This window comes from Lutjanus erythropterus, chromosome 18 (genome assembly GCF_056507025.1).
Source record: "Lutjanus erythropterus isolate fLutEry1 chromosome 18, fLutEry1.hap2, whole genome shotgun sequence".
Lineage (NCBI taxonomy): Eukaryota > Metazoa > Chordata > Actinopteri > Lutjaniformes > Lutjanidae > Lutjanus > Lutjanus erythropterus.
In genome coordinates this window covers 17620590-17874583 of record NC_139334.1, presented here as the reverse complement: position 1 = coordinate 17874583, position 253994 = coordinate 17620590, and the positions used below count along the sequence as shown (strand labels likewise).

Here is a 253994-nt window from a genome sequence, read left to right as displayed (position 1 = left end):
ACTATGAAGACAGATTGGGCACATGCTATAATTATTTATTTATTTATTGTTAAATTTAAATGAGATGTATGTGTGACAGAGACCATTTCACATGTAATATTGCTTGAAACACTTAACATGTCACATATTTGCACAAATTTTTGTGCTTTATTTATGTTTTTGCTTCTCCTTATTGCTCCTGAAACCTTTTTTAATATATTCCATGCATTTTTATTTTCTTCAGTTTTTATACACGTGTTTCATTGTTTAACAGCATTCAGAGTGGAGGGCTAAGGCTCATTAAGGGCTCATTGTACAGGGAAACATGCATATGAACACTGACTTTGACTTCACTGACTGTGACTGATTTTTTTTTTTTTTTTTTTTTTTTTTAAGTTACATATGGTTTTTAGACATTTCATTGCTGAAATGTCATATTTTACATGTGAAAACATGAATTTGAGCTCTCATAAACTTCAGAAGAGTCACCAAGTATGCACACATGCAGGCAAAAATCTTCAGGTGCAACACAAAAAATATAACTGCAGGGTACAAAGGAGAAAAGAACTATTTGGAGCCTAAAATGACTCAGACTTTTCTCCTTTGTACCCTCTGGTTGTCATAAACTTACCATATTTAAAGCAAACTTTAAACTGCCATTTTGAGTATACTGGTGGTTCACACTGCACTATAACATAATCAAAGTGGATATGCACTGTAACTCTAACACCGACACTGACACACATCCTTTACCTCTTGTGTCTCAAGAGACGACCAAAAGTCCATGCACTGGTATTCACACACAGTTTGCACTTTTCCTCTGAGGGAGCCCTATTTTGCTCAGAGGAAAGCCTTTGATGCTCTTTTTGCTCTCTGTTGTTGTGCCAGAGCAGAATAATTGCACTGCTTTTGTGCGCTTCCCTCACCTTCTACCCCTAAGCAGGCTAAAGGCAACTGATTTTGTTTGAGTGTACAAAATTGAGAGAGACGTCTCTTCATCCCATCGCTTTTAACTAGATTCCCTTTTTTGTTTTTGTTTGTTTTTTGTTTTATTCATCCTGAATATATGGCAAAATCTACAACCTGCAGATGAGCACCATTTGCGTTGTGGTAAACAGGCAGAACAGGCTGAGAACGGGGATCACTTCTCTAATGGATGAATATGCTCCTGATTTACTTCAAATTTGTGGTTTTATCTGATATTTTTTTATTCTTAAGTTTTACAAATAGGTAAGTTAATAATAAGGTAATGTTTTTAATTTATTATATTTTTCTTAATTCCTTGATCCTGTTTGATTGTCTTTCTTCATTTACAGTATTTATTTATTTTAGCTTATCTGCCATGCACGGGATAATGTACAGTGAGCAGGTCATTATTATGAAATAAATCCCGACAGGATGGGATTAATAATATTAATAATTTTTGAAAAAATATAATATTAATGACTGCATACTTCCTCCAGGTCTGATGTATTTTACTACAATACAGCCTAAAATTGCTGCACTGACACCAAACAAAAAACAAGAATGAACATAGGGCTGCAACTAAGAATTACTTTCTTTGTCAACTAATCCTGTCAATTACTTTCTCAATCAAGCTATCAGTCAAATGCTGAAAAATGTCTCTCAGTGCCTCATCTTCAAATGTCCTGCCCTGTTCACAACCCAAAGCCACTGACACAAAGGACCAAAGAAACAAGGAAACACTCACATTCAGAGAACCTTTACTAAAATAAATAAATAAATAAAATGAAAAATTAACTCAAACCAATCAGAACAGCTGTGATCAGTAGTTGACAACCAATCAATTAATCACTGGAGCTCTAGAAAAAAGAGAAGAAAAGAAAAACACAAAAAAACTCAGAACAAGGTTGATCCTTTTATTTTAACAAACGATAATCTATATAGAAAATGGAGTACATTAATTGTTAATAGATGCAAAATGTAACAAGTACAATAAGTATTATAATAAGTACTTAGAAGACAGATAAATGTTATAAAATACAGAGGCTGCACTGTCAACAGAAACTGGTCATTCACTTGATCATATATTAAATCTAAATTCAATTAACATAGTTAAAAAAAGAGCCTATATTCTCCAATATGTGCTGTTTAGTCTTTAATATGTATGTTATCCTTTCTAGTGGAAGGCTTGATAGCATCTGTCTTTTCACAAATAAATTTCTCAAATGAATATTTCACAAAGTGTTGGAGATTTCATTTGACAAGATGAGTGATACAGTTTTCAAAATGTGTCTTTGACATGTTGGTGTGAAAAATGGCCGTGTCTTGGAGAGAGCAGGACACATCCCCCTGGGTCAGCTTGTCCTTCAGTTTTGTAAACTCATTAATATATCACCTATGTTTTCCAATTTTGCGGGTAATACTTTATAATACAGCTTCACTGCCTCTGGTAATTTCCATTAAAGCACAGGCCCATAGGATGTGACCAATGCAAATTGTGTCACTTATCAGTTTTAATTTATGTAGTTTATTACCCAGACAAATAAAGAGGTGTGTTGTTCCCGTTTATTTGTGGCAGCATTTTGCTGACGTAAAAGAGCGTTTTATGTCCGTATTGTTGGTGCGATGGGGATAAAAAGTGTTGATGGATAGCCCAACGGAGACACAGCCAATGGACGTGAATATGAGACGCATAAATATGAAAGCAAGGCAGCAGGAATCAAATGACACCCTTGGCCTTTTCTTAAAGGAGCATGTGCATATGACAGGTGATTTACACAGACACACAAACTAATTTTTGTCGCACAAGGACACAAAAACTTTGGGTGTAATGAGAAACTAAGGCCTCAAATCACACGACGATAAATTGAGTGTCAGAACAGGCCAGCCAAGGTTGCACGCTGAGTGGCCAGAATACAAACACACATACACACTCCTCATCCCTTCAACAACATGACAGAGCAAGTACATATGCAGCACAGTAACACAGTGCATCATCTAGACTTTTTTTTGTGAATGGGAGTAGTGGATTGTGGGTATTTGCAAAACATTTGTGTTACATTAAACATACAACACTAAGTAGGCACAATTAAAATAAAACTTGTTTCAGAATGTACTAAAATGTTTGAGTGCGTACTGGTGGGTGATAAAAAATCTTGCAGATAAATGTTAAACTTAATGACATCAATAGGACTTTTGGCAACAAAACGGTACAAGGTTGTACTGTTTAATAGGGTTTATCACTGTACCTTTTTTGTTGCACAAGTATCATAATTGTGTATGTGTTAGTATTACTTATCAATACTATGTAGCCCTCTACTGTAATGCTTTTAATGGCCTTTTGACAAGATTTATATCTTATTCATGTCAAGAATGAACTTTACTGAAATTAAGACAAACAACCATAGAATATAATAGTTCTCTGACAACTCTAATAATACCAGATTTGATGTAAAATTAACATATAATGCAGTTTACAATTACTGCATGTACTTTCATGTGAAAATGATCTAGTATCTAAGTATCTAAGCGTCTAAGTATCTACAAATCAGATCCACTGTAGTGTGTACAGATTCCACAGTTTAACCATATTCTTACATTATATCTCCAAAACAAAAATCAACAGTTTCCTTTTTTTTCCAACCAGATTTTAAAGATCCAGTGCGTAAGATTTACAGAGGTTTAGTGGAAAAAATCAGCTCCTTAATCAAAGGGGAGGTGGTGGCAGACTTTAGACAGTTTATAAAACTTAGTTTAGCTAAAAATAAAAGAGAAAAGATGAAAAGTACAGAATGAGACTGTGGAAATATATTCATAATTGATTATTATGAATTAATCTGATGCTTTGTAGGGACAAATATTGCATTACCAATGAATATTAGGTTAGAAAATAAAACATTTTCCCAATTTAATATGACTTTCAGTATAAACCACGCCAGCTTCAGGTCTTCTGTCTGAATACAGAAACAGATAATTATATTGGTTGAACACATAAAGATACAAATACAAATAATGACATCTCTGTGTACCTCTTAGTTTCAACAGTAGCAGAGAATAGACAAACCAAATACTGGCTCTGGAAGGGACCATTTGAGTTTTTCACAAGTTTTGCAGTCGCTGTAGGTTCTCCTACATAACTGGAAGGGGAGGGTGAGATGAAGCGTTTGCAATCTGCAAACTCATCACGAGATGCCACATAGCCCTACACACTGGTCCTTTAAATTGTCCAACCTTTAAATTGTAACTTATGTTAGACACTCAAGAACTTATTCAAACTACAGCAATCCTGTATGAATATACTTTTCTTTATATACTTTTTGAAACATGTTCTACTGAACATCAAACAGGTGGGAAAATTATAAGATTTGATTCTGTGAGACCTTTTTGTCTCTTATATAAAGGAATGTGAGCAATTTCCTCTCATTTAAGTGGACATCAGTAACTGATGTCAAGCAGAACTTTCTGCTAAAACTCAAACCAATGAACAATTCTTATTCTGACTTTATGCAGAACACAAATTGGATTTGAATTTTACTGTAATTTAGATTTAAATGTCAACAAAGCCACAAACATGAAGCAGAGGATTCAGAGGATGTGGTGCCAAATTAAGCCGTTTGCCTGGAACAGCTGGCAGTCCAGTTCTTTTTTCCTGGACCTTAGACTGTAAATCAACGTCTACCTAAATGTCAGAGATTTATCTGAAAAATGTTCACTTCCTTCACTATTGTGTAGTGGGCAGAACAGAGAACTCATGCTAATTATAGATGAAGTTCAATGAGGGCTGATGACAGCCAAATGTTATCTTAGAATAGTGATAAATTTGCACTCAAGTGAGCGACGGTTGAAAGCAGTCCTGTGTATTCTTAACTCTACTCCACTCTGGTGTTGCCTCCATCAGGGGCTCATTTTCCAAAGAACTATCAACATAATGATACCTCTTTAGGGCCTAACCACATCCAAATCAGTTAGTAAACAACCCAAACGGGGATCTGTACACATTTTTACAGACAATTAACTGTTATCACGAGGGGCCCAAATGGATTAGTAGGCTCATTAATGTCTGAGGCTAATCGGTCCTTGATTGGAAATGTGAGAGAATGTGAAATAAAGTCGTGGTTTGATCCAAATTGTGTTTGATCATGGCACCGTCTTTAACAACAGCCCCAGTCTGCAAACAGTAATTGAGGCTTTTCCCCCCCCAAATCCCCCAGTGAAAATCTGGCTTTTACCCTCATTCCATTTGGCTTCTAAACTATATAAAAGCATTAAAATGGATGAAAAATGTTTTGCCTCATGAGCTGCTGCTCTTTTGTGAAAGCCCTGAGATCATTTTGCTGATAACTATTATTTGGTCTTCAAAATAATAAATATCTTTGGTTGGAAAAGTGCCTTTCATAGCTGTGTCAGAGTGGTGCTGATTCAGTGCTGTTTGTATTTATATCTCATATTTTGATCCAACCTGAATTGATTTGGCAGCCATTTAATTAAGGGTTTCACAATATTTCACATCTCTAATATGATGATGGTGGAAAATAGATTGAAATGAAAAAAGGATCATACTGTAAAATCTACTACATCAAACAATCAATTATGCCTCTGAAGGGTCTGCATTGTTTTGGTTGAGAATAATATAACAGTAACTTGGAAAAAGTCCAGCCAAGTTCAGAAATTCGATCTTAATATGTGAACATTTTGTGTTATCAAAACGCTCAGAGTCTACAGTGGCTTTATGAGGCTGCACCTGGGGCAAAACAGTGCTTTGAGCTAAATGCTAATAGTAGCCTACTAACACGCTCACAATGACAATGCTAACATGCTGATGTTTAGCAGGTAAAATATTTGCCATGTGCACCATCTTCCATCCATCCATCGTTCTTCCTAACAGAAAGAAAGTAGCAAAACTAGCAACCAACACTGAAACTTTCTGGATGATAATAGCACTACAGATAAGAGGAAAAATACAGATTTTTGATTTTTGGATGAACTGCCCCTTTGAACCACATTCGCTGTTACCAAAGTAATCAGAATTCATCATGAGAGAGACATAAATGTGACTTAAGACATTTTAACACCATCCATCAATTTGTGAGAGCATTTCAATATAAAAACAGAATTAAAGAATTCAAAACCAACCTGCTGGCACTGGAGGAGAAGTCAAGGGATCGTTCATCCTCTGGGAGCCATGAATGTCTTTACAAAGTTTCAAGGCAATACATCCAATATCTGTAAGATATTTCCTGTTGGACCAAAATCGTGGACTGACTAACCTACCATCAGACACACCAGCAAGCCCCCATTGCCATCCACAGAGCCATCCTGCCAGCATAACTAAAAAGTAAGTGTATGGATTCTGTGTTTCAGTATTATGTATCATACTACACCGTCAGCTGACTGTAATTTTCAACCTCTATATTTAATAATTTCTAATCAGAAGATACACATACTGTATATACAGCATAAGTGAGAGGCTCAAAGAGGATTTTAGCATGAATCAGTATTTTCAAAATAAATAAAAGAAAATCACTCTCTGACCTATCCAACACTGCAGGAAGAGGAACTTTCCAACATTCAAACCAGCCAACCATCCTTAAGTACAAATGTAATTTCCTGAATATTTCTCCTTGATTTGAAATTGTCTTGCCCTGCTTCTAGCGTCCTAGAGAATCAAATTATGGTTTCGGTGGTTGCGCCCTGTGAAGCTCCGGCCAAAAGGATGTGGTCCATTAAAATACGCCACCATTCCACTAATTATGAAGCAGCCAAAGCAAACTGCACGCACTGCTATCACCTGGTCCTGCTGCCAAATACTGCTCTGCATACAGGACAGGATATTTAGTCTAATGGTTTACAGAGACACTCTTCTCTCAGTAATCCAAACCACTGGACATTTAGCCCAGTTGCTATGCAATCTAAACCCTATAATAAAAACTATGTACTTAAATGAAAACCTCATATATACCTGTCTCTTTGGTCAAACCATCATTACAAGGTCTACGTAAATACTTCACTTAAATAAAATCTTCAGAATAACATGTGTATTTACATGTTTGTATGGTAAAATAATTATATAGAGATGACGATTATTTTTCTTTCTGTACGTCTTCACTCATCAAAAAGGATCAATTCTGGCTTTGGTTTAGTAAATAAATATTGTAACGGAGCTGACTAAGTATCACAATGGCCAGCGTTGGTGAAAATACTTTTTAATCTGTAAATTGTCTGATGGGATGTTATAATTAGCTCGTCTGCTCTCTGATATACAATCCTCGGACAGTTTCCCTCTCAGCCGACAAACACAATCCTAATCCAGGAAATAGCCTGCAATCAGAATATTGGAGTTGACATCAGAGGTAGCCACAGAGGCGATTCCCACACACCCCTCCCATAGCTTCAAAGGTCTTCCTGGGCCTGTTATGGGTTTCCCTCGTGATGAAGTGTGACACTCCACAAACACAAAAGCCCCAGCCCTCTCGTGGGTCCGCTTTGCTTTTCTTGGATCACTCCAGTCTGACCAATGCCAAGTCAACTTGGCGGTTGTCAAAACGGGCCCCATATCTCTGAAGAGTGTGTGTGCGGTGTCTGTGTGCATGTGTGTGGTAATGTGTTGAGCGTGTGTAGATAGCTTGTCACAGTCACAGGGCTCTGTCTGCGTGTGAGTGCTGCTGTCTGTGTGTGGGTATGTGTGTTTGTTTCCACCTTGAAATGATGTAATGTGCACCCATAATCAAAGCCACCACCTGGTTGTCTGTGGGAGTCGCTGGTTTGCCAAATCCCTCCACATATATAGTCTCTGGAGACAAATGATTTAGTAATGTTAGTTTTTTTTCCCTCCATTTGCAGATCAGACATCGTCCTCACCGCAACGTTTGTGCCACAGACAAAGTATTAATTCTGTATATTTAACTTTTTTTTTTCAGTTATTACTTACAGCCATCCAAAAACATTCTGTGCCCAGTTGCACTGAACCATAAGGATTTCTTTAGGAGGTTGTCACAGAAAACCTTTGATCTCTGACACTGTTGTGCCAAAGGATCGATTTAATCTAAAATTAGTTCTAATCAACATTTAGCAAAACTAGGTTTAAACCAAGTCAATTCAGATTAAGTATTATTTTTTTTGGAACACAGGTGAGAGAGTATGGATTTGACATTAGCACTAGTTTCTCTGTACCTTGCTGGCCAAATATTAACATAACTCTGTCTTATTTTTACATTTGCTATATTGTTTTATTGAAACTCAGCAATTTTTGTAATTGATATTTGGCTTTTTCCCCTCTTCCTTGCTGTAACAATAATAACTGTATATCCCCTCATTACTTCATCTACAGTTTGTTTCACAGAAAGACTTCTTGCATGGATTTTGTCAGTTACTTCTTGTCAGATCTTGTGCGTATTTGTTATGGTTGTGTAAAATTCACTTTGGATTATGTGTTTGCGCTTTCTTCAGGGAGAACAAGATCCTCGTTTTCTGTCCAGTTTGGCTTTTTCTATTTGTTTTCTCTTTATGGTTCATGTTGGAGAGGCTAGCTAACACAGGATAACAAACGACTGACAAGCTAACAACTGACTTATCCATGGTAACTGAAGTGCATGTGTGCTGTATTATGGCAGTACAGTTGTCATGACAGCTACACTTAGACAAGGAGATAACTTAATGCAGTGCTCCTAAATGAACCCCTCAACTTAGGGACAGATTTTGCTTAAGGAACAAAAGTTTGAAACTTATGGTGACTTATGCAACCAGAACCTGGTTTCAATTTTTCCTTTATTTTTAGCATAAATCACGTGTCTTTTCTTTTCTTTTCATTTTCTATGTATCTTGCCCTCTTTTTTTACTCTACCCCCACACTTTCTTTCATCTATCCTCCTACCCTCCTTAGCGGTCAGTTTTTTCTCTCGCAGTAAGACGTCACCTGTGCTGAATAGCTGGCCGCAGCTAAGCCAGACCAGCAAACTGCCTGCCAGAACACAGCGAGCCCGGGTCTGCCATTTGTCTTGTGGTTTTTGAGTTGGGGATATTTGTCTAACGTGCTGTCCAATGTCAACACTGGCTCTAAATACCCCCGCTGCTGCACGAAGTGGGCTTCCTCAGGGAGGATAAGGATTAATGCTGGGTTGGAGATGAAATAGAGGGAGAGGAGGAGGAGGAGGAGGACAGAGGAGGGATGAGCACTGAGAAAAGGGATTGATCAAGGCAGGTACTGTGTATGTTGATGACAAGCAGAGGAGGACAAGAATGAGAAGAAAGAAGCATTCAGCACTGGATTTGTAGAGTTATGTTATTCAATAAGAGAACAATGTGTATATGAAAATGTACAAAAATATTTCTATGTGTAAAAGTTTCTTAAAGGAGCAGTATGTATCCATTGCACATGCAAAAATGAGTGCAGCAGCACAAATAGCAAGTTGGAGCCACAGACAGTATATTAAATAGGTTGTAATCCTGTTTAATATACAATCTATGGTTGAAGCCATTTGTTTCCTCCCACCCCCTTTATTCTCAGACATGGCAGAGACAGGCAGGCTGCAGGAGCTCCGAAAGAGCACAGCATCGTAAATTGACAATAACAAGGGATGATGAGTTGATCAGCTGTTTGTAACTGTCAATTGCCTGTCGATATAAAGTTAAGCCTGTTATCTTGAAGCTTGCTGCTCTGAAATAACACAATCTGGACGTTCAGTCAAGTGGCTGTCTGTCTTACTGCCTGCCAAACTCCATAAACATTTTTCTCAATTTAATTGTTATAAACATCTATGCCTTTGACAAGATTGTTAAGGATTTCTTATAACTCATAAACAGACACTCACTCATTCGGCTATTTCTGCATAAATTTGAACTCTGGTTAATGAGTCATCAGAGCTGGAGGACTGTGACAGGATGGTCATTTTTTTTCTGTGTTGAGTTGTTGGAACTGAAGTGAGTTGAAGGGAACTGCTGACTGATTTGGGAAGATCACAGAGGCTGGAGGTACGCTGGTAACTGACTGTTGAGAGGAGGGAGGGTGTGGCCGTTCATGTGTCAGTTTGTGGGACTTATGTAGTGTTGGGGGACCGTGGCTCCGGCACGTTACTGAGCCATGTTTCAGGTCTGCCCAAAAAATCCTGAATACAGACATTGTGAACGACAGTTTCATGGTCTAAGTCTTAATGTGTTTAGAAGAAAAAACCCTTTATCCACACAGACTTTAACATGTTTGCTTGATCTCTGATGACATATTGTGGTCATTTTATTATTTATTACAGTAAATATATCATAGACTTCTCCTTTAAAACAAACCTCTCCATGTTACCAGCTTATATTTCTACACTTTTCTAGCCACAGTGCGCACACAGGGGGTTAACCATTTTAGAGCTGTGACAGGCCCCGTGTGAAAGATAGCCTCCGATCATTCAGAACCATTTCTAAACCTGTGACTAACCATAAATAACAAACAAAATCCAAGGCCTCCCACCAGCATTAACGCCAGCATCGCCAGATGAGAAACTGTCTCCTAGATGGGAGATGACCTCAAGTTTACGGCCTAAAACCTGTTGATCCTGAGCAATTGATTGTCACCCGTAAGAGAGTGCCCCCGGCTCCATCAATCCCCCCCTCCACTACCGTCTCAGCAGGAACGAGATGAATTCTAGCAGCGATTCTGCCATGAGAAGCACATCAGTGGCCTCTGCCTTTTCTTTTATGAGGCGAATTCCATACACTGGGCCCAATATTCCTGGTTACTGGAGTCTGGTGATTAAAGTGTATAAAAAAGGGGGCAGCACCACTAAAAGGCAGTGATTTAGTGAGCTGTCACCCCAGTTCAGGCGGGGCAACAAGTTCAAGTCCCTGCAGGAGGGTTGTAATGAAAATGAAACAAGGAACGAGACGGTGTTGGGGAGGAGAGGTTGGAGGGCTGAGGGGTCGAAGGGTTGTGAAGGGGTAAGAAGTGTGAGTGAGGTGGGGTCATCTGGAGGGTGGTGATTCAGATTTTCAGCTGAGTGAGTGTGCATGTTTGTGGGTGTATGTAAACATCTTTAAGTCCATTATGTACGAATGATGTAGAGATTACTCAAGTTATCCAAAGTGTACCCAAACTCTAAAAATTGATTTCCTACCTTGTGGTGAGCTATTGAGATCCATTCATTTCACTGTGGTACAAAAACCAACAATCTCAGTGAACATGTTGTCATAATATGACATTGCCTTTGTGGTGAAGACTTTCCCAGATGGTGTAATGTTCAACATTGGCTGCCAAACAGCAATGCTTTTAGTAAAAAAATGACCAAAATTGCATGTTTCTTTTCAAAACATCCATGTTTGCTCATTGTTTGTCTTCTGGGTTTGATTTTCTGGCAACACGGTGCATGAATCTAGTAAATATTTGGTAACAGACTGTCATACATGAAATGAATCAAAGAGGCTTTTCAAAATGGTCCCTTAACACTGTTAAATTGTAACACTGGCAGAAAGTGAAGATGACAAAACTTTCACTTTGACAGATTAAAATCTAAGGAATTTCTCAAGTAAGTTTCTGCTAGAAATAAATAGATGTTGTGTTTTCGAGTATAGGCTCCAATTAAAGTAAACAATGTGAGATTTGTAGTTATATCTCGTTTTTTTTATATGAACAAAAAACATGGAAAGACAACAATTCCTTGTTCTGCAGTGGCCGTTATGTGCCAGACTATTTCTTGGCCGGGATCAGCAACTTCCTGGAGTCTTTGCAAGGTTGCCTGGCAACTCTTCTTAGCCAAACATCATCCAGCACACATATCCAGAAACTGTGAATTGTCATTTTTACACTTTACACCACTGGCTCCAGCTGGCTTCAGCAACAAATTTATTGTACAAGTGTGAGAATGGTATTAAGATTTCATCTAATTCTTGGCAAGAAAAGAAATATGGTAATTTCCCAGAATGTTGAACTTTTGTTTTAAGTCATCTAGGCCTTAACACATAAAGGACAACTCCATCTGTGTTCTTTTCAAATGGAAACTCCCTCAGCTATTAGCAAAAAGCAGTGACGTGAGTCATAGTGCTGATGTACTCCCCTCCCCTCACTCCCCGCCTATGGGATTTATATGTGGCATCGTCATCATACAGAAACTTCCGTCAGGTCACATGGGAAAATATTTCTAGAGGGGCTTGGGAAAATATCATTTTGACTCTAAGACATATGTACTATGGCCAAAATTTGACTTGAATACATAAGGAACACCGCTGGGAGCTGCAGAATGACAAAAAACTGGAACAACTACTGTGTGAGGGTACTGGTGTGAAGGAGTTAACAGACATACAATGTCCTAGACTGTGAAGGAAGGATTACTGAGTCCCTGACCCTCCACTAACCTCGTCCTGACCTTGTAAAAACCCTGACCCCATCATTTCCACCCTTACAGGATTCATCTGCTGGCTGGACTGCCTGCCTCTCATCTGTGGGAGTGGGGTTTGATGCCTTCAAGTACCAGCCAGCTATAAAAGACACATCCTGATGGGCCTTCCTCTGTTGTGTTTAATAGCTGTCTCTCCCCCACTCTGTCTCCCCCCATCCTGACCTCCGCCACCACACCCACCCTCAGCCTCTGCGCTGGCCCTTGGCTAACCCCTCGTATTCAGGGTTCAGGGTCAGGGCAGCAGACTCCCAGCCAGTTGGGCGGTTGCCCAGAGGAGCTGATGCAGGAGAGACGTAAGAGACCCAGGGACCCCTCTGATGTTCCCGAGAGTTTCCAAAGAGGGAGAGGCTGCGGTGTGTTTACAACATCTTTAATTTAGGGAGGGAAGGAGCGACACACAGGCTTACACAGAGCATGACGAAAGAGCCGTACAGTGTATAAATAAGTGTCACGTAAAAAGAGGAATGTGATTCTTTCATTGCAGTCAAACAGCTGAATGAAGACAGATAAAAGACTGACATGCACATTAATGCCTCTTTGATGTAGGCCAGAGACTCACACCACAACATTTTTTTTGAAGTGTGCACATACTGTCTTTCATTTCAATGTCATGTTCCTTCTTAAATTTACCTGAAGATGAACACACAATGAAAGATACAGAGGTGACTTCTCTTTAAGATTCCTGGTCAGCTGGGGAGAAAAATATCAAAATAGAAAAATAATGACAAAAAAATTAAGATGAGAGAAAAAAAGAGATGCATTTGTTACACATTATAATGACTATGATTAATAAATGGTTCATACGCAATTAATTAGACTTTAACAAACACACAATAATGTATTAATATATGCTTTATAAACATTTGTTAAAAGTTGGAAAGAAATATCAGTAGCAACTTTATAAATGGCTATCAAAATATAATATCTACAGGTGCACTACACTGTGTTTATTAACAGTCTATAAGCTATTATAGATTTCACTTGCATGTAGATAATGTTTATAGACAACACATTTGCACTCTCAACTCATTAAATATGGCAGCGTGGTCAGTGGCCCCATGTTTCAAACTGTGATGCTGTAGATACCCCAACACCAGTTTTGCACATGCAGGCCTCCGTGGTCAAGTTAGCAATATTAAATATGCAACGCCTGGGGAGACTTTCAAAACACAGGCACTAAAACTACTTGGGTAGAGTTCGGAAATAAAACTACTTGGATTAGGCTTTGGTCTACGCGGATAAGGGATAATGTACAGTGAGCAGGTCAATATAGAGCTCAAAAGTGATGTTATGGAAGTAAAAATCCCATTCATTCTCTGAATGTTAGTCACGATGTCATAACCATCCAAGGTAGACTTACCACGAGCTGTGAGATCGTGAAATCATGGTGTATGCTGCTGAAGAAGCCTAAAGTGTGACAGCAATGTCTCTGATTGGTGGACTTCCCTGTTACCACAAGCAGACTGGCTAGTTTAGTAGCTAACATGAGTCGTACTAATAATGCTGTTATGCCACAGAGAATATAATTTCTAAACACACACAACGCAAACTACAACATATTACAACACTGTTATTAACAGTATAAACACTATAATAATGACAAAAGTTAAATTTTAAGAGGAAGCGGTATCATTCACACTGGTTTATGGAATGAAATAACTCAGTTTATTATGTACACAGTCTTGTACTTTTGCCTTTTTCACTGTTTTCCAATGATTTGTTTGCTCTGAATCAAATCTTTTATGGCCACGATTCATCTCACAGCCGGCTGGTTTGGTTCCAGGTTTAAAACAATTTACATGAGGGTTTTTTGAAATGTCAGTGGAGTGAATGCACGTGAAATTCACTTCCAAAACCAGAGCTGTTGAAAAAGTGGGTAGTCACTGTTGAGCTCCAGAAGGTATTATAGTCATCAGTTGCAACTTTATAATAACCACCCACATAACATTTTCAGATGGTTTATAAACTAATTATTAGCCTTTAACAAACTGTAGCAAATATCTGTTAAAAAAATAAATGTCCATCTCTTTCATGTAATGATTTTGTAAAGGTTTATAAATCGTTTGGTAATTATTAACAAATACTTCATATGCTTGTGAACAGTGAAATAACTATTGACTAAATTTTAATGAATTATGAATTTATTAATGATGGTTATTATGAAGTGTCTAAGGTGGAGTACATGTGTATGTTAAGCTGATTCCATGGAGGACTGTGACTGCTCCACTGTGGCTCATTTCTACTTAAGGAAGTCTCTTCCGGCCTTGAGAGCGCTGATTCAAGAGCCTGGTATCTGCTGCTTCCTGCTGCAGGACAAACCTCCAGCATTTTTAGATGACTTGCGTGTGAATCTTTGACATTATCAATTTATGTCTGTGCTTTTGCTTCCTGCGGATATGAAATACCATTCAGCTGTAGTTCCTTCTTTTAGCAGGCTTATTTCCGAAGCAACCAGCGTGGACCGACAACATTGGACGTAACTCTGTTAAGGGATGTATTTCACAGTAAAGACAACGGTGATACAAACAATACACGTATCACCCGCAAAGCCTACTTCCTGAAATGGATTCTTTGGAATAACAAATGTCGGCTGCTTATGGCTCTCTGATGGCTTCATTTTTCACTCAGTATAACTTGCTAATTTTTACTGCTCAATGTCCTCCACTCAGCCCGTGTCACTAAGTCATAAGCATGCTGCTCCCGGCTGATATATGGGTCTGCACGATGATGTCAGCGAAAAACACTTTCAATAATTGCTATGATTAATATTCTCAACCTTCCAACACCTTCCCTTCTCCATTCAGCCACATATCTCCGGCGAGGTTCATCTATCAGTCTGCTCTCAAACTGTTTAAGTCCTCCGAGTGATGCATGGCACACTGCCAACCCTGTGTTCCAATGCAAACTATTTACATCCATTCAAATCATGAGTCGATGAGCCTCTGGTGCATAAAATTACCATGAGTTAAAGAGGTAGAGGAGCAGGGTATTTACTATTTAATTGTTTCACCTTCATTGTGCAACAAAGGGGAATTTTCCCTGTGTGAATGATGACGTCAAAACTTGTGTTTGTCTTCTTTTCCAAACAGTCCTCACTATTAATAATTAAAAGAATAAATGTGAATATAAAGTGTTTATCCACATTTATGTTTTCATTATTATACATGTCAGTGATGTCCTCCAGCTGGCCACATTGTCTGGAATGTGTGTCGAGCTCTCACAGGACGGGTTTCCTTTCGGCCTGCACTCTAATTGTTTGGGAGGAAAAAGGTGAAACAGATATGTATAAACAGCGGAGGTCTTCCAGAGAGTCTGGAGAGGCGTAGAGGGCCTGGGACAGTAGCTGACCTGTCATATTCACCGTTCACACTGAGGACTCAGGCCTGCCACATTCTGTCTAGTGGCGTCAGAGAAAATAAACTCTCACTTCCTCAATGTTGACGGACAAATTCATATTCCAGTGGGAAACACTTAACATACACGCTGGCTTTGTACAAGTTGGACTGGCCGGAGTATAGGTACAGTAGTAGAACAGATAATACAGGAGAGCGTGCAGTACATTATTGTGAGTTGTGTTTCTCTATATGAACTGTTGCCAATCCAAATTAGTGCATCATGTGATAAAACCTTTTGTATTCTCTGGGTCCAAACAACAGTTATAGGATTAGGCGGGAGACAGATATTGGTACTTGCCAATGTCTTTGCAGCCCTAAATAAAAAATTGTGTGTTTTGTCTCATTTGATTACAGACAGTTATCTACTAATTTCCTATATTATTATATCTATATTCTACACTTTGTGTATGCAGGTTTTGGGAAAGATGCTACAGTATTTGACTACATAGTCTGAGGTATGAAACTACAGTGATTATTATATATTATGCAACAGTTAGGTCTGACCAACTAATTTGATTGGACAAGAGCAAGTCCATCCATTCTAACGAACGTTACATTAATGTTACAATCACTAACAGACAGGATAAAAAAAGAGGAATTGTTTACAGTAATGATTCAGGGCTTAATACTTTTTAACCCGACAGTAAACACAGAAGTATACAGGAAATGCAGTTTGAACAGCTTTTGCACTGATGTGCTTACATGTTATGGTTGTCTTCAACACTTGATCTATAGCCTCACGGCTACAAGTGGATCACAGCCGTGCTAATATTTAGTATAACAACACTTCCCCTCATGTGATATTACTTTGTATGAGAGTGGCTGGGTCATGTAAGACTATTAATTATACACTTCTTTGCACTGTACAAAAATGAAACCAAAACATCTGGGATATGAGCGCTACCATCTTGCACGAATTACATTATTTGGTGTCCACGCAGAAGTGTCCGGGAAATTGAGGTCCCACCCATGCAGCCGCCTGACTCAATCAAGAAATAGCTAAAATGTGACAAACCATCTTTGTGAAAAAATTTTGTTGATGTGTTTCTAGGTCCATGTCCCATCTGCTAACATGCAGGGAGCAGGATTGTGATTGTGATTGTGGCTTCATTTTCGGGAAACCGTCATATTGTGCATCTTTTTTACAGTCAATGTAAAAACATTAACATTAACATTTGAGTGACTGTACACTTCACAGCAAAGAACCACTATTTGTGTACATGTAAACTACGCAGATAATTTTGCATGTGTATGTTTTTTTCTTTGCAACTTCATCTGTCTTGTCTTCTTCTATCTTTCATGTCTGTCTGTCTGTCTTGCCCTGTACTGGTTCATGCAGCACTTCATTGTCTTTGTGTATCCCAAAAGTGCCGGTCATAAAAAAGAAATATGGTCATTGCTGGGAATTCGCCTGCTCCGTGTATGAATGCGAGCTTTAGACAGTGATGTTCAGTGTAACAAATTGATAGGAGTCAATTAAGCATCTATTATTAACCTCCTATGGTTCACTGTCAATTATCTGTCCCATTAACTCTGTAATACTGTACGCAGTATGTGTTTAACAGTGAGGAGATCCGGCGTGGCTCATATCTAATCTGCACTTATGAAAAAAAGAGCAGAAATGATGACTTTTAATGTCAATTCAATTTAATTAGATTTAATGAAATGGTTAAGGTCATTTATACCTCTGTTCCTCAGCTCTGAGATGATTTATAGTAATAATAAGGTACGCTTATATAGATTAGTCATAAATTCCCCACACTTGTTCTACGTTCTTAAAGTCAAGGCACAAAGATGGTTTTTCTGCAATGATTACCATATTAAAGATAATATTACTGTCCACTTCAGACATGGTGGGGAATTACTTATATCTATTTAAAGGCATGGGAAAATTTGGAGAATTTTTCCTCTTCTGAAAATGACACATGCTGAAATGCACCACAGAACAGATAATCACCGCCACATGGAAATAATGCATATTTCTCACATGTGGCGCGTGCAAAAATGCCCAGCCATTCCTCCCATGTTGCTTCCATGTCTGTGCTATGTGATGCCAATATTCCTGCTGTGTCCCTCTTGATGTTCATCAGCAAACCACTGCGCTTGTAACAGGAAATCATTCAGCTGCTGCACTGACTGGCTCCTATTTACACAAACTCCCCCAAAACACTTAAGACAGGATATTTGATTGTGAGAAGTCTTTTCCATGTTGTTTTCCCAGAGCTGGCCGTCACCCTGGGTTAAGCCATAAACACATGAAACACACAACCCACTGCACTGGTTACATTGTAAAAACAAAATATATTAAAGACCTGCTAGTCATTAGAGACTTGGGTTGATTTGGTCAGATGTTGTTTGATGCCATTGTTTTTGTCTACAATGTACTGAGTCAGTCATGTGTTCTGCCTACTGTGTCGAGACTCACTGCATCAAGCAAATGAGCTCAGGAAACAGATCACATTGTAAACTATTTGCAGCAGTTAGAACACAGCACCAAACACAATGACATTCATGGAGCATATTATGCGAAAATTCAATTCTTCTGAGAGTTGGGAAGGAAACCATTCCAACCACAGAAATCCCAAATACCAGCTGGCTGGCTGCTGACATGAGAAGCGGAGCTGCCAAGCCAGACATGCTGTCATCTGACCCTGCTGAATGGACGGCTGCAACTGCATACACTGGGTCTGAGTCTGGACATCCTCTCAGCGTGAATAGACCGGCAACGTCCCTGTGGCAGAGTCCCTACACTCTGAGGAGTAAAGGTCCTAACTAGAATCATAAATAGTTCTTTGGCTTGTCCGCGTAGAAGAACCATTCTTGATTGCGGTTAGAACATTTGACAAAAATACCACTCTGAACCCTTTCAGAGAATTCGACCCAGAGCTCAACATAAAAGGTTATACCTAGTTCCACCCAGAACCCTCCCTGGAGGTTCTACCCCAAACCTTTCCACCTTCTAAGAGTGCCAGCAAGAACCTACCCAGGGTTTTTATATTCCAAGGGTTTTATCTAGAACACAATCACAGTGTTAAACCAAGAAACTTTTTATTTTCCAATGGTTTTATCTAGAACATGCTCAGGGGGTTTTTATTCCAAGGGTTTCATCGAGAACACATTCAGAGGGCCCTGAGGTGAGCCCTTTTATATTCTATGGGTTTTATCAAGAATCTACACCGGGGGTTCAACTGAGAACTCTTCTTTTATTCCATGGGTTTTATCAAGAACACACCCAGGGGGTCCTACCGTGAGCCTTTTTATATTATGGTACAAAGAACCCTTGATGAAAGATTAAAGATGAAAGAGTTCTTTAAGTATTTCAATAATCCTTGAGGAACCCTTTCTTCTTTCTAAAAATGGTTTTGGATGAAAAGAGTTCTTAATGGAACCCTTAGTCTTACAAAGAACCGTTGACAAGCCCTTTCTCCAGAAAACGGTTCGTCCAATGTAAATGGTTGTGGTTAGATCCTCAGCCCTTCAGGCAGAACCCTTTTTTCTAATAGTCCAGCAGCCATTTTTGCTAATGGCTCTTCCCTGAGAGATTTATGATGCAGAGACACAGGACAATTAGAGAAAGGGAAACACAAAAGCCCGGAGCCCACCAGAAGAAGATTTACGGTTTACAGAGGTGCTATTTTTGAAATTGAAAGTCTGATTAGAAAGTGCTGATGGTCTGATCCAGTAGAGGACTCTGTCACATGTACAATGTCAGGTTCATTCAGGTGTCACTTAACTGGTGGCCTCATTACATCCTCACAGTGTTCACAGTCCTATGCAGTGACTGACGTGTCCTCTTGGTTTGTTCACTGCTGTGTTTCTGACATTAACATAAGCAGATGTAATAAATGAGTCACAGTGAAATATATGGCATGATGGCAGAGTTTGCTCAGTACAGTGTGTGTTAGGTTACTGCCCCCATCACCACCACCAACACAACCACCTCTCCGCTCAGGAAGTGGAACAGGAAACACTTCCAATGTTCCAAGACTCCAGGAACCTGCAGAGTCCTGTGACACACAGAAAGGATAAGACTGTAATGATATGAATAGAGAGGTACTGGGGTGAAGGCAAAACTGAAAGGACACATTTATTTAATTATTATACATGTTAAAGCTGGGATAGGCAGTTTATTTTTGGTGTTATTCGAGAAAGGTTCCATAAAAACTTTTAAACATAATGTAACTAGAAAACTAGTGCTTCCTTTTGGCTCTGTTACTCCATAGCTGTATCCTGTTCTCCCTTACACATCCATGCCCAGAACAAATTCGTTCTTGACTCAGGGAAAATCATCATTTTTATCTTGGTAACAGTAACGTAATATCTATACATATATATATACATATATATATATATGTATATATATATATATATATATATATATATATATATATATATATATATATATATATATATATATATATATATATACATATATATGCTTAAAAAATGTTGCTCAGCTCTGCAATGTTCAACATAGAGAAGGGCCACATGATGTTATTTATGTCAACCTGCAACATACAAATCATTATTTTATTGAAACACCACTAACTTTTAGGGCCTTTAATCCTCAGTTAAGTCTGAGGTAAAGATTTTACTGCCAAACCCACAACACTTGAGTCTGATTCACTGCATGGGGAGTTGAGAAGATCAGGTTCACTGTCATCCTTTAAAGGACCAGTGTGAGGGATTTAGTGATTTATCTAATGGTGAGCTTGCAGACTGCAAACAGTTTGCCTCGCCCTCCCCTTCCAAGCGTGTAGAAGGAACTATGGTGATTGCAAAACTTGTAGAACCTCTGGCTCCCTCTAAGGTAAGGAAAACACAACAATTCTTGTTATCAGGTGATGATACTCTGACAAAAACATAGTTATAAATATTATATTCCATTTCTCCCATATTGTGCTAATAAATCCCTGTAAATCTTACACACTAGACCTCTAAAATCCTGTCTTAAAATGTATTTATATAAATAAGCTTTAAACTGCGTGTGTTGGATCTTATATATGCCATCAGACACAATCATACAGATTCCTGTAATGACCCTAAATCTACAGTAAGACTGTATATTTTCCACTGTCTTCCTCTCTGTGCACAACATATTGCTCAGTGATTGTGTTCTCTGATTGTCCGTGTTTAATGGCAGCCTCCATCTGCCAGCCCTGTGTGTCTGCAGGCTAGCGGCCCGCGGCGCCCCACATTAGGGCCTATTGGCGCGGGCCCCAGGCGCATTCCGCTTCTGGAAGTGTGATTATTGAGGCCTGATTACAATGTCTGCGACCACGATAACAAACCAACCCTCACTGAGTGCTTGGCAATCTCATTGCAAAACAAAACGGCTGGAGAATTAATGACGCTTCAAACTCGGACAGGTTTTTTAGTGCTGATAATCTGGATCCAGGGTAATTTGCAGCAATTGGTGGCATATGGTTTGGTTTTACACTCGATGTCCAGCAACAGATATGAAATCTGTTGGACTGGGAGTGATATGGCACCACATAAACAGATCCATTAACGTTAATTTAGAGTGGAAAGAGAAAAATGAAAGGACAATAAAAAAAAGTGATTTGAAAAAGAAAAGACATAAAATGAGAAAAGAGAAATTAAAGGAGCAATGTGTAACAATTGGATGACCAAAAATGAGTAGAGCAGTCCAAACAGCAAGCTGAAGCCATGGACAATATACTAAATGAGTTAAAGTCTTACTCACTATACTGTCTTTGGTTGAAGTGAGTTATTTTTGTCTTTGTCCTCCCCAGACTTGAGGAAGTTCAGGCAAGCTGTGGGGAGACTACAGGAGCGCAAGATGAGTGCAACATTTGTAACTTCCCAACCTTCACATTCCCATTCTCACATTTTTCATTTCATTTCTGACAAATTTTCCAACTTTTCCTTGTCGTTATCACAACCTGCTTCTGACATTACACAACATGTGTAAACCCTCTATGACTCTAAAAGTATAATGTTTCTACCCAAACAACAATATAGCTACACCAAGACATACTTCCTAAGATGAATCCCTGTTTCTTAAGGAAAGTTTTAATGGAAAGGGTCATGTATTTTTAAAAAAAAAATCTGCCATGTTATTAGTTTATGCCAGAGATTTTTACAAATTCATCCTAGAGGGACCAATTATTCTGCATTATTTCCTGAGAATTAAAAGTCTCATTAAAATATTCATCATAAAAATGCTGTTGCATTGTACTATTTTGTTATTTTCATACTTTAAAAGTCACCAGAATGCAGGAAACAGTCTCTGAGACTCTGATTTTTTGGTATTGAAATTCTCAAACAGCCTCAGTCTCCCTATTTGTCCCTAGTATTTTATCTTCAGTATCAAGGTCGGCAAGTATGACGACAAGTCCTACATTGTAAGTTGATCGGCTGTTTAATTTGATTAATTTTTAATTGTTAACAGTCTATCAATGTAAAGCTGTCTGTCAATGTAAAGCTAAGTCCATTATCCTGAAAACAAAGAGTTAAGTGACTGCCTGCCAGATTCCATTTACAAATTGCTCATTTTAACCGTTATAAATATCTACTCCTTCTAAAAGATTATTAATGATTAGATTCTTAAACAGACACTTACTCATTCTGTGAGCAATGGGCATCAATTTTAAATCTCATTAATGAGAAATGGGCAAACATGTTGCAAGCTGAAACAGAAATTTCAAACCAGGACACCACTGCTGTAGCGTTGTTGTCAGGGAGGCAAGTATTTCAACCTGTTTCCTTCATCTCTGATTATGTATGATGGTCGATTTATGATTTATTATAGTAAATATATTGCAGATTGCTCCTTTAAAAGTCAAGGAAAAACAAAAATAAATAGGAAAAAAAAGAAAGCGAAGAGCTTACAAAATCAAACAGTCGTCAAAACAGCAGTTCAGCTGTCTGGTTTGAGTTTTCCGCAGGATGTCCATGGGGTGGCTAAAGCATGTCGCGGTGGAGACGGAACCAGAGAACAGAGAGCATGCTGCTTAGTGTTTGACACACACCTGAAAGCCCCCATGTTCTCTTTCTGTAGAAGTGCCTGTGGTGGTCTCCAACTGCCAGCTTGTTTTTGAGGGGTACTCATTGCCTCATCCCTGCCTCGAGGCAAAACTCCATCCCTATCCCTACCTCCTCTCTTTTCCTCTTTTTCTATCCTCCTCCTCCCCTCGCTCATCAGCTCCCTCTTTTGCTCAAACTACTCTCTTCTTCTCTGTGTTTCTCCAGCTCTCCGTCCCCTCAGGGCAGCAGGTTCTGGTAGAAGTCTATTGCGGCGATCAGAGCTGATAACCTGTATTCTGGACAGGCGTGCCACATGGGGCCACACCTTGCCCGAGGATAGGTCCATCCATGCTGGGGGCAACAGAGGCACAGGGGCCAGGGGGCTAAGGCCGGGGGCTAGGTCTAGAGTCGGGGCTCGGAGCTTGAACTGAGGCAGGAGCAGGAGGGATAACGGGGATGGATGCTGGGACAGCAGCTGCATGAGCCTGAAGGCCAGGGCAGGCGGAAAGAGGGCAGGAAGAGAGGGAAGGGTCAGGGTTAGTGACAGGGGTCTGCATGGTCCAGCTGAGGCTCTACTGATCCATGCTCGAGTGGAGCTGACAGGTGAGAGAACTGCACCACCCCTAATGATGGCAGCCAAGGTAGGGGTTGGGGGAGATGTTGGTGCAGGTTGGCGTGCGCACTTGCACTGTTTGATGGGGTGGTGGAGGGGTGAGAAGAGAGGAAGGGGAGAAGCAAGAGGTGGACACGGAGCTGTGGAGAGTGATGGAATCAACAGTTAGAGCCTGCTGCGTGTGAGGCTTTTGTTTATACTGATGTTTCAAATCAAAGATCAATCGGAGGCCTCAGCCTTGCTGTGTCTGCTGTCTCAGTGATGGCTATTGTGCTGTTGTGAAAAACAACATATAATTATCCATCTCACATTCAAGTTCACAAAAGTACATCTGAGAGGCTAAATTTGTGTTTGTATTGTGGATTTTGGAAATCAAGTAGTTCATATTTTTCCACTTTTCGCCATTTACACAGTAATTATCAGTGGTAAAGGTACTATTCAGATCCTTCAGTAAGGTAAAAGTTATGAAAATACTGCATACTAAATACCTGCATTCAAAGATTTAATATGTAAGAATTATCAGCAAAATGCACATAAAGCTTCAGAGTGTAATATGGGAAACACCATGTTTCTACAGTAGCCCAGAACGGACAAATCAAACACTGGTTCTACATGTGGCTTTTTGTGTTTTTTGCAAGTTTTGCAGGCATTGTAGATTCTTTTGTGCTTGGAAAGGGTGAGACAAGATGTTTGCAATCTGACAGCTCATCGCTAGATGCCACGAAATCCTACACACTGGTCTCTTAAAGTATCAAAAGTGAAAGTACTCAATGTGCGGTTAAAGGGTCTTTCCAGTGTTTTACCAGTATGTGCTTAATTTGAATGAATATTACTGCTGCATTAATGTCTCAGCTGCATTTTACAGCTGTAGATATTTAACGTTGAGCTCATTTTGACTGCTTTATATGCTGTTGGGTAAATTAATCTACAGCAGTGTATCTTATTCTATAATATCATCACATGTTTGTGGTGTTGCTGTTCTGTGAGAACTACATATCCCTAAAAAGTCAGAAAAACATTCCCGTTTTCAGCTTTGTGTCAATGCATTTTCAAGCTTATCCAGGAGGGTTTTTAAATAGTTTAAATAGCTTTAAGCTGTCAGACAAATGTAATGGAGTAGAAAGTACAAGTACTTGAATACTTGAGTACGGTTCTTGGTTAAATGTACATTCCACCATTGGTAATAATTCTGTTTTTATTCACCTGGCTGACACCGCAGTGTGTGACAACAGGCCATGTGTTCTGCCTCCACTACTGACTTGAACTTTCTGTCACTTTACCAAGAGACCACAAGCTGGAGTAGTTGGTCAGAGGAACTACGGCGAGGTACTGTGTGTAATCATATTTGTGCATCTGTGCATGTATTTCTGTGTGTATGCAGTATGTGTGTGTCTGTTAGATATATATGTTTGTTGGAGAGGCAGGATTGCGTGGCAATGCTCCATCTGACTGCCTGCTTGGACTGGCCTGTCCATGTCGCCCTGATTCCATCACCTTCCCTGAGTTTTGGGGGGTGGCTGGAGTGGGGGTCGACTGGGGGAAGAAATGGTGGCGGTGGTGGTGGGGAGTATACACAAAAAGTCACCCTGAATCTGCCAGCTGATTAATCAAGGGTGATTCGGCGGCAAGCACACCCTACCCGCTCCTTCCTGGCTAGTCCGTGTGTATTTATTTAGAGTAACCCATGGCCAGTCACGCCTGACCTCAAACCATCAGGAGCAGCCACAGTTGCGCCCAAGCATAAACAAAAAATGCGTAATGAAGGTAAGAGGACAGAGGACGGGGTGGTGTGGAGCGGGGCGGGGAAGGAGGAGAGGGGAGGGGGGAAGAACGGGGCAAGGAGAGTGGGGGGGGCGGTGCTCTTTCTTCTCTCAGAGATAGGGATCTTGAGCTTCACAGCAGAACTCGTGGGTCCAGACACTGAGCTGAAATAGCTGCCTGTGTCCTGGTGTTTACTTCTCAGCTGACATGGGAAGGGAAATCATTGACCTCTGTCGGAGCAGCCAGGGTCCATCTATCTTGCAGGCTGAAGGTATTTTTTGTTGGGTATCAAATAGCTGCTGGTGATGAGGAGGAAACCCTCTTACTTGCATAAAAAGTTGATTGGAACCCCAGGCGACACAATTGAAGAAAATGTTCCGGAATTTATGAGAGGAAAGTTTGCAGTTTGGTTGTAGTTTGTTGAGACAAAAACACATGAAGCACAGTTAGCAACCAAGTTAAAGAAATAGTTTGAATTATTTGAAATGGGGCTGGATGACGCCCTTATCCATAGTCAATCAACACGCCCTCAGTTTGGAGAAACAGAGAGGAGACCCAGCGTGGAAACTGAGGAATATACTGCTGTGGGCAGGGTCAGCAGCAAAACCAATTATAGGCAATGAAAGAAAGGTCCAACTAAAAAGATCAATATCATTTTAAGTGTACGCTAAATTCAGGATATTTTCACCACTTTATTTTGCCATCAGACACCTCCAGGCAACAATTGATTAGCAACTCACATGTTCTGCAAGGTAAAATTACTAATTTTGCCAACTGAGTCTGGATGGTTTTAGAGAAAGTTTTTTTTAAGTGAGCCTTTTTCAGGTGGCTAAAATGTGCTAAAGTATGTTTTGCTGTTGACCCAGTCCACATTAGTGCATTGCTTAGCTTCCTACATCATGACTCCTGCTGCTTCTCCAATTGGACCATCTACTGCAGGTGATACCTCACACAATCCCACTTCAAATAATCCAAACTATCCCTTTAAGATTCTGTTTATTCCATTTTTTTCCCCACATGTTCCAAATCAACACTCTCTTCGAGTCCCTTTTCTAAAACGCTCCGGTTCATATTGGGGTTAAAAGCATCATGCTTGATCAATTTCATCAGCTCAGCTGTGATGTAAGTACCACGGCGTGCAGGAGAACAGAAAACAAACAAACTCCAAAGATGGAGCCTCTATAGAGAGTTATTGATCGAACATGAAGGTTAGCCAGAAGTCTGAGAAGGTTGGCTCTCAGCGGTCCCACGTGGCGCCGAGAGGCCCAACTCTCTCTGTCTTTAAGAGCATAAAACACAGGAAAGAACAAACACAGCGGATGGGAGAGAGGAAGGGAAGAACAAGTATAACACACTCTCAGTAAAGCTGAGGATGTGTGTTTTGATAAATCACGTGCTCAAGAGTCATTGTTATAAAAGCAACTCAATAAAGTAAAACGTTTCACTAAAATTATAACATTATAAAATGAATTAAAACAACACAAAAATTTCACAATATTCTACGAATCAAAGGAAGTTCATATGGTCTATCAACAGGTAGAACATGTTTGTGTCAATAGTAGCCACTTATAATTGACTTTCTGTACCTTTCTTCATCGCCTCCACGTTCAAAGTAATTTCTGCATCATTGCTATTAACATAACCTTACACCATGCATCAACTAAAGTTCATATGGCTGTTTCACATTTTCGAAGTAATTTTTTTACATACTAAGCTATTATTTTGCAATGCTAAGTCATTATTGTGTGATACTAAATCATTATTTTGCAATACTAAGTCAATGTTTTGGGATACTAAGTAATTTCTTGAGATACCGAGTCAGTATTTTGAGATACTGAGTCATTATTAAGCAATACCGAGTCATTATTTTGAGAGAGTAAATCATTATGTGGGGATACTCCTTTACTTAAACTGCCATTTATGAGTGAGAAAATGGCTTCAACTATCCGTACAGGCCGTTACAGTCTGCCGTCTGTGACTGTTGTTAGTCTAAATAATTTATTTTCCTCTCCCCATGCAGAAACACATTTGCCAGTGCATCTAAGTGCATATCACTCCAGTGATAAAATGTTTCTGACATGGATTAATTTCAAGTTTACAAATCAAAGGTAGTTCATATGGGTTATGTACGCAGTATGTATTTGCATTTGAAGTCCTCAAAGTTATTTTAAAGGCACAGAGGAAGCAGGAGTCACCTGTGACATGAGTGGGTGGCACTTAAGACGGCTGTTTACCAACCTCCATGTCCTACACACGTCTGCCTCTCTGCCTCGTGTTGTTGGTAAGTATTCTGCATGACACGTGGTGATTGTCCAGGAGAGGCAGAGTGGTACTGCAGGTGAGCAGGTGGAGGCAGGCAACACACCACCTGGTGCTGGGAGAAAAAGGAGCACAGCCTCCCAGCACAGCTTGTTGGGTTCTGACCCACCACAGCCCTCAATCTCTACAAACCTCCACACGCCCTCCTTTTCCCTCTGCCATGCCGTCACATTCAGATCAGCCACACAGCGCCTGTTTGACTGAAGCAGGAAGGGGCCCGTCTCCCGTAGAGGCAAACAGAGGATGGGAGGATGAAGGGAGGGCGGGAGAGAAGGAACATAGCGGTAAACAACAGCACCTTTTGTCCTGCATCTGTCTGAGTCTGGCATCCTACGGCGAGTGACAGTCAGGGATGCATGTGGTACGCTCAGCATTCCCCATCATGGATGTTGAGTCATCCCAGATGGCCGTCACTTTTTCTTTCCCTCTCCTGGTCTCTGTTTCTCTTTCACTCACCCTCTCTCTCTCTGTCTCTCCATTGCTTTCGCCACCTCCCATTGAAGGACAGACACTCTGGTGTGACTTTGAGGAATGGGAACAAACAATTGAGTTAAATACACAGTCACCAGCATACAAATACACCCACCTTATTAGATGCTTTACCTCTTAATATGAACTGAATCAGTGTAAAGATAATGATGAGCACAGCAGTGTAATGATGGTTTCATGGAAGCACATGAAAAAATCCTGATAATGAGAAACTTTCTTGAAAGAAAGTCAATAATATCTTATATTTTGAGAAAGCTTCTCATTATTCTTAGAGGCTAAATATTTAATTGGCAATAATAAGTCATTATTTTGAGATATTAAGTTATTTCTGAGATACTGATTCATTATTTTGAGATACTAGTTGTGGTTGTTTTTTGCTATATAAGCCATTGTTCTGAGATCCTATGTCATTATTTTGAGATTCATCATTTTGCAATACTAAAGTATTCTCTTGAGCTACTAAGTCATTATTTTTGAAACACTAAGTCATTGTTTTGAAACAGTAAGTTATTGTTTTTGCAATATTAAATCATTATTTTATTTTGAGAAAGTGTCTCATTATTATGACTGACATCTTTATTTCGCATCAAATCGGTGGAAATTGGCTTCCATATGATGCTCTAGGTAATTAAGAGTTCAGATTAAAATGAAAAACAGTTTAAGCACATTGATATACTGTATACAAGAGCTGGAGAGCATAATAAGAATAAAAACAGCATTGAAACATGATGAAGCTGGGTTTACAAAATGCCTAATGAAGAATTTAGTATATACTCTGAGAGAGATTATTTTTTGAGGAATTCAACTTTTATTTTATTTTTCTTTGTCCTTTCTGTTACTCACACAGTCATGTACAGATACATGAATTTGTGGTATTGCAGAACTGTGTGTGAATTGCTATATTGCGTCTTATCAGACTGAGAGAAATGATATTTAACAACCTGCACATTCCACATCAGAGGGGACAAAGAATGATGATTAACCTTCTCTAATAAAACTTCTAACATAATTATGCAGATGCCAACTGCAAAGAAGCACTCCCTGTCAACGTTAATACCCCTGACAGCTTCTCACTTCTCGTAGACAAAACAGAAAAAAAGAGATACATAACCCTTTGACTTTCGACAGTTTGGATGTAGAAGCCGACTTGACAGATGCTACGCTGTTCCCCACATCTCGAGATGGGGAAAAAATATGAAAATGCATTATTAATTTCACAATGTGGATAGCCAATATTCATAGAGTGCAAAGGAAGAACAGGCAGGCAGGGAGGCAGGCAGGCTGGCGGATGTGCCAGCCGACGAGCAACTCTAACCTTGAGCTTTCACCATCGCTGGTTGACATCTCTGAAAACATGTTCTTTTTTTTCCAAGTGTGGGTTGTCAGCGGTACTGTCACTGGCAGGGAGAGGCGACGCTAAGTAAAGAAGGACACATGTGGCTCCGTGAGGAGGGGGGGTCTCTGTAAAGTCACTCACAGAGTTCCTGTCACGGTTAAGTAGACAGGTGCTTACTGTTAACACCCCACTAATATCTTTATGCATATTTATGAATCCCCCTCCCTTATAATACGTTGCTCGTTAATGTCACAGCTGCCAAATATTGACTATGACTTTCTTTTAAAAAGTGCATAAATAAAACAGCTTTTAAAGATTCTGACCTGCTTAAATACATCGCTTTTCCTGTCCCTTTGATCAGAAAGCTTTTCATTATTCAAGCCTCCACGCTTCTTTATATTCTGCCACCTCATCCACTGCAAATATGCAATATATCTTTATTTAGAGTAGCTACCTATCCCTTCATCTGCCGTACCGTACCTACAGTTAATCCTCCCTCTTTTTCTTATGTCTAAGTGTGGTCAGAGACATCTAAGTGCTCTCATTATGGGAAAAGTTTGCGAGCGGGGCAAAACTTGCTGCTGGGTCTCATCAGTGAGAAAGAGGGAAATGGCTTTATAGTCTCGGAGGATTTGTATGCTGATTGCTCCCTAATTCTGACTCCCGCTCTGTAACTGCGCCTTTCTTTTCCCATGAAAACTTGGCCAAGAACTGCAGAGTGCTGCACATGAGAGGAAGAGTTTTGAAGAGACGTGTATGGAAGTGGACAAGTTCCTACTCTGCTGTAAAATCTCAGTTCTGGTTTCGGCAAATAGCCCCATCAGACAGATTAGCTTTAAGTCCAGCCTCTATACAGTATCTGAGCAGGTCAAACACAGGACTAGATGAGACAATCAATGGAGCACAAGCAAAATTTAAGACTTAATTTAGTAGCTTTGATTGGATATACTGTAGTTAAGACACTCAAAAGAAAACCCTCTTTAAATGAACTTTAAACGATGGAAAGTATTTCCACGTGATTAAATCGTTTTCTTTCAGTGTTAAGTGATTCTGTTGTTCCAGCTTAATTTATTAGTTAATTCATCTTATTAATTTGGCTGGGTATGATTTTCTAATTCAATAAGGTTGGACCAACTAGTTTTAGTGAAGAACAATTAAGTCAGTAATTGAAGCTGATCCAACCCAAGTAAATTAAGTTGGTCCAACAAAACTGCTAAATGCTGAGAGAAAACCATTTAATCACATGGGAATATTTTACATGATTTAATTTAGGTCCCTCAAAGAATAACTTTTGAGTGTAACTGAGTCCTACATAAAACATACACACACATACTAAAATAAACAGTTTTAACTTTAAAAAGTTGCTGTCAGGGCCACTTAAACTTTTAAGTTGACTGAATTTGAAAAGGCAAGTTGAGGTAAATTGATTGAAATGATTCAAAACAATCAGAGTTTTCTGGTCAATTAAACTTGACAAGCATTACAAAGAAATTTGCTTTCCTATTACATTCCACTCATCATTTCAAAATATTTCCAGTTGAAAAAACTCATATTTGTAAATTTGAAGTCTTCTGAAAAGAAATACAAGAAATTTTAAGTTTAATTAACCCTAAATTATTATTTATATTAAGTGAATGATAAAAAAAAATGATTCCACTAAATTCTTGTATTTTTTTTTTTTTTTTTTTTTACAGTGAACTATTCACACTGTTGGACGGTTTGTATTTATGTTATTGACAGTGCTGATGCAGCCGTCTGCAAACAGGAGAAAAGGTCATAGGTAGTCAGGATAGAGAAGGAATATTTCACATAAAGACTGACAACTCTGACTTTAAAATTTTACAACGGTAAATGGCTATGACATTATGAAATGCATGGCAAATATTTTCTACCAACAGAAAGTTAACAGGCTTTTCAGTGTTCATAATTTTGATTCACCATCATTGATAATAATGTATTGAGTTTATGGCTTCATGCTGCAAAGGAAACCTCAAAGATCTGATGTAAAACAAGCAAGTACTTAAACTGTGGTTTGGTCTAAATAAATCTTGCCCAGGTTTGTAAACACATATGAACCAAACCTGATCATGACATTTTTACTCTGTAACTAAAGACCAAAAATCCCAGTAAATAACACCAAAAAAAGTCTGTATATATTTGTAGGAACAGGCAAGGAAATGAGAGCGACGATCAGACATACAGCACATACAGCATATTAACATATACGGAATATCCATATTAAATATCTAGGGTTTTGCATTCTGTTGGGATTTTGGTCTGTCCCTTCCTGTCTCTGAAAATAAACAAATTAGCTCCATGGAGCCACGGGTGGGGTCAGAGGTCAAGTCTGACACAGGAAGGCATGGTGTGACAGGCTTAGGCCACTTGGACTTCTCGCCCAAGGAACAGATGTTAGCGGCGGCAGTGTGATTATCGCCACGGCGACCGAGGAACAGGAGCAACGGCCCTTGGATGGATGCTGGTAATTACCCAGGCTCCCCTGGGAAGCAGATGACACGTGCCCGCCACTCTTGGAGATCACAGGGGCGTAATTAAAGCTGCAGTAACAGTTGTTAATAGGGCAGCAAATAAAGGTAGCAGGGGATGGAGGGAAAGAGAAAGCAAGGGAGGGAGGAAAGGAAGTGAGGGGGGCATAATGGAGGATTGTCTCTCCTTTGTCCTCTCTCTTGTTTGTTTTGCACACTGTGACCTTCCTGTAAGGCAACGGATGTAAATGAAGGGCAGTTCATTTGAGCCAGAAGAAAGTGAACTTCACTAAAAAATTGATATTGTGCCAAAGGAAAACAGTGTAGCTTATTTTTCAGTCAAAAGAAACTATTTGCAGCATTTGGTTTTTCTGTTGACTAATCAGTATAGAAACTAGAGGAGCAATGATGTGAAGTGGAAAAATATGAGAAATAGCAACACATTCTGTCTTCAACATATATGGCAGCTTAGTCAGTGGCCGTGCACTTCACTTGATTCGAGGTCAGGTTAGTGATAATAAATATAGAACATTGAAAATAAAGGCTCAAAAAGTGCTTGGCTAGGTTTAGGAAAAGACCATGGTTTTAATAAAATAACTACATTACTTACATAAGTTAAAGTACATACCGTAACAGTGTAACATAAAGTAATGTAATGGAACAGAACAGAACGGAAAGGAACGTATTTTATTATTGTTATTTTAATCCTAAACATGCGTGTGCTTTTATAGGGTGACGAGACATGTTTTGTGACCTGTCCTCAACTGGAGCTGAACTCAGAAATGTCCCAGGTTTTGTCTTCTTTTTCAAACTGACTTAAAAACAGACAACAAACTGAAATGATATTTTATGTGACAGAAATCTGTGAATTTTGATGACCTGCTTAACAAAGTTTATTAATTGGCCTGAATGATAGTTTTATTGCAATAAAACACTTACTTTGATCACAATGTATGAAACTAGAATTACGGGCACTGACAAAGCTGCTGTGTTTTACGCGTTGGGATGTGAAAACAGGCTAGAATTTTTAATTACATTTTACAAATCCAAAGTTTTATTCAGATTTCTCAATCCCAAGACAACTCCAACTCAGCAAACCCACTCTTTCTTTCAGAGGAACTATTAAAACAAACTTCTCAGAGAGAACTATGGCTTCAATGTCCTGCAGCAAAAAGAAAAAGCTTTACTGTACAACAGAAATGTCACAAAGTCACCTCAAGACCTCTGCTGGCATGAAATCAGCTAGGAATCTCTTTAAGTGCAGCCGTAGTGTTGTGTAGTGACAGGTATGTTTTTGTCTCGCTCGGCAGTGTGTGATGCAGAGAGTGCCCACGCAGAGCTCTTAAAAGCACCATACAAGACCCCGAGTGTCAGAGCACATCACCACAGCCTTTTAGAGCCACAAAACCCTCTGACAGCACCAAAATGGCTTCTCTTGCTGTTTTTTGTGCTCCAGTCGGCTTCTTATAAATGACCACATTCAACCCCTGTATGGCACTTGACAGGCCTATGAATTCTTCTTCCTGAAAGGCCTGATGCGAAAAAATACACATTGCGTCGGGGTGCAGTTGGAGGGCATTCTGTAAGTGCGTTTGGACTTTGTATGAACAACTTAAATGGTTTTCGGCTTGATGGTAAGATCTCTTTTGGATGTCAAAGAGAGTTGGAAAAAGGTTAAATTGGAACTGGTGGTGGGCAAGTGAGAAGTTGCCAAAACATTATGGCATACTGTATGATTAATCCAACTGATGAAGACGGGAGCGTTCCCAGTGCTGATACCATATAAAGGTCCATGAAGATCAAATGTCTGGCCAAAGGCAACAATAAGGTTTGCGTAATGGTTTCCCTAATTACATTAAAGCTATATTTGTAGTCCTGCAACACATGGAGTCTTCATTGTCATTTATGGCTAACCCGCTGTTTTTTGGCACTCTGGATCTCTGGAGATCTCTCCAGTAGAAGAATGAGGGGAGTAGAAGTGGAGAGGCGGATCAGATGACTGTGGCGATAATGTGTGAGTTTGCCAGTCAGGTCTGTCTTCCATAGCAGAGGGGAGTCCCACAGAGAATTAGCCATGCTGAGCTTGACACAGAATACCCACCCAGATAAATGGCAAGGTTCTGGCAGGACATATTTTTGGGATTAACTCGCTGACCCAAAAAAGTGATGTCCGCAAAATGAGACCACCGGGGACAAGCGGAAGAGAAGCAGCCATTTCTTTAGCAGTTAGAGCCAATGTAAGCCGGTGAACCTCGATCTTTCAATTACTGTCGTTTAACTCTCAAAGAGAAAAGGTCCACTAGGGATTATTTGTCCAATGTGGAGCTGCCAATTCATACATGAGGCTGGCCAAAGCAAAGGTATGGATAAACCATTTCTATTCTAGTAAAACTAGCTATTCCATTAGCATACAGTGCTCCTGAACCACTTTAAAGGAACAAAGTGGGGTCTATGCACTGTCAGTGATCCTAAATGGTATGGCCACATCTTCCTAAATACGTTTTTCATTTTGAAACAGCACCACTGATGTTAGCGTGCAGTGCCTCTCTCTTATTCATTGTGTCTCACTCTGCCTTGCAGGTCAGCCTGTTCTCATGCTCCCAAGTCCTCAGAACCTTTGTGTCGCACCCCTCTGCAACTCATATAGATACACAACGTACCCTTTAGCGGCTGTATACGATGTAGTGGGTTATCAAGTTACTTCAGTGGGAAAGTCAGCACATGCAGGAGGTGGGGTGGATGGATGGGTCAAACAAATGCAGGCGTCTGACCCAGGAGACGTTGGTTCATGTCCCATGTGAGACGTCATTAAAAACTGCAATGAATATAACCTGCGTCACGTGACTTACATCATTACTTTTGTTTTGCAATTTGTTTTACTTACATAATGCAACACAATGCAATGCAACATAGTGTAGCAGCTATAAGGTACTTTGGACCAGTATGAGACCCTGAGGGACATGACAAAACAGTGTCATATTCGACAAGCAGGGATGAGAACGCATTGTCAATTACTGCTGTTTAGTTCTCATAGAGAAAAAGTCTATCCAATGTCAGTGATCCTCAAAGCCCAAACTGGATTCGCCACATCTTCTGATGTCCCAGCGCCTTGCAGAGTCCAAATAAGTATAGTCTAAAATAGGATTTTCCCCACTTTGGTATTACAGAAACAAATCAGAACTAACATTATGAATCCTATCTTATCTTACTTCATCCTATATCAGGTAATCTCAGGAAAGAAAATCTGAAATACCCAATCTGACTACACTTATCATCTTTTATCAATGTCACCTAGAGACCAGCAGTATTTTTCTCATCTCGCCAAGCCAAACAACTTAGTAACCGTTGGTTTTTAAACTTTGGTTTTATACTGAAATACTCACTGAAAAAAATGAAGCAAAAATACCAGTGGGCACTTAATTTCAAGATGGAGGTTAGAGATTTTGTAAGAGAAATCCAAAGATGTTCCTTGGGAAATTTACCAAAATGGTAACTTGGAAGATAAAAGAAAAACAGTGTACTAAGATAGAAGACAGTCTCTGCTGTATCTTTAATCCATTTTGTAAAAGCATTAAAAGAGCAGTCATACAGAGCTGACACTACCATTTGCTTCTGTTAGGAAGCACTACCGTTAGCTACTATTAGATAGCAATACCATTAGCTACTGTTGACGAACACTGTTAACTACTGTCATTGAACACAATCGTTTGCCACCATCAGATAATTAGCAAGTTAGCCACCACTACAGGTAGAAAAGTGAAAATAGGAACAGCTTACCAGTTATGATATATAGTCAGTTTATTGAAGATTTTGGGAAAATATGATACTTGAGTAATTCACATGTCCTATCTTCAGTTGGGATAAGAGCATTGACTTAGGGACTGCTCATCTGTAATGGTGCTTTTTTTTATAAAGCAGGCCCTAACCCTAATTACCATGGTTACCAAACAGTTATGGTAGGATTTGCAAGTTATGAAGTTTCTGCAATACAGCGCCCCCGTTTCCTAAATATGTTTTTTCATTTAAAAGGACCACCAGTGATGTTAGCATGCAATGCCTCTCTCTTATTCATTGTATCTCTCTCCGTTGCACTCTCACTCTCTGTGGTAACATTCACACATCACACATTGCAAATGTCCGCATGCTCTCTGTTTCTTTGAGTGTTGTGTTGTCAGTGTTTCATGACTTATTCACTCATTTTAGCCCACTAAGGACATCAATATTTAATAAGTGTGGAAGCATGTTTTCCCATGGCTTTATAAAGGATATGGTGTGCATGCACAAAACACATACACACACAGAGTGTGTGTGAATGCATATGTGAGTGTGTTGTCTGCAGCTGTACAACAGCTTGTATTCTCTGCCATTTCGCCCTGTAGTGAAGAACAGTCTTTAGAGTTGAAGCTGGACAAGGCAACAACACAGGCAACATTTACAGTAACCAGTGCAAATAAATGAGTCATTTTTTAATTGCTATTACAGGGATAGTTCTCATTATTTAATGTGGGTTTGAATGAGGTACTTATCTAGGGTCTGTGTATTACCTTTGGAGATGCAGCATGGAAGCTAAGCAATGTACTGCTGTGGACAGGGTCAGCAACAAAACAAATTTTAGCCACTTAAAAGAGGTCTACCTAAAAACCTTGATATCAGTTTAGGTGTACACTGTATTTAGAACATTTTCATCTCTTTATCTTGCTGTCAGACAGCCTTTTCTGACAGGAAACCACTGCCTTTATGTGATTGTGTGACTTTGATGCTTTAAAAGAATAGTTCAAATCCACCGAAGTCACAAAATAACACAAACTAACAAATCAAGGCAGCTGTAGTCTACAAAGAGAGTGATATTTGGACGCAACGCATTGCTTATCTTCCATATTGGTATTTGTGTCTGCTTTTCCAAAGAGGGGACATGTCGACTGGCATCCACTGTAGGTAATACACTGACTATCGACTATTATACCTCATATAACCCCACATTAAGTAATCTCTACTATCCCTTTAATGTAATTTTTTATACATTATCAAGTAGAAATTGTGAACCGTCAACGCTAAGATTAGTGGACGACTGGAACCAGCTACAGCTGCTCAAACTCTATCACTGTGATTATGTTTTTGAAACAGATAAAGATCAGACTCACTTCATTGGCCAAGTATGTGAACACATACTTAAAAAAAATAAAGAGTAGACAGAACTGGTATGTACACAAGAATGTGAAAAAAAAAAAAATAATAATTCACTGCTCTGGTGACCGCTTTTTTCACCATCATCAAAAACCAGCTATAACTTATCAATGACCCTATCTGCGTTTGATCTAACGCTGGGTTTACAGGTAAATCGATTGGTTTAACCTTATGCATTTAAAGGGCAAGCATGACTGCATTAACATACCGTGTTACTTGATTAGCTACCGATCGGTACAGTCCTACAGCTATATCAATTCCACAGTTAACACTCATCAAATCTAATCCCGGCTGGAAATCCCTATGCAGTTTGCTGTCATATCCCGTTGGCAGGTTGCATCTAAACTGATTTGGCAACCTTTTGTCTTCTCTAATCTGGTCAAATCAATAGAAATATTCGCCCTTGATCCGGCATGGGGGCCGCGGATCAATATGAATATTGATCAATAAGTGGTATTGGATGCGTTGGGAGGTCAGCCAGTCCTAGTAGGGTCGAGGCTAATCAGTTTAAGCTGCCCGCAGGCAGTAAAATGGGGGCTAAGCGAAGTTTAAGAAGTGACCTGGCCTGCAGAGAGAGTCCTTGGCTCCTACTGTGTCATGAAGACTCCCACAGAGAAAGAGGGAGGAATGAAAAAAATAAACTTTATTTAATATGTCAGATGGTGTAATGGTTTTATGCAACAGTCACCAGGACTAGCACACTGCAGTTAAACATTTCAGTCTCATCTGAACTAAAATAGACTGTTGCAACATCAACTTTTTTGTGAGATATAAGATAAACAATTTTGGGATTTTTTTTTTTGAGCTTTTATGTAATGCATTTTTCAGGTAATTCAATCGACACTTAAATTATTTATTGAGTTTAAGGTGAAGGATTTTTTTCTCAAACCATTAAACACTAAATAAATATAAATCACCAAACCTGGGGATAAATAATTTACAGGACAGTGACAGTATGAACTTTTTATATAGATTAGAAAAATACACCTTACATACACATAACACACATTTAGCCAAAATGACTTTATGAGCAACATATAGAAGTGTTTTCTGCACACAAATGTTTCAGTCGTGGCACAGACTGAGGCTGTCTTAGGGGCTGGAGCTAAAAAAAAAAGTCAAAAGAGGACCAGCTGTGAGAGTTCAGGCCATACTTGTTAACTTGGGGAATCAGAGTTCTCCTACAGAGTCAGTTCATAGACTTTGTCTCCAGCATTCTGCTGACCTCTAACGAATGAAAATAACAAAATAAAAAAGTACACTTTCTTTTGGCAAACAGATGCTTGCAGATGTCTTATAACTTCCAGCACTCACAGTATTAGCTTGAATTTAAATTTGACCACAATACCATAGAAAATGAGTACAAATGTTTATTGATGGGTATTAGTTAGACTGCTTCTTTCTTTTAAAACCTTGTCCACTGTAAGGGCATCACAGAGGGCACCTTGTCATATTTTGTCAACTGCAAATAAATAGGACTTGATCACGTTGTCTTATACAATGTGTTACCTTAGATGGCATTTTATCATGTTTATCTACTATAGGGGCCTTAAAATTACAAAATGTTTGTTTATGACAATGCTTTGAAAGGTTCAGTTTTGGTTAAGTTTAGGCACAAAAACAACTTTGTTTTTGAAAGATCATGGCAAGATTATTGAAGAATTGTAGTTTGGATTTTAACTGGTTTGAAAAATAGTCTGAACGCCTGTTAATGATTCTCTTTGAAATCAGATGAAACAATGTGCAAGAGCTTGTGTTTACATTTTCACAGACAAAGTTACATTGAGCAGTACCTTAAGATAAAACAGGAGAAGATTTTTCTTCAGAAAATTTTATCTTTGGTGTTATTTTTTTGTGGTTATGAGAGTGGAAATACTACCACACACAGGGGCCTCCAAAATCAACACATTATGAAAGTACCTTGGCGCTGCTTTAAGGTTAGGAGATCTTTGTTGCCATGGTTACAATAATAAACACGTGGTTAAGGTTAGGAAACAACTGTAATCATCGTGAGAGACTGGTGTTGACTCACAGTCGGAAACAGGACACAAACACTACTCTCGAATGTTTGAGTCTGATGTTTTGTTGACCCATCCATCTATCCTCCCTGACCCCGTCCATACGCAGGCTTTGCTGCTCTGTAACCGTCCCATCACTTCCTCCTTTGCTCCCCTGCTTCTGTCAGGATGGCTTTGTCACTTAGAACATAATGAAAGAATAAAATGTTGAAACAAATAACACTTTCGTATATGCAGAAATTTTAAGTCTTAGCTGGGTAGAAGAGAACAGCGTGGCTACTGTTAAACCTTGACAGATTACACGTGGCACTGACGAATGAGACATGGCCATGGTGTCGACACACACAGAGACACACACACACACAAGCCTTTGGGGGGTAATTAACACAAGGCCAGTGTATCTAACCCCAAAACCTGTTCCTCCTCCTCCACCGTGTTTTAGCAAATTTGCTGAGTTTATTCAATACTTTTTCCATTGAACTTTTTCTTTTACATACTGAACCTCTTTCTGCCTTTATCTGTCTGCTTTAGTCTCGCACCACGATGTATGTGCTGACACCCGAACAAGGTCAAGGATACACAGGATCATTAGAGGAGAGGATGTGCAAGAGAAGGATGAAGGAGTCCCCCAAGGGTCACATGACATGAATGATAACATACCATATTCTATACATTTAAAACACAAATACCTATAAAATAAGAAGAAAGACAAAAAAGAGGTAGATACTCAAGACAGACGTGGGAGGGGAGACGTGGGAGAGGAGGAAAACAAGAACACGGTGAGTCGTGGTGGAGTCGGGGCAATAGATGACCTTTTCAGAGAAAGCCCCTTACGCAGTCTTGGGCCAAGGTACACTTTTATTTATAGAAGGTATTTATAGAAGCGATTTTCCCGAGGTTATCCTGAGCAAAATGCCAGTTCTCATTACCAGCCGGGTCCTGCCTGTGCCTCATTTTACGGCTGGATGAGCCCAGGCAGCGGGGGACCCAGCATGCAGCCCAGGGTCACCTATTAAATCCTCATGTCCAAGAGAGCACCGTCATGCACTTCTTGTTCTACACTGGGTGGGGCTGTGGAGCAGCGAGAATAGAGTGGGTAAAGGGGTGGCCAGGTGTGTCTACACACATGTGTGTTTGTGATATATTAAGGGAGTATGCTGTTAGTACTAGAGTTTGCCTCCTGTTGTTTCAGGTTGTGATGGTTATATTTTAAAATCAAAGTCTCTCTCCATTTGTTTAAAAAAAAACTACCTCTGGGTTGCACCAGCAAGGATTCATTTTTAAAGCTTATGTTGCACCAAACTTTTATACAAGCACAAAGTAATTTCTTTTGCACCAAAAGTTTAAACACACTCTTGAGTAGATTCAGCTTTTAAAAGGGCTGCATTTCTGACACAGACTCAGCAAAATAATCAATTTCCTAAAAGGAAGTTAAGCAACAGATGTGTCTTTTGGGATGTGTCTCTTTCTTTAACTCCAGGTGGTCATTTAAACCAGCCTGCCAGTTACTGTCGCTTTTTCTTACTGAAGTATTTTCTGTCTTAGAACCTTTGATTATTTGTCCATATTGCTTCATTACCACCACCGGCTTTTCTCAAAGGAAGAGAAATGAGAGCTTCTCTGCCAAACCACCGTGAGTCGGCTAACTAGGTAACCTAACTTTTTATCTAGCTAGCAAACATAGCCACTGCATTTTGTTATATTTTTTTAGATAGCTTTCAAAAATGTAATGTTTTATTAATTTTTAGCTAGCTAACAAAAATATGATATTTTGTGAACTATTTAGCTTGTAAGCAAGCAATCTAACGTTTTATTACATTTTTAGGTAGCTAGCAAATACTGTAACATTTTGTTAACTTATAGCTATCTAGCAAACAATGTAACTTTTTTATAAGGAAAAAAGAGCAGCCAAAAGTTTTACCTTTTATTTATTTATTTATTCTAATTTGAGTAAGCAAGCATCTCCATATTTCTTCTCTATTTAATTTTTGTTTACATAAATAAACTTGGATTTACTACACAGGAATTAATTTTGGATTGTGCAACAGAGCTCTGCTTAATTTTAAACATGGATTTACTCATTTTAAACCTAATTTTTACTTAACTCTGATCAGACTTTATGTTATATTAAAATCATCTTTGTTGGTGTAACCCAGTCTTACTGTTACAATGTCATTAATGGTACAGAATAAAAAATAATTTTAGCTTTTCTGTACATGGTTGACAACATGCATCCAGCATCCAAAAAAAACAAAAACAAAAAAACACATGTATGCTTGTGTCTGCATACATGAGTCTGACACTCTTGTATGAATTAGTGTTTCTGTGTGTCTGCATGAGGGTGTCTGTGTGTATGAATGTGTGTCTCATCAGAGAGGCTATAAGTCACCCTGGTGAAGCACCTCAGGCCCTTCTGGCGGGGCCCTGGAGCCCCAGCATGGGGTCATCACAGCCCAGGGACATACAGACAGCGTGGAATGTCAACTCAAAGACATAACCAGACATGTACAGGCTCCAGGAAAAGAAAAAAACAGGAAAAAAACCCCTCTGTCCTCCACTAATGATGGCAAAGAAGGAAGACTAAATTAGATAGAAATCTGCTGCTAACACACACAGGACATTGTTAAAAAATAAAAAGATGTTGTGTAATAAGTATGACTACATTGATTATCATTATGGATAGTTCTGCCAACAAAACAAATTTCACTTTCTCTGAAACTAGAAAAATGGATGATGAGGCAAAAAAATCCAACACACCTGCACATTCTTCTCCTCATCTGTCTCTGAACAGTAGCAGGTACAGACCGGACAGATACAGTATGGTACAGGGACAATGGAAACCCCAGGGAATTGCACCCTGTTCACACAGCGCAGCAATATTCCTATTTGTCCCTCATCAAAAGAATCTTCTGCTCCTACTTTTTAGTCTTGAGGGAGTCTGAGAGCCATATACAGTGCAGAGCTGGACGAATAAAGCAAATTGCTCCAAAATTCAGACAGCAAAATGACCTGCTTACTATAATGGTTATTCCTTAAGACACACTTTCTGCATATGCACTGCATAACACGACAATCGCACTGGCCTACAAGCTACTGAAGACATTTCTCTCTTTAAGTAGCCTCTCGACAATGAATTTGAAACTTTGTCACCTCATTGAAAAAACAGAATGGGTTTTTCTATTGATTCTTTTTTCCTCTAGTTTCTTATTTTTCAACAAGGGATCCTGGCATTCTTCCCATCTCTCCCCCCTCCTCCGCCTCCTGTTCCTACAGTGTGCTGCTTGTTTGGTGCAAGGTTGTGAGGCTGTCAGGTGAGACACCATTAGACTGGGTCCTGACAGGCTGCAGTAATGACGGCCAATGTAGAGGAGAGAGCGAACACACACACACATGCACACACACTTGAGCTGCTGCTACAGATACTTGCTGGACAAGAGTCCGGTTAGTTTCTGGGCTCTCGCTTTCTGCAGCTATGCTAACTCTTGTGGTCATTTTATTGTGCATGTATGTGTGTATGTGTGGTTGCGATTGGATGACAGAGAGAGAAAGAAAGAAAAAAAAAAAAGGCCTGCAACCGACATATATTTCAAAGCTTTACACAGATTACAGAAGAAGATGTCTAATCTGTCGGTTGCCATTTCCTCCCACTGAGGAAGAAATTTGCCCGGATCAAATCTTTTTTGTGGGGGGAGATCCTACCACAGGTTTGACATAATCTTTATCTTACTTCTTGGCCTCATCATCTCACCAGCAGGACTAGATTGGTGCTTGTCAGAGCTTGGCTGTTTCCCCGTACCCCTGTAACAACCCCCCAATGTCTGATTGGCTTATGGGCTCTGCTATAGGGCCGTAATTCTTTCCATCCCACAAGGCTCTGAAACACTTAGCATGAGCGGAGCGATTCCAGAGGAAAGATAGTTGATGTGAACTTGGCATTGCTGAGTTTTGTTCCTCACAGGCAAATTTAGCAATCCAACATTTATATGAACATAAAAGGGAGCAAGGGCAAAGTTGAAGAAACTAGAAAGACTTATCCAACAGAACTGTACTTTGACCAGCTCTAGTTGCACCAGCTCTTTTTTTTAAAGCTATAATATATAACTTCTGCATTAATATATCTAAAAACGTTGGACAGATGTTATATATTTTGTTGAGCTATGTATGTACCCCAAATGTTTCTAACAATGGTCAAACCCGGAAAAATTCAGAATGTGTTCATGATAACAGTGCAGTAATAACAGGTGCTAGTTGCTACAACTTCCCGGAAAAACTTTAACATTTTAATACTTTAATAGCTTGTCTGCAAACATAATTTCTTCCTGAGTCATATTAGATAGGTCATGCAAAAAAATGGTTGTTAAAAATTAACAAAACACCCTACAAAATATGCTATAGGTCCTTTCTACTGCCAGTGTCTGGTTTGTCTGTTGTGGGCCACTGTAGAAACATGCATGGTGATGCAACAAGCTGGCCTCCATGAAAGAGGACTCTCGCCCTCTCTAGACATAAACAGCTCAAACACAAGACTTCTTACTTTTAAGTGATTATACAGTAATGGAAGTTTGTGATCTTAACGACTTTCTGATAATTGCTTTTGATTGGACGATGCTGCAACCAATTTCCACATTACTTCAGTCTTTACAAATATGTTTCATGAGATTTATTGGTGTAAATCCAATTTCGTAAATCACTAATGTGAGCTCACAGTTAGATGTTACTGCAAACATATGAAGGACTTAACACACAAACAGCAACCAAATCCTGAATTATTGACCATGTCTGTACAAAGACAGAAATAGACAGACAGAGATAGTATTTATTAAACCAGAATTTCTGCACACATGCCATTCATTACTAACTTTAACTATCCAGTTAATCTATCCATCACAAATGCCAATGGATGGAGCTTATTTTCCATTCTTTCCTGGAGTGGTAAAAAAGGACAAGGGGGAAAATAGCTGTATGGTGCAAATTTAATCACAGACACATGGTCTGAGAGTCTGGCTGCCATTCTCCCACAATGCAGTGCATTGGCAAAGCATGACATCTTCATTCCAGTGATCCTCCCCTGTGAGTCTCCCTAAATTAGCTAAAATCTCATCAGCCATCAACATCACACAGAGTTCTGACCATTGGGCTCAGACCCTAAAGGTGAGACACCCCGCCTTCCCCGTCTGTGCGCCCAGCTACCTTTCCAAAGCCACATAATTCCCGGCGTTCCGGTGTTTGGAAGTGAGGGAGCAAGGTCTGTCCCCCAGGGCTGTTTGCCTGCCTGTCTGACATCATAGACTGCGGCATCTTCTGATCCGCCGGCACAGAGAGACGATCTGACAGGCTTAATTTACAATGTCAGGCCTTTCAAAACCATTTCCCCCTCATGCTGACAGCAATCCTGCATTTATAAATTAGCAGAAACATTAACCTTTAGACTGATTATAACGTGTTCTGAGGGAGGCAAATTAACTTCCATTTGTTAATGTCAGATTTTGGGTTCAAATGGTACCAAAGAAAATGAAGTGAGGAGATTGAGAGGATAATGTGATGTATCGGGTGTCCTAAAATGAAGTGTTTTGTCAGGTTTTGATGATGAATATGATATTGTTTTTGAGGTAATGTGAGGCGCGTTGCACAGCAGGTGAAGCTCTGTAATTGCAGTCGTGCACTCATCACATGCAGCACAAAGGTCCTATTGTCTTTAGAAAACATGATAATTCGCACTGTCTTTTTCCATTCCGCAAGACGTGACCTTATAAAGCTGCATGCTGGAAATACGGAAAATTAGAAATACACAGATACTGTTTACAAAATGCAATTAAAAGAAATATTGCAGATGTGATTTATTACATGGGAACAATGCCAAATGAGATAAATATGAGGTCTCTTCACTGTTATTAAAATGCAGAATTGCTGTTCAGTTACATCAGTGCAATTGCTAACTTGTGCCTATCAAACCCAGAAAAGTCTTCACACATTGGCATGTAACAGCTTGTCATGAGGAACTGTTGCAGTAATATTTGTGGCTATTACCCTAATTAGAGGAAAGCACACAGATGGTGTTGTTTCACAAACTCACAGGCTGAGAATCAAAATGTCATCACTGCCAAAATTAGTGATGGTCTGAGAAAATAACCTAAAAAAACACGGCATCACCCTTTCTCACAGCCTAGTTTTCATTCTCAGAACTTCTTTCTTCTCCTCCAAGTGAAGCTGACATTAAATAGCCTTTCTTCCTTGATGAAAAAACAGGGTCTTTAGTGGTGAAACAATGGTACTTGGGTACCATATGCTGCATTAAAACGCTGTAAGACAGCTGTGAAGCCTGAGTGTTCCTGGATGTGGGCCAGCTCCCAGAAGAAGCCTTCCACTGGTTGGAAAATGTTTCCAGCGAGAGCAGGAAGAAGCCACTTTTCATGGAGCAACTTCCAGATGCAGGACACAGAGGATGAGATGAGTGCATCTGTGTGTCTGAGTGTGTATTTTTCCACATGTGTGTCATTACCGCACCACGTTTGTACTGTAGTCAAGCACAATCTATGTTGATATCTCTAATGAAGGAAGTAAAGAAGTGAGGTTTTCTGCAGGTGAACATTATGGTTAGTATATTCTGAAAATTTGCATGAAGTCAAAATTGATGTTTAATTGTTTTTATTAGATCGGTATTGATCTATATAGCACCTATACACTCATATCTGGCTCAGCATTGAGAAATAAAAATCTTTTGCAGATATGCTTTGGTTCTTTTAATGGTGTTTCACAGTTTGTGTTTTTCCTGAAAATGGTTGGAAACGGTTGATGACACATCTTGCACCGAGCTAACAGCAGCTAGCAGTTAGATAACTTACTTTAGCTCGGTTAGCCCCTGGGTGCTGGGATCCAAGCCCAGGAAGAACATCACCTCGTTACTGTAGCCTATTACCTGTCGTCAGACCGTCCTCTGTTGGTTTCTAAGGCTGTGTTTGGTCCCGGTCCTGCCGTGTTCACTGGAAGCTCTCAGTCTGGCAAGAGTCAGCTAATAGGACCGTTTTCCTTCCTGGCGTTACATGGAACACTTTAGCTGCAGGGTGTTAGCTATTTCATAGGAACTTTTGGCCTTTGCACACCAATTTTTTTTTTTTCGTGTGTGATTAATTAGCACCTTTACATTATTTTTTCACATCAGCAACAGAATTTTGCTTTGCTATATTGTGGCTTTTATTATTTTATTATTATTATTATTATTATTTTTTACCACAATTTTTCTGAAGTTTCGCTTCCAACTTGTACATTTTTACCACATTACATCCATGCTTTTTATTAAGGCTGCTAAAAGTAAATTTCATATTTTGCTGATTTTAGAGGCCCCCATGGATGAAAGCGGTAGCATTTCCACATAAATGACCACAAAATATAATGTCAAAAATAAGAGGGCATCAGTATTAAACTGAGACTGTTTCATGAACAGTTACAAACTCCCTCTAGTAGCTATTCATAAAGGATTCACAATTTCATGCCATGTATTTTCACTGGTATATGTATGCAAAGGTCTTTACTTGTTCTCTACCTTGATGATTTTAAATTCTTTTAGCTTCAAAAATCAAATTTGAAAAAAAGTTTATATTTTATTGTTGCTCTACTTTGCTTGTGCTCATTACCTATTTTTTAAACGTTTTTTTTTTTTTTTTTATCAAAAAAGGTGCATTTTTACCTTAGAAGCCAAACTGAAAAAGAATATCTTGTATTTTTGTTCAGCCACGCAGCAGGTGAAAGGTGGATATGCAGCTGCACTGTTTCTGACTCTGACTTTATTACTTACCCCCATAGAAACTGTCTGTCAATCAAATCATGCTCCTTCACAGACTAGCCCAAGGGTAGAGTGCTAGTGCAGCTCCTCAACAATGTTACATTGTTCACTACATATAGCATGTCTACCACAGAGAGGCAGAGGATTCAATAAGGAGACCATAAGGTAAGACGATCCCCTTTGTTGAAAAGAATGCCGAGGATTTTATATTGCTGAGGTGAGCTTTTATGTGATGCTCGAACGTGGTTATGACGAGGTGAGAAGTTTCCAATAACTGTATTTTGCCTTCAGCGGGGATTAAACTGAATCTATGCCCAACGCTGGAATCTCGGATTACAAATCTGGATCCTGCCAAAGGGGGGTTTAACTCATCTTTGTCATTCCAGAGTAATCTCCTCACATAATACCTGTTTTGCAGTGATTTTGTGTCTTAAACATAAATATGAGATTTTTTAGCAAACACACTGCAGAGACTTGCTCGATGTTTTGGGGTTTTGAGAGCTCAGTTTGGGCGAGATCCTACCCAGTGCCGATAATTCCCCTTATCCTGTTTGGAAGGGATTTGTTTACGTTTGTTAGACAATAAAAGTGAGGGATGAGGCACGGCTACCACCTATGAACACGAGGCCTAAGGTCTGATAGCTGCGGCAGGTAGACAGAGAATGAGAGGGAGACAGAAAGAGAATGAGATATTTTCAAGGGGAAGCAGGTTGGCATCAGATTCACTCCTCGGAGCTTTAATAAAACGTGCTCAGTTAGCCCCTACTCATTACTATACTATGAGTATTGACTTTGGCCTAGAGTCATGACCAGATAAAATGGTGTAAGGGCTTGTCCTAAGTGATTACTCCGAATTACAAATCTGTCTGCATGTAACCCAATACAGCCTGTCTGCTGAGCACTTCCACACACACATAAACACTCACAATCAGGGGTGTTTCTGGAAGGTGGGGGGGCCTGGGGGGCACTGGCCACCCCTTAAATCTGATTGGTCACGCTAAATGCAACCCTATTATCCTCAAATATGATTGGCTCTCTGTCCAGTGAGCAGCCAGACCTTAGTTTGAATCAATTGTTTGACAAGTGTTTTTAAATGCACATTGTTTCTTTTGTAGGCAGCCTGCTTATAAATTTTTACCAGTTAAGTGTAATTGTGTATATCTATAAACTTTTATGATTGAAATATCATCTATAGGCATAGTGGAGGAAATTCAACTTATTTGCTAAGAGTTACATGTTGGGCATAATAAGCATCAGGTAAAATAAGGAAGAAAATCAAAAACCAGCAGTTTGTTAGCTAAAAAGTAAAAAAAAAGAAGCAATTTTGTTTTCTAGCTAGCTAAAAAAAGAATAGAATAGAATTAACCTTATATTTTATGTCAGCTATCTAAACAGATGGTTAGCCTACTCATGATAGGTTAGCAGAGAATTATTTAAGTTTAAAGTTAATACTGGATCACATAAGAATCCCTGTATGTCAAGAAAAGGTTATATCATTTTAAAATTGTAACAGTAAATAGTGTAATCAGGTAATCCTTCACAATCTCTAATTGCAAAATCTAATTCCACATTTTTCAAATGTCATCTGGGCTGATTACTGATCCTGATTACATGTAATCTGTTACCTGCTACCCAAACTTGCTTCTAGTTCCAGTCACAAAAACCACATGCAAAAATCTATACAGCCTGCAGGAAATAAATAAATACATAATAGTTTACAAAAATATAACGGCACTGTACATTCTAACAAGTTCAGTTTAGTTTTTTAAAAAAAATGGCTAATGGCTAATGGCAATTGACAATGTTTGCATTTACAGTTTCATGGAGGACTTTAGGGGTCTTACAGCCTGAGGATGGAGGTTTCTTTTTGAGGACTTCAGAAATAACATATGGAAGCTTTGTGTTATTTTTATATGGGGCCACTCTGCTGTGCAATTATTTAAAGGACTATTTATCTTTTACATTAAAAAAAATTAAATACAGTAATGTAAGAGAATGTAAGACACTGTAATGTTAGTAACTAAAGTAGACATGAGAAATGGAGCCTTAATGCTTTTCTGACTTGTACTTCATGCCACCCCTGCATAAGTCAGAGCCCCCCTTTGGCCACCCTGGTCATTAAAAAGTCAAGATACGTCCCTGCTCACAATTTGAACACACTAACCACATGTTTTTATTTCATTTTAAAGCATGCACGGGCATGAGTGCCTCACGAACACCTTATGACACTGGAATGAATACATAGTGTACACAAACAAGGAGGCCAAAGAGAGAGGGGGTCTATTCATCAACTAATGATTGCAAGAACACCCCTAACACACACACACACACACACACACACACACACACACACACACACACACACACACACACACACACACACACACTCCCTCTCTGCTATCTCACAGTCACACTCAGTCACCCAGTGTTGGTATAGTGTCTGGTCCTGACAGCTGAGTTTTAATTGGCCAGGGTGGTGCAGCATGGGCCGCTGTCATGCGGCTGGCAGTTTGAGGGGTTGTGGGACAGGCCCCACCGTGGGGGCTGTCAAACGGCCCACGGTCTCCACAGGAACCCCCACCGTGGGTGTCCCGCCTCATTTAGGAGCGCGCAGACAAAGCGCCAATTAAGAAGGGCTTTAAACAATCAAACAGAGTTCCTCAGGGCCCACAGACACTCCACAGGGCACTAAGAAAGACAGACAGACACACACACACACATATCCATGCCTGATAGTACACACATGCATGCAGACACGCACACGTGCACACAGACAAAGATAGAAAGGTAAAAATAGACGGATCATGACTTGATCTGAAGACATAATTAATGCTTGTTCAGACGACTGCACGGGTGAACTTGTGCGCAGGCATCCCTCTGAATTAAAGTGGAAATTAAATGTGACTGACAACAACACAACACTGAATCAATACTAAAATGCTCAGAATATAAAACAGAAGTCCCATATTGCTGTGGTTATTTTCTGCTTAAGCTCTTCGGAATTCTTTCTTTCTTTTTATATAAATTCTAACATTTTGCAAACAGTTTCTGCAGCCATAACTTACAGCTGCTATGAGAACATTTTAAGTGGTTATGAATCAGTCTCTTTAACACTGATGCCTCTATATGACATACATAAGTTAACGGGACATTCTGTGAGAAGCTTGGCCATTTCTGTACACGCCTGACATGGGTTGGATTCTCCCTAAAATCTGATCTAATGAACCTGTGTTTACATTTTCTCAGGCAAAATTACACATTAGCCAGTTAAAAAGAAGCAGAAGGAAGGTTTTTCTTTTTAAATCTTTTGGGATAATTTTTATTTTTGACATTATATTTTGTGGTTATTACAGAGGAAACATTACTGGTTTTGCTCTAAAATCCGCAAATTATTTAAGTAGCTTTGTAGTTTCTTGTACTACCTGTGTTTCTCTGCCTCTGGTCCTCCCTCCTTCAGAGGGAAATATATTACTTTTTTACTTTTTAAAATTGAATACAATTTTATTTGTACTGCGCCAAATCTCAGCTTACTTTTATGAACTCCACACTTGCCACCAAGAGCAAGTGCTGATTTGATAACTTTGGTTTCTATTTACTTTACACTTAAAGAATTTTGCCAACAAAACATGAAAATTTCCAGCTAAAACAGACAGAAAATGAATGAACCTTTTTGATATTCTGAGGATTTTTGTATTTTTGTAATGTAATGTTTTGTGGTTATTACAGTGGAAACACCACCACTTCCATCCAAAATCAACAACATATGAAAGTTTCTTGTAGAAGCTTTAAAAAGGAAATCAAAAAGGAAAACTTGCAGCAATCACAAAAGGACAACCTCCTACATCTGCCTGTGTTTGTCTGCCTCCAGTCCCACGGAAGGAAGCGCCACTGACTGATATTCCCCACTAAACTGATGAACCTTGCATTTTTAAGAGCAAAGCAGTGTCTTTAATGTATATCTCTGTCACTCCCCTCCTTTTGCCCCATCTTCTACTATGAGCTTCCATATGCCACTTCCATATGGCCCTGCACCCTCTCCTGACAAGCCCATGGCTAAGGCCCATCCATCATTCTAGGGAGTGCGCTCACTTGTTATCAGCTCAGGCTGGCGCTGGGGAGTAGGGAACACAGATGAGAATGGGAGCTGGGAATAACAGAATTCAGGCAAATTGCCCAGTGTCCCTCCTCGAACTATTTTGTCACAGAACAGAGCATCATTTGGCTGTTGGATATTTTATTTGGGATTTTTTTTTTCTACCCCCTCCTCAATGATTTAAATGACAGATTTCAGAATGTTTGGATGGAGATGGAGATGTGGCTCTTCAGCTGCTGCTGCTGCTGCCTCAGTGCTGAGGGAGAATGGGACCATAATGCGAGTTGTCCTGGAGGGGGAGATACAGGCATGCAATCGAGCTGGAGCACCAAGAAACACTACACCCACCACACTGAGGTGGAGGAACGAGCAGAGACATGATCTACACCTCAGCAGAGTAAAGACTCATGTATACTCTTGAAAAAGAGAAATAATGATAATATTAATAATAATAATAATAATAATAATAATAATAATAATAATAATAATAATAATAATGGTTGCACTTTAGAGTACACTAATAAGATGTAACACGCTGCCCTTATGTATTAATTGCACAAAAACTAGACATAATGTGTTCTTAATTAGTCAGTAAACAAACTTAGACACTATACACATAACGGTACACCAATGAGAAATGATATGATCTCTATTAGACAATATTTTAGACTTTATTTGTGTCATCTGGGACACATTACAACAGAACTGTACTGTAAACTATATTTTATTATTTCCCAATGCTAGACCCTTAATAGACTTCATTAGAATATAATTCTAAAAAGAACTGTACTGTAAACTAAAGTGTATGGTTTCCCTGTTAGACCTTTATTAGACTTTATAAGAGGGTAATTAGGGACACCTTACTACAAACTCTACTGTGAACTTAAGTTTGTTGAGTGGGAAATAATGCACTTTAGTTTACAGTACAGTTATGTACAGTTTCACACTCATTAGTGTACTGTACAATAAAGTGTGGCAACAACAACAACAACAACAACAACAATAATGAGTAAGCAGAAATATTGTTGCAACAGCACCAAAGGAATCTGGAGAAAATATATCATCTCTCTCAAACAGTAGAAAAATAAACACTGTCCTTAAGACCAGATGCTGCCTGAATTCACGATGTTTATCAATGCTAGTATAAACATGGACCACAGACAGTTTACATTTCAATTAGAGAGCATGTTCTGTGCTCTCTCAGTATTAGAAGAAAAATATATTTTCAAGTACAAGTGGGTGGAAATGGAAGACGCTTGCACTTGTATTATATTTCGATTGCAAAAACATTTCTAAAAAAGTCATAACAGCATCTAGAAGAGTGGGACATTTTTAAAAAAGCACAGCACAATTCTATATCTTTACATGCCTGAGCAGTATTTCCTTACATGAGTCAAGTAGGGCTATCAGTCTGCTGAATGCTTGACCAGAGTGAAATCAATTCAGAAAGATGATAAACAAAATGCACCTCGAGAACGATAGCCTCGGTGGCCGCAGGTGTAATGACATTCAAACACTGATAGAAATCAGTAAACACTCAGGAGCATAAAAATGAAAAGCAGGACAAACACTGCAAGAGAAAAAAAAAGTGGACACCTTGAAACAAGAGAAAAAGGTGTGGAAAAGACATCCACCTTGAAAGAAGGGAAAAGGTGAGGAAGACGATGTGCCTGGAGATAAGAAACACGACAAGGACGAAGTGGAAGTGGAGGCATTGTGGCCATTTTGTGGTATCACCGGTGCCAGACATTCTATCTGGAGGGACATGTAGCCTCCACGCGCCTGTATGCCACAGTGGTCACACTAGTAGTCGGCTGGGGAGCAGAGGATGAGTAATTTTAAACCCCATTAACAATCACCATATTTATTTATGAGGCTGGGGTTGGCTTGGTATGTATTGTTGCCCACACTTCCTTACTTACAATGAGTCCAGAGGACAGATGATCCGTGTCTGAGGCTTCCTGGGAGGGAGAGAAGCCTCACTTCCTTGTAGACACTCTGATAGCATGAATTATTGAGAGGGTGTAAGAAAAAGTAGCAACTTAAATGTAATATGTGGCCTTGTTATTGGCTCCCACCTTTTGTAACCTTTCAGCTTTAATTAACGCTGTGGGATGAAGCAGGGGCTGCGTGGGGCGGAGGGTGGAGGTTGTATGCAGATCTGTGGCAGTGTTAGTAATGCAAGAAGTGTGTGTGTGTGTGTGTGTGTGTGTGTGTGTGTGTGTGTGTGTGTGTGTGTGTGTGTGTGTGTGTGTGTGTGTGGAGTGGTGGAATGTAATTATGTACAGTTACTCAAGTAACTACATTTAGCCCATTACATTTCACAGGAAAATATTGTTCTTTTTACCTCCCTAGATTTATATGACAGCATGAGTTACTAGGTATGCATCTGAATATGTTATTTGGGAAAACACAAATAATGCAGTGGAAACAGATATTTCTTCTATCAAAAGTTGCATATCATTATTTGGAAAAAGACAGGAACATAGTTGCAATGTAACTTTTGCAACATGTTATGTTGTAGCAACCTACCAAGTGGAATTCCAGAGTGTCTTCATCGGCACATTATTTTAAACATTGTTGGTATGTTTTTCCAATATTTCCACTACTTTTTTTTTTTTTTACTTTTTAGCAACACTGCAGCAACATCATTACATAAAGTATATGAAACACCATGCAGAGGATGTTGAACAGACACTGCACAAAAAAATATAGAATAAATGTTACATTCTGACATTTACATAACGTATCGTTGTGACTGTAATGTTGCTGTAACATTTTTACACAGTTGATACATCATGATCACAACATTGCAGGGACATCTCTGTGTACTTTTATTCATTACTAATTACTTTACAAATTAATATTTTTGCACACAAAACATATGAAAATGTAAAAGTCCAGAAAATAATAATATTTTAATTAAACTATTTTGATAAAATGATAAATGATTTTTTTTGCAGTCACAAATGGACCAATGAAAACCCTGACATACAGGTGACAGATTGAAAGCCTGCTATTGATAATGTACTAAACATCAATGGTTGAAAAGTATCTCTGAGTAGGTTCTGAGAGGAATGCTTTGTACTTTTACTTAACTATTTGTAACACCAGTAATTTTAGTTGTATTTGAGTAATATTTCAGTGATATAATAGTACTTCTACTTGAGTACAGATGTTCAGTACTCTTTGCCCCACTGCTTTTACTGTTTCTTTTCCAAAGAAGGACTTGTAATAGAGTATATTTACAGTGTGATATCATTACTTTTACATGAGTAAAGGATCTGAATACTTCTTCCACTACTGTCTGAGTGTTTATGCTGTATATTTTTATTTTTGTGTGTTGTGTTCATGGGAAAATGGCTGTCAATAAGCATTTGGGCACATTTTCTCCACATTTCCTGCATTTCCCTGCCACTGCCTGTGTTACCAATACAGTCAACAAGATTGTAGATTAACATCTTTTTGACAGACAAAGAATGGTTCTAATTCAAAACACTTTTAATTCACATATCTCGGCACCAGCTTTTGCATCGGACAAATCAAAAACCCACAGTGCAGCTGCATGGGCGTCCTTCTCTGCCATTAGCTTTTAAAAACCTCCTCCTGATCAAACAGTCCGCGTCTGATTCTGCCCATGTGTCTCCAACAACAAGTGCTGCCAATATGGCCGCCTCTCAACGCACTCCCCGGGCGGGACGCGGCATCACCGCTGCGCCCACGATGACTTCAAAGACCCCGCCGCACCACACAGAACTGACGGACAGGCGAGGAGGCTGGCCGATGTAAATAAACACTCAAGCATTTTAGCATCAAAGCGGTCGAGCCATTGTTGTGGTCAGCGTTGTCTCGCATGTGTCATGTCGGATGATGTGGCGAGGAGCGTGTTGGTTGTTTTGATGTACAGTCGTGCTTTTCATGACCTCTTAAAGGGTTGTGGGGAAGGGGGCGTGTGTTCAACCACAGCGCTGAACCTCCATCGATCAAAGTCAAGTGTCAAAACAGACAATTGGGTGATATGGTTTCAGAGTTCTCTCTTTAAAACAACTGAGAAGGGGCTACTCTCTTAGAAACAAGGGTTCCAAAAGGGTTCTTCCTGAAGTATCAGGTTCAACCCAGAACCATTTGTTTCTAAAGAACCTGTATTTAGAGAAAGGGTTTGTCAAAGATCCTGTGTAAGACTATGGGTTCTATTTAGAAACCTTTTCATCCAGGGAACTCTTTTTTGGAAGAAAAAAGTCTTTTTTAGTCTTCTAGAACCCCAGTCCTTCAGGAAGATGCCTTTTGAAACCCTAAATTCTAAGGTTGTGGTGGTTGAATTCTAGAAAAAACTCTTGGACTATAAAAAGTTACTTGATAGAACCCCCAGACAGGGTTTGCATTGGAACCATTGCACAACAAGGGTTCTCCTTTAAACACTCTCACAGGGGGTTCTAGGTGAACAGATGGTTCTAGGTATAATCTATCTAATATTGGGTTCTTGGTAGAGCTCTGTGGAAGGGTTCCAAGTGGATCCTTTATAAAAATATTCTATCAGTAACCAAACCGAAAAGTAACCAAAAAGGCTTATCCTATAGGGACAAGCCAAAAAACCCTTCATGGTTCTAGTTAGCACCTTTATTTCTAAGAGTGTACAGATATGTATACATTATTTTAAAGATCTTCTGACTTTGCTCGTAGACACAGAGATTCACACTGTACTCATATTTTGAAACTGAGGATGTGCAGCTATGAAACAGGGAGGCTTTGACGGGATTATAAAGTATAAAAAATACCAGATAAAAGAGACAAAAAAGTAAAGACTCACTTAGATCTAGACTGTAGCAGAGAAACTATTAGACAAGCCTGAAATCTATTCTTCTGCATTCAGGCTTTAAAAACAAGGTTTATGTTTCATGCTTTAGGTCTCGAGGCTGTCATTCAAAGGGTTTGTATTGTAAGCAATTTTTCTTCTGCCCTCCTCCACTCTTCTTTGTGTGCCACCGGCGAACATCATATTAAAACACCTTTGTTTATGTTTTCTCTCCCGAAGCTTGCCTCTTCTCCCTTTTGCCCAGTTTCTTCAAAAGATGTGTCATCTCTTTACATGATAGGTCTGGACCTGCAGGAAAGCCCTCCTCTGTCCAGCTGTTTTGTTCTGAGGGTAAAAGTCTGGGGAGAGTGATGGGGGGTCACTGCGGGGGGAGGAGGGGAGGAGACGGGGGCGGCAGCAGCGCTCAGAGGGGCTTCTTCTCATCCTTGTTCCGACCATGTTAAACCATAAAGATGTGTGTAAGTATGGGAGAGACACACAGGGCCTGAATATTTCCACCCACTCCTCACAGCAAAGGCATTTCCATAGCAGGTGGTCTGGCTCAGCCGCCATCTGGAGGCCTCGATGGCCAGATAACCTTCGCTATTTACAAACCCCAAAACTTTGTTTAGACAAACCCTCTAAAAGCCATGTGACGGCCAAAAAAAGCTCCAGGCTCAATTTTGTTTTTAACAGTCGAGACCTGGGAAAAGGGAAAGTCACGCTGAATTTCCCCAAAACCACAAAGAGAATACTTCTGTTGGGAAAACGTAAATAAATAGTGAATTAGAATAAGATTGTGCAGTTACGTCTCAGACATTCTGTGTACCAGAAATCAAAATGCATAAAGTGGAAATTCATGGGGCTGCATATGAAGTAGTCTCCTATTATATCCCTCCTCCAAAAGTAAAAATAATCATTTAATTTACATGCCTGGAATGTGTAAGTGATGCCATTCTGTGGTGTGGGAAAATGATTTGACAGAAAAGTGTAATGTCTAACCAAATTAAGCAATATAAAAAATGTTGACTCTATGTCACGTTCCAGATGTTTTTCTTCAGAATCCAATACAGAATTGCCTTCTATTTTATTTACATTTTTGCAAGTTGTCTAGGATTATCATTCATGTAAAGCAGCAATGATCAGTCAATTAATCATTGCCACCTATTTAAATAATCAATTAATCACTTCAGTAATTTTTCAAGCAACAATATAAAACATTTTCTGATTCTACCTTCTTAATTGTCAGGATTTGCTGCTTCTCTGTGTTATTTATGACAGTAAATGAACGGTTTTGTAGTTTTTGACTGTTGGTTGGCCAAAAAAAGCTAAGTGAAGATATCACTTTTGGCTCTATCACTTTTTATTTATTTTATTTATTTATTTTTGCAATTTTTTAGATTAATCAATGATTAAAATAATTATGAATAATTATGACTATGAATAATACTTGCAGCTCTAATGTAGACAATACAAAAATAGTTGACATTATGCCATTTTCTAGATGTTTCTCTTAATCCAGAATTGGCATCTGTTTTGTTTACATTTTCTGATATTGTAGGGTTATCTTGTATGTAGAGCTGCAATGATTAGTCAATTAATCAATTAAATAATTCAGAGTAAATGAGTTGCCAATTACTGTATTTTGATAATCAATAATCATAAGTTGGAGCCCCAAATTTAACAGTAGAAAATAAATCTGTATTTTTCAGATGTTTTTCACAATTGATTTGCATTTTGTTTCATTGGCAATTTGTTTTATTTTCTAAAATTATCTTGCACGTTGAGCTGCAACGATAAGTCTTATTTATAGTTTTTATGGTTTCTGTAGTCAGAATATAATTTTGTTATAAATTTCTTATGACTGTTTATTAAAAAAGAAATAAAGAAAAGGAAATCATGACAGAGATTGAGGTGGCAGTCTGAATCACTCTAAAGGTCTCATTTTCCACTCCAGACACTGGTGGAGGGCCTGCTGTCTCTGTGGGTCCCCCACCCCACAGGCCCCAGTGCACCCACACCTGCATCGTTTATATTTACTCCCCTGCTCAGTGATATTGAGGTAAGCATTTGTTTGCTTTTTTGATATTTTGTAGATCAAATAATTAATCCATTAATGAATTAATGAATTAATGCATGAATGCAACTAATCATTCCAAATTAATGTTTTCGGTTTTCTAATTTTTAGTTCGACTCCAGAACTCCCACTGTAACATCATTTTTCACAGCAGGTGAGAAGCTTGTTCAGGAGTTTTGTTGAAAACTAGGTCATTTACATTGAAGATACACCTGAGTTCAACACTCTTTGAATGTTGTTTGAACATCCTTTTCCCCGTGCAGCAGCTTCTCAGCTTCTCAGTGATTGGAAGTGTAATACAGGCCGACTGCATTAAAGCCATTTCCGCTAAGTGAAATATGTGTCCCGTCAGTGCGGCTCATTCATTATTTATCCGTTTGCTCACATCTGAAACAAACCTGAGGAAAAAAAAAACAAAGCTGTTTATGGCCCTTTGGGTTGGAGGAGCACTCGCTGATGTCATCCAGGGGATGTGCTGCACGTTGATTTATTCTGAATGTTATTAACCTTTCCCTCCCTGGAAGGCTCCAGTCACCTCCAAGAGGGAGAGAAAGGTTTGGGTGTGGGGGGGGTATGATTGAAAAAGTGTATCAAGGATTGGGTTGCTTCACGTTTGTTCGGGTCAATCTGGGCAAACCCTGTTCCCCCCAAGTTCAAAGCCGATGGCATGTGGTTTTTCACTGTCCTGTGAGTAATTATGAATGGTAAAATAAAGTCACTATGATATTGCCATAACTGAGCAAGCTTGCTGTGGATGATTTCCAGATGTCCCTTGTGCACTAATGCATTTGCTACAGCAATAAAAATACTTTCGATTATATTTTCATTTCAAGAATAGCTGGAGCTATCATTGCAACTGGAACAAAAGCACATGAAAAGGCAAAGGAAGATCAGAGGAAGATGATGAGAGGGGTGGGATTCCTGGAAAATGGCATTATTGATAGAATTTTTACTATGGGGTGAGAGAAAGGGAAAAAGATCAAGAGAAGGGATGGACTACGCCGCTCAGTATGCAAGTAGCACAGAATTTATCGTCTCGTTGCAGGGGCAAGCAAGGAAATTAAGTGATAAGAAAATCAATCGCATACTCCTGGATCCATATAAATGTTGCTAATGTTTAAAATTCCCAGTAAATGTGCAGAGAATGCAGCACGGGGGAACGCAGGAGGGTGAAGTAAGGGGTTGCAAGAGAGGACGTGAGTGTGTGAGTGTGGGGGGGCGAGTGGGGTGGGGGTCGAGGGGCGTGGAAGAGAGGGTCATCAATCACGTCTGGGTGACACACAATGAAATCTGACCGCAGCCCAAGATGTTTTAATACGGCATCCATTAGAGCCCTCAAATAAATTGCAATTTGGAAAACAGAACATAATACCAGCCAAGTTTTCCTCATCCATCTTGCAGTGTGTCATGTAATGTAATTGCGTTGTTAATTTATCCAAGAATTTCCTTGGTACACCATTTCATCCGCATTGGTTAATTTCCCTGTAGAGTATATTTTCTCCCTTTCCCTCAGCCAGCCCTCCCCTCCTCTAGCTGTATAGCTAGCGGGGGCAGAGTAATGTTTCTGCTTAGCATGGCATTAGTCGAAGGGCTAATCAAAGCACTGAAGTCTGTGACACTTTATCAATGCCTGGCTGTGTTGGCTGTGCGCCGGCCGACCTCGCTGTAGTGCAGATCCAATCAGGCCTCCACTGCCTGTCATTATGTCCCTGTGACAGCAGGATCACTCAAAAATGCCTGTGGATTACATCAATATTATTGACAGAGTTTGGGGGCATTTAAAAGCTGGGCAGCGGCACCGAAATGCAGAGCTGAGGACAGACACTTCCTGTGTTTGGACCGAGGCATTACAGCGAGCCTGGGAGAAGACGAGAGTGGAAGAGATGTATGGGCACAACCAGGCTAAATGCAAAAATCAATACACCGCCTAAAATAAAACAGAGGAATAAAAGAAATAGATGGAGTGAGGAGGTGTGGGGTTTACTTTGATGTGCAAAAATCCAACTTCGCAAACAGTATGTTTCATATTTTAGTCACTGTTTGGGTAAATAATTAACCCTTCCTTAGTCACGGCCCTCAGTTGTGCAAACTTGGTACCCAACTTTCTCCTTTCCTGTTTCCTGTATGTAGATATGCTATGTGCTAAGCTAGTTGAAAAAAATTCTGAAGAGACCTGTAAAAGTGACATAGCCTATAGTCACATCTTACAGTAGCTAATGTTAGCAAAACACCAGCTAACCAGCTAGCTAATTTATTTTCTAGCTAGTTACATACATCTGATAGCTAATGTTAATAAAAATGCTAGCTAGCAAGCAAGAAAAGCTACATTAATCATTACCTAGCTAGTTAAGTACCTGACAGCTAATGTCAACAAAATGCTAGCTAATGAGCCAGTTAATCACCATCAATCATAATCTTTAGTACCACTCTCAAACAGTGATGTTTGCTAGGAATTTGCTGAATGTCAACATTATTACTAAATATGTTGTTTTAGTTTGAAATATGGTCTGATGGCCCTCCAGAATTTGGCTACCAATTGTTCTTTCAGTTGCTAACCAATCAGGAAGCATCAAAATTATCTTTTTTTTTTTTCAGATTCTCTAAAAAAAAAATACAACTTGCAACCTGGAACATCATCTCATTTGAGCTTCCCACCCTAAGCGAGATGACAGTGAAAAATGGCCACCATGTGAATACGGTGTACTCTAATAATAAAGACAAGAAAAGAAGCTGGGTGGTTTAGCTGTCAATGATAATAGGCTAAGGACCTGTAATGTAACAATAACACCCTAGAAATGTTCTTCATTCCTAAAATGGCTATGTCTAGATAGAGGATTGGCACGTTTTGACATCCCTCCACAGCTGCATGGCGTGATATCCACAGGTGCTGACCCCAGTCTTGGTTAGAGGAACACCACTGACAGTGCATAGAGGGGGACTTAAATGGGCCCCCACTGCTGTAGAAGTCGCTCCTGGTATTTGGCAAAAACCAGGAGTATTTTCTTACCTCCTGTCACCTGACTTGGGATCTTGAAGAGGAGGAGGGGGGGCTAGGAGGTGAGGGTAGGAATGGCCCTGCGGGGGGAAATGGAGGAGGTGAATGGGATACTTAGGTCTCTCTCAGCGCAGTCCTGAACGTGTCTTCTCCCCCGTCAGACCCATGAGGGTAGACAGAAGAGTGAGGAAGAGCGCAAGGAGCCTGACATGATCAAAGGATGACAGGAGAGCTAGAGGAGGAGAGTCGACCAAAACAAAGGCTCATTCTAAAGTTCCCCTGTGCAGGGTTCCTCACCGGTTGACAGAGAGGGAGAGACATGGACTCCACCCCTCAGCCAGCACTAATTTCTGCCAGTGGACACATCACAGGCAACAAATGAGCTCCTGTTATTTGATTCAGCTGCTTATTTTACATACAATGAATACTCAACAGCAGGTCCAAAGCATGCGAGTCTGTGCCAGCTTCATAGTTCTATAAGGTCAGGTAACAGTCTGGATAGAAATGAGGGGTAATTTAGTCCGGCAAAGAATTGCTTTACCTTTGTAATATCACTGTAAAAACAGAAATAAAAGTTCATTATATGCTGAATAAGCATTACATAAACATTATTAATCATATTAACTAATATTAATGGCATATTTGTAAACATCATATAGTGCATGGATTAATACCATATTAAACATGAACACTATTCACATCACCAGATGCATTAGTTAACTTTTAATTAACTGTTATTAATGCTTATTACTGTATTAATTCATGTCAATTAATGCACCTTTATTGTAAAGTGTTACTGTTACCCTAAAACTTGACTGTACCTGCCCAGCAGATGAAATTAGCACCTGGCTGGTGAACCTAGTGGAGCATTTAGCTACTAAAGGGACATTTATATCCCTTAGAAGTTACAAGAGCTACTTATATTAAGTCACTTTACTCATTTTACAATTCCCCACCTGCCCTGAAGTTGCCCTCAGTGTGTTTCTGCCAGTCTCAGTCACCTGATCCTCATTCCCTCATTATCCCTCCTCAACATACATCAGCCCTTTTTCCCCAGTCGTTTGCCAGATCGTCTAACGTACTACCCAGTCTTACCGGTCCACTGACCACAGCCTGTTCCTGGTTTCGCCTGCCTGCCCCTCGCCCGCTTAGTTTGCCCTCGCTGACTGATTACCCGTTGCAGGACTCTGGTTTGAACTGTTACCAAGTAAACGATTGATTGTTTTCAACTGCTCTGCCCCTGAAACATGCTTGTGATTCCACATCTGTGTTCAGAACTGTTCCATTAGTTGATGAAGAACAAACTCAAAACGCTGATGTTGCTCTGTGTCTGTGTCAACTGTGCACAAACAAGTGCATAATATCAAGTTAAAAAGATGTTAATATGTCAGTAAATTAGTTATTGTAGGTTATTTGCACCCAGGTATATACAACCTGGCCTGGCAGACACAAGAACTCAGGTGTCTATAGCCAACAATGTTATTTGCAATAACCTGCAAGGCCCATTTTAATATTATAGCTGGCCATGAAGGGGTTGTTGAATAGTTTAATCTATAAAAATGCATCATCTTTTATTTGTTAGTCACATATTTTGCATGTAAGACTTGTATTATATGTCATAACCTGCAAAGTAATTAGAAAATACAACTATTAGATAAATTTAGTCGATTAAAAATATGACATTTCCTTCTGAAATGTTTATGTATGAAGTAGAACAAAATGAAAATAGTAAATCAAAGTAAATCAAACGCACCACAGAGATAATGTACATCAAGTGCAGCACTTCAGTAAATGTACTTAGTTACTCTCCACCAGTGGAAAGCACTGATCTCATAAATCAAATGCAATCATGAGTCCTAATTTGAAGCTGATCTGGTGATGCTGCTGATGTCAATTTAGCTTAAAATTAGAGTTCTGTTTCAAAAGTCAACACATGGGACTGAACTGTGTTGCCATGAGCCCAGCTGTGCTGTCTTCTCTGTGTTCTACAAATCTATCATTAAAACTTCAGTGGTTTACAGAGAGGAAGTCTCACTACTTCCAGATAAATCAGTGAAATAAAGACAAAACCTTTCATGCATGTCCAGAAAGCAGCGGCCCTCCAACCTCACAAACCTCAAAGTCAAGGCTGCAGAAAGACATATTTATTTTCATGGTTTCGAGAGGTATAATCTGATGTCATTATGTGGATTTGGCTGAGCTGAACATCTAAATCTGAGTGGGATGGCTGTAGTTTTGAAATCAGCACCGAAAAAGACACATGCGGCCCATGTATCTGCAAGCATCTGTAATGTTTACGTGATAATCACATACTTGAGCAATGCATTGAAACAAATTTGCTACAGGATTAGATTTCACACATTTCAGGAGATCATATTCTACTTCTTAAAGGATCTGGTTGATCTGGAGGATTGACAAAAAGCACTCAACATACTCACCAGAACACCAACTCTCATTTACTGATTTAGAGAAGGATTAAAGATTAAAATGGTGTTGAATACAGTTTTGGGGGTCGGTTTTCTGCTTGCCTGACTGGCATTGAACAACCTTCTTTAGGTGGAACCTCGGCCGTCAAATCGACCTCCACCCACCACACTTTCTCTCCCCTTCTTCTTTATAGAAGTAAATGACGTCTCAGGAGGAAGAAGACGAGGAAGGGGAGCTTGCTTCCTCAAATCCCACCACCTCACATGAAGTGCAGCTATACCATGAAGACGTGGGAGGTCCTTGAGACGTGCACTCCGTCTATTTTCTTCATGCAGCCTGTCATGGCCGATGCGGCTGAAGACGACAGGAAGGGCAAACAAGCACTTGTACGTCCGTCACCGTTCTGACAGGTGAAATAAAAGGTTGACAGGACTGAAATCTAGCTTGGCCCCCCAGACACGGCCTCTTCAGCTCTTAGTCCAGATCAGGGAAAGGTGAGAAATAAATTAGTAATAGTGTTTTACCTGTCAACAACACAGGCATTCCTGGCTATCGACCCACTGGTGTGTTCGGAGAGTGCAACTCAAACACATTTAACTCCAGTCTAAAAGTTAGCAATGTGCTCAAGATAATGATTCAGAATCACAGAAGTTTGATCCCCATGTGGGCAGAATAAAGTTGGACATGAGGTGAATCAACAGCGTTTGCTATACTCTCAGTCATTAGTCACCACTGTGGCGCCCTGCAGCAAGGCATCAGGGTCAGTGGAAGACTTCAGATATATACACCCTCAACTCTGTTAGCACTAAGTGAAAATGTCACTTTGACAAGTCTTCGATCAAGTTTCAAGTCTACAAGTTCTAACAAATAATAAGGGAGTAAATCACAAGTTTCATCCTGACATTATATTATATTGAATCTTTTTTTTACAATGATTGAACATTTGCTGATATCAAAAAGTCTTCCACAATACAAGTTTGATTAAATTCAGTGGCATTTGATATGAGATAATATCATATGCCCATTTTAACATAATTTACAGAAGAAACTGCCACCCCTTTCTTTTCTGCTCCTTTTCTATAAAAATAAAAAACAACACATTGATACTTGTAAAGAGTCCTAATTGTAACTCCAGTTACATACAACAAGAATAAAAACAAAAGTATAAAATTGCTGCTAGTTATCAGTATTAGCTTAAGCTTATGGCATTTTACATTGCATAAATTAGCCTTGCAGCTAGCAGACTTTTACTGTACATATAGCTAAACAAATTACATGCATTATTCATATGTTTTCTTACTCACTGCTGAGTTAAGTCACTGCATCTCCCAACAGAAAACACACAGCTGAATTTAGGTCCACATTAATGTTGTTTCAACCAATGATGAAACAGAGCAGCTAATATTGTAGAAAGTGATTTTGTTACAATTTTAAATCAAATTATTATTATGTGAATTCTTATACAGTTATTTATAATAATATACAACATACAGAACTCTTACTAGCCATGTCCTGCCAGTCAAAACATCTTACATCACGTCATCAGCTGTCAGTATTGGCCTGGATTGGCACACGCCACAAGGCTGCACGGCTCTGGAAATTTAGTGCTAATGCACCAAAATGGACACTTTTTTTTAAAGAAAAAGACCTGACGAGTGAAGTAAAATGTGCAATTATGATGTAGCATACATAAAGTATGAATTTACTGCAGCACATAGGATGGCTACCCGTACCTCACATGAGTGCGCCACTCAAATCAGCATTTAAAACCAGTTAAACAACAGGTTTAAAAAAAAAAAAAAAAAAAAAAGCACCCAACAGAGGCCGAAAAACTGCTGAATTGGGTTTTAAAAAGACATCTTGCTTTGGAAATTGTAGGAGTGAAAGAGTGTGTGTCCTGTAATGAAACACTTCCAAAGATGATATTTGCAATCAAGCAGCCCATATTCTGTCTGTAAGAAGGTATTTCAGGAATAATCAAAAGAGTCATCAGGTAACTGAAGGCATTAGTTAGCTGCACAGTGGAGCCATTCAAGTTGCATACTACCATTTCAAACCAAAGGCTTTTCATTTAGTGCCCTTATCCAGAGGAAAATCTCTGAGCTTCAGGTGTATCAGATATCAACCAGTCTCTGAAATTAGCAGAGGAATTTGCCTAATTGAATTTGCAATCAACTTAGGTTTCAGCCCTGTAAGTCTACTTCCATTTGCGTTCTTTGTAGCACTATTAAAATAAATAAATGTGCCCATGTTCATTGTAAAATAATACTTTATGAGTCTTAATCAGTATAAACTCAAGAAAAACTAGTTTCTTCAAAGCAGACAACCATCAACGCGTTCTAATTCATAGCTGGAGCTCTTTGTGATGACGCATTCTTGGTGCATTTTGTTGGCCTTTCACAGGATGCTGCTCTACAAGCCTCATTTTTAACCATCCGACTTTCATGACCCCTTAAATCTTTCTGTGGGATTCTACAGGCTGGTAAAATGGTTATGACCTATTTATCTGTTTTATGGACTCCCTGGCCATTTCAGATGGGCAAAAATCAATGTCATTTTTGACTGAAATCAATCGAATTTACTGGTGGTAATTTGAACGTGCAGTGGAATACGGGTAAAAGGGAATTGTGGGCTAGAAAACCACTGAGAGGGAGACTTCTACTCAATACACACTACCGTTGTACTTAAGATTGAATATATGAAAAAATCGTCAAAAATGTTAAAATAGCCATACATTTTGGTTTGTTTTGTTATAATTCCACAGCTTCTGCGTACTTCACTTTCATGTGAATTAATTTTAAAGCATGCCTTCAAAGAAAAAGGGCTACAGCATCTTTTATATGACAAGACAAAGACATCATTGATCATTTTGTTGTGAAAGCCACATCTTGGTAATCCCTCTCTTCCTCTCGTCGTCGCTGCACTGTCTAATGATGCACAGATTGACACTGTGGCCCCTCCTCCCTTCCTTTCCTCTTCTCTGCCCATCTGTGTGAAAGATCCTAGCGTACAATACTGCTTCTGCATGTCCCCTTAGATGTGCCTCCCAGCCTGGGAGAATAAGGGATTAATGAGATAGATTTATCTTTTCTGGTAATACACCCGCCATTGTTTTCTCCATGCATGTCCTAAATGCATCCCAGAGTGCCTTGGGAGAGGGCTGCATCATTGAGTCCCATAGATCAGTGGTGCAGTGTTCTATTCTACATTCCCATTTCCCTTCAGAGGAAAAAAGCAACACATGTATGCATACACATATTATTCACTCAACATTTCAGCACTTTAACAAGTATGTTTAGTATGAGTTTAGCTATGAATATTACAAGTGTATGCTCAGTTTGTAAAGGTTGCTGATTATTGAGTATTAGGGACACTTAATTTATTACAGGAACAAACTGAACATATTCTGAGTACATCTATGATTCATTGTAATAATAACTGTGAAACATTATTTATTTCTAATATTGCCAAATAATGTTGTAAATATATTCATGAACTTTGTATGTAAGGAAAAACAACAAGAGGAGGATGTTTTTTCTTTAAAGTCAAAATGTAAAGAATAAAGTCAAACTTTCAGTATGAGTGCCCACAATTAAATAAATCAGAAAACAAAGATTCCGTTGCATTAAGAATAAAGTCGAAATGTCAAAAATACAGTTAAATGGTATTTCAACTTTATTCTTAACATTTCGACTTTATTCTTAATGCAAAATTCTAAAAAAAACTTTTTCTCAGGCCTGGCACTAATACTGAACTACTGTTTGACTTTATTCTCAAGCCTTCGACTTAATTCTCATAATGCTGAATTTAAAATTAAAAAACTTCCTCTTTTGATATTTTTTCTTATACCTGGTAACAATACTGAAAACTAATTTTATTCTTGACATTTTGACTTTAATCTCGACATTTCAATTCTATTCTCAACAATTCAAATTTATTCTCAATAATTCAACTATATTCTCAAAATATAAATATTTAAAAAATGTCTTAGCCTAGCCACAATACAAAAATAGTTAAAGAACATAGTTACAATATTATTTGCACAATGTATTAGAAATTTTAAAAAACGTTTTACAGCCATTATTGCAGTGAATCACAGATGTGGGCTACTTAGAATCATCTCAGCTTGCTCTTTAGGTTGTATTTTTTTTTTTTAATACAGAAAAAGTTTGATCATACCAAACAATATTAGGTGCATTTTCCCCCTCAATCTAAGTTTTATTTCTGCAGCAACATAATGCATTTTCTCTGACAGTGGATCTTAGCCTATGTAACACAAAAAGCTGTAGAGACCTACATATTAAACACATTTAAATAAATATCAGAAACATCATATAACTAATCACTGCAGTATTTCCGATACTTATTTGATAGTTTAATTTTATGTTGATTAATTTGTATTATTCCTTATGTATATGCATTGATATATAACTGTAATAAACAAATCATATATGGTTCTATATATCTTGTTGATATTAGTATCTTATATCTTCTCCAACTGATTTTTGTTAAATCACTTAAAAGTCTTAACTGATTTTTTTTTTTTTACTTAAACAGGGAATATAAGGGAGGAATCAGTTGTTAAATGCTTTCCTGATTACCCTACAATCCATATCAATACAAACCATGATTGTACAATTTACTGAAACCACATACATGAACTCATCAAAGAGCAATCTGAAACATCCTGGAGCTACTCATATACATGGGTAGACAATTATGGTGTCCTTAGGAGAGTAGTTAAAAAAGGCTAAGAGTCAATAATGACTTACATGTTCTTATTTGGTTTTGTCAATGCTTTTGCCCTCACTGGGAAATTGTTTTGCTGCACTGCCTCAAGGATGATGTAAATTAGCCAAGATCTTACATTACTGCCACGCAGATGAATATGCGAGAGCTCCATCTTGGAGGACAATTACACCATTTATGTAGATTGTCAGTGCTGTACCCATTTACACTTAGATTAATTGGTTATAGCAAAATTTAAAATGAATTGTTGATGGAAATAAAGATTATCTTTACAAGAATTGTTTCATAAAATGCAATTAAAATATAACACTCATCTCCTAGAAAATTTATGCTTCAGTTAAATTGCATAGTACATCTAAAGAAGCACACCAATCCCTGTCAGGGCATATCTCCACAGCATCTGTTTGAATAGTCAGCTGCTAAAAATGAGAGGACACACACTGTAATTATCAGGGCATGAATCACACACACTATCCTCCCATTGCCGTGCATTCCTGCCTGGGTGGCAAACCAGAGAAAAACACACAAAATGACCCCGGACACTGGTGGGTGTTCTGCTAACAGGTGAAGAAGCAACTTTCAGCACGCCGCGGATCAAGTTTCTGAAGAAACCTGGAGAGAGCGCAAAAGCATTGATGACTGTTGCTAATGTTGCACGTTCAAAGTGTGTGAGTGTGAGTACGCATGTGTTTTTCTCCAATCGCAGCAGCAGACATCTACCCCCAAAGTCCCTGACCTCCCAGCATGAATGGCAAGTGTTTTGGAAATTTACAGCAGGAGTGATTAGCTCATATTTAAATGCAGCTTAACAGCCAACTTCCTGAAAATTTCACAGGGGTAAAGTAGGCGCTGGTATTTAGCCATCCCAGTGGCAGCAAGTCTTCCTGAGTGAGTTGCTAACAGCTTCCATAATTACCGATGTAGAACATTTATTCTGGCCTGTGTGAGACTGCAAGGTGAAAAGAATCAGATCAGATCCAAATATCATGAACCGTGTGCAGGGGTGGGTAGTAATGTGATGGGTGGTAACACACATAAGCAAAAAAAGTTATTTTTTTAAGTAGAGCTGCAGCAATTAGATAATCAACTAATAAAGAAAAAAAAGTACAAATTCTTTGATATAAGCTTCTTAAATGTGAATATTTTCTGGTTTCTTTAGTCCACTAGGACAGTAAACTTTGGGTTGTGGATAAAACGGGACATTTGAGCACTCTGGGAATCATTTTTCAGCATTTTCTGACATTTTATGGACAAAACAACTAATTAATTGGGAAAATGACTGATATATTAATAAATGATCATTAGTTATAGCCATATTTTAAGAAACAAGTACTTTTCATGTTCCTTTTTTAAACTCTAGTTTTAATTTTAACTGAAGTATGTTTTTGAGCCAGTAATCTACTTCTTACTTCACTACATTTTACATAAGTGTTGAGATTGAGTGGAGGCGAGAACACACAAGAAGCACCTCTACAAGTTCCTGCTTGGAAATAAAACAAGCACCACCTGTCTTTTGACCACAATGTGATGACGATGGAGCAAAACCCAGTACAAGAGGCAGCTTCTAGCAACAATCTCCGACCACATCTGGCTACACGTTATATACCAAAATTTAAAAAAGACAACGGTTATGTGATGAAGTGCTTACTGAGATCTCCACTTTTGAAATTTCCTCTTCTATCCTCCGCAAGCACATTGTGGAGGACATATCAGGCAAATTACATCAGTCAGCCGATATACTAGTCTGGCTCTAGTTAATATCTACAGAGATCCTTTCCTGTTTTGCCTTAGTTTCTCGGCCATCAGCGCTCTACATGCTTGGAAGGGCAGAGTAAGACGAAATGTTTGCAATCTGAAAGTTTGTTGCTAGATGCCACTAAATCCTACACACTCGCCACTAAATGCCACTAAATCCTACACACTCGTCCTTTAATCTTTGATGATATTGGCATTAACTGATCTTGTACCTTAAGATCTGTTAACTTTACTTTCATGAGTGCAGTACACCCTAATACATATGAAAAAGTAAACTTGCACTTTAAATAATTCAACGATTAGGCACTTTTTTACTTTTACTTGAATCCAATCTATGGGAATAATTGAAGATTTACAACATATTTAACTATAGGCTTTCTGTACTCTATCCACTACTGATCATGTGTGATTTAACTTGAAATGTTCATGAAACTTGAAATGGCCAGATGTGCAGTTGTCTGAGAATCAAGTACATATTTTGATTCCTCTCTTCCATTCACACCCCAAAGGATCGGAGTCAAGAGCCACATTCTTGCCAAATTTCTTGCCTTTTCCCATGTTTGAAGGTGAAGAGAGAAGACGAGGCTAAACCTGCAGAACCAGCAGCTTCCAGAGGAGCAAATGAGTGATTGCCCCACTGGAAGACTTTAGCCCTGGTGTCACAGTAACGCGTGTGGCTGTCTTAACTTGAAATGGCGAAGCGAGTGAAGAGGGTTTCCTCCCCTGAATCCCTCGCTCCTCTCCACACATGCACAGCCATCAGCAGGTTAATTAACTGTGAAAGCTGCTCACTTGAAACCTTAAATCACTCATTCAGCGTTCTGTCACGAGCCGCCAGCTTAACCACGCTGACGAGGGTTCCGCCTTGTTTACCCAACACAGGAGACAGCGGCGGCGGAGGTGGGGAGGGTGGGGATTTGGGTGGCGTGGTGAGGTGCCGCGCGGGGGGCATCGAATTTGGACTGTGAGGATGGAAGGGAAATGTCAGTGAGTGATCTAAAACCACACGAAGAAATATACCCCTGGGTGTCACTATAAATGCGCGGCTGCTCTTTCTCCTATCTCTGTGATTGCAGACTGACATTCTTTGTGCTGTGTGAAACCTAATCTGTCGATTCAGACTGTTTGAATAATAACAGGTGGATTGGATACGAGGGTCTTGGGTATTTTGGAGGTGAACCAATCCCACCCACTCAACCGATATCCTCCCAGAGCACATGTACACCCAGACACCTCTTTCTTTGTCTAACATAAATTCTATACCGATATATATGTAAAGGCTGCATTCATTCCTTCTTATCTTCCAAGCCATCCTCTCTGCTACAGGGCAAGACAACGTGATCTCATGGGAGGGCTTATAAATAGCACGCCACTTTTAAGGACATTTCGTGTGTCATGTCAATGCATTTTCAGCTTTTCGTGTATGATTTAACGCCTTTACGCCGGGCAGCACTGCCTGCGTGTACCTGTCCGTGACGGCACACCAGTGATGGCCACACAGATCGCGTTGCTGCTGCGGGGCTGCTGCTGCCAGCCCTATCTTTCTACATTGACTTTTCATAGGAGAAGAAAAGTCTTGTGCCCAGAAAGCAGTGTTCAGAGATATGGAGAGTGAGAAAGCAAAGAGAGTGTGCACCAGAAAAGTACTGGCCTTCACCTGATTTTTTTTTCATGTCTGTGAAACAACAAAACTACTTGGTTAGGAATGACCACTGACCTTTGCTTGCACATGGGACACAAACAGTCGTCTCCATGGTGTCCACCCCTACAGAAGAGCACAAGATGATTTCACATCTTAACAAGATATTTTCAACCAACAAACTACAAAATCACTTCATAACAGGAAACTTTTCTTGTTATAAAAGATAAATAGTTCAAATAGTATATAGTTACAACAAGAAACTTTTCTTGGTATAACAATGTGCAACTCCTAACTTTATAAAGTCCACGTTATAACATTAAATGTTTTATGTTCTAACAAGACAAAAAGAATATTTTTATAACAAGTTAAGTTTTTTAATGTGATAAGTTTGTATACTGTAATAACTTGAAAAACTTGTTGATAACTTTAATCTTTTTATAACACGAACATACTGTATTAAACTTTTCACAATGTGACAAGATTAATAGTAAATTGTCATGACACTTCTCATGTTATAACAACTCTATTTGCCTCCGGATGCAAATGTTGTTGCTCTGTACAGACATTTTTTTCTTGATGACATTTGGGTGTAAAAATGACAGTGTCTCTGCACAATATAAGTCAATAGAGACTGGCCTGAAATGACACACAAAAAAGCAAAAAAATGTATTGTGATAACATGAAAAATGACTTAAGACATTGGTGTGTTATTCATACACCATTTGTTGAGGCCAGGCTGGGCAAGATGGCGAGGAATTCCCAGCATTCCACAGTGGAGGTGGCATGGACTTCTTGGGTGACATCTGTCTGCCAAGCAGCCAGCCCCGAACTGATCTCTTTCACACCCTTCAGGGCTCGTATTATTCCTGCCTCTGTAGGTCATCCATAATATCCAAATGTGTTTGCTTAGGGAGAACTGTGACGTTTGCTTGTTTTCCCTCATTAGTCAAAAGGCTGCGGCGGGATAGGCCTCTCTTTCAGAGCGAGAGCCAACAGAGAGGTTGTGCTCATGTCTGCTCATTTCTCCTTTTAACAGGTTGGACATCTCAGAGGCGCGGGTTCATTTTGTTCTCACTGCAGGGGTATTGACCAGTAATGGCACCCTGGGGAGAACTGGACTAATATGTAAGAGCTTTCAACAACATCAAATATCTGGGACACAGATTTGGATTCGCTTAATGTGGTGAAATAATCCATTCATTAAAAAAGAATGAGATGAAAACCAAGTTGCATTTTGAAAATGTGGCTTGAAAATGGTGTTTTCCCTTTGACTGCTAAAGTGCTAACAATATTGGCCATAAACAAAATGACCAGCCCTGTTGTGAGAATACTCCCCCCCTCCACCTCTCTTTCTCTCTGCCTTTACAATCCTGCGTCCTTCCTTTGAAACATTACCGGTGAATATCACATCCATAAATCACCTCCCATCCAAATAATCTCATAAACTTTTTTACAGTGTAATTCACGCTCATCAGCATTCTTTGTTTAACATTTATGTTTATTGATAAATGAAGATAGGTTTAAATAATTCAGAACAAACATTAGCTGTGAGCAAGGAGATTAATAATTGATGGGGTGTGTGAAGGGCTGGGCCACTCTGGGAATAGATAATATTAGCTTAATGCAAGGCTGTGTGAACAGGGGAAGTGTAATGGACCCGCCGCCTTTAACTGATGATGGTTATTGTGGCCTGAAAGTTGTTACAAAAGGGGAAGAAAAGGGGTCTGAGTCGTGCAGCAGGGGGGAGGGGGTTGTAGTGTGGTCATAGATTTGGCTCATAGGAGCTGACAGTGCAAATTGTGGTTTTAATAGCAGGAGGTTTACACATTCTACAGAGAGGCCCTAATGGCCAGGCCTGTGCTTAGCGTAAAGGGAGAAAAATGGCCCTGTGCTATTAAAATGAAACTTGAGAAGGTCCTTGCTCTTAGTTTTGTGTTTTCCTTTTTTTCCCAGTCGAACTCTGTCTCTCCATCACTCATTTTGATCCCCTCCTGTCCATTTCCTGCTCGGGGTCTCACTTAAGTTTGCCCACACACACCCGCAACACATAGCGGCTCACAAAGTGATCCAGTGCAATGACCCTGTGTGTGGCGGGCAGGCTCATTTTACACAGAAAACTGGAGGACAGGGCCCGGTCACAGAGACAGTCTGAGCCTGTGTAACAGACCATATTCTGAGGATAATCTCTGCATTACATTATCAGCACGTCTATTTGTACACAGGTATGAGAAGGCACACAGCAGCAATTTGGCTATTTACACTTGACCCTTATTTCAGCTTAAATAGAGATAAATTTACCTTAAGTTAAGTGCCTACAACGGATGGATGGGTTAATCAGAGACCTTTCCAGAGGAGGACCGTGATTCACATGCCGCCTATGACGACCTTTAATTGACAGTAGCGTGAAATTACATGTCAGTGGTACCTGTCACAGTTTTTTTTATGATTAATTTCACCTTTCAGTCACTACTTAGTTACTTAAAGGCAACAAAACTACTTGGTTAGGTTTAGGCAACAAACTAATTGGTTAGTTTTAGGAAAAGTTCATGGTTTGTCTCTGGCCATGAGGGTGTAATTAGCTACACTGGCTATTTACACCCTACAAATAGCATTGCTGGCTACAGACAGCTGGGTGCATGGTGGCTATTCCTGCCTAGGTGCAAATAGCGTCTGCCTTACATTAAATAGAAATATATGAAGAGATTGAAACCTGAATTGGGAACATTGTCTGACCATCCAAGGCCATGCTCTTATCCCCTGGAGAAGTGCACAATACTGTACAACAAAGCCATATTATTGAGGCATCATTATTTCTTGTACACAAAAGCAGAAGGCAGCAATGTTAGATATTACCCATATGCTTATGTTAATGGCTGCTCAGTGCCTGCAGGTCAGCCTGCAACAAAAGGGCCTCATTTACTCTCCAAGGGATACTGTTCTTGTTGTGCCAGGCTAGTAAAAAAGATGCAGAGGGATAATGTGTATCAAAGGCAGAGGAGGACCCCTTCATTCTATATTGCTATCACAGCAGCATATTAGCATCTAAACAAAGGAAGCAGAATCCCCTGCAGCGCAGCAGCGTTTCAAGTGGTCACTCACAGCCTTTATTTATTTCTCAATCCGACACATTTTATGCTGAGTAGCAGAATTCAGCACACTGCACCCCCCCCCCCCTTCCAAAAAAAAAAAAAAAAATTCCTCTTGTGTCTTCAGCACAAAAGTGTTGAAGTTGCTGCTTCTTCTCTTTTTTTTCGTCTCTCCGCTCTCTCTCCTTCTCTTTTGTTTGACTTTATCACAGAGCTATGACAGCTGTCATCACTCCTCAGCATGCCTCAGATCTGCATTTCAAGGTTTGCAGGTTCACCGGTTCACGAGGTTCTGCATGGGCAGACAACACAGGCAGCTCGTCTGAACCTCCGTCTTCTGACGAGCTCCTCTCGTAAACAATAGGTCACACATACATGAGCAGCAGCGCCGAAACGTGCAACACTTCAGGAACATTAATGTCACCTTAAAGTAAAGTAAAGAGGTACGTGTGGTACCTACACCACCATACTCCTACACCTATATTTCATTTGATGATAATAGCAGTGCTGTTGTAGTAATGCTTCATAAAGTCCCTATGTTACTGTTATAGTTATCCTTATATGCATTATAAACATGCAACCCCATTTATTGGTGACTTATTATTGTTAGACCTAGCACAAACTGCAAAATGGAATTAGTGGATATTTGATTTAAACAAGGACAACTTTACTTTACAAAACTGAATGCATTAAAAAACACATTTTGGTAGAAATTCATGGTATTGTGAGCATGTAGCCTACATGAGGTTTTAAAGGCTTTGGGCTATTCAGAAGAATGCAAAACAGAATGAGCAGTAAGCCGGAGGCGAAGTGAGGAGAGAGTGTCTTTAACAGAGTGAGGAGTGATGGAGGAGGTTTGCTAGTTTGAGTTGCATTGTTGGAGTTTATATATTTTTTTCTTACACAATCAACATCAGCATGTCATCAGCACCAAAGCAAGTTTTAAATATAGGGAAATACGCTTGATCACAAAGGCTTGGATGACAAGATCGATACCATGCTTATATCTGGAGTATTTCACTCAGTTCCTGTAATGGGCCAGTACTCATTCTATCGCCACTTACTGTTGAGGCCGCAACGAACACCCGCTCTACTCCAGTATACTAGTGTTTATTGCCTTTGTTGGTTTGGTTGGTTGGATTTGGGTGTGAGATGAGATGGTTGGGGTTACAAGTAGAAGCAGGTCTTGGCGGAATATAGGTGGGGAAAAAATAACTCCGGCATAACCACGTTTCTGTGCAAACATATTAAGAAAACAGCAATGAAAATGTCCTCGTTAAAATGGATTAAAAACATCACTAAAAGAATTAGAGTTATGCTGTGGTTTTGCATTAGAGCACTGGAACCCTTGTCGGCCCAAGTCAGACACATACTCCAGTGATTTAGAATTCCACTCCTGCAACGTTGTCACACTCATGATGGACAGTTTAAAAAAAGTATGAAAATCAATGCAGCAGAAGCAGAGATATCATCTTTTGTATTTAAAGCATTCTTCTTCCTTGTCAAAACATGGTGCTTACATTTCCCACAATGCAACTCTGAAGCAGACAAATCACTCAGTGTTTCAGGTGTTTTGTAGCAGTAGCTGCTAATCTAGCCTTGAGCTGCAAGTCTCGAGGAGAGGCGAGAAGTGCCCACAGTGGTCTGGTTGGCACACTTCTTTCTAACTCCATTTTAAAACTTGCAGTCTTCAGCCTCAACCGATGCTGACTCAAGTGACATCACATGAGGCAATTGATTAGCTTCACGCAGCTTCCTCTGGAGCCACAAAAGACTTTATACATCCTTGGTTACATGCCATTACTCCACAAGACCTGTAAACAGTATTCCCCTCTAAAGTCAAGATGACATGAAAAATCCCACCAACTACTTACCAGTGTCTACAAAATATTTGTATTCTTATATCAGAATCCAATCATGTTTTCTTCCTGTAAAACTAAACATGACATGACCTTATGGAGGCAGTTTCAACCAATAATATCATGACATCCACCCGTCAATCTTCAGCTTTTAGCAGCACAGTACAGAAGATAAATAATCTAAAAATGCTGCTTCATCTGGACTTTAAAGTATGGAGCTGGATCCAGGAGATGGTTAGCTACTTTTAGCATAATTTCCTGTAAACCACAACATGTCATTTATACACTTTGGTTTTTTTGTGCAGTTCAAACATAATATGATTCAATGTGTTATTTAGTGAGCTTTAGGGCAGCTGGTGGGAAGATTTTTTTTCTTTACCTTTGTTCAGTGCCAGGCTTACTGTTTACCCAATTTTCCAGTTTTTTTATGCTCAGCTAAGCATCCCCTGGCTGTGGCTTCTTATTCAGCACACAAACATAAGAGTGGTACCAATATTCTCATCTAACTCCTGGCAAGTAATCAAATAAAAGTATTTTGCAAACTCTCTATTAATGTCTGAACTATTCCTTTAACATTATTACTAGTACAGTATGTTTAGTCCTGATACACCCACCTGGCTGTGTGGTTCTAAAGTTATAGCAGTTATTTGTCACTCCTGTATAGAGTGTTAAATGCATGGCTTTTGTGGAACTGAAGCCCATGTGGCGTAGAAAGATGTTTCAGCTTATCTCTAGTGTTTCCACAAATGATCATTTGACAGACAGTACAAACAGCAGTAAGACATAACTAAGTACAAATACTTTGTTACTTACAAAGATGGATTTATAGACAAAAAAGATGTAAGAAGATGAAAACTGAAATAGCAAGACAATAAGGTGTAAAAAACACAACAAGGGAACAAAGATTCAACATAAGATGTAAAACAATGTAACAAGATGTAACAAGATAAAACACGGCATAACAAGATGTAACAAGACTATTTTTTACTTTTATACAGTTCAGAGCCTGCACTTATTCACTTTAACTTGAGTAAAGAAATAAAATCAGTTCTTCTACTTTTACCAAACTTTTTTTTTACACTTCTGTACCTCTAAATGAGTAAAGAATGTGTGTACTTTTGCCACCTCTGATTACAACTAGCACTGTTGTCATCTTTCTTCGTGAAATGAAGCCTGGCTTTAAACTTTTTCCTTCTCTCTGCCATGACTCCTTCTTGTTGCAAGTTTCCAGCAGTGTCAACACTTGAGTTTGACGCCATTGTTTTGCATTGCACACCTGTCAGAAAAACATGCCGGCATCAATAAAGCGAACTGATATGCTTGGAGGCATATATGATTCCGATGGATGGACAATTTGGAACCTTTTCTCAACTTGAACCAGTTCTCGATTCCCCTCCCCAGGCCACACTAAGCATACTTCTATTCAAACTTTCAGACTCAGTGCTGACATTTAAAGATTGACATCTATTACAAACAAGTGCAGTGCACAGAAATCTTTACCGATTTTTTTTTTCCTCTTTCTTGGGATAAGATTTCTGTGTTGCTGAGGGAGCAATCAGGGGCAGACAAGATTCCACACTCTTGTTACAGCCCTGACAGACAGACTTGTTTGGTTTTGACCCCGGCTGCTCCCCTCTAATGCTGTCACTGTCAGAAGTGAAATGCCTTTTAAGACAGCTGTTTGACTGGTCAGCTGGTGACCTGCCTCGCAGCTCATACAGCTCCTGGATGGATGGACAACATGCTAAGACCAACCCTGCAATTTGGCAGATCTGACTTTGACAGCGCATTGAAAAGGATCAATAATAACCTGTCAGGAGGAAGCAGCCATTCCCTCTCATTTAGTGATAAAGGTGAGTTTGTGCTTGACGAGCTGCAAGCAGAGAGATCGGAGAGGAAAAGAAGAAAAACTTGCTGGACAAAGAAGTTGTTGGAGGATTTCCACTGTAAAAATAGAGAATAAAAAATTCATGAATAAATCAAAAGCATGCCCTCTTTGGTTATGTTTCTGTGCTAATTCTGTTGTCCGAGCGAAAGCACAGAATGTCTGAGTGGTGTCACCATTGTCTTTAGGTTGGTTTATGACCTGTGGGCATGAGGAGGCCTGTGCATATGTAACCAGACTAATTTACACAACGCTCTGAGCGAGCTTTACTCCATAATTTACAGGCTCGGTTTGTTTGAACCCTCTTTCTCCCCATCAGACAGCACTAGGTCTGCGGCCGCGCACAACTTCAGCTCCCAGACTCATCTGGATAGCTGCAGGCCTAGTGGCAGACAGATAATAGACCAAAGGTACAAAGGCGCACATATCTCAATACATGCATGAGAGGAAAGTGCGGGGTCGTTATGGTGGTCCGGGATGGCCCCAGTCCCATCACTTTCTCTGATGTGTGTGTACAAGGGTGACATGTCATTGTCCTGATGCTCGGCCCAAAGCGAAGCTCCTTTGTTATTGTCTCTGAATGCATAAACCCCTCTTGTCTGGACCTCAAAACAGAGGACGGGGCAATTACAGACAAAACACTAGGGTGTCTTGAAGTCATTTTGAAAGAATTTTTGGACACATTTTATTTTACAGTACACTAATAAAACATTACAAGCTGTATTAAATTACACAAAAACTGGAAATAATGTGCACTTCATTAGTCAGTAAACAAATGGACCTATATCCTAATCAGACAACAGACGGCGGTGCACAAATAATATGTTAGTTATTAGACAGTAGATATAACTTAATTAGACACTACACACCTAATGGTACACTAATAAATAATAACAACTTCAGACACATGTTCTTTTGCTGGTCTGATACAATTGGCAGAGTAGACAAGACAGATGCTACTTCTTGATCAAGTCACATTATCTGCCTACAGTGTTACAATAAATCTGTGCCGTCATCCATAGATAAAATATTCCTCTACCTCTATAACCCTATAATAAAGTCTTATAAGGGCCTCACAGTGGGAGATAATTCACTTTAGTTTACAGTACAGTTCTGTTTTAATGTGTCCCTAGTTACCCTGTAAAGAAGTCCAATAAGGTCTAACAGTAGGAAGCGATATTTTTTTTTTTTTTTTTTTTTTTTTTTACAGTGCAGTTCTGTAATGCATCTCTAATTTCCCCCTTAAGAAAGTCTGATAAGGAGCTAACAGTGTCCTATACTGTCTTAGAAAGATAATATTATTTTTACTTTCTAATTTGTTGCAAACTATGGCTTATGTATCTTATTTATGTACTCTAAAATGAATTGCAATTACATTTTCTGCTCATTTTTTGTTCATTTGTCCAGCATATATTCAAAATATTTGTCAAAAATGAGCTAGAACCATGTTGTGTATTGATTGATGTCTCTGTATATAAATATATATTATATACATATAAATAATGTACTGTTATTGAAGTAATTCACATTTATTACAATTCAAAAATCATTCAAATTAAAACAAAAACTGGGATTTGAAGTTGATAGTTAAACAAAATTGGGGTACAAAACCAACCAATAAACATGAAAGGTGTTTATTTGCTCCCTCAGCTACAAATGGGAGAAAAATATTGAGACGATCTTGACATGATACTCCAGACTAAAAGCAAAACTCAAATTTCAGATCATATGTAGCACTTTGGCGAGCCTTCAAAACAAACCTCATATCTCAGAAATGTTACCACAGTTCCCCTGCTCCTCTGTGAGAGTGTGATGACGAGCCATTCCCCCAGTTCAGAGCACTAATGGTGTCTGTGGAAGGCATGCAGCACCGAGTTCCAGGCTGGCAGGGACGTGCTTAGAGCGGTACACTTGTCACAGCCCATCATATGAGCGCTCCTCTGAACTACAGCCGTGAATAATTTCTTCAAGATCCAAAAGTCTTTCTTTTTTTTTTTTTTCTTCACACTATCTCTACAGAACCAAGCACCAAGTCCTTGTAACTATTTCAACACTTGCAGTGGAGAAAGCAAAGAGAAGGAATACAGTAGTAGTCTCTCTTTGTTTAACTGAAGAAAGTTTGCAAAACTGGGCTCAGAACTTGACATTAAAAGAAGAGCTTATGCGAGCAGTCAGGCAGAAAGAACGCCAGGGTTGCAGACTTTGAAAAGGATTGTGGGTAGGAGTTAGCTTATCTAATTGTAAACGAGCAACACAAGTGTGCGGACACTCATCATGCACTTGTCAAAACATGGCTGCCTGTGATTTTGCTCTGCTGTGGCTCCGCTGTTCGCTATAGTTTGTTTACATTCAGACAGGCCTTTCATAATTCCAGTCTGAGAGGACAATTGTAGCAATTACTCCAAGATAGGTGCTGTACAGCTGGAGAAACAACACAATGAAAGGATTTATCACATGCATCCCTTACAATTATTGCCTCATTCTTGGGCTTTATTTTCAGTCATTGTGCATCATCCTTGAACAAAGATGTGCAGATATGCACTTTTCTTCTGAGGTTTCAGATGTAAACCACAAAAGCTGAACCGTTCTTTATTTGTTTGCTTTTCCCTATCTGTTAGTTTGAGATCTATAGGGAAAATGAAGGAGGCTGTTAAAAGTTAAGAGCCATTCATGTATGTATGTACAGTATGTATGATGGAAAGATCACATGTTTTCCTTCCTGGGTCTTTTTTAAAAGCTTGTAAGGTAATTCATTCATCTTCTTAGTCATGCATTTTTGCAAGCTAACATTCAGTAATCATTACTAACACAGTACAGCTGAGGCTGATCAAAATGTCATTAGTTCATACCACTTTTGGGGCTTTGAAGCTTCAGTAATAATTGCCCACTTTGACCTCCAGTTACAACCCAAGCCCTAAAATTTTCCTTAAACTTGGGGACATTATTTACTTATATTTTCTGTTAGCCTACTGTAATTCTGATGAAAGACCAGGACAGTGGAGGAGACACCAGCCACTGTCTATTCCATCCCCGCCTCCAAAGTCTCAAAAGTAAACTTAATGAGAAAGCTAGTTTTCAGCAGTTGGCTGAGCTTGGGCTTGTCACAGCTCAACATTTCAGCATGAGGAGCAGCTCCCTTACCAGGATGCTTTTCCACTGTGCCGAAATCATCAGATAGCAAAATCCCACATGCAACATTCAAATACTGATTTGGATGTCAATTACCATGGCAACAGTAGGTGATTCAAAGAAGTCATCGGATCAGCTCTACACCAAAGTTATTACATTTCATCCCACGGGGAACATGAACATCTGTACCAAACATTTTGGCAATCCAACCAAAAGTTGAAATACTTCATTGAAAACCATGAAGGTCGACCTCATGGTGGCAATAGATGAAAGTCATAGGTTCAGCATTGTGCTTACAATTCATCCTTTGGGTATCAATATCTTTACCAGATTTTATAGCAGCACATTCAATAGTTAATAAAACAACCTGCAGGGGGTCCTCAAGCAAAGTCGGTATCACCAAAGTCACCAGAATTGATCATCTGGGGATCATGAATATTTGCACAGTTTCATAGCAATCCATCCAATAGTTGTTGATTTCCAAAGTGGTGCTAGCGTGGCTAAAATTTGGCTACAGGTATGGACACACGTATTCTATTTAATAGATCTCTACTTGTAATGATAGGAGGAAGGAATGTGTCCATGAAGCACAGTGAAAGAACAGGCAGATGGGCACAAGCACTGGGTTTGAAGTGGATCTTGATTTCACAGCAGTAAGGGGGGAGCAAAAAAAAAAAAGGCTTCCTCACACAGATGTTCACAAGCTGCTGTCAGAAGAACATCAACATCTCCTCTTAACGAAGACATTCTGTCCAGGCCTGAGAACACCATCATCATAGCAGCACACAGCTTGTAGTTTCCCAAATATACTGAACATTTAAAGGAGACACTTCCTTCTGCATTCACTGGAACATCCTCACTTACCAGGTGGTACTGGTCGCACTGGGTTCAAAGTTGAAGGAAGGAAGAGGCAATTTTGTTTTTCAGCACAAGCCTGAAACTGCTGATGGATGCACTTCCTAAGTCTATGCATCCACACACACAAGCTGGAACAAATGGTGTGATTGTATGCTAATGTTCTTGCTTGTGGCCATGCATTATCTGCTCAACAGAGCAAAAGATTAAAAACAACCTCCGATCACTTGTGTTTTAAAGACGAAATATTTGTTCAACAGCATTTTGCACTTCTCTTCTAGTGCCACAAGGAATTACTGTCAAGTAATGAGTCAGACTAATCCCTCATTGGTTTCTGTGGCTTTGAGCATTAAAACTTGATGCGTCTCCTCACTTCGCTGTAAATGCCTGTGGACCTCTTAATGTGCAAGCCAAATGCCCTGCTGGGTTGGATTGACCGTAATGGATTTGGTCCAGCGACAGATATCCAGCTCTCATAAATTGATTTGATCTCTGAGGACACAGAAAGAGAGATGATTTTTACAATTGAGACATCAATGGAGCGTAGACCACAACAGAGGAGATGGAGAAAGTCAATCCCTGCTAAACTGGCACTGGAAAAATCAAACTCAAGTGACTGGTTTTAAGTATCTCTGAACCTCTTTTATCTTATTTTTGTGAGATTTACTTAATAGATTCTATAAATCCTGGACTAATTTAAATCCCAAAGCCCTTATCACTCTCTCCAGGGAGCTGAGATGTTGAAATTACGACAATAAATGCAAATTCAACCAATCTCAGTGAATTCTGCACAACCTTATAATTTGATTTAATCAGTGCAACTTCTGCGCAAATGTGACAAATCATCCAGCCTGTCCTCACCAGGACACATGCACGCTGGTTAAATGTGCAGCATCTTATTCCAATCTGTTAACCCCCTCGGGTACGTAGTAAATATGACAGGAGAAGTATAGGGGGCGAGAAAGTTTGCATTTGAAGGAGGTGAGGTGGATGGATGGTCAACAAACAGGATTTTCACCATGAGTCCATGAAAACTAAAAGAAAGCATGGAGTTATTTACATTATTGAATAACTGAAGCTTTCATTATGGAGGTGATACTTTCTAGTTAAACCTAACAAAATACTTTTATTGGGTAAACCTAACCAAGTAAATTTTGTACCTAAACCTGACCAAACTGTAACCATTTTACAACGTAAATCACGTATTGTTGCGTGAGTGACATCACACGTGACATAGGTAATGTTGTTATTTTAACCCAAACCATGATCTTTTCCTAAACCTAAACAAGGATCCAGGTAGCTGAGCTGGTAGAGCATACATCCTCAGCAGTTTGATCCCAGACCACGGTCTTTTGCTGCACCTTCTCCTGTCATATCTTCAACTGTTCGATCTTAAATAAAGGCACAAAAAAAGCTGGAAATCAGGTTTACTTTAACTTGTGGGGAAAGTTTACCTATCGCTTGATATCCTATGTAATAATATAATGTTCTTATTGTTAATACTATTATCAACATACTTTAGGGTTAAAGATCTGTAATCTATCACACGGTCTATTTTTAAAATCAGTCAGCCAGACAGAGTCCGATTGCTCATAAATTCAGCATCGAATAAAGTGATCAGATTACATTTAATGCATTTTTTTGTATCCGCAGGCCTTGGCCATAAATTAAAACCATCTGAAAGCGTCTGGAGTGCATTTCATTTTGCCTTGATTCATGTGCTGTAATATAACCCCTCTCGGATTCCCTGTGTGGCACACAGGACAGTGAGGGGAGTGAGCCGAGTGCGTCAGGAGATTAAAACCTAACCACGAGATTGGACTCAGGATGTAGGAATCAGATAATGTAGTAGGGATATAATGAAAGTGTAAACAAAAACCTTGCACAAGAGAGGAACGCCTGCTCATAAAATCTCCACTCTCACTATTGTCTTTTCTTTAACAAAAGAGATTCCACAAGCCTGGCGCCCGGCAAGTTATTAACAGTTGACTGAATTACATACTTCAAAACTTTAGGAGATTTGCCCTAGACTTTCCATTGTTGGATATGGCTGAGTAAACAAGGAGCAGTTTGTATGGACGGGATACAATGAATGTGTTGTTGGGAATCCTTCCAAAAATCACAGTTTTTAATTTCAAAACTGACCCACAAATATAATTAAGTCATCAAGACATTCTGTCAGTTTCCTATCTGGACAAGCCAATTAAATCACTTTAGCACATGCAGGCCTATGAGGACGGATCATGATGTGTAAAGCTCTGTCAGTGCACTGCTGAGCCCCTCTCCTCTGCAGGCTGGGTTTACACCTTTGTGTCCTTGTGTGCCCGGCTGCTGTAGTGATAGATCGGTCGTCGCTTTTGCGTTGGGAGCAGCTCTGAATGAGACGCCTGCCGGACAGCTGTGCTGGCACAGACGACGATCCTTGCTGCCAAGTCGCGGAGCCTTTTTACCCCCGCTGCTCCCTGAGCACTGCTCAGTGCTTACCGTCAGCCTCTTCCCTGTCGTGCTTCAATGACAAAACACACGTCAGGCTTTAACAGCTCACTTTGCACTGGCTTGGCGGGCTCAGTCCGGCTTTTGTGTTATTGGCAGGGTCAGTGTCTGAGGTGTGGGGTGCTGAGCCAATGGAGCGTACGAGGTCATATTTGCTCTCTATTATCCATGTTAATATATTAAATTAATCAAGAAGCCCATATAAGTGCAGAAATGCCAGCCCTGTCTCCTAAAAAATATCTTCATATACAACAACAAATACATTTTGATGGAAACATAATGCCAACTGAAATGGGTCATATTTGGTCTCCATTGTCCATGTTAATAAATCTGCATTAAAAAAGTGCATAAATTCCAGCTCTATCTAGTAGAAATTACGTTTATATACAATGTCCAATTAAACTGCAACAACAAAAACATTTTGAAGGTAATGTAATGCGACTGAGGTACGATTTCTCTGAACAAAATAAGGAAATGTTTTTAAGTAATGTACCTGGCAAGTCTAAAAAATGATGATACTGACTCCTTGCAGCTTCAGCGCATTATATAAATGTTATGATTAAAAGTCACACTTTGCAGCATTTTCTTAAAAAAAACAAACGTATAGAGTAATTTAAACATAATCCACCTAATCATCCTTTCCACTGTGTGATGCTGGCTGTATCTACCGAGACCCTGCCCACTGCCTGTATTTTTTATATTTACTCATGTTTTGCCATGTTCACAACACTTCTGGGCTCAGCTTGTTTGGTGGTGATGTGTAGCCACCCAGCTAACAGGACATGCAGGTTATGAGGTCAGGACTCTAAAACCTTCAATGTTTGCATTGCGTCTCTCCTCTGCTCTCTGTCTGTGAGAGCTGTAGAAAGAGTTTTACAAACATACACACACACACACAGGCAGAGTAGACTGAGGATCGCTTTGGCTGTATTCAAACAAAATCTGGCATTGTGTGGAGGCCTAGATGCTGGGATTTTTTTTTGGGAATCCCACAGGATGGGAGTCAATTTCACTATTAATCAGGGGACTGGGATGGGACCGGAAAAAAGTCAACGGGAGTGGGCGGGAGCAGAGGTCATAGTAACAATAGGTCAGTTTTTTTTTTATACATATAAAAATGTGTGTAATGTTGTGTGTGGACTGTGACTTGACGGGAGCGGGATGGTTCAGGAATCAATCTTCTGGGATTGGGACGGGGCAGGAGTATTTTTGTGGGAGTGGGATGGGACGGGAGTGAAGATAAACTCCCGTGTCACCCTCTACATAGGTGTGGGCATGTTTTATGTGTTTTAAAATGTAGCCAGGATGAAACAAGCAGAAAATTTGCCAGATTCTACCAGATTCACTGCTAACGATGCTCTCGTCACTTTCTATGTCTCTCGCCCTCTTCTTGTTCGTTGAGTCCAGGAGGAGGGGTCAACTTCTAAAAGAATTACTGGATATTTTACCTTTAAAGACAGTCTCTCAACATAATCCAGGTAGGAATTATCAGAACAAAGTAATTATTTATAAACCAATTATGCAGCAGACAGGGCTGGAAATTCATAGACTGCATAACATGGTCAACGCTAATTTCCCTGGCTGGCTGGTTGGCTGAGCTGTTATCATCTTATTTAAAGTCTAAAACATGTCACATTAAACATCCAGCTGGGAGAGGCATCACAGCAGACTGCTGAAACACCACTGTCGGGTTTGGAAGACCTTGAATTAAGACATGTACTCTTAGTTACAGTAATCGAAGAAGTTAACATGAAAAATGCAGAGAGGTGTAATATATGATTAGCATTTTGCTGTGGCACCAGACTGCATTAATAAGAGATGATGAAAAATCAATAGTAGTCATTACACCACTACACAGGATAAAATATTAACTAGTCTGGAAACTGACCGGAGGAGATTCCTTTTCCTGCCGCGGCGAAGGCTTGATATGGTTATTGGTAATAAACACCTACAGTGGTGCAACTATGAGCTGGGGAAATATCATATTTACCAAAGAGAAGGAGGATGCACAGTTAACCTTCAGTATAATTAGACCAACCTGCTTTCCTCAGTCCAGTCCTGACAGATGAACATGTTAGGTAATACAAAGCCTGGGAAATTCAGTTCCTGCGTTTGTAAGCTTGTTTTGACCCCAAGCCCCAGACCTCAAAACATATATCAGAAGTATCACAGCTTCATGCAAACATCTGTTAGTGTCACATCGTATGGTATCAGATAAATGAACAGACTTTGATCACTACATGCTACTTCCAGTGTGAATGCAGAATCTGGTTCTATGGCCTGTTATGATTGTCTGTATGAAAAGCATAAGTCTGAAACAGGAAGCAGATGATGTCATTAACCAGATTCTCTATTCTTGCTGCAGTTATCCGCCCAGCCAAGTCCTCTCTCTCTCTATCTGCTATGAATGGATTCCCGGTGGAAGGATCGACATGGATTTCACAAACAATTTATCCCAAATTGCAGGAAAATTGGCTGCAGATCTTACAGAGAGGACAGCAGGAGAAAAAAACATAGAACGAGGTTAAGATGATCCACAGGGCATTTATTCACTAAGGCTCTCATGGTCGTTCCACAGGGTTCTCCCCTTTCAAAATAACCCACTAGCCCCCCTTTCAAACCCCCCCTTTCATTCGCCGTTTCAAATGTATTAATGGGCCGGAACCTTCCTGGATGATCTTGGCCCTCTCCCTAATGAAAACGCTCTGCGGCTGGATCCCAGCGCAGTAATCAGGCTCTGGCCTCCAGAGCGCTGGGGCATGCAACATGCAGAGCAGGAAGAGCCCCAGTGTGACCCCACACTGTGTCCTTCAGTCACCCCATGTTGCCCTGCGCCCTCTCTGGCCTGGGCCTCTTCTCCTCTGAAGCCCTCAGTGCCAGAGGCCACAAGCCCGGACCTCTACAGAGTGAGGAAGAGGAAAATCCAGTGGTTTGATGGACTAGAAACATCACCCTTTAACAATTTTACTGTTTATGTGATCTCAATGATGTATAACGCTTCTCAGAATCACAGTTATGTGTGTTTGGAGGCAATTAGAGCTTGAGAAAATTCAAGGGATTTTGAGAATGTTTTGATACATTCTTATTTCTTCATTGTGAGAATAAGGGGTGGAATGATATGCAGCTAATGCAGCTGCAACAGGGCCTGCGGCTGACATGGGCCCGTGAGCACGAACCTCTGATCATTCACTAAACAGATATGGACACACATATCGCCACAATGCGCTGTGGCTGCCACTTTTTAAGATATAATTCTTTAACATGGTGTGGATAGTATTTATAGGAGCTTATAGTTTACTGACTGTTACATCATGTCATGTTTCTAAATTAAGTTTAAATAAGGTTTAATGGGTGATTTCATGTTCAGAAATTTATTTTATTTTTATATTTTTATATTGCAGTAATGTGCAATAATACTGCGAGGAAAAATCAAAAGAAAGTTAGCTCTTGAAATGTCAAGACAGCAAGATAGTAAGAAACAAGCAACATATAAACACAAAAGTAAGTTTGAGAAGTCAGAATTGAATGAAGCAGAAGAGAAAGAAAAAGCAGCTTCCAAAAGTTCTTTAAGAAAGTTTCAGGAAGATAAACAGCTTTAGTTCCCATGGATGTACTAAGGAGAGTGCGCCTATGATGTAAGTAGAACATATTCATTGTTTTATTTGACAAATAATCAACCGACACACGTTTTTGTTTATTTGCTAATGCCAACATGTAGACATGAAGATTGTTCTCAATGTGAAGTTGCGCTCTCACCGACTATACTGTATTTTCATCCATATTAAGATGCGCTGTCACTTGTTAGTTTGCATCTGTGTGCAGGTGCACCGTCACCTGTTAACCTATATGTTAAAAAAATGTAAATGTAAATATGTAAAAAATACACCTTTCCTTTTCAATTGCTGGAAACTACTTTCATTCTACAGGAGAATCTACCAGAGCTACTTTGTTTCTGCAGTAAAAGCTACTGGAAGTTCCTACATGAAACTGCTCACAACTAGGTCTGTGGATTATCTTGAGTAACCACATCATGATTTCTGAAAATAGACACTTTTTTTGGGGGGGCGGGGGGGGGGGGGGTGAACTATTCCTTTAAAGGGACAGAGCAAAAACACAAGGGACAAAATTATTTCTTCATGACTTCATCATGTCCATGGCCTTTATTAATAAAGTCAACCTTCCTCTATATTTAGGCATTATGTTTTTGGGAAAAAATGCAAATGAGATCACAATTTTGGACTCCAATCATCACTTATTTAGTTTGGAATAGAAAATTTAGTAACGTGATTTCACAGTTAAGCCACCATTAATCACATGTTTCTCATCACTACTGAAGATGGACAAGGCCACCACTTTATTTTAAAAAGCCACAAACAGTCCTGAGGACGTCATGCTTAGTTAATCATGATTTCAACACTTGGATGTCAACAGAACACAGTGCTGCTGTAACTGGACGGGGTTTTCTCTGTCCATTTAACTGCAGGCTTACCTATGAAGAAGACATAAACATAATTAAATAATAAATAGTTTTAACATTAATTAGCACATAGTTCTTGCATTAAATCCTTCATGAGGTGCTGTGTTAATTGTTACAGGATAAACTGGGGACAACTGCAACAGGGGCTGGTTGCAACAAGTCTTATTTCTCCAATATGCTTCTCAAACTGCACATGAAGTTAAGCAGCCATATCAAAACAGACCACACAAGAGGCATCTGTAACATCTGTATATTGACTTAAGATAGGCCTAAGTTCTATGCAAAGCTATTGATAAATATTGCTAAATAAGTAAATGATACTATAATATTACTGTAAAACAATGCTCATTGAGAAAAAAAGCTAAAGTTTATTGGTGAAATTTAATGTATTTTTAAAATGTTGCAACCGTCCTTTGCAACTCTCCCCATGGTTGGGGTCTGTTTGCAAAATATGACTTAAATAAAATAAAAATAGTATGAACAATATGTCACATGTAATGATCTTTGACAAACTGAGAGAAATGCACAAACCATCCCCAGTCTCCCCTACATTCCTGGGTGTTCATGAATGAATTTTACGCTTTTTCATGCATGAATTCATGATAATTCATGTACCCTTACCATAAAGTGCTTTGACGTGTATTTAAATGAATCTTATCTTAGAGAAACAAAGTTACTGTAACATATTTCGAATTATGACATCATCTTTAACTGTGAAAGCTTTGTACACTGTGTGCTCTCCTCTGGGTATCTCAGAGGCATCATCACATCAGTGCCCTCAGCTACCGTAAACAGAAGCTCGCCACATATTGTAAACACTGAAATAAAAGCCATCCACTTCCCTGTGAGGTGTCATTTTGAGAGGCTGATGGGGACCAAACAGAAGCAGGAACCATGTCTTGGGTCTTCTCTGAGTTTAGCTTGTCGGTAGCCAGCGAGCTTTTGTTTGGTCTGCTCTGACAGGTCTCCTTTAGTCTCCACTGTCTGTCCCCCCAGGCCCCCAGCCTTCAGCCTCGAGGTAAGCCCGGCCAGATGTGGCGACCCGGGGTTCTCTGCAGCTGCATGTGTAGCGGGGCACTAAAACGATGGGGCAGTCACTGGGACGTGCATCATCTGTTTTAACTTGTCTGTCTTCCCTGACAGACCCGCTGAGTGCTGTTTTCATTCCCCTTGGATAATATCTTTTACAGTTTTGCAGAACTGTCAGCGAACCTAGAGCGCTGAGCCCCACCTGCCTGTACTGTTGCCCATCACCCCTAATGACAACCAGACACCCTCAAAGACAGGGCACTAAGGTGCTAACTACCCCACAGAGCTGTATCCAGCACACATTTGCTAGCTCACATTTTCCAATTGGAGAGTAATGGGCAGATTTTCTCAGTTCAAGCTCAGTTTCTTCCACTCTGAGATAAGTGTAACACTTTGAATTCCCCTTTTTCTGCAAGTAAACATGCAGCACTTTCTATGTTGCTGACTTTGAAAAAAAATCTTTCAGGCCATTTCTAGAAAACACTGCACATCTTGGGTGTGTAATAATCTAATGGAGGGGTGATGTCACTCAAACTCAACGACATAAGATAAACTCCGAGGACCATTTTCTCAAATCATGAAAAATGCCTCTCTTACTTCAGTTTATGCGGGACACATTTATGTGTGAGCACTTCTTCAGGGCAATTTATTTGAGAACAAAAGAGGAGCCAGCCTTCACATGTGTTAGTGGAGCGTGTGACAACTACACTATGGTCTGCATTTGTTTTTCTTGGGCACTTCCATTCTCCCTCTCTGACCTTGGGGGGAACAAGGACCGGCGGGCAATTATCTGGTGTCTCGAATAGTTAAGTCAGACATTTTGCTGCTCTACAAAGAACTGCAGCCCCTCTAACTACTGAAGAAATTATGGAGAAAAGATAATGAAAGAAAATCTGTCAGATATGAAGAAGTCTCAGCTTTTTAGTGTCAGTGCTCAGCCAGGCATAAAATGCTCCATTTAGACCCCTTACCAGAAACAAAGCTCTCTGGCACGGGCTTACAGTGATTGTCTTGAGAATGTAGGGAAAGATTTCCATTTCTTCCCAGCCTCCCCCCTCTCCCCTACACTGTAAAAAATCACAGGGGGATTTAGTGGACTCAACTTAGATGTTCTAATTAATTCAACATAAATATACAAGTTTTATTTATTTAGGTTAGTTAAACTTAAACTGTCTGGTATTTATCCTCAGAACACCAAGTATGTATAAACAGTTCTACTAACTCAAAGTTTTCATTGTACTGTACAGAGTTAAATCAACTCATTAAATTACATTTCTAAAGAAACACGATCAGCATGTTAGCACACATGCTTTCTCAAGTACAATGGAAGTAATATTACATTTATTTGACTAAAAAAGTTTATTTGTTTTGAAGCATTATAAAATTACCTCAACTTGTCTTTTCAGATTCAGTCATTTTAAAATTTTGAGGCAGCCAGGACACCACCCTTGTAAAATTAAACTTAATATATCTATCTATCTATCTATCTATCTATATATATATATATATATATTTTTTTTTTTTACAGTGTACATATTCACCCCTTTTCTCACCAGCCCTCCCTCTTCTTCTCCTCATGTGAGACTGTAACGTTCAGCAGCTCAGCCCGGAGTTGAGAAGCAAACTTGGTGAAAAGCAGCAGGAGATGAATCTCTTTAAGTCCCCTTGAACAACATAAAACAGCCTGGGCTTCCATTATTCAGGGCTCTGTGCTGCTTGTTTACAGTGGAGTGGGCCCGCTGCACCTGCACTCCGGATGGCCTGACAGCTTGATGGGCCCTTTAATGGTGATTCACTGGCCAGATCTATGTGGATAAAAATGGAATTCTGGGAGAGCAATCTAATAAGAAAATAAAGCGCTGAATGGTTGCCATGGCTGTTGGATGGGCTTGTTGGGCCCTGTTCACCGGGCCATGCTGGCTGGAAATCAAATCCAAACTTTGATCTTGGGGCTTTATTACACGCTATCACCTCGACTATGGGTCGCTTCAAATGGAGTGTCACAGGGTCAAGTAGATGGTGCTTCAGTTTTGCTTTTTAAAACTCAGGCTTTAACCTTGATGCTCTGTAAACTGTAAAAATTCAATCCCAGCATTGAAGATTATCTGGATGTCTGGCAGTGTGCCTCTACTGTGAACTGTATATTATATAGAGAGCTAGAATAAAACATCAGACTGATATAAAGCAATGCCAACAATATTTTTAAACCACAAATCCAGTTGTAAACACAATATAGGACTATGCAGCACATACTGTCTTGAATATAAAGAACAGGTTAAATAGAGACTACCTTAGCATTTTACTTACTCCCAATTTGAGTTTCTTTATAAGTTGAGAAAATGTTCATATTTCTTAAGTTAAAGGTCCAGTACGTAAGATTTAAGAAGAGTTTACAGGCAGAATATGGCAGAAATATTTCTGTTACCTTAAAACGATTTCTTTATGTGCACAGAGGGTGGGGGTCCTCTTTTATAGAGGCTGCCATGTTGCACCTCATTGATTCTACAGTAGCCCAGAACAGTGACATCAAATACTGGCTCTAGGTACGACCTTTCAGGTTTTTTTGTGGCCACCATAGTTTCTCTTACATGCTTTAAAGGGGAGGGTGAGGCAAGTGGTATTCAGCTGGTTGCAATCTACAACCTCACCACTAGGTGCCACTGAACATACACACTGGTCCTTTAAATTAAATAAACATAAAAAATAAACAATCAACTTATATGAAATATGCACTGGCACAAAGACATTTTCAAGACACATGGTTTTCAGTGTAAAGCAATGCATTGCTCTAAGAAATAGTGGTTATAATATCAATTTTCTACTCTTGACAAAAACAAAAAAATATATACTCGTCTAATACTGTAATATTGTTAATAATCATAGTTACAAGTGTGTATCTCAGAATGACAAAAACATTTAATGTATATTTTTATAAATTTATTCAAATATGTTTAAATAGATAAAACACAATAGCTGCAAGTTGGGGCCATACAATTTACAATACAAGTAAATTAGTCTTTTTTTCTTGTAAATTGTGACTTTAACATGGAGATTTTTTAAACGTTTTTTAACGATTTATGAATTTGAAAATGTACTCTGTTAAAGTTTTAAGATTTTCTTCTTAAAATATTACCCCCTCTACTTGCTCTGTATTTTTTTTATGTCTATGGGTCCCAATATGCCACTGTAAAACAATTATTAATATTTATTAAAATGTTTCCATCTTTCATTCTAACTTCCTTATGGGACTACATGTCATAACTGGTATTCTCTGAGTCCTTCCACACTGTAGAAGTGAATTAAAGTGCAAAAATCAGGCAGGATTGGGACAATATCTACCCAGAGCAAAGGGATTTCAGCCCATATGATAAACCATCCTTTATTCTTTTAACTCGTGGAATTAGCTGCCATGACCTCCAAAGGCATCCCAGCCTGCTATTCCCAGCCTCTCTTCCATGAGGTGTAACATATCCAGAGGCAGTCCAGTCTCTATGATGTTCAACAGCATGTACCCATTAAAGGCAGTGCATGGAGTCGTGCACACACACATAAGCACACATGTATACACACATGGATACGTACTGTACAAATGCTCACGCACACACACACACACAAACACACAGATCCAGGGCTCTAACTCGCAGTCTGCATTGATCGCCCCTGTCATATATCATTAATGAGGGTATTAAATCCATGTTTAGGAAGCAGAAGGCTGGCTTTAAGTGGGGTTTGCTGGAGCAGCTCATAACGCAAAAAGACCCTCGCTGAAATCTCCCCCAAGGAAGGGCCACTCTCTGGCTCTCTTTGGCTGAGGAGCACATTAATGGAGTGATGTCATGGTGGCTCATATCACCGCTACTGTCCAGGGACAAAATTCAAGTCTGTGACCCATAAACTGACCCTCAACCCACTAATGAAGATGGACAGAAATCACCAAAAGAATAACTAAATCTTTTATGACGTCGTGACTAGACCAAATACTTGTGTGTTTAAATTTGTTTTTTGATACATAAAAACATAATATGTTTGATATAATGCGCAGCAAGTAGCAAAAGGATGGTGCATCCTTATACAAACCTTGTCATACTGTACACCAGCTGTATTGATCAGTCTAAAATTCTCCCCTACGCGCCTCACCCCCGGGTTATCATCGCATCATTACCATCCGGAGTTTAGGGAGACGCTACAGTATGATATGGCAAATGGACTTGCTATTGATTTTGTCAGAGACAGAGAGAGAATGGCAGATGGATAGGAAGTCAAAAGGGAACATCTGGAAGGGGACAGGGAGGAAGGGTGTGTGTGTGTGTGTGTGTGTGTGTGTGTGTGTGTGTGTGTGTGTGTGTGTGTGTGTGTGTGTGTGTGAAGGGCCCGGGTGTCAGACAATATGGGAGGACAGTGTGAGGAACACACATGGAGACAAGGTTCCTACACCTTTTCCAAAGTCAAGGTGCACTTTCAAGCTTTTGCAGATATTGTACCGTAAAGAAAAAAAATATCTTTTGTGATAGCATTCTACACAAAGGTGACAAATTAAAGGACAACACAACAAACTTCCATGTTTCAGAACAAAATATTATTACTAATATGAGAACTTGGCTGAGCTAATATCTGACTTACTTTATTTCTTTATCTAAGGAGCAAAGTATTCAAGTCAGGTAGTGATTTATTATGACAGTAATGCCATTACAATTTCAAGCGGTTTCAAGCAGGGGCCTGTTGAGACTTTTTTGACTAGAGTGGGCCAAATGAGGCACTGACTTGCAGACGTCATGCCTCTACTGCACACTTGCTGACTGCAGATTAGGCATGAAGTACATGCACCCGAGCACATTCATTTACCATTTCTCACATCTACTTTAATTACTAACGCCACCGCATTTTAGAGTTTCTTACATTCCTGAATTTATTTATTTATTTAGTCTTAATTTAAGATAAATTGTCCGACCAATAAAGCCAAAAAAGAGTGACACCACACAAATATAATAAAAAGGTTTCACACTATACTAAATAGTACCTCCATTGTACCTTTCCTCAGGCTGTGAGAACACCATTAAAATTGTTTTATTTTTAGGATTTATTATTTATTTACCCATTAGCTACATACAGATTGTTGCGTAAGTTTTTGTTTCTGGGGGCATCATAAAGGGAACCTCAACTAACATCTTATTATACAATCCCATACTATAAAATAATCAATAAATTAACCTTGTAAAAAAAAAGTAGGCTACAAACAAGAGAAAAAACATATTCAAAAGTACTAATCAAACAGTTGGTTGAAACTAAGGTCCCTCCTCTAACTGGGCAGATAGCCAATTATAATTGAGGATAACGGCGAAGCACTTGGGGTGCCCTCCTCTAAACACACCCCTGGTCTCGAGCACTTTATATAAAATCCAAGCACTCTTCAAAGACTACCTGCCTTTGCTTTTCCCTCTTTCTCATTATTTCAAGGTACGTTATTATAACCTCCAGCGTCGCCATGTTTGTTGTTCTCAGAAACTTTTGACTCCTTTTCTTCTTCTTTGCGGTACCTTTTGGCTTTGAGCAGCGCCCTCTAGTGGATGCATTGCTTAACATCCATGCCAATGTAAAGGACACGTGGGCGGGGTAGTGACGGTTGCATCGTTTGAAATGGAGGTATCTATTTTCCTACATAATGGGATCACAAATAAGCCTTAGGAGTTTTATGCAGGACAAATATTTGAAATCTGTGCTGGATCAAAAATAAGCAGAATGTGATTTTCACATCTTTTTTGCTCTCAAAATGTCCATTTTCATCTTGTCTAACAGGCTGTAGCAATTTACACTACATTAAAAAATGGCAACTTTGCTCTGACTAATCCCATTATAAGAGGGAGTTTTTGCTTTGGAGTGTAGCTGAGGTGTTAATGTGATGAGCAGCGTGAGAGTTGAAGAAAAAAATAAAATAAAATGGGGCAATCCTTCCTTTCGGGAAAGGGATATCCTGAGGCACGGCTATATAGACCTTAAGTGCTGACAAAGAAGATATTGTGTTTTTCCAGTAATCCTTTTAAACACCGCAGGGCAGAGGCATACAGTTCATTTCAGAGTAATGCTGTTAAATTTCATTGAAGAAAGACTCCTTTTGTGATCTTATCATTCATTTATTACAAGCCAGATGGAATAAGGCAAATATTCATACACTTACTCATCACAGCATGCTTTTGTAAAGATCCTGAGAAAGTAAAATAATAGCAGAAATTCCTTTAGAATCAGGCCATCCACACACACCAAAAGGCCAATATTTTTTTTTCTCCTTTCTTCCCACTGGCTTGGTTTGTTTTGTTCTGCTTGATTAAGCGAGAATGCTGGAAACTGTATGTATTGTTTCCGCACCATGAGCAGTGTCTAAAATATTTGCTGTGCATTAAATACTTTAGCAGACAATCAAAATCCTTTCAGCACTCCCTATTACTGTGAATAGGCTTAAGGGAAAATAATGTGCTGGGCATGCTGGTTTCGGAAAACATGTCAACAATTCATCGTCAGTGGAGTTTCTCACTGTCAGGTGGAGCTTACTAGGGGCTACGATTAGCGCGGATTTGTGTGATGCACCATAACCTTGACACTGAACTGTGAAACAGCTTCACGCAACATTCCAAAGCACCTGTCAATCAACTCACACCTACAAGGATAAATACCCATCTGCTAAGGCGGCGCTTTGAAAGAAGTGGTACAATGAGTTCTATGTGGCTGTTTTAGTTACATCAGGAATATGTTTTGAAACATATTTCTTGCATCACAACTGACACTGTGGCGTGCAAAAGTCAACATTACTGACAAATTGACCCACACAGTTGTCTGCGGGGATTGAGTTTGGGGATTGTGGTTGACTTTAACGGATATGAAGGAGGAATAAAGTATTAAATAACTAATACTGTTCACCCTGAGAGCTTCACTTTCTCGGTGTGGACCTTGAGAAGCTGCAGCCAGCTGCATCGGATGTTGGCAAGGCTGTCTCCTCGTTGCCAGACTTTTTGACTCCACTCTTAGAAATAAAGGTTCCAAAAGGGTTCTTCGCGAAGGGCTGAGGTTCTACCCAGAATCATTTACTTCTGAAGAACCTTTTTTTTTTTTTGCCAAGGGTTCTTTGTTAGAAAGCCTTTTTATCCAAAGAACCTCTTTGGGAGAAATGATTCTTCAAGAATTGTTGAAATCCTTCAGGAACTCTCTCATCAAAGGTTTGTCAAGGGTTCTTTGTACCATAATATAAAAGAGTTCTTTGTGGAACTTCCTGGGTGGGTTCTAGATAAAACCCTTGAAATATAAAAATATTCTTTTCCACCAAAATGGAACTGGCACTGTTCAATTCTGGCAATTTTGAACTCTTCAGAGCATTTCCACCAAAAATAAATTGGTTCTGAACCTAAAGGTCTATTCCTATCAGGAACCAAAAAATAACAGTTTTCCTTGGGAACCGAAGCAGGCATGTTGAATTTTACTGGTCATTGTGTATTCTGCAATGTCCTTTGCTGTTGACATCCTTACAGTGGTTCCACTCAAACTGGTGGGAACGCAGGGTACCAAGATTCCAAAGATCTTGAATGGAACCAGGTCAAGAGCAAATTTGATGGGGGTTTGGGGTGGAACCACAGATGGGTTCTCTGTAGAACATTGCACTGGGGGCTCTGGATAAAACCTTTTGCAGATGGTTCTAGGTATAACCCTTTATGTTGGATTCTAGGTAGAACTTCCAAGTAAAACTTTTAGGATAAGTTCTACCAAGAGCCAAAGAAGGTTCAGCTCTGGGGACAGGCCAAAGAACCCCTAGTGGTTCTAGTTAGCACCTTTATTTCTAAGAGTGTAGACTGTCTTTTCATTACCGCCAGTGCAGGTGGATCCTCACTCGAGCCTGCTCTGTTGTCCAAGCTTTGTGTCTGCCACGAGAGCGTCATTAACAGTAGAGGTTATGTGAAATGTGAGGGAGCGAGGAAACACATTTTTCAATACATTAATTCTCGGGAAGCATCTTTCACAAATGTCTCCGTTATTAGCTGACCTGTGGGAAGGGGTTGAATGAGTTTCAGCCAGCGTTCAAGGTAGGATGGCAGCGTTTAGGAAGGGCATAGGTCAGAGAGCATTCGTTTTCATAAAACTGGCTTTAATCACTCCTTAGCCACTTATGCTTTGGTTGAACTGCAGTGTGTGTGCATGCATGTTGTTTAGGCCAGTAGCAATTACATTTTCCTCGGCGCCTGGTTAAAACTACTTGGCTCTTCTTCAGTATTTCCAACAGATACATACTGTTGGATGCAAAGTCAGACTAGCAACAGTAGCCAAAAGGAAAACAAAAAGATCATAAACCAATTATCAGTTAGATGTCTGTTTGAATTTATTACAGGTTTTTTAACTGGACCTTTTCCCTGCCAACAACCGCATAGACATACTGTATGCAGTATCTCATGGCAGAGAAATACAGGAAGTCTGGCTGCTTTGCTGGGGGAAACCGGAGGTGTCATAGGGGGCACCCCACTGAGAGGAAAGATGGGCTGAGGTGTGGTGGAGGAGTCAGAGCACCTCGCAGGGGACCAAAAAGGATTTCACACCAGTTGTGGCCGATTGTTTAGGCTTATCCCAGAATTTATCCCTGGTTATTAACAACTCCACCTCCCTGGCAAGAGTTTAAAAGTCACAATCTGGTCTAGTCACAATAAAATGTGCAGTTTTATGTTGAAAAAAGACACTTATTAGGTACTGAACTATGGTTCTTTCACACAGGGCTTCAGATACTGAATTATTTCCTCAGGAGGGCAAAGTTACCCCACTCTGCCTCTGACTGACTGGATCTCGTTGGTTGGACTGATAAGGTTTAGGCATGAGGAGTGACTGGTCAGGGTTAGGGTAAGAATATCAAGGTAAACTAATCAAAGGCCAAGCAGGGCAGGTCATGACGTTGCCATCCTGGGAACAAAAATATCAGATTAGATCAGGTTAATGTTAGGATAACAATATCAGAGTGAGCCAATCAGAGGTCAAACTTTGCCCTTCTGGAAAAAAAGGTGTCTGTAGCAGTATAAATGTCATTTTTGGAGACAGCTGTACAGAGTGTCCTTATAATCTTAGCAAAGGATATTTGTTCACTAACATAGACTTTAACTAATTTGTGAACAATTTTTGAGCGGAATAAGCCTTTACTGTGCATACAAGAAGTCTTGGATTTTTGACTTCAACTCATGAAAAAATAGGAGCAAAAACAAAAGTGCTGAGTTTATTTTTTTGAGCGTACTTTAATGTGAAGCTTACGCTCAAATTAAAATTATAATTGCTTAGAATGCCTTTGTGCGTTTCTGTTGTTGCTAACACTCACAGGATTAATACCTGGCCTCGCCTTCCGCCATTCCTCCTGGATTAAGGTTTTGGCAGGGCGGTGAGGCTGTCAGTCAGCGGCATGTCTGGACTCATCATCCACTAATCATCAGAGTTTATAAAAGTCCCTCACCTCTGACAGGTTGGGATGACTGATACCTCACAGCAGCAGGCCCCACTGCCTCGACATGCACTTTAGATCCCATCAGAAGCCTCGAAATCAAAACAGGATGAAATGGCCACACTCCTATCACTGAGTGTTTGGGAATAATTCCCCCATGGGCAGATTAAAGGATATTTTTTCTGGGTTTTGCCTTGATGGAATTCACCATGAGTTTGACAAAGGCTGGCATTCTCTTTGACGTCTCTTCATTTGGTGCTCTGTGCCACTGGGGCTCTGGAGGGTGGGAGATGAGTGGCATGGTGAGGTACACATTTGCCTGCTGGTGTGACGTAAGGGCAGTGTTTATGCGGCATCATAAATATGCATGTTGCCTCTCGCCATACTGGGGCATTTATGACAGTGGAGTGACAGTATTTGCACTTTCAGAGGTCATTTACCTGTCATCCGCTGTGACAGTAGGGACGAACAAGGCAGAGGACAACCACAAATCACATCTCCTGGACAGGATGATTTTAAAGGCTTTGGTTGACTGGGGGGATCTAATGAAATTTAAATTTACTTTAATTTTTAAACCTAACATACTATGAATCCTTTTAAAGTAACTTTTTCAAATTAGTTGGATTCTTAAAGATAGTAGTGACAATAGTATGAAAGAAAACTCTTTTACAATTGACCCTTTCTGTAGCTCTGCACCTTTTCACTCTGTGCTCCAAAAATAGTTGAGCGAACTCGTTACCTCATGCAACTTTCTCTTTTCCTCTTTCTTGTATTTAGATATGCCATATTCTAGTCTTGTTTATGCTGAAAAGAATCCCAATTCTGAAGATTGGTAAAAGAAGTTGCTGGTGAACCTGTAGAAGCGATATGCATTCACATATTAAGTTAGCTAATGCTAACTTGCTAACTAGTTAGCTTATCTAGATGGTCATATCTAGAGGAGAACTCGAGACCTGAGAGATTGCTGAAACTCTCACAAGATTTATACTAGTCCCACCCTACTGTGCTGTGATTGGCTACTGCTACTGTACTGTGATTGGCTAGTTCTTGCCTCGAAAACCCATTTTTGACCATAAATCTGTTTCTAAACCAACCTAAGTAGTTTTTATGCCTTAACCTTCCCAAGCAGTTTTTGTGCCAAACCTAACTAAACTGTGACTGAAAACTGAAACTTTTTTTTTTTTAAACTGAAGTCACCCAAGTCTAAAAAAAAGTGAAACTGAGTGCTACTGTGCAAAATCAAATGTATATGTGTGAGAGTTTCACAAATCCCAGGTTCATTAGCTAACTAGTTAGCTAACGTTTTGCTAACATTAACTAATGATAGCCAACTAGCTAACTAATCTACCTCAATCGTTAGCTAGCTAGTTAGCTGACATTTTGTAACATTAGCTAACAATAGCTAACTAGCCAAACAATCCACATCAATCTTTGGACAGCTATTTAGTGAAGGTTTTCCCAACATAAGCTAACTGATGTGTATGTAAGACATGTCGCTTTGAAAGGAGAAAGTTGACTGAGGTTAAGCTTGCTCAACTGTTATTGGAGCACAGAGCAAAATGGGGTGGGGATGGTCAATTATGCACACACACACTCCGGACTAACACTGTTTTTTACACCGCCAAACTTCCATCTGTGGGAGCATTAACAGCTGTACATGTAATGGTCTAGGAATGATTAAGATGTAGTGGCCAAAGGAAAGTCAGGATGTAAAAGAGACAGACTGAAGTAGAAGTCTGACAGAGGGTAAAAAAGATAAAAAGTTTGACTCTTTCAGAGTGTGAATAAATAAATAGACAAAAAGAGAGTGGCAACAAAAAAGAGTGATGTGTTCCCTACAGCGTTCTTCCCTGTTTCCCTAAATCTTCCTTTCTCTCCAGGATACTGTACATAAGCTGATTGGGGTTAATGCACCGGACAATAGCACAAAACTGCACTTCTGTTCCACATTACGCTCCTTCTTTGGGACAGTATGGTGCTACTTTGGAGCATACACGAGCCCTCACCTCAAAATAATATTTCCCAGACCTGACGAGCGGCCACAGCATGTGGTATCACTTTGATGGAGGAGTAGCGAGGCTGATATCATCAAGCCTCGTGACCTGAAGCTTGTCCCATGGACGTATGAAATCATTATAAAGATGTCTGGGATATGACGTTGTGCCTGTTCACCTTCTATGAACTATAGGTCCCAACGAAGAAGTAAGCGTTATTTATAATTAGTAACTTATGAATACATCAACCATAGACAAGTAAACAATTTTACTAATGTTATTAGTAAAATTTGTAGGCAATAATAGTATGAGTAAATAAGTCCTGCATTTTCAACATGTACAATGTTATGTTCATTGATATAACTTTTCAATATTTTCATGAACAATATGTGCAATATTACTTTTCACCATTATTAACATGTACTATATTACATTTAATATCATGTTCATCATCAGGTGTATCGTTCATATTTTTCATTATTTTTCTTTCCCTTCAATATCACTGCCAATATTAATTTCAATGTCATTTCCCATACTACTTTTTCTATTTTAACTTAATTCTATTTATACTTAACCACTATTGTTATTATATTCTGAAATAGTTTTTGCATTTGCACCTTATGCATTTTATATTTTCATTTCATAATTAATATTATTAAAGCTTTATCTTATCTTACACTGAAAAACTGCTGTGTTTAGTTTATTTAATTTTATTATGTCAAGTAGTTGCACAAAATACATTTATCTAAATCCAGATATATTGTATATATTGTTAAGTTAAGGGTACCTCAAGGTACAGATCAATTATATTTATTGTTTTAGCTCAGTTATTTTGTATTTTATTTACTTTCACTTCAAATGAATGGTTTCATTTCCACATAAAAATCTATTCTGATTAAATAAAGACAAAAAATTAATTAAAAAGTAAAAATAAAGCAAACCAAATATTTTCTCTTACATTATTTTCACCATACAAGACTACATAAAATACAGCAAATCACATCTCTAAGCAAATATGATTTAATTGGGTGAAATTTGTTTTAAACAACGTAGTACATTTCACTCATAAAATCTATGATCAAATATAAGTATCATTCAATAACACAGAATCTGTAAAAATCTTATAGATTTCTTATCTTGTCTTATCTTAATAAAAAAACCTTTTAAAATATTAACTGAGATTTTTGTGAGGACATTTTGCATTCTTTGGAATACATTTAATAAAAGAATGAAGACTGTCAGTAATTAACCGACAACTTCAGAAAGAAATTGAACAGAAAACATCAAACATGGTAGATGACGTAAACTTAGAGGTAAGATGGATGAGTCTTTTCCTTGGTCGACATGAGGTCAGTTTTAGGAGGTACTGATCAGCCAGGAGGAGCTCTGGACATCAATGTACCCTGTAGCTGCACCCCCCTCTGCTCCCTGTCCCGCCTCAGACAGATCATGTGATGTGCGGAGCTATGACCAAACGAACACAGGTGCTCTGATTCGTCCTGCATGTTCCAGCACAAATCCAGGCATCCAGGGAGCAGTGCTACCCCTCCCCAAAGACCATCTGCCCCGGGGAGACACTGATCCTGTGGATTTAATGTCAACACCGAGGGGATGTTTGGGAGCAAGGGTGGAATCTAAAGTATTGAGTCAGAGGTATGGGCGTGTGTGCAAAAGGCAGCAGGGTGAGGGTGGACTGGCCTGGGGTAGATTTTCTTTGCAATTACTGTAAAGGTATGTCATCATTTTTCATGTAGTAAAAAAAGGTTTTGCCAAATGCAACAGCTGAAATATACATACTGTAAACTATGAAATATCAAGAAGTGAGAAAAGTTTTGTGTCAAGACCAAGTAGAAATACAAATTGAAAAAAATTTTAAAGTGTGTGTTTACAAGATGTAATGCATTACAATGAGATCCAAGAAATCTGTATATCAAAAACAAGAGATGTCCAAGGATGGAACTCTGAGGTATACCACAAAATAAGTGACATTTTTGGTGAAAATTACTTACATACATCAAATAAAAGCTCTTGATGAGTTCTACTGAGAAATGAACACACGCAAATTCTAAACCAATCCAGAGTATATCCAAATATGCTGTACTTGCCGTATATAATCATATCAGTACATTTAAAATTCCGAAATTATTTTTGATTGATAATTTGACTGAATGCTTATTTGGTTAAAGGATTCCAAGAAGGCACGTGACTTTCTTATAAATAAAAAGGTCGAATAAATAAATAAATATAAGCCAAAATACTGTCAGTTAAATTGAGCAATTCAAATCTAACAGTCCCTGAGCTCCAACTTCAGAGTGTGTATTTTCAGAGCAGCAGGCTTTTGTTTTCAGTATAAAAGGGCGTAATTTTACATTGACAAACACTTGAGAGTTATAAACAGCTGATCAACTCACTGTGAAGGACTTTTCGTCACTTGTTATTGTCAGCGTTCCTGCAGCAAGTTTGAGCTTCCAAGGGGGAGGGTGCAGGGGGAACAACTCGCTCCAAACATATTGCTCCTCTAAACTATATTGTCATCCACATGTTTAAGAACTTTGATAATAAAGACTGAATTAAACAAACAAAGTCATGGTAAAGTATGTTTTTTTTTGGTTTTGGCTCTGCTGTAAAGTCTCATGTTACTTACTGTCTCACCACTTGATATTCTGAGTTTTAAAAATGGAGCTCTGTGTAATTCAGCTTTATTTTTTATTTTTTTTGTGTGTGTGTTTTCTATTCCATCACTACATTTTATCAATGGATAAAAAAAGAGCGTACAAAGTTGCAATGTAACAAATTAAATTATGGAGGAAGGTCACAGAGGAAAAGAACATAAAGATTTAGAGAGACTACCAATCACACGTGTCAGTAAGTTGAGAAAGTGATAAAGCCCACCAAAACCAAAGCCTGCTGTGCTGAGACTCACAATAGCTCACTGTTTCTCTTCTTGGATACAAGTCTCAACAATCTCCTCTCGCTGGGTCAAAGTGTCACATGGCACAAGCCCAAACACAGGCCTACAGTAAATACAGCGTGCTTGAGAGTGCTCAGAGCCCTGCTGCGGAGGGACAGTGTTTGGATAGGCCCTCCCTGTCTCATCCACATGGACTGAAATGTTGAATTAATGAGCTCATGTGCGGCATGTTAGATTTATCTCACAGCGCTGCTCTGTCTCCCTGGCCTGCCGCTCTCCATCATGCTGTGGCTTTCTCAACACAACACACAGCCACTCGCTGATAACTTTGAAGTTTATATGCAAAAGCAAACAACTGCTGGGGCACTTGAACCTGACTCCAGGAGAAGCGGAAACATTTATATGATGTTGTCTTTTTTTGTCAGTTTTTCTCCTTGTTTACTGAGCTGGGAGGTAGGAAGTCGTAGCCTCGGGCTTTAGCTTGGAGTAAGTCCATTGTCAGTGTGTTATGAGCTAAAAGGATTAGCTGTGTGTGTCTGTGGAGTATTTGCGTAACTGTATGTTGAGGGTAAACTGTTTTGGAAAAAATTCAAGTTGTGACAATGCCTGCGGGAGTAATACTTATGTATAGTGTGTATATTTACTGTAAAGAAGAATTGGGCAGGGAGGAGGCGGGTGCTGAAAAACAATTTCCCAATTCCTCTAGCTGCCTGGGGCCGAGGTTGATCTGTCCCTGGCATGGGCCCCAGGCGCTGAGAGCGGAGATACACTCCCTAAAATTATCGGCCTGGAGGATAAATACAAGTCTATCATCGCTCAGCTGAAAGACTCATTAGGGCGAGAGGACGGGATGGAGGAAAGACGGAGGAGTCAGAGGATGGTGCAAGTTTGTTTGCAGAATTGGAGAAAGTATGATCAAAAGCAAGGGGGAGGCAGGAAATGATGCAAGGCTGTAAAAAGACAAACTGCTTGTGGTGCTTATTTTCACTGCGCTCACCACTAAAAATGGACCGACGACTGAGGCCCTGAAAGGTTGGGGATGATGCCTCGGAAGTGACCCGGCACTACAAATAGCGCCCCTGCTCAGTCCAAACGTCATTGTTTGAGTTCCGTCTGGAATATAGATAGTTCCTATGGGGTCAGGATCCCTGGAGATGGATATTTCCCTCATGTCCATATCTACAGAGGAAAGGAAATATTAAACAACTCCAGCGCACATAGATATTTCTGCCCACCGGTGTTTAGAGTATTTTCCTGACTGAAATCCTGCAGACCCAGGAAACACACTACAGCTTAGCTGCCCAGTTTGGGGCCTCTTTGTTTTGGTCCACCATGACATTTGACTAAAGTACCAAAACTTGGTATTAAATTATTAAAGACTGTAGTATTTGTAAGCTCTGATGTTATCTGTTATTTTATGGATACTTTTTAATATTATGGTGCAATTTATTAACTACTTATTACAAGTAGAGATGTACCAATCTACTTTTTTTCAGTTCCTATCTGATTCCAATATCTGAATTTAGATATCTGCTGATACCCATACTCTACAGATACAAGCACTCTTTTTTTTATGTTTATGATTTATTATTAGTCATTGTTATTACGATTGTTGTTGCTGTTATTCAAAAGATTATATGAGGCTGAAACTGAACGTCAGTCTGAAAAGCTTGTGTAGTTTGTTTAATGTAACTTGTGTAATTGGTTCCTTCAGCCACTGCGGGGCATTGTAGGATTGTGGCTTGGAACATTGACATCTGCAGCTGATGGTCATTGCTGAGGGTTAAATTCACAATTTCACGCAATTACGTTTTTCAAGGTGTCTTTCATTTTAAATTCATTCCAAAATAAAGCATATGGATCTTTTTGACAATCATGTCTGCAAATGAATTAAATTACTGTAAGCACATTAAAGAGTAGTGTTTTAATTATTTTAAACATTATTTTAGATTTAGAATGTAATTTTCCTATAAAATATAATTCATTTTAATTTAGTGTAATTTTACAAAACATTTATTTTGGCCCTTTATATGAAAGATTTTTAACATCTCTGCACTACAGACTAAAAGGGCTATAATGCTAAAGGGCTTAAGGTAGAATCAGAAGGATGTATTTTACATGTTCATAAATGCACCAGAGAGAGAGTTGATTGAGTCTCATTCCCAGGAGGAAAATTAGGAAATAAAATAGTTAGATCATAAGTGATTGACAGATTTTATATGAATCTACACTTTGTTTTCTCAAGGAAAGTGTTGCATATTATGCCTCTCAGTCTATATTCAATCAAAATAACAGACAGAAATATAAAGTAATAAAGAAAGAGGCAAAGAGAAGAAGTTAAATAAAGAGAGCGGTAGCTACATTCTCAAACAGAAAGGTACAAGAGGCGGCTCGCAGACATCAAACTGTCAGTGTCAGTCTATATGCGGCGTCTCCATAAACTGCTGGATGCAGACAGGCCCAGCATGAGGCCAGGGCCCCCAGTCTGCAGAGCGTTCCAGTATAGTGAGCCCAGGGGAGCACTGGGCCAGGTAAAGTACTATCCCAGCCACAGCTCTGTCTTCTGCAACTAGAGTCACAACCGTCGAACGGAGGAGACAGAGCACTTCCACCACTGTCTCAGAGTCATTAACAACCTTCACTCATAAAGATTTATAACCTCATGATAAATGTGTGTGTGACTAAGTACAGTAAAGACACTTCCAAGGATAACAGTTTATTTTGGTTCCAGGACTGGCTGGACTGCGCTTTACTCTCTGCAACACTGAACAAAAATCCCACTGTTTTATAATATGAAAGACTAAGGCCAATTCATGTGCATCATTTTCCATTTCATACCAATTCCTTATACGGTGGCTATTTAAACGCACCACAAGGAGTTACTGTCAACAATGCTATTTTCTCCCATGTCCTTATAGTTTTGTTGCCTGGACCTATCCAAACTGTGACTGAAAACTTATTAAGTTAAAAAAAAAAAAAGTCAGCAAAAAAACAAAAATAAAACTCAAACACTGACTTTTATTTCCAGGGTTTAACCCTGTCATCCGAAACAAACCTCCATACTGCACAGGGGCTGGAGTGTAAACATCGAAATATTCTAACCTGGGTGCAAATAGGCACTCCAAAATAAAAACACTAAAAAGTTGTAAACAGAAAACACAAAAGACAATAAATACACATAAGGAACTGTCTCTAATTCTTTCTTTTTGGGATTCAAAAGCATTTAACAGGATTAATTCTTTGAATTTCAAGTCATTCCATGCCAATCGTGTAGAATACACAAATGCCCTCTTTCTAATTTCCATTTGGGACAGCATAAACAAGTACTGCACTGCACTTTTCTGGGTGATAAAGATACATAGATATTGTAGAGGCAGACCAATTCTTAACAGGTACAGATCCATTAAAAGCAACAGAAACCCATAAAGCGCATGAGGTGCAACATTTATGTGCAATTATAAGTAATCTGATAATGATTTCAGTTGCAGCAAACCTGCAGTAAACACACAGCATGCACACAAGCTCAGGCACACAGAGCAGCACTATCTGTTGGTGAACACAGCAGGTAATCTGAAGCAGTTCCAGGACTTAGTGCTGCTTAGATGGCTCCATGCCTTGAGGGCCTGCTAAACACTACTCCCTCTGCTAAAGCCCCCGAGAGGGAGCGTGAAGGAGAAATCAGTGGCTGAGCTCATCCAGGCCTGCAGCACAGAGCTAATACTAAAGCTAACCCTCACCTGTCCATGAAGACCCTTTTACCTCCATGTGTGCAGTGTGTATGAGTGTGCATGTATACTGTGTATGAGGGGATGAGGAGCATGTGTGCGCTCATGTGCTTGTGTGCTCCAAGAAAGTCCTTGCCAAAAGCACAGCTGCCTTCGTTCTGACGCACGGTTCCATTCCATCTGATCTATCTATCCAGAAAATGAACAATCCACTTCTCCTTTTTTTTTTCTCTCCGTGGTTTCTCTCTCTGACACCACCCCTCCTTCACCTTTCTCTCGCTCTTTCGATTCTCTTTATCTCATAATTTCTTCCAGTCCTGCTGTCTGACTCTTCCCTCCAGTCTCACACTGTGCCGGGGACACAACCTGGAGCTCCAGCCCTCCTCTTGGAATGCCATTAATCCCGACATTCCCATCTCCGTTTAAAGTGAGATCATTAGACCGCTCACCGGCTGTGGAGTTAAGAGACATATTCTGATGAAAACATCCTGCTGCCTGCTCCTCCTTCCTCCTCCCTCTGTATGTTGCTGGTGTGAGCCAGAGGTTCAGGATGAACAGAGAGACAGGAGAAAGAAGATGAGAAGACTCTTTATATTCACCAAACATCTGCAGACAAAGCTACTCTTTCTACAAATGGAAAACCTCAAAGGACAAACGTTGTCTCCTGGCAATAGGAACATCTCTAATAATTTTCTCTGCCCAGTTTCTTCACAACTCCATAACAAGTTTGCAGATGTTGGATGAAAAAAGGATGCTGAAAGTGCAGCACAATGATGTGGTTTGCAAAAATATGGATGTCTAAGAATTCCTCTGGTACATATCAATAAAATTTGCATCAGAGTCTAATTCTTTTCTATCTAACTACAAAGAAAGGAATCAGTCTGTCTCTCTGTCTCTGTGTCTGTCATTGTTCTGTTCCTATTTCAATCAAGTGCACACTTGGCAGGTGTTTTGCTGGGGACCCAAGCGAGTGGAGTGTTGATTTTGGGGCACTTTGGCCAGATGGTGGCACTAAAACAAGCGTTTGTTTAAGCCTGCAAGTTTTGAACGCTAAGTCTCAGAAAATACTTTTTTCCTGGATTGTGTGGGATTGTGGACAAATCTATCCTCATAAGCCACACCCATTTACATCGTAGAGCGATTTTCTCCCATTTTGAATTTTATTCAAACGGTTTGTTTCACTACTCCTCTTAAAATTACCAATTGTCAGCAAATTTGGTACAAAACATCTCTGAACCACTTCGGAAGACTTAACTTCTTTAGATTTTTTATATTTTGTACAGTTTTCCCAAAGCCAAATTTTGCAAAAATGGTATGGTAAGACCTTCTATTACAAAATGGGTCATATCTCCAGATTGCTTTGTGTTATTGCACGGTGGATATGGTAGATGATGTCTAAGTGACTACGACAAATTTGGTGCCATTTGGCTAAGAGGTGGCATAGGTAGTATCATCATCTCACTATAAAGCAAGGAATCTCAAATCTCTATCTGGCTCTCTGTGTGTATAACTGTCTTTTGCGTATCTTAATAAATCTTCATCCAATCAACTGCCCACTTCAGAGGTGTATAAGACCCAAGGAGTGCAATGTTGAGTGTGAAGTCATTGGGATGAGCGGTTCTTGAGATCACAAACAGAACTTCTTTTGATCAAACACTGGCCCACCCAAACAGCAGGAATGGGTCATAATTTTCAAATCATCATTAAATTATGAATGTGACTATTGTCTTGTCTTAAAAAATATATTTTCTTTAGTTTTTATCAGGATATCATAGTAACGTGTCACTGCCAGATGCTGGTCGATCTTCAGATAATACTGAATCATATTTTTGCATGAAATGCCCGAATGGCCACGAGCCCCAACAATACTGCAAGCAGCAATACCAGGAGCCAAGAAATAGGCCTGTTTTGAATAGGCACATGCTCCTGCACGGTCTGAATGGCTACTACATTAGTCTACTATAAAATGTGAAAGCTGAAGACAGTGAGTACGGTCGAAGGAGCCTACACAAATCTGATTACTTTAGCTTCCACAGGGACACCACGGGCAATACAGGGCAGCAGAAATGTCTGAGTCCCTGCTTATTGATGAGAGTGAAAGATCAAATGGGGAGGTGAAGGGCTGCAGCATCATGGCCACCTGGAGGTCCCCCTCTACTGCACAAATTAATTTGCTGAGCTGTCATCGCTGAGCGTTTTGGGCACAGATGAGAGTGACTATCTAGGCATGGTTGATTGTGCAGGTATTGTGCACTATTAAAGGATATACCTGGATTATTTGTTCATATTACGCACAGCGATATGCTTGATTTGAGATTGTAAATATCCGAACAATTGTTTCTATTCTATTTCTGAAGCACCTCTCAGCCTACCCCTGCCTCTATAATCAATAAATCACCTGTCATTTTTACTTCTTTTGTTAGCTAACCTAAATTAAATTCTGCGTTCAAAAGACTTTATTAAATGCATTCACTCAAACTAAACAGTGTTCCTACTTTCTGACTGTAGGTTATCATGCAATCTGATCCAGACCAAATGAACAAATAAAAGCCTTTTACAAAGCACTGCGACTCAATTAGGCCTTTTAACCGAAGCACGGCAAATAAATCACTTTGTTGATCAATGTCTTCAATAATTAAATGCTGGGCAATAGCTTTTCTGTTTTGCTGCTGTCAATACTGCTGAAATTTATTTCTCTCTGGCTGTACAGGAAGTCAATTTTTACAACCCTTCGATTTTCGACTGTGAAAGCAAATAATTTGAATGCAGCAGCGAGGGGGGAATTAAACAGTCTGCTGTGTAACTGCAGACGCTGATGTCTTTACAGGGGCTTTCGTTTTTGTTTTTTCTGCTGCAACGTTAATCAATAGCTGAATTTAGATATACCCTGCAGTCCTAAAACCCCATGCACTACCCTCGAGGAACACTGGTGCACAACGCTGTGAGACTCTGCACCAGGATATGAATATGATATAACCATCCAGCATTGGTGCTATCCACAGTAGTAATCTAACATGATGAAATACATCCTCTGAAAGCATTTCAGAAAGTTTTCTGCACGGGTCTGATTGTGTCTCATGCTGTAGTCTCCCTCTGGACAGGACTGTATATCATTATTTTCTCCTAACCTCGGGCTATTTACTACACTTTACACTGACGAAATAACTTACTTTCAATCGGCAACCCTTGCCCTCTTTGTAAGGTAATTTCCCTTGCTGAGAACGGAGCAACCAGAGGAGGAAGCAAAGGGACAAATTATCCTCAGTGTCTAGACGGGTACACGGGCAACAACAAAGACTAACCTCTACCGAGAGCAGATCTGAAGAAAAGACAGGCACACAGTCAAATCTCTAGGCTGCAACCCAAGGTTTACACAGCGTCTACGCAATATACAGTATCTGTAACAGCGCTAAAGCAAATAATCACAACAAACAGAAATAAATAATGAAGTTGTCAGGCAATGGAAGGAAGAGTACGCAGGGAACATAAATCACACAAGTATCACAATGCAGCACCTCCTTCAACAAGATTCCCTGGGGATGGGTCTGGGCAGACTTAGATCCTGGACTCTCTCACAGCTATGTAAATCATACCTGCCCTACTAGACCCTCCACCAGACCCTCCAACAGCCCCCTCCAGACACTACTCACAGCTCCCCTGCTAAACTGTTAATTCAAGCCAGAAATCGCTACAGCCGCAGAGCCTGTGGCTCCAACCCAAAGTCTCAGAGGAAGCTCTCTAACCCCCAGCCACAAAGCTCCAGACCTCTAACCTCAGCCCCGAGCCCTGAGCTGGAGCGAGGCTGGAGTGGTGGGGTCTAAGTAGCATCTACCTCAAAATCCCACATTAATCATGGGTCCAAGATCCAGCCCTTCAGTCTCAGTTTCAGTCCCTCTTCAAAACTTAACACTGTGATAAAGTGTCATGTTAACTTTGGCTCTCAATGCTCAAAAAGCAATAGAATAAATACACGCATCAGATGAAAAAATGCTGGATGGATAGTAGGGTTGGGACAATACACTCGTCTCCTAATTCGATTCTATCATGTATTGCAAATCTTAAGTATTGTGATTCTACAAGTATTATGATTTATGGTGATTTTTGTTAGCTTTTTTAACACTAGACAATGGGAAAAAGTAGAATCATTCACTTCTAGAGTCAGCAAAGTCAGCAGCTATTAATTCATTTCCACAGAACAGAAGATATACAGTATATGCATCTAACTATGAGCACATGTCATTTTATGTCATGCATGTAAAGTAAAATAAATAAGCCTGACAAGACAACTTTTACCATAATCACATTGCTAATTTCTGTTAGCGCAGTAATGGGAAATCCCATTATGTGCTAGCATTGAGCTAATGGAGGGAAAAAAAAGAATCACAATACTTCACAATAATTGTTTTTTTCTCCCACCTCTAGTGGGTAGTAGTGGTTGTCATGGCACATTGTTCTGACAGATGGAATAAGCGTTGTGAAAAGCGAAGTGAAATCGTCATTGGCGACAATATTTTGTTTAATTCAGACTTTACAGCAGAGTAACTCAAAAGACCATTACGTCTCCATATTGCAACCAAACAAAGGCACAATTTTAGTGTCAAACTAAGGCCGGAGATATACATGCTTTTAACTACATGCATCAGTTTGGAACGAGGACTGTGTACATCCTCAGAAATTAATGGTGCGCATATGCAAATGCAAACACATGGTTAAACAGCAAGAAAACCTCTAGCCTGACTAGTTTCAACACATCATTTGGTGTGGACTTTAAACTCCAACTTAATAAAGAATTTATGTCTAGGTGGTGCAACAGGCTGCTACACAAGTGCTACACTGTATGCAAGTTATGTCTAACTAAACTAATTATGGATCATTGCAAATATATTTTAAAAGTAGCAAGTAGTTCCACGGTGAGAAAAAAAATAATGTAAAGACATCAAGAATTTGGCTGCATCGATATTGGTTTTATGATTGCATCGTGGCCTTCTGAATTGGAATTGAACTGTAGGTGCCAAGAGATTCCCACCCCTCCTGGGTAAGTAAAGAGAAGGAAAGAAGAGTTAAAAGTTGAGCTTCAGAGGCCATATTTGATCCTTCCAGACACTTCATTGGGAGCCCAGCAGGAGGAGAAAAAAAGAGCTGTTGATGGAATGCAGCCATTTGGTTGACCCTGTGGCCGTCTCGGGGAGGAAGGCCGGAGACAGGTAGATATATGGCCAGTTTGTTATTGTGAATTCCAGATCCTGTGATTATCTCCGACTCTCAACCTTCTGGAGTTTTTTAATCTGGGGATTCCTGAGACAGTCCACTCGCTGAGGCTGACGTCGCTTCTTGCTCACCTTTCTCTGACCCCCCTCTCGACTACACACAAACACACACACACACACACACACACACAAGCTGTAGGATTCCCTGTTTAGGAAAAAAGAAAAGACGGAGGAAAAAAAAACAGTACCTTACAGATTCCAGGGCCAGGGTCAGGTTTCGTTTTAATGTCCGTTTGCATGTGGATGGGGGCTGTGGGAAGAACTGGGGTTAGTGTGGAAGGGTGTGGGGTTAGCAGGAGTTCCCCATGGCAGCCGTCCATACTGCACATACAAACCCCCTGATGTCACACACCGCTACTTGCAAGCCGGATGACGAGAAGCAGCTTTTTACTGCCACTGCAGTCGCTGATGTAGAATTTAAAATACCGTTAGCTATAAAAGATGGTGATAGACAAGACAAACAGGAGAGCCCTGATAGCAGAGACTTCTAGACAAAAGGAATCAAGTTTCTGCACCTTGCTCCAAACGAGAGGCGGCTGATTGAAACCAGATAAGGTTCAAATGGAACTGTTAGGTCCAGTAATGAGATTCCCCGAGTGTATGTTTGGATTAGGTGATTACAGACCTCGCCTTCCTCCTCACAGTCACTCTCACATGCACGCTGACACACATACAGGCTCGTACGTGCATGCAGGCGCACACACTGACAGCGAAGCGTTGAGCGTTAGGCTATCGTAAGGGTAAGAGTTCATGAAAATGGTGAAATACAACTCTGTCTTCCTGTCTCTGTACTTTTATAGGGAGGTGTAGCAGAACAAAAGGAAAATGGGTTATGAAAATAGACACAGCTGGCAGAGCCTAAACAATGGGCCAGCTGGTTCTTTTTGAAAGTAATGATCCTCACGGCTTCTCACAGACGTGACAGGGTCTGCAGAGTTGCTAATAAAAGTACAGCCAAGATTAAAAGAAGAGTAAAACTCAATAACAGAACCTGCATGTCAGGCAGACACCTGCTCTGGTGGAGGTTAATGTCAGGTTCAGGCAACAGTCAGTGCAACTCGAAAAAAAAAAAAATTTTTTGTGCATCCCTGAAAAAATTTTCTTAAATTGACAGTTTAAGTTTTTCATCATCTCCATAATGTGTGCATGCATGGCCAACAGACCTAAGGTCTGCCTTAAGGTTTGCCTTTGGTAAATTGCATATCAGTCGACCCATCATCCTAATTTTTTGTGCACGTTCATGACTGTATAATGAATGATGAATTTTTGCAAAACCTTGAAAAACCTTTCTTATGCATCCACGCCGGTGCAGCTATGGCGACAAACATTATGTTTTTGGGTCGTACCATCCTTCTGAATGTGATATCCCAAGAAAGTCTTGAGGGAATGAACTCTACACTAAGCTCCGCTCTCCTTAGTTACTGTTGCTATGCCTGTCAAGTTTTCCATTCTCACACTGCACATACGCCGTATACAGTGATAACAGTGGCAGACTTAGCACCAAAATTGGAACTCATTGTTGAAACACACGGTTTTCATTTTCCACAGAGAAGTAAACTGAAGCAGACTTCTCATTTCTAGCTGACGACCGTGTTTTTTTTTTAAGGCTAAATCATTATCACTAATCACTCACTGGCAGATTTCATAAGTGTAGTTTGGCTGGAGATAACATTACTGCTAGGTGGCTTTTGTTATTCATACATGCTAACACTTGCAGGTTACACTGGAGCAGATGAAGACAAAGTTTTATCCATTCCCCACACATGTACTTGTGTTTTACGTTTCTGAAAGACTACAAAAAGACGCAACCTCCAGACCCATGAAACACTAAGTATTGCTCATCATAGAGACCCATGGACACTGCTTCACCATGGAGAGAAATGCAAAGCTTGATAGGCCTGTTGTGCCTTAGTTAACAGTTTCTAATCAATGATTGGACAGTACCTGTTTAGAGGAGGGGCTTAGCAAAGGGACACTTTCTTCAAACTTAGCACAAATGTCCATGTGGACTCAAGGATGAACTGATTGGGTTTTGGTGGTTAAAAGTAAACGTTACCTCTTAAAACACATAATTCAATGATTAATGTGCTAATTATCACAAAATTTCACAAAAGCAATGCAACTATTTACAAGTACATTACAGTAAAATGTAGATACATTAAAAATAAATGTATTTGTAATATGTTACAGCTACTGAGAAAAAAAATAGTATGTACTTAAATTACAGTTATTAATTAAAATGTTACATCTGGTTGTTTTCTGGTTGCCTGGCATACATCTGCACACTACAAAGTGCACTCTTCTATTATTTTTCAGAATTGAATCTGTTATTACGCGCCTGAATCTCAGCTATAAATCTTTCATTCCACCAGTGTGCCTGTGCACCCGGGCGCTCTGCAAAGTATATTGACATACGTTGAAAGTTTGTAGGCTTAAGTATTCTGAGAAAAAATATGGCGTGCATAATTAGGTGATGTTTCCATTTTTTAACTGCTGGGACAACACTGTCAGAGGCTTGCAGCAGCTCACTTCAATAACGGTGTGTGTGTGCATTGTTCTTTTGAAAAGTTTGTCACAGTGACAGCGTCACCGGGGTTTTTGACATCGCCTGTCATGCTGAAGATCTCTGCTGCCTCTGTTGCTGTCACTCCTTATCAGCACTCATTTCTTAAGTTTATGCTTGCAAATATTCAAAAACCATATTACCATACCTACCGCTGCCAGGGGGGCAGAAATGAAAGGAGGCAATAATCTCTCTCTTTCTTTATCTGCAAGCTATCCTTCAGCAAAGTATTCAGAGCTAGGAATTTTCAGCAGGCTTATATGAGTGAGAAGGATATTAATGTTTTGATAGTCATCTTTTTTTTCTAAAATGATCCAGCTTGTGTTCTCCATGGCAAACACTCTAAAGTTATTCTTTTAATACTCCGCTAAATTATTCTATTTTACCTCAGGTTAAATGGCAATGTCACAAAAGAGCGTATATAAAATTATTAAATACAGCACACAATAGTTTGGGGAGTGTGGGGGCGGCTTACATGCACATTTAATTGCATTACAAGACAAACACTTAGCACCATAATGCAGAATCACAGCAGTACAATTTCACAGTGCTTCCGCACAAAAACATGCTGCCTGGCATGCATTTTGGCATATCCATCACAATGCTCCTATCTGCAAGGTGCAGGGTAACCTGATTTAAGGGCAACTTATTGGATTTGTGGGAGGGACTGAGAGGGGTGGAAGGGAGAAAAGAAAAACAAAAGAGAAGGATTAATCACGATGCAGCGGCATGACAGTGCCTACAAAGGCGGCCATGAAACAGTTGCTTGACGAGAGAATGATTGCAGGATCTGCAAGTAACTGGCTGCCACCGGCGATGTTCTTCCTCCAACTCAACTTGTCAGGTGTAATCATTTTGTTAAGCTTAATGTTTTATGCAAATGCACTTGGGGAGAGTTTTGTCAGGGGGCTGGTTGTTGTTTTTTTTGTTCCTCTCTGTTGTGTGATGTATGTGTGGGTATGTATTGTGGTTAAATGTGTGTAAGATTGCTTGTGTATGTGTGTGAGGGTGATGGGTGGGGGGGTTAGTATTTGGCGGTGTGGTGTGCGTGTGTGTGGTATTGTTTTTTAAGCACTCTGAAAATATTTGCATTCCTCTGAACCCTGCCTGTGTTGCCCTGATTATTTCCTGTATGCATCAGGGTTTTCTCTCATGGAGATCACACGGCTCAAGTCACATCACACGCTGCCTGAAGAGGAGGGAGCCGGTGCTCACTAGAGCCTGCCTTCTCCAGTCTGCACTCCTTTCAATACAGAGGAGAGGATGAAAGAATCAATGAAGGAGAGGAGAGGAGAGGTCCAATATGTTGCTGTTGTTTCTTGGCTGCAGATGGCGGTTGATTTCCCACAATGTATTGGCACAAAACTCAATGTATCGGCACAGTCTCATTATGATATATGAAGGCATGTGACCCATTTGTGTGTTTTGGACTTTGACTTTCATGGTGACCAAGAAAACTCCAGCAAACGTCCGATTTGCCCTTTCAATCTGTGTCAATATCAGTCGGTTTTCCCATCCTATCACCATTCATACATTACAGCAGGTTTTTTCCAGTGCTATTTATGATGACGGTGATGACAACAGTACTGCATTATCCCAGTTTTTAACAGTACACACATTCTTTACTCAAGTAAAAGTACAGATACTTCTGTAAGAAAAAAGACTGCCAAAACTGGAAGCACTGATTTAACTTAAGTAAAAGTGAAACAGTACAGGTTCTGAAATGTACATAAAGTATGACAGTAAAAAGTTGCCTGCTGAAGGACATTTCCACTGGTGGAATGTGTGCAAAGCTACGTCAACCTCATCTTCTCTCCACGCTCAAGTCTCTCTGTCTGTTTCATTTTGTTACATTGTTTTCGTATTATGTCTTTTTAAGTTGCTTTCATCTTATGTTTTGTCTTTTACATTGCTTTTATTTTGCTACGTCTTGTTACATAATTTTTGTCTTTTGACATAATTTTCATCTCCCCTATATGTCTTTTACATTGTTTTCGTCATATTACATCATTTTCATCTCGTTATGTCCTTTGAGTTGTTTTCGTCTTGTCACGTCATTCTTATGTTGTTACATCTTCTAAGTCTTTTTTGTCTTATCATCTTTTACACCTTTTTCATCTTGTTGTGTCTTGTTACACAATTTTTGTCTCATGTCATTTTTGTCTTGTAACATCTTTTACATTGTTTTTGTCCTGTTACGGTGTTTTTATCTTGTGAAATCGTTTTCACCTTTTTAGGTCTTTTACTTCATTTTCATCTTGTTACATCTTTTACATTTTCATCTTGCTGTATTGTTTTCATGTTATCATGCCTTGTTTTTGTCCTTTTACGTCTTGCATGATCTGCACTGATGGATATACCAAGGAGTCATCTTTTCCATGTCTTATTTTCTGACCAGTTTAGGCTAAATGTGGTCTTGATGTAGGAAAGGCAGTGCACAAAAATCCAAAATTAATGCAAAATTAAAAAAAAAAAAATCAATAATTTACCTCAAGATTCCCCTTAAACCTAAAATATATTTAAATTATATTTGAAAATGTAAGGAGTACAAAGTACAGATATTTGTGTTTAAGGAGTAAAAGTGAAAAGCTGTCCAAAAAATAAATATTCAAGTACAGATACCTGAAAACTCTAGTTAAGCACAGTATCAAAGTATTTGTACTTCGTTACCTCCCATCTTTGCAAATAACAGGTCATACATCTTCAGTAATGGCAAGAGAAATCCCTCTCTGTTGGATGAGTGCAGCCTCATAAGAGCCAACAGACACAAACATCCAGCCACACTTACTCCCTCAAATCAAAAAATGTTTCATCCATAAATATCCAAGGTAATCATCTCTAAAAGCCAGCAGAGGGAGAAGAAACGCATTGGCACGGACCAAACCTAACATGGCCCTCCGGTCCTCTTTATGAACTCGCGCCTTTTTGTATTTTTATTGAGCTATATCATTTTTTATGGTTCATCATCATCATCAGAGGATCTCATGTGAGAATCAAAGCCTAATGTCGGTGTTGAGGGAAGAAAGCAGTCAGGCTGAATGCGGTCTTAGCCTCGGGTTTCATTTTCAATCGTCCTTTTTTTTCCCCCCACACGTGCCTTAATTCGCTGCCAGATGCGATAAAACGGATGTAGCCTGTGGAAAGCGGGGTGGCTGTCTTATCTACAAGATGATATTCACTGCCTTGCCTCTTTTTTTTTATCACCTTTAAAACTCCCTCATACTTTTACACAGCCACCTGAATCATATGGAGCAGCCTCCACTCTCTCCTATTCCAGTCAGTCTAAGAAGACAGATTGAAATTCATCTGCACTTCAGTGCTTTGAATGAAATTTGACAAATTGCTCATTTTAATTCCCCAAAGAGTATATGCCCCTGAGCTTTCACTCTGCAAGTTTAGGTTACATCTTTTTCATCACTGTCTTGGATTGAAACAGTTTTGGATGGGAAGTTGAATGTTGATGATTCGTGACTTTGAAAATTATTTTTGGGTCCAAAAAGGGAAAAAGCTGCATGACCTTTAATCTCTGGATCTGTTGTGCATCTCCCATGTGCATACAAGTCATGGTGAAAATATTTGTTTAAACTGACGTGACCTACAAAGAGGGAATAATAGCAGAGAGAGGAAGAGGGAGGGAGAAATCTCCAAGCCTGTTTTAGTTTATGTTTAACTATTTTCACCCTTTTTTCTTCAGAGACAATGATAGCCTTACAATAATCAGAAAAATCAATCTATAATAGATAGATATAATAGAGCCTATTTATTGTGCAACTGACATTAACTCACTGAGTGTTTCAGTGTCTCAAGCCATTAACCTGTTGGACTAAAAGCTACTGTAAGTCTAAACAGGGGTGATACCAGAAGAGCAGCACAGCACACACTGCTCTGTTTCTCATTTGAGTGTAGAGCTAATGTGAGGGTTGTTATGGAGGAAAGGCCACCTAGCAACTGCAGATGGCCGCCACGTGCCGTCCGTCCGTCCATTTGTCTTGTCAGCATGGTTCGGTGGGACATTTATTCAGAGATGGAACTCAACAGAAAACAGTTGAGCATATATAATGTCATTCGGGATCAGACATACTAGCCAGGTCTCAATCCAAATGTTTTGCAAATTTTAACAGAATTTTGAGTGAATCTGCAAAAGAAAAAGCCAAAAAAAAGTGTGTGTGTGGGTGCATGTAATGTGCATGTATTAATGTGAGAAAGGTTACATCAGATCTGTGTGAGGTGATCGTGGATTTATTATAGAACCGCTGGAGTGATGAGGAGACTGTCAGAGCAGAAACAGATGATCAGTCATGTGAGTTAAATGTTCACTATCTCAGAGTGTACTCACATAATATGTAATTTGCCTATATTTGCTTACAGTCGATTTTACACACCAAAGTCTTGGGGAGCACTACTGCATGTGAAAACAATTGTATCAAGTCTCTTGTCCTCCAGGGGGCGCTGTGCATGATTTGATAAATTACCGCAGGTAATGTCACTTAAGTCAGCGTCAGTTGGGGCTAAAAAGCTGGTTTATAACCTGCGTTGAATCTACATCATAGCTGATTTCATAGCCTGACGTGCACCTACACACAAAGACAACTACGCAGCATGGCCACGCTGACTGCAGCTTTGATTAGCCTGCTTGGTAGCATTGTAGCTCCTTCTACACATTTCTGGTGGCTCCTTTGTGAACTGAACCAACATGGAACCAATTCAGCAGCAATTAACAGAGGAAGTTTGGAAATATGCACATCTGTACAACTTTTTTTTAAACCACATTATAAAGACTGCCAATAACAGTAACTGTTAAATATTTATTAGCGCTGACTGCAGTATGATTAGCTCGGTTTCAGTCACTCACCAGACCTGTGTAGCCCACTCCTCATCTCTGCTTGAGGCCAGCAGCTTGAGGCTACATTAGTTGCTCGTAGCATAACGCACCCAAATCTCTGACAGAATTATCAGCTGTCAAGTTTCATCTTGGGTAATGTAGATGCCACATTTTGACAAGAAAGAAAAATATGTGGAATAAAATGAGCTGACATCGATTGGTAGCATACTCTTTTAACTAGTGAGTAGGATTTAGTGGCATCAAGTGGTGAGCTTGCAGATTGCAACATCTCGCCTCACCTTCCCTTTCCATGCATGTAGGATGTACATTGGTTACAAAAGTCACAAAAAGTGCAAGAAGAGCCAGTGTTGGTTTGTCTGTTCTGGGCTACTGTAAAAACATGGCAGTACAAAATGGTAGACTAAGTGGAAGAGGAACCACACCCTCTGTAGATATAAGTAGCTCATTCTAAGGTAACAAAATCACAATGATTATTGTTGTCAGGTTATAAAACACTAATGGAAACATATTTATAAAGACTACATTCCATTTATGCCATATTGTGCCAATAGATCCCCCTAAATCTTACATACCAGACCTTAAAGAATCTGAAAATGTTAAATAGAAATGACAATACCGAGGAAAATTGATATAGAAATACACTTTGTAACTCCAATATGCAAAAGTTCCTGTTGTTCTAAGGAATAGTCTGAGATTCAGAGGAGAAACAGCCTCAGGCATAAAGATTCTCTTTTTTTTCTTTCTAGACACACACATGCACTCAGGCAAACATGCACAGACAAACACAGCCAACACATGCACAAATGCACACGAACACTCGCTCTGTCCTTGCTCTGCCACACTGCCGTGCACTGGGGTTAATATTCATTCTTTTTGCTGGGTGCTTCTGATGTCCCTCCACCCATAAGTAAGCAATGAATAAACTGTAGCTTCCAATAAACACTGGATGGTGTGTGAAGTGGATTTGAAATATGGTAATGAGAGTGTGTGCGTATGCGCTTATTGAGCTTCGGCTGGACCACCAAACCAGACCAGAGAGGACAAGCAATGTTGCAAATGACAACAAAGGACTTCAATACCACTGCACAGACAACAATAAAATGGCATCCATGGGTGCAATTACAGAATTACTAGAGTGGTGTAGTGGCTCTTTCTCATTAGAATATTACCTCTGGCTCCCAACAGCAAGTTGAACCCCATTAAGATGACCTTCACTGGTACAGCGCTCATTAAAGAACGCTGAAATGCTCTTTTTCATCTGTGGCCGTAATGAGGGGACCAGTGTACATATCAATATGGAATTTTATCAAGAAAGGCCCAGGCTGCAATTATAAGGACCTTTTTGAAAAGTTCACTTCTATTATGCTCCTCTACCACTGGTAATGACATTGTGGCCACACGCACTCCCCCAGTAAGTTAATATCAAATATGAAACCAGATATCAATGGCCCCAGAGACTGTGTGTGCATGTGTACATGTGTCTGCATGTAAGCGCTACCACAGAGTAAGCAGGCGCGTCCTTCATTGCATTGTGCCTTTAATCTTTTGATATTACAAGCCATTCATCATTTCATCCTGACACCTTCATAAAATAAAACATACAGTAATTAATTTTGTTAGACGCAGAGAGACAGAGAGAGAAAGATCAGGAAAGAGGAGACAAGGAGAGGACTATGGGAAGAAGGTTTGGGGGTGCCTAAATTAAGATTAAACCTAATGATATTTTAGGTGTCAATTCTTGTGCAAATTTACTTTATTTTGAAACTCCAGATGTGTCAGAGGAAGAGAAATGGAGCTTAACATGAATATAATGTACTGATTGCACACTTGATTCCTAAAATACATCAAATTTCTCATTTATCAATGTGAATACTCGAGATTATAACAATGTACAACTGCCAGATTCAAACACAGATACTGTAAATCAGAATATAGATACTGTAATATTGATTAAATTACTGTATATTATGGCTGCCTACACCAGGTCTTTATACAACTGTTTTGTAAGTAGCATGCTATCAATTTTGGTTTGAGTGTATATAAATTAAGATTAAACTTCATAATATTTTATATGTCAAATCTGGTGCAGATTTACTTTATCTTCAAATGCCAGATGTGTCAAGGTAAGAGAAATGAATTTCAGCATGAATAATATAATCTACTGATTGCACACTTGATTCCTAAAATACATCTGAGTTCTCATTTATCAATATGAAAATGTTAGATTATAATTCTGTTTGACTGCCAGATTTCAACCCCTGATACTGTAAATGCCAGCCAGAATACAGATGCTGTAATATCCATTCAACAAGCTTTTCACTGGTTTGTCAGCAGCATGGTATCAATCTAAACTAAAACAGATTATGTCACATCAGGCCATATTTCAGGGCTCAACAATGGGAACTGCCCGCTTGCCCAGGTCAAGTAAAATGCCATGTTGGCCTGGTAAATCTAGCAATTTAATTGCACAACCGGGAAAGTGAAAAAAAAAAACAGAAAAACATTACCGTTGAGCTCTGTATTGTCAGCGTATTATTATTGTTATTATTATTACACATCACTCATGCTCTCCAAAGAGCATATTGTGAAATTTCCTGCAGCATATTATCGACTATGGAAATTAGACTTAAAACCTCATTTTTTAACTGCTTATCATCAAGTTGCAAAAGAACTCCTGCACTCTGTCTAACTTGCAACATAACATTTATTTGTGATGTTTCAGTACTAGACCTTCATCAGGCTAACAGTTTGTGTCAAGGGGAAGCCATTTTAAATAGGTAATTATTTTTAGTCTGCAACCAACCTCATTTCCCAAGAGCAAAAAAATGGCAAAAATGTGGCTTAAAAAAAAAACGTTCTGTATAACAACAATCCTAAATGTATTCCAAAATTCTTACAGAATTACCAACAAGCCTGTAAGGACACATTTACATGAGCATCAATCATGAATAAATAGAACATAATAGATACAACGAGGCAAACAATTCATTAGCGTGTATGTATGTTAAATCGCATTAGTCAAATTTAGCTCTACCTTATCCAGACTGCATACAATAAATTAAGTAGGTCCCTAATTCTAATGCATGTTTTTGGTCCACATGACCCTCTTCTACACACCTCGTCAACATTTAATAACCACAAAAACTAGAAATCGACTAGAATTGACAGTTTAACATATTTATGCTAGGAAGTCATTGATGCTATTTGAGTATGGTTGGATCTTTCATTTGAGTATGTATTGTTTTTTGTGATTTATGAAAAGGAAAAGTCCATCTATTTATGTTATGTTATTACTTAGAAAGGGGCAAGTATTTTTTTTCCTTCCTGCAGATTCCATGGTCCTGGAATGTGTAAAGGTAGTTTGTCTGTTTTTATTAAAGTGGTATAGGGAAATACACACTAAAATGAGTGAAATAAATAAATTAAACTAAAGTAGAATATGGAAAATATGCAGTGAGGACTGCAAACTGTGTGTACAGGATACTTTTTTTTTTAGGAGATCATTACTGCTGCTTCTCCCTGTCAGTTGTGGGCTACACATCAGCCTGTTTCACACCGCTTTGCTCTGAACCCTCTAACGGTGCTGCAGACAGCGGAGATGGATGCTTACACTGTGGAAAGTATGAAATTAAAAGGAAGAGTCTTGAAATTGACAGCAGGCACCTCAGGATAGAGAAGCAGGAGATGGAATGATCAACCTGACTTGAGGGTGGAGCGCTGGGCCGCTGAGGAGAGGCTGATGGATATACAGCAGGGTAAGATGTTTGGCTGTAAAAAAAAAAAAAAAGTGTGCTGTGCTGTGTGTTCTTTGCTTCATTTGGGATTTGCATGTTTATACTGTATGCACACTCTTACATAGCTATGTATTATTTAAAAACCAATACAACTGGTGTGCCTGCATGAATTGCCCTCCTACAGTTTTTTCTTACTGTATAGAAATGAATAAATTAATCATTTTGTATTGATGCAGGGTGGGGTTTCCAAGACATTTTGACATGAATGCTAACTTTTTAATGTAAGTTGTTAAAGTAATGATCCTTTCACCTTAAGAAAAACAAGTTTAAAAGCTACTGGGATTGCTAAAAGGTTACATGTTTCTAATCAAAATATCTTAAAGCCAAGCCAACAAACAGTCAGAATACATATCAACTGGAGACATTACTCCTTAGTACAGAGAGATTGTCTGAAATGCTGCCACAGGCTTATGGATGCCAGAAGCACTGTGCTGTAGTGTTTCTGTGTGGCTGCAGTTGCTCCTGGAACCTGCTGTTACACACAGACAGAGACTAAATCCAAAAATAAGCCCTCCAATTGTCACAGCAGAGCCAAATCTTTACTCAAATATTATGATACAAGAAAGGAATGCCTTTGTTTAAATTTCTGACATCAGAAAATTTTTGGAGGATAGATAGTATCAGCACAAAAATACCGTTGAGAGACATAGCTGAATATTGAAGTCATATTTCTGAATTTCCAACGTGTGTTCTCCACCATAACAAAAGCGATAACTCTGATGTACTCAGGGAATGTATCTGTATACACCTGAACACAGGTTGAGCCTCAGGCTTGGGCTCCATACTGCCAACGCATATGTTTTATAATTTAAGGGGGCAACAGTCAAGACTATAGACAAGGCTGCGGTTAAGAACTATTTTCATTAATGATTTATCTGCCGATTATTTTCATGATTAATCGATTACTCCTTTAGCCCCTGGGTCTACAGCCTTTACTCTCTGGAGTTTTTTCTTTTTGGAATTTGACATCTATAGCCTGCCTAGGGAGACTCGAGGCTGGCCACCAGCAAAACTTGGAGGAAAAGGCATTGAGCTATAGTAGACGTGGGCTGCACTGCACATTTTAGTTGATGAAATATTTATATTTACATTTTTTTAATGAGGTGTATAGGCTACACATTTTCACAAATGAAGGATTTAAGAATCGCTTTAGTCCTACATCAATGATAAATTTAAATAGAAATGTTTAAAAAAAAGTTTTTGTTAAAGCCACACAGAGCCACTGCAGAGGGGCGAAAGAGCTGCAGGTTGATGACCTCTGGTTTAGCCTATATAATGTCCAAAAAAAAGCAAAACTTTCCCTGAGCCCAAAGTTACATCTTCAAATTGCTTCTTCTGTCCAACCAACAGTCCAAAGACTCTTCATTTATTATCATAAATGAGAAAGAAAAGCAGCAAAATCTTATGTCTGAGAAGCTGGAACCAGCAAATGTGTCATATTTTTGCACAAAAAATGACTAAAAAAAAAATGCCAACCAATTTTCTTTCAACTGAATAATCTATTAATTGAATAATCATTGTAGCTCTTGTCAGGACATTACAGTAACTAGATAGGTCAACCATAAAACGTTATGGTAAGGGAGGTGACACTATCCAGTATCCAAACTGGGATCATAGTCAATATGAGAGTTCAAGATTTTCAAAACTGTTGCAAAGACAAATTTCCACAAAGCTTCTAGGACCAGACAGCACCAGAGCATGTGAGGAAGAGTTCCCGTACAAATTCTCCAGAAAGGTTTTCCTCTGGTATATTGCAAGCCACCAAACCAAAAGCTAAACTTCTGATGGTCTGACCAAACGTACCTACAGTATATATGCCTGACCAGATACAGCCTCTCAGGTTGAGCCTCAGGTTCTACACTGCCAGCACATGTGTGTTCAAACATAAGAGGCAACAGTCAAGACATTACTATAACTAATTTCCTTAGACCTTCACTTCTCAGCAGCAAATGGCAAGGATGTAGTGGCCTTTCCAACTGGCTTTATACCTCCCTCTTGCCTTCCCTTCCTCTTCTATAACAGTGGTAAACCCCCCACTCCACCCCCCTCCTCAGCATACTGCCCGGTTGCTCACCCCAGCACAGGTGTTTCCCATTGCCAGTCACAGTCCCTCTCGCCCCCAACACCAACATTGTTTTAAGGCGGAGGACTCTGGGCTCCTTCCACAGGCTTCTGACAAGCCATCGGGCCCATGTTTATCTGCGCGCGTAAAACTGCATGCATCCCAGTGTCCACTCGCCCAGCCTCCTGGGACAACACATGGTTTTAACATAAGATCATCCCTCTGAATGGAGTAAAAGAAAAGGCCAGGGCTGAGAAATAGGACAGGCGATGGAAAACTGTATAAAGTAGCTGCTTCAGAAATACTATATAGAGCAAGTGCAGTGTGATTAGGCTGTTACCATACCTGAGTTAATGGGAGCGGCATGCATGCAGTCATCTTGATAATTTAATTTGAGTGTGCCCCGAGGTGGAGCAATCTTTATTTCATCAGCTCAAAGCAGTTTATTTCATTAAAACGTCTACTTGTCCATCAGTAAGAACCTGTTCCTTTTGAGATAAGCTGGCGGAGTTCATCATAATTGCAAATGTTTGCCCATAATGTAAAGACCTTGTGGGGTCTAGTATTCTTTGAGATGAAAAAGGTTGTCATGCATACAAATCAGAACAAGTGACAGTAATTCCCACCAACATTTTTCGATTAGTGGCAATTCATAAAGAAGTGTCAGAGTTGCTCGGACCTGCAGGGCATTATAATTTGGCCCCATGGTGTGTTTTAAATCTCTGCTTTTAAAAGTATAGTTTCCCCTAAAGTTAAAAGTCTATTCGTTTACACTCACAATTTCTTTTACACTTTACACAAGAAGGCTTCCAAAAGACTGAAAGGCTGAGGTTTGTTTGGTTCCATTAAGAACCCTTTTTTCCCCCAAGGATTATTGAAAGCGTGAGTGATAAAAAATATAATCAGTGGGATTCGATATTTTTTTTTGTCTTATCTATAGAATACAATATGGTTCTTGGTAGAACCCACAGAAGACAAGAGGGTTATAAGTGAAACCCTCATAAAATATATTTTTAGATCCCTCTCGGTGGTTTCTAGGTGTAACCCTTGGAATAAAAAAGGGTTCTCCATAGATGAAACCATAGGAATATAAAGGGGTTCTCAACAGAACAACCTTGGTGAGTCCTAAACAGGGATGCACCAGCATCGAGTATCAGTCCGATACTGTCCTCACATACTCGTACTTGTACTCATAAAACTACTCAGATACCCAACACCCGATATCACGTCACGAAGAGTAGAAGCTCCACATAAGTAAACAGCTAAAGAACTGCCATGATGCAGAGTTCAAGACGTTTGTTGATGCTTACCCTCTTTTTTTGGACACTCCATCATCATCAGAGGGACTCGCTGTCCTCATCATCATCCATTAATGACCGCAGTGACTTTGGAAACTGTCCGTAAAAATCCATGTAAGTCCATGTAAAACTGAAATAAATGCACACCTGCAGGCCGCAGCCAGCCGCTGTCCAATCAGTCCCGGCGGGTGTAAACTAGTTGATACCTCGGCAAATTAATCCGAAGACGAATAAAAAAACACCGCCGCCACCAGTCTTTAACTCGCTTTTCTTCATATTAGGCCACAACTTCACTTTGTGAACTTATTCTTCACCAAAATGGTCTGAAAGCACAGGACACGAAACTTCACTGTTTGGGTTCACAGCGGGGTCAATAAAACTGATGCACACATGGCACCACACTCATACCTGTCCCCCCCTAAACAAAGACAGGTAGGAACTAATTAGCTCTTAGACAAGAGCGACATGAAGAAGGAACTTAAATACTACACATGTAAATGTGTCATTAAAATACTAGTTAAAATGCTGTAAATGATAATGAAATAATTATCATATATAACACCATTTATAACAGTAAACTTAATTCTACAAGTCCATAATAATGCTGTGAATTTATTATAATTAAATATATCACATACACAGTAAACTGCACAGATTAATAAGGAACACAAAATCAGTAAAGGACTACAAATGGTTACACTTGTAGCACAAAACAACAACAATGATTTGTTACATTTAGAAAGTGACCATCTAATGAAAATAAAACATGTTTTAAAAGTTATTGTAAGAACTTTAATGGAATTATTAAGTACTTGTATTGGTTCTCAGTATCGGCAAGTACCCAAATGTAAGTACTTGTACTTGTACTTGGTCTGAAAAAAAGTGGTATTGGTGCATCCTTAGTCCTAGATGATATCCTTGTAATATAAAAGGATTCTCTGTAGAACTCTCTGTATGTATTCTAGATGTAACCCTTGGAATATAAAAGAGTTCTCATTATAACCTCAAGGTGGGTTCTAGATGAAACACTTGGAATGTAAAAGAGTTGTAAGTGGAACTCCCTGAGTGGGTTCTAGATGAGGCCCTTGGAATATAAAATGGTTCCCTGTAGAGCACCTAGGTGGGTTCTACATAAAACCCTTGGGATGTTCTCAGTAGAACCCTCTGGCTGGGGTCTAGATGAAATCCTTGGAATGTATAAGGATTTTTGGTAGAACCTTCTCAGTGAGAGCTAGATGAAACCCTTGAAACTTTAAAGGACTCTTGGCAGAACCTTTTCAGAAGGTTCTAGATGAAACCCTTGGAATGTTAAAAGGTTCTGCCAAGAGTCCTTTAAAGTTTCAAGGGTTTCAAAACCCTGAGCGGAATCTTCTAAGCACCCTTAGAAGGTGGAAAGGTTCCGGATGGAACCACCAGAGAGGGCTCTGGACCATTAGAAGAGTTCTCTGTAGAACTTTGGGTTCTGGGTGAGGTAGATCCCTCTGAATGGTCTCTGAGTGGAATCTTTATAAAAGCTTCGACCAGGAATCAAAAAGGGTCCCCCCTATAGAACCCTATATGGTTCTAGTTAGCAGTTTAATTTCTAAGTGTGTGCTTATTTTGTTTTTTTGTTTTTTTAGAATTTCTTTCTCTAAGATACTAACATGTCAAGAATTTTGCTGGACTTATGACAGTTAGAGATTAAAATGAGTCCTCTCCAGACATCACTTCTTATTGAGTCTCTGACTTCTACTGCTCTCCTGTCTCATACACATTTACAGTATGTACATTAATGAACACAAAGGACCACACATGTACACACACACACACACACACACACACACACACACACACACACACACACACATACGCAGATATACACACACGTCTACACCCCACTCCCACACACGTCTCATAGCACAGCGGCTGAGAGGTGACTAACTGACAGAGATTGCTGGGTAATTCAAGCCAACATGATTGACTTTATGATCACTTTAAAGCCCCAACTAGTCTTTATGCTTTCAAGAAATGCCAAAAGTTTCCAGCGCAAAAGTGGCAGGGAATCAGGCATGAAGGGAACAAGAGGTAGAGAAATCCTGCAACTGCTTTCACTTCAGAGCCCACCTCCCTCCCTTCCTTCTCCCCTCACTCTTTCCCCCCTTTGGCACTTTTAATGGCATAAAATTATGGGCCTGCAAGAGCGACAACAACTGTCTAGGTTTAAAACATAATACGTTGACAGGACTGACACGGCCATTTTCTCCTCCTCCATTAGCGTTGAGATGTGGCCACCTCCTTTTGCTCTTACAGAACCACGCGCAGTGGCAGGCCATAGTTGTCAGACGTCACTTCCTCTGTCATTAGCCGCTGACACACTGACTGCTTTCATACTGACACACAGACAGAAATATCAAGGAGTCTAAAAGTATTTCTCCTTATTGTTACATTAATGCACACTAATCACTAGGTGGATGTGAACACGAGGAATCATCAGTAAGTTTCAGAGCAGATGTTAAATATTTGGAGTCTTGGGAGAGAGCAGCACAGTCACAGTCAACGTGGAGGAAAAGAGAGGTCATTCTTCAATATTGACAAATACTGGCTTCACACTTCACCCATTGTTAGTTTTCTTAACACTTTTCCCGCAAAATTCAGCTCTTTCCAAGTGCATCATTTTGTGTTGAAAAGTCGTGGAGACAAACAATAAGGACTCAGATGAAAAGACATTTTTAAACTAAAAAGTATGAGGTCAAAGTGGGTACTAATTGTGTTGGATCACAAAAAAAAATACTCATTATAAAATGCAAAACAATATCGACAGCACAAGTAACAGTACAAGTCATCTCTCACATCCACAGCTGTAACACCATGTCAAACAATAGAGTAATATCACTGTATCTACTGCAGAAAGCAGCAGTGCATGTCAGTCAGCCAAGTGATAACAATATCTAATATCATTGTTCTAAATAATGATAAAAGAGAAACAACTAAAGGAATAATATTAACACCTGATAATAAATCAAACTTACCTTTATTGAAACTGCTTTGTTTTGATTTTTTTTTTAATCTTATTGTGAAAAGAAATAATTCTCAAAATGTTATCATCTGTTAGTTAACATCACTTGGTGCAAGTTGTTTTGTGGGAAGAGTTTTTAACAAATTATGTTTTTAAAAAGAGTTGGACATAAAATCAGCCTGTTAGAAACTGGTTGGGACATGTCCCCAGCATCCCTGTGTGAATTACACATATTTTATTTTCTTTCCATTTGTTTAATAGTGTTAAGATTGTAAGACACCCAAACACATGTAGTGTCACAGTTGTACTTCATCATAGTAACTTATTACATTTGATTACATTTCTAACAAATGTCAGGAGCAGGAGCATTTGAATGGCAGACAAGAGGCGGCACAAATTCAAACAAGAGACCAAAGCCTGTCTAGATGCAGAGATGATGGAGTTCCACTTAAATTTGTCCCCGCAGCTTTGCAGACCCGCGTTGAGTGGAAAGATGTCAAAGGACAGCGTTCCTGCATGGCACAAAGGTGCAAAGCAACAATGTTACATTCAAACTTTTCTCTTTCACATTTATTTTTTTTAAATGTAATTATGTAACAGTTTTACACAGAACTAGTTGTATTATTTGCAAAGATGATTTATGTTAATGTGAGTATTTGGTGACTGTAGTTTTATAAAAAGATTATTGACTTCTTCTCACATTGCTTCCAAGTGCATGATATATGTTGGGCCAAGACACAGTGTTTATGGGCACTTAAGCCATCTGGACCACTGGCCTCTGCTATCAAAAGTCCCTTAAATGTATCATCAGCACTCCAAATGATTCTGTAAACTTTCTCCTTTACCCTGTAGGATTCCAGGCCCGGCCCAAACCTTCGCTCAGCCCTGGTGCAGTGATGATCCGGAGCATGAAATCCGTCCCGCAGTGCGAGGGCCTCAGCTTCTGAAACTGTAGATCTATCTGTTAGCTAAACATGTCGACCACATTCTGTGCTGTTTGCTTCTGCGGCCTAAGAGGCACATGGAGAGATCTATAATTCAAATAAACAGGAAGAGGATTATCACTCATAAGAACTTCAGTGGAGAATGTTGGGTTTGCTGAGACCATAAATAAACAAAGTTCTGGTGTCAGCTTGTCACAGCTTTATAAGTATGTTATTGTTGCTTTAACTACGTCCTCCCTTACATGCTGTGTTGTCCCACTGTAGCAGCAGAGTCAAGGCCTTTGTTTGGCTAATGTCCTGTGGTGGCTTCTGATTGGTCTAAATGACCTGTGACACCTCATTAGCTCCTCGAGTTGGCCTCTCTATGCATCATATTATTAATGGCGACATTGAAAACAGAAGCCATATTAACCACCTCACACTTAATGGTGTTGGTTTTGATTAACATCACCAACACTAAAATGACAGTGAGGTTAATGGGAACTTTGAACAGAACCCTGAATATACACACACACACACACACACACACTCTCAAACACACACACGTTAACATCTTCCCTATCTTGGCTGATATCATCTTACCGGGGATTTGGGTGGTTATCATAGTGAGCATGAAAAATAAGACTGAACGGCCCAGGAAGCCTCCGCTGACTTGTCTATACGGAGCCTCATTAGGGACATTGATGGATGGGCTATTGCCACCACCGGGCTCTCCCCAGAAAAGCTCTGGGTATTATTAGTGTTTGTGTGTTTATAAACTGACACTTAATTACAGGTGCAGAATCATGCCACATACATTAACGAGTTACGGCCCATTGAGTATAATGCAGCCGGGATATTTAAGAAAAAGAAGAAGTGGAATTATAGCACTGTGACCAAGAATTGGTCACTGCTTTATGATTTAATACACAAATGACATAAGGAGAGACATAAATAATGTGTTTGGGGGATTTATAAAGCCTTTATTGGGTTGTACTGCAGGAAATATAAAATCTGAGGCAACCACAAATATCTTTTCTATAGGGAAAGTAAATAATATTTGAAAGACAGAAACAAGTTACTATTTATTCATTTTATTTAAAGTTGTGGGAAATTAATAGACCAGTATGTAGGATTTAGTAGCACCTAGCGGTAACCTTGCAAATTGCAAACACCTCGTCTAACTCCCTCTTTCAAGCATATAGGCCAGGCAAATTGTAGCTCTATGTAGCAGGCTGATGTTAAAACAAAGAATATTACAGGAAAGACTTATTTTAAATTATAAAGTATTTTCTTTTGAAATGGGGTAGTATTTTGATGATAGGTTTATGAATAAATTTATTTAATCTTCTAATTTTTAGGTGATACCTCATTGTGCCACTAGAGGGAGCCTGAGTAGCACCAGTGGTACGAGTACCATGGTTTGCAAATCTAGGGTGTAGGAGAACCTATACGGTGGCTGCAAAACTTGCAAAAGACCGAATCTAGAGCCAGTGTTTTAGTTTGTCCGTTCAGGGCTACTGTAGAAACTTGACAGCGCACCCTCTGTAGATACAAACGGCCAACAGATTTTATCTGATTTGTCTGATTTGACAGATTATGTCAAAGTATTTAAATTGAATTCTTGAGCAAAACGCTCTATAAAACCTAAAATATATTTAGTTTTTTGATGTATTTTTCTAGAAAAATTATGCTAATGAAAACAAGCCCTTAGCTAACTCCAGTGCATTGACATTGCTTTTAAGAATACAAAAATCTGAAATTATCGGTCATCATATTGGTATCGGCCATGAGAAGCAGGTAATTATTGGTTATTGCATTGGCTGCAAAAAATCCATATGGTGCATCCCTTCTTCCTTCTTTTTATCAGTATCCTTGGTAAAATAAAAAAACAAAACTAAATCTTCTTTGGTGAAAACAGCAAATGAGCATAAATCGCAAATGAAATGCATGGTCACTACTTTATTTCCCCATTCCTCCCAGTTGCAGCTGCTCAGCTTGAATCCAGATGCAAACACGAGTCCAGCGTTTTTACATTCAGCCGGCAGTTTCGAAAGCCACATCAGTGTAAGCATATCAGAAACAGACCTGGAGGTTTCTTAAAAAAGTCTTTCACTCCAAGAAATCTAATAACACTTCTAGTATCATATACATCAACGAAATTCATCTCCTACATCTTCATTAGAATTTACTGCAAGAAACAGCTGATCTTTATTTTACGAGTGAGCTCCGTGTCACAGAGAACTCACTTCCCTTCCTCTTCACACACACTACTGTAGTTGTGTATCGGATTTACAGCTGATAGTTTACTTTTATACCAGAGGAGGTCATACGATATGATATTTTCTGTTTCCCAAAATGGCTTCAGCCAAGGGCCCAGACGTATAAAACACACTCCTGACAGCGATACATTTCACGTGATGACACTACTCTGAAACAATCTCGATATTGCCTTTCCCTGTCATAAACAAAACCTGACCACAGTTCTGTTCGCCTCAGTGTGTGTGTGAGTGTGTCGATTTGTCTATCCAGCATGTCTGTAAAAGGGGAGGGGGGGACATGGAGACGAAAACTCTCTTATTCTCAGTGGTAGACGGCGTAAGTAGATGGGTTCACTCTGGGGAGAGCGGTGGGAATGGTTGTAAAACGCACAACTCCATGGTAACTGAAGGAGATGTGGCTCTGCTGAGAAAAGAAACAAAGGGCGGGAGACAGGAAGGAGTGAGGAAGGAGAGAGGGCTGAGGAAGGAAGAGTGAAAGAAGAAAGAAAGTGAGAGGAAGGGAGGCGAGCAGACAGACAGAAAGGGATGGAGCAGACATGGGGGAACTCTGGCAGGTGCTTCATCATCTGCTAAGGCATTGTCGGGCCGCCCGTAAACAGTCATTGGGCTTCTCCAGGGAGCAACCTTCTCCATAACTAGCACAGGTATAAATCTGCCTCTTAGCCACTAAATTAGACACATTCTTGAGAGAGTCTCACTCTGCAAGTGCTGCACAAACCTGAGGGAAAAAGGAAGACAGAAAATTAAGTGAATCCACTGAGAGTAGTAAAGGAGGTGCATGAATAAGGTATAGCCTGTATGAATTTAACCAGATGGCCACTTTGATCCGTATATGAAAAATTGTTAACGTTTTTTCACGCAAAGCTGTTATGAATAGTTTCTTTACACCGAGCGAGAATTAATTTCCCCCCCCCCGATCTCAAAGACCTGTCATTGCATCGTGTGTAAGTGCCTGCTGCGGCTCAAAGCCGAGGGCCAAGTCCGAGGTCTGCGCTCTGTCACCTCGTCACAATGTTTATCCTTCATTACGACTCTGAAAACAGAGACACACCTATGATTTTTTTTTTCCCTCCAATGAATTTTCCTAACCAACATGAAGTGGTGACATTGTGCGACAACATGACACTTGGATATTGTTTTAACACTTGGTGAAGGGTGGAGAGGTTGGTGTAAAACACACCGAGAGGAGTGATCTAGTGTTCTGACCACATACAGTTTTAACTGTGTGTGTACATGTGTGTGTGTGTGTGTGTGTAGCCTGTGACGAACATTTTATTCTAAAAATAGGACAATATGTGGACTTCAGCAAGAGTTTTTTGTTTCATGAGAAAAACATACAAACAGTTTATATACATTCCACGGAGTAAATTACACACAGAAACAAAAAGAAGATCAGATAAGGTTTTACTAGCTGCTAGTAAAAAAGCAATTATGAGGAAATGTTATAGAAAGGACTTTCCTACATAACGAGGCTGTATATAGTAGAAGAAATATATGCGAGGGAGAAACTAACACATATTTTCAGAATACAAAAACAGCAACGTGAACAAAAAAAAGGAAAATAGGTTATTTACAGAACCCAAATAAACGGCACCAATAACAAAAATACATTAATGGACAATGTAGATAGAGGCAAAGAAATGAAATGATTGTAAGTGTATGATGTATAAACTCTAACATGATGACATTTTATTTTTAAAGAAAATTAAATAAAAAGGAAAAAGAGTTTTGAACTAGAGCTCAACCAACACATTCAACTGCTATATTTCAGTCTAAATTTGTATTAGCATATATGTTGTCTGATATGTACCTATATGAAAACTTTTTTAACAGAATATAATGCAGATTTTTTTTTCTATAATTATACATTATAGATTATGCATATATACATTTTGTTTTATTTGTGTTCTTTTTATTTATAGTCAGTCAGAAATTTTAAAAAAGGCAATGAAACTTTACTCTTTCAGTAACCTGATGTAATTTTGGACAATAAAGTTTAAACTGCTACATATCCTCCCTCCAATATGTTGTTGTCACAGGTGTTTAACCACTTTTGAAGGATCAATGTGTGACAACTGTGTGTTCATGTATGTCTTTTATGTTATTATATGCTGTAAAAAAATAGTTGAGGCAACTCAAAATTTCAAGACAACTTACAGCAATTTATTTTTGAGTTTTCAGCCCAACTCTTAATTTCTGAAATAAACTAAAAACAAATTTTGCTGACCTGTAATCTATAGTTGAGATTATTTGCAGTTCTTTAAAAGAAGAAGAAGAAAAGCACATTATCTCAACAAAAGACTAGCAGCTGGTAAAACTTTTTTAGAACTTTAGAGTCAGAGTTGGATTCAAATTTATTGCAATAAGTTGCCTTGAAATTCAGAGTTTTTTCAACTTTTTTGTTTTTTACAGTGTATTCTACTCTGTATAAAGAATATCATCTGATAGATCCTTAATATATGTATAATAACTGCATACTGTATATTCCACTGATAAAAATACATACAAACTTTTGTACAGCATGTGACTAAATGAAAGAGTCAAGTCAGGTAAAACAAATCCAAAAGTGTAAAAAAAAGTTCTTTGATAAAGAGGGAAAGAATTGTTTACATGGTGTATTTTCACATGCCATATCTGCTGCGCTGAATGCTATCTGCTGCTTTGAACAACTTTTCTGAAGTCGGAGGTCAAATTTGTCATCGAAAAGCCCTGCAAACATGACACTGAAGTGCGCTGCCTTGTGTTGTAACAGGATGCTAATCTCCCAAACACTCCATCTGTATTTGCTAAAACATTGCCTCACTCACGACCTGTTTGCTTAAATGGCACTTTACTTGCTCTGGTTTTCAAAAGGTATCCTGTGGGTCAAAGGAAGGAAAAAAAGTAGGTTAATGTGCAGGCATTTCATTGTATTTTGCATTGACAAACTGCCTTCATGATGAGGCTGTTGTTAAAATAAAAAAAAGAAAAGAAAGAAAAGAAAAAAGTAGGATATCACACAAATTAAGACAACCACTTTCATGTATTAATCGTGGACAACATGATAATTGGAATCCCCTCGAAGTTTCTTACTTGACGAAAAAATAAACATTATTTTACCAGTCAAAGTGACGTAAGAGAAACAAAACCTTCATTATCTTCAATATTTTTAAAAAGTTAGGGACTAGTTTAATTATATCATGCATGATGTAAATAATACTTTAAGTTTTTGGTGGAATTTGTACATAGGAAACAATAGGACTGTATTAATCCGTGCTTGCAGTCTCAGCCAAGGCTTTGTCAGTCCTCCAGTTTAGCACGACTATTTTACTGGTTCCCCTCTCAGAGAGTTTCTCTAAAAAAATCCCCACAGGACTTTTTAACATTCTAATAAAAAGATTTTACAGAGTGGTGTGAGTGTGAATTTTTGGGGATGATGCCATGGAAAAAAGAAAAAGAGGTGAGCACAAGATTGTTAGTGAAGGACAGGAATAATAAAGGCAAGGTGGTGAACATATTTTACTCATAAATCAAGAAGACATCAAATCATATAATATAGCAAGTTGAAGTTGGTTGAATTGTGCTGCGTAATAACAAAAAGGCGAGAGACAGACTGATGCTGGATTTTTGTGGCAGATGTAGATACCAGTATTAGGGAGTAAAAAATGCCTATATATCAGTCAGTATTCTTCATAAAGAGTTTATAATATGTACATATAGGTACATTTTTTGCAGAGATGACTCAGATGTGATTGTCACACAACACTTGTGACAAAGATATGTAATAGAGGTAGGATATTTTACAGGTTAACAATAAACTTTATTTTCCAAAATGACATCAGGCCACTGAAACAGTAAACTTTCACTGATATTTTTAATAATCAAAAATAACTATAAATAAAAAACACAAATAGAACAATAGGCTGTTTAAAAAGGGATCAAATGTACATAAAACGCTGCCTATAAATGCTACATCCTAATATCTGGCCAATATATCCGTCAGGCTCTAAAAAAGATGCCCAAAATCAGATGACTACCCTCTCAGTAAGATAATGCTGCTGTGTACTTAAGTGTAAACAAAAATTTAAATAAGTAATCATACTGATACGAAACTTTTCAACAAACTTCCAAACTAAATTAACCAAAATGAAATGTTTTCCCACAAAGCAAAAATTTTAAGTCATGTTTGTTTTTATTTAAGAAAGTTTGATTACATTTTTTTGATTGATCACACAGACAATAGTGCATACTAAATCAACCGGGCCATAATCAACCTTTGATACAATAAGCCCGGTGCTGACAGAAATAATCCACTGGCCACCTTCTTAATGAATAATTGATGCCCATCTTAACAGGCTAATGAATGAATGTGGTTTGGGTTTGAGTGATAGCCCTCTCCTCGTTGGAGAGCTATCCCAGGAGGGACGGGGCACTGGAGACGGAGGTGCCATCTTCTATAACCTGTATAATTGGTCATTTGACATGAGTGACTTGACTGTGTGTGTCCGTGCAGTGCCGGTGGAGACTGACCCTTTTAGCCTATTGTTTATTAGCACTGTTCCAGGTTATCACACCAATTAGGGCTGGAATAACAGTGATCAGGAAAGGAAACGGTGATCAGGAAAGGAAAACAAAAAAAGTACAAAAATGCATACTATTAGCTGAAGAAGAGAGTGGTCTTTTGACCTAACTAAAAATATTCCAAAAGAGAATAAATAATCGAAGGGTACTTACAGAAAGGGGTGAAAAAGTCACAGATGCAAAAAAGGTTTCATAAAAGTGCATGTTAGGTATCTTAGAATATTATAATATTAAAATATTGTCACAATGTTGATATTGGTGCAAAAAATATTGTGATATTTGATTTTGTCTGGCCCACCGAAATAATGTTATTTTAAAAAAAATGTATATATTGAGATATATATTGTATATTGTGATATAGACTAAAAATATTGAGATATTATTTATAAGACAAATCGCCCGTCCTAATACAGACCTTTGCACTAGAGATGGACCCACGTACCCATTGGCTGATTATCAGCCTGATATCAACGTATAACAGCTAAGTAAGTCTATATCAGTATTGGCATATATTGTATGCAAATATATGAATACTTTATTTTTCTTTTAACAGAACTTAATGCACATTGCTTTTATTTGTTTAATTCATAGTAGAGCAGCAATGATTAATTGATTTTTGTTTGATTATTAAATTTATTATAAACTACTTTTATAATTGATGAATCTGTCTGCAATTTTTTAAGAAAAAAGAAACTGAACAGGAGAGGAAACTAACTGGAAAGGTAACAGTGATCATGAAAAGGAACAGTAATCAGGACAGGAAACAGTGTTTGGAAAAAAAGAAAAGTGATAAGGGAAGGAAACAGTGATCGGGAAAGGAAAACAAAAAAAGCACAAAAATGCATACTATTAACTGGGGATCAGCTCAGTGATGGCAAGAATAAGACAGTACTCTTTTGACCTTGCTAAAAATATTCTAAAAAGAATAAATAATCGAGGTGTAATTATAGAACGGGATGCAAAAAGGTTTTTGTTTCATAAGTGTGTGCTGTGTATCTAAGCTATAAAAAAAAATCAGTGTGAAGAGGTGACAAGCCTCCAAAGCTGGTCCCTGTGTGCATTTGTGTTGGGCTTGTCCAAACAATCATACTTACATTTTAGCACTATTATGCGCACACCCTTTTTTGTCCACAGGTCTGATAACATTCTCAGTGCAGTTTCGGTGTGGCACTCTGACTAAACAATGCCTTATTGACATGAGCTCTGGCCTCACAATGGCCACAAAACATCAGGGTTCCTGTTTTTGTTGACACTGTTTGAGCCCGCCATTGAGGGCGAAGCCACTGTGGACACAGCAATGCATAATTGGAGCTCTCTGTCATACAATACAACAAATCAACCCTTTAAATGTTTGAGCATGATAAGGCAGAGAGAAGGTACACACAGAGGAGGAGTGGGGGACAAAGACAGGGGGGGAGTCAGGTGAGTGGAAGAGTGGAAAGTTGATGGAAATGGAGAGTTAGGGGGAGACTGTGGAGCGGAGCGCCACTAGGGGACAGTAGTAAGTCACGGACGGCAGCAGGAGCAGTGCGCGTGTATGTGTGAGTGTGTTTGCATGTGAGTGTGTGTGCGGCAAACAGTGAACAAAAGACTTTCTTTGTTGCACTCTCAGATAATAAAAGAATTCAGAAATAGCTACTTGACTGCTTTAGAAAAGATCTTGACAATGCGTTGGCCCATAATGCACAGGAACAGCTCCAGATTTACATAATCATATGTAATGTAAACCACTACGAGGCTCCACAGCCAACAAACAAACTGACTGGGGAGGGAGAGGGATCCACTTTCCCCTATGGACTTTATATACTTACTAAAAGTACATTTTGCTTCATCTGCTCACAACAATAGGACAACGTTTGCAAATTTTGCAGGCTCGTGTGCTGATGATTCAACAGAAAACAAGCTCCTCAGGTATACACCTAAATATACTTCAAGCACGGGATGAGAAGTATATTTAAATCTGTATTTTTTTTTATTTACTTAAAATGATTTATGGCTTTAATTATTGCTGTTTCCTCAAAGAAAGAAGCTCACAATTTAATGCTGATTCCACAGTGACAAGAGTTAAAATAGCAGAATTATATCTGGTATAAAAAAAACCGGAAGCATCTGTGTTAATGAGACACAAAAATACAGGGACCTTTTCTTTGACCACAGATCAAGATGAATGGCCCGAGGATTTCACGCTGTTACTTGATCCATTACTACTTATATCTGTTCTCTTTGTGTTGTGCGTTAAAAAGGGTCATTCATTCGGTAACTGGTTAAACCAGAGAAGTTAACACCTCCACGTACCTCTGACGTTAGATATAACTGTCAGGAGGGAGCCAGTGTTTCTTTTTTTTTGCTATGGTAACCGAGGACGTATATTCAAAACATGCTGCCTCCTCCTCCTCCTCCTTCTCCTCCTCCTCATCCTCCTCCCCCAGCAATTAAAAGCAGAACAATAACAATATTCACCAATGACAGCGGCGTCTGTACAGTAGTTATGCCCTTCGTTAGTTTCACAATGTTCCTCATGAATTAGTTAAGTCTGTTAATTGCACATTTATTACACTCAAGGCCACAGAGAGATGCACTAAATGGCTGCGGAATAAAATAACAGTTGAACTTAAATTAAGCTTTTACATTACAGCTTAACCTTGTGAGGCAAGAATAAGACTTTTATTTACTTGCTATTGTCTTTAAGAGGAAAATAGAAAATAGAAAATTCTTCTAAAAATTATCCACATCATCAGTATTCTTACTTTTCTACATAATAAATAATATTTATTTTAATAATATTTGTTTATATTAAAGTGAATGGCAGCATACTGAGACTGTTTGTCTGATTTAGAGTGCAATTTTGTTATTACACAGCACTAGGGCTCTTTCATTGTTGATTAATTTGTCAGTTATTCTCCTGATCAATTGATTAGTTGTTTGGTCTATAAACGGTCAGAAAATGTCAATAAGAGTTTTCCCAAAGCCCATAACAATGTCCTAAAATGTCTTGCTTTGTCCACATCCCAAAGATATTCAGTTTACTGTCACTAAAGAACTGAAGAAACCAGAAAATACTCACATTTAAGGAGCTGGAACCAAAGAGTTTTTACTTCTTTTCTTTAAAAAATCATTTATTGTTGAAAGTTGTTGATTAATTTAATTGTTGACAACTAATTTACTAATCGGCTAATCGTTGCAGCTCTAATTTGGCTCTAATTTGCAGCTTTAATTACCTGCAAAGGTAAATATTCTGGACACTGTAAAACATAAGATGACATAAAGGACGGAAAACAGATTTTGTTAAGTCCACGAATTTTATTTAAGAGCAGACAAAAACAATCTGTTAATAATTTAATAGTTAACAACTGGACGATTAATTGATTAATCATTGAAGTTCTATTCTTAACCATTGTATTGGGAAACAAGGGCTAAATTCACTATTTTGTTTTAGTCTAAAAATATTGTTAACAATATGCATACCTCATCAGCAGGACTGAGTGGAAACTCACACATTAATAAGTCAAATTAAATTTTAGGAACTTTATTTTCAAGAAAAATAAATAAAAGTAACAACCCTAATTATTCCAATATTTACATTTTGACTCAAGTGCTTCCAAAACAACCCACTAACGATCATATTTATTCAGAGACAAGAAAATAAGGCAAATATCAAAATGATCCAGCAGCATAATCTCTCTGTGTTTACACTTTATCATCGCCTTTTCTGATCTCCGGCGTGTTTCATTATGGAGTGACGTTTGAGTGACACCGCGCCGGCTGTCACCGCCATGTGCTGAGGTTCCCTCTCATTTCCAGCACCAAACAATAATAATGACTATTCTAGTGCTAGCCCCACTATTTGTGTTATTGTTGTGGGGTGTCAGACACAGGCCCTGACGTTTGCTGTGCTATCAGCAGGAGTGTACAAATACAAACACATTTGCCTGAGTTATTGACCTTTATCTCCCCACTTTCTTGACAGCCTTCTCCAGTTATTGACAATACAAACACATGGGACGACGCATAACCTTTCATTTACAGAGCACTCTCTCCCTCTTTTTGTCTGTCTGCCTCTGCCTCGCTCCTTCCTTCCCTCTGTCTGTGTCTCTCTGCTCTTGCAATTTGTTTAAATAAAACGGGGGCAGACAATGGTACTGCTCATTTCTGCCATTTTTCTTTCACTCCAAATTTCAGAGGATAATATCATTAGACCGATACAATGGCTGCTATTCAGCTGTAGATACACAGATATTTCAAGTATTCAATATAGTTTTGACATGCTGACATTAGGGGAGAGTGTTGTTTCCCTATTTGTTTGCTTACAATGTCGATTCCGTCATAAATCTTGGATTCCTGAGGCGAGATGTTAGTCTTTATGATGTTCAAATTACCACAGAAATATACACACGATCAGTGCGAACAATATGAAGAAGATGCACAAATAAAAATCATTTTTGAAAAACTAAAAATGGCTACTGAAAAATAAATATTTACAGTGTTTTACATTTATGTTTAAACACATAGAAAACTATACAGAGAGCAGCCTTATTTATGCAGAATGAGGAGCAACATAATTATTCTCAAAATGGGACTGAATCCATAAAGCCATAATAAACAGAATAATTTACTGCATCTCAATACAGCGTTGAATAACAATGGTCATAAAAAGCACTAGTATTCCACTAATGATTCTCCTCCAGGATTTATTGTGTTTTTCAATGTGTGTCCTCTTGCATTTCAGCGTGAAAAATAGCATACATAAAATACGGGTGTCCCCACCAGTCAGCCCCCTCTGCAGGTACTTCAGAGCCCCCAAAATTAAATTTTAAACAATCCAGACCAGTGTTTGGTGACCATGGTTAATCATCAAGAAACAAAGACATCAAACAATATTTGATAATGAGAAAAATGCCTCCAGGATATTAGGGGATGGGGGGAGAGCACAGCGTGAGCCTCGGCAGCAGAGCTAGGTAGAGAGGGCCAGACCAGACACATGAGCTGCATTCACATGTCTGTGTGCGGCGGTGATGGTGGGTGTCTGCATGTGTGTGAGTCTGACACACAAAAACCTGCATTGCACACATGCATCAGCTTCTATCACACACACACACACACACACCTCTTATGGAGTTAAAAAGCCATTAAAACATTGCCTCTTTTTTTAAAGTTCATGACGAGATAATTAGAATTCAGTGTATGGAGCCGGTGGTGAGATTACAGCTTTGTGAAATTGTGCTACATTTTGAACTTCACTGCATCACGCCTCAACCCAATTATCTGCAGTTAAAATGGCTTAGTGAGGCTCCAAACTGTGACTGACGAAAAATACAGACCGACCAAAAAAGTTTTCTTTATAGATAAAAGTGATTATTTCCCCCAAATTTTCTGAAAGGCTAAAAGACTACAGACGTCTATTTGATGTATCATTCAAACCAAATATGATCACATTTGGATGATATTAATTGGGGCTGGTCAATATAAGCATAAGGAATATCTTGTCTAGTATTTCTCTAAAATACTGCAAATTCTTAAATAGTGCAAAAATATGATGATTGGGGTGATGGGTGATATGGAGAAAATCAAATATCACAATATTGTTGACCAAATACCTCAATATTGCAACAATATCGTAGGGATGACTATTGGTGATTTCACTAAATATTAACACAATGAGATTTTTAATCATTGTAATCATCAGTACTGTGGATATAATAACAAAGTGGGTGAAGGCAAATATTTGGAACAGCTAGAAAAGACTGATAAGTTCAGAAAATGATATCACTTTACTGTAATGCAGAGAAACCAACAAAAGACAACACTTATGCTGCATAACAAATTAATGACTGGGGCTGCAACTCAAGATTATTTTCATTTTTGATTAAACTGTTAATTATTTTATCATTTAATCAATTGGTTGTTGGGTCTATAAAATTTTGATCACCGTTTCCAAAAGATGATGTCCTCACATGCCTTGATTTTGCCACAATCAAAAGATATTCACTTTAGTGTCATAGAGGACTAAAGAAACTGATTAATCAATGGCAATTAATTTAATAATCAATCAATCGTTTCAACTTGAATACTGATATTCAAAATTGAAGATGATATCTAGTCTCATGTCACAATAGCAATATCATATCAATATATTGTCCAGCACTAATATTAATATATCTTAAAAAGTGTATTCATGTACTGGAAAATGAGATATTTATATTTAAATATTCAAGTATTTGAAAAACATAATTCTTAAACAAGAACTTATTTTTTTGCTTTCAGTAATAAATGTAACAGGATGGTTTCATTTTTCATCAGGCCAGTGTAATTAGTGCTAACTAAAATAAGAAGTTGGGCAGACAGGGGAGGGGAGGGAGGGGAAGGGAGTGTTGGGTAATGAGGAGAAAATGTTTTTTTTCCCTCTTCCTCTGTCATACCGTTATTGGGTTATCCTTGATTGACGCAGCGTTAACGGTCTGGCCAAATCGAGGCAGATCCAGCAGCCTAGTCCGAGCGGCAGCATGTGCAGCCACCTCGGACATGCAAATTGCACCCGGGCAACCCGTTGACTATGATTAATGAGCCTGGGCTGCAGCCTTTGTTTCCGCGTGCAGCCGTTTAGAGTGAAATACAATCCCAAAATATTATCAATCCCCTATTAATCCACTAAATTTGCTCACATCACACATGTTGTTTTGGGCAATTTACAGCCAAATGTGTGCATGTGTGTGTCTGCACGTGCCTGTGTGTGTGTGTATGTTATGGGGGTGAGCCCAATTGCATTTAATTACATGTCCTCTAATTAAATTCATTAAAGGATAATAAAATAAATGGAAGAAACAGCTTTGAAAGCAAGGGCGAAACACATGTGTCTTGTCTTCCGTGATGTAAAATATGGATGTGGGATTTTCAGGGGCAGTCATGCTGTTCAGGGGGGAATGCATGAATCCGATACCTTGCTAATACTACAGGCATTTCCTGGTTATGGCTTGCCTCATGTTTAAACTGTGAATTTTAGAGGCGAGATCCCAGACTCCCCGAAGATTGGAGAGCAATTCTGTGGTGCAGAGGAGTGAAGTCACTGACTTCACAAATGGAAAAAAAAAGAAACATTATGACAGTAATGCTGACAATCTAGTGTAACAAAATGCTCCGTCTGTACGGTGAGTAATATCTCTGGATATGGTAAGGAGGGACTAATGTGCAAGACATGGGAGGACTGGCAATTTCCTTAAACTGTGTGATGAGAAAAGGAAATTACACAAGCTCACAAATCTTAGATTCATCGACTGAAGATACTGTTGATAAAAAACTATTTCACACTCGGGCTGGGCAGTAAATCACTGTAATATCAATATCATGATATGAGACTAGATGTTGTTATATCACAATATGACATAAGTGTTTTCCTGGTTTTAAAGGCTGCATTACACTGTGTACAATACTGATGATTATTTATCAAAAAATCATTGTGTTAATATTTTGTGAAAGCACCAATAGTCATCTCTACAATACTGTCACAATATCAATATTCAAAAATACTGTAATATTTGATTTTGTCCATATCGCCCAACCCTGCTGCCAGTATTTTACTACTATATCTGATGTTTTTGGATTAGTATTACAGCTGGATTAATGTGATGTTGTATTTTACTGTTCAAGGTTGTGTTCATTTGAATTACTTTATATATTGTTGGGTGGTACTGCAAAAAGTAGGCATTTTTCACATGTGGGGTTGGTACTATACGACTGCTAATGTTTATTTTCATTGTGCATTAATCTGTCATTTATTTTCTCAATGAAGGGATTGGTTGTTCGGTGCATAAAATGTCAGAAAACAGTGAAAAATGTTGATCACTGTTTCCCAAACCCCAAGCTGACATCCTCAAATGTCTCATTTTGTCCACAATGCAAAGATATGCAGTTTACTGTCATAAATCAGACTAAATGAACCAGAAAATATTCATATTTCAGAAGCTGAAATCTGAGAATTTTGACATTTTTCTTTGAAAAATTAGTCAGAATGATGAATCCATTATTAAAGCTACTACAAAGAGTTTTTTAACTTGTTATGAAACAGTCTTAATTTAATACTGATGCCTCTATATGACCTACATAAGCAGACGAGACCATCAGAGATAAGATTCTGTATCATTATTCTTAATGCCTGTCACTGGGTCTGATTCTCCTTGAAATCAAATGAAACGAGCCTGTGATTATATTTGTCTGTGCAATGTTACAGTGAGTATCACCTTAAAAGAAACTTAAAAGCAAGAAGGAGGAGATTTTTCTTCAGATAATTTAATTTCTGATGTTATATTTTGTAGTTATTACGTGGAAACACTACCGCTTTTTTCCACAGGAGGCTCCAAAATCAACGAAATATGAAAGTTCCTTGTAGTAGCTTTAAACCAAAGCATCATATTCTACAAAAACATCATATGTTTGCACTATCTGAGAATTTCCGGTAGTTTATAGAGAAAATGTGTAAAATTCCATGTCCGGCAAGTAAATCTGGCAACTCACTTTCTCAACCAGGTAAGTGGTAAAAAAGAGTTGACCTGTGAAACTACTTTGATAATCAATTAATTGTTAAAGTAATATTTTAAGCAAAAATGTTTTATCAGTTTTATCCAGAGATTTCCTGATTTTCTTTATTTATTGTCATATTAAACTGAGTATCTTTGGATTTTTGAAAATGACACATTATAGACATCATTTTGGGCTTTGAAAAACTGACAAAGGACAATTTTCACTATTTTCTGACATTTTATAGATGTTGCAGCTCTAGACTAAACATGAACATTAAATTTAATCTTTGCTGTTATTTGATAGCTGCTGATAAATAAAACCATTTGTACAGGGGCAAGTAAAAATTGACTTGCGTCAAGTAGATTTCCAACATATCTAACCGACTGGGCAGGTTGAAAAAAACATGAAAGTTGAACACTGGACATATATTGCACATTGCAGAATGGCCTAAAAATATTGGGATATTATTTATAAGCCACAGCACCCAGCCCTATTTTGCAGGCACACACATTTTCTCCCCTGCACAGCCACACTTTCCCTGTGCTGCAAGCAAAATGTAAATGTTTTCCAGGCATTAAGGTATATAAGTGCCATTAGTGGCACAGTGCTTAGCACTACAATGGTGTGCCGAGAGCAGTGGAGCAGAGATCAGTGCAGCATCTCCTGGATATCAGAGGGAGACATCCTTTGTAAATTCATCTCCCACTGTGAGCAGGCTTCACAGCTGGTTAACGGCACCGTGTGTACCACTGCCCTGTTTACACGCAGCCTCCAAAGCACTCGTCTTTCCCCCTGCATCCTCTCCCTGTATCCCCTCCATCAGCTCTCATCACAGCCCACTGTGGCTCTCATAGCCATCAAAGATGCACATTTGTGTGTGCACACACACACGAGCAGACACCTACGCACAACAAAATCTCTGATCCCCTCGCTTTTGGGGCCATTACAGTACACTGCCTTCCAACCCCTTCTCTGATTTTTATCTTTTTATACCATCACATTACACTGATCCTTTTATACCTATTACACACGAGGCTCCCCACCCATGAACCCCCCCCCCCCCCCCGATCCTCTGATACCTAGATGAGTAAACTGCTCCTCCTGCCCCTGACCTCAGCCCTTTGTAGCAATCAGACCAGACTTCCTCAGAGGCCCTGATCTTATCTGGCCATACCAATCCCACTACACAGCTCCCTTTTGTAGCCACCACAGAGCACTGAGCCCTTTCAGAGCCGCGGACTGTGCCGGTGAGCACACAGCCCGAGACCTCAGCTCATCTCAGACATCATACTACACTGCCCAACAACAATGAGCTCTATTTTCTGATGCACCACAGGTCAGATAAAGCCTTTCTGCTCACCGATGCATTGTTCATCCAACATCGGCAGAACCAGCAATGTTGATGTCAGAAGAATAGACCAAAGAATTATCTGATATCATCAACTAGACTACGAGACAATAATGCCAATGTGAGTTGAGGATTTTGCACATTTTAAGGCTAATTATTCGTGATGATGATTATGTTGTTTTTAGGGGAATATGAAACACAATATGAAACAAAAATCATATTGCAATTATTTTGAAAGACATTGCGATTGTGATATGATTCACAGTTAGCGGGAATGATCATTTTTGCATGACAATTTTCATCTTCACTGAAAAAAATAACATCATGAATCATCATGATGTGATATTTTTTGGCATCTGTAGCAAAAAACATGTTTTCGTACATCTGGAGAACAAGATTTGTAAGCCAGGACATCTCTGCAGCACTAGTACTTCATTTTAATACTACCCTGTCATACATTCTTCCTTTGGCAAAAATTTGAAGGATTCTGTGATTTGAATATTGCACTTGGACATGCTGTGATTTTCATAATATTTCGATTAATAACGATGCCCTAATTGAGTTTTTTTTCTAAATAAAATACAAAACAAACAAAAAAAAGAAAGAAAACAGAAAAAATATGAAACACAGTAAAATGTTTTTGAGACTTGCTTCCATCTGTGTCTAAGGAGAGAAGGTTAAAGAGAAAATCTATTAGGGGTAGACTGAGGTTTAGCACTGTTCAGAGACTAATTACACAACAATGCCATTGTAAAATTATATTGATCTCAGGGGATGTATTTGACAAATTAGCTCTTAAAGATTTTAGTCCTATCTCACTGTTGTCTAAAATCAACACTCAGTAACATGAAGCAATCATATGGTTCAGAGGGAAATAAAGAAGCAAGATAAATCATTTATTAGTTATTGACTATTTTTCCTCAAATATCAGCTTGCATTTGTAACTATAAGATAGCTAAATGCAAGCAGTTTGGAGGCAGAGCAAACATTTATCCTTTAAATTTAACATAATTCTTGTATGTTTTACAAATCTCCCAAGGATTTTCTACTACAGTACATCATCATCCTTGGTCTGATTTACATATTTCTGCCGGGGGCATTTAAAGCACTAGCTACCTTCAGTGGTGAGGTGAAAGGTGTTGATGATTCTGGGTGTCCTCAGCGGGAGATGGCCCACAAAAATTCCTGCAGGTTGTAGGAAATAATTAAGAAAAGCCCAGACCGATATTCTCTCAGGAGGTGGGGGGCAGAACTCCTGTCTACGCCCCTGCTCCAACCACTGCAAAGGTGAAAAAACAGAGCATATTCACATTAATAATATGTCACTGCAATTGAGCTGGGCAATACAATGATATTTTATTGATATCATCATACGAGACCTGATATCATCTTTGATTTTGGATATAGTTATATTGTAATATGGCAGAAGGGTTGTCTTTTCCTGGTTTTAAAGGCTTACAAGTGATGTAATTTTCTAACCTTAAACTGCTCTAGTTGTTCTATCACTTGCCTTGACCCACCTAATCATTATATTCACATTGATCAAAAATCTTTTGTGAAAGCACCAGTGGTTGTTACTACGATTAGGGCTGCAACAAACTGCTATTTTCATTGTCATTCATTTTCTTAATTAATTGATTAGTTGTTTGGTCTATAAAATGTCAGAAAATGGTGAAAAATGTCGACCAATGTTTCCCAAAACCCAGGCTGATGTCATCAAATATATTGTTTTGTCCACAACCCCAAAATATTCAGTTTATAATCATTGAGGACTACAGAAAACAGATTTGAGAAGGTAGAATCACAGTATTTTGACTTTTGTTTCTTTGAAAATTACCTACCATCAATTTAATAGTGGATAGATAATAACTTAATTATTGTAACTGTTCCTACAATATTGTTACAAAATCGATATTCAGGCATTTGGTCCAGCAAAAGTTGTTATATTTGTGTTCCATATCACTCTATCAGCTCTACACAGCAGTAGCATCTGGTAAACTTGATGTAAAGAATACTTTAGCAATGCACCCCCATGGAAACTTGCCAGTTTTATCAGCAGTTTAAGAAACTGTATTTTGAAGGTTTAACACAACAAAATTAAATTAATAATGTTAAATAATGCTTTAACTGCGCCTTTCCGTTAAGATGTGCAATTCATATGCAAATAGAGAACTAATACTGGCATTCAAACCTGTGAAATCGACTCACATTTGAATAAGTTGTATCTGTACAGTGCTTTACATACGCATTTAAAAGGCGTTCCCTTATCTGTGCTGCTCTGTGTCTCTACTCCTCTCACTCTCTCTCCCTCTCTGGAACACAACTCTCCTCGTCCGTGCAGTGTAATCATTTTCATTTTAAGTCATTACTCTGTCGAAACTGAGAATTTTTCGACGGGTCTTTTCAATTCATTTCAAACACCTGCCTTTGTATCTCTGTAATCTGACGAGACTCGCGTCATGCCGCGGCGATACAGAGCGAGCACTGAGGAGCATGTTTGCTACGTACCGCCTTCGTTTCGCAAGTAACCAATCACGTGCTAGGATACTCAGCGCATAGACGAATGGACCAATCAACGCGCTGCTCACACAAAAGTCGTCTCTTCAACTTCCTAGCGGGAAGCTGCTACAGGGAAATGTCCACAGCCAGCAACATTGAATGGTAAACAACCCTTTCACATGTTATTTATCCTTCTGTAGTCATATTCAACAACGTGTTTCCTATATTAGGGATTCAGTAATTCTTCGAAGATTACATGAAATGTTTTATTTTGTGATATATGTGTTTATTGTGTCGCGTTAGCCGGCTAAGTTTGGTGTTAGCAATACAGGAGGTAACGTTACAGCTGATTTTGACAGCTGTCAGATCAGACTCAAACTCTCACTCTTTGTTTGTACAGATAGATTCAGCTAATCTAAGGAAGATGAGACTATCCCGAGCTGAATATAAAGAGATAGTGAGGTGGACTGAACAACTGCGACCCACCCGTCAATGCATGAAGATGCTAAAGGAAAGATTTCCGAAGTAAGTGCTCACACACTGTACTGGAGCTTCCGTACATGTTTTAATGTAGTGTGTACAACTGGAGGTGTGTGTTAATGTATGACAGCGGGTGAAAGCGTCATACTCCTGTGCATACGCATCTTTTACCATATTTGCACATTGTGAATAAATGATTCATGTCTGAAATGCATAAAAAAAAGTTAAAGATAATATGAGAGCAGATTAAAGGGGCAGTTCACTCTAACATCAAAAATACATATATTTCATTTATTTTACTTGTAGTGCAATCTATCCATCTAGATTGTTTTGATGTGATTTGCTGAGTTTTGAATATATTGTCTTTAGAGGTTTACTTTAGTTTACTTTGGGTAAAGTAAGAGCATGGTGACAGCTTTGTTTGTGTAACTTGGTCCACTTTAATGTCCATTGCAACAGTAGGACAGCTGAACACCAACTACACCATGGCACATCACTTGAGCAATCTTAATCATTGCACACATTACATGCAAGGTGCACATATGTTGTGCCCAATCTAAATTAAAGAGCAGAATACAATATGTATATATGTAGTTATCATTAAGTAAATGATGTAAATTCTCAAAAATAAACCTGAGAAAAATAAGGTTATTTACAAAGTAAATCTTTTCAAAACTAAATGCCATCTTACAAAAATAATAAATGTATTTGAAACGCTAGACAAGTGCCAAAAGAAAATGTTCCACAGCAACATTAGACACAAAACCACATGGAAGAAAGCACATAAACTTACATAATAAAATACATAAAGAATGATAAAGATAGTGAGATGTTTGTCTTCTCTGGAATATAATGGAACTCAATGGCACTCAACTTGTAGTGCTCAAAGTACCAAGAAAATACATTTGAAAAACTCAAAAGCATTGTCTCTTTCTAAAAATCGAGACCAAGGAACTGTTTTATTTCTATTGAAACGGTTCTCTTTCTAACTTCATGAAACTGCTGACAAGAAGGTCTGGTGATTATCTTGAGTAACCAGGTCATGATTTCTGGAAAAAGATGCTGCTGCTGAGTTTTCAGATGTATGTTTTTGGTGCTTTGAGCCCAACAAGCCAAGCGGCACTTCCCTTATATTCCCTTATATTTGAAAGAGAGCAGACATCTCTATGGCCAATCTTTGTAAAACTCAGCAAATCACATTAAAGCTATTTAGATGAATACATAAATAGCTTTGCAGGCCAGAGGAAAAACAGGTATTTTGATTTTGGATGTACTGTCTCATTATGGTAAATTCAGTGATGACTTTATCATCTTTCTATCTATCAATGCACCACAGCAGCATTGTTTATTCCTGTGTGTTTTTTCATCTCATATTATTATATATTTATTTATAACCCCATTTAATCCACTTCTTATGATCACTAATGAATTCCACACAGGTTTCTGTGTAGGCCTCCAACACCACAGTATTAGCCAATGTTTTGCCATGCAGTGCCTGCACATTCAGAAATCGAAGAGAGAGGTTAATGGTTGTGTTTGCCTTTCTCCTTGACACTGAGGGCCCTCACTTTATTGAACGTAACATGTGTAATCCCCCAAGGCCACCAGGACACCATGGCTGATCCTGTCGAGGTCACTTACAAAGTCGTATGTATTTGGAGCTTCCTACTCCCATTGTGCCCTAATCACCAATCTAGAAGAAGGTATCAGGTCCCCAAAGGGGACGCAGCGGAGCTCGAGCCCGCCTTTGTTCTCACTGTCAGCATTTTACAGAATATGTCATGCGTATAAAGTTCATCCAATATCCTGTGTGTTTAGGCACCAACACCAGGAGGTCCTCCTCATGTTTATTTTGAGTTTCCTTTCTCCTTTTGGTTTCCTAATCCAAACTGTCTTTAACAAACAGTCCAAATGCCAGTTTTTCAAAAAGTGGTACTGTTGGGTGTAATAATTAAAGGAAAACATTGGACAGTTTTCATTCCAATAATTCTGCACAATCTCCTGCTCCCGGAGGTGCTGGCTCTTTTGTTTAGTCTTGCTGGTTATTGTTATTATTTCGTTCACCATAACCAATCTTGGGGAGGCCCTTGCTCTTTAAAATCCCTGAGTCTCGTCACTGGGCCTGACAGACAGGCACGGCAGCAGTGTTTTCACAGCCTGCGAAATTATTCTGGTTGTCCAATCAGCTGAGCTGGGCTCTGGAGGGTTAGTGATTGGACTGGCAGGAAATCAGGCTCTTAAGACATAACATATCGACTAGGCCATCCATCATCTCTTAGCATGCGCTCAGGCACGGCAGTCAGCCACCCCCGCCCCACACCCCTCCTGTCCCCTCGGACTGTGTGGGAGCCCTGCCACTGCGTAAATATTGGCCAGGCTGGAGCTGGCAGGGGAGGGTGTTGGAAGGGGGGCGGTTAGCGGTTTGTTGTGGACAAGCCTGTGCTGAGGGGGTGGGCAGAAGATTGGTGGGGTTATAATAGTGAGAGAGATAGAAAAGACAGGTATCTGGATATCAAATCATTTGACATCGCACTGGGTGATTTCCAGATGATGCAAGCAGTGTTGAGTGAACTGTAGCTTCATGTGCTGTCTCACAGTGTCACGACGGCGGCTGTGGTAGTGTTTGTCAGGGGCATGGGCCATATTTTTATTGCAAAGTAGGACACGCCTATTAGTTTGTTAGGTGATAATGTTACAAATTGTTTTGTTTTTTTTAATATATTTTTATTCTATCTTTTTAGTACTAAAATTGGTGTCTGCAACTAACTTATTTTCATTATTTTCCCAATTAATTGATTAGTTATTTAGTCTATAAAATGACAGAAAATGGTGGAAAATATCAGGTAGTGTTCCCTCAAATGTCTTATTTTATCAACAATCCAAAGATATTAAGTTTATTGACATAAATAAGTAAAGAAACCAGAAAACATCCACAATCAAGAAGCTGGAATCAGAGAATTTGGGCAAAATGACTCAAAACGCTTAATCAGTTATCAAAACAGTTGGCAATTAATTTAATAGTCAGTTAATCGTTGCAGCTTTATTAACACCTGTTTAATCAATGCATGGTAATGTTCAACAGGAACTGCATGCTGGTAGTTATTAGCTACAATTAATAATCTCTTATTGACTTAAAGTGAAATCATACTGTGATGGTAAAATCATTTTATGAAATCTTGTTGACTTAATAAATATTTCTGAGCAAATTTCAGTTAAAAAGTAATAAAGAAAGGTATTATTTATTATTATTTATAATGTATATTAGGTAGTATTACATGTGCAAAGATTCTGTAATACATTGTGCATTACATCATTGTGTTGAAAATCATTTTAATTATTTTACCTGCAGTCTTCCATATCTTGATATCTATTGACTTCAGAAAATGAAAGTGTAAATTTTCTGAATCCTTACACTCCCTCTGTAAGACTGTAAAAATCAGGTGTCTTTCATAAGTGAGGTTGGGAGTATAGGGCTGCTAACAATTATATTCATTGTTGATTCATCTGTCAATTATTTTTTTCAATTAATCAATCTGTTTTTTGAGCTATAGAGTGTCCGAAATTAGTGAAAAATGTTGATCATGGTTTGCCAAAGCCCACACTGATGTCCTTACATATTGTGTTTTCTCCACAACCCAAATTTAGGGAGTTGACTGTTGTGGATAGGACTAAATAAACCAGAAAATATTGACAACTTGCTGATTGATTGACTAACCGTTGCAGCTCTCGCTCAGTCTATGACATGAAAACATTAGATTTAAGTTCCAGTGACGTAGATGAATTGTAATAGCTTTTATCCTCAATTCCCTGAATGCTGTATTGAGTCTCAACCCATTTCATAATCATTGCTTTTGATTGGGGTCTTAAAGGGAGGAAAATTTAAACTTTGAACAAAATGATGGTTATAGGCCATTTCAAGGTAATTTCCACGGACGGTCTGTCACTCTCTCTGTCGTACTATGAGTATGGGTGGTGGGAGGAGAGAGGGAGTGTCCCATAGACAGACAGAAAGAGAGAGATTGCGATGTGGAGTCCCTCATCTGTAACGGCTGCATAACACAGATGTTGGGAGTCATCTGTCAGCCTGGCCTCTCTTGCTGGGCCCGAGCTGCTCTGGGGGGAAAAGAATTGGACACGGTGCTGTCACTTTTTACCCCCACTCACAATGGAGGGACATGCAAATATCAACCCCCATTCCTGCCCTCTCTTCCTTGCCCTCCTTTTAGCCAGCCGCGGCGTCCTGCCTAGTATGTGGACTGCGGCTAGGCAGCAAGGGGGTGGTGGTGGTGGGAGGACTCATCGCAGGCCGGCGCAGGGGGGAAATGTGACATCAGTCCCATCACGTCCTTCTCTTGCCACGTATTAGAATTGGAAATGATGGGCTGCTCTCTGAGGCCTTGCCTGGCTTCCCCTGGGTCTGGAGGGGACCCCAGTCCTTCCACCCTTTGTCCCCAGAGAGAGTCTGTGTAAGAAGAGGGAGGGAATGTGAGAGTCCTCTGTGTCCTTCTGTGCTGTATTATGAATGAATTTGGATGTAATGATAACCCCCCCCCCCTTCCTTAAAACTCAATTCAGCTCACTCCTCATATGGCTCTCACACTCATTAAAGTACACACTGAGAAATAAAGGTGTTAAATAGAACCATAAAGGGATCTTCGGCTTGTCCCCATAGGGGAACCCTTTTTGGTTGGAACCAAAGTTTCAGAATTATACCAAGAACTTAACAAAAAGGGTTATACGTTGGCCCATCTGTTTTGTATCCCAAGGATTTTATCTAGAACCCTCCCAGGGGGTTCTACCGAGAACCCCTTTATATTCCAACAGTTTTATCTAGAACCCATCTATGAGATTCTACTAGGAACCCTTTTACATTCCAAGGGTTTTATCTAAAACCCACCCAGGTGGTTCTACTAAGGAGAATCCTTGTATATTCTAGGGGATGTATCCAGAACCAACCCATGGGGTTCTACTGAGAACACTTGTATATTCTTGGGGTTGCATCTAGACCCCACTCAGGAAGTTCTACCAAGAGCCCTTTATTAATCCTAAGGTTTTATCTAGAACCCAACTAGGTGGTTCTACCAAGACAACTTTAATATTCTAAATGTTTTGTCTAGAAAGCCAGGGAGTTCTGCTGAGAACCCTTTAATATTCCAGGGGTTTTATGTAGAACCCACTCTGAGGGTTTCTACCAAGAGCCCATGTATATTACAGTACAAAGAACCTTTGATGAAAGTGTTCCTCAAGGAACAATCCTTGACAAAACTCTTTCTTCCAGAAGGGGTTCTTTGGATGAAAATTATTGGAACTCTACAAAGAACCATTGACAAACCTTGTAGGACCTCAGAATTTCAGGAAGAACCATTTTGGAATTGTTATTTCTCAGAGTGTAGGCGGGTGTGTAGAAAGGGGCAGATGCCTCTGTTTTGGAAAATGCTTAAGAAGTAAAGTGTGAAGCATCCCTCCCCTCTTAACACAGCCACTGCCTCTCTTTTACACACACACACACACACACACACACACACACACACACACACACACACATACACACACACACACACACACAGCTCCCTGGTGAGGAGTCCCTGAACGTTTTTCGAATCGGGCCCTAATGTGCCGTTTTCATCAGCACTGAGGCGGGCTGCAATATGGTGCTGGGGCTCGCTCTGGGAATATGAATGTTGATTAAGCATGCGTTCAGCCTTTTGAAATTCTGAAGAAGTGTCAGAATAATGGATGTTGAGCAAATGTCAAGCATTTGTTAATTTCTCTGTTATTTGGGGTTTATCTAGCATGATCTTTGGAGGGAAAGCGCAGGACAGGGTTGTTGTGGCATGTGCCATTGATATGGTGATTTCTTGGCTACAGACACTTTGTTTTTGATGGTAATATCCAGGCTCAGGACGAAGCTTAGGGACTGGCTCATTGATTATTTATTGTGGCTGTGGTGTTTATCTCTTTTTTTCTGTGCTGGTTAAACCTAAAGGTTTGGTAACAGGCTCAATGCATTAAACTGGCAAACTCTTAATACATTTAGTGTAACTTTATAGCTCAAGAACTCAACAAAAGCCATAACATATGATGATTGTTGATTAGCAACTATTAAGTAAAATCCATGTATTTATGAAAATCTGTTTGATTAAATTATTAATTTTTTGAGCAGTTTTTTAAGAAAAAAAATCAAAATTCTCTGCATCTAAAATGTCTATATTTTCTGTTTTTTTAAGTCCTCTATGAAGGTAAACTAAGTATCTTTTGCTTGTGGACATTGAATTTGACATTCTGACATTTTAAATACCAAACAATTAATTGATTAATTGAGAAAAAGATTGACAGATTAATCGCTAAAGAAAATAATTGTTAGTTGTAGCATTATTGCAAATTAGTAAGTGTACCAGCCTTCATCAAACTGCCAGGTTATCTGCAGTAACTACCTTTATTGTTATATTGGCCCATGTAGTAACCTGAAAATTCACAGTTTTATTGTCTGTTTAAAAACCTTTACTAAAGATTGTGTGGATCCAGGCTTTTAAAGTTAAAGGCATCCCTTTTATAAGTTGAGAGTGTGAATCTAAAGGCATACCATATACTCACACTGCTAAAGTTTTAAATATTTAAAATGTATAAACAGTGCTGGTGCTAAATGTCTCAGTTGGAGTGCTTCTAGATTTAACTGTAATTTCCACTGTTGTCTCTGTGGAGCCAGCTGCGTTGCTGTGTTGTAGCTCTTGTGAAGGTAGAACTCTGCAGCTATGTTGTAGCCTGGAAGTGGCAATGACATTACCCAGAGTCTGATCTAGTGCAGAGCCTGTGGGGGCAGCCCCGACGGCCTCCGGTGCACGGCCTCACACTTCTGGCTGCCCATATTGAACAAAACACAAACTGGCAGTTGGGGCTTAGGGGTACAACCCTTGAAGGCTGAGAGGCTGGCAAACTAATTCCACAGCTTTATGTGGTTAGATGAGCAGTGGAGGGGTGAAGGGATGAATGAAGTGTAAGGAGAGAGGAGAGAGATGTAGAAAGAAGAGAAGCTGTGCTGAGTTTACAACTTCATGTCAGGCTAAGGAGTTCATGAATAATAGATGCAATCAATTACTTGATTAGGAAGCACAGGAATGACTACTTCCTCTTGATATCTTAGGGACGTTGTCCAAGCACACTCTGTACATTGTAAGGCTTTTCGGCTCATTGGGCTAAAAACACTGAGGTAAGCAGCCTGTTGCTTAAGTAAGGTATACCAATTATACAGTAAGGGACAGGGTAGGATGGATTTGGTCTTGCTAGACAGAATAAGATGTACAAGGGATAGTTCTGATTTTTTTAAGTGGGGTTGCATGAGGGATTTATCCATAGTCAGTAAATTACCTACAGTAGATGGTGGGCAATACAACCCCAGTTCGGAGAAACAGCAGAAGTACTGGTGTAGGAAGCTAAAGCCCCTTTTACGCAGGACAAAACGGCACTAACGCCCACTAACATCCAGCTTTTGTTGTCGATGTGAAAGGGTACAATTGGCAGTGGGGTCAAATGAGTCTGCAGTAGTCACAGGTATTTTATCGTCTCCGGCTTTAATGCAAACATAAGAAACAAGTTGACACACTACTTTAGCCCTTTCTCTGCCGTAACTTAACACAACCCGTATCAGCTGAAAGTGAACATGAAACAGTAAAATAAAGCAGATACCTGAAAGTTCAAACAGACACAGGAGAGAAACTAAACACAGAGATTCAGTTCAACGCTTAAATTCTTCTTTCTCTTTGCTGTCCTGCACAGACATGAATTGAGTCTCAGCTTTCCATTGACACATCAGAAAAAAAAAAACAACAAACAAAGGTTAACAAAGGTTAGCTGGCAATGGGAAAAGGCTCATTCGCCTATTGTTGATGTTGAAGAAAAGGCATATATCTGCTAATTTTGCTATAAAAATGATGAGCAGCAAATCACATTTTAGCCACCTAAGAGGGGCCTCCTAAAAATTGATATCAGTTTAAGTGTTGTTGATGGGAAACTGGCATTTTATAAACCACCAGACTTCTTTGACATGAACAGTAAATTTAGCTTGCAGAAGATGGGAAGTGCTGGTCTGCTGCTGGTGAAATTACTGTTTTTATTAAGGAAATGTGGTTGCTTTGGAGAGAGTGATATTTGCCTTGTGTAATGGCAGTTTTCTGATGGAAAAGGCTGTCGGCAAAGTAAAGTGGTCAAAAAAAATTCTTAATACACTGTATTTTTTTCTTTTTTAGGTAACTAAAATGCATTTTGCTGTTGACACTGTTCACACAGTTCATTGCTTTTCTTCCTCTACCAGTTCTGCTGCTGCTTCTCCAAACTGTTGGTATGCCTATCACCATCTACTGTACTGACTGTAGATAAGTACTTCATACCACCCCAATTTAAAAAAAAAAATCCAAACTATCTCTTGACACAGGAATATGAGATATTGAGAATAAGATCGACATATTGAACTTGACGGCAGCCCCAGTGTGGTTCCTCAACCCCCAGAGCCATACACACACACACACACACACACACAGAGGAAACCCTCTGCAGCACCACAGTTCAGCTGGGCAGTGATGGTGGAGTCTCTTGCCCCAGGTTCTCTTTGCATACTGGGATCAATTGCAAAAGAAGAATGAAACAAATTGCCCAGAATGGTACAAGTTTCCCAGCCACGCTTGGGGGAGTAGGCAATTGGTCAGTGTAATGTGTTTCTTTGCCAGACCAATGGACGCTCGCCTCTTGACAAATAACATGGACCTCATTTTCAATTTCCACGAGTGTTTGCAGAAGCAGCGATGATAATAATTACACTATAACAATGGCAACGCACCATAATAGTTATAACATGTTTTGTCACAGACAGAGTCATGAAGATCCGTAGCTTTCAGGAGGAATCACAATTAGGGCAATGATTGTGGGATATTTCCTCCTCTCTTTGTCACCGTTATATAACAGTTGTGACATCTCAGGGCACCTCAGCAGACAGAAATTTTAAAGATTGTAATAAAGAGAAGGGTGCTCCGTAGGGGTCATATTTTTCGTCTGTTAGGACAATAGTAGGCAGTGAGATGCCCTGTTGTGCTTCTGCTAAAGCCATTTCTGTGTACAGTCCCCTGCAGGCTTGTAGTTTTGTATGGCCTTCTGCAGGAAGACGGTGGGGGGTCACTATCAGTAAATGTAGTGGAATGTACTCTGAGAGTCAGTGTTTTGGTAAAGCTTTCTTTAGCTATAGAAAAAAAAGCTTGAGAATATTGTGAAACCATTGATTTGTCATATTTTAATTGCTAATAAAATAATAATAGGCTACATTTCTGCAACTACAGTGCCAGGCATGACTGTGGTTGCATTGATTGTAATAGGAACAAGGCTTTACAGTTGTTTTGCAGGAAAAACAAAAAAACAAATTTACACTGTAAACACGTGTGCTCATTGTGCAAGTATTTGTTTGAAGCTGCGTGACACGCACTGAGATTTGTGTTTGTTTCTAACTCTTGTCAAAATATATCACATTTATACATTAACGCGTAAAGATTTTTTTGGTACACATTTGTTTTTGCTGCTGATGATGGTAGGCTTAGCTGAGAAACAGATGTTAGCATTTTGCCTATCAGCATGTGTAATTAGCAGCATTTGCATATCCAGAGTGTTTAACCCACATTCAGCTGGTTTTTGACTTTATAAAATATTGATCTATAGGAAAGTAAATGCTTAATATATTATTGTCAGCACTCCTGCTTGAATGAAGTCTTCAGATAATTCCAATCAATACTAGAAAATCATCAGCTAATAAAGGTGCAGATAACAATAGAACAAGGTATAAATCTGAGCAATATTTCCATACACCTACACTGTAAGAGTGAATCATTTCATCCGTTGCATTCTTTTTTTTCAAAATAGCTTCATCACCATTAGTAAAAATATGTGCTATGCCTCAATTAGCCAGATCCATGCCCTGAAGAGTCGCACCATGCAACACTCCCTGCATGCAGATCCACCAAATGCTAAGTACTGTCGCAGCATATGATACCAATGCCATTAGCCAGGTGGCTTTCATTACCTAAATTACAGCTATTGTTTATAATTAATTATTTGTAAATAGGAAGATTCTGAATATAATTGATAGCTCGAATTTCCCTCATCTCCTATTAATTAGGTTGATGGGAATTTCTCGGCGTTTCGCTGCCGTTTTTCTGCTGTACGCTTAAGACACTGATACACTCTGAATGCACGAGGAGATAAGGCAATTCAACACTCAAACATGAATTTGTCAGATTCATAAGCAGTGGATAGCCTAACTTAATAGAGCCTAAAGCACTGACCAGACAGGCATACCAGCTCAATGACAAAGTGAAAGTCCCTAATTGTTTTTAATTTAATCTGCTGCTTTACTATTTTGGGTGCCAGTGCATATTAATGCTCTGTCTTATGTTGTAAGGAAGGGTAATTAGGTTGAGAGTGAATGATTCCCTAACCACTCTTCTGTCTCCCAACCTTCTGTTTCCCCATGTTCTAAATTATATCCAAGAGGGAGGGAGTTTTTATTTTTTTTCTTCTCTCATAAAGGTCAATGTAAGGATGCGCTGCAGTGTCACAGACTCTTTTTGGAATAAAATTTCAACTGTTATTTGTTTGCTTAAAAAAAAACAGCAAACCTTTTTCTAATTCATAAAATACAGTCAAGTAGACTAAGTAGGTAAGACAGAAACTGACTGACAGATGCATTGAAAAATAAGTTTTGTCCAAATACAGTCAGAGTTCAGCCTCTGTCATTGCCAGGGAGTTGTTTAGATTTATTTCTGTCAAGACATATGTATAATCTAAGACTGATTTTAAATAAGTAATTTTAATATTTTTTTTGTCACCTTGTCATCAGGGTCCAGACTCACCAGGGTTTCAGCCTGTCAAATCTGAATGTTTTCTGGTAAACTTAATTTTTGCTGTGGACAAAACAAGACATTTTGATGTCCCCTTGGGCTGTGGGAAACCTATGACCAAGCAACTAATGAACTAATTGTGAAAATAATCATCAATTGAATCGATAATGAAAATAATAGTTAGCTGCAGCCCTATTCGAAAATTAACTTTATGGTTCACCTGCCTATGGCAGATAAACTGAGAAAATTCACCAGCCGAAAATATTTCGTACTTGACATAAAACTGCATTATTTGACTAAAAATGAAAATGAACAATGATCATTTAGACACCACCTTTCGCAGAAACGGAGACCACCCTGACTTCTGTCTTCGTCTTTCTGTTCATCTTCATGTTTTTGTTGGCGTACACCGAGAATGTATTGCCGTGTCTCTCATAACACGTAATGCAGATGTTTCTCACAGCAAAAACGTAGATGGACTTTGTGTAGAAAGTGCAAAATATTAGTAAGCTGCTTTTTTATTTACCAGCCACCTAGCTGGTGACACCACTTTATTTTTCTGTAAACACAAAATTTACTTACATTTTTGGCACTTGGCGGGTGTTAACTTTGGACCCTGCCTGTTGTCTTTTTCCTATTTTAATTTTATTACATTTATCAACATGATAATCATTCTGATGTGTTCATCATCTCCACCAATACAAATAAAATATTAGCTATGTCTAAAGTGGAAAACAACAAAGAGAAATTGATCTGGTTATGGAATAGTTTTCTTGTATCAGTTTGTTTATATTTATAACCACTGAGATTGGACAGAGTCCCTCAGATGCTTGTATTATGAGGCATAGAGGTGGATGTATTACAGCGAAAATAATGTAAAGCTACTGTGCAGCCGGCGGATCAGACCCCCATTGTGAAGCAGCACTTGGCTCCATATTTTAACATGAAGTGAGCATACTGTGCCCAGGAGAGCACAGGTTGGATATACATTAATGTAAAGCTTGCAATAACTTACTATTAATGTCTGTTAAATGGAAAAAGGGCATTATGCAATATGAGCACAGTGTAAAACTTGACAGACTCTATAAAATGCAGACAACTCTTGGTTTGAATCCAAGTATCTGCTTCATCTCTTTTGTATCTTTTTAAATCTGACAATATTTGCTCTTGTTTTGTTACTTTGGTGTTTTCTGCTTTCTTTTTTTAATGCTTTTTTGCAATTTTGATGTCAGCAAAAACTAATTATGGGGAAAAGGAAAAACAAAAGTCTTAGTATTATTGAAACAGATATGTTTTCCCAGATATTTAGAGCCATTTATGTCCCTTTAAAGTTAACTGGGTATAGATTTAGCAATTAAGCAGTAATCATGCTCATTATATAGAGTAATCCATTTAAAACCTAACAGATGTCTGTTCCAGCAGGGGGATCGTGATGGTCCCATGCCAACAATAAGGCTGTAATGTTGTTGAAATGCTCAGGTGCAAGGTTGAAGTGTGGAAGAATTTTTTTTTCCTCCCTTAAGTGTCCACATGTTGACAGTTGACCATTTAATGGCCCACTTAATTGCAGTGGCCCCTCCGTCCCCAAGCATCATTGTAAATTAATGCTGAGGTGGCAGTGTTTTTTCTTCTTCTCCTTTATTTCAAACATTTGTTCCTCCACTTTTCTCACTGTAACTTTGTGGATGACGAGACTCATCTGTGTGATGCGTCGAGCCCCGGAGAGTATGAATAGTTGAGAATTAGCTGTTCTCCAGCCAGTGCTGTAAAACGGTTTAAAAGTGGCATCTGGAGAACCCAAGATGACGTCTTTTGGTGGGGTAAGTCATTATAAACTGTGAAACTATTCCAGTGGTTGAAATGTTTTTATTAAGATATGGTCACAGACGGAGACTCCAGACAGAAATCAATGTTTGAGATTCCTTTGGCTTTGTTTACATGTCACATGGTTATTTCATGGTTTATAGTGATTGATGTCGAAGGCCTGTGTGGACTCAATATTTCAATGCAGATTGGAAGCTTCGGCTCTTCGTCTGTATTTACATACCACTCTCAGGTGACTTGTAACGAAAAGTCCATTAAATTTAACAATCAAGTGTACTGAGGGCACTATATGGAGACACAAAACCACTGGAGACCGTCATAAAGTATGCACTCTTACAATTACAGGTGCTAGTTGGAACCATAAAGGGTTTCTTCAGCTGTCAGCGTAGGAGAACCCTTTTTGGTTCCATTTGAAACTCTTTCAGAGAGTTCTAACTAGAACATAACATAAAAAGTTATACCTAGAGCCATCTGTGAAAGGTTTCACCCAGACCCCTAAAGGCCTTTTTCCACCAAATTAGCTTTGGTTCTTAAAAAGGTTCTGTTCAAACTACCCTGTGTTTCTACCAGTTCTGAGCAGAAACTGTGTAAGTATTATCAATAGAGGGCCGTGCCACTTGTTTTTTCAGGTTCCAACTGGGAACCAGCTTCTCTAGTTCCAAACCATTTTATTTTTGGTAGAAATGCTCAAAACTGTTTAAAAATTTGTGCGGGAACTGGAACTGGGTCGATTCCATGTTGGTGTAAAAGACCTATATAGGCCCTTTCACAGAACCATCTATAAAAAGGTTACACCTAGAAACCTCTAATAGTATAATGGTTCTCTGGGGGTTCTACCCATTACCTTTTTACCTTCTAAGAGTGATAACAAGAACCCACCCAGGGTGTTCTGTCTGGAACCCTTTTATATTCCAAGAGATTTTATCTAGCATCCCCCAAGGGGTTCTGCTGAGAACCCTTTTATATTTCAAAGGTTTCATCTAGAACCCAGAGTTCTTAAAGGACTTCAACCATCCTTGAAGAACTCTGTCTTCCAAAAGGGTTCTTTGGATGAAAAGAGTTCCTGATGGAACCCTTAGTTTTACATTGAACCCTTGATGAACTCTTTCTTTTACAAAAAGGCTTTTCAGCCCTTATTTCTACTAGCGTGTGTGTGTGTGTCCGTGTGTGTGTCCGTGTGTACATCCTTCTGCTGCATTTGTGTGTTGTTGTTTTTTCTTGTTGATATTCATGGTGGTGGAGGAATGTATCACCCAATTAGAATAATATCTGTCACCGCTTTAAATATCTTCAACTGAGAGGATGCTGTGGGGGTTGGGGAGGTGCATCGAAGAGGCTGTGAGTCCCTGTTGGAGCTGCCTGTTTTCCAGGTTTGCCTCTCTGCCAGGTGTTTGACATTGACTGGAGCTGGAGATGAATGTAACTTATGGCAACCCATGGAATTGACCGACTCCTGGGAGTCCGAGCTTCCTGCAGTGAAAGTTTCCATTTTCAAAGCCCATCAGTTGCAGTGGGAGGGCTCCACAACGGCCCATATGCCAGCACTGACAGTGAAGCAGGAAAACTTTCTCCTATCCACTCGCACAAACAAATACACACACACTCACAGTGGTCAGCAAAGAGACGTATATCAAACCGAGGAGTGAATGCTGTGCTTCTCTTAGCGACTGGACTTGGATTCTATCAGTTATTTGCATGAATATCATTAATTTCTCTCTGATTTTGTCATGTTTAGTTTGCCTTTGTTTAGCTCAAACTGCACTTCAATTAAGAACAATTTAGCTTTCAGCACACTCACTGGAGAGAAAGGGGATGGACGAAGAGGATGGTATGTATGAATGAGTGAAAGGAAAAAAACACAGGCTATATTTTTCTCATCTCTCATACCACACACAACCTCCCCCTTTCTCCCACCCCCACGCCATCGTGGCAGGAATCCTTTGTCAGAGGTGTTCATCTGGAACAACTTTGCCACACTTGTTTTCATGTTCTTTTAGATTACAGGGCAGCTGGCCCCAGCTTTGAAGCTCCCCCTCTCCCTTTGTCTCTGTGCAATGCACTCTGGTAATTAACTTTGTCCTTCTTTTATTTGTTCCAGTCACTCGCAGTCCACTCTTCTGAGCATCTTCTCCCTGGAGTACCAGGTTAGAAGTTTTCTTCCTTTGTGAGCCCTGACAGGTGCCTAATTGAATGATGAATGTCCCTTTATTTCTTTGTAATTGAACTGCCAGCTCTCTGATTGGTTTGGAGGATGCCCCCCCACCATACCCCCCGTTTATTTCACCCCACCTCCTCCCCCTCCTCCTCCTCACGTTCACGTTGAGGGCCCTTGCCTGCCTGAGCCTCAGTGGATGTCTGCCAAGCCTTCCCATCCATCTGTCTAATAACATCTAGCCCCTGCTTATTTGGTGGACCTGTAATAAATTATGCTAAACCATTATTATTCTGACAATAATAATTTCCCCGTGTAGTGCGGCTGCGTGTGCTAAATGTTTGCTGACTCGCACTGTCACTGCTGCTTTCCACGGCTGACAGCGGATGATGATAAATGGCCGCTGCCGCCAGTGGCAGAAGGCAGCACAGGCAGAAAATGGAGTCATTTATCATTCCCCTGACAGGTGTCAGTCACACTGCCTGTCTCTGCGGAATTACATTTTTTGTGTGTAGTAGTTTTTAAATAAGTTGTTTTTTAACCAATGCTCTTCCTCCTTTTATCCCTTGTCCTCCTCCTTGGCGAAGATAGCAATTGAATTGCATGGAAATGTCAGGGTGTGGAATGTGGAATAGGGTCAATGTTTGATCGAAAAAGGGGAAATGAATACAAGGTTTGAGTGAGGGGGGGTGTGAGGGGATAGGGTATCTGAACAAGGTTGCTTTGGCACACTTTGACCCCCAGCAAACTTATTGAAATTAAATTACTCTGACCCGAGATCTCCTGCGCTTGTTGATATACAATAGGGCATGAAAGAGGAGCTGAGGCTGAACAAGTCTACATTTAATACAGATGGACCGGCAAAATGTAAAGCTTTTGCCTTTTAACAAATTATATTGTATGGAAATGAACTACTACTACTACTACTCTTATTATTATTTTTATTATTATTATTATTATTAGCATTATTATAAGCTCTGCTAGACGTATAGATGAGCTTGTCCACAGCTAAAGTCACAAACTACTGGACCCATCAGACTGAAAATTTTTGTGCACATTTATGACTTTATGCTGGCTGTGATGAGTCACAATTTTTGAAGAACCTACATAAAATCTCTATATAATGTAGTATGTATAATGTAATACTTCTTGAACAATACTTTTTTCAATACCATTTTTAAAAATTCCATTTTAACAAAATGAAAATTACATTACACTTAACAGTACAAATGTTTAGTTTCAATTTTTGTATCATTTTTACAGACTTGAAATAATTTCATAACATAAGAATATAAACCCATTTACCACAATGTCCTTAGTTTCAGAATATTGGCATTTTTTGACTCAAAGCAGTTTTACAGCATAAAAAAAATTAACCACAACTTGGAGATTTACTTATAAGGTACTGAAATTTGGTATTAATATTTTCAGTGCTCGGTAGTATTGGCACAATGTGGTTTGTGCCGTAAAAGTTTTGAAGTTGAGTACGCAGCCCTACCTATACTGACTGCTGACTCCTCACTAGGGGCTGCACATCATCAACAACTGCTAGGCTAAAAACAAGGGAGTAACTAGTTACGTGTAATTTAATAACTAAATAAATGTAATAGTAATTGCTTATAGTGACATTTAAAAATGCATATACATATGCATCTAGCATACTACTGGATTTTTGTGCACATTTATGGCTGTATGCTCAAGGACCTCTCATGGTTGCATTTTTGAAAATCATATGAATTATATGAAATGCTGACTCCTCACTACTCTTAAACAGCCGGTAGGGGCCGCAAGTCATTAACAACTGCTAGGCTAAAACAAGGCTTAGCTACTAGCAATTTTGGCGAGCAACTAGTTACAAGTAATTAAATTACAAAATAAATATAAATGTAATCTGTTACAGTTGTTGAAAAAAAATATGTGCTTAAATTATAGTTACTAGTGATTACACCATCCTGTTACCGATGCTGGATTTAGGGGGTTGATGATTATACTGATACAAGGAGTAAAGAAATTCTAATATATACAGATATATTCTTTTTATGTATGCATATATCTGACTTCAGTTATATTTTAAATAGTTAAAAATGTATATATGTTAAACTTGAATTAAGAAAAAAGATCAAATATACATAAAATGCTAAAAAATAATAAAAATGAAAACAATCTGCATTATGGTCAAAAAAAGCAACCTTTACATATCTTTCATATCTAAGACAGATATAGCTGTGATAGGCCAATATTGGGTCGATAATATCGGCAGGCGGATACATCTGTCTAGCACTTCTCTACTACTATTACTATTACTGTTATTACATCTGTGTTGTCTTTGTGACAGAAACGAACCAAAAGAACTATCTCCAGACATCATGCCCCAGATGTTATTGAAAGCCACTACCAAAGGTACTGTATTACTTTGTACTGTATTATTTTATTGCTCTCTCTCTCTTCTCTGTCTAGCGCTGTCTGTTTATCTTGCTCTCATCTCTATTACTGTTTTTTCTTCTTCTTTTTTTTAAAATCTGTCTCCCACTCTTGTATAGTCTCTTTGTCTTCCCCTTTCTCTAACTGGGGGACTTTGGCAAGTCCCCTCCTCAGTCAGAGAGTAGGTGGGCCACCATGACAGATATAATCTCCTCCAAACAAATCACCACCCTCAGGATTCATTCCAGACCTCCACTTGCACCTGCTAAGCTAAAGCTGTGTTCTCCATGTCAAATTGAAAGCAGGAAAATAAATAAATAACCAGCCATTGGACATTTGCCTTACACGAGCTTATGATGGGATGATTATCTGTAATTCAATGAATAAGGATGAATTAAAAAAAGAAAAAAAAAAGAAAAACAGGCTGTAGGGGGGGAAGCCTTTTAGCATATTGCAATTAGCCTTTATCTAGCTTATTAGGCCATTGTTCTGGGGAAAACAAGGCTGGATAATGCACTTCTAATCCACTTACAACAACAAACCTCAGAGATGATCTGGGTAAGATCTGAGGGGAGCTGCAGTTTTAGCTGGCGAGGGAAAAAAGGCTTTTTGGGCGGCAGGGGTTAACTAACTATCATATGCTTGTCTGGCTTCAAGGAAATTTGAAGCCCTTCAAGCAGTGCTGTTTTAACCGCACTGAGCCTGCCATATGCCACCTAGGGCAAAGTCATCAGGGACATTAGCATGTCTTGGCTAGCCCGGTCTAGTCCCCTCTACCCTTCTGTCTGCCTTTGTGGGCCATGTTTTTTTTCACTGCTGTTGTTGTTCTTTGTTATAATGAAGGTATCTGAGTGAAGCCAAAGCACATCCCGCTGCTCCTGTCCTGCTGGAGTTGGCCAATGAGGTAATGGCATAACCTTTAGGTTTTTTTCTCTCTCTCTTCTTTCTCTTTGAAAAAAAACTTGTCTGTTAGTCATTATCAAAATTGGTAAAATGCTGCTCCATTATCAATTATTTAATGTAATTAGCTTTCGTCTCCATTAAGCAGATGTGAAAATACTTTTTGTGTTTTATTATGTAATTTTCCAAATTGCACTTCAGGCGGAGTTGCTGCAAACTGCGGACAGGTGATGGCAGGGTCATTGGTTAATTCTTCTCTTCATCACTTCATCACTTGTTTACTTTAGAAGGTCAATCTAGGTTTTGTCCTCAGGTTGAGGTAGCAAATTGTATTCATATATATAATTATGCATTTATGCAAGGTTCAAAATGAACTTTTTTTGTCTCCTGGCCAAATGACTAGTGAATGTTGAAATGTTACCAGCCACTCAGTAGATTATGATTGCTTTTTTTGGCTGATGTGTGAAGCAAAATTACCAGCCACTTGCATATTTTACCAGCATTTGGCTGGTGGCTGGTCCTAACTTTGAGCCCAACATCTACTAAACCTAAATTCAGGTTGTTCAGGTGGTGGATGTTTGTGTGTTCTAAAATAGCCTCCTCCTGCTTTAAGCATTTAAATTATTCACATGACCACGTTTCTGCATTTCACATTAGTGGGACTTATCTACTCAGTGGCCACGAGTGTTTCTTACATTTTGTACCTTGTCAGTAAATTATCGTGTCCATTAAAGTAATACCAGTGAATCAGCCAGCAGTTCATACACAGTGAAAAAAGTCAGCAAAATGGCTGAATTATGATAGAATAAGAAAATAAGTCTGATATTAACTCAGCCAGGTTATATAGAAATGCAATGTCTACTAACAGTCTGGTGACATATTCTGAAACATGAAACTTTTTTTTTTTTACTGCACAATAATAATAATAATGATAATTATACTAATTTAATGTGATGAAGTGATAGCATTTTGATGAGATAAATAAACCACAGCTGTGTGGTGGAAAAGCTTGAAAATGCTTGACAAATGCATGAAGTTTACTTTGAAAAATGTATAGGAACCCTGTAAATTACATTTTCACATTAGTGAAATCTGATCTACTCAGTGGCCACTTGTGTTTCTTACTTTTTGCATCTAGGCAGTAAATGATCATTTCCATTAGGGCAGTACCAAAAATCACCCAGCAGCTCAGTGAACAAAATGCCGCTAATGTGTTTGAATTACTGTTGAATTGATGATACATTTTCTATTATAACACTGTTTTAGTGGCACGTCTGCATGTTTTGTGAAGACAGATACTGGAATTTTGAATGCATTGTTATTCTTGCAGATTCCTCATATTTTCATTGTTAAAATAGGCTGCTTAACCTTTTAAAATATTTAAATGCACATTTAAATTTTTATTGGTGCTTACACCAGGCAGGGATTTGAGGGTTTCTTAATCTAAAATCAGAGTAGTTCACATGCATCAGTGGCACCTCAAAGCTAACTGCCATTATTCATTCTCCATTTAATTGACACATGATTTTTTTCCTCCAAAGGATTAAATTCAGCTCAGAGATAACTGTCTATGAACCATTTAACTGTCATTTTAATATGCTACTTAACATTTAAACCAAGCACTCATGGTCTCCCAGACCGCTAATTGATGTAGTTTCATCCCTTTATGAGACAATATATCTCCAACAGAGGGAAATGATTAACAATGATGAAAACTGTTCATGGATTTCTTTTTTTTGCCCCCAGAAGTCTTCATGAATGAGACTTCTAAATGTTACATTTGCTGTTTTTTGAATGCTTTATATGGAGCTTTATGTAAAGGTTACTTAAACATACAAGCTTTAGAGCAGGTGCACTGTACTGCTGCACTGTATGTGACACCTATTAGCTTTGGGGGCTAATAAAAGCAGAGTTTTACTGAACAATAATTGTTTTCTGCAGGAATTCAAGGCTCTGTGAGTCTTAGTCACATGTTAAAGTCATGAAGTGCTGCAATCTGACTTGAGAATGGAGATGGACTCATGATTAATATGAAAATTAGGGAGACGCAAGTACCTGAACTAATCAGGTGGTCCTTATTCAGGCTGGGCCAGCGTTGGTAATGTTGCCATTTTTCATGTGTCAGCCCTGATGCAGGTTACCAGGAATCTGATGCGCTCTTGTTATCCAAAGGTGTGAATGGAGAGCAGAGGAAAGGATTGAGAGGGGAGAGGAAAGGGAGAGGAAAGAGAGCTACTGTAGCTGCAAGCCACAAATGCTAAGAAACAGATCAGAGGTCTTAATGAAGACATAAACTCTGTGTTCAGCCCTTAATTATTATAGACATGTTTGGCCTTTTTTTACAGGCTGCCTTCTTAGTGCAATATTATGGAGATGTTAACAAATACTACTGCGGGTAAAAAGTGTTTAGAGAGAAGCCTCTGTGCTCCCAGCATTACCAGGAAACATCAGAGAAAAGATGAAACCCACCATTCTCAACATAGGCTGAGGGCAAATTCACTTTTGGTACCCAATTATGCTAACAAGAGAAAAAATGATCTTTGGCTGCAAGAACGTTGTGTTTTATAATGAGCTGGCTAGGAATGGCAGTCTTCAAGCAATATTTTAATTCCCTACATACCGAAGAGGCTGTAAAATTTAGAAGTGAATGACTTAATGTGTTGTCTTATTTGCAGCGTCTGTGATGTTTAAACAAAGGTCAAACACAAAACTTTTGGAAAGAAATTGCTCCACGTCTGGTTTGCCTTTAAAGCTTATACATGCCTCTGAACATTTGGGATCTTTCATGAATGATGCCTGTTAATTGAACTAAATAATTGTCATATTTTTGCTGTCTTTAAGAACAGCTGTTAGCTTCTCATTGTATTGCATACCATTCCCATGGTGATATTATGTGTAATATCATCACTTTGGGCTCTGGGAATTCAAGATGACCATTTTCAACTACTTTTTGACATTTTATTAACTAAATGATTAATGGATTAATTGTGAAAAAAATCTATAGATTAGTTGATAATGAAAACAGCCATAATTGAAGCAAGGGCTGCAAATTTAGTGCATTTTATTTAACTGACAGTTAAACATGTTAACATTCAATAATTGATTCATATCATTCATTCAGGTGTAACTGTAAGAAATGGCTTATTGAGAACCAACAACAAACTGATACACTCATACAGTACCTTTATCTTTTGCTATCGAAGTTTCTCTGCTCATATGTTTTTACAGTTTTGTTGCTTTTTAGTACACTGTAAGATGTCTTCAACTATTGTAACAATTGTACCTTATATTATTTTCATTGTTTTAGGGTGCCGAACAACATCTGGCAAAGGGTCTGCTTATAAAAAATAGCCTTTAGCTAACTCAGGTGCATATACATTTGTTCGAATGATTGATTAATGTACATTGGCCCCTTTCAAAATAAATGAATAAGTAAATAAATGAAGCACAAACAATTTAAATAAACATAATAATAAAACAATAAGGCTCTTACCCACCTGTCCTTATTCAACAAAGGGCTCAAAACAATGTCAAATGGGGCGCAGTTACTGCCATTTGTAGACTAACAAGGTAGACTAAACCAAACTAGTAGACTCTGGAGAAATGGTATTAAAAATTGCACATTGTTGGTTAGTGTTTAATTGGTTGAATTCTTAACAGTGATTGATCAGTGCAGCCCTGGTGTGAAAAGTGCATTGTGCTGATGCGAATGTGGTCAGATAGACACCTTCAGTATCAGTCATTAGTGCTTCCTTACCTGTCAGGGCTTCTCCCTGCCCTCAAACCAAAAACACTGCACACCTCTCAAGGTGTCTTTGTGTTCAAAGAGTGCTGCAGCCATAGGTTCTCTCCTTCCTATTAGTGACTGCATTCTCACAGTCCCTCCGGTGTGTCCTGTTGGTTTCTGCAGTTTTGCCTTGGTGATCATCCTATGATTAAAGCTCTTCATTGTCTCCAGCTTGGGCATGGCGTGTGCCGCTTTTTCACTCGAGATGAGAGACTCCGGTTGTCCGTTTGACAGGGGCGAAGGCAATTCAGCCGGGTAGCCTGGCTGTGTAATGGGCGATCCCTTCATGTTCCTGTGGGAAAGGTTACGGCAAAGCAAGGCTTTCAAGGACCAATTTGCACAGGGATTGTCGAAAGTTAGGTCAAGGTTTGGAAACGCAATAATATCATTTAGAGCCATTACAATCATTATTATCTATGTGACATCAGCCGAAGGTAGACTGGCCGTGTAATTTCACTGCTGTAATTCTCAGGCTCTTTGAAATATGTTCGCACTTCCAGCTGGATATGTGGCATTTAGTCTGAAGGTTTGTAAATGGAGTAATTCTCCAGAGAGGAATAACAGTTCCACTGTACCTGTGTTTTGAAGTAGCTTTAACTCGCCATTGACGTCATCCCCTGTTTTTTATTAAGGCAAATTCTCTTTTTTTGTTGTAAAGGTGGATCTGTCTCCTGCACTGATGGCTCGGATCATCCTGGACAGGTTCCTTCAGGGCCTGGAGGGTGGAATGCGTGAGTAACACTTTTTCCATTCCCCACTCTGTCCTTTCTATCATTCCCCTGCATCAGTCTTAATTGTAGCACTTTGTCTTTTGAATCTCTTTCTGTTTGAGTCCCAATTCCACTTCTAGCCGCTGTATTTCTACCCTGTCCAAGCCTAATGAGAGACAGACCACATTTAGTAGTAGCTGCATCCCAGGGCACATGACTGGCAATTAAGCACTGAGAGGACCACCCACCTCTCAACTGCAGTGTGGATCAATGCTAGCTCACCTCATCAGTGTTATTTATAACACCCCTGATTTCTTTCCTCACCCTCCTTCATCCCCCCAATGCATCCATCTACCCCCTACCTTCTCTTCCTCCCTCATCCCCGTCTTTTTCTCTGTCCATACTGGGGTCCTGTGAGGGAAGTGAGTTGAGAAAAGTGTGACAGAAAAAGCAAACCATTACTAGGCAACGCTGATGGACATGCTGCAGGAGAACGAAATTCCAGACGCAAATATTTTTGTTGAACGTTCGAAGAAATTGGGTGAATCATTGTTCATACACATTCTGGTTGGTGTCTTTTTTTTTTATTCCTCTCTAGGAGACATTACAACAGAACTGTACTGTCAATTTAAGTGTATTATTTCCCACTATTATGCCCTCAGTAGACTTTATTAGAAGGTAATTAGGGACACATTACAACAGAACTGTGCTGTAAAGTGTGTAAACTAATGTGTATTGTTTTACATGTGTTCTTGTTAATTCATACAAAGACACTTTCTCTATTTCTCTTTTTTCCTCACTCCGGAACTCCTAATATCACGTGCACACATGGCTCCATATCATTTCAATAGGCCTATCCTGAGGATTGTGTGCGTGCCTGTGCAGTAGTTGGTGCTTTGAGAGTGAATCGCATGATGTCAAAAAGACGTGCTTCCAATTTAATCAAGAAAGAGATTAAAGTGGATGTGTGTTATTTTCTACTTCGCCACAGCACAGCCATTTGTCAAAGTCAAAGATGTGATTGCTTTGGACCCACCGTTATCCACTGCCTGTCAAAATACTAGTCTGAGCAGCTTGTAGAACAGAGCGTTCATCCAGGAGAAGCACTCCGTCTCAGATAATAGCACACTGCATCCCTCCATCTCCATACAGTGAAAACATGTTTTATTATTGCTCAGAATAGATTTGTAGCAGATGAAACTTCTTGGATGATCGTTGTTTAATTTCAAAACAGTGTTGTAACCGTGCCGTGTCTCTACATTTCCAGGCTAGTGAGTGATGTTGTGGTTGTGGTTCCTCTTGTAGGAAGTGATTTCACAGAAGCTAGATGGCATTTACGGGATAATCATAGATCCAAATCAGTGTAACTTAACCTACATGCTTTGACAAAACAACATGATTTTTGCAGGGCCGTGTATTTGGGGATGTGTATCACGATACAGGGGTTGCGATTCAATATATAAGTAATATATTGCTAAACTGTAAGCAAGAAGAACTGTCATAGGATGAGGAACACACCACCATATGCATAAAAATCTTAGTTTTTTATACAATCAGAACAATAGGATCTGCATTTGTATTTATCCCCGACACATGCAACATCATAGGCCTACATTTTGTCCATTTTTACCGAAAGAAAGATATGTGTGTACTTCTTCCTGTCTCAGTTTAAGTTGTTATGTTAGAATGGAAGAGTCAAATGCTGAAGCCATGCCACAAATATTCATATCAGGCCTGGAATTTCATCATTTCTGGGGCTGTAAGTAAGTCAGTCAGCCTTTAGTATTGACAGCTTTTTGAGGGCATAAAGGCCAAATGCCAGGGCTGCAAGGGCATCAAGTAAAACAGTGATTTTTAGAAATAATGAATTAAAGTCAAGTGTTGAGGCTGATTTGAGTTTTATTAATTATTTTTCCCTCATTTTGTAACACTAAGTACATGACAACACTGAAAGTCAGTCAAAAGTCTATATAATGACATCATACTAAATACTGTATGTCTGATGTAAATGCGTTAGCATCTTAAAATAATGAGAAAAATTATCAAGATAGTTACTGAATAATAATGAGAAAATATATTGAGATAGTAACTAGTTTATCAATAGTTTAGTTTTACATAGTTCATCAATGTTAACAGAGACTCCAGTCTATAGTGTTAAAGTGAAAGTTTATATCTCTTATGTCTATATTCATTCATGCCCAGCATCACAGTTATACAGCTGGGTGGTTTTCCAGCAGTTCATACCAGGCTCGAAATCTTAACCACTGCCCAATCAAGATCTCAATAAAAGTCACTGGTGTCTAAAAACTGTACCAACAGGGCAGATAATTTTTTGAGGGGCAGGAGGTCAAACTGAGGGGACATGGCTGCTGTGAAATTCCTACCCTGCTTTGCATGTAACCTATTAATTAAAAATCAATTAAATGGCTTTGAAAATCAGTGCACATCACAAAACAACTCACAACATTGCAATACTCAGGATTATCTGTATTTTTTTTTAGATCCGATTAATTACCATTGCCATTAAATTTGGTAAAATAATTTGCATGTTACCTGCTTTATAACCATGACACATATTCAAATGATGATGTCATTATACTGTACCTCTCCACTGATGCCAGCTGTAATGTCAGTTGCTTTGAGGGTGACTTCTGTTTTGACAGAGCTCCTCTGCGGCATCCTCATGACCCGCTTGGCCTTTGCAAATGAATCGCTGCCCACATGGACTGCGCGGTCAAAGCGTCCAATCTCCCTGTGTGTATATTAGACTCCAGTAATGTGCTGCCATTATGAAACAATGCAAGGATAATTGTCTTTGCTGGCAATTAGCTAACAGGTTGGTTCAGTGCTATTGTCAGGCATATCCGTCATGCCCCCCTCCAGCCCCAGACTGTGCTCCAGTGTGCATGTGTGTGTTTGTGTGTTTCTGTCGGACTCCAGAGGGAGAGCAGGCAGGCACACTGCAAAGATCAATAGACTTCTATATAAGGGACATTACCCCCAACTGGGTGAGTGGCTTGCCTTTGCCTCGCACCATCGTTTTTTTATTCCCCTTCTCCTTCCCTTTGCATTTAAGAGACACAGGAATGGGGCCTTTGGGACTGTGGAATATATGTACAATCACTAGTGCTAGATCAATACCCAGTTTTAAATTGTTTTCTGTCCCTTCCTTGTTTTGTTTTGCTCGCTTGTTGTTGCACCCTCCTCCCCTCCCTCCTTCCTTCCCACTAGCTACACACACCACCACCACCACACCTCGACATGACGACACCACCAACAAGCTGCCTTCCCCCTCTCCTTGCAGCAAAAGTATTGGAGAGAGCATCAGTCAGGCAGAATGAAAGACTATCTGGTGGCGCTTGTAAATAAATCAATACATTCAAAGCAGTTTTATCATGTATTGAATATGATATCAACATCCATAATGTTCCTTGTCTCTTGAAAACAGACCGACTAGTAGGGGAGGAAAGGTCATACGTGCACTTTTACACTGTTTATATCCACTATTTTAAGGTCACTAGAAGCTGAATTTAATATGTTTTTGTTGTCGTTGGGGTTTTTTTGATAAATGGAGCATTCTAAAAGATAAGACTGATAAGACAGCTTCAGCGTATATGTCAAACATCTTTTCTTGGTTATTATGGTATAATGACCCAAAGATGTTGCAGTGATGTGACTTCTACCTATTAATATCTGCATGCAGATCCATACAGAAAAAAATGATAGATCTTCACAGCCACAGATATTCAACAATTTCAGTCAGACTTAACTCAATCTAACGTTATTACAGGCAGAATGGTGACTGGGCAAAAGAGTAACGTTTGGAAGTATTTCGACAAAATGAAAAAAACAATTGTGCAATGCATGCTATGTCACATTAAACCTGAGTATCATAGAACAACTAGTTCATTAATTAATAATAATAATGATGTAATGCAAGTACTCAAATATGAAAATTAATTAAAATGCCTATTCTCTTTTTAGCAATGTCATCAAATTGCTTATTTTCATTTTTTCAAATTGCTTTTAAAACATTTTGCACATTATACATTTTCATGGTATTTTTATCATTTATTATTGTTCTATTACCACTGTCTTCTTCTTCCCTCAAGTTTTCATATTAGAGAAATGGGACTAAAAATATATAATGACAATAAAGTTGAATTGAATAACTAAAGTGATTTTTTTTTTCTTCTTCCGACCAAAAAACTTGAGTGGTTTGATTTACTGTGTACTAAATGAAAAAGTACAGTTGCAATATGATTAAGGATTAGTGGGAATGATCACTTTCTCATTTTCACTGAAAAACTATTGAAATTGTGATGATGTGACAGTTGTCGGGGATCCAAACAAACATGTTTTCTTACATTTGGAGAACAAATTTTGTAGGCCAAGACACTGCTTTGTCAGAAGGTCTGTCCTCTATCACACAATTGTAGCTTTTGTGATTTGGATATTATACTTGGCCATAATGTGATTTTGATAATATAAAATTTTTTTTGAGTGGCCCATACCTGCATCATGTGTACACATGAGGCCACTTTTACCTTCTATACAGTTACATTGTAAACAGAGGTATTGTCATTCCACCTCTATTTCGGTAGATACTACCTCTAAGAACTCACTAGCGGACACATTGGGGGAGCTCCTGCTCCTTCTTTCCCCCCTTCTATCTCTTCATCTTTCTCTCTATTCCTCCTTTGACAGGAGTTGATGTGCCTCTAGATTTAGACATACTTTTTTGAGGAGGCAATTTTGCTAGCTATTTGACCTTTTCCATTTTCCCAAGGCCCAGCTCCAGATTAGATTGCTGCTCCATGTTTTGTAACTATGTGATTCGACCGCCTTTAAGATTTATTGTCACATTCCTTTACAGAAGCCTTGTACGCGAGGTTATAAATGTCCCGCGTTTGATGTTAACACTGTGAGAATGTTAGCGTCGACTATGATCCTTCGGCTTCCTTGACAGAATTCATAATAGCTTCAGTGTTTTGCAGATCAGACGTGTTGATAACTGAATATTGTATTATGTTCTATCCAGTAAAATCTCAACTTCCACTGTGATTGTTATGGTTCCTCTTCTCTTGTCTTCAAGTGCTCCTCTCAGTGTGTATATGCAGCCTTTTTTTCCAAATAATGAGAGCAAGGGCACTTCATTAGCAAGAAGGGAGGGAGTAAAGGAGGCGAAGGCAGGATGAGTGTGTATGCATGCGAGGGGTGGGTGCAAGGGAGGTAAGCAGCAGCGTGGCACTTCACTTGACAAGTATACTAATTACTCCTTTTCAGCAGAGGAGCTCCAGTCAGCCTCTGCCACAGTCTAATGGCCTGACCTAGGAAGCCTCTCCATAGCAGAGCCTCCCCAGATCTACTATTACTACTGCTACACACACACATAGACCTGTGCACACACACACAGAAATGCAGAGTCTCATCTCAGCGCTATCAGGGAGAATCAGGTGGAAGCAGATCAGTTCTGCCCCAGTAACCTCTTCAGGGACTGGGCTCCTCCTGCACAGGAGATACCACCTCATATCATCAACTAGCACCTACACACCACCACAGATAGCTTAAAAAAAACACCCACTCTCTCTGTCTCTCTTTCTCTTTCCCATCTTCTGTTTTTTTCAATACGGGAGGATAAATTTAAAAGGAGTAAATTGGAAAATCAAATGAGGGCTTTAGGCAGCCGCAGAGATTTGCAGAGCTGTCGGCCGGCGTCGCGGAGCCTCATCCATCATGTCCCACAAGTAGTCAATTCCTCTAGTATCTGTAAATGTTTTCAGATATTAGCCAATTTATATGCTCCGAGATTCATCATGGAAAATCAGCTTTAGCGGCGCACATTATCAGGACCTGTCTCTCCCTTGCTCCATGAAGTTTGATGAACGAGTGCCCCTCCACAGCTCAATGGCTTGTGCATGGGGAGCGCGTGGGGAGGGGGTGGGCACATAGAGGAAATGTGTAAGCACCCCCCCCCCCACACACACACACACACATCCGTGGAAAAAAAAAAGTGGGTTTTTTAATTAATAAACAAACTTGCAGAGGAGCTCATCAGTGTCAGGGGCAATAACAATCGTCATCCGTTATTGTTTATTACGGTCCTCCCTCAACAAATGTTGCTATCTAATGAGGTTTCTCAACATTTTTTGTGTTTGAGATAATGACTTTTTCACCCCGCACTCTTAGAAATTTGGGTTCTAAGTTTTTCCTGAAGGACTGAGGTTTTACCCAGAGCCATTTGCTTCTGAAGAACCCTTTTTTTAAGGATCTTTTGGTCAAAGGTTCTTTGTAAAACTAAAGGTTCTACTGAAACACCTTTTAATCCAAATAACTATTTTTTGAAGAAAGAATCCTTCCTCACCCTCAAATATTAGAACACCAAATAACATTTATCGATGTTTCATATTGTACTTTTAAATGTAAATCTATCTGGAATCCCCTTTTTTTCAATTCATTTTTTGTGTGTTCTTGTGTTTTTGTCTCATCTGTAGAATACAATAGGGTTCTTTGTAGAACCCTCAGGCAGGGGAATCTAATCTAGAAAATTAAAACTAAAAACAGACTTTTTCACCTATAATCTGAGTCCCCCTCAGTGGGTTCTAGATAAACCACCAGAAATTAAAAGGGTTTTTGGTAGAACCTCCTGGGTTATTAATAGATTAAAACTAATGGAATATGAAAGGGCTTTTGGTAGATCCCCCTCGGGGGGTTCTTGTTGGCACCATTAGAAGGTTGAAAGGTTCTAGGTGGGACCAGTACACCATAGAAGGCTTCTGTATAGAACCCTGTGGGTGGCTTCTCAGTGAAAGCATTGGATTATAAATTGGTTCTCAGGAGAACCCCCTCGTTTGTTCTACATAAAACCCCTGGAATATAAAAGGATGCTTGGTAGAACACTCTGGGTGGGTTCATTACACCATAGAAGGGTTCTCTGTACGTCCTGGGTGGAACCTTTGTAAAGGCTTCTACCAGCAACCAGAAAGGGTTCTCTGATGGGGACAAGCCAAAGAACCCTGTGCGGTTCTAGTTAGTGCCTTTCTTTGTTTGAGTGTAGTGGAGAAAAAGAAGAGTAGTTACAAATGACACGAGTAAGCAGTGAGAAATCAAGCCAAGGTTACGTCGCTGCTGTTACCTCGCCTCACACCGTATAGTTTATCTTGTTTTGGGGTTGCATATGAAAACAGGCTTGTGATTTGTTTACACTGCTTGTTTTCTTTAGCAAATCCCAATGGAGGCGTAGCGTTTCACATCTATTATTCTCCTCTTCTCTTCTCTGTTCTTTCTGTTTTCAGATGTTGACGGTGTGATATGGTGCCTTAGTCAGAATTTATACCAACATGGGACAATTACAGTAAATTTGGTGAATGTTTACAAGGTGCAAAGTCGCGCTGCAGGGCTTTGTTCTCTGTGTCTGGTGTTCTTCAGATTATGCTTTTTATTTTCCTTGCACGTGTTTTATGTGTGTGCGTCTGCCTTGAGTGTGTGTATTTAAAGAGCACGGTGTGTGTGTGTGTGTGTGTGTGGCAGAGAGGAGCTCAGGGTGTCATAGAGGAGTGCTGCCGTGCAAGGCGGGGGCGTCTTTAATAAATGTATGCTGATGTTGGAGGCTGCAACGATGCGAGGGATGCAAGGGCCCTGTTGTTATTTACTGCTGTGTTTGTGCACAGCAGCGAATCCCGGGCCTGCAAATGGCATTACAGCGCGTGATGAATGAGCATTAGGGTAAACTCATTTTAAAAGCATCCTGATTTATTAGCGGCCTGGCCTTCCATTTTCATCAGGTCAATGCTTGGCTGAAATTCCACAATGTCAGCGCCAAGGTCACCTCTTTATGGCTATTTTTAACCCCATCGCTCAAAAGGAGCAGGAGAAAGGGATCCTATCACTTATTATGGCCATCTACCAAAAATATCAAAAGGTCTGGAGAGACAAGGAGAAAGAGCGAGTGCTGGAAGTGTGTGTTTGTGTGTGAGACCAAAATGTGGTGGTGGTCAACCTCCAATTATGAGTGCTAGTAAGACAAGAGCTTTAATGGCTACCGTTTGCCTTCGGGGAGGTTTATTACACACTACTGTTTTGCAGAAGCAGCGTCAAATCTATAAAACGACCATTAGGAAGAGGGAAAAAATCAATCAAAATGCCATTAAAGTGGAATAAGTTGCCAATATTGCTGATGTGGTTGCGGGTCCTTTGATTTTCCTTCAGATTATTAGGCACAGTCGAGTAGTGACTTTGTTAAGGGAAACCAGTGTTGTTGGGGAGTAATATGTCTCCTGGCTTCATAAAGTTTGCTGCCTCATATTTCCCGCTTTATTGATTATCCATTATCATTTGTCATGAGGTGTCCTAACTCAAGGGGAAAATATAACCCTCTTTCTTCACCGCCGCCCGCGCCGCACAGGAGCATGGTATGGATCTGCGTGTGAGGGTACCAATCTCCGAGAAAAATGAGCAAAGAAATAAAGCACAGCCCTGTGCCTTGCAGCTCTAAGAGGAGGAGTGTGGGGTTATGGGGTGGGCTGGGGGAGTACCGTGGCTGGCTGGCTGGGGGAGACTGAAACAGAGAGGAGGTAGCAGGGAAAAAAAAAAAAAAGAAAGGAGGTGGCAGAGAAAGATGGAGACAAAGAAGAAGAAACTGAAAGAGAGGAGGGAACACTGAATGGGCTTTGTTCTTCTCCACCCTCCTGCCTCTTTATTTCATCATAAGGTAGATGAGGGCTCACAGCACCGTTTGTCCTGTGTGATATTTTTCTCAACGAGCAGGCTTCGGGAGTTACAGATTACATGTAATGGGATTACATAATTAGGATAAATAAAAAAGGTAACTGTATTCCATTATAGTTACAGAAAAAAAAGACGTAGTGATATTACACAGTTACACAGTTTAGAAATACATTTTAAAATAACTACCATGTGCAGTGTGCACACATTACAATATTTTACAAGCCTCACAACTCCACATACCACAGATTTCACCATTATTTTGTTCCTAAATCAGGAACAGCATCACAATAATCAACTGTCACTGTCAACATCTAATTTAAAGAAACATTTAAAAATAAGACCAACCACTTGTGTTAGCTAGACAGAGCCAACGCTAACATTAGCTACACAGACAAACATTAGGTACACAGAAGTCCAGTTAGCTAACTTGTCACTACTAAAACAGCTGCTATTACTACTACTGAAAACATCAGACACATTTGAAGATCCAATTAAAAAAAAAAATTCAGATAAGTCTAACATTAACTTCACTGGCCAACCCCTAATGTTAGATACACAGATCAACCGCTAATGTTAGCCAAACAGACAACACCCAGCATTTCACAGGCCAACCGCTAATGTTCGCTACACAGATATCCAGTTAGCCAGCTCTATCAATACTACAGCTAGTGTACTGTTGAAACATATTTTGGCGGCGATGCTGGGATGGTGCATGGGTAAAAACACAAGCCCCAGACTGGAGTATGTTTATGGCAGTGAGGTTTGAGAGTGATGTATGAATAGCTACGTAATGAAGTACCTTTAAATGTGCATAATTACAGCTATTAATCTAATTGTGCATTTGCATGTAACAAAGGAAGGAATTGGATGGACGATTAATAAATCAAATGAACATGAAATGTTACATTAGACTGAACAATTTCACCATATTTGGTATTGAAGTCATCCAAAAGTAACGGAAAGTAATCAGGTTACATTACTTTAATACTGTGATACTTAGATTAAGTTACTTACTACCTTTTTTAACAGTTAAGTAGTAATTGTATCAGAACACATTTTTTTAAGTTACCCTCCCAACCCTGTCAATGAGTAATGCCCATGAATGAAATGCAAAGTGGGAAGACAGGACAATAAAGTAGGGTCTTACAGGTATTCTTCTAAGTGCCTTTCTATTAATTAAATACATTTAACAGGCGCTTAATGTTCCAGTCAGCATTTGTAAATGTGCACCCAAGTCTTTTTCAATTGATCCTTTGTCTTCTTTTTCATCATATTCTTTTTTATAAATCTGCAAATAAGCTGTAATATACTTAACACAGTTTTTTAGATGAGCTTGGGAATCTTCTAGCAGTGTTGGTACAGGCACCATCCATGCCTGAAATGTGAATAGAAACATTCCTTGTATTGTCTGTAATGTTGCAAGTCTGTCAGGACCATGTATCACTAAAATGGCGTGCCTCAACCATTTCGTCACACAATGATACAATCCATTTAATCCAAATCTTTTTAAGAAATGATTTAAGGAAATTTTTTGCTGTTGCAGTGCCAGCGAATCAATCCAGGAGGGGCTTCCCCTTTCTGATTTATAATGTTAGTAGAGCAAGAATGGGGATGAGAGATGCAGAATAGTCAGCGTTCATAACATAGATAAACTACATGGGGCTCCTGTGCTCTGGACTGAAACATTTATCTATAGAAAATCTGTATAGACACCAAGCAGCCGTCTAATGGACTAGTGTGGAAATACTGCACTAACAGTGGCATGGTGAATTACAGTATGTCAAGCCTGTCTTTTGTCTGTATATTTTCACCGTCTGCTCTCAATTCAATTCAATTCAAAGCAATTAGAATACATATATATATATATATATATATATATATTTTGCATCTATAGGTTAGACCAGAGGTTCTCAGGGGTCCGTGGATTCTGAGGGGTCTGTTTCCCATTATGTATTAGGACTGAGCTAACGACAGAAGTGCTACTTATTAATATATGTACAATAAAAAATTGATTCAGAAATCAAAATGTTTTATTCAGAATCATTTTTTCTCCCACCCTTAAGTGCTACTCGTGGTCAAAAACTCACAGGGCACCTTAAAATCTAAAATGGTACATAGATTACCTTCTAATATAACAATCTACAAGCCTTAATAAATATATATAAATCTTCCTCCCACCAATCTAGCACACATCACCCTTTAATTCTTGAAACCAGCTCTCCCCAGTATATTTTTTCTATATATCTCTCACTATAGTGTTTCATCTTATTTAATATTAATGTGTTTTTTTAATTTGTTTTTCTCCCTGTCTTGCCTTTCTGTCTTCTTCTCAGCCTCTAAAACAGTCCTCAACAGCATGCTTAAGGAGCCGTCGTTAATTCCAGACCAGATTCTGGCCAATCACATCTACCAAGTAAGTGTTTTACATTTTAAATTTAAACAGAAATATTATAAGAGATCTTTTTTTATTATTATTATTTCAATTCAATTTCACATACTATAATACATTTTTCCCTATACCTTTGTCCATGTAACAGACCTACTGCTTATGGACAGTGAGTTTTTAAGTGATATTGTACCACCTGGCTGACAGACGGCATCAGCCGCTCATGTTTGTTGATGAGGTCACGTGAGAGCCGGCGGTCATGCCTGCCAATCTGCCAGCATCTCCTGTGTTTTCTCCTTTTCCCGGCACTGTACGGGCTTCCTTCCCTTAGCCTCACCTCCCTTCCACCCACTCACCCACCCTTTTCGCACGCCATAATATTTCTTCCCCCTCTTTTCAGTGCACAATAAATGACTGCTGTTATGGACCGCTGGTAGACTGCATCAAACAGTATCCTATCCCATAAAATTTTAAGCCTGAAATTGACGAGGAGCTATTGAAGGGGATGAGATGTGTCTGGCTTCACCTGACATAAAAGTTCTGCTTCACAGAGGAAGTGTTTCATCCTGCCTGCCATCCCACCATCACCGATACAACGGGCTGGAAGGTGATGGAGGGAAGAAGAGGAGGAGAGGATAGGCTGATCTAAATGCATCTCCATGTGCACACAGTGGATCAGACCCAATGTTGTATGATACATGAACAAAAATCATTCATAATCCTCATGGTGGTTAATGTGTTCTTTTGTTTGGTATTTTATTCAACCCAGATGATATGTTATTTTATTTTCATTACAGATAATATAAATTATTCCTACATGCAGAAAATCCCCTTTAATTAGATTGTATTTAGTTCTGATAAATCTTATGCTGTTCAGCACCATGGAGAGTTCACTGTAAAAAAGCTGAGAAAACTCCAGTTTAGGCCTGTTATCCTGAAAACAAAAGCCCACTCCCACAGAAATGCAGTTGGAGTTGGAGTCCAGTGAGTGCCTACTTCACTCATATTGCTCATATTAACCGTTATAAACATCTCCTCCTTCTGAAAGATTATTAATTACTTCTTACATCTCATAAAGAGACACTTGCTCGTTCGGCGAACATTCGGCATTAATTTGAACTCTAATAAACATGAACAAACAGTTAATCCATCCCAGAATAGAAGTTTCAAAGGAGGACCCTGTGGCTGTATTGTTGTTGTCAGAGAAGTGAGTATTTCAACCTGACATGATTCCACAACCTCTGATGATATATCATTTTACAATAAATTACAGTAATGTTATTACTTATTATTACTTCTTCACTTGTTTATTAAAGTAATTATATTTGGCCAACTTATAATATTCTGTTTATATAAATTACTTTTCTTCTTTAAATGAACGTGAATCTATGAAATGCCTTTAAAAAAAATGTATGTGAGTTGTGAACCTGATTAGTTGATATTTGGGTGCTTTAAAATTAAATGGTTACAATTGGAAATATTATTAACCATTGTTTACTTTCACTTCATGAGTTTAATCAATTGTTTTTGAAATACAGTTTATGTGGGGGTTTCTAAAACTCATGTGTATGAGTTGTAAGAAATCATAAATAATCTTTTAGGAGGAGTAGCTTCAACTATAGATCGTATATTAAATAGGATTTCAACCTGTTTAATGTACCGTCTATGGCTGCAACTCACTGTTTTAGCAATAATAGCTACGTATTGCTCCTTTAAAAGTTTGAGTTGGGCTTAAAACTGCTTTGGGTACATGAGTCCAACTTGAGCCATTTGATTGCACATTAGTTTTACTGCATTTATTTCTAATTCAGTTGTACTCCTTATGTTTCCAGTATTGTGTACCCTTTTCTTTGTCCAACAAATACCCCCCTTGTTGTCTAGCAGGGGCTTGGCCATGACTATAGGGGCAGAATTGGAGTCCAGGCTATTTAGGGGCAAGCAGCTGGGTAGCACACCAACTATTTCCTGGGGGAGGAGACTTATTTGAATGCGTGTACATGTGTATGTCTGTATGTTATTGTGTTCATCCAAGCTTTCGTGTGTGGTGGGGCTGGGTTGTTCTGTTCATAGCCAGTCAACCCTGTCCCATCGCGCCCCCCCTTCACATCCCCTCTTTTTTACCTTTATTTGGCTGTCCTCTCATCAGTGTCAACTTTGAGTCAGTTACTGACTCCATGGAGAGTTCATGATAACCGCTCACTACTAAGAGCTCCATCCTCACAGGAGAGGAATAGCTCTTAGTGCACTTGAGCCAATCACAATATGTATCAATTAATTAGGATCCATTTTGAGTGATTAGTATTTGCTGAGGGCAGTATAAAGACTTAAGAACTTTGCTCTCTCTTTCTTGGAAAAAGCAAGTTTGGCATATATGACATCCGGCCTCTTCAAAAGCAAGAATTCTCTCTGTGGCATCAAGCAGCTTGCATCCTGATGCAAAATGACGTTTATTCTAAAAGCATTTTTCTTCAAGGATTTTAGAGGAATGAGCGGAGCAGCTTCGTCCAGGCGCTCTATGCATTTTGCCAAATTGGCATTTGTTTCATCTTCCTCATTTAGGTAATGCACTTTGGAGATTTGTTGTGAAAGCAAATTAAGGCTGACCTGAAAACTCTGATTGGGCTCTTGCTATACATCGGCAAAAAAGAGAAGTGGCTTTCACTTTGCATCGCAAGCCAATAATGGAGAAAAGCAGATTCTTAATTTTAAGTGATGTCAAACATACGCACGCACAGTTGAGCTTACATCACCTCGTGTGTGCACTCATGTTGTTGCCACAGCAAAGTACAGTGTGTTTTGTTGTTTCTGTAGTAACCAATACCGCAGGTAAAATGACTGCATTTTTTTGCTGCAGAATTTTCTCATAAAAGTTATCAGGGTTCCTACGCAATACAGAAAAGTATGGAATCAAGCTGCAACAATTAGTAAAGAAAAGTAACATAAATATAGGTAGCCTCGGTTAATGTGCTTCCTCTCTGGGCTTACAGTATAGGAGTGTGGACTGAAAAGCCAGAATGGATCAGTATAAGTTTTCTGAGAGTAGGCTCAACAGTCCCAAATATAAAACCTGGTTGGCTAAGGATTCTAAATGGGAAAAGAAAACTAGGTGGAAACTTTGTCTGAAATCATTCAATATCTCCAACAAAGGGAGTCACGATCTTCTGGCTATTATTTGGCAACATAATACTTTAAAACCATTAAAACCATTTATATATACAAAGAAACATCTACTTATTTATACTCAAATGTTAAATATGGGTTTAAAAATCTACTCTTAAGAAGGAAAGTCGTGTCTGGAAAAGTATGAAATTAGGAATTTGTATTGAAAACTGTATCTTTTAGATTATTGCCCCCACTGAGACCACACTGCCTAAACATTTAGGTGTGTCAGCAGACATATGAAATACTGCTTTTGCTATTTGTTGGAATCCTTGACTCTTTATTCCCAGCGCTATTGGCCAAGAGCATGAGGTGCTGCTCCGTGACAAACTGAAGGAGAGGAACCTTTCCTTTTTAGGTAAGCCATCATCTTGACCTTCTCATCACATTTCTAAAGTCAGTCCGGTCATCGCAGTAAGCTTAGCAAAGGGAGGCCTGGACATGACTGATGCAGTGGATGTTATCTCATATTGATTTGCTAACAACAAGGAGCTGTTATCAAATATCCTTGGTTGTTTATGCGCCAGCATACAATGAATATTTAAAGAATAAAAGCTTCAAAGGTAGGTTTTAATGTTTTATTAGTTGTAATGTTTGGTTCTCTCAGGTTGCTTTTCAGTTTTTTTTTTAAGAATGAATGAAAAAAGTCAGTTTCTATTTAAATGAACATGAATTGTGATAGTATCATTAAAGGGATAGTTTGGATTATTTGATGTGCAGTTGCATGAGTTACCTACATTGTCTTACTTACTGTAGATGCTGGTGAACACCCCTGCAGTTGTACACTATATTTAGAATATGTTCACTTATTTACCTTGCTGACAGACTGCTTTTATACAAGCCAAATTGCTCTCTCCTCACCAACCAGACTGCATGGGCAAAATCGCTAATTTATTTATCTTGCAGGCCACAGGAGCTGCTGGTCTGCTGCTGCCTCGAACTGTTTTTTTTGTGTGTGTTATGATGTGACTTTGGTGTTTTAAAAGGATAAATCAGATTCACCAAAGGCACACAACAGCAGCAACAGACTAACAGATCAAGGTAGCAGCAGGCCAACAACTCCTGTGTTATTTCCTCCTCTTTATTTTAAGTGGACAGAATCTATTTTGCTGCGGACCCTGTCCACAGCAGTTCATTACTTAGCTTCTGTACTAGTGCCCCTCAATCTAAGGAAGAACTATCGCTTTCAGGGGATCTTTGATTGCAAAGACTATTTTGTATCAGATTAATGTTTAGAAAAAAGAAATTCTTCACTTGTGGTTGTAGTTTTAACTAGTTACATATTTGTAATAATAGATGTTTCCTTAATACCTTCTGCTTTCTTAGCACCATTGTCTTGTTCCAACAATATTAAATGAAGGTAGAGTGTCCAGGTGTGAAATTGTGCAACAGAATTTTTAACCCTCCCTTCATTTCTACCATCACCCCCATCTCATCACCATCCCCTAGGTCAGATGAGTGATGAAAGGTAAAAGTCATTCCCTCTGCCATTAAGACCATATCATTTATTTGGACCTGGAGTGCTGACCTTTCCTCAGAGCTGTACAGAGGACTGTTCTAAAACTGTCAGAGTTCGGGCGACACAAGGGCCACTGAGGCGGCCTCACCCCATCTGATAAATGGATTGGAAATAAGCTACCCAACAGCAGGGATGGCCCATTAATTTTAATCAAAGGTGATGTAAAAAAGGCGATCAGAGCCTCATGACAATGTCAGCAGCTGAGTAGGTATGAATAGAGGCTCCCATCCTACCGCATACACATCTACACCCGCATTACCACACCCAGGATGCCCCTCTGTCTGTACCACAGGCCTCTGGCAGCCTCTCTGACCTCGCTCAGCTCCCTTTCTCCCCCCTTGGCTGATGCTACCTCCTCACCACCACTGACACCGCCACCCTCCATCTCTCCTCAATTCCCTTCCATGCCCCATTAGTTGAGCTTGGCTGGAGACAAAGAGGCAGGCCCTTGGAACTGAATGACCTGGTCAGCCTGAGATTTAATGGAGAAATCAGGTGTTGTAGGGATAATGGCCGAAGCGCACCAGAAGTCAAGGACAATGGCTGCGGCCTGTGCAGGCAGGGGTCAGGCTTACAGAGTCTATAATGCCAACCCTGTCCCCTCGCTGTATATTTTATAATGCTCTGCCAAACTGCAAACTGGAGAGCAGCTCTGTAACTGGCTTTACAGGTTTTTGTGCAACGACAGCGAATACGTGGCAGATGTAGTTAATGGTTTTACTGTGCTTGCTGTCCTCTACTGTTATTTCTTCTTTGCTAACACTAAGGGGTTTTGTTACCAGCACCTTGGTGAAGGCCGTTGGGTTACCTGCCTTGGATTGATGTAACAGTAAAGAGTAAAAATATTGCAAAGACAAATGTTAAAATTCTGCACTTTATCTCCTGTAGATGAAAACCAGCTGAGAGCTATGGGCTACGACAAAACACCTGATATCATCCTGGAGGTTCCCATTGGTTAGTATTTACATTACAGTTTTCTGTATTTTCTCTAAAATAAAGAAACTAAGATTAAAGATATAATGTGTAATATTTCTGCATTAAAATGTCAAAAAATACTCGACATATGTTATAGTTTTTGTTGAGTTGTTACTTACACTTCCCAAATGTTTCCAACAATGGTCAAATTTTTTCAAGGTGCCTGCTAGCCGATGCTAGCTAGTCACTAGTTACCACAAGTTCCTGGAAAACACAGGATACCTCTGTGCTGGTTGTTCACCAGGGAAGATAACTCCCATGATTCCGCGCCAGTTTCGCCACTCATCAAGCTACGTCTTTTGTGTTTGTTTTAATGTGAGAGACCCCCTAGCTACAGAATGTACATATTGTGCTTTTAACAGGTACTTATTTCAAAGAGGATTATGCAGTCAGGGTTCCCATATGTCTAGGGACAGTTGACCAATTTGGAAAACACCTGGAAAATTATAGAAAAAGTACTGAATAATGTTGGTTAGCATGTTTGGTACAGTTGCTAATTGTTGACTTGCTTGCTTGTTTGGCCTGCAAAGGTTCAAGGATTATGATTAACCTTGATGATTTCAAATGTTTGTTGAACATTCTTGAGAGCTGCATAATAATGAATTGGATAATGGGAGCTTAAATGTAACTTGACTTACTGTTTACTGTTTATCCATCATTGCATTATTAAGGTAAAATGTATCATAACATGACATGAAAGTTTAACTTGTGTAGCAGTTATCATCATCATTATTATTAATGCTGATTTTTATCACTTGCCAGCATGGAGCACAAAGCTTTTCCAAAAGAAACAAAATAAAATACATTGACAGAATACTATAAAAAAATAAATATAATAACATCATTAAAACAGAGCATTGAAACAGGACAGGACATAAAAACAGCAGAAAGAGATAGTAGTTAAAGTATTGACATTAAAGTTATGCTTAAGTTATGTCTCTATACATCAGATGTCCATCCACAGAGAAGAGCAACATATAAGTGTATGTTGGGATCACTGTCTGTCTTACCAGCTAGATCACTGAAAATGTCCTGGGAAAGTCCTAGAAAATGATCTCTAGAAGAGAGTGGGAACCCTGGCAGTTGTCAAAACATTGCCATGTTAATGCCAGATCCTCTTTGATTTTTGAGAATGACAGGAGAAGGAAAAAAAAACTAAGAAAATGTCACCTGTCCCTTCTGGTTCTTGCTTGTGTGGCTTTTCTTGTCGCTGGTTTTCTAAGTGTCGCTATGTGTTTCTGTTTATCAAAAGCCGTGGAGGGACATATTGTCCACTGGATTGAAAGCAAAGCCTCATTTGGAGACGACCACAGCCATCGCACATATCTCAACGAGCAGTTCTGGAGCTACTGGAACAGGTGAGTCCTCTCTTCGTATTCTCACGTCTTTGTCCTCTGCTTTATTTGCTTTATCTAAATAAACCATATAACCATAATCCTATTTTCCAACTTGTTATATTTTTTTTTTATAACTTCTCCTTTTTGACCGCTAACCACGATCAGCTTTTCTCTGTATTATAAATGCAGCTCATATATCTGTCTAACAAGGCTAACCACTTCCTCCCTGGCATAGGCCGCACTAACCCCACACTTCCATGTGGTACATCTGCACATCACACTACTTCCACATCCACTCCTGTCATTGGAGACTTTTTACAGCCCGTGAGCTTGATTGTTTTCAAGAGTACACATATTGTTGTGGAAGGGAAGCTGGGAAATGGGTGATTAATCCATTGCATCTGGAGTCATGAGAACCTTTAGGCAGGAACGGGCCCTCTGGGTCTGACCCTTAGGGAACAGAGGTGTGTGTATGTGCATGCATGTGAATGCATGTGTCTCAATGCTGGTAAGATGAACCAAATGCATTATTTCATTAACTCTTCAAAACATTTTTATCAAAAATTCAGGGTTTGACTTGGCTAACCATGGCTCACAATGAAAAAATAAAACAGCAGTGAATGAAAGTAGGCTAGACAGTGACACATCTAAGGAATGTACGTAATGTACTGCAGTGTGTGCCAGGAGTTTCACTGGAGAAGAAACAGCACGTCACAATTCATGGGAAAAGTGGACAACACAATTGTTACAATGTACAATGTAAAATGCCTTTTTGTTTTGCTTTTATACAACTTTACATTTGTGGAAAGATCTACTTCAGCCACCAAATTCATCTTTGCACTGTGTACACACAGAGAACGGCAACTTTTTTTTTCTCACATTGTAAGAGTATAAGTCTTACAAGGAGGTCATGAGGCTATGCTCCTTTTTATTTAGTCGTTCATTTGCTAGTACGTAGTTTAAATACTGAAAATGTCCTGTAGTCATTGCATAAATTAAAGCTAAAAACAGCCTTTCCCTATTAAATACCAGCAAAATTGGCTGTCATGCATTATATTTTGTAACATTTGCTGACTTCTTTCCTCACTCTTGCACGTGTCATGAGCGCCAGGCGTTTAATGGTTAATCATTATATCTTTAATTGTGATTATTTTGACAGATCTTGCGATATGCTTCAGGACTAGTGGGAGTGAGTTTGTCTCACAATTTTCACAGAAAATTAAAATCATGAATGATGTGACATTTTCATCTTCTGATTTTGATATTGCACCTGGCCATATTGTGATTTTAATTGTAATTTTATAAATTCCGCAGCCCGGGACACCATTGACCGGTCAGCAATTGAAATGCACCGTTGCGTAACAATCTTGGAAACATTTGGGATAATCTCAGCAGACAACTCAACAAAATATACAATATATAACAGAGGGCATGTTGTTTTCAGCCATTTTAATGTGTAAGTGTTACATATTATGGCTTTAATTTCAAAGTGGAATAGTCAGACAGAGTAATGTTTTGGTTAACACATGGTCTTCACATCGCCGCCTCCCTTGGCACAAGGTTCCAGTCACCGAGCTGAAAAGTCGCCCACACCATTTTCCTCACTACGGCCCCAGCCTCACTCAGCTGTGACGGTCAGCTGACATGTTGTGACATGGTGCTGGAGCGCCGGGAGGTTCCAGACCTCAGGCACGGCCGGACTCTCTCTTTGTTTTTGTTTTCCTGGTGCACACACAGTACCAAATCAGGATCAGACTTCTCCACACAAAAAGAGAAGGTGTTTATCGTGAATGAATTTTTGTGTGTTTGTGCATGCAACATAAATCAGCCAGTCTATTGTCTGCCTATCAGAGATTAGATAGCAGAATAAGTTATTTGTTTTAGGGTTTTTCTGATAGCGAACTGTTATCCATTCAAAATAGCTTGTTATACTTATTCTTGTTTCTTATATTCTCTAATTTATAATACAACATACAATCTAAGTTGGTAATACATGTTTTTCTTTTTTAATGATAACCATCTTCATAATCAGGATTTCTGAGAGCGATTCTTTATGTCCTAAAATCATTGTAAAATTAATCTGTTTTTAAGCAATAACTCCTCAGAGAGTTTATTATTATTATTATTATATGAAAAGACTTTTTTTTAAACTAAATGAAAGAGAAATAGTGGTTTCACATTCAGAAAATGTTACCCCTGCTTTTAGATGACTGACCTACTGATTTCACTCAGAAGCTGCCAGCAGAACAATCATTTGATTTTCAGGGAAGATGACTCACCCAATATCACTGAGCAGTTAAAATGCAGGAGATGAGGTCAAGGTCATAATCAATGGTGTGTTTTATTTTCTCAGAGTAACATAGTTTTATTTGGAAATGGCCTGCTTCCAGAAGAAAAAGCTCTGTCATTTTTTTTAACTATTGTTGACGTCAGGAACTAAAAGTCAGTGAGGTGTGAATTTAAAAAGGGCCCATCTTTGATGGTTACCATCTTTTTTAGGCCTCATTAAATGCTGCTAAGATAGTTGATGACAGCAAAAGACTTTGCTTAAGATCCAGAACATTCCTGTACCCCCTTTGATGAGAAAATACTGAAATGATTGCTGTCTCAGTCAGTAAAACTTAAAATAATGTGTAAAGAGCTCATTTGATTAGCAGCACAGGGCAGCGTGACATGAAGATCAGATGTCTCCATAAATATTTCACTATGCAAGTCAATGTTCTGCCTTCATTTGGATTGAAGAAAGTGGTATTAATCTGTCTTTTGTCTTCCTCTTTGGTACTCGTGGCATTAAGTTTACAGTGGGTCAAAATATCAGAATACTAACGGGCTGATTGGACGGTTAGGGTTAGTCTGTGCCTTACATATTTGCCCACGGGTGCCTTTCATTGGTATTCACTGCGGCGGCCTTGTCCAAGTGTATTAAGGAACTGACAAAGTAGATCCCATCATGTCAGCCAGCAGCCTGGTCAGATAAACATTGTTGTGTCAAAAAAGAAAAAATGTCAGTCCCTTCAGACCCTACCTTTTCCAGCACCCTTGTAATTTTTAATTGACATTTACTGCTGACATTTGAAAATGTGCCTCATCTTTCTTGTATTGTTAGACTGTATGCATTATTGTCTGAGGTACAAGTGTGTGAGCACGCTGTGCATGCTTGTGTGTGTGTTTGTCAAAGACAGCAAAAGTACACACATTCTGTTCTCATGTAGAAATGAAGACACTTAAAAATCTGGTAAAAAATATAGATTCAACGTCTTCCCTTAAAATACACGTTCTGAAATGTCAATGTATAAAAGTAAATAGTAGCCCTCAGAAGGACATTTCTACTGGCTGTTTCAGTCCAGATACTTGAAAAATCCACTTGAGTACTGTAACAAAGTATTAGTTGCTTCCCATCTCTGGTGTTTGTAAAATGAAGGCAGTCAATTTGGGGTCAGCACTTTGTAGTCACAAAAACATAAACCAGTGGAGAAATGGAGGACAGGAGAGTGATGGGGTGACATCATCCTGCTTTCACTTCTCATTAGTTTGATTCTGTTTAAGAGACGAGCCCTGAAGGGCCGATGTTTAGGGTGTGTGTCCATTCCTCACTCAAACTCGTGCTCGACTCTAACCCTTTTGGTTTTCTCTTTGACTGCCCTTGGAAAGGCACAGCAGTGTTTGTAATTACTTCATTGCCCCTGATTGACATTTCCAGTGATTTGCTTATTTTTCATGAATTCCCTCTTTGCTTTAACTGAGTTGCTTCACCCATTGCTTGTGTTAATTGTTCTTGGTTTGCCCTCAAGCATTGCAGAGTGAGCTATGGGGACATGTTTTTGTAGACGGAAAGAAAAAACATAACTAATTTTCCCTCCAAAGCCCTCACCAACTGCATTTATCATCCAAACAATAGTCTTGCCAACACACTAACCCCATAATGAACCCCTCTTCAGTGGAGTGAGGGGTAATGACGCTTCACCTACAATGCTCCCAAGAAAAAAAGATAAAAGGGGGGAAAAATGGAGAGAAAAACGGTCTTCTGCAGAATCAAACGGCGTGTTCAGGCCCAGTGCCTGGATGAGATGGCGGAGCAGCAGCTATTGGTGTCTTCCAGCCATCAATCTTAGCTGGTGGCGTTCCAGAGCCAGCGAGCCCTCTGCTCTGACGGATGTTCAGATAATTGAGTTATCCATCTCGCCCAACTATCAGAGTTGCATAAAAATTATTCACCTGCTGGTGAATATTAAACACATAATGAGCCTCTTGTGTGTTTTAGGAGAAGTGGGTAAGGTTAAACACAGCATGTAATGAAATATGGACCCTCGTGTGGTGCCACCTTAACTGCCCCTCCTTGATTATGGTGTACTTAAATCAATTATGGTTGGCAAAGTTCCTTCCATAACTCTCTGAGCAGCAACTAAAGTTCTGCCCTTGTGCTTGTCTGATTAGTTTATCTCATCAAATACTTTCTACAGAATACAGACAGATAATGGCAGTTATTTGCTGACTTCCTGAATAATTGTGCACCTGTCTATGTGTGTTTGTGTTTTTGTCATTGCTTATTGCAAATTTTGACCCTGCTACTGTAGGGGTACCTGAGAGGTTTGGTTACTTGAAGGGAAAATTTGTCACTTTTCATGAGGATGTCCAGTAGGCCCTGACCAATACTGGACTTTTGGGGCCAATGCCGATATTAGGTAGTAAAAAAAAATCTTGATATCAATATATTGGCTGACATTCTTAACATTTAATATAATAGTTTGATCATTCATGAATAGGAAAAAAAATATGTGATTACATTTGAATAGCCTGCTAACATTCTAGGTTTATGGGTGGTTACACTGTTTGTGAGAAGATCATTGTTGTATGAGTAGGCTAGTTCAATGGCTATGTCTGTTGTTAAGCACAGAGACACTTATTACACATTTAATATTAATATTTAATTTGTGCAAAATTACATTATGGCACTGAAACAGTCAATTTTCACCAGTATTTTTAATAGCTAGTAATAGATTTTTTTTTTAAAGAGCAAAATGCATATATGTAAATATTAAACCTTAAACCCAGAAGAGATCAAATATACATAAAATACTTCCTATAAAGCTAACAAATAAAACCCATCTGCATGATGTTATATATAAGTCGGTCAAGCTCTAATTTCCAGCCGGTGTTGATGGTAAATTTTGTCAATTGACACAATAAATTCTTTGGTGAAGGCTGTCCTCCTGCTCATGAAACCTTTCTGGCAGTGCCTACATCTACCAGAATGTATTTTGCACGAGGTTCTTACCCCCCACCCCTGTGTTGCCATGTATCACCACCCTTGTCTGTAGCTATTCTGCACTTTGTTAGCAAAAACATACTGTTAGGTGACAAACATACTTATCTAGCACACCTGCTGGCTATGCAGAGGCAGAGACTAGAAATCTAAGCTGAAATAACCTGTAGTTCTTTTATGTATCAAGTGACATCACTGTGACATCACTGGATGCAGGAAGAACAGCAGATTTTGCAGCAGGAAAACTCTCTTGGTCAATACATCTTGACACAAGTGATAACATTTATCATCAACACTGACTGGACATCCACATGCAAAGTGTGACATTTTCCCTTTAATATGTTGTCAGTCTGTGGAGTCATTTTGTAAAGGCTGTGTTTCTGGAATGAAGAGAAATTGATGGATGGATAAATAGATGGATATATTGATCAATGATTGGCCCTTGTTGTCAGGAGAGTGTGTATCACAGCTCGTACAAACAAATACTAATCACAAATCAGTCAAAACATTCACACCGCATCAAAGCATAGGCTTGAAGAAAACATCTGACAAAAATGGCCATAAAGGTTCTTCTTAAATTGATACAGTGCTTGTTATTTGTCTAGTTTTGGCTTGTTTTATAGTTTCATTGCATCTCCTCTCTAAGAGTCCACTCATTATTAATTTGTCAGATTATAAGGGATCTTGTGCCCTTAATTGCCCTTCATGCAGCAGTTTTGTACCATGAAAGAATCAATAGAGTAAATCAGAATATACTGTTTATCACAAAATAGCTTTTCAGCAACAAAACTACTTTGCACTTTGGTATAGCACATTAAAGGGGAAAATGTAAAGTTAAATGAATGGGTTCAGAGCCCGTTCTTCTCTTTGCCGTTTCCTATTTTTCCTCCCCCATTCCAACTAACCCAACACAATGGACAGCCTGTGTGGAAATGAGCGTGGACGCCAGAGCGCCCCCCTCCCAAAGTAAATCAGCTGTGAGATTCGTAAACTGCAAATGTGTCAGAGTTGAAAATGTTAGCTCTCTTAATGGAGGCTTGAAAAGGTTAGATCTGATAAAAAGCTGTCAGCCGTCCACAAAAAATGATTTATAGCAATATAATGGGACAGTATGCCTCATTTCTCCCCCATATGAAATGGGGGTTAAGACTTTTGGGTTTGCCATTATACATCATCTGGTTTGACCACTCGGAAATTTGTTGAGACTCGAATGCACGCACATGCATTATGTTTCATTTGGCTCTTTTGTTTTAGTAATTTTGAACGTCATGGCCTGCTGTAATGTGGATAATTTATGTCCTCCCATAATTACCATCACAAAGTTCTCATGCTCCAAAAGTGGATATCGATTTCCATTCAAATCTGTATTGCACAAATGAGATTAGTGCTTGTCCTTTGTTGTATCACTTTTTTGATGCACATGATGGAAGCAAAACTACAATTAATGAGGAAGTCGTAACTCTGACGACTCTCAGCAGACTGTTCCTACAACATCACTAATCTGCTCGCTGACACATTGGCTAATGAATAGACAAAAATATGATTTATGTGATGTTTTATATTAGTTGACACAGCTGCAATTAGACATCTTGAGGTCTTTTGTGAACTTTTTCCAATTATGTCTGGAACTGTACGCTGTAGCTTTTGCGGCTGAAATTGCATGGTAATTCTGTTATATTCTCAGAACCGTCAATCCATTTGCGACATGAAATTAATTTTTTGATTCGAGATATTGTACATTGCCGTCCTTTTTTAATGGACATGTCCATCATTTTTTGTTGAACTTTTCAAAGTGGTAACGACAGGAATGCTTAATAAGAGGAGTGTAATGATACGATGTGTTGTAGACAACCTTTATTGAATTCAGCTTATTATGCCTTTATCTTTAAACAAAGTTGTATGCCCAGATCCTTAGTTGGCAGATAGTTTCCTTTTGAAAATATAACTGGTTAAATAGGCTTAAAGGCATTTGCCCTTATTTAGAAATACTTGCATGTGCATATACAGCCAGGTTACGTGATCCCATTTAATGCAATAGCAGTAAGAGTAATATAAGCCTCAGCAGCAGCAGCAGGGTCATCATGGAGCCAGAGCAGATAGGAGATGTCACCTGGGAGAGGGTGCCCACAGGTCGTGGCTGCTGCTGATCCAATGAGGCTGGACATTACAGGACCATCCCCGAGGACAGGTACTGGCGCTTCTGGGGTGACAAAGCGACACCTCCAAGACCTGTGCCCTGCCATACTTTCCCCCACCTTGCTGTCAGACATGTGCACAACAGAGAAAGGGGGAAAATAAAAAAAGAAAAACAATCTGTACTGGAATTGTGACCTTTAAAGAATAACGGGCATTCAGTTGAATCATAGTGATCCAATATGTGAATAACTGCATAAGTGCACCTACCAGCAGTGTGTTTAGTTTCCAATGTTAGCCTTTTGTGGGGATGTTGACATGGACTGTGTAAAAGAACCACTATGATGTTACTCATTGGTTTGTGGACTACCGTTTTGAAGCCTTATGTTTTGCCGTCACCATCTTTTTTTTTTTTTTTTTGTAGCCAGAAGTGATCATATTTTGACAAGGTGGAGGAGTGAGGGGTAGACAGTCTGGTTAACGTAGGTTACCAACCTGGTGGGGGCAGGTACTGTTAGCATAGCAAACGCACCGCTAATGCTAGTTCTACCTAATGAGATTAGTTAACAAGGTACAACCGTAATTGACATTAACTGTGAAATTAATTGGGATGCTAATTTTGACTACAGAAACCAGACTTAAAACAAAATGTACTGACTGAAAATAATGAACAACTGTCTTTTAGTATAACCAAACACAAAAAAAGACATTTTGAGGCAACCAGAATGTTAAAATTAACTTTCATGAACTGAAAACGCACTGTGAAAAGCAAGGCAAGTTTATGTGTGGAACCATTCAGACACAAGGCCATTCAAAGTGCTTTGTACAGGCAGAGAAATACATACATACAAGCAGAGGTGTTGTGCTATTTGTTTAAATAATGAGGCAGTCCATATTGTGGATTTTGACTCATTTCAGGTAACCGCTGTTCCTACTTCAGCAAGTTTACATCACATTAGTCAACTATAAATGACCACACAATCAAATATTAGAACTTTATGTGTAGTTTCATCATGTTGAGAATATTATGCAGCAGTAAGTCCACATGAGCTCTCATTTTCTTTGTTGGAATTTTTTCTACATCACACTTTTTTCATCAGGTAAATGTCAGTATGACTACTTTGAAATTCCAGTTGTTGTTTTTTTTTTTCTATTTATTTTCTAAAATGTGAGGCACTTAGGCCAGCAGTGTGCAAAATGCTTACTGCCTTTTAGAAAAACAACCAATTAAACTTGACACCCATGAAAATAAGACATTAAGAAAATATTTAAAATACAATAAAATGTAAGCAGAAATAAGCAGATAAATAGTTAAAGAAGGGACAAAGTCAAAAAAAGAGACAACAACCAAAAACAAGTTCAGAGCTATTTAAATGTACACAGTGCTGTGTATAGGCATTGGTATGCTTCTATTCCCATTGACAGGTCACTGCAACTTGACAATCACAAGAGAGGCCATACCCTGCCTTATTGTCTGATCACTTCTAAATGGGACCATAATTTATAAAATTAACATCCTGCAGTATTGAAGAAGACTTGAAACTAGCAATTGAGACAGAATATTCATTAGGAGACTGTTTATGTAGGGTCATTTTTCATAGATTTCTGTATGGTTGGATTTCTTTTTGCAATCAGTGATGTCGCTCCCTGATGATATTTAGGAAGCACACAGATTTGAGGCACTTCTGTATTGGCATCATTTTTCAAATCTGTAGGCTACGTCCACTTCTTTTATACAGTCTATGGATGTAAATGAGGTAACTTTTCAGGGTGTTAAGGTTGCAGAGTTTTTGTTTACTTAATATGTTTGGAAAATTCTAGTTAAAACTTAATTTTCCCTGTTTTTTGAGAGCACAGATAAGAGTTTTCCTGGTGAAGCTTAAGCACCTCTGACATTGCCCTTCCTCCTATTTATAGTTATGGATACCCCATGCAGTGCAGGAACGTGGCCTCTTTTATTGTTTCCTTTGTTATGACATCCTCTCGTAGAATATTCCACAGCTAGAAAAATAGCTATCCACAATGGTGGTTCCTTTAGGGCTTTGCAAGTGTTTGTTTTAGGGCACATCAGCACACAGAAGTGCGATGCTGGCCCCCAAACCACAAGCAACTTGGAATATTAATGGCAAATGACAAGTCGGCTCTGATGCTTCAAGGATTTCATGCTTTTAAGGATGCACATTTGGGTGCATTGTTTAAGGCGTCTGGGGTGTAATCCGCACTCTCAGGTCTCCAGCAGCCTCAGGATTTAGCTCTGGTTAAGCCTCCATGTCTCCTATTTATTTTTGTAGGGTTGTATGTGTGCATTATCCAAATTTGTCATTTACCATTGAGTGTGAGAGCAGCTTTGACACGGCCGCTGTGTGTATAAACGAGGAGCGGGACAGAAAGCGGCACCCCAGCGATACGTATCCCTCCTCCTGTCTTTCTGCTCGCCTGTGACACTGTGAGATGGAGAAGAAAGCCTCCAGTAAAATGAGGTGCAAGTATGTCTACTCCGCGGATTCCTCTTTTGCTATGGAACTTTTTAAAAGATTAACGTACATTTTTTGTCAGCTTTCACGATGTATGTCATCAGACTTAGACAGACATGTTTTTTTTTTCCCCTCATTTTCTCGCTGCCTCTTTCCCCCTCTTTTTTTTTTTTTTTCCTCTATTGTGACCTTCTGGGTTTCATTCCAGGAAGAAGTCAGCAGCATTTGTCAAAGGCACTGAGAGGAGTGGGCAAGGATTAGAGCGGCTCTTTTTAAAACTCAATCTAACTGAAGAATTTCGATGGCTCCCTGACCCCCAAAAGACATTCAGGTCAACATTACACCTAATGTGATATAAAACCTGCTCTGATATTTTCCAGTCTCCTAGAAATTCTGTTTATATCCAACTAATTTGCAACAGCAAATACATAATGCGAATCGAAAAAACTATTTCATTTAACATTATGAGGAAAAACAAACCTGACAAGTTGGAAATATTTTGATACTGAATGTATCAATAAAATGTTCATTAACAATGATTTCTTTTGGTGTTTCAATAGGTGATCTTGCAAGACAGTATCCAGTTGTAACTACAGCATTATTCAAAAGTCAGCAGTGACTTTAGACAGACCTTGGATTGTGGTGTTGAAGTCCTGCACTTTGTACGGCCACCATGCACCCTAATCACCTCTTTGCATATATGCACCCAAATCCAAATATTTTAATTTTATTTTAATAACCACAAATAATGCTGTAGAAACAGATCTTGAAGTTGCTCATTATTATTTGAAAGAAAGATAATTTACAAAATGTAATGCATCAATGTTAACAGTACTACTTTTTACTTTAAGGACATTTTACACAAATACTTTATTTTAAAACCACAACTTAAATATTTTGTTGATTTTGGAGGTCTCTGTTGACAAATGCAGCAGTGTTTCCACCATAAAAACCACAAAATATAATGTCAAAAATTAAATTGAATCTAAAAGTCAAAATTTAAAAAGAAAAGCCAGAATAAAAATCTCCTCCTGCTTCATTTTAACTGGCTAACACATGAGTCACTGTAACTTTGCCTGGGAAAATGTAAACACAGGCTCGTTTCATCTGTTTTCAAGGAGGATCAAACCCAGTGTCAGGCATTAAGAAGAAAAAGTAAAAAGAAATGGCTGATCTCCTCGCTGATGGTCTTGTTAATTTATGACTTATGTGAGTCATATAGAGGCTTCAGTAATTATAATATTGAGACTGTTCCATAACCAGTTAAAAACTCCTTGTAGTAGATTTAAGTTAATAAAACTTAATAAATTAAGAGAGAGAGATTATTAAGTACAGTATGTGGAAATATATTTATTAATTAATTATATGCCAAATCATATATAAATCAGCAGGACAGTGAATGTTAGGCTGGAATATTCAACATTTCCCAGATTTAACATGACTTCTGGTATAAACCTTGCCCACTTCCAGTCTTTTATCCAATGACAGATATAGAAACACATAAGTTTGTTGGTTGTTTGTTGGTCTCTGAGAACCTCTAGCAAATACAGTGCATTACCTGGATGTATTGTTCCAAAGTAGCGTCGTCTGTGAATATAATCAGGTAGGAATTATTTTGTCACTACTACGTTATTATGAAAACAGTTTAGCAATTTCCAGGCGGCAAGGTTTCACACAATATGTGGTGTTTGCTCTGCATCACATAAAGACCCATGTGTACATTCACTTGCTGGAGATCTTCACATCTGCAGGAAGTTACAGAGAAGATAATTATCGGGATATCTGTTGTCATAAGTTTGTGCACTTGTGTTTTGCTGAATCTGTCATAAAGGCTAAAGGTAGTGTAGGAGGATTTTTCTAAACACATTCTCTCCACGAATCATTTAAACTCAGTAGACATAAAGCTACAACACAAATGTTTAATGCTTTCAAGGGCCTTTGGTCCGTGAGGCCAGCGTTTTAAGTATTTTATTTCATGCACCTCCACAGCTGCTTCAAAAGCATGTTAGCGCAGCCCAGCTAAAGGGCTTAATTGTGTCTTAACCTCTGTGTAGAGGAGGATGAGGGAAGCCAGGAGTCATCACATGATTCCTCCAGTGTCCTCCCAAGGCCTTAGGAGAGCACTGGACCGTGAGTCAGTTAATGCAACTAAGAAAACATTTTTTTTTTCCTGGTACAAAATTCCCGATTGAATTGAAAGAATCTGGTCTTTTCTTCTTGAATCAACCAACATGACATTTTGTTCTAAGGAATAGCATTTGTTGTAGAGGAAGAGGGCTTTTATTCTGCCATGGTTCACATGGATAGATGAGGAATGCATATTTTTGTTCTGGACGTATGATTTCATGACATGGCAAGTGTTTAACAGCTTTTTGGGGGGATTACGACTACCTTGCTTTTTTTTTTCTGAATTATTTAATTTGTTAGGTTGACTCGTCTCCCTATGAGTAGTACTTCTCCATGGATTTTAGTTGTATACTTTAAGATTTTTAAGTAAACCTTTTAAGAGATACCTCTGTTTCAATCAGTGGTCTTTTACATGCTACAAATTAATGATTTAGTCTGGACTTTAATTTACATGTTGGTCAGTATTGTCTTGTGTATTTCTGTGCACAAAAACCGTAAACACTCTTTTCTATTTCCGACCAAGAATAAATAGAATATTTTTTTTACCAAATGACAGCCAAGGAAACAATGCTTCATATTTCTGCCTTTGTGTTTAAAGAGCAGCTCTGTGTGTACCAGATAATGTGCTGGTACTCATGGTCTGTGGAGGCCCATCAGTCACTGTGTGGAGCTGGTCGCTTGTGATAAGTGGTTCCTTATAGATAATCTAGACAGTAGGCTTCTTTTTATAGGCACACTGTCCCTCACGTAACCTTGTTTTTTTTTTTTTTTTACCACTCATGCTTATTTTCTTTCTTTTCCCGTGATTTCACCTTCTTGTTTATTTTCTCCTTTTCTTGTAATTCTCAACACGTGCTGAATGAATTTCTGCTTAAACAATGGTAATCTGGAACAAATATATTACTAGCAGAAATGTAATCCCGTATAAAAGATAGACACACACTCGCGTTTTCAGTATTGAGTGCTGTTCTGGCTCACCTTGACCTCTGTGTGTATCGACTGCAGGAAGATCCTGATAAAAAAAGCTTTTGGTGATTTATACCTATAACAAAGCCTTTGATATTCTGAACCAAGAGGGCAAGCTTCGCCTCTTTTTGGACAATGCAGTAAATAAAGATGATATTTTAGAGATTATTAGAAAGATTTTGAACACATCTGCACTGTAAAAGAAAAACCACAGAAAACAGAAAAACAAATTCTAAGGCAACTGCTTTTGAGCTTTAAATCAAACTCATAAATTTGAAATAGGTTTGCTGATCTCTGGAAATTCAGAACAGCACTGCTGCTTTTAGAAGCTGATTGGTGATGCAGTTTTCTACACAGTGTAAAAACAAAAAGTTGGTAAAATGAATACATTTTTGTTAAAATAATTTACTTTTCTTCTTTAGATAATAAGTTAGTAACCATTTTTCATTTTCACTTTAGTGAGTTTATGTAATAATATTTGAAATTCAAATATTTTGGGGTTTCATAAACTCAAAGATTCAAGTCAATCTAAAGAAGACAAGTAAATTATCTCAACATGTCTTTGTTAATTCGTCAAACTTTTTCAAAACTTAAAGCCCCAACAAGGAAGTTTTTATATAGTGTTGATTTTGGAAGCGCTTGTGGACAGAAGCAGTAGTGTTTCCACTGTAATAACCACAAAATAAAATATCTAAATTAAAATCTCCTCCTGCTTCTTTTAAACTGGCTGAAGTACTGCTCACTGTGACATTGTGTGGGAAAATGTAAAGAGAGCAGATGGTTTCATAACCAGTTAAAAACTCCTGATAGTAGCTTTTAGAGTTTAAGTTGGGCTCAAGAAGTCAAAAATCTATTGACGTTGCTTTGAAATATTGTGTTTTCTCCACTATTTCTTTTTTGCACTGTGTAGAAATCTGCATCACCAGCTTCTGTATCTGTTCCACAATAAATGACGTCAAAAGCAGCAGTGCTGTTCTGAATTTCCACCCATCATTCTACATTTAGCTAAGTAGGGATTTTTAAATTTTTTCCATTCACCATCTGACCTCATTCATATCTTAGAACAACACTGATATATGGTTTGAATTGTTTGTTTCACCATGTAAGACCTATATCTGATTGTACCTCATGGCAGTCATTTTGATTGATGCACCATAAATAACTGAATTTAAATACCAGATGAAGAGGTATTTGTTTTTGCTTTATATTTCAGTATTAATTCACTTCATCGCGTCATTGCCAAAAACGCTGAAAGAGATACAAGCACATCTGAGACTTTCCTCACCGGCCTGGCATTTGTTAAAGAGCTTCGTCAGGACCCTCTTCTCCCCCATCTTTGTTCCCAGGCAGCCCTCCTCTCCCTCTCCCGTCTCTGGTTTGAGTTTCACGTCTCGCGGCGGTCTGATTGCCTGATAGCTTAAACATCTCTGCCTGCCTATCCCCTTAGTGGGGAGTGTGTAATCAAAGACACATGAGCAGCCTGTGTCCAAGTGCTGACCTTCTGATTTTGCTCATCAATTCTGGGGGTTAATGTACGAGATCTATCAGGTCAACAGATTTGTCTCCACGAGCTCTGTCAGGTCTGTAAATGATTAGAAAAAAAAATGCATTTGGCCACTGAACCCTATTAAAACTTCTTAAAATAAATGTGCACTCAGTGTGACTGCTAATATATTCTTTCCACTCTCTTGTGTTAATAATGCTAATATGTTTTTTTTTTTCCTCTATTATGCTTTTTAGATGAGCACCATAAACCAAACCTTTGTGACAAGGGCTTAAGAAGTTAACAGGGTAATGATATGATCCAAATTCCAACTCTGTCCGCTGTGGATGTAACGTTTCATCATAGGCGGGAAGTTGAAGCGGGCGATACCTAATCCTTTTCCTTTGGACTGATGCGAGATAACACAAGCATACACTCTCAGAAAAGAGATGCTAACTAAAACCATAAAGCGTTCAGCTTCAGCTTATCCCCATAGTAGAACCCTTTTTGGTTCCAGTTGGAACCTTTTATAAAGGTTCAACTTGAAACCCTTCCACCCTTTCAGAGAGTTCTACTTACAACCCCACATGAAGGGCTATACCTAGAACCATCTGTGAAAATGTGTCACCCAGAACCCAACAGAGAACCCTTCAGTGGCGTAATTTTTCCCCCAAGAGCCCCTTCCTTTCAGCCTTCTAAGTGTCCCAACAAGAACCTACCCAGGGTGTTCTACCTAAAACCACACCCATATTATATTTCACGGGTTTTATCTAGAACCCACCAAGGGGATTCTTCCAAAAGCCTTTTTATATTCCAATGGTTCTATCCAGAACTCAGCAAGGGGGCTCTACCGAGAACAATTTTATATTCAAGGGTTTTATCTAGAATCCACCAGAGGGGTTCTACAGAGAACCTTTTTGTATTCTAAGGGCTTATGTACAACATGCTGAGGGGGTTCTACAGAAAACCTTTTAATATTCCAAGAGTTTTATCTAAAGCCCACCCAAGGAACCCTTTTATATTATGGTACAAAAAAAACCTCGACAAACCCTTGATGGAAGTTCTTCAAGGATCTCTACAAAACCTTTTCTTTTGAAAAGGGTTCTTGGGATAAAAAAGGGTTTTTAATGGAACCTTTAGTCTTACAAAGAACCCCTGACAAACCCTTTCTTCAAACAAGGGTTATTCAGAAGCAAGTGGTTCTGGGTAGAACTTCAGCCCTTAAGGAAGAACCCTGTTGAAACCATTATTTCTAAGAGTGTAAATTTCTGAACAAGTGAAATATAAACTCGGCACAGAATTTGGAGCTTTGAGCCGCCCCCTTTGTACAGCCGCCACGGGGACGTCGGAGAAATCTATTCCTCATTTTGAGTGATATCTCTATCAGCTGGCACATTCGCACCATGAATCTTCCCCCATGTTAAACCCAGAATCTGTCTCTTCAATGACGGCTGTGTGTTTTAAAATGACCACTCTTATTTTTTGTAATAGGCGTCTGTGTGTCATGGAGGTTACAAGTGAAAGGGCAGAATAGAGCTGTCTGGCGAAAGGCCTCTGATAGAAAGTGCCACTTCAATTTGAGCACAGCTGCAGCTAAGCCTGGGCTGGCTCACTGTCCGGCCCGACACGTCACATTCTCTTCTCCTGCGACTGGAATGGATGTGAAAACTATTAACTTTAGACAGAGTTTTGGCCTGACCGGTTCTGATTCCTTCCTTTTATTTATTGCTTATCTTCGGCTTTTTTTTTGTCAGGAATGCACACAGACAAAGACTGTCTCAGACACCATTTACATTTTGTTTATTTAAGTTTGCTGACTCAATGAAGACCTTTTTAAAGCCTCTGGAAACTCAAATCCACAATAGCAACCATGAAATTTCATGTACATAATAGTAAGCATCATAAAAGCATTAGAAATTAGTTTTAACCCAAATTCAAACTTTTGTCATTTAAGTTTGTGTTCACTTTCCTGTATTGGGTATGAATTGGGCATGCTTGAGCTCAGGACATCAATTTTGAAAATTACTTCCTACATTACTGCAATTAATTCCACAAACCAATCATAAAACATCGATGTCAGTTGTTTCCTTGTCAGGCAACAAAACCTTTCTGCTCCTGCCACTGCTCTTTCTGCTCTGTGAGTCTGTGCCAATTCAACGATGGGGAGCTGAAGTCGTTAAATTGTCTTGGACTCCTTTGACACAAACAGTAATTTTGCTTTGCAGATATCAATATCGTAATGGTACACTATATTTAGAACATTTTCATCACTTTACTCTGCCATTAAACCGCCCTTTTAAACGGGGAACTGGCACTTTTGTCTGTTCTCTCTTTACAACCACCAAAAGTAGGGCTGTGACCAAAACTATGGTCATGTGATGCCCACCGCAGGGTTGAGCTCATCACAGTCGTCACTGCAAATTTGGTCGATTTCATGTTGAGATCAGTACATTGATTTATTAATATACCTAAGGATCAGCTCTGTCACACACAACTCAAGAACAGAGCTTCTGACTGGTCAGCAAACTCAAACCAAGGCATCAGAAGACATTTGGCATTGGGTTTATCATTATTGATATATTTTACCACATCTCCAAGAAGACACTGCAGTTCAATGCTGGATTACAAAGCTCCTGAAAAATACACATCTGGAGCTGTCATTATAAAAGTAATATGCTCGGTTTACATCAGGGCTAACCCCGTCACTTTTCCAGCAGTTGTGAAAAAAATAAATGAGTCTGGAGATATTGCAGAATTTATTAACTGACACACTGCTACCTGAACTGTACATTTAGTGCTGGACTGACACCTTACTGTTAAGTTTAAGTTTATGCTCTGCTATGAACTCTCCTACACTTGCCGCCACACACACTTGAATACTGCCCTATTCCTACGAGGCCTATGCTTACGACTCAATAAAGTACAATAAACAGTCACTGTAGAAACTGTCGTAAGAAAAAAATCCATACAGTCATAGCCCTAACCAAGACACATTTGAAAAGAGTTAGTAATTTTATTTTGCAGAACACTGGAGTTGATGCTCTTCACAATCGGAAGCCACGGCAAGTAACAGTTTGGATCCGAAATAATGTACAAGCCACACAATAACACAAACAGATTGAGGCACCAGTAGATCAGCAACTCCCATGTTCTGTAAGGTACAATCATTGATTTGGTCCAAGAAGTCTGGTGGCGTTGAAGAAGCATAGACTGCAGTTTTGTTCCCCCACTGGACAAGGCTGTCTGATGGCAAAGTTAAGTGGTGCAAATGTTCCAAATATAGCGCCCCCTCTACAGCTGTCCACACATCAACACAGTCTTGAGAAATGGTCTAAATAGCAAAATGTGCCGTTTTTGTATTGGGTTTTCTAATAGTTATGGTTTATTTTCTCTCAGATCTTTGTGGATGCTTAATGAGACACTAAATTTTGATATCATATATGCATTTTACTATTTAAAGACACATTTCCAGAGGCTTTAAAAACTTTGGCTCAATGTCAATATTACAACAAAGCTGTGACTGTAATATACCCTTGCAAAAAAATTATATATTTATAATGTTATGCACCATTAAATATCATCTTACTTTACTTTTTATATCACTTTTCCATTGGAGAGGCCAATGGACTACAGACTACACCTCTCCTAATTTGGTGATGAGGGGGTTTAACAGTTTGAGGAACTCTATCCGTGGAGCTGCTGACAGTCCTCAGCCCCCCTGAGTCCCTGCTAAGGACGGAGCTCGCGGTTAGAGAAAAGACTACTGGCTCTGTTTTAAATATTCGTTGTGGTTTGAATTAGAAAGGGGATAAATTCCCTGAATAATGATCGCAAAACTTTTAGCTTCAGCTGCCTGGGTGAAACAAAACACGCTCGAGTGAAACTTTGAACTGCTCTTCCTTTTTTTCCCCCCGCAGCCGGTTTGTTTTCAAACTGCAGCGCTGAGTTCATGGGAAACTCACTCCGAGGTTACCTGCGCCCCTGCAAAGTGATGGAAAAAAAGGATTATGGCCACAAGAATGTTTTTGCAGTTAGTTGAAATATTACTAACCTTGTCAAATGTCATTTTGAATGAGAAAGCAAACATATTTTAATCAGAGTTTTAAAGGCAAACTGCGACTCTAGGAGAAAGGGGTCAGCTAATTGCAACGTTTGATGTCATGTTTGGTCTCTCTCTCCGTTTTGATGCGTCTGCCTGGAAGCATGCTCGCTCTCTGTGTCTCTCTCTATATCACACACACGCTTTATCGCACACACACTCAAATGAAAAACTACTGAAAGGTCTCACAGTTCTCAATGCTGTAATCTTCATAAAGTCTTTGCCCTCCTGTCAACTTCAACCTCCAACCTCTCCCTGTATGCATCACTGAAACACAAACCTGACAACGGTGAAATTTCAGGATCTTATTCATAATTTTGTGAATGAATGTGTGTGTGGGTATGTCAGTCGTCAGTCTGTACACGCTTAGAAATAAAGGTGCCAACCAGAACCATAAAGGGTTCCTCAGCTTGTCCCCATAGGAGAGCGCTTTGCGGTTCCTGGTAGAATCTGTTAAAGGTTCCACTTAGAACCCTTTCAGAGAATTCTACCCCAATATGAAGGGGTATACCTAACACCATTTGTGAAAGGTTTCACGCACACCCTACTATAAGAGGTTCTGCAGAGAACCTTTCTTTGGTGCAATGGTGCAACCCCTCTCAGGGGGTTCTATCCAGAACCTTTCCACCTTTTAAGGGTGCAAACAAGGACCCACCCAGGGGATTCTACAGAGAACATTTTTATTTTCCAAGAGCTTTATCTAGACCCCATCAAGGGGTCTATATCAACAACCTTTTTCTAACCTTCCAATAGTTTTATATAGAACCCACTCAGGGGGTTCAAGAAGAACTTTTCATATTTTAAGGGTTTTATCTAGAACCTACACATAAGGTTTGACAAGAACCTTTTTATATTTCAAGACATTTATCAAGAACCCACCCAAGAGTTCTACCAAGAACCTTGTCATATTCTAATGGGTTTATGTAGAACACACTCAGGGGGTTCTACTGGGAACCTTTCTATATTTCAAGGGTCTTATCTAGACTCCTACAAGAGAGTTCCACAGATAACTTTTTTATATTCCAAGGGTTTTATCTAGAACCCAACCAGTGGATTCCACTGATAACCTTTTGATATCCCAGGGTTTATATCTAGAACACACTCAAGGAGTTCTACTGAGAACCTTTTATATTCCAAGGTTTTTCGTTAGAACCCTTTGACAACAGACCCTTTGCAAGAACTTCTATGAACCTTGAGGAACTCTTTCATCCAAAAAGAGTTTTTTTGGATGAAAAGAGTTCTTAATGGAACCCTTAGTCTTACAAAGAACGCTTGCCAATCCCTTTTGTCAAAAAAGGGGTTCTTCAGAAGTAAATGGTTCTTGGCCGAACCACAGCCCTTTAGAAAGAACTTTTTTGGAACTCTTATTTCTGAGAGTATAGAATATGAACCCCACTTGGACTGAAGGTATGTGCAAAGCTCTCCCATCGTCCTACAACAGGTTAATCCTCCAAACACACAGTCCCAAATCTCTTTGGTTCTCATAATTACTGTTTTAACAGCAGCAAAAGGGGGGGGGGGGGGGGGGGGGGCAGAGGGATATACATTGTAAATTATGTTTGACAAGGTGGGGTTAGTGGTTTTGTCGTGGCTTGTCTTTAGTTATTACTCACACTTCCTCCTGCCATAGATAAGGTCTGCTAGTGAACATACCAAGGTAAGCACTGGCGCAGGGCCCTTATCGCCAGCATTGATTTAGGGCAAGAACCCAGTGACAGAGGTCATTGTGCAGTAAAGCTATCCATCATTCACGTTTGATTTCTGCTCAGACCTGTCTCCAGGTTGTCTACACGTAGGCGAAGTCATAAGGAGTAGAGGCCAGGGGAGGGTTGGACTGGTGGGGGGCGTGATGTGGACAGTGTTGAGGAGCTCTGGGTAATACTAACTGAGTGTTCAAAGATGACAAGAATTAAACATTAAGCATTTTAAGACTGTGATTAAAGGATGAGATTGATGCTTATATATAAGTTTGAATTATAGTAATAATGTAAACTTAATTTGATCCTCTAATCCACAAACTATTATTACTATTACACTATTATAGGTGTTATACTATTATATTATTATCATATAAACTACTAAACTAATGTTTAAAGCTTTTTAAAAAAAAAAAAAAAAAAAAAAGGTAACCTTGATATTTTCCACCAGTCCTGATGAAAAATAAACATGTTATATATATTCAATTTTAGCATGCTTGAGTGTGCTTGTAGTCAGACTTATCATCAATATACTTCAAATTATTAATGATTAGTGTACTAGTTTACAACTAAGTTTGCTATTTTGGAACAACTATTTTTGCAACTAAGTAAACTGTAGAAAAGCACAAGTTGAAGTGTATTTAGTATATTTTTATTTGCTAGTGAAACAACTTCAGATATACTTAGTTCACTTAAAATATATGGCTGTGTAACATTAATGCTTGTTTAATGACTTTAAAGATTATGTTGCAGCTTAAAAGTATACAGAAGTTCAGTTTTAAGTAAACATTCTATTGATGTACACTTTCGTATAGCATACTAACAGTGTATTACAAAAGATAATTCTACTTTTCAGAAGTAAGTTACCAGTAGGGATGATAATAATTAAACATAAATCTTTTAATTGAACCAATTAAAAATCTATTAATTGATAACTAAGTGGTAGTCTAGAAATGTATGAAATTGTGCCTCATTTGACATTGTTTTATCTGGCAGAAACATTTGTTTAAAATATGGAAACTTAAAATTAAACTTCAAATGGAAAAAAAATTAAATTGAGACAAAAATGAGAAAAAAAAAAACATGTTGTGCATCTTATTAATTATTTGTGATTAATTGATTGTTAGTGTTTTAAACCATCAGTTAAGGAAAATGCACAACCCTTGCAAACGTATGTGCCACTAATAAGTAAGAATACATTTAACATTTACTTTTTACTGTACAATTTACAATACACTTATAATGAAGTAGATTTTTTGTAAGTACACTGAACTATTACTTTAAGTATTGCAGAACTGGTATATTTTTAGCCAACTGAAGTTGAATCTAATGACATCTACTTAGAAGTACAGTTTTTAAGCATACATTTTAAATATACTTCAAATTAAGCAACAAAAGTACAAATATACTTGAAATAACCTTTGTATATTCTTAAATTATATTTCTAATACTCTAAAGTGTACTAGTTTTTTACCTGGCTGTAGCTGATTGCCTGTCTTTCCACATTTATTTGGCAACTCACATGAATTCTCCGTGTGTCCAGATATTTTCTAAATATGTGTTTGAGACCCTCACAGTTTTCCCTGCTTTAAAATTCAAGGTAGTTCTCAGCCTGTGGTAAATAAATTTACCATCATAAACACAGTTTTCCTCTCTTTGCAGGGGTATTTTTTCAGATGTCTGAAGATGGGTATTTATTGCTGTTAATGTTGTTCATGGCCTTCGTGGCTAGACTTGTAACTTTTGGCTTAAATGTTCTATTTATCCTGGCATCAAATTGGGGGAGCTCATACTTTCAAATATGCTATGAGTCATGTTATTGATTTGTCATGAAGATTATTTATTGCACTTTTTTCCCACTAACTTCTGCAAAAGTTGGAAGCTGTCAGAGATTCTGCAGGAGTGATTGCATGTAAACTGGCTGTGCAGAATCCTGAGGGTAAAGGTATTCCTCGAGAATCTAAAGGTCTCTTTAGTTATGCTGAAATAGCAGTGCTGCTCACGCCAACCTACCAGAGGATAACTTAAGCAGCTAATTACACTTCAGTCTGTAATCAAACCCATGTCAGGTTGTCTGAGAACCTGGATTTGTGTGGTGGATTTCAGTTAAATACAGGGGCAGCTTAAACATTTTATGGTTCTCTCCTCAAATTAAAGTTTTTTTCCGCAATCCCCTCTAAAAAGTGTCATATCCCATTACACAAATTTGGACATGGTAAATTAGCGAGGAGAGTGCTTACGCTGTGAATATGTTGACTTTTTTTTGTGCTGTGTGCAGAGGGTTAGCTTGCTGGGGGTTGGGGGGGTGTCTTTAACTCTAAAAAGTTGTCTTGAATTTTCTCCCCTCGCAAGATGATGTGTTTTTGCAATTCAAATATTTGCTCATTCTCCTCTCCATTGCAAAGCTCCCTTTGAAGCGGAAGAGTTCTATCAGGACCAATGACAGTGTGAGTGTGCAGCGTGACAGCGCAAGAGGCAGTGCTGGACTATTTCTAACTGCATATTTAAATAGCAAGGAAATCCAAAATCAAAAATGTATGCAAATGATGGCATGTTTTGCATGCTGATATTTTTATGATTTGGGGCTTGCATATTCAGGTGGTGTTCAGTACGTGCCTAGCTTTAGCAACATTAATCAGAATTACTTCATGTCTTCACCACATCCTTGATCTCCTTCTAAACAAACATTTCTGGGGGTGGAAGGCCTGCAATTTGGCAGATTTACTTTTAAGCTTTGCTTAATGTTTTTTATGGGCTGTTTTAAGTGGAAAGACATACTTAAGGCCTTAGGCTTTATCGGAAGAGTGTAACCCAGAAACTCTCCATACTTGCTTCTTAAGATGATTTTCTGTGTTGAACATTATGGAAAACCTAAACACTCTTAGAAATAAAGGTGCTAACTAGAACCATAATAATTCTTGTCTCCAAAGGAGAACCCTTTGTAGTTCCTGGTAGAACCTTTTACAAAGGTCCCCTTTCAGCACAACACCAACACAGAGGGGGTTCTACAAAGAACCCTATAACCCAAAGAACCCTTGATGAAAAAGTTCTTCAAGGATTTCAAGAACTCTTGAAGAGCTCTTTCTTCCAAAAAGGATTCTTTAGATGAATGGAACCCTTAGTCTCACAAGGAACCCTTGACTTACCTTTTCTTCAAAAAAAAAGTTCTTCAAAAGAAAATGGTTCTCAGTAGAACCTCAGCCCTTCAGGGAGAACTCTTCTGGAACCCTTATATCTAAGAGTGTACCTGATCTCCTTTACATTCATCACAGCTATAAATACATATATACACATGCATTTTTCGTCTTATGTGGATAAGCCTCTTTTTACTTAAATGAAGATTTGAGATGTATTCATGATATTGAGCATATGCATCATAACGCTGTGTGGGGGTGCTTTGGGGAACGTACATGTAGATGTTTATGCAATGAGCACCATATCAAGACAAAGCCTTGGAAATGGGCCTGAGGCCTGTCTGCACTCCTTAAGGTATAGAAAATACAGTATGAAATAATTAATTGAATTGTCATTTGTATGAGCAGCCCTTGCTCTCTCTGCACCCTATAATTCCAACCTCTTTCTCCCCCTTCCCCTCACCACATTTTTTCCCTTCTTTTTTTTCTAAACAGCAATTAATCTCATTTTTAGTCCAATTTCCAGCCCTCTGCTGGAGTCAGAGCGAGTCCCCTGTTTTGTTCCTATTTGGCTTGGTTCCTCTGCATAGTCATTAAGGGCCCAATTAATGTCACCCTTTAGCTGAAGAGTGCTCATTTTTATTGGGGAGCTGACAGTCACCGCCATGAGTGCCGCAGTGTAATATGCATTAATTGCCCCGTAACACTGGTAATTACCAGTTCTTCAAGCCTCTCAGTAAACTGTCATGCCCAGACACGACTGCTTTGAAATAGATTACTCATTAGGGGGACCTGCCCTGTTTTCCAATGGGGGCTCGCTGGGTTGGCATAAAGATGAAAAAAATCTGGTGCTTGAACAAATAGTTGCCAAGAGCAATTTCCTATTACAACTTCCCAGTGACGGCTTTTCTCTTTCTTTCTTTCTTTTCTTTTTTTTTCTCCTCAGATGGCATTCCAGCCGTCACTTGAGGTAAAGATCAGAAGTAGAGTTAGATGTCCATCACAGATCTTGCTGATAGCAGTTGGTTTGTCTCCCTCGTCCCAGTTGGACTGAATGAAAATGTGCCTTGGGATTTCACCGTTCAGCATATCGCCGTGGTTTTAACTGAATTCTTCCTTATTGGTTTTATTTTGCTCATGTTTTTCTTTTCACACTGCCCTGAATGCCCAGAGAAAAAGTGTTTAAGCACTGCATTAAGAGTGTGAGTGTTGTTGCTTAATATGGACTGTATCAAGGCCTCTGTACACTCTTTGAAAAAAAGACTCCAAAAGTGGTCAGGTTCTACCCAGAACCATCTGCTTCTGAGAGGGTTTGTCAGGAGTTCTTTGTAAGACTGTGGGTCGCATTAAGAAACGTTTTCATCCAAACAACCCTTGTTGAAAGAAAGAGTTCTTCAAGGATTGTTGAATTCCTTGAAGAACTCTTTTTTTCAAAGGTACTTTGTACTATTACCTAAAAGGGTTCTCAGTAAAGCCTCCTACATGGCTTCTATGTAAAACCATTGAACTATAAAAAGGTTCTCTGTTCAACCCACTGAGTGTGTTCTAAATAAAAACCCTTGGAATGTAAAAAAGTTCTCGAAAGAGCCCCCTTGGTGGGTTCTAGATAAAACCCTTGAAATATAAAAAGGCTCTCGGTAGACCCCCACTGTTTGTTAGCACTTTTAGAAGGTGGAACAGTTCTGGATAGTACCCCCAAGAAGGGTTCTAGGTGGAACTATTACACCATTGAAGGGTTCTCTGTAGGACCTCTCATAGGGCATTCTGGGTGAAACCTTTCTCAGAAGATTTTAGGTGTAACCCTTTATATTGGGTTCTAGGTAGAATTCTCTTTATAAAAGATTCTACTGGGATCCAAAAAGAGTTCTCCTGTGGAGACAAGCTGAAGAACCCTTTATGGTTCTAGTTAGCAATATAATTTCTAAGAGTACTATTTTCTTGGTTTTAACTGAATTTTCCAATGTTGGTTTTATTTTGCTCATTTGTTTCTTTTCACGTTGCCCTGAATGCTCAGAGACGAATGTATAAGTGCTGCATTAAGAGCGTCAGTCAGCGTTGTTGCTCGATGTTGTCCATCTCAAGGCCTCTGCACATAAGTATGTGTTCAAATATTGATGCTAACTCTGCTCAGGTCTTGTGTTTGCAAACTGTGGAATCTCTGATTCAAACATTAGCTTGTGCTTCACGGTTCCTGAAACGTGTCCTGCATCCCTTGAGAAAAAGAAATTGATAGTGAATGTAAATAGATGGATTTAAAGAAACGGTTAGAGGACAAAAGCTGGGGATGTAGTGTGGGTGTCACCGCTGCACCGCGATAAGATATTATAAAGGAGAGACCAAATCAAACAATGTTAGCTATCGCACATCCTCTGCACAGAAAGGTGTTGGCCTGTTTAGTCACGCTAGAAACAATATTTAGATTTCACCACAGCTTTGTAAACGCTGCTAGTGTGCGCTGGGCCGATTCCTCTCTGGTCCCTGTTCTTTCTTTCTTTTCTTTTTTTTCAAAAGCACTTTTGTGTCATTACCCATTTACCACAGCAAGGAAAAGAACAGAATGTGAAGACCAGGGAAAAGCCTCGCACACACACACACAGACAGAAAACACACACATGCGTGCACACACAGAGCTTCTCAAAGGTGCTGCTTTTGTTTTATCTCCCTTATAGCACCTGCTTCAGGCAATCTGCTCCCACTCGTCTCAAATGAATTTTGTCACGGCCTTTCAGATTCTCAGCCGGCGATGCGCTAATGAAAGGAGATAGTACAATTTGAACTGACCAGGTAGCAGCCAGCAGTGCACAGCTGAGAGCAGAGGATGGGGACACACCCCTCCTTGAAACAAAAGACAAGTCAAGCGTCCGCTGATATACCCATTACCCTTCTCATTAATACCCCGCAGACCTTGGCGTGTGAGTGTGTACGTCTGTGTGTGCTTGTGCGTGCGTTTATCTGTTTGTGTTGGTCGAGCACTTATCGAATTGTTTATGACAGGCCTAATTGGGCTAATTGAAGACATTAAGATTACCTGTCAGCTGTGTGTATCCAGACTCCCTATCTGTCTGACAACTCCTGACAAGTGAGGGACCCCGTAGCATCCGTCATGATGGAGCATTCCCAGGCCATAATAGGGACAATGGGGGCCACTCTAATTTGATGTGGACAGCCTTAGCTACGCGTATCAGCCTCCCTCTGTGTGTGTGTGTATGTGTGTGTGTTAAGTATAAGTGAGAGTTGGGGGCTCTGTGCATGGCCAGGCTAATGGAGTCCCCTTTGGCAATGTGACAAAGCGATGAGGTAGTCTGAGGGGAAAAGTGAAAGGGGTCTTCAAGTGTTTAAGGACATGAGAGGGAAGTTGCTCGGGGTGACGGCCCTCACAGATTGAGTGACAAGAGAGGAGCACTGACATCTGTGTGTCTGTGTGGTTGCGGATGGTCACCCACCACGCTTTATTAGAGACACCCAAACTTTTTGATGTGGGGAAAGACTGAAATCTAACTGATGAGCCCAATTTTGTTGACCCTCTTTTCTATTTGTGTGTGCTCTGTCATTCAACACAATTATAGCACACCATAGGTAAGAAATGTCACACACATTTGTTCTAAAATTGAAATGTTCAGATGTTGACTTGCCCTAGAGACAAATTTACTAAGGACAGTTGTATTATATTTACATACTTTTACCTTAGTAAGATTTAGAATGCAGAACTTTTACTTGTAGTGGAGTATATTCATAGTGGGGCTGGTAGTACTTTCACTTAAGCCATGGACAGGTTCTTAGTTAGCACATCCACAGCCTAACTGCACCCATGTTACCAGGTGAGCTTTCCTTTTTAAGGACAGTGGCTTTGTAGGTAACTTTGTGTTAAACAGAGGTCCGAAAGGGTTTGTTGTGAGAGTGAGCTAGCCAGTTAGCAGTTACGAGTCAGTGTTTCATAGTGTTCTCTTGAGATTTTTCCATGGCAAAAAAATAGCAATGATTCATAGCTCTGTGGAGTACAAAGTTGTGTATTTGTGACTTCATGACATTTCATAAAATTGTGAAGCAGTACCATCAATTAATATAACGATAAACTTTATAACAGAAACACAGGCCAGCTACAACATTGCAAACCAAAAAGACATCACATTTATTTTTCACTTGCCAAATCCAAGAACTATCTGAGGCATTGCCTGTGAACAAATGATAGAGCTAAGGTTACATAAAGAGCAAATGAGGCCAAAGGTGTGGGCTCGCTTCACTAAATTTGCTGAAAAGCAATAACGTGGGAAACAACGTAACTTCTTTCTGCAACAATAAACGATGTCTAATCCTTTGACATCTTTTAATTTTGTGTCTTTATTTTTTGCAATTTTTTGTGAATTATATTAATAAGAATATCGATAAAGATTAGTTTTGCTAAGCAGTATCAGTGCAGGTATCGGTATCAATAAAACCCTTATGATACCCTTCACTCTTTTAAATAGTAATACAAATCATCAGGAATTTTATCGTGAACAAGAAATTGTTTCATCCTTTGTGCAAATATTCATAGTTCAGTCTTTCCAGGTCTTACACAGAGCACAGGCCTATCTTCTCTGGCTTAAGGAATGTGCCTCTGCATATCTGTATCAACCCACCCTCCCTCCTTTTCCTCCTCACTCTCCTCTCCCGTGTGGGCATTGTGTGGGGCTTTGCAGTGTCATCGCTATGACAGATCAACGCTGTCAGCCCAGGAGATCCCTCTGTTTGTTTGTTCTCCTCCAAAAGGGGTTAAACTGTCAAGTTGACAACTCACAAGACCCTTAGACTCTGCACTACTGCCTCTCTCGCCATGGCTCCCTCCCCCCGTCCACCTTCATCCCCAAACGAGTGAAAATCAATACCAGATTGCCTGAGGACCACTGTTTGGTGTGGGCCTGACCCCTAGATGTCCCCCACTCTGCTTCTTTCATTACATGTAGCCCAGTATTTAACTTCCATCCTGATCCCTCGCCTAATTAGTTTCGATAAGCTTTGAGTCTCTCCCTCCCTTTCTCTCTGTCTCTCTGTCTCTCTTACACGTGCACTGACACACAAGCACCGCAGACACACATGGACATTTTGCTTTCTTGCCCTTTGAAGGGACATTCTGGGCTGGAAGTAATAAAAAGACAAATCCCAACACGCACACAGAAGCCCTCAGCACTTCTTGAACCAGGATTATTGTTTTGTTTGCATAGCAAATTTTTAAAAACTACAATGAAATTAGATTTGCACCCCAGATCATCAGTGAAAACACCGGGGATATCCTGTGTTGTCCAAAGCTAATGGTGCTCAGTGGTGGGCCCATTAGCACGACTACACACTGCAGTGGTTTCCACTCCTCCTTGTTAGCTTTAGCTGTCTAGTCGCAGACTGAGTATTCATTGATATTATATAGAAGATGCTACACTCTAAAAGTTCCAACTAGAACCATAAAAGGTTCTCATAGAACATTTTATAAAGGTTCCACTTTAAACCCTTTCAGAGAGTTCAACCTAGAGCACAACATAAACCAACATAAAGGGTTATACCTAGAACCTATCTAGAACCTTTCCACCTTCTAAGGGTGCTAACAAGAACACACTCAGGGCCCTATTACCACCAAATAAGCCCTGGTTCTTGAAACAGTTCTGTTCAAGATCCTTGGAACTTTGATGCTATCTAGTGTGAGTGGAACCATTGTAATCAAGGATGTCTTCAACAGAGGGTGCTGCACAATGTACTACAACCTGTAGAATATGACGCGCTCTTTGGTTCCCAAGGAAAATCTGCTGTTTTTTGGTTCCAGCTGGGAATTAACTTTTCAGGTTCCGCACCAGTTTGTTTTTGCTGGAAACTGGTGGTTCAAAATGAAAATTGAATGGTTCAAAATGAGGTCCTTGAACCAAAACAGGGCTGGTTCCATGTTTGTGGAAAGAGGCCCCTGATGGGTTCTACCAAAACCTCTTTAACATTACAGGGGTTATATCTTGAATCTACGAGGACCCTTTACATTTTATCTATGGTGTTGAGGCCATGAGTCCTATTTTATTTATTATCTTTTTATTTTTTATATATTTATTTTTTTTATATTATGGTACAGAGAACCTTTAATGAAAGAGTTCTTCGAGGATTTCAACAATCCTTGAATAACCGATTTTCACAAACACAGATAGCAGTTCCAGTGATTTGTCCGCTGGAGGTCTGTACGTCTGTGTGTGTTTTTATGTACCACCCACATGTCCAGGTGCCGCCACTGTGCCGGCTGGCCCATCGACCACTGACAAGCCCCAACGACATGTCGGCCCCCCTGCTCTGCTCCCCTCCCCAGGGCTAAAATTACCCTCAGGAATGTAAACAGACTGCCGAGTAAGCACACGGCTTTCTGTGGCCCTTTGCCTGGGTCTCTCTCCAAACTCACCCCCCAAACTGGGACAGTTCCATTTTGGACTCTGAGGCCAAGGTTGATGGCGAGGATGCCTTAACCTAGCTTCGACTGTTCTTTGTTCAGGCAACAGGACTAATACAGTGTTTCTGGGTCATCATCATATCGGCAGACTGAAAGTTTTTTGTGCAACAGCTGAAAAAGAAATATCTTTATTTTTTCCTCTTTCTCCTCATATCTCCTTTTCCCTTTTCATTGTAGCAGACAGATGGGCATTTACACCAATTCATTAGGTGTGTGGGGTAGCTGTAAGCGGTGGAGTCTGGGTGAAGAAGTTCACTGGGCCGGGTGCTGACATGTTGATTTAGTGGTGGTAACACGACTGCACTTCCAAAGGTGCTGACTTGGACGAAAGCCAGGCCTCTTTTTCTCCCAGGGAGACATTAGAGGCCACACTCTAATTTTGGGGCAGGGTTCCACTCATGGATGCAGAGGCCAGGAGGAGGCCCTACACAACAAACATTCACACCTGCCTTTCCATGCCTAACTTTTTGATTCAACCCCCACTGAAGTGGCTGCAGAATTTAAGATATAAGGCTTATTCTAGAATCTAACGGAGATATCGAGTGTGGCTTTTTCATCATGGAAATGGAAGTCAATTTGCAAAATTAAGAACAACCATAAGAGTGCACTCAGGAAACAGATGTTAAAGTACCTACTGCAATGGTACCACAACTGCCAGATGCAACCGGCAGAGATTTGAAGTTCTTTCTATAGTATAGTATAAGTTTTCTTATCTAGATGTATGCAGAGTTTTCAATAAAATGTTGTTGTACTTGTTGTCATACTCAGTTTTAAAGCACAGTAATGGTACCGTCCTGGTTTCACATACCTGTGTAAATGTAATAATGAAACAATAAATGGGATAATATATCCTATCCTCTTAATTTTAATATTGTAATTTATTTTGAATATTTTGCTATTTATTTAGATGTGACACATACATTTTTAGAAAAACGCCCAAAAGTTGAACTTCTAAATAATTTACACTTGAGGTTGGATGTTGAAACTTCATGCAAATTGGTTTAAAATTATGCAAGTTACAGTTGCTTTTGTTGTGAAGTCTGCATCTGTCATTGGTTTTCTAGCAGACCTTGAACTAGCACTACTAATTTTGTCCATTTTCCTTAACCAATAGTTGAACTCATTCATAACCAGTTAATCATTAATTATTAATAAGATACAAAACGCATATATTTTTCTTCATTTAAGTTTAATTTAACCAATTCAAGCAGCACATTAAATTGTTTGTGCTTCACGAATTGATGTTTCACTAATTCTAAACAAACACAATATTAAAACAATAAGCCTCGTACTTTAAACAGCTGCTGTTGTTTGCCTGTCCTTATTCAACAGTTTGCTCTGCAAAACAAAACTGTCCAATGGGGCACAATTACTGGCATTTCTAGACTAACTAGGCAGACTAAGCCAAACCATTAGAAAACCTGTGAGCTCCAGAGAAATGGTGCACAAAGCATATTATCATTGGTTATTGTTTAATAAAATTCTAATGCATTTTTGAAGAATAAGTGAATTTGTTGCTTTGTTAAAACATTACTTAAAATGAAATGTAGCCATAACAAATACAATATTTTCATATTTTTGTCTTCCTTCATTAATGTTAGATGTTTCCAAAATGATGTATCTATAAAAATAGAGTGCAGACTGGTTTTTTTTTCATCATTAAATTTGTATTTAGTTTGTAAAGTAACGTGCAGCATCATGTTCAACTTGCCTGTGTGAGTCTGCTGTTGCGTGTGTGTGGATGTTTATATGTTTATTTCAACAGTATAACAAGATGTGGAAGACAAACAGCCAAGAATCAGGCGCACATCCTATGACCTCACATATAAACATGATATCATCCATACATATACACACATAACACTGTTCGTCCGCTGGACACACCAGGTTTGCAGGCGCCCGGTCAGGCTGACGCTGCCCTCGCAGGGGCAGATAGGGTTACAGTACAAACTGTTGTTGATTAGGGCCGTGCCTGTAGTGGGGGATCATCCTAAATTGAAAACACATTAGCCGCCAGGGTTAAGGGCAGGACTAGGACCAGGGCTACGCAGGGCGAGGAGCAGCGGCAGACACAAAATGGCTGTCCCTCTGCCTGCCTTTGACTCTGTTTCCCCAGAGACAGGTGGCAATTATCGGCCAGGGCTGCTGGGAGTTCACAATAACAGGTTAAAGGAGCATGTATCCCCCTGACGCTGTAGTCCTCCGTCTGCACAGGCTCCCCAGCCCCCAGCCTGCGCGCCTGCCACCGCGGGGAGCTTCCTGTCTCCAAGCAGAACTTACAGACATGGGGACTCATCAAAGGCCACGGGGACTCTCTGGACAGATCTCCAAATTAGCACTGTGGCCAGTGTTTGGCTTTGGAGACTAATAAGCCTCATCTGAAAACAGTAAAAGCCTTAGGGACGTTTTTCCTTCTGTTATTTTTACTTCCCATATCAGCTGTAATGAAGGTCATCTCAGTCCTGTGTAGTATGTGCATTTAAAACGTATTTACACACACTCGCAGACACGATTATTGCCGACTCATGATTTCAGTGCAGTACTTGCAGAGGAGACACCATTTGCAGCCATTGCCATAATAGAATTTAATAATATCAGCATCAAGTGTTAATGAATACCCACTCAGTGTGTCATAACTGAAGAGATCAAGCCATTTTCATGATGTAGAGGGTCATTATCGAGGATGGGGAGTCGATATCTTAGAAAAGATCAGGTGAGCTCTGACCGTCTGAGTGTTAACCCTCACACAGCCAGAGCAGCAGTGGTTAGCTTTCTCATTTTTAGGAAATTAATGAAATAATACTGCTATGAGATGCATCCCAACCATAACGAGTCAACTCCATTGCCCTGCTAAATGAAAACTGAATTAAATTCTGGTTTAAAAATGTATAATTTAATTAGCATTAAGAGAACCCTGAGCAAAATAAAAAAAAAATAAAATGGCTACTCACAACAACCAGGCTGTGAAATGAAAATGAAATGAAAAAAACATTTTGTGAACTCCGTAAGCTTCACAAGTTATAAAAAAGAATTAAACTATTAGAATATTTTGACAATTGAGTAATTATTTAAGTAGATTTTCCATGCAAAATGGCAGAAAATGCTGCTTCAGCCTCTCAAATATGGAGATTTCCTACTTTTCTTCATTTATTCTCATATTAAACTGAATATGGGTTTCAGATTTATTTTGTGAATAAAAATATGTCAAATATTATAATGATATAACTTTTTGTGTGTCTGACAGAGTTGACAAAATTCAAGTCAAGAAATGCTATTTAATAAAAAATAAATAAATTAGTAGGAGGTTGGCCCATTGCAGAGTTTAATAGCCAAAAATGTAACCTTTGATCCCAGCATTATTGAAGAGTCAAAATTCAGTTTTATTCAAATTCATAAGAATGAGTGTGTTACATTAATATGACAAAGGCTGGATTTAAAAGTGAGTCTGTTCGTAAAAGAGGAACGATGCACGGAAAGTTTTTGTCTGGCGTATAAGTTGTTCCACAACTCCAACCCAACTTCAATACAGATTGTTCTGGTGTCATCATCGAGCTGTCATCAGCGGGTTATTTTGTCGCATGCTGTGTCCTCAATGCTGTTTGGACCAACTTCTGAACACTAAACAGACAAAGCCAAAGCCAGACCACACCTTGTTTGGTTTCGCTCCACATCCAAAGCAGACCGGAGTGTGTCAAAGCGCGTTGGAGCGTGACGCCGCAGATCTGAGAGGGCACCGGCACACGTTACACACACAACGCACACTTGTCCCTCAGATATGTGTTGCTAATGTGGTAGGTGACATGCTCAGTTAAGGGACTTAACGAGTTCCAAACACTGATTAAGACTCCTCCCTCTGGCCGGAGGATGTTTGGGAAGCATGATATGGTACAAACGGATCCTAACCAGGACCAAATGGCGCTGCGAGGCGGTGCTTTCTACGTCTTTCTATTGTGCTGTCAAAATAAAAATAAGGCTGATTCTCATGAGCTCACATGCTCGTTCACATAATCATGTGTTAGCCAAGTTATCAATCAGTTGATTGATATGGAGTCTGTCAGATTGTGTGTGTGTGTAAGCTGATAAGATTTAGGTTCATGTGAGAAGGTGGCCGAGGTGATAGGAGGCTGTGAGGGACACTGAGGTCAGAGAAAGTGATAATTCGTCAGTGAGAGATAAAGACTGACGACTCCCATAGTACAGTGATGGGAGCTTAAGTGTGTTATTTAGACAACTGTAAAACTTTGATATAATACTAGTATAATATATATATATATATATATATATATATATATATATATATATATATATATATATATATATATATATATATACTCAATACCTCTTTCAATACCTCAGTAAAAAGAAAAAAGTTGTAGGCACACAAATTTTTTTCCCCTTTTTTTAAATTAAGCTGGAGTCAGTGCTGGCACTGAAAAAGTCACTGAACTGCCTGTTTTTTCTGTAAGCCAGATTTCTGACAGGACAATAAATACTGAACTGAACTGAAGAAGTGAAAGCACTTAGTCCTTTTTTTTTTATATCTTTAGTACTTTCGATACTATAATTAATAGATACTGTATGATTTTTACATGATCTCTAAGTATAGATACTCTTGACAACCTTAGTCAGGAGTTTAAGGTTGTTATTAAATAATAAGAACAAATAATTTGCACTATTTATCGTTCAAAAGTGTCAAACAATGAAGTGCAAAGCTAAGATGAATTGTTATTATTAAAATGCCTGTTATAGTTTTTTAACGGACTTATAGTGGATCAGACAGTTTGTGAATTTTTCCATTAATACCACAAAGTTAACAGTTGTGAATTTTCACTAAATTGTGTGTATCATTCTTCGATGCACATGAAACAGTTGTTCTAATGCAGTAAATTTAAACATTGGAACGATATGACTTCAGACTGAGTCAGACAATGTATTGTTAGTAACACTGTACTGTGTCATGATTTTAGGGAAGATCTTAGGGCTGCAACTAACGATTATCGATTAATCTACAGATTATTTTCAGGGTTAATCGTCTATAAGATGTGAAAAATGGTCATCACAATTTCACAGGGCATTAAGTGACTTCATATTGTTTATTTCGTCCAACCAAGGGTCCAAAACTCATAAACTTTTCATTTACTATCATAAATGACAAAGAAAAGTAGTAAATCATCTCATGTAAGAAGATTGAACCAGCAAATGTTTGACATTTTTGCTTGAAAAATGACTGAAATGATTAATTGATCATCAAAATGCTGTAACAGATTTTCTTTTGATTAACTAATCAATTAGTCAACTAATCTCTAATAAATGTCAGTATTAATTTAAATTAATTGTTGCTTTTTCTGATGTTTATTGTCAGAGCGATGTTGGTAATGTTGGGCCTTAAAACAAACAAATAATCTCTGACATGTGTTGGCATAAAGTTTTGGTCAGAGAGTCAAACAGATTAAAAATAATGATGAGCCCTTGATTGCCATGACAAGAAAGCCATTTTAATTATTTTTAAAGAGAATGACTTGGAGTTGTGATTTTCAAGATCACATGTATTCCTAGAGTACATCACACAAAGTCAGTTTAAGTCCAGAAAATGCTCCTACCCAAACATTTGTTGTGACATTTTTTGTGAGTTTGGATGGTTTGATCCCCGAGTTTACATTTTGCACACCTTCCACCTCCTCATGTAAGCCCTCAAAACTAATTTTGTGGCAGGTCAGTGAGCTGAGGGCACGTCCTGCTACAGGGGTTATAGTGGTTGCTATGGTTACCAGATAAAGTACTGGAACCCTCCAGTCTCTGTTCTGGTATCTCGCATCAGTGAGTGTAAATTAGCTCCTGGTGCAACGTACAGCTCACACCACCCTGACTCGAGCTGACCTCCCACACCCTTCATACTCACACATTACACCTCCACACCTCCATGTTAAACCTAACACTACACTACACAAACATACACGTACACATAAAACACTCTCTCTACCGGCTCCAACAGCGACAAAGACGAACCACGTCCGCGTCACGTTCCATTTCCATACCCCATCGACAGAAAACATAAAAACGTCGGGGAGAATTACACCTGGCGGAAGGTGTTTTATTTTTTATTGCCCTCTATTCCACCTTAATTACGATGCTTGTGTAGGTTTGGGCGACTCATTTAACATATGAGTGTGTGCTGCGGCTGCCTTGTATTTGTGTTTTCCATACCTGAGCAGAATTGAACTTTTTCTTGCCCACAAAAACAAAGAGGGAGGTGGAGAGAGAAAACAAAGTGTTCTATTCTTAGCTCCAGTCGTGTTAATAACTCGTCTGTAGGAGGTTAACTCTTCCATTCAGCTCCTGTTATGTATGGACAGGTGGATGTATAGTTTGTAGCAAGGGATTATTTACCACCCTGCTCGTGGACGCCCCTCCAGGCAGAGTCAGCCTTTAAATATCCTGTTTGTGTGCACGGAGGCTCGTGTTATCAGGGAGTCTTCATCATGAGGCTGGCTGACTTAAGGCCATTAAAATACACAAGCTGGATGTATGGTGATCAGCTGCAGGGTCATACCACCTGGTATGCAGCCTCTGGGTCACTGCTCCCCTCTAAAACACCACACATACAAACAGATCATACAGCCATTATCTGACCTTGTAAATAAACTCCTATAGGCAGCTGCCCATAGCACTGATTCCCAGCGTGAGGGTCTCAATGCCCTGTAGTGGTCACCAAAGCTTGTACAGGGTCATGATGCCTTCTTAATTTACGGGGCGTAAGAAAACTTAAAAAAAAAACAACGTATATACAGTAGGCTTATATCTCAACATTTCATTCATTTCTGTAAAGAAAAATAAATTAAATTGTTAGATTATCATTTAAACTCATAATATGTAAATTCTGCTGCGAGGCGTATTAAAAAAGATTTGATGACATCATGAAGTGGTGTGGGATCATGGGAGCTGTTGACATGACTCACACAGGAATTCCGCTCTCAGATGAGGTCATGTATTAAAGTTTTATTCATGTTACACTCAGTCACATTCGCCATCTTCCTTCCTCACTCTGACATAACTGGTGTATCCTGTTTTTTTCCAAAATACATAGCAACAAGCTATGAATTCTGGGAAAAAAACAGCTAGCAGCTAGCAGGAAACAGACTGTTTAATAATATAAAATAATAACATGCCCCTGCCTTTAATAAATTATTGATTTTTCTGCATTTGAATATTGTTGAAATCATTTGGGATAATGTAAGCACACAGCTCAACAAAATATATGATGTGTCTAGCATTCTTAGACATTTTAATGTGGAAATGGTACATATTCTAGTGTGTCTGTGTATATATGGCCAATCTTAGCAAAATGCAAGCTAAATAAAAAGCAGACCCAAAGAATGTGCAGTTTTGTTTTTTTTTTTGTTTTCAGCTATGAACCAGAATGAAAATCTGCAGAATGATTTTTGTTTGTAATGTGATATTCATCTAAGATCTTTTTTTTTCTTTTACAAACATAAGCACACAATACATTAAAACAACCTAAAATGACACCAAGTAGGACAGTGGAAAATCTGATAGACATGTTGCTGTAATTATGTGGACACGTGGGCCTGCTGATTAGTAAGAATTTTGTTTTCTTTTCAACATAGACGAGCCTAGCACATAACATATGTAAGTACAGGAAACTGAAAAGGGAAAAAGTTCTCCTGGGCACCAATATTGTTCTTGGAGCACAGAGTGAAAAGAGGCAGGATTCATTGTCTAAAACAAAATCCTAAAAATTTAAGGAAAACTTATCTGTAATCTGCTCAAAAATCACCCAAATCACTGCAGTTAATGCGTTCACTATTTGGATTATTTGTGCAGTTTATCGGTTGTTCTGTATTTAAATTGTTATGTCTTGAATATAAAATGAAATATCCATAAAATATGCCATTTAGTCAGGGGTCATCAGTTTATCAAAACGATTCCCTTGAAGAAAAAGTGTGGGAACCACTGGCATATAGCGTCGACTGCCCATGAAAGAACAGACTATTTGTCACTTATACATATATTTTATCTTTGCCTTTTGCTATGTACATAGTTCTTCTGTCTCCGAGACAGACTTTTATTCCTCCATACCTCTCACCGCGATCATTCTCAATGCTTTCTGTCTTAAAAGACGTTGAGCAGGTTCAGAGAAAAGACTGACTAAAGCTAATGTTTGGCAGTGCTTTACTGGGTCTACCTTGTGACCTGATGTATGGATGCTGGAAACAAAGAGGTCTTTGTGGGGAGACCTCAGAGACATAGAGTTCACCCTCAGGTAGGGGCTTATGCTGTCTAAATCATTGCTGGGGCGTTTGTTTAAAACGGGTCTGTGTGGTATGTAAAATGAAGTGACGGTGTTTTAAAGCTGAGCGTAAATTCATCTTGATTTTATTGATAATTCATCATGTCGTGTAATGTGTTTTGGCAGAAGTGCTCGGCTCCCAGTTTTTGTAAAGCTTTTTCTCACCAAATGTGGCAGATCAAATTAGCCTTGATCTGTGTGTTCGGTAGAAATGTTTAACAGCGGGTTTTTTCTTGGTGGAGGGGGGCGTGCTGTCTGACCTTCATCAACCTCAGACTTCTCAGAAAGTGAGAGGGTTATAAATAAAATCAAGAAAGCAAGTTTGCACATTCTTTGAAGGTACAGTTTGTATTTTATTGTATTTTTTGCTTTTGCAGTGCATATTTTCACTGCTGTGTGTATGTATGGGTTGAGCATTTAAGATGCACAGATTTAATTCAGCGCTCAGCTCAGCTCTGGGCCGCACTGACTCGCTGTAAGTGTGTGTGCAGACAGACACTAATAACACTCCCTCTTCTCCATTCGAGGGTTTTTTTTTGTTCCTGAGTGCCTTTGCTCTCATTAAGCAGCCGTAGTAAGCTGCTTGGCACCTGCTTTAAATGCGACCAGCACCCGTTCATTAACACTAACGGAAGCGTGGCTGGCAGCCGCAATCCACGCCCAGGCTCGTCAAGTGGCCCCCTCGCTGAAATTAGCTATATTTCACAAACAATTTCACCAACTCGTTACGTAGTTTGGTGTTTATTGGAAGATGGCTGACTCTGACTCTTAGAGGTGGTGTGTGTAATAAGCACACACCAGGTTAAGATGAGGCAGCCCACATAATAAACAATTAATTTGCCTTCAAAGTCAAACTGAACTTCCATTCACTTCCTCACAAACTTCAGAGGGACTCTATAGTAGTGTAGAGTGCATCACATGCTTAATCTAAACGAAAAAATCTCTCTCTGTATGTATGTTTGCTATTCACATATCTCATGTGAGAGTGATTTTTTTCAACCCAAACACGATCTTTCTGAAACCTTAACCAGGTATTTTTCGTCCGTAACCAGGATTTTAGCCAAATAAGACCCGCAACTATTACATTTTTCTTCTGAGACTTTTTGTTTTTATTTTTTTTGTATTTGGCATCTATAGCTAGCAAAGGTAGACACAAGACCAGTCACTGGCAAAATTTCATGGGAAATGGGCTGAACCGTAGACATAATGTGGATTTTAGATGACAAAATATATATAGTTACCCATTTTTTAAAATTGGGGAATATGAGAATCACTGTAGGCCTACAACAATGATTTTTTAAAAAAATGTTTTTTGTAAAATTTATTCATTTCCATATAATTTTTTGTCAAAGCCACTGTGAGCCACTGTAGAGGGGCCACATGAGGCTCCAAAGCCACAGATTGCTGACCCCGGCCCTAAACCTATTCAGATCTTAACCATAGTGTTGTCACATTAGAAGATGTAATTAGTTTGTACAGTGTGCACAATGAAGAAAAAGCACACAAAAATCTTGCAAAAGTTTCACAAATCTAGGGTTCCCTTCGAGAGAAGGCCTTGGCTGGGGACCCAAGGGCATGCAATGTCGAATTTAATGCAATTTTGTCAGATGGTGGTGGTGTAACAGTAAACTTGACGGTTTGGCCGTGAACAATTGAACCACAAGTCTCAGAAGCTAATTTTTTGGATCTGGTGTGTTCACACAAATCTATCAATATAAGCCACAACAGTTTTGTCAAGATTGGTTTTCTTCAATTTTGAATTTTGTCCAAAGGCCTCTTTGATTATAAATGACTAATGGTAACCATGCTTTGACTAATCATAACCATTAGACAGGTAGAACTGAAGAAGCCTTTGAGATGAGAGTTGTCTTGAAGAAATGTCTTCAAGAACGTCAAGCAAGCCACAATCTGCTTTTTTTTTTTTTTTTTTTTTTTTTACTATTCCTCCCACAAACTTCAAGCAATCAGATTTTCGATATTCCTTACAGCCTTTATAGATGGCCCTCAAAGTACACATTTACTACATTTGGCAAATATGTATAGATATACCATTACAAATTTGGTGCCATTTGGTCAATAAGGTGGCCAAATATCCCAAGAACCGTTCGCCCAGTAGATATTGCTGAGGACCCAAGAGATTTCTGCATCAAGTGTTAAACTGAGTGGTTCACGACGACACTGCAAGCAGCACTTCTGAGGTTCTAAACGGGCACTGCACTAGTATTTATAATTGCTCTTTACAGTGTCTGGATGCTGCTTGGAACTTTTTCCTAAGAGTCTCATACTGTAGCCGTCAGGCTCAGTGTTGGCCCCCTGACCGTTCCCTTCCCCCTCTGTGTTATTGTTTGTATTCCCAGTCTCAGGTTTTTACCTCAGCGTCCCTGTAGTATTGACTTGTATTAATTCTGAGTAGGATTCAAAGTCCATTTATTTTCTTTACGGTATGGAAAGGCCTTGGTGACATGGCTCCCCTGTGTTTATAATTTTGCTTGTTTCAATTTGTGCTCGGCCTCCCCTGACAGACCCAGGACATGATGTATCGTACACCGCTGCCTTATCTGTTGATGTACAGTTTTAACCTTTTCAGAAGGTTGCCTCTCCACTCTGCACAGACCCGTCTCCCTATTCTCCCCGTTTCAGCCTCACCTCCCCATCCAGAGCACAGGAAATACATACAGCATGGCGGCTGAATAAAAAGAAGACCATAACCCCCTTTCCAAAGTCATCTAATGTAAATGTTTAGGTTTTGTTTCCATAACATTTCCATATTAAGAGTTGGCGACCATGTGCAGCGGTGGACCATGGAAACGATGAGAGTTTGGGGGCTCGAGCTTTGTGTGGTGCCGCTGAGAGGCTGAGCTATGTGTGTGACATTGTGGTGAACTTTCAGTGTGCATCTGTGGGCTTTCTCCAGGGCTGTTAGCTTTGGCCTGTTTGCTCATAGATACAGCACCGTAAATCACACACTGTAAAATGTAGAATGCGGGGATGGGGTGCAGAAGCATGTACTGCTGGAAGGGCCTCTCGACGGGAGGGGCGTGTAGTCACATATTATTTCGTGCATGTGTCTGTCTCCTTACAGGTACTGTATGTAGAACATGCACTGCCTCAAGGCCCAGTCAACACATTACAGTAGACGCATAACTATGAATAGAGCGCGACTGATACTGGATAATTTTTGGCCAATGCAGATACTAGGGAGTAACAAAATTTCATAGTATATACATGACAAAATATACATCAACACAGTTTTTTGGAGTAATCCATCAAATGTAGTTATGAAACACTAAATGTTTTGGGAGCAGTATATTTTGCAGTTATGGCATTATTGAAATTATTGATTTATTTTTAAGTACATAGCCATATAATAAACAATAATGACCCCCTAGCTGTGCAATATCCCTTATGTATTGTCCAAAATGACGTCAGGGCACTGAAACAGTAAACTTTCATTGGCATATTTAAATATTAACACAAATAGAACTATAGGGCTATTAGGGCTGCATGTGTCTTATGTCTGGAGACCAAGATTTGTAAGCCAGGTTATCTCTGCAGCTCTGCAGTACTTGATTATAATGCTATTTTGTGACACAATCTTTTATCAAAAGAATTGCAGTGATGCACTAGATAATATTATGATGTGAGGTTCACCACTTTGTGAAAAACTGTCTGGGCAAATCTCAACAGAAAACTGCAAGAATTAAGGAATTTCACCATCTTCAGAGGTAGGGGTGTGTTGATGTCAATGGCATCAAGACCCGTTAATGCTGAAAGGAACATACAAGTTTTGGAGTAACATGTGCTGCCATCCAGACAACGTCTTTTTCTGGGAAGTCCCTGCTTATTTCAGTAAGACAATGCTAAGACACATTCACAAAGAAAATTCACACAAAGAATGTGAGAAACATGCCCCTATCCCAACTTTTTGAAAAAAATAATGCAAATCATTGCATTCTTTTTTTTGGAAATCATACACACCGATATAGCTATGATGGGCCAATATTGGTCAGCCAGTATCAGTTGGCTGATATATCTGTCGGACTCTAGCTGTGAACTTGCATTTCTAATTTATGTTCTTGAAATACCTTGTCGAAGTTGTAAGGTCAGCCATCTAGGTATTCATAATAAGCTCATAAATTAAAACCATACAAGAGACTAAAGATTCCCATAATTATTATTAAAATAGCACCATCGGGTGTTCGAGTCTGTATTTTAATAGGAAATGATTGATCACAGGTTCAAGGTTTTATGCACTTTACCTTGGAGCTGAACTTCTGTTGCTCTCCGTGGCCCTTTGGCTAGCTTCCTGTCTGGGTCTCCAGAGGCCCCCACAACATTGTTAACTGTCTGAGGATAGAGTGTCTGGGACCGGAGCACTGTCAGGCTCCTGAATCTGGTCTTGCATGTGGGGGCTGAGGTGCTCTCCGTTCAGAGTTCAACTGTGACATGTCTTTATGCATGGCAGCTAATGTTCAAAGAGTAGGTATGATCTATATGAGGCAGAGAGGGGCCGCTGGTGGCTCTTCGGGGCATAATAAATAGCTTGAAAAGATGATTTATCACCTTTGTGAGGAGAAGTAGTGAAGAAGAACTCCTCCATTTTAATTGTTTCTGCACCTTTCAGCTGCAGACCTTCAGCTGTACAGTAGCTACGGTGTCTACAAGACACAATAGCAACAAAATGATGAGAGGGAAGAGAACAAAAGATAGAAAGCAAGGAGGAAAAAACATGTTTAAATAGTCTGAACTTGGCTTCTCAGTTGCTTGGCAAGTCATTATTTATAGCTTTTAGTAACAGCAGTGCTCGCCAACTAAGGCAAAGTTTCTCTGGCTTTGAATGTGAATGAAACAGCTGGACACTGCTGGATTGGCTAACATTAACCGCCAGATGCCGTGTGTTTAAGTCTCAGACTTTTTGTTGAACCCTGCACGCTCTGCTACACTCTCAGAAAGAAAGGTGCTAATGAGAACAATAAAAGATTTTTTGGCTTGTCTCCATAGGAGACCCTTTTTTGGTTCCTAGTAGAGCCTTTTACAAAAGTTGCACATGGAACCGTTTCAGACAGTTCCACCCAAAACTCCCTATGAGACGTTCTTAAGACATACCCTTCTATGGTGTAATGGTTCCACCTAGAAGCCACAACCCTTTTATATTCCAAGGGTTTCATATGCATAGAACCCACCCAGGGCTTCTACCAAGAACTCTTTTAAATCCCAAGGGGTTCATCCAGAACCCATTCAGGGATTTTTCAGGAACACTTTTAAATCCCAAGGGGTTCATCCAGAACATACTCAGGAGTTCTTTCAAGAACTCTTTTATATTCCAAGAGCTTCATCTATGTAGAACCCACCCAGCAGGTTCTACCAAGAACCCTTGTATATTATGGTACAAAGAATCCATGATGAAAGAGTTCTCCAAGGGTTCCAACAATCATTGAAGAAGTATTTTCTTGAAGAAGGGTTCTGTGGATGAAAAGGGTTCTTTGTGGAACCTTTAGTCTTACAAAGAACGCTTGTGAATCCTTTCTTCAAAACAAGCATTCTTCAGAAGCAAATGGTTCTGGGTATAACCTCAGCCCTTCAGAAAGAATTCTTTTGGAACCCTTATTTCTAAGAGTGTATGTACCAAAGGCTTCCGATGACAGGATGCGGAGGCCTTGGTGTGTAGAGCTTTGTTATTTAACAGATTATTGTTATTTCACTGCCATTGTAATGTGATCGAGTGTTTATCACCCTGTCAAGACAGATCTTAATCTGCCTGCCGGCTTTTTTTGTTTGATTCAGCACAAGTTTCCTGGATGGTGATCAAAGGCAAATACCTAAGCAACCTTATCTCTCATAGATCAATCTCGCTGGTGTCCCATCTTTCTGTCTCTTCACTTGCTTATTCCTGCTTTTTTTTGTTACACCTTCCAAATCCAAAGTCAACAGCCGTAAGCATTTTGCAGATATGGAGTCAAAAGCGGCACTGTAACTCATTCATAGCTACTTCAGAAGATTCCCGGTGATGATGTACTAACAAAAGACTGGCTTTGTTTCTTTTGTTTTGCAGGTTTGGTCCAGGCCTTGTGATCTACTGGTATGGTTTCATCGGAGAGCTCGACTGCCAGAGAGACAGAGGTATCCTTCTCAAAGACTGCTTCCCTACAGACATAGTCACCCTGTGCCACGCCGCCCAGCAGGACCGACCGCCACAAGAGCCAGAATAAAGACAAAGAGCGAGAAAAAACTAAAGATGGAAGGATGAATGGAAGGAAGACGAGGAGGCGGGAAGGGTAGGAACAAGGGGTGGATACATAGATCCGGAAGCAATTTGGCTTTCCTGCAGCGCAAGACTCCTGGCAAAAATCTGCCCTGAACTCCACCTGACCTTCTGTCTCTGTCTGCCTCTGCCTTTCTTCCTCCCTCCCTCTCTACCACATGTAAATACACACCAGCACTCTGTACATCTGACAGCACAGGGTCAGATTCATACCTGTGCGTGAAAACACCATCTTGGAGGCTTTCCTGGTTGTGTTCGGCTCCTCCTGGCCCCTGGATGGCCTCTCGCAGCGGACGGCCAGGGTGAGAGCCGGGGCCGGAGCAGGACACATGGCCCTTCCTTATCACACCCAAAGCCCTGGCCTTTGTCACTCCTTCCTCCTCTGCTCCATCGGCAGATAAGAGAGGTGCGGTCCGGGGGTCTGTGTGGACGCCTGACGCTCACCTGCGTCACTCGGTGCCCTCTCAGACGCTCTCCACAGGAGTAAACAGGATCATTTCTGAGTAAAGCTGCTCTCACTGTGACCTTTTTCACTTTACATTACAAAATGTATTTCTCTTCTTTTTTTTTTTTTTACCACAGTAGGTTGAAGCAAGGGTTCACACCACAGCTAAATTTCACCACAGAATTATATCAACACTTTCTATCTGCTTCTCAAGTGTGAATTTACTTCATTAATTATAATTAATTAACTAGAAATCAATTTTTCACACAGTTCCCACTTACCTCAAGTGCCAAAGAGTTTGATGACATTACACAGCACAGGCCTCATTCATAAAAATGTTGGTAGATTCGCACTCACTTTACTTTTACTCTACTTTAGAGGTCTTAGTCTTAATATCATTTCTGCTGGTGTACTAAAGTTTGATGCATAAAAAACCTTACTTGCCTTACATACTTATATTTTTTTTTTCTAAAACACTGGTATTAGATCAGTACTTGGTATTTGCCAATAAGCAAACGATATTCAATTTACATTGATATAAAACAGAGAAAATAACTAAATCTCCAAACATGAGAAGCTTGTTCAGCATTTTCTGTTTCACAAATCAAAATTATTAATAGATAATCAAAGTAGATGTTATATTATCAGCCTGATGGCAGTACTGAATATGTATCTTTTGAGCTGTATTAGTTAACATTTGCTAACATCAACTAGCAAGCCAAGTATCTTGAATCTACAGTGTTCTCCACACAAGGGATTAAGGCATCTGCTGAGCCAGAGAACAGAGCAAGGGCCATGTTAAGGGGGGAAAACAGAGGAGGGAGATTTTTATGTTTTGCATTTTGAGAATGAAGTCAAACTTTTAGTATTTTTGCCAGGCATCAGAAAAAAAAATCAGAGGAGGATTTTTATTTATTTATTTTTTTTGCATTATGGGAATAAAACTAAAATGTTGAGCATGATGTCAAAATTCCAAAAATAAAGCTGAAATACCATGTCAAGAATAAATTTCAATTAGTATTTCACTTTTATTTCTTCTCTTTTCTTCATTCTCAAAATGCAAAATAGTCTTCCTCCTCTGATCTGTTTCATGCAGTTGTCATGCAGTTTTATGTACGTGTATATTATAAATAAATCCGTTTTGACAAAAGATTTTGAGGATGTTCTTGTCATGAATATTAACAGCATGAACTTAACATCCGTGTTATATATGTCTTTAACTTAAGCGAGTGCCCACAGGTACATATAAACACCCGATTTCCATGTAAAGGTGTGTGACTGTCCAGCAGTTGTCTGTTGCAGATCTTTACAACCCCGGTGCCTTTTATGAGCAGACACCAATGGAAGAAACACAGCCCAGCGAGGGGAACCAGAAGTGAACATAAAGTTGAGTGATGCTTTTAGAGGAAGATATGCACTACCTATAGGGGGTCCCTGTCGACTTCTCTTCTTTATGGTGCAAAAAACGATAAGAGGAAAGAAAGTGAAAGCATGAAGAACCTGCCACCACCTCAGAGAATGCAGCTTATAATAAGAGGGGAATCATTTTACATGTGTTGTGCCCCCTAACTGTTGCAGTATTGAATTTGTTTCCTAATATCCAGAGGTGGCAAAAGTGCACACTTTCTTTACTCAACCAGAAGTGCAGGTACCTGTGTAAGAAAAAAAAAAAAAAAAAAAGACTGGTATAAGTAGAAGTACTGATTCAATTCTTTACTGAACTAAAAGTGAAAAAGTACAGGATCTGAAATGTACTCAAAGTATAAAAGGTCGCCCTCTGAAGGTCATTTCTACCAGCTGTGTCTGTGCAAAGCTAACTGAATAGTCCAACCTCCCTCTTTTTCATCTTGGTATGCCTTTTACTTTGTTTTCATCATGTTATGTCTTTTACTTTTTTGTCTTGTTATGACTTTTATGTCTTTTTCATCTTGGTACATCATATTCGTTTTGTTCGGTCTTTTTTATCTTGTTACCTCTTTTTCGTCTTTCTCTGTCTACTTTGTTTTGCTTGTTACTACCGTTATGTAGTTTTTGTCGTCTTGTTACGTATTTTTAATCTTGTTACAACGTTTTTGGCTTGTTAGTACTTTTATGTTGTTTTTTCTTGGTAACGTCTTTTTCGTCTTATGTCATTTTTGTCTTGCTTTTTCAGCTTATTACATCTTTTTTGTCTTGTTACGTTATGACTTTTATGTTGTTTTTGTTGTGTTAAGTTTTTGTCATCTAGTTAGGTCTGTTTTCATCTTCTTGCTTTTTCGCCTTGTTACGTCTTTTACGTTGTTTTAGTCTTGTTAAAGTACAGATACCTGAAAAATCTAGTTAAGTACAATAACATCGTAAGTATTTGTACTTTACTTACCACCTCTGCTGATATCACAGATCTTTTCACAGAGGCGGTTGACCATTACCACTTACCTGTTGTCCTGTAGAGAGACCAATCAAAGCAGACCTCAGGTGACGTATGAATGTAATGATCTTGTTGTCTTCATTCCCAAACCTGACGCACTGCAGTTCTGTTACTGATGAGAACTCCCCCGTATAGAATAAAAATAAGCGTTTCTATGTTTGTTTTGCACAGTTATGCCCCGCTCACACAGTTAGAAAGATATGGTATGTGGGGGTTAAATACCACTAAAGTGTTGCTTGATTTGTTACCCTTAAACCTCTAACCCTCAGCCGGCTCCCATCTAGGCCTTGATCCCTCCATGAGGAGGCCAGTGGGTCACCACGGGGTCGCCAGGCGGCCATGGCTTCCTCTGTCAGGCCCCCCTTGCTCCATGTGGTACAAAACAACTGTCCCCATGTGTCCAGTTAAACTCAGCCCTATTGCCTGGCCGTGGAATGCTTAGACATCAGTTTATGGCTCCTGTTGGACACAAAAACAGAGCTATTTTACTCGGGGAGGGAAAAAATTCTCCGTTGAATAAGAAGAGAAAAAATGGAAAACAGCAGATTCAGTTCCTCTCAAGTTTCAAGCCTTCCTGCCATTGTTTTCCAAGATGGCTGTCGCACAAAAGAGGAGCCAGGGTCAACTCCTATAAATTAGGTTCTGCACACAATGCAAACTAAATACAGCTTTTTTTAAATCGACTTCAAAGGCGAGGGCTGACACCGGCGTCAGCTGACAATATTTCCATGATGTGAGTGCAAATATAGAAAAAATAACCCTCCCGTCTGATGATTTTTAAGAGGCAGACATCTTTATTTTGTGTTTTCCTTGCCCTTGTCTCTCACCTCTTTTTAGATTCATTGTTCTTGTCACAACAATGGGGGCACTCGAGTGCTCTCCAAATAAGGCCAGTTTGGAGAGGTCGTTTCCTGGGGCCAGGAACACCAGAGTTCTGGAGAAACTTGATCCTCAAGAGGCATCCAGCAAGAGCAAGAGTCAACATACAGTACTTTTCATCAAAGAGCAGTTTTTTTTATGGGTGTCAGAAATCCTTGAAAACACTTGAATTTTAATGTAGTGTTTTCAAGGTTTGAAAAGTGCTTGAATTTTGGATAAAGTGGTTGGAAGTGCAATAGCATACTTTCATAATAAATCCTACTAAAAAGGTTGCTTTTTAGATAAAGAAATAGACTGAGTTGGAGAGAACCTAACTGTTTTTGCCTTTCACACAAAATGAAGACGACTCCGCTCAAGCCCCACTTGCCACTCTGAATCTGTGCTACATTTAGTGTCATCTGTCAGTCTTCTCTGATGTAGGCCCTCTGATATAACAGTGGTGTGATGCTGACAGAGGACGAGATGCTGGGAGGTTGCAGTTTCAGTAGGCTTGAGAAACGAGAAAAAGGTTGTGTTGAAACTGAGGCATTTTGTCAAGTGATTAGAGCTGCAAATTTTGTGCATTTTTCTTAACCAATGGTTGAAAACTTAAACAACTGATTAACCATTAACAATTTAACAAGATACAATAAGGTTTAGTGTATCAACTAACATTTTCTCATTAACTTAATGTAAATATACAACTTTTATTTATTCAAGTTAATTAACTTAAAATTTCTAGTATTTATTTTTAGAACACTTAAGAACTTAAAAATGTGAGTTCTTCTAACCTCAAGTCTTTTGACTTTAAATGATGAGTTGCATGAATGCACTGTACAACTTATTAAATTATATTTCTAAAGAAACATGATCAGCATATTAGCATTATTTATTATTTATCGTATTATTGGACAGTTGACACTCTCTATAAAACGTGATGAAAACTAACTAACTAATACACTGTAAGATAAGTCATGATTACTTGTTTTCTGTGAACCATGATGATGATTCGTATTGAATTCAGTCCCTTCCATCTTACACTTAAAGTGTAATAAATTCACTTTGATCAGTTTCACATGTTGTCTTTGTTCCAATGGTGGAAGAAAGTAGCTCCAACAGGAGCAGAGCTGACTTTCAAACTGAGAAATCACATTTGTGTTCATCAGTGTTCTCAATTATAGCTTAATTATTTTACTAGAAAAGTTTATTTCTTTTGAATCATCACAAAATTACCTCAATGTCTTTCAAATTCAGTCAGCTTAAAATTTGAAGGCATCCTGGAAACAATTTTATTAAAGTTAAAACAAAAAAAGCTGGAAAAGCTTAAAAAATGCACCTTGAAAAGTGCTTGAATTTGACTTTGGAAAAGGTTTCGGAACCCTGAAATAACATTTTTGACTTAACGTATGAGGATTACTGATAATCAATTTTGCATGAAGGAGAAAACATTGAAAGCATATTATTAATCATGTTTTTCCTGTTACATTGTTGCCAAGAAACTACATGCAAAACGATTTAGTTACACATTTTATTCAGTATTGTAATATTGGTTACAATTCTTAAATCTGTGAGTCCCATGTGTCAGATTAGTTTGATGCAGTTCACAGCATCCGCTCTGTCTGGCCTGGCCCGCAGGCTATTGGAAGTCCACTATCCACTCAGATGTACATCTTGGCCCAATCTCTTCCACATCCTGCTGTTTTATGCCTCTTCAGCCAAGCTGCGAGATAGACCACTGAGACGGAGAGAATGAGAAAGAAGGACAGAACCAGAGACAGACTGATGGGTAGGTTCTATCCCTCCAGCAGACCACCAAACGGACTTCCTCCACGCTCCTGTGTTATTTATGTGAAGAGAGCTCTGGCCTGTTTCTGCCCCAGGCAGCATAGTGCTTTTAGTAGGGATCCTCTCAGCCTCCCTCAGCCAGCAAGACATCACAGGGTGGAAATAAATAAAAGTTCTCCTGGAAGAGTCAGAGCAGCCAGTTTGAAATTAAAAAAGGATTTTTTTTTTTTCTTACACGGCTTGAATAACAGCACTGGGAAAAAAGCAGCCTCTCTGCCCTGAGCTGAAGCAGATACGAAGAGATTTCATTTTTATTTTTAGGACGCGCTGCCTGCTAATCAGAGGCTGTTATTTAAAAACAACAATGGATCATGAGAAAAATGGTCTGGGGGATTTTTAAATGGCAACGCAGTGGATGTTTGATTGACAGGATGGAGGGCAGATGGTATGTTTGAGGGAAACTCTGACACATTAATCCACTCAGAGGGATAGGGAGGGGGTAGTTGTGGGGGCTAGTTTTAGTTTACTGCATGTTTAGCAATGTATGAGTCACTGGTAGTGCGGGACAAGCAGAGACACGGCCAAGAGCTTTAAAAAAAGCAGAAGATTCAGTGCTAACACCCTGCAAAAATCACTTCTGACACTGATGTGACACCAGATCACATCCACCCAGGGCCTGGCCACTGAAATATCTCATTTTTGACAGCCCTAAATGAGCAACTCTAGTCACTTTCTGCTAAAAGGAGCAGCTTGACAGTGGAAACCTAAATGTCTTAGATGTTAAAGAGAAAGGTGTTGACTGGGCTTCTTGCTAATTGAGGAATTCCATGTAGAGCCAAGCTTGTTTGTAAGTGGCGTTCACTGTGTAACCCACGCCTCCAAATAAATCCAGGAAGCATATTTGGAGTTCCTTCCAGTGAGACCTGATACAACGTGTGTCTGTAGCCATGGCTGAGGCCCGTGTGACGTTCCCGAGTTTAGCTAACACTGATAGATTTATAAGTCTGAAGCTAACGATTATTTTCATGATTAATCGTTAAGTCTATTAAATCTCAAAAAGATGTTAAAAATGTTTGTCATAATTTCCCAGAGCCCAAAATGACGTCTTCAAACTAACTAACAGTTCAAAGCCCAAAGACTCTTCAAAAAATGTTGCTAGGGGAATTTGTAAAGGCGACATATACAGAATATATCATCTTAAGTCACATCTGGTGTGGTTAATGTTAAAAAAGCTAATGACATCTAATAGTTTATGTTAGCAAAACACTAGCTTACCTGATCTTCATCAATTGTTGGCTATCTACGTGGCTATCTATGTATATATATATATATAGATAGATAGATAGATAGATAGATAGATAGATAGATAGATAGATAGATAGATAGATAGATAGATATGTATGTGTGTGTGTGTGTGTGTGTGTGTGTGTAACTTTTACAGGTCTCCTAGCAACATCTTTTAACCCTCTTCAAAATTTTGTAATCTTTTTAAACACAGACAAGCATAGTACATGGCATATTTAAGTAGAGGAAACAGGAAAGAAGAAAGTTGATTAAAGTCGCTCAACCGTTACTCGAGCAAAGATAAAAAATGGGCGGGACTTGTGCTATTAATTACATAGATCTACACTCTATCTGTTCCATGTGAAATGTCCCAGTTTAATATCTTTTTAGTGAGTCTCTGAACAGACATCTGTACAAGTACACATTCAAAAACCAAAGCATTTGACATTCTTGTCTGATCTGAGGAGGTTCCCATCCCAAATCTCCACTAATGGCCAAAACCTGTAGGAAATTTATGGTCAAAAAAGATCGAATAGCTGTATGATGTTACAACTAGATGTCAGCCATACATCAGCCATATTCTACAGTGGCTATTTTTGCTTGTCAGCTTTGATTCGTCCCCATTGTTTTAACGTGTATTGTCACAGATAAAGAGGAGGAGGTGAATACAGAAGAGGAGCGTGCAGAGAAGAAAAAGGTCTGTCAGTGAAAATGGAGGGAGCATGCGTTTGTGGTTGGAACCACAGGGGTGACAGCCTGCATGGAGGCTGCCTGCTCCAGCATCGGCCACCGGAAAAGGTCAGCCCCCCTGAGTGGCATTTGGACTGTGACAGAAGTGACCCAGAAACTGTGTCATCTCCTGTTCTCAGCGAGGGTCCAGAGGAGGCCCGGTAACATCCACAGGTACAGGTACAGGCCAGCGTGGGGACGGGCGGGGGTGAGGACAAGAACAGCAGGGTAGAGGAGAGGTAGAGGAGGAAGAGACATAGTGACATTCTTAAAGATTAGAGCTGCGTGGTAGGAAAATATGACTGTGGAGGTAAGTCTGGAGGGGGAGGAGGTTAGCTTGCACGAGGCTGGAGACAAAATCTGATTCAGCCAAAACAAACCCTGGCTCATCTTCACTGTAAAAAATACACTTGTTTTAACATAAACTACAACATGTACACAACACTGCTGCCAGGGTTTTATCTAAAACTAAAAAATGTAGGTTTGATTGCTACATTTTACTTATAAAATTTTACACAGACTTGAATCAATCAGCTTTAGTCACTTGCTTATCTATGGTCTTGTACACCTATTGGTCTTTACTATCTCAATATGCTGGTCTTCTGACCATTCCCAAAATAAACAAAACATCAGTAGGTGGTCTTCCTACTCAAAACAGTAAGGTTATTTAGTCAACTTTTTCAAAAACTAACTCAAAACATCTTTTTGCATCAGCTGTCAACCTCATTTAGTCATCCCTGAACACCAAACTACGGTTAGACATGTCTATACATATATGTGTATATATATATATATATATATATATATATATATGTGTGTGTGTGTGTGTGTGTGTGTATATATGTATATATATATGTATATATATATATATATATATATATATATATATATATATATATATATATATATATATATATATATATATATATATATGTATATATATATATATATATATATATATATATATATATGTATAGGAGCATGGTTACGTATATTAATGACATAGATAATTAATGCTACATTTAAATAATTGTATAAGAACCCATACACATCAAAAATAAATGGAAATGATCCCTTTCCCTTTCTAAAATCTCTTATGAGTGGAACAAAAAAGAGGAACTTAATAAGGGTTCAACCTGCACAGAAATTAAATCTGCTATTAATAATTTCCCTTTTAAATTGCTCCAGGAAAGAATGGCCTTCCTATACAGTTTTATCCAACATTTTGGTCAAGCATTAACACTTTTTTTATACATAAATATGTATGTTGTCTTATTTCTGTATGTTTTTTTAATGCTGCTCATTGCTTTTTTATTATCATGTGCAGCCCTTTGAGGCATGCTTTGTGATATCATAAACTTTGACTTTACTTAAAAATGTTAGTGTCTGGGCCGCCTTAAAGAACTAAACTTTTCTAGACAAATAAACTTGATGTTAGTTCAGTTGAGAGTTGTTCAGTAAGTTTAAGATATTAAGTTGCACCGACAACTCTTCAGTCACACTGGCAAATATTTATATAATTCCCAAAAAATCCTGTATGATTTTTTTACACTTCTCTATTTGTGAGCATGATTGCCTGATCCAAGCTGTAATTCTGTAATGCTTCAAAACAAATAAACTTCTCTAGTCATTTAATTTATAATCTAATAACTTTTAATTGAATACTTAAATTGAGTACTAATTTCCATCATGGTTTGCAATGTTTTCATTATTGTGATAACAAGCACTCACGATTTATCTTAAAGTTTAGAGACACACAGCAAGTTTTCATCACAAATGTTTTCTTCAAACAATACAAAATGGTTTCAGGAGAGTTTTTACTCTCACACAATGCATGCTGGGAGGTTTGCCGATGTGCTGATCATGTTTCCTTAGAAACTTAATGTAGTCCAGCCATTCAACTCATCATTTCAAGCCAAAACACTTCAAGTTAAAAGAACTGAAAAGAAATAGAAATTTAAAGTTTAATTAACTTGAATAACTAAATTTTGTATATTTAAGTAAATGAGAAAAGATGATTTGATTCCACTTAAATCCTGTATGATATTTTCACATCTCTCCTCTATTTGTGAACATGACTGCCTGATGAGAGCTGCCGCAAGGTTATTACTATGAAATAAGTGCACTTAGGAGGAGGTGGGGCTACTGTGCACGAGTGGCGATGGCCATGGAGACAAGCGTGACTATTATGGGATGCATCGACCACAGGTTTTGATTGGTGCTGAGCGCAAAGCTTGAATCTGGGGCATAATCAGAGCCACTAATCCAGTTGATAACAGTGGATCTGGCCCTGCACACTGTGCTGGCCCTGCGCTCATTCAGAAGTACCCTTGCATTTGTCAAAACAAGCCTTATGATCATTTATCACACCGCAATAAATCCTGGCTTGAAATCCAAGCGCGCAGATGAGACGACTCTCCATTATGTACAGACTCGGCTTAATTTTGGAAATATTTGAAAGAGCAGATGTGATTGGTTATTTTATTGAATTGTTGCCACTGGCAACATAATATTTTTGTGCTTGGGAAAAGCTGTGGAGGGCAGGGATGGAAGCAGCCAGAGGAGTCAAGAAAAGGAAGAGGGAGAAGAGAGAAAGACTGGACTAAACTTTTTTTTCTTTTTTTTTTTTGTGATGCTTTACGAGTATTTTGTTGGGCCTTCACTGTGCTGAGCAATTAACTGTTTGGCTGAGAGCACGGTGCCAGCTCCAGTGCTCCTCAGCTAGAGAAATGTGGGCCATTTATCACTTTTACAACTCATTTTCACCCCAAAACACTCCACTCTTGGGCTGGATACAACCTCCCTGCTGCCATGTCCTTGAGTTCCTGGTGACAGGTAAATATACACTTCCATCCAAACATGTCCCACATCGTCTATATTTGACTTATGGGAGGTCAGCCTGCGAAGGGATCGATGTTGCAGTTCATTTTTAGAGGCTTGATGATGTCATGTTGCAGTGTACTCTGGGTTATGGGTCCATGAACCTGTTGCTGAGAGAAAGCAACAGCCACCACAACTGTCTTGACTCAGATTTGATGATTTCTTTTTTTTTTAGGCACTTTTTGAGAAGAACTTGAATGAGCCGAATCATGCTCACTGTAACTCCGGCACACATCACTCGCACTGACAACATTCCCAGTCCCACAGGGATCATCGGCAGGTCACACAAGAGGGAAGAATGAATGGAGCGATGTGATGTTGTCATTCAAATGCAATGGATCACTTGAACTCCATTGCCCTGTTGTAATGACCCTGTGTAAGGACCTGTAATGTGGTTTTCCCATTGGGTTTGAGAGAAACCCTATGCCCGGCCATTCAGGTGCGCAATAAAGTGCTTTTCACTTTCTGAGGACTTCCTGTCTCCAGTGGCGTTCTCCATTAACTCCTCACAGACAGACAAGAGCCTTTCTATTGGCCCAGACACTCTTTATCGCAGCAGTTATTCCCCCCAGGTACGGCGCTACCTGGCCCCCAGATAAGATAGGACGCCGGCTGCCTGTCATTATTGGCAGATGAAGGCTATCTGAATATTGACAACAGTTTACACTCCTTGTTGAGAAACAAAGTTGGACTTGTGAGACAGTCAGAACACACAGGGCTTTTATTGTGTCGAGAGGAGATATGAAAACCCAGGTTCCCTGTGGTCACACACCCAAATAGCCTTATGTCACACAGCAGCTTGCCCCCACCTCCTCCTCCTCCTCCTCCTCCTCCTCCTGCTCCTCTTCACTTGGCTACTATTTATTCCCAACAGCTGTAGTGATGTGTGCTAAAAAAGTTCTTGACACCAGCTATTGCTTTTCATCACTGCAGCTTCCGACTGCTAACAGGGGCCATGCTAGCTTTTTCCTGCCCCCCTCACAAACTGAGGAAATAACTCTCATATAGAAGCAGAAACGCACACATTAAAGTTATCACATAGAAACTGCGGGATGACAGCAAGTATATAAAATGTATTTTACACCTAAAACGAATGCTCACAGCGCCCGTCATTCAGGTTTAGTGCACAAAACACCTGAAAAATTCCAAATAAACCAGGACAGACTGACCGTAGAAGAAGAAGCAGAAGCAGCAGGAGCAGAAGAAGAAGAAGAAGAAGAGGCGCTGACGTCGTGTGGAGACGTTTCTTTCACGGACACGTTTACATTCTTTGATACAGTTTTGTTTTGTAAACTAAACCGGAGTGAAATTCACATCCACAATTTACAGTCGTTACGCATCTTGAACGTTTCATCTTAATTTGATTTGCCCTTTTGATATCGCGAGGTTATGTCTACAAAATGACACGAAATCACTCTCTGCCAAAAAGAATGAGTAAAAAAGAAAATACGTTTGTATTTTTTTTTAAAGACTAATTTTGCAGAACTACTTTCTGCTTTCGGGTCAATAAATTTAAAGTGATATTTCTACTAAAATATGTCGAAATATTGACAGATCCGTTTCACTTTTATAGAATGCTTTTATTTGTTTCGTTCTTTTAAAAATCGATTTCAAAATGCCGATAGCCGTTTTCTGTTTACTTTGATGCCAATAGAAAACGCGTTTAATTAAAATTTCCAAACGAACTTATTTTAATTTTAATCTTAATTTTAATATAATTCGAAGAATGGAGAGATGTTAAAAATATGAGTGATAAATTATAACAACTAAAACTTAATACCAATAATCTGCATACATTTTATTAGCCTGTTGTTTTTGTTGTTGCTGTTGTTATTATTTATTTGAGCGGTTATATATAGCCTATTTCTTTAGTTTCTTTATATACAAAATATTTTTTTTATTGTATTATTTTGTACTCATTTTGTTTTTATTATTTTGTGATTATTATATAATTTCATTCATTTATAGTTTGATGTTTGATAGGGACAGATACAGTATACATACACAAACTGGAAAAAGCTACCTGTAGTACCACAGTGTTTGTAGCAGATGATACTTTGCAACAGTCGTTTCTAGAAGGGATTTTTAAGAGACTGACACAATGAAGTAAAAATGAAAATAACATAAAATGACTACAAGATATTATTAAGTAAATTAAAAAACTGATCACAGCAAGCCACAATAAAGCGCATATAAGACTTTAAAGCAATAGCAGCCGATTTTTATGGAATTATTTGTCTATTACTGTTATTTTGATCATCGTTAAAGCAGTCTGGGCCACATAATGAAGTGGACCACCTCTGTGTCTCCTTGATATTTCCTCCTGAGGAAACGTTGGTGTGTAACTCCATCCCAGTGACACCAGTCTCCCTCTCCTCCTCCCCCCGTCCGTCTTTGGCCCTTTTTTTTTTTTTCCTCTTTTCTTGCATGGACCTCTGCGCCATTACACTGTTTTGAAAAATAAGGAGAGGTTTTAACTGCCATCCGAGACGATAATGGTTACCGATTCTATACTTTCAGTCATAATCTTCAAGTGGGCCGTGATTAATGATGTCAGTGTTCGCCGGGTCCTTCAGGCCGCCTGGCAGGATGACTTCAGCCCTGCTGCTGCCCTGCTCTTCAAACTCTTTCTCTTTCATTTAAACACACACACACACACACACACACACACACACACATGTGGCCTCTCAGCTCTTGCAGAGATGTTGCGGTTGCATATTATGAATTGCTCGTTTCTTCCCGTGTCTGTCTGTCACACACACACACTCAGGAAGGGGAGCCAGGCAACAAGTCCCCAGGTGCGAAGCATAATATTGACCCTACAATCCATCTTTATTGATTTTACCATCAACGTGGCCGCCTAATACATGCATAAGGAGCTTTATACCTGTGAGTAAATATGAGATGAGAGTCTGTAGAGGTCACGTTTACTGCAGCAGGTCAGCCTCTTATCATCTCAGTGGATGGAGTAAGATAAAAAATGGCGGACAGGCCTTTTTTGCATGATATCCTTTTTTCTGAGAGTAGATCTTATGAATCTCGATATTTAAATGAGAAATGTGAGAGGGAGCTGGTGTCACAACAGGCCAGTTCTTCTTCTTCTTCTCTTTCAATAAACACATTTACTTTGGCCTCCAGAAGGGGTCGCCATCATGTAATAACAGTGCGCCCAGGGGTGTGGTGCGGAGGGGGTCTCCAGATCTCCCTGTCTCTCCTCAAAAACCAACGAACATCTATTATATTGGAGTTAAAAATTAATTGATTTGAAACGTGCTCGGTGCGTATAGAAATGCACATTAATCAATAACCCGGAGAATTTTCATATGTTAGAAAACGCACTCTGTCTTTCTCTGTCTCTTTCTGTCTCTCTGCCCTCTTCTGTTATTTACAGTTCTTGTGAAATGTCTCACTTTGCTGCCCTCGGCTACCCGCAAGATATTTCTAACCTCTTTTTTTTTTTTAAAACCTCTCAAAATAACCTTAGGAAATTAAGAATAAAAAATCAGCTTAGCACAACAACCTATAAATTAATCCAAATCGATATTTTCGCCGGACTTTCGCTTCATAATGGAATAATGTCAGATTTATTTGCGAATCTTATAGGCTTCTCGAGCCATAAACCGAGATTATTTCACTGGAAATAAACGGTCAAATGTTGACAACCTTGGGGGCCATTGTAACACAGAGCTGGAGAAGGCAACATAATGAGAGAAAAAAGAGCCGCTCGGGCCTGAGGCTTGCCTAATAAAATCTTAACTGATTGAAATAAAGGTTTGAGTACCTCAAGGCTTGACTAAACTCCGGCTATTTTCCTTTTTATTGCGCTTTATTTATTCTGCCCCCTTTTTCCTGCTTCTTCTTCTTCACCACTGCCCACTGCGATTTCCACTTTCTGCTCATTCCAGCCCCTATAGCTATATTATTTGACTAATTATAATTTTCACATCATTAAGATTTATTTTTTTGCGGGGTGAGTGTGTGTTGGGTGGGAGAGGAGGGGTGTAAGGGTGACTGTCAGTCATTTTTAAGAGGACAAGCACCGCTGAAGTGTGAAGAAAAAAAAATCGCCTCTAATTCAAGCGCAAAAGTCCTGAATGTCAGCCACAGAGTTAGATTTATTTTCAATATTTCCCTTAAAAATACATCTAAATGTCCTCTAATCCATCTAAAATGCATAAAAAATAATGCATCTTTTCTTTATTTCATATTTTTCATGATTTATCTTTAAAAAATAGCGTTATATATTTTAAAAATGTAAATAAATAAATAAATAACTGTAATTTTGAGCCTAATTATCCATATTTAAATGGCATTTAAATATGCCAGGGCTTTATTTTTTGAAGATAAAATCCTAATTTTCTATTTATCAAAATGCCATCGAATAAATAAGGAAGTGCGCGTTTGTAAAAGGGCAGTGAAGAGTCATCAGCGGGACTGATCTGCAGGCGCGTTTCTTTCTTCCCTCCATTGTCTGAGGAAATACTATCATAAATGATAAATAGATAATGGAGCTGTCTCCTGCAGACACGTTCATCAGCGGTAAATGGGAGCTGGCGCGGAGCACCACGGAGAATTAAGGCGAAAGAGTTTGCAACATTCCTGCAGGGGATAAGTTGTTGACAATTAAAGAACACACACACACACACACGGAGGGAAGAGAGGGAGAGGGAGGTCAGAGATGCGTTTACTGGCCGTCTTTTAGGGGATAGTTTTGTTTATTTCCGTGTAGCATTTTTTTTACAAGATTTATTTTTGTTTATTTTTCATTTTAAGGCTTTCTCTTGAAGGCCGGGTTGATTTTTTGGGGGGGCACTGCACCGGGTGTTGCTGCCATTTGAGGGTCGTTTTTGCCATCAGGAGCAAGCAAAATAAATTAGAAAAATAATATTTGCATGTGAAATCACACCTTAAACAAACTGTAAGGTGGTTGTAAGGCCTTTAGATCTTGTTTAGCTTTTTGAAAAAAAAAATAAATAAATCAACAAAAGGTTAGTTTATGTGATTTTAAGTCCATGTAAAGATGTAGTCTTTCTATCCTGAGCACATGAATATTTCCCTTTTTATATCAGGAATATAAACTATCACATAAAATGATAAACAAAAAAGAGAAGGAAAAAAAATGAGAAAATAGAAACAAAATCCTGAGGGAAAAAAACCCCAAAACTTCCAGAGTCCATGTCATCATAAAATATGCGTCGAAGTGTAGTTGTGCTCATCACACTATTATATTTCCTGAGTTTGGATCGTGCAGATCAACCCTAGCTTTTATTTTGAAAAAACAAACAAACAAAAAACACCCAGAGTCAAAATTACACCACAAAATCTGCTTCGAGATGAAGTTTTTCTTTTGCTCCTCACTCGATTATCTTTCCAGAGTTTCGTTTGTACAGCTCAACCCTGCCTTTTATTTTGAAAAACAACAACAACAACAAAAAAGAAGCAGCCATGCAGTCCCCTCTTAGAGAAAGCCTTTTCGGTGGTGCTATAATAAACCATTTTCCCTGGGCTTTATTGATCAGTCACTCTGAGCTAATGTAATTATCCTCATCAATAGGGGGACTGCAGGGAGAATCATTATGCGGTTGACATTGATAAATGATCAGCCAAATGCGGCCCTTTTCTCCCAGGGACCCCCGCCTCTGACCCGCTCACACTGCAGGCCTACATAACGTAGTCATAGAAACACCTTATGGCAGGAGGAGAGAAAACTGCTGAAATGTTTAAAAAAGAAAAGGAGGGCAGCGCGCAAACACACACACAGGCCTACATACACACACACACACACACACACACACACAAACCTAAAAACTGTCCCCCAGAGCAAGCCATTTTGGGGAGAGCCAGCTGCAAAGCGAAGGACACTCAGCCCCTGCGTGCGCGTCCATTTTTATGACCAGCGTCCAAATCAGCATTTTGAAAGAAACACAAAGCAAAAACAAAACTTTTTTTTTAATGCGCAGATGCACTTGAGCATCTAAAAATATACATTTACCAGATGCTCTGCAGAGAAAAACGCACAGAGCCAATAACATAAGCATTATTAACATGTTGCCTCGAACGCACATTGTGTTTTCTAGAGGGGGGAAACTGTGTGTGTGTGTGTGTGTGTGTGTGTGTGTGTGTGTGTGTGTGTGTGTGTGTGTGTGTGTGTGTGTGTGGACTTTTAATATTGTTGCACGGGCGAAGCAGTGAGTGTCTTCCTAGAGGAGCGGGCTGCATTGTGCAGCAGTGCAGAGGGAATATATTCCTTATTTTATTCGTGCAGCAGCAGCCCGGACTGGCTTTGACAGGGAGGAGATGAAGGGGAGGAGTTGTTTAGCTCGGCTGGATCATCCATCATCCCTGTCACACCGAATCGGCAAAAGGAAAGCAGCAGAGGCAATCTACCTTCTGTCTCATCGGGGGGAAGAAGAGGAGGAGGAGGAGGGTGAGGAGGAGGGAGGAAGGAGGGAGGGAGGGGGAGGAAAAGAAAAGAAAAAAAAAAAAACTATTAATATTAAAATCCTCTCCATCCACAGTAATCCTCACGTTTTCTCTCTTTTTCATCTGATAATCTCCGCACAAAACGGAGGGCTTCTTCCTTCCGTTTTATCCGCCACAGAATAATAGAGCAGCAGAAAAACAAAACGGAGCTTTTTAAAAAGGTTTCTGAATAGTTGCGAGAAGAAGATGCATCATTAACGAGACTCTGGTGTAAAACCAATAAATATCTACATTAGTTTCTACCTGCCTGGTTAAGGCCTAACATGCTTCTGCGTGTGTTAAGAGAAAAGTGTTAAACAAAGATGAACTGTACAGGCATTATGTCAGTAAAAATTCAATAAAACAACCTGTGCAACATTTAGAATAAATATTAAAATAACCTAAAAATAAATGATATGTAGGATAAATATATGTAACACCA

At 39.2% G+C, this 253994-nt stretch overlaps 1 protein-coding gene and 1 long non-coding RNA gene across 6 annotated transcripts; one reads left to right on the top strand and one right to left on the bottom strand.

Annotated features, from left to right (window-relative positions):
• Positions 1 to 131361: 131361 nt before the first annotated feature.
• Positions 131362 to 151210, bottom strand: LOC146310891 (uncharacterized). 4 transcript variants are annotated; one of them, XR_014772323.1, is made up of 4 exons: positions 150977 to 151210; positions 149672 to 149834; positions 131777 to 131962; positions 131362 to 131443 (listed from the first exon to the last, which is right to left on the bottom strand). It is a non-coding gene; the product is annotated as an uncharacterized LOC146310891 (long non-coding RNA). The 4 variants fall into 4 exon arrangements; XR_014772322.1 differs by having other exon boundaries at positions 131777 to 131880; positions 150977 to 151208; XR_014772325.1 differs by lacking the exon at positions 150977 to 151210 and adding an exon at positions 150764 to 150962 and having other exon boundaries at positions 131777 to 131880.
• Positions 151211 to 151407: 197 nt separating this feature from the next.
• cdin1 (CDAN1 interacting nuclease 1) lies at positions 151408 to 237656 on the top strand. 2 transcript variants are annotated; one of them, XM_084742400.1, is made up of 11 exons: positions 151408 to 151579; positions 166331 to 166376; positions 168720 to 168784; positions 169649 to 169709; positions 174151 to 174223; positions 185263 to 185342; positions 185716 to 185765; positions 188765 to 188832; positions 190882 to 190947; positions 192221 to 192326; positions 206482 to 206877. In XM_084742400.1, the coding sequence occupies exons 1-11, from the start codon at positions 151479 to 151481 to the stop codon at positions 206687 to 206689; spliced, it is 924 nt and encodes a 307-aa protein (XP_084598526.1). In that variant the 5' UTR covers positions 151408 to 151478; the 3' UTR covers positions 206690 to 206877. The 2 variants fall into 2 exon arrangements, with proteins under 2 accessions (XP_084598526.1, XP_084598527.1); XM_084742401.1 differs by lacking the exon at positions 206482 to 206877 and adding an exon at positions 236493 to 237656 and having other exon boundaries at positions 151419 to 151579.
• The last annotated feature ends 16338 nt before the right edge of the window (positions 237657 to 253994 follow it).

Bases quoted from the DNA above. Each gene is read 5' to 3' on its own strand.
- cdin1 (XM_084742400.1), top strand. From the start codon at position 151,479: ATGAGACTATCCCGAGCTGAATATAAAGAGATAGTGAGGTGGACTGAA. The intron at 174,224-185,262 runs GTGAGTAACACT...TCTTCTTCTCAG, and splicing joins GGGCCTGGAGGGTGGAATGC to CCTCTAAAACAGTCCTCAAC. The intron at 185,343-185,715 runs GTAAGTGTTTTA...CCCTCTTTTCAG, and splicing joins TGGCCAATCACATCTACCAA to TGCACAATAAATGACTGCTG.